This window comes from Festucalex cinctus, chromosome 12 (assembly GCF_051991245.1).
Source record: "Festucalex cinctus isolate MCC-2025b chromosome 12, RoL_Fcin_1.0, whole genome shotgun sequence".
Classification (NCBI taxonomy): domain Eukaryota; kingdom Metazoa; phylum Chordata; class Actinopteri; order Syngnathiformes; family Syngnathidae; genus Festucalex; species Festucalex cinctus.
Window position 1 is genome coordinate 8387106 of NC_135422.1, and position 286524 is coordinate 8673629.

General features: G+C 39.9%; 14 protein-coding genes and 1 long non-coding RNA gene across 36 annotated transcripts in view; 7 read left to right on the forward strand and 8 right to left on the reverse strand.

Moving 5' to 3' along the window:
- Positions 1–11455: 11455 nt before the first annotated feature.
- eml1 (EMAP like 1) lies at positions 11456–59659 on the forward strand. Of its 7 annotated transcripts, none has more exons than XM_077538102.1 (24): positions 11456–11603; positions 33327–33509; positions 35453–35591; positions 36471–36518; positions 39851–39979; positions 40106–40134; positions 42078–42104; positions 44488–44617; positions 44783–44932; positions 52112–52181; positions 52291–52398; positions 52508–52603; positions 52684–52818; positions 53814–53913; positions 54211–54362; positions 55024–55149; positions 55250–55381; positions 55539–55606; positions 55754–55842; positions 56143–56240; positions 56928–57015; positions 57283–57378; positions 57454–57584; positions 57715–59659. In XM_077538102.1, the coding sequence occupies exons 1-24, from the start codon at positions 11576–11578 to the stop codon at positions 57838–57840; spliced, it is 2478 nt and encodes an 825-aa protein (XP_077394228.1). In that variant the 5' UTR covers positions 11456–11575; the 3' UTR covers positions 57841–59659. The 7 variants fall into 7 exon arrangements, with proteins under 7 accessions (XP_077394228.1, XP_077394224.1, XP_077394225.1 ...); XM_077538098.1 differs by lacking the exon at positions 11456–11603 and adding an exon at positions 12549–12666; XM_077538100.1 differs by lacking the exon at positions 11456–11603 and adding an exon at positions 18632–19131.
- LOC144031257 (uncharacterized) lies at positions 46066–50228 on the forward strand. Its single transcript, XM_077538198.1, has 3 exons — positions 46066–47180; positions 47224–49490; positions 50083–50228. Exons 1-2 carry the CDS (start codon positions 46066–46068, stop codon positions 49439–49441), a joined length of 3333 nt encoding a protein of 1110 aa, XP_077394324.1. The 3' UTR covers positions 49442–49490; positions 50083–50228.
- A 582-nt stretch (positions 59660–60241) lies between the features above and the next one.
- On the forward strand, positions 60242–95956 carry evla (Enah/Vasp-like a). Of its 3 annotated transcripts, none has more exons than XM_077538992.1 (14): positions 60242–60687; positions 81029–81197; positions 82260–82440; positions 84900–84957; positions 85885–85946; positions 86644–87462; positions 92177–92409; positions 92621–92736; positions 92869–92896; positions 93027–93066; positions 93629–93689; positions 93769–93826; positions 94148–94205; positions 94539–95956. In XM_077538992.1, the coding sequence occupies exons 1-14, from the start codon at positions 60683–60685 to the stop codon at positions 94574–94576; spliced, it is 1926 nt and encodes a 641-aa protein (XP_077395118.1). In that variant the 5' UTR covers positions 60242–60682; the 3' UTR covers positions 94577–95956. The 3 variants fall into 3 exon arrangements, with proteins under 3 accessions (XP_077395118.1, XP_077395117.1, XP_077395119.1); XM_077538991.1 differs by lacking the exon at positions 60242–60687 and adding an exon at positions 65315–65570; XM_077538993.1 differs by lacking the exons at positions 60242–60687; positions 86644–87462 and adding an exon at positions 65321–65570.
- Positions 95957–97184: 1228 nt separating this feature from the next.
- Positions 97185–103661, reverse strand: degs2 (delta(4)-desaturase, sphingolipid 2). Of its 2 annotated transcripts, XM_077538218.1 has the most exons (3): positions 103122–103652; positions 98444–99186; positions 97185–97425 (listed from the first exon to the last, which is right to left on the reverse strand). In XM_077538218.1, the coding sequence occupies exons 1-3, from the start codon at positions 103573–103575 to the stop codon at positions 97282–97284; spliced, it is 1341 nt and encodes a 446-aa protein (XP_077394344.1). In that variant the 5' UTR covers positions 103576–103652; the 3' UTR covers positions 97185–97281. The 2 variants fall into 2 exon arrangements, with proteins under 2 accessions (XP_077394344.1, XP_077394343.1); XM_077538217.1 differs by lacking the exon at positions 97185–97425 and having other exon boundaries at positions 98067–99186; positions 103122–103661.
- A 312-nt stretch (positions 103662–103973) lies between these two features.
- Positions 103974–108339, forward strand: yy1a (YY1 transcription factor a). 3 transcript variants are annotated; one of them, XM_077538222.1, is made up of 5 exons: positions 103977–104687; positions 106220–106304; positions 106380–106440; positions 106598–106756; positions 107642–108339. In XM_077538222.1, exons 1-5 carry the CDS (start codon positions 104189–104191, stop codon positions 107822–107824), a joined length of 987 nt encoding a protein of 328 aa, XP_077394348.1. In that variant the 5' UTR covers positions 103977–104188; the 3' UTR covers positions 107825–108339. The 3 variants fall into 3 exon arrangements, with proteins under 3 accessions (XP_077394345.1, XP_077394348.1, XP_077394347.1); XM_077538221.1 differs by having other exon boundaries at positions 103992–104687; positions 106154–106304; XM_077538219.1 differs by having other exon boundaries at positions 103974–104687; positions 106154–106440.
- On the reverse strand, positions 106167–117046 carry tpp1 (tripeptidyl peptidase I). 2 transcript variants are annotated; one of them, XM_077538216.1, is made up of 14 exons: positions 116963–117046; positions 116191–116265; positions 115722–115861; positions 115309–115459; positions 113972–114093; positions 113712–113890; positions 113359–113557; positions 112234–112422; positions 111956–112028; positions 111769–111889; positions 111538–111699; positions 110038–110163; positions 109686–109856; positions 106167–106782 (listed from the first exon to the last, which is right to left on the reverse strand). In XM_077538216.1, the coding sequence occupies exons 1-13, from the start codon at positions 116971–116973 to the stop codon at positions 109716–109718; spliced, it is 1689 nt and encodes a 562-aa protein (XP_077394342.1). In that variant the 5' UTR covers positions 116974–117046; the 3' UTR covers positions 106167–106782; positions 109686–109715. The 2 variants fall into 2 exon arrangements, with proteins under 2 accessions (XP_077394342.1, XP_077394341.1); XM_077538215.1 differs by lacking the exon at positions 106167–106782 and having other exon boundaries at positions 108396–109856.
- Positions 117047–118307: 1261 nt separating this feature from the next.
- LOC144031515 (mis18-binding protein 1-like) lies at positions 118308–126499 on the reverse strand. Of its 2 annotated transcripts, none has more exons than XM_077538761.1 (16): positions 125733–126499; positions 125400–125531; positions 125041–125309; positions 124821–124894; positions 124563–124684; positions 124381–124471; positions 123329–123435; positions 123061–123212; positions 122550–122619; positions 121600–122353; positions 121058–121236; positions 119949–120076; positions 119581–119723; positions 119205–119289; positions 119067–119121; positions 118308–118681 (listed from the first exon to the last, which is right to left on the reverse strand). In XM_077538761.1, exons 1-16 carry the CDS (start codon positions 126367–126369, stop codon positions 118581–118583), a joined length of 3099 nt encoding a protein of 1032 aa, XP_077394887.1. In that variant the 5' UTR covers positions 126370–126499; the 3' UTR covers positions 118308–118580. The 2 variants fall into 2 exon arrangements, with proteins under 2 accessions (XP_077394887.1, XP_077394886.1); XM_077538760.1 differs by having other exon boundaries at positions 123329–123438.
- Positions 126500–127602: 1103 nt separating this feature from the next.
- olfm4.1 (olfactomedin 4, tandem duplicate 1) lies at positions 127603–131131 on the reverse strand. The gene is made up of 5 exons (XM_077539140.1): positions 130380–131131; positions 130107–130280; positions 129176–129388; positions 128641–128788; positions 127603–128569 (listed from the first exon to the last, which is right to left on the reverse strand). The coding sequence occupies exons 1-5, from the start codon at positions 130431–130433 to the stop codon at positions 127710–127712; spliced, it is 1449 nt and encodes a 482-aa protein (XP_077395266.1). The 5' UTR covers positions 130434–131131; the 3' UTR covers positions 127603–127709.
- A 105-nt stretch (positions 131132–131236) lies between these two features.
- lrrc74a (leucine rich repeat containing 74A) lies at positions 131237–138042 on the reverse strand (the record flags this gene model as incomplete). Its single annotated transcript, XM_077539735.1, has 14 exons — positions 131237–131936; positions 133141–133226; positions 133866–133970; positions 134276–134419; positions 134519–134614; positions 134686–134880; positions 135253–135338; positions 135417–135498; positions 135583–135632; positions 136027–136120; positions 136225–136332; positions 136609–136784; positions 137105–137183; positions 137929–138042. Coding segments are annotated over 14 exons (2019 nt in total), but the record flags the coding sequence as incomplete, so codon positions are not given.
- Positions 137726–143028, forward strand: angel1 (angel homolog 1 (Drosophila)). Of its 2 annotated transcripts, none has more exons than XM_077539734.1 (10): positions 137726–138115; positions 139143–139805; positions 139912–140099; positions 140241–140310; positions 140804–141246; positions 141421–141562; positions 141631–141762; positions 141842–141872; positions 141997–142154; positions 142234–143028. In XM_077539734.1, the coding sequence occupies exons 1-10, from the start codon at positions 138049–138051 to the stop codon at positions 142395–142397; spliced, it is 2058 nt and encodes a 685-aa protein (XP_077395860.1). In that variant the 5' UTR covers positions 137726–138048; the 3' UTR covers positions 142398–143028. The 2 variants fall into 2 exon arrangements, with proteins under 2 accessions (XP_077395860.1, XP_077395859.1); XM_077539733.1 differs by having other exon boundaries at positions 137727–138115; positions 139879–140099.
- Positions 143029–145109: 2081 nt separating this feature from the next.
- vash1 (vasohibin 1) lies at positions 145110–150632 on the reverse strand. The gene is made up of 7 exons (XM_077538743.1): positions 149752–150632; positions 149235–149323; positions 148923–148979; positions 148009–148083; positions 147377–147758; positions 145700–145812; positions 145110–145616 (listed from the first exon to the last, which is right to left on the reverse strand). The coding sequence occupies exons 1-7, from the start codon at positions 149971–149973 to the stop codon at positions 145544–145546; spliced, it is 1011 nt and encodes a 336-aa protein (XP_077394869.1). The 5' UTR covers positions 149974–150632; the 3' UTR covers positions 145110–145543.
- Positions 150633–151616: 984 nt separating this feature from the next.
- fcf1 (FCF1 rRNA-processing protein) lies at positions 151617–154769 on the reverse strand. 3 transcript variants are annotated; one of them, XM_077538514.1, is made up of 8 exons: positions 154502–154769; positions 153364–153428; positions 153204–153275; positions 152975–153123; positions 152824–152896; positions 152103–152190; positions 151914–152008; positions 151617–151822 (listed from the first exon to the last, which is right to left on the reverse strand). In XM_077538514.1, the coding sequence occupies exons 1-8, from the start codon at positions 154502–154504 to the stop codon at positions 151774–151776; spliced, it is 594 nt and encodes a 197-aa protein (XP_077394640.1). In that variant the 5' UTR covers positions 154505–154769; the 3' UTR covers positions 151617–151773. The 3 variants fall into 3 exon arrangements, with proteins under 3 accessions (XP_077394640.1, XP_077394641.1, XP_077394642.1); XM_077538515.1 differs by lacking the exon at positions 154502–154769 and adding an exon at positions 153951–154133; XM_077538516.1 differs by lacking the exon at positions 154502–154769 and adding an exon at positions 153619–153940.
- arel1 (apoptosis resistant E3 ubiquitin protein ligase 1) lies at positions 154349–174367 on the forward strand. Of its 4 annotated transcripts, none has more exons than XM_077538510.1 (22): positions 154349–154693; positions 155378–155556; positions 157138–157306; positions 157748–157965; positions 159746–159817; positions 161347–161573; positions 162362–162599; positions 162683–162852; positions 162926–163106; positions 164379–164623; positions 164713–164790; positions 167587–167728; positions 167800–167921; positions 168012–168087; positions 168160–168269; positions 169433–169612; positions 169849–169974; positions 170209–170338; positions 170440–170498; positions 171489–171578; positions 171648–171823; positions 171893–174367. In XM_077538510.1, exons 1-22 carry the CDS (start codon positions 154470–154472, stop codon positions 171993–171995), a joined length of 3315 nt encoding a protein of 1104 aa, XP_077394636.1. In that variant the 5' UTR covers positions 154349–154469; the 3' UTR covers positions 171996–174367. The 4 variants fall into 4 exon arrangements, with proteins under 4 accessions (XP_077394636.1, XP_077394637.1, XP_077394638.1 ...); XM_077538511.1 differs by having other exon boundaries at positions 154349–154664; XM_077538512.1 differs by lacking the exon at positions 154349–154693 and adding an exon at positions 154710–155062.
- A 12349-nt stretch (positions 174368–186716) lies between these two features.
- LOC144031248 (uncharacterized) lies at positions 186717–197010 on the reverse strand. Its single transcript, XR_013287473.1, has 3 exons — positions 196636–197010; positions 196196–196369; positions 186717–187702 (listed from the first exon to the last, which is right to left on the reverse strand). It is a non-coding gene; the product is annotated as an uncharacterized LOC144031248 (long non-coding RNA).
- The window catches only part of LOC144031247 (latent-transforming growth factor beta-binding protein 2-like), a 101367-nt gene continuing 9000 nt past the window's right edge, over positions 194158–286524 (forward strand). The window contains exons 1-34 of one of the 3 annotated variants that reach the window (XM_077538168.1): positions 194158–196929; positions 202087–202160; positions 215283–215553; positions 234976–235220; positions 237658–237849; positions 241581–241781; positions 243258–243313; positions 243392–243535; positions 244481–244583; positions 252648–252722; positions 255312–255434; positions 256555–256719; positions 258409–258714; positions 259634–259653; positions 259824–259860; positions 260258–260317; positions 260883–261011; positions 262112–262240; positions 262368–262487; positions 262567–262686; positions 266132–266251; positions 266447–266569; positions 266648–266773; positions 267582–267707; positions 267889–268014; positions 268820–268945; positions 269340–269465; positions 270351–270476; positions 271814–271933; positions 272018–272143; positions 274862–274984; positions 275602–275730; positions 283544–283672; positions 285148–285282. In XM_077538168.1, the coding sequence (XP_077394294.1) occupies positions 196625–196929; positions 202087–202160; positions 215283–215553; positions 234976–235220; positions 237658–237849; positions 241581–241781; positions 243258–243313; positions 243392–243535; positions 244481–244583; positions 252648–252722; positions 255312–255434; positions 256555–256719; positions 258409–258714; positions 259634–259653; positions 259824–259860; positions 260258–260317; positions 260883–261011; positions 262112–262240; positions 262368–262487; positions 262567–262686; positions 266132–266251; positions 266447–266569; positions 266648–266773; positions 267582–267707; positions 267889–268014; positions 268820–268945; positions 269340–269465; positions 270351–270476; positions 271814–271933; positions 272018–272143; positions 274862–274984; positions 275602–275730; positions 283544–283672; positions 285148–285282 (4636 nt within the window). In that variant the 5' untranslated portion in view covers positions 194158–196624. Of the gene's footprint in view, positions 196930–202086; positions 202161–215282; positions 215554–234975; positions 235221–237657; positions 237850–241580; positions 241782–243257; positions 243536–244480; positions 244584–252647; positions 252723–255311; positions 255435–256554; positions 256720–258408; positions 258715–259633; positions 259654–259823; positions 259861–260257; positions 260318–260882; positions 261012–262111; positions 262241–262367; positions 262488–262566; positions 262687–266131; positions 266252–266446; positions 266570–266647; positions 266774–267581; positions 267708–267888; positions 268015–268819; positions 268946–269339; positions 269466–270350; positions 270477–271813; positions 271934–272017; positions 272144–274861; positions 274985–275601; positions 275731–283543; positions 283673–285147; positions 285283–286524 lie in introns of all 3 variants that reach the window. The other 2 variants (XM_077538166.1, XM_077538167.1) reach the window with 2 other exon arrangements.

Below are 286524 nucleotides of genomic sequence, written 5' to 3' on the forward strand. Positions count from 1 at the left end.
GATGTTTTTCGCCTCATGTTCTCATAGAATGTGAAATATTTCTTAAAATTTTTTTTTTAAAAAAGCATGCTGATTTTTCTTCCAGTAATAAGAGGTGATTTATGGACATGTACAGTTGCGGTTCATCCTCCTCCACATCAGCAAAGAGAAAAAAAATGTTTGGCGTCTGGTTTGTTTTGGCTCTCCTTTTGGGGCCGACTTAATGGATGATCTATCTTAGCGTGCAGGCTGCACTATGCACGCTTTCATATTGTTCGCATATGGAGCAACGTCACCACAGTTGCAGTTTTGCACGTTGCACTTTTGTTACTGAACTAGCGAAATAATATAAAGGGTGTGCTAAAAAGGCAATTTCCCTTTTCCCATTTTATTACATTTACACAAACTTATTTCAACAATTTGATAGTTTATAGCAAAAGTTAATCTTCAGCATCAACTTCACTCCTTTTCATGTACTTTGTTGCTTCCTTTTCCTCCTTTCCAACCTACATCCCTCCTTGCTTCCTTTCTTCCTCAAATAAGTTAATTAAAAAGTGTAATGTAACTATACTTTCGGCCCACATCTATAAATTCATCTCCGAGTTCAGGCTCAAAAGGAGTCTCGTTTTTAAATTCCCAGTCGATTCGGAAAGTATTCCTTCTTCTCCTGGCAGTGTTTATTTAGTTGGAATTGCGCACAGAGCTTTTACGCTTCAGCTCCTTCAAGCCTTTCTCTGTTTTGATATGAAAGTCGCTTTTGTACTGGGGAAGTTTTCATTTTTGCAAGGCGGTCAAACTTTTCGTCAGAACATGGCCCATGCTGATGTTAGTGTGTGGCACAGTTTTTTTTTCCTCTGTGTTTTTCTAACCGTGTAATTGACAACAAGCTCTTTTTTTTTAAGGTTCAGGGAAAGAGAAGGGGGCAGGAGGAGGAGAAAGCCTCTATTTTTTTTCTCAACGCCGAAGACCCCCGTTTGTGTTTTTTTTAGGTTTCCAGTTTCACCCAACTTGTTCCCGTCGAGTTTATTCATGACCTCCATCTGGAAATAATATATGTTCATGAAAACAAGCCATCAGCAATTTTAGGGACGAGTTGCATGTGTGTGAGAGTGTGCATCGTTTGTGTACATGTGTGAGTTAGAGAGGGGACATTAGGGCCTCTTATGCAGGTCTAGCATTGCAACATTAGCTCCTTTTCACACTGCACGTAAAACAACCCACCCCTCCAATAGCACTGTTCTGTATAAACACCAACATGGAATGCAGCTCATATGATGGATGGGAATGGAAAATGAATTGTAGAGCAGGGGTCAGCAACCTTTCCTTTCAAAAGAGCCATTTCAGGCCAAATAAATAGCCACAAATGTGTGCAATTGCTAAACATTTGAAGATACTGATGAAGGAAACTGTTATTGTTAGTGTAATGTACTGAGGGCCCACGAGCTAATCAGAGCTGCACCACAACATAAAAATATGCAACATCCAATACTTTGACATTTTTCTTCTTTCTTTCGTCTTTAGTTTTGGGATTTTTTTTTAAATTTATTTATTTATTTTTTTTGAGAATGTAATTTTTCATACATTTCTTTAAAATGACATTTTTGGCAATTTTATGGACATATGGTCATTTTCTAGCACTCTAATTGCTTTAAAAAAAAACTGGCTATTTTTTCTGCCTCTTTTGTCAGTAAATTTCTGACATTTTTGGCAATTTTGTGGACATTTTATGGTTTTCCCTTTTTTGTTTTGCGACATTTTATAGTTACTTTGAACGTTTTCTGTTCTGCCTTTTTTTTTTTTAAATACATTTTCTGACTTTTGGCAATTTTTCTGCCTTTTTTGGACTTTTTAGGTTACTTTTTGACATTTTTTTTCTTCCCTTTTTTTAAATTTAAATTCTCTGACATTTTTGGCAATTTCATGAACATTTTATGGTACATTTCTGCTTTCCCGCTTCCTTTTTGAATATTTGTAGGTAATTGAAAAAAAACAACCTTTTTCATACTTTTCTGACAATGTAAAAATTTGGACTTTTTAAAAAAAATATTTAATTCTTTTTTTTATCTTTTTTTTTTAAATCTAAATCATTAATTCATTTGAGGAATATTTTATCAAAAAAATTCAAATAAATACATAAAAATGTATTCATTTCTACAAAGGCACTAACCTAGCAATAGCCAGATGGATATGCGCTTCACTCAAGTGAGTTCTCCGCAATATACATCTGGTACCTCTCCACGGTATTTTGCTTGGGAAAGGCGGAACATTCTGTACAATAATTCGAGCTGAAGGGACGATGCGACATTGTGATCGGTAGAAATCAACGGTAGCGATACAATATGTATTCTCCGTAGTTTTTGAACTCACAATTACCGCGAGAATTCTTGCGAGAGCAAGGTTACAAAGAGTCTAAAGAGCCACAGGTTGCTGATCTCTGGTGTAGCATAACAAGGACTGAAAAAAGACAATTTTCCAGTTGTGCAAAAGAGGCTATTGTTCGATCAGGGAGAATCAGGTTTGACCTAAGAAGCAAATCCCCCAGCATCCTCTGTAAACCTCGTTGCAATGCATTTGTGCCCAGTCTACATTCTTTGATTCCAGTGCAAAGTTAGTCATGTAAGTTTTTCTAGCGCAGCTGCAGGCAGAAATGATGCGTCAGGCAGGTCTTTGGCAAACGCTTTGACCCTGGCTCAGGTTAAAAATATGCGCTGAAAGCCGGCACAGTGCTCCGAGGAAAGAAGATCTGGCTTGTGTCGGTAGGGGATCGCGACCGTGTGAGCGGAGAGATATTCACTCGAGTCGGGTCTTACCGAACAATTCCGTGCCTGTCTGGAGGCAGGCCGGTCACACCTGAGAGCCTCTAAAGAGCAGCTAGATATTTAGCTGCTGTGTGTGGGGGGTGGTGTGCGTGCGTTCGTGTGCGTGAGTGTCCCCCCCACCCTTCCAGCACAGACGCCTTTTAGTGCACATGCAGGTCATTGTCTGTATATCTAACTAACTATTTGTCAGTCTGCCTGGAGCCGATACAATCTCTTTAAAAGCTATAATGGCTTTAACAGGCCCTGAAGGAGGCAGTGAGCAGCGTGTGACGAGAGGTTTGTCTGCATTAAGGTGGGAGCGAGTGGTGGTTGGATCATTTTTAAAAGCCCCCAAGTTAACCCCAGTCCAAAGGTTTATGCCTGCCACGAAAGGCACAGAGCCCTCTGGAAGGTCTAACAGCGCAGTGTAGTATCCAGTGACAATACCAAGGAACCACTAGGCAGTGGATGTTAATGTTTGGACACTATTTCCCTTGGGAAAATAGAAATGATCCCTCGTTATGATCCTTTTAATAACTATAGTCCATTTACTTTAAGTAGCATTTTTAAGTAGCGTCTGAAGAAATCACACAAGCCGGACAGGAAGTCAGGCGTTGGCATCAAGGTAGATCCGATATATTACAAAATAAAACCGTTTGCGAACTCGTTTTTTGAGGAGGGAAGCTAGCTAACTCAACTCAACTTTATTTATAAAGCACTTTAAAACAAGCATTGCTGTATACAAAGTGCTGTACATGGGACAGAAATCGATCATACAGTAAAGATAAGTAAAACAAGAACAAAACAAACATTGTAAGCAAGTATACAAGTAAATAAAACTTACTAGCTTGTTAGCACGCGGACCACATCTGGCGTGGCGTCCTATTTACTAGTGACCACCTCACTCTGTAAGGTTTTTTTTGTTTTTTTTTGTCGTGTGTGTCTATATAATGTTGTTGTCTAGTATACTAGTGTCAGGGTTACCTGTTTGACATCTTATCAAACACGACGCAAAAAGGAGAGAAGACGGTTCAAGGCTCGTGAGGAGAGAGGAGAGGAACTGACTGATACAATTCACTCCTGCACTCTCTGAAGATTCCTCTCCTCACCCTCTATTTATTTGGTTTTCTACGCCCTTTCCACGCCCAGGCTATGTGAATGTGAGTGGGAACAGAGCAACGCATTCTTCATTGCAGCAAATTTTTGATAACTTATTATTTACAATTATTCCTACAGTGAGCTAGTGGACTATCAGCTAGCAGCCCAACTGGTGGCCGGGGCATGTGAAATGATGGCGCTTAGTGCTTATAATGCTACGTTCAGACCAAGCTTTTATGATGAAATGTTCAATATTTAAATTGCTGCTTATTGTCAATTGAGTTGAGTTCGCTGCCACCATACTCGAAAGTCAAAATAATACAATATTGTCAACCAAAACTCCTAGGTCTAATAGTCACTCGGAGTCGTGTCTGAAGGCACCACTGTATTCTGAACACAGACGGATTCTTCCTGAAAAATTTGTGTCGGATTCCAAACGATATGACTCAGAAGCCATTCAGCTTTCGCTGTGGTTCCACTGTAATTACTCAAATTTATCCAGCTGCTGTAGCTTTACAGCACATTTGACTTTTAAAAAAAGAAGAAGAAAAAGCCTAAAAATAGTCCAGTTCTGTTTAGTCTTCACCGAGTGTCTGTGTTTGTATAAATTGGTCTTGCAGCCACATTGTGGTCGATGTTCTGGTTGTGAGATTCCCATATGTGCTCTTGCCTCACATTCCCGATCGACCCCTCACCCCCATCCCTTTTGAAGCTCCTCAGCAGTCCATCCATCATACCCAACCTAGCTGGGGATTGTCTTTTTTTCACCCCGCCCATGCTCCTCTCTTTCCTGGCCACTGTCCTCCGCTCCATGCAGGCCAAAACCCTCAATAGCCCGGCTATTAATTTAAGCCTTCACCACTGCTGCTAAACGTTTCCATTTCATACATAATTCCAACCTTCCACTAGTGTCCTCTTCCTCCTCCTCCTCCCAGATTCTCTTCTCCAACTTTTTTTTTTCTCCCCTTTCTCGCGACAGCCCACAACTTCTGTGGAGCATCTGGAGTTCCCCCCCTCTTTCAACTGGTTGCGACCTGAGGGAAGGGCCTGTTGAGGATCAAGAGTGTATATGTGTGTGTGTAGGTCTACCACTGCTGTTCAAATCAAAGTGCCTTTTGTTGCGTGCTCTGGAATCCCCTCCGTCACACCTCGGCCCTTTCTCGGTTGGGGGTGGGGGGAGGGGGAAGTCTTGCTCCCCAGCCAGAGGGGAACTTCCTTCTCCTCCACGGTTAATCTACTAGAAATACATCCTGTCAACCCCCTCCGAGTTACAGAATTACACGCAAAATGCATAAAGTGGATTCTGGATTTTGCGGTGTCTTCAAAAGTTGAGTCATTTTCTGTCCAAGCAACCATATTTAGTTACTGGTATGGGTGTTTAAAATGGGCACAGAAGTTTAATTATTGTCCCTTTTTCATTATAATGGACCTACTAAGCTTGCCAAACAAGTTATTATTTCTAACATTAAGATTTTTGTAAAATTGTGTATGGCTAGAAACGCTGAAACTCAAAATTTCAATTTTAAATTTAAACACTTAATTCCTGTCATTTATATATATATATATATATATATATATATATATATATATATATATATATATAAATACTAGGGGTGTGAATTGCATAGTACCTGACGATTCGATTCATTGGTCACGATTCGATTCCATACCGATTAATCCCGATATGAATTTACAAGTCGATTGTTGCGATTATTTTTATTTAAATTTAGTAAATACTAATCAGTAAACTTGTACAGTGTAAGATTTGTATGAAAATGTATTATTTATTTATCTGAAACTCAGCCTTATACAGGTTGTAATCTGTTTCATGTTTGAACAGCATTAAAATAAAATATTAAGGCTTCATGTTCCATTAATATAACATTCCTCCATGCTTAAGGTGTGAACCCTAAGACGTTTTGGTGAATAGTTTTCCATCAAAAATGGATATTTAAAAATCGATTCGGCCCCCTTTTGAATCGATTCGAGAATTGCGCGATGTAATATCGTGATATATTGCAGAATCGATTTTTTTTTAACACCCCTAATAAATACTTATTATTTTCTCAGGATCTGTCCATGACATTCTGATTAATACTGCGTTTTTGGAATGTAATTTATGAAGCAATATCCAGCTATTGTTCTCCATCTCAAGGGGCGGCCATTTTGCCACTTGCTGTCGACTGAACAGGACATCCATGTTGCTCAGCTCTCAGGTAACAACCAATCACAGCTCAGCTTCAGAAAACAGGTGAGGTGTGATTTATTTATTTATTTTTGTATATATCACTCACTCACTCATTCACTCACTCACACAAGCTTAGAACATGTAAGCCACACATGGTCTCGCAGGCGGAGAAGTGAACCTATGCCAAACGGCACGAAGGCAAGTGACGGTTCCACTCCTCCACCTGGAGCCGAGCTGTGATTGGTTGTTGCCTAAGCCCTGAGCAACTATGATGTCATCTTCAGTCGACAACAAGCGGCAAAATGATTGCCACCCTGAGATGGATAAAAACGGCTGGATTTTGTTGCTTCACTCATCTTACACTTTCACAAAATAAACCAGAATACCATTTATAGACCAGTTGGGCTGCATAGAACATGGTAACATTATTGTAAAAAAAAAAAATAATAATAAAATAAAATAGATGGGGTTGACTTCCTCTTTAATAAGAAGGGGTTGAGAGTGACCAGTCTGTCAATCCAGTTCAAATATAGATAGCAAACTCAAACATCATCAATAAACAACAGTGGCAGAACTACATATGTTACCGCCGGAGTGGGCTGGGCCGAGGTTAAAATGTATGGAAAACGTGAAATTTAAAAAGAATGGATAGTTGGATGTTAATTGTGGTTTATGTTTTCTACCTATTTTATCTTCAAACATGTACAATTTGTTTATTAAACATTCAAAATCACTTTACAGTAGAGGACTAGAAAAAATGCCATTAATTTTGTTTTAATTTGATATTTTAAGGAAAAATATTACCGTATATTGTAATATACAGGTCTTTCTTGAAAATTATCTTTCATTTTTTGGGGGGATTTTATGTAGTGGTGGTATTAGTATTTTGTATCGGTATCGGTGACTACTCAAGAGTTGAGTATCTGTATCGGTCTTGAAAAAAAAGTGGTATCGAACGTCCCTAATATTTATCATTTAATGCTTAACTTATTTTTATACTTGTGCAATAGTAAAAAATGGCAACATGTTACATTAAAACATTGTATTGACAGTACATAGTCTTTATACAGTTTAAACCTGGAAGAGAGTAATTTTATTACCACTTGTCAGGGTTACCTGTTTGACATCTATTAAACGACACAAAAAAGAGAGAAGACACTCAGATCAGGGTTCGTGAGGAGAGAGGAGAGGAACCGACTGACACAATTTCTCCTCACCCTCTCTATTTATTTGGTTTGCCACGCCCTTTCCACGCCCCCTAGTTACAACCCTAAAAATGAAAATGCAGGGCATAGTTGGAACACAGTGTACTTAAGTTTTCTCTGGAGAAAAGTTGTTTTGGAAAATCCAAACAAATCTAAACTGATTATTTTCGGCCACAGACATTCCTCTGTTGGTGCTGTTACATCATCCAACTTACAGATCTTCACAAGTTTGCAAGAAAGTAGGTCGCCTGGAGGCAACAAGCACGAAATTGTGTGAAATTAAGCGTAAAAATGAGAACGTGACGAAGTGGCTGAGAACTCTTCTGGTTGCTCCATTACGCCCAAAGAGTTGGACAAAGGTGGAACGGTCATGAAAAAGAGAGGCGGTCACATGAAATTCCACATCCAAACACTTGCTTTTATTTTAATTTCTGCTCTACAAGAATGTAACATCAAAGGATCAAATGTTTATCATGTTATGAGGAAGAATAGAAGTCCTGTGGAAACGTAGAAACAGCCCTAAAAACTGATTTCAGCAGGCATGAAATTAAATTTGCGTTACAAGGGCCCATCCCTGGGAACACTTTTTAGAGGAAAAAAAAAAAGCACAATTATGTCTCCTTTAAGAACGTTTGTTGTTTTAGTGTCAAGGTTACAAATGAAGCCGAGAGATTGTTACTCTGTTTCTACTTCTTAAAGTTAAAACCTACAGTCTGTGTTAATTGGACAACAAATGCCACATGTAAGAGCTGAAATGAGTGCGCGTAAAATAAAAACAAATTCCCATTGCGCTTTTACAGGTGATAGCCAAAGGGTACGTAATTCATCTGAGTGCAACGGAGCCCGTTTAATGGCTCTTTGTTAATGACCTTCTCACGGCAGCAGCACTTGCGAATGCAGCAACTAATGAACTCTTAATAGTGTTAAATCTAACAGCCTCTGAATGAATCCTCTAACTGTTTTATGACACTGTGGGCAGAACCCTAATTGGGGACTTGTGGCAGAGAGCTCAGTCGCAGCGTTCCACGTGTTTAACAACCTGAACAGGGGGACGGGATTGTTGCTGCTGCACTTCATTGTTCCCAAACACAGACAGAGTATACAAACAATTGCTGCTTTTACAATTGTAGCGAGCCATTAAGTTAATTTCTAGCACTTGGCCATTCCAGACATTCAGGCCACAGCACATAACAAGACGATGTGAAGTTACAACTGTGCAAGTGGACAGCAAACAAGTACTGTTTTATAGCTTGAAATAAACTGGAGTGCTCTCTTGTTCAGCATGTAGGATGCAATGAACCTTTACGGGGCACTCGTTAAAGTTCTTTTTAATTTTACACAGACAATTACTGAAGTGTATTAAAAGGCAATTTGTTTTTTGGGGACTTTTACTGTCACTATTTAGCCATCCAAAAAAAACAAATCCTTACTAGGGCCATGGGTTAACTGGAGTCTATCCCAGCTGACTCTGGGCAAGGAACTGCATACACCCACTTAGTATCAACTCAGCCTGACTCTACTCTCCTGGTTTTCCTCTTCAAAAAAAGTTATTAATTTAAAAAAAAAAAAAAAAAAAAAAACGGCTTATCGAACGCATTGCTTGCAACCAGAAACACAATCAAACAGGTATCCTGTACCTACTGTGCTATTGGTCCAAAGCGGATAATGTGGAGAATTCTAAATAAAGTATTATTATTATTATTTTTATTATTATTATTTATTTTTTACATTTTAGAACTAACTTTTTTTTAAAGACTTGTAAGATGGTTAAGTAAACAGAGCTAAAATGCTATTTAAAAAAATTCTATATGGTTTATGTATGATAATTAACTTTTGTTTTACATTTTAATTGACTGATGTAAAATGTATTGTTCTTGTTTTGTTACCTTGTTCTTTACTGCACAACCGATATGTATGTTTATGTACAGCACTTTGTATACAGCAATGCCTGTTCTTAAAGCGCTTTATAAATAAAGTTGAGTTGAGTTGAGAATTGTGGGCTAGTCTCTTAGAGGGGGGCTGGATGTAGAAAAATAATTAAAAAGTACTGCATCGGCCCCAAAAGAAGACGGCCCGCCGGGCATCTGCCCTATATGCCAAATGGCCGGTCCAGCCCTGGTCCTGATTAAGCTTGCAATAAGCCACTGTTGCCTGTCATCCCATCTGAATTTTGGCCTAAGTTCACACTGCAGGGCGTGATGCCTAATTCACATTTTTTGTAAAATCCGATGTTTTTATGTAGTCATTCCCATTATATAAACAAATGTTACTCCTAATGTAAATAGAATGCATCTGTGAAGTGACACACATTTTCGCCTCTAGCGGGTCTGGAACATATCTTCTACAAAGAATGGGTGTTAACTGAAATATGGGCTCTCTGAGCGATTGAATATTACCTGAGTCAAACTAATGCATTTAATAGACACACAGGCAGTCTGTCTGTTTGCCTTGGCAAGAGGGGTCAAAAGGTCCTAACAGGGTGAAGGTTGGGGTTATGTTGGGAAAAGACCCTCCAGCTCTTCTGCAAACAAGAGCAGCAGATCAAACAGTGCTGGGGGTTCTGTGTTACATCCAGGCCCGGAGCTGGGGGCAGGTCTGGTGCACAGATAATAGCACCCTCCCCCTCCTTCTACGCGCTATTTCTTCTCTGGTATTGTAGCACTAGATTAGCATTGTGTGCTAACATTGAGGCTTAACCTCGGCGACACTGCGTTATTCCTCCGACGTGTTTACCATCTGACCCCTCTCCAGTCACATGCTGCACTTTTCTCTCTTTTCATAATCTTCTCAGTCAAGTGGCAATGGGTCAGCTGAGTCCATCAAGAACTACTGAATGGGGTTTATCATAATACTTTTGTGAAACTCTTTTTATTAAAGGGGAAGTCACAGCCACAGTCCTGCATGCTCTAGAGCAGTGGTGTGCAAACTCGGTCCCTGAGGGTCGGTGTCCTGCAGGATTTGGATGTTTCTCTTCTCCAACACACCTTAAGCTCATCAGCAAGCTCTGCATAACCCTGATAACAGTTCTGTTCATGGGAACAGGTGCGTTGGATCAGGGAAACATCTCAAATCTGCCTTGAAGGACGGAGCTTGGACACCACTTTTCTAGAGGTTTCCCTCCTCCAACGCATCTGATTCAAATGATCAAGATTGTTTTCAGGTTCCTGCAGAGCTTGGTGATGAGCTCATCATGTGAATAAGCTGTGTTGGAGGAGGGAGCCATCGGAAAAGGTCCCCATCCCATATCATCTCCCCTGATTATTTGTGTGCCCCCTTATAATAGATAAATCTAATACAGTAATAATGATAATGATAATAATTTGCTCCATTAATAATTTTATTTATTTTTTATAGGGTTTGATGCCCGCTGTTGTCACATTTATGAATGAAATACACCTAACATACTTGCACATGTCTGTGGAGCTAATTAAACAAAATCACATTTGACTACTTGTGCCACTCTTTAGACATGGTCCATCTTGCATTTGCTAACGTTATCAGTCTTGTCATTTCCTTAACGTGCATGAAAAAACTCAGTGAAGATATTTTCTTACAATGCCATTCCACATTCTTATTTTGGCTTTTTAGTATTTTTCTTTCTCCTTGGTATAAGGTAGAATTATTTTTATAGTCTTATTTTCTATGCGAGCAGCCTTTGTATACACATAGCTATTATGTCAAACTCTGGTTTGTTTATTAGATACAAAATAATCCATTAAGATGATTTGTTTAAATGTTACTTGGCTTGGGTATTTTGCTGGTATGTAGGCCATTGGAGAACACTGGAGACAACCAAGTAATCACGAGCTGCTTGTTTATTAGGTTCTAGCGCCTCCGACAGGAAAATGCAGTTACTACAACTTGGGCTTTGAAGACGACAGTAATGCCAAGTTTTGGCTAAACTATGTACCAAATTGAAAATAAACCAAGTCATATGAACTGTCCAAATATTTAATTAAGGATTCAGTGAGGAAATTTGTATTGTGAGTTTTTTTTTGTATAGTGCAAGTGAAATCACTGAAGGCTTGTCATATCTAAGGGAAACAGTATCCCAAGGGAGGGGCTGTTGGTTACACATTTACTGCCCAATAGCGTAGAATGGGATATTTGATTGGCATGTGCTTAAGCCACTGCTGATACTGTGCAGGGAGCCAAGAGAGAAAGGAAGAAGAGTGCGAGGGAGAGAGAGGGGGGACTGAAGTATAGTTAGAAAGTTAAAACAGAGAGTGAGGGACATTGTGTAATAGTTGACAGGAGATATTACAAGTTAAAGGCCACAACACTCACTGGCGGTGCTGTCTGCGGCCATGTCTGACTGTGAGGGGCTTCCACTGGGTAAGTCAGCTTGGATCTATATGGAAGTGTGTGACTGAAAGATGAAGTGCCTTATTTGTTTAGACTTCTGCAAGTGTGCGTTTTCAGCTATTGTGAGCTTGTTTTTTAAGAGGAGAAAGGAGGGGCTACTCTTGGGCCCATTCTGTTTTCGGCACAGCTCCCCACTGAGACATTGCACCCAGCAAGTATTCAGCTGGTTTGGTTTGGGCCCTTATATGGACACTTGGAGGCATTTCCCTAATGGAGATAGACTTTCCACATATCCACACATGTTCATTACACGCTGTAAGTCTCACGAAATGATGAGGAAGACTTATGCATGTGACTTGGCACTTATGCTATCTGATTAGGAGAGATGTGAGAAAAGATGACTTGCACTTGCAACTGATTGCTTGTGTGTGTCTCAGCTGACCATGAGTGAAGGAAGGTTAAAGCTGCGCAAAGAGCAGCCAAGTTGAAAAGGAGAACTAAATCTCTTTGTGCCCTGGCTGACAGATTAACAGCAACAATCATTTGGGAATAGAAGCTTTCCCTTTTGGCTTACAGTTTCTCTCAGCTTCTCACTCTGGCTTTGGTTCATGTTTCTTTTCTCTATTAACCCATCCATCTCTTTCCCCTACTTCATCCTTGCGGCAAACACCTTCACAGCACAAAAGGAAATAAGTCTAAATTAAAATGTTGTTTTTAAACATTTGTTCCAACTGTAACATGATGGTAAAGCTTGAAATTGTAATTGAAAGTGCTTGAAAATCTATTTAAAAATATGTAACTAGAGAAATTGAAAACAATCCAAGTTCTGTTCAATCGTAATTGTTACATCAATATACCGGTATGTCATTAAAAGTGCATGTCACGTTACCCATTTTTGGCGTTTCAGCCGCAGTTCACTAGTTTTCCCGCAGGTGGCAGTATGATCTCACCTTGCGTGGGACTGTACTGTGAGAATGTGCGAGGAAGGGTTCATTAATGGGACATTCAGAAGGAAACTTGACGCAAAGTGTGAGACAACTAACAAATAAAGTCGATAACGGGAGAGCACGTGGACCTGACTGGAAAAGAAAAGGTAAGGAAACATTCTAGGTTGGGATGAAGAACTAACAACTTTTGTTAGTTAGATTATTATTATTTTTTTTTTTAAATAAACCATAGCATTTTGCTTGAGTTTGTCACACATGGAGGCATTTGCATGTGCGTGGACGTTTATGTCAAGTGCAGTCGACGTTTAAAGTCCCTGTCACGTGAAATACATTTCTCTTCAAGTTGACGACCAACAGAGAAGCGTGTTGAGAGCAACGCTTCTAAATTTGAGCACTGTAATTAAAAAAAAAAAAAAAAAGCCAAGTAGATCGAGGCCTATAAAAAAATATTTATAACTGGAGTCATCTGTTGATGGATGGATGGATGGATTGATAGATGGATGGATGGAGTTTTTGGCCTTTTTACAGCTTCACTCTTTGGTACATTTCTCAGATCAGAATTTAATTTCTCACAACAACTTTTTCAATCTTCATATCATTGTGTCACTTGTGGACATCAAAAAGTAGTTTCTTGTTTATTTGAACAAGTTACAAATGCTACAAATTACACCCATGCAAATGATTATGAACAATTAATTTACTGCTGTTCCCTACATTATAATATGTCATGTTACTGAAAATGTATTATTATAATGGGTCTCTGATATGGGGCCTCTCATTTCAGTTATATGCAATTGAGTTGTAGGTCTCCGTTCGTCAATTACAGATCATCTTACCTTTCATAAAGCTGAAACTGTTCCTTCTGCCAACCAACAGGATCAAATGTGTGCGTAGGCTCCAGAGGAGGAGATGAATTGTTTCCACAGCAGTTTATTTTAGGCTTTATTGATTCAAGGTTTGTCTTGCTCTGACTTTGAAAGGATCAAGAGGAGGAGAAACAGGGCAGTGTGCATAAAACCAAACAAAGGCTTCCTATTTATAACACAAAAAGAAGTGAATGGAAAGCAATACTGTATACTATACAGCTAGTGCTGTGTGAGGACATGTCTGTTTCAGCTTTTGCAGAGAGGAGAAAAAGGGTTGTTCAGGAAATAGGGGGAGGGTGAACATGGATGTTTCAGGAGCCAAGTCAGATGTGATTAATGTTGTCACTGCTTGAGAGAGCACAGTCTTGTACTCTCCGACATGTACTCTATGTGTGGGTCCATACAGGAAAATACCATAGATCAAAATCTCTTCGTATTCTTGCTATGAAACACTTGTGCATTTTTTATTTATTTTTATTTTTTGTGTGTAGATGTGGTCCAGAATTGTAGCAATTCCCAGAGTCCAGGTTGTGGCTCATCATTACAGTCAGAGAAGTTGGTGTACTTTATCGGTTTCCTGTTTACTTGCTTCTTTTGGAAATAATATTCCTTTTGTCAAAACATGTAAGCACAATCCTTTTAAAAAAGTAACATTTCAAGTGTTTCATGATTTTTAACATCACAAAATAAGCCATCTAACATTTTAGATGCTCACTTGGTCCATTTGGCTAGTAATGTAACTATGTAGGTGACTTATGATGCTAGGCTAACAGTAGACCTTTATCCGGGAGACTGCAACTTTACAAGGTACAATTTCGTGAACATTTCTTTTGATACAGTATTAGGGCGTTCAGAGAATGATTGGTGTAATTTCTACAAAGCTCATATCAGGGGATCTTTATCACCTGATCACACAATTGTCTCACAGGCTTTGTCGATTTTGAGTATTTATATTAATAACTAAGGCCCTAGGTTGGATTAAATTCATGGTGTCAAACAACCCAATAACCAGGACAGCACACAGATGGTGGCTGGATCATCCAGAGGATTGACCTTGTTCCCTCCTTCGTTCTGGATTTGGTTGTTTAATCCTAGCCCACTGGCAGACTGACTGATCATCTTTGGAATTTAAAGAACGTCAGCAGTTTTTTTTTTCTTTAGAAAGAAAAGAAATGAACAATCTGCCCAATTTGATTGTGGCCTTCAATAGCCTCCTTGCTTTTTTTCTACACCACTTGACCGGAGGCATAGAGTAGCTCGAGCTCACTCGTAACCGGGGTTTAACAATCAACCAATCTAATTCAAATGGACATTGCAACACAGTAGAATGCAACACAGTACTGTACTGTGATATTTGCTTTCAAATTGATCTTGGATGTGAAACTTGGGCATTTTAGAGTCTCCTTGAAAGTGGAAATACATCAGATGCTGGCAAATTTGCAGGATGATTCATCCAATTCCGGATCATCATAGCCACAATTCACGCAATAACTCAACGTGCTGAGCCAGTTAACAGCCTGCCAACTCTACATAATCGTTTGCCGACACCCATGTCACTCACCAGGTCGGGCCCCATCTTTTAAATATACACACTCCCAAGTCACAGATATTGCAGTAGAATATGAGGATGGCAACCCAAAGTGGACAAAAATAATACCTGCACCAAACGTGTCGCGGACATGATATGGTGTTTAATAATCAAAAATCAATTATTGTCCAATTACAGTACTCGATTAAATCCCAATCAAATTTGTTTGGATTATACTGCACTGATGAGATTTCTCAGTTTTTACTCACTATTGTTGTTTGTAGACATAACACCGTTGATCCTGGTTGTGGTTGTTGTGCTGAGTCATGCAGAAACAGAGATACAATTTTTGATACCAAGAAAGTGTGCTGGTACTGCAAATGTCTCAAATGGATTTTGTGTTCTATATAATTAAAAATTAATGACTTTTGATGATCTTGTTCTCATGTGTTTATTACACATGTGGGTGAGGCACTTCCATTATTTGTTACTCCAAGTGGGATATCATCACACACAGTTTATTTTCTAATTGTGTATGCACCTCTGTGTGTGTATGTGTGAGAGATAGCCAGAGGGGAGACAGTAGGGAGGGGAGGCCTTTCGAGTGGAGGGCCCGGAGCAGCCACCACCTGCCACACACTGTGTTGTTAGTGTGGGTTGGGGGACAAGCAAGGGTGGCGGCGGCGGCGGTGGGGAAGGAGATCAGATGCTTATCCTGATCCCAAATGTGCACCAGAAAGAGATTTACAATAATCTGAACCCCCTTAGACAAAACATGGCTCGCACAACAAAACCCAATGGCATGTTTGTTTTTCATGCATTAAATTCATGAATCTGAATCTAAACACTAAAAGCATTGACAAAAAAAAATCAAATTTTATCTGAAATAATGTATTACACTATTTTTGTAGAGGCTACTTTTGTCTGTTAAGGCACACATGTTGTAACGGTCAAGGTTTAATCCTGCTTTGCTTCATGTGGCTTCTCAAATGTAACACCCTACCTGAATTCCCACAATTAAATGCAACAACCTCACAAAGGATACCTTGTTTCCCCCCCAATAATCCTTTCTGCTGCACAGCTGACTAGATCTGCTGCTGTATGTCTGGATGACATTGTGTAATAATAACATACCGACCAGCTAGTATTAAGGACCACTTGTTAAAAACAAAACAATAAAACAAACAAACAAGTTTCAGTAGAAATGTTATACTGTATCACAAATTCTACAGACTAGGTATTCATTTAACACTATATTTTATTTTGGATATTGTTTAATTACAGTTTATACTGATAGTGTTGGCTAATATTTAAAATCACAACTTCTCTAAAGCACGTTTCATTGCATCACCTAATTCTGACAAATTGTGTTTTAGATTGACAATTAATTCCCTATAATTGATTGTTTGAAGATCATGTGGGATTTCTCCTCATTTTTCCCCAATTTATTAGTAATTGCAATCCCACAACGGGATTCAATTAGGCTGCAATCAGCAAAAGCATTGTAAATTGTGTTTACTCTCTGAAGAACAACAGCATCTATTGGAAGTTGAGTCCGAAGCAGAAGTTCAGAACATTCAGAGAAACAAAGATTTGAGAAAGATGTGTACAGTATTTATGATTGTTTTTTTTTCAATTATTTGATTGACTGTCTGTTATCCATTTTCCCCAGTTGACCTGGACCAAATATGAAGATTGGTGTAGAATGCTTTCAACCCTGAAAGCATAGGAATAATTGATCATTTATTTTTTTTAAATAAACATATTCATATAAAAAAATAAAATAAACATATACCTACCCACATGGGAACTGAATATGGAACTAATTTGTGGAAAAAAAAAAAAAAAAAAAGAGATGAAATTGACCAAATTTGGACATGGAAGGTTTCGGCTCGATGCCAACAATGAGTCTTGCTCAATACTGATTTGTGACTGATTAGACTGTTGTCTGTTTGTGTTTGCTAAAATCAGATGATGATGATAGCATTGGGCAAGAACATCTTCCTTGAGTAAGAGAAAAGGATGGTAGTCAAAAAGCACAGTAGACAAGCTCAAAGAAGTACGGTAGCCTTTGAACGACCACTGTGAAAGCCGCTTAACTCTTACACTTCTTTTGTGTGATTCATCAACAGCGTCTTGGAATATAGCATAAAGGGGAATATAGGCCACAAACAGTGTCTACTTGATTATTTTCCAAGCAAGCTTGAATTATAAATAATGCAGTGCCCCCCTCTTGTGTGCACATGCAAACCCCCAGTCTGAATTAGGAAGCACTCAGTTCAAACCCTTTTCCCCTCAATAAACTCCCTCCCTGCTCACTTTTTAATTTGCTCCTGCTCTCCCCGAAGCCTTCTTTCTCTATTCCTGTTCCATGCTCCCCTCCCCCTCCATCCCATTTCTTTCTTCTATTCCGCACTCTCCCTTTCACTCTCCCTCCCACCTCTTGTCCTTGTTTTAAGGATTCCTCAGTCTTTGCGACGTCTGCAACAGCCGATAAGACGCACAGACAGACAACAGAATGGTAATCTCGTTGAGGCCGGGCGGCGACCCCGGAAATGTACCACTTGAACGTTTGGCTGCCGAGTGCGAAGTGACGTATAGGCTTTCTGCCGTGTCCTCATATGACTCCCAATCCTTTCAGTCTGGAAGGTGCTATGTATGCGAAGTTATGGCTCTTCAGCCATGTCTACACGGGTAGCGGTATCTTAAAAAAAAAAAAAGAAGTATGCTCTACAGTTTCTCAGTTTGTCAAAGCAGACTTAATTCCTCGATGTAACATGGTCAAAGTCAACACTTACTGTACAGAGCCTGTGAAACATGCATGAATATATTTTGCAATATTAATAAGTTGTATATGTTTTTCATTGCGTGACATGAAATTGGTGCGTCGTCATATTGATTAACTAAATGAGATATCGGCATCTCAGTGGCTAGTTAGCATGTCAGCTGTTCACACAATTCACTTTTTCTTGTCTTTGAAGATGCATAACTCAAAAGAACGTACACATGAAATCCAATAATTGAAATCGGCTTTATAACCGGTCAATACAAGCTTGAGATGATCGAAATATGAGGTGTGTCAGAAAAGTTCCAGCACTGGTGTCACAAAATATCCAAACTGAAATTTCCCCATCAAAGTAATCAACGTGGAGTCTAACACACTTTCCCGGCTGTCTTTGCCACGCCTTCACACACTCGTGGAAGGATTTTTTTTTTTTTTTCGGTGCTTCAGCCATCTTAAGGTCATCCAAGTCTTTAAATTAGATCCCCTTGAAGACCCCTTTGATCTTGGAAAGAGACCCTCCATCTTTAAAATGCTATGTAACGTTAAACATTTTGTATTATTTGGGAATTAACTAATTTTTTCCAAATAAAATTGAGTTGAGTCTAAAATGATGTGACATTGTTTTTTGGAGAAGTTTATGTACTTGTGGTGTCGGTATGTTACGGATTTGTCATCACCTTTTGAAGGCTGAAGTTAGCATTTTCAGTGCCTTTTTATACACAGGAGCAACACGGGAGCAAGGTTTAAATCAGACCTTTAAAAAAAATCCGTTCCTTTAGTTTCAATTTCCCTTTTCTAATCTAATTTCATTTTCCCCTTCCTCTCATCTGCTCTACCTTAATCTGAACCACCAAGCAGAGGAGGACGTGCCATCCTACAAGCCCCGCCCCCTCGAGCTCTGACTCGTCGTGACACTGGGAAAGGCTGGGCTCTCCCGAGCATTATCTAAACACACACATAAGCGCACAGCCACGAAGCAAACGCCTCTGCACACTCAAAACGCTCCTTTTTTTTTTTTTTCTGCTGGAGATCAGTGAGCGAGAACAGCTGCTGAGGAACAGAGGGGAAGAGGAGGAGGAAGAAAAACAACCTCTTGAACTTCTGTCAGTTCAGTCCAGTCAGTCTTCAGGGAAAGAGCCTTCTCTTGGAGTCAAGGTGGAGGAAGACGAAGAGGGAACTGGAGTTCACGCAAGTGAATGGGTTGCCATGGTTACTCACCCAAGGAGCCTGACCCGCGCAGAATGAATGGAAGGAGAGCCAAGTGAAAAGATAAACTAGGCAAAGGGAGTCACCGGAGAAAGAGAGAGTGACAGAAGACGAGAGTAGTGACGGTGGGTAGCAGAGGAAGTGGAGCAGAGTCTGAGAATGGAGGACGGCTTTTCCAGCTACAGCAGCTTGTATGACACCTCGTCGCTGCTGCAGTTCTGCAATGGTAAACAATCTCCCCATTTCTGCATGATGTTCCTCTGGGCTTGACACGTCATCGTAGGGGTTAGCTTGATTGACCTCTGCTGAGAAAAACATTGAAAAGGGAGTTTCTCGCGGGCCGCATTCCTGTCAAGTCCGAGCTAAGCAGTAATCAACAAAAGTGCGTGTGGGACAGCAGTGATGTGTCCACTGGGTGGAGGTTGCGGGGTGGTAGCTGGTGACTCAGGGGAGAGAGGGGAGGCAGCATGACGCATCAATATGACATCATTTTTGAAAAAGATTTATTCCCGAGCAAGATGCAAGTTCTGAAAAGTTGACTGCCTGACTGCTTGAGAATATTAAAGACGACAGAAGCAGCCAAGGATGTATTGGAGTGCTGGTGCAGCACATGCACAAAGGGGATTATCCCCAACAAACTGAGGGACTTTTGTGGCAGATGGACTTAAATCTGCTGTTGTGTTGATGACTCATTCTCCCTCACTTACATCTTCATCCTTTTCATGTGGAACCCTTGCTCGACTCCTTTAATGTGAGTCATTTTATGGTTGCTAATTAGTTCCACTTACTACAAAATGTCAGTGTCCCCTCCTACGACATTAAATCAATGTTATGGATGGGGTGTTGCTATGGTGATATACCAACATGACGTTGCCTTGAGTATGATCAGTTTCATTTAATGGGCCGCTAACCCAATGATAATGAAAACGTCAATATTGTTTACTACACAGTATTAAGCACCACCCGTGAGGGAGTGATCCTATTTAAGGACGCAAGTCATGAAGGAGTCTTCAACTTAATTCTAGTTATTACTAGTCAAGGGCCAGCAGGGCCTTCTCTGCTGGCATAAACAATATCAGATGCGCTAACCTACATTTACGTATTTGTTACATGAATTTGCATTAATTCGTCATATAGTATATGATATATACTGGAATGGTATATATTCATTTGTCATATAGTACGTCGGAAACTTTAAATTTTTTTCACTGATGTCACAAGTGTTGAGAGGGTACAGGCCAAGTTTGAAGTCAGTCGGCTTAACAGTCTAGGACAAGGGGATGAAATTATGACACCTGTAAATGTGCAAAAATGGACCCAAATTGGAAATTCAAATATTCATACCTCACTTCCTGTTCTTTTTAGGGTACAGCTACGAAAGTATTTATTTATTTTTTTTGTCTTGGGGTGCTACACCTGTCACCCAATTTTCATAGTCATAGATTGAACATGTCTGGACAGGGTTCTGTTAAACCTCTGTAGGGGACACTACAGACCCCTTTTTTTGTACTCTCGTTCAGCAACTTTAACATATCACATTTTTCACTAGGCTCGATGTTTGCAAAGTTTTGTACGTTTTTGTTCATGTTCAGGGTCTCAAAAGCTCGATCGTTTGGGGAAAGAAGGAGGAGAAGAATTCATACAGAAACAATAGAGACCTCACAGCAGTCGCTGCTCGGGCCCTAACTAGAGCTGCGAGCAGCTATAAACGGCCCTCGTAGCCCGGGCTACTTTGGGGTACTTGAACATTGGGATACTGGCAAATTTTTAGTATTATGAAAATAACACAGTAACTGTAATACAAGCTATTTTCTTTCTTTTTTTCTTTATTATTTTCCAAGCTATTTTCTTCATGTCATAGCATTTCTCTTGACTGAGCTGCTTCCATTACGTGTATGTGGATGTTGGATTTAAAAAAAAAAATTGCCAGGTCATACTAGCTTGCCCAGAGCCTTCACAATTCAAACTTTTTTGGCAGATTTAACTTAAACTATTAGCAGTTTGACTGTTTCGCAAATCAATCCCTTTTCAAATCTTCCTCATAGGGCCATCTTTCTGACACACAATAACAATAATTTTTCCGTCCCCTGATTGGTTGGTCAGAGCAAGCGAAATTCGGCAGTTTAATTATGTCTGTTTAAAAGACATTTTTAATACAGTTGTTGTAGCTGGTAGGTGTGTCCTTGGACACGGAAGTAACTGACAGGTTGTACGCTATTATCCAAGCACGTCAGACATTTGATATGTTTGTCTTTTGCTCACAAGATAGTTTTGTATGTAATGAGCAATGTAAGAACAGTTTCAAGTACTGCAACTTAATTGGGCCGATTGACCAGAAAAACAAGTGTAACTGTAATGTTAGAATAGTTTTACGTCGAGCTTGAAGTAAATGACCGACTGAACTTTCTTGCAAATTACACTGTAGGGGCAGGAAGCACTTTGTTTGTAGCATCATAATTGGCTTAGAGGCTCAGTGGTTTGGTGACAGGTGAAAAGGTTTGTCTGACGTATTTTAGACAGTTTTTGCTGTTGTTTTGTGAATAATGTTTAGTCATTATTATATAGTAAGGCAGGAAGAAGCCCATCAACCATCATTCGGATGAGTTACACTATATCAATATATTTGTTTGTAATTTGTGCATGAAAATAGGATGTATAGATTCTATCCACAGTCTGCTTTACTTGTCCAACTTCCATTTTCACACATACCGAACAGAACACAGGCACAAATTCCCCTTTTTTAATTTCAGTACAAAGAGGAGTAGCCCCTTATTGGTTATTCTGACTTCTTAATGTATTGCAGTTCTGTTTGAGTAAGCCTGTGTGTCAGTGTTGGGCCTCCAGGCCAGAGTGACATCATCGCGCCAGTTGGACTCGACCGAAATGCAACGATGTCATCAGCTTCCCTCTCTGCAGCTCCATGTGTTGTGGAGCATCCAACCACACTAATGTTGAGAGACTAGGTCAGCTAAACGGCAGGAACGCACGCAGGCTGCACGTTTTGTCCTCAGGAGGTCAGCGCTAGCTCGCTAGCTTACGCCAAGGGAAAATTAGCCTCATTATACACTCAGGCAGACAGACACCGATTTCCATCTTATGGACTAAGTTAGTCATTTAGCGATTTGCCTTTCTACTTTTTACATGATCTGCTCCAAAGAGGACAGTTTTTGTACCGGTAATTGTGCGGAAATAAGAGTTTGTTTTTCACTGCTGTTTAATGCAGTTTACTCATTTTGTCTTATTGGATAGCAGGATTTTTTATTTGGTTTCCGACCTTCCTCTCACCATTTTACGATTACTAAAATCCTTTAAAGATTTATTAAATGATGAATTTCTTCCTAGTCCAGGTGTTTTTGAACGAGAGGCAGAGTACATCCTGAACTGGTTGCCAGCCAATTACGAGGCATAGCCAAATAACCGTTCACAGTTTCAAATAACAGTTTCATACCCATTTACAATTTAGAGCAGGAATTGGCAACTTAGTTTGACAGCTAAGTGCGTTTAAAGTGTCTATAATCGACGTATGCTTTAACTGGCGTTTTCAAATGGAAAGATTAATGTAGCTCTTAGAGTAAACTGTTGCCTTTTGCTCTTTTGTGTTGTTTTTTGCATAGCTTGCAGAAGTAAAGTCACAATTGCCAGTCAACCAATCATTATTGTACTTCCTATGATGTATGACATCATCAAATGGGTTATGCAGCCAATCGGGTGCCTGCATTTTATAATACAGGCACCCGATTGGCCGCCTAACGTGAGCCCGAAAGTCAACCACTTCAACTCGACATTGTTGAACAAAATTACATATTAAGCAGAACATCTCATTATTTTGCAGCGAAACAATACTGTGACGATACAAAGGAGCTTTTAATAACTTTGACTATTGTGATGTCCTTAATTATTCCTTTTTTTTTTTTCTTTTTTTTTCTTTTTTTTTTTTTTAATAATCATCATCTGATAGGCCAGGCATAATTGGCGGCGGGCCAATTTTGCCCCACGTGCCGGATGTTGCCAACCCCTGATTTCGAGACTCCAATTAGCCTAAGAAAAATGTCTTTGGGAATATTGGAGGAAGGATTTAAACGCAAACTTCAAAACTGTAATGGCAGATGTGCTAACCACTCTTCACTGTGTCGACAAGCTCAAATATATTTACTGGTACTGTATCTATTTTTCTGCATTTATTGTTTGTGGCATAAGTTGCAGTACAGCCAAGTTGCCATTATAGATCTAGGAATGTTGTTTTAAAGCACCATATTTTCTTGCTTTTTCCTCAATTTAAACGACATAATTGAATTAGAATGGCACAAATGTCAACCAAGGCCATTGTGGAAAAAACATCACATCTGACTCAGTACAAAATGTAAATGGATCCTTGCTGACCCTCTTTCATTTTGTTCTAATCCCCTCATCTGATTTGGAGACAAAGTGCTGTTACTAAGACAATGCACCATTTAAAGCACTAAATAAATCACAAGTGGTTTTCACGTTTATCTAGATGACACTCTGCACCACCATTTTATCAAATCCACTCCCCCACATTCCTCCCGTTTTCACCTTTTCGACTCATAATGTGTGCCTAAATGTGAATCTGACATCCCTTTATCTCTGTGCTCCATGCAGTTCACCCACAGGCACATTGGCAGAGACTCCCACCTCCCGCTCTTGCAAAATGAGGATAGTTTGACACACTCCATCTTGCAACCCTTTTTTCGGCCTTGGTCCAAAAAGCATGGTTGATGATGGCACGTGTACACGGATTAGGATTAAATCCCCCCACTCACGCTAGCAAAGGCAGTAGCCAATTGAGCCCGGCAGGGAGGAGGAGGACTGGATATTCCGCCAGCAAAACACCCCGAGGAGTTGAAGAGACAAGTTTAGCATCCATTGTCTTCACATTTCTGAAGTTTGGATCATATTGTCACTCTAGTTTGCTTAGATGTTACTTTCATTTGTTTGATTTATTTAGCGTCGTTGAGGTTGCTCTATTATGGACAGATTTACACTATTAAAGTGGAAACTAGGGCCCGCCTGGCGCAGATTTATTTTAGGTCGATTCCAATGTTTAGCAGAATAAAATCCAATAACTGATTAATTAAAAAAAAAAAGTGCTTGTTTCTCTGACGTTATTCATCTGTAATATGCACCAGTGCAGTAGTCTAATGAATATCGACTTGATCTGGCGTATATCTCCTCCGCTACTGCAGATTCATTCGATGTCTGACATCGATTTCCTGTAGTCCAGCGTCTGAGTGCTCACACCACTCTGTTTATTTTTAACTATCTATAACAATGCATGCGCTCACAAATTTCCCAGGATCCCTTCAAATGTTCATACTTTGTCTTATCAGCTATTCATTTGCTTTAGCTCGCAGGCATTTTTTTCTCCTCATTTTCCCTTCACGCTCATTCTCGCTCTCTTATGCACTGTGTTTTGATCTTAGGAAAATGTTCTACCTTAAAGTACTGACTGAATGATGGTCAGCTATAGATCTGACACATTTTTTTCCCTTTTTTTTAAGATTAGCAACAACCCCCAATATTACAGCATCTAAACTGGTGAGCTATTTTTAGAAAACACCTGCAGTTACTCATGTGGTCCTTGGGGGGGCTACCTGGTGCTCACAGGTTAGTGACCCCTGCCTTAAGGCGCTCAACTTTGGAGGATAAAGTGTAGCTCCACAACAGTTCCACCCACTCTCCTCTTATCTCGCTCTGCTGGTTTTGCTCCTGATAAGAGTTCACGCTGCACTTTTCGCTTTTATGGCAGCAAGCCAAGGTGTTAACACTTACACAGAGTGACAGTGTGTGCTCATTAAAGGTGTACACGATGCAGCTTGTGGTTTAAAAAAAAAAAAAAATGCCGTTTTTACTGCAGTGCATGTCTGAAGTGAGGTGGAGCAAGTTGGCCTGTGCTGTGATGACGTTGGGACTGTACATCCAGGTACACACATTAAGACAAAGTCTATTTTTGTCCAAATTTTTTCCCTTCCTGACCTCTTAACGCCCGAGCAAGGCACATGCGGATTACTGTTTGCCAGTTGACCATAGTTTGAATAAGTTTATTTTTCAATAACTGCTAATACTGTCTGTCACAAGGAATGATCTCTTTTTATTTTATTTTGTTTTTTTTATTTATTTATTTATTTTTTATTTTTTTTTTAGGGGACTTCTAAGCAGGGCACAATATGATTGGCTGCTTGAAGAGTTGAGTCGTCTCTGATGTTAATTGCCTCCAATTAACTTCCCCCCCCCTCTCCGGTGAACAGAGAGGGAAGGAGTGGAGGGAGGTTAGACAGAAGAGACGCAGTTGCACCGTTGGCTTTTGATTAATGTGCATTGACCTTAAAAAATAAATCAAAACATTGTGCCAGTGGGTACTAGTTAGCCCCAAGGACATGAGTAGCCCATTGCTCAGTTCTAAAAATAGCTCACCAGTGATGAGACACACTGACATGCCAAGAAGTATTAAAACAGGAGAATGTTATTTATTTATTTATTTATTTATTCATTTGTTTCATGTGTTTCTTAATTTACCCAATATTCTATATTTGTTTAGAAATAATTACAATAAATACATTCTGTTCAATGGGTGGAAAATGTTTTTATTTAGCCAAATATTTCCAAAAAAGACATTGTAGAGCTGTAATTTTAATACTGTGATATTTTTGTTCATGGTTATCATACCGTCAGATTCTAATACCTCTAATACCGTACCTCCGCCCGACAGCCTTACTGTATGTTGTAAGATTGCCCTATAACATGTCTTAAGAGTGAATTTGTCTCAGTAATAGTGTCCACAACAGGCTGACTATTGAACATGTTTAGTATTATTGATTGGTCATTGAAAGGTGCTTCTTGGTGAGTAGATGCTTTGCAGAGGAACCCCTTTTTTTTTTTTTTGGTTTCTCCTCCAGTTTCAACGCTCTTCCTCTCTCACTCTCGCCTTTTCCTGCACTGACACACATTCGTGCAGCCTCATCGTCTGACCCACTAAAACAATCATGCATGCAAAGTAGGAATGTGGAAGCTCCTGCGTTCAAATATAGCGACTGGCCGCTTGTATGTATGTGGGACTAAAGCGTTAAGTTCAATGTGTGTCTGTGTGTGGGTGCTGGGCAACAAGCTCTTGAGTCCTTGAGCATGAAGTCATGCATGCATACAAATATCATGAAAGAGAGCCAGAAAAAGAAAGCACTCTGCATGGTAACATTAGATATTCTCAGCAGTGTCAACTTGTACCTGCGGTGGGGGAAGACTATGAGTAATAAATCACACCAGTCGACAGAATCCCAAAGAAATTATTTTTAGTCACTGATGGCAGCCCCTTGGCTGTAAAAGTCGCTGTTTTCTCTGCCTTTTTTTTATGGAACAACCGAATGTGGCAATTTTACAGCTTATATTTCAAAAAGCGCATATGTCTGATTTGCTCTCTGCACCTCTTCAGGTTTGAGCCAGCTGATGGGATGGGTTGCAAACAGGTGCAATTAACCTCTGTGTTCCTGCAGTGGAGATCCCAAAGGCTGCTCTTGCACCCTAATTGGCCTCTAACATCATGAAAGAGGGAACCTTTGGATCCAAGTGCGTGTCTGTTTCCCTGTTCAGCCTGTTTCTAACATATGGAGAGGGGGAAAGGGAACGGTCCCATTTAGAAAGTCCATTAAAAATAGATTAATCAAGAACACAGGTGCAGAGATACGAGGGAGGACGACACGCCTAATTGGGTCATGAGGTATAATGAAATTATGAATGAACAGTTGCAGTGTTGCTCACTTGGCTGGTTTTATTTACATGCTATTATTTTAGACAGAATGGACATTCATGCAGCTATCAAGACATAAATTATGTAAAAGAGACTTCCATTTTATTATGGCGTGTAAATCATACTGGTTGAAAACAACCCAAACATCATCACTGAAGGATGATTGCCACTCGGCAACATCTGTGGCTTTTTATGTTTATGATTCACCTAAATGGACTTTTTTTTTTGGCAATGGAAGACCCTTATTTTTTCTTATGGTTGCTTTTTTTTTTTTTTTCTTGTTCCTCTTTCAAATGAGCTCAGTCAGCCTGCTCCGATAATCACATCCAGCTGAAAACAAGTGAATCATGAGTATTTTGGATAAACAGTAACACACACCAACAGGGCCACTCAATGCAAATAGCTCTTACAAAGAATAATACATAATACATTTTGTACTCTTGGACACTCGGGTCACATGAATTCCTACACTATTAAATCAGCTGATAGGCTGCCAGTTGTCGGTCAACTAACACAATATGTTCAAAGGAAATCTCTTGACTTTGGGACTACTCTAGCAATATTGTATGCTGTTGTGTAACAAGGGCGTCTGCAGCCAGCAGCACCACCGTACGTTCTCAACGCTCCAGATGGTGGAAGTACTGCTGGCTGATGTTCAGTGTGCTGACAGTGTCTGGCACTGGAAGCGTTTCCCATAACAACAGTGTGAGTGGACGGAACAAACACCAGTTCACACAAACGCTGGATGGAACGGAACAAATGTCCCCCGTTTTGGGTGTTTGTTACTTGGACACAAAGGCTCGTTTCATGTCGGCAAAAGGTTGAGTTTGACAGATAGACATTTGTGTTGGTGCCTGGAGCCGCTGTCAAGCTTGACTTATGCCTCTGTGGTCTGTATCTCCTCTTAAATGGGCACACAGCAGTAAGACCAGTGTCTCTTGTTTATTTCCATTTTGTCATGTTTTGTAATTCAAGTTGAGGTGTTGTATATTGCATTTAAACTGAAGGTTGTTACATGCCTTTTAATTCTTTGCTCCATTGGCCTCTTCTAAAAACCTCCATATAATTGATAGAACCATTCACTCATTCTGTAAAGCAAGATATTGTATCTATTGTTACCATCTTACACCTGCTACCTAACAAACAATTGACATCACAAAGAGTCACAAATGTACGACTCCACTAAAGTATTTATTTTCCCCAGTTCAACCTTGGTGGTTGTCTATGCTCTACTAAGTGGTATTCTAGTTATGTAAATGAAATGATAACAATCTGTTTCCCACCACTTGGAAGGTAGCCTAGCTCATGGTCTAACTAAACTAGATTATGCACGGCATCCCAATAAGACAGGAAGCATTAATATTAAGCTGTCTTGATTTCACCCTCCAGAGACAAAATTTTAGTTTTAAAATACACTCAAAAGGGAAGACAACCCAATAAAAAATTCTCGACAATGTGTTCTATACAGCCCCACTAGTCCAAATATGTTATTCTGGTTAATATTGCGTTAGTGGAATATGAGATAAAAACAGCAGGATTTTGTTGCATAACTCATATTCCACAAATGTAATATTAATCAGAATTTCATGTTTAGACGAGTGAGATCACATATAACATATTGTCAAGAAATGTTTCAGATTGACTTCCCCTTTAAACATCAATTTCAAAGAACAAAGGAAGAACAAATAACCTCAATCTTAAAAATATGAAACATTGTACTCTCTTCACTGCTGTTCTGCTCTCTCCATTGCCAGCAAGAGAGCGGTGAAACAGAACAAATTCAAATCCAAGATGCTGTTCACCCCCAGACCCCTGGAAAATTGGTATCACTCGCAAATGGCATATCCTGCATAATCCCTTGTTGCTTTGTTTTCTGTGGTACAGCTGTTATTTAGCCTGCCAGCCATGTAGTTCTGCTTTCACTTGTTGACCTCCCAGTCTTTTGGTTCTTGACTTTTAACAGACTCTACTGAACTTGTATTGGTATCAAAGCCTTAAGTGTCGTACTATTGCTATTTACTATGGACAAAAGGTAAAGGCGGAAACATGCCCTATCGTGTTCTCTTGATTCCGATGTGCCAACTTTGAAGGATCTGTGTGTGTGGGGAAGTTGCTGTCAGTTTACCTTTTGTCTGACCCCAAGAAGGATGCAGTCAGTGGAAGGAAGGGAGGCTTTAACAAGCTCATGGAAGGTCAGTGTAGGATGCCACATGGGTTTCATTCGGCCTCCCTTCACGCTTTACTCACTTTATGACCTCTCCATTCACCCACTTTGTTCCCCAATTTCTGGTTCTGACATGAAAACGCGCTTCACGCCACGATCTCCGTTGCTTGACTCTTAAATGCCCATCGAGGTCGCCTGATGTGGCTTCCTTCCTGTTGGCCATCTCTTGTCTATAAATAGCTTTCTTAAGCCTCTGTTCAGTAGACTCGTCTGGAAGCAGAGAAAACTAACTAGTGCGGATTGAACTGATTTTGCTAGTACACCTCTTTTGGGTCGTCGCAATAAAACATTTCTTGATGAATGAGAAGGAGAAATGCCACGTCTGATGCAGTTCTTGCATGTCATTCTTCAAGACTAACTATGTGAGAGTCATTATTCAGAGCTCCTTGAAAATCATTTCAAACATACTGGAAGGGGAACAAAAACAGCAAATATACCAAAACAAAGCAGTAAAAGTGGCAAACATGGTTTGGGATCAGATTAGTTTCGTGTTAATTTTATCAGACGTTTTAAAAGTTTGTCTTAGTTTTAGTCCAGTTTTAATCACGCTTGTTAGTCAACCTCATCCCGTTTTTATTTAATTAACTTTTAGTCTACTATAAAACTAGCATTTTCGTCTTTAGTTTAGTCCAAAATGACAAATTTTATTTGTCTAGTTTTAGTCAATAAAAACTGTTAACGCTTTAGTCAGGACAACCATTTTACCCCTGTATATTTTTATGTGAGCTGATAATGTTGAGCATTTTGGATGTAAAAACTGTTTCACATAAAATTTTCTTTCATCTTTTTGAATAAAAACAACTCACACAGTAGGCTATATCAACTATGGCTACATGCTACCAGCTAGTAACTTAGCCAACATTAGTTAGATGTCGGATTAATGTTTTTGTTGCAACGTTATAGCCACTGGATTAATATTTACGTTATAACTACAATTTACTTTTTTTTTTTTTTTAACCCTTTCACCGTGAATCCACCTTGTCTGTCACGTTTGCGCATGTTGCACTCGTTATCTATGCAGATTTGAAAGGGGGTGTGTCACTGTGTGTCACATGACTAGATTTTAGTCCAGTTTTTATTAAGTGAAGTACATTTTTTGTCTTGTCTTAATTCGTCAAATATGCATACAGATTTAGTCCGTTATTGTTTATGAATGAGGGTTTTAGTTTAGTCTAGTTGAAAAATGTGTTGTCAAATATTTTTTGTTTAGTTTTCATGAACAAAATTATCAATAGAACAGTGTCACAAAAGGCCAAATAAAAACCTGTTCTGACAAGTTAATTTAATGTTGGCTAAAGTGAGATTGAGTGTTGAGCCTCTTGACTGACAGTGATTTTGATGTCTCTTCTGAAATTTATTAGCACCTTGTTGTTTTCTTGTGAAAATATGATCAGTTCTAAGCTAGCATCAATGAACCAGCAAATGTTACCCACTGACATTTTGTCTAAACTGGTGGAAGAACTCTACCTAGTCAGAATCGAAACGTCCTGCAATGAGATAGAAGATTTCAGTGCCTTCCTCTAAGTCCAAAACAGAATTTACCGTCTTCATGTTGTCACAGGCTGTTTCTAAAAGCATCGCTCTCCATTTGTCTTGCTAATGTTGGAGAAAGTATTCCCAGATGAGAGGAAGCTACAATAGCTGAAAAGGGTGTACCAATTACTTGCATTTTCAGTTGCTGCAATAACCTGATGTCCCATGATAGCACGAGCACAGACCAAAATGTGAAAATGCTTCCTGTGCGTTACCGCAGCATTTAGCTATTAAGACATTGTCGTCCTTTGTTGTTGATGCTGAGAGTGCTGAAAGGGGAAATGGATCAGAACACATGTGCACGCTCCACAATTCAATTATTGATGCGAGTGAGGTCAGTGCATGACTCAGGAAAGTACTTCTTTGTTTGTTCAGTGATGGGAAGATGGATGTGGCAACTTTCAAGTGCTTGTTCACATTTTATCCAAGGGGATGATGGATGTGTGTGTGCCATATCAAATAACGATGCAAATAATGGTCTGGGATGTGTGACCTTTCCTCTCTTCGGCCTGTATATGAGGCAAGAAAAGATCGGGTAGAGAGAAATGATGTCATTGAAGCAGCACTGTCTGCAGTCAGCTTGCTTGGGTGTGGTGTAATTATGTGGGTTCATTGGATTGAAAGAGAGACGCTGGTGTCTCAGGGTGTGCATGCTGATGGATTTTTTTTTTGGGGGGTTAAATTGAGAGTGACACATCACTGATGGCGACTGCATATATCTGCCCTGAACCAACATGTCCAATTCCTTCTATTGGGTTCTGTCACGTGACTGTGTAAATGTTTTAAGCATTCCTTTTCAAGACAGGCAGGTGTCAAGCGTCGATGCTCGGGGAATGGCTTGTGTTGTGTGACAATCCATCTTTGTGCCGCTCCACCAGTGATTACTATTGTGAGTCTTTTGCTGGGAGCAGACGGGGGCAGATGCTCATTAGATAGTTGGAGCTTTATCTTGGGATAGTCATATTCACAAATGAACATGAAGAGGCACCGCTTCAAAGAACGCACCTCAGGTGAGCGCGTTTTATTTTTAGCAAAGAAAAGATGACTGCGAGAGAGAATTTCTGCATGTCGTTTGAGGGAAAATTCACCTATGAATCTGAGTTTACAGTTTGTGTATAGTCATGTAGAACCAGTTCTGGGTTTTGTATCGCTGGGAGCGTTTTGTACTTTTGACTGTCATTCAGAAATCTAGCCGAAACATTTTGAACTCTTTTGTTTGTGTGGTTTTTGATGTTAGATATGATTTAAGTTTCCTGTGTGGAATTTGCATGTTCGCCCCACTCTTGCATGGGACTGAATTGTGCCTGCTATCCACTCTATTGACTTGTAATTGAGGACTCCTTGTCTAAGCTAAGCTCTAAATTGTAAATAGGTTCATTCATATGAACTTTGATTGAATTTATTCAGATATTAATATATCCCAATTAAATGTGTGCGCTTCTAATTATTCTAATGAGTTGTGCTGATTGCGATTGGCAACCAGTCCAGGTTGCCTCTTGCGCAAGAAAGACTTAGGAGAGATTCCAGCTTACCCACTACCCAAATGAGAAGTGCTATAGAAACTGCATCTGCGTGGGATAACATCAGGTCAACATAATGTCTGTGTTTTTGTTTTGTTAGCAAAGCAATGTTTTATTTAAGTGTTTGACAACATTATTTACCAAGTCAAGAGCTCCCTCGCATTTCCATCATCTGAGCAGGCGGTCTGGTTTAAAGGCAAATCCTCAGAGGACGCACATGCCGCAGATGTCCAACGCATCTCATGCATTATGCATCCGACTGTTATTGCAAGTCTGCTGGGAAAGCACAGCGGTGATTTACATGTATATTTGATCAAAGTCATTGTGTGTGTGCGTGTGCACTGATTAAATTGACTGTCTCTTATCAGGGAGTCAGAGGTGGCAATTTGTGTATGTTTAAATGTAATCAAAATAAATATAATGAAAAGAAATTATTTCAATTTTCAGTTAACTTTATAAGAGATACTACTGACCCTAGGAACTCGTTGTATTTTTGTTTTTGTTTGAAAGCAAAACAAAGATGCATAGAAGTTTCACATTTCAGTTATTTTGAGATTTTGGGAAAAAAATATTTACTGTAGAAAACTAGAGGGAGATATGATATTTATTTGTTTAAGTTTGTATTTAGTTTTTAAGACATACTTATGACCCTGGGAGGTTCCTGAAGTTTTTGCTTTTCTCTAAGATAAAAAAAAAGAAGGCATTTTGCAAATCTGGACAGTTAATGTATAAATACAAAAATATAAATAAACACAAAGTTAAAAGTTGGCATTTGTTTTATTTTTTGAAACAGCAATATTTTTCCCTTTTACTGAAATTTAATATTGGCTTCAAATATCGGTTATCGGTCTCCTTGACTACTAATAATCGGTATCGGCACTGAAAAAAAACAAACATATCTGTCTATCGCTAATGTATTTGTCTATCATGCAGTATCATTGGAAACCTATGATTCATAGTGATAATTTTATGGGTTTTTACAGTGCACCGTCTTACTGTAATGCCCTCACATGTGGGAAAGGAGAGCCACAAACTCAGCTATTGGCTGGATGGGAGAAAAGTAACGCATATAAACACAAAGCGGTTGATCACAGTTTGCACCCACTTCTATTCTATTCTATTCTATTCTATTCTGTTCTGTTCCAGTTGGTGCATTTTCCCCGTGTTTAAATACATTTATTTGCAATGTATTTAAGTTTGTCTGAATGGTTTTCAATGTGTTTAGATTATGGGGAATACGTAAAATTATAAGATTTTTATTTTTATTTTTTTTTTGTCTCTAGTGTAGCGAGGATTTTCACCTATAGTTTAAAGTGTCTGAAACAGTCTGAGAATGTGTCATCCATCCACTCTGAGTCTGACAGTAGCTCACCGTGTTTTCTCAGATGACAGCGCGTCAGCATCCAGCAGCATGGAGGTCACGGACCGCATCGCCTCTCTGGAGCAGAGGGTCCAGATGCAGGAGGACGAGATCCAGCTGCTCAAGTCCGCTCTGGCCGACGTGGTCCGTCGGCTCAACGTGTCTGAGGAGCAGCAGGCCATGAGCTCACGTCGAGGGCCCACCAAAGGTGAACGTTAACAACCACACAGAGCAAGACTGAATGATTTTCACTGTCTGTAAAGGCTGAGCGATTTTTTTTTTTTCTTTTTTAATCTTGTGGTAAGGTGGAAAAATCGAAGTTCGTGTCTCCCAGCCCTACTCGCGATTTGTTCTCTCCTTCCACTGGACTGAGTTGTGTTGTCGTATGTATTGTGCGTCATGTGCGTAGACCCTGCTTTGAGAAAATCTCCCTCGGCAGATAGCCATGTTGGGAAGTCAGGTAGGCCGACTGTCTGCGCCAACTAGGCCTGGTGGCTTTTGTATGAGGGAGCACATTTCTATCACTGCCTGCTAGAACAGTGTCAAATTGTGTTCATGTTTATAAACACACTTACTGTTGTATCACACTGTCTGATGCACTGTGCTTGAATTGTTTTGCTTTTATGCAATGGATCACATTTAATATTTTATCATTTCTGAGTGTCAGCAATGGTTGAATAAGCATCTGATGAGAGAAGGCATTAAACAAAAATCTCTGTCATCAGAACAATAACATTCAAAGTACATTTTCCATAATTTAATGTGACATAAGTCAATGTGTTTTCCGTAGTTTTATTTCAAGAAAAAATGACATTCTAACAATTCTTTAAGTTGAGGGGATGCTGTTATGCTCATTTGAGCCTACAAAATGACTGAGTTCAGAGTATCTGCTTGGATTTAGACCTGGTGGATGACTCGGGGCTTTTTTTTTTTTTTTTCAGCTACTGAAAGACTGCCTAAAACTCGCTTTCTATAACGTACTACAAAATTACAACTCCCTGTTAACCCCTGCCGCGTAATTACTGCATGAAAGATGATAGCGGTACAAGTGTGAGTGTCTGCCCCATGAAACTGTCTATTAAATATTTATCACTGCAGAAAAAGCTGCATCTTGGCTTTTAAATTCTGGCCTTGACTTTTGGCACACGAATGTGTTTGTGCGTGCATGCACCTTTTGTGTTGTTGTTATCACTTAAAAATTGTCCGTGCATATGCTGTATGCTGAAGGTGCATGGAGCATTTTTGCAATTGCTTGACACAGAACAATGTTCTGAGAAGTAAAACGGAATTTCAATTTTTATTATCATAGTCCAACAAATGAAAAATCTAATTTGATCAATTCACTAAATGGAGTAGTGTACTTATATAGCACTATGTAAAGAAAGCTATATTAATTCATCTCATTCAAACAGAAACATCAGGGTGTATCTAGCTGCACATGCGTGTCAACATACTTGTTAACTTTAAAAATGCCATATTCTGGCCAACGGCAGACCAAAAGATGATTTTTCTCTTTGGTCACTTATTAAATTCGTCTTTGTTGCTAACTAGCGCTAAGCTAGTTCGTCTTTCTAAGTCAAACTCAAAGTCATCTTTATTTATATCGCGCTTTCAAACAGTCTTAGCGGTCACAAAGCACTTTACAGAAACACAAATAACAAACTTAACATAAAACATTAACAGCAATACAATACAGGTCTGTTGTCCGATTTTCCAAATTCCCTTTCATTTGTTGCTAGCATGACGTTAGCCAGCCAACAGTGAGGTGTTAGCCGGGGTAATATTCTCATTGCTAGGATGACGTTAGCGTCTATAATGTGTATTGTACATAGTTTTCACTTCACTTTTTGTCCACTAAACTATTCTGTTGAGTTTTATGTTGTTTGTTTCTACAAAACTATGCTAAACGCCGACTGAATGTTGCCAGTCGTAACTAATTGCCACTTGTTGATTTATTTATACCTTGGCTCGCTAACATAGCGCCTTATGCCGAGGTCAAATCAAAGCTCTCGTACTTTCTCCTTGTTTGCCACAAGAAGTGTTTATCCCAGTTCTGTCATAAAGGAACACAATCTCAGTAAATCATTACTGTAGTTGTGAACAATAATAATAATAATGTTATATTAATAATTATTCCGACTCTTTTGCCAGCCCGGCCAATGATTGCCACTTTGCCGTTAAGACCCTCAGTGAACAACGGGACCATCCTACCAAAGAAAGGCGGCGGCACTCTGCCCTCCCCTTCTGGATCTGGATCCAGGAAGGACACCAGCACAGCATCCACCAGAAGGTGAGCAAATGAAAAAGGATATTAATCAAATTCCCTGTGGAATAGTGACGGTGAAATTGACTGACTGTAGAGGGGCCGCTCTACCATGTTGTAGGATCGTGTTTTACTTGTCTACGGACGTTTAAAGGTCTCGTCATGTCTGATAATTCCTACCTTCAATTTTCCCATCTACTGCTTTTGTCAGCCGAAGCTACTGACATTTAACAAGGCTCGTAAATCTAGAGATAGTGAGTACAGTATGTGTGTGTGTTCATGCATAATCGTGGCGCAAATGTTATCAGGGGAACAATAAGTGTCTACCATCCCTTGATGTCATTACCATAATAAGATGAACACAGCACTTTCATTTCAGTTACCAAGTCAAATAGAGAATTTAAAAAAAAAAGTAATAAATCTCACCTTGAAATTGACAGATAATATTTGATAGAAATGTGGCTATATAAAATGGATTTAATCTAGTTCTCTATTTTTTTTCCCACTATGTTGCTTATTACATTACTATATTGCTGTTTGTTTTCACCAATTCCCAAGTGTCAAAATGATAATTTGTTTTAATCTGAGGGTGGAAGGCTTTACTTCACTCACCAATGGGTGCTCTGGGGATTCCTAGATGCCTCAATTTCTTGCTGGAGGTTTGATGGTTAATTCAAATTTTCTAACTACAGCTCCACTTCAGTGGCTCTTCTTTGCCTCTTGAGGGACTAAGACCTAACCAGACAAGATCATTAATTATAACAAATGTGTTGAATGTTAACTTCAATTCTCAGTGGGTTTCTTGGTCCATTCCCGTCATTTGTATTTCCAATTATTTCCCTTCTGTGATCCACCAAATGCCATGCAGACAATGTACGGCTTGTCGTCTTATAATAAGATGTGCAGTTTGTCTCCTTTGTCTCTGCCATCCAGAATTCTGTCACCGCTGCTCAGGTGAGCGTGTCAACATGTTAACTGTGATGAGTCCAACATGACTTAACCACTATTAAGACATCAATCTCCAATCATGACAATAACATAATTTTATTGCTTTTCTTTTTTATTCACACACTCCATACGCTAGTAATATTCACATTTAATCATAATTGTACAGTACTTAAAATGCATCTTCACGACACCACCAGAACACTACCATGTGGTCCAATTACTATGATTTTTTTTTTTTTTTTTTTTTTTTTTTTTTTTTTACTGGCTAACCGACAAAAGCTTCTCCATCTTTTTCATTCTGTTCCGTAGCAAACAAATCACTTCTAAAAGGACTGACCGTTTTTGAATGTCAATGGATTAGTTGACGGACCGGGCCGCCTGGCCAGCGGACTGCTGATGGAGTCTTTTTATTGTGTTGAACAACCCGCCTGCCAAGCGGCCCAATTGATCACGTTTAGCTGGTGCAAGGCCATCCACAGGGGAGTCAAAAAGCCAACTAAGGAATCCCTTTTATATTCTGGTTTTCACACCATTTATGCTGTTGTGCTATGATTGAGAATATGTTGCATCTCTATCCAAAATTAAAATAGGTTTAGGGTTGAATATATATATTTTCGAGACAAGAAAAGCAACCTATAATAAACATAGCCCTTTAACTTCAAATTTAATTTAAATATAAGTCAGGACAACCAAAATTATAATAATAATAAAAAAAAAGCGTAATTCACTATGGCCCTCCTATAATGTAACAGACAATATAAAACCTAAATTAACTCATAATACATTGAAAGTAGGGCTGGATATCGATTCTAATTTCCTCAATCGATTTGATTTTGATTCATAAGAGTTCAGCTTGATTCGATTTCGATTTTTCACGATTTCATATACTTCAGTTCAATACGATATTGATTAACATTTGCTCTAGGGGTGTCACGATTCGCCAACTCCACGATTCGATTTAAATTTCGATTTTGGGGTCACGATTCGATTTTTTTTTCGATTTTTTTTTTTTTTTTTTTTCTCCGCTCCCCCACTTTATAACACAGAGGCATATGCTTCTGTAGGCTAAGGCTAGTCTATGATCATTGGTTCTATTCATTGTACAGTAAATCTTATTTCAAAAGATCGGCTACATATAGGTGATGCAATTTCCATATTATTTTTGTGTAAATTTATGTAATATATGATAATTGACATTAGGCAGGAATGATCAAATTCAAAGAATTTATTTACAATATAAAGTTAACCGTCTTGTTCTTACTGAAGTGTAAAATAAAAAATAAAAAAACAAAAACAAAAAGTCACAGTGGGTGCCTGCCATCTATTGACTGTTTTTGGTTACAACAGTGTGCTGTGCGTTCCTCTTAAAATAATGTGCAATGTGCAACAACAACAAAAAATATATTGTATCCAAAGTCATGGAACAAATACAGCCTGAACAAACTATATCCCAACATTTACAGTTGCTGGGCATACTGTAGCGTGGTTCAAGTACACTAATTAAATGTTTGAATCCAGCGTTTTCCAAGGCTGCAGGTCTGCTGCTATAAATAGACCTATGGATCTGGCGTTTCGCGCGAGCTGAAGTGTGTGGAAGTTTCACTGTAAATGAGGATGAAATAGTTGGTTGGACCGTTGTTTTCCCACTTCTAGTTGAATTTGATAAATCTAAATCTTTGTGATGCCTGCGTAAATGTCCCGTCATGTTTGTCGTGTTTCCCGTTGTTACGGCTGGCGGCTCGGGCCATTCAGTTTGAATGCGCCAGCGCGACACTCTGATTGGAGGACTGTGCCAGCGCGACACTCCGATTGGACGACTGTGCCAGCGCGACACTCCGATTGGACGACTGTGCCAGCGCGACACTCCGATTGGACGACTGTGCCAGCGCGACGCTATTGTGTATCCGTGTATTATACCCCTATTAGTTATTGTTTCTCCTCCGTTCTGTCAGTTCTGTCAAATGCGGTTATTATTTGTTCACCTTCCACTTTCACTCCCTTGTCAAACCCCTGCCTGAAATTTCAATTAAAACTACTCAGATGTTAAAGTCGACCCGTGTTTATCTACTCTATATTTTCTGTTATTGTGTTACTTCCCTTCCCCTTGACGAGCCGGGCGTAACACCGTGGCCGAGTACAGTACGCGCACATAGCATATCTTGCAACTGTGGTCTTTTTATCGACAACGTGAACGTTGTCGACATAACTCACCGGGAACGCAAAATGTTTCCAAACTGGTGACGAGAGAAGCGGGAGCGGCTTGAAGCACCATTGCTGTGTCTGTCCGCGCTTGCCATCATGACTGCAGGAGAAGTCAGCTAACAAGTGCCGTTAGCTAGTAGCTGAATGGCTGCGTCTCATTTGCTTTCCTGGGAGGTGGCGGTGGCGGCGGTGGCGGCGGGCGCGGGGGGGGGCATCGAATCGTGTGTCCTCTCTTCTATTTCGATGCTCGAAATCGTGACGTAATTTCGATCGATTTCGATAAAAAATCGAAATCGTGACACCCTTAATTTGCTCCCAAAAACATATAAATATGTTGTTGTTTTTTTTCTATGCTAGAGCATACAGAAGGCTTTGATGCAGTCTCTCAACTGTAGAGAACGGGTGGAGCAACGGTAGTAATTACGGCCAGCAGGTGGCAGCAGAGTATAAGAGATCAACCAGGGCCATGATGAAAACAAGCTGATTTCCCCACATTTCTAAGCAGATATATGAATAATGATGAAACATAGCTGGTAACACTTTTTTTTCGCTGATGAAAGGAGAGAATCTAATCTTTCTTTTGGTAGGTTCCATATTTTTATAGCAATAGCACACAATATTCTGTGGGCCTTGCAAAATCAGTCAAAATCTAATAAAACAGCCAGGAGCGAAGGGGATTGCTTCAGTAAAAATGGCTGTGAGGGAATGAGTTAAAATATGGAACATCAATTTTTCTTAAATAGCATTGACATGATAAAAATGACACAAATATTAAATTCCAAATGAAATTTTGCGGAGGCAGTAACTGGTTAAATAATTTAGTTTATTAATGAAAGTAACGTGTTAAACAAACATTGATATCAGCAAGGATGAGATGAAAATATTTTCATAATTTTATTAAATTGTAAATATAAATTAAAAAGGTTATTTCATAAATGTACGAAAATACTTTTAAATTCATGTAAAAATAATAAAGTAATCGATTTATGGTTTTGTGAATCTTATTCAATATCGATTTTTCAATATTTTTTTTAAACCCAGCCCTAATTGAAAGCGCTTGGTTTTGACTTGATGTATGATCATTGAATAAAATCTAACCCTTCTCCTCACTGCCCATCTGTCGTCCCCCCCCCCAGCACGGTGAGGAGAGCCAATTCCAATGAGCATGTTGGGTCTCTCACGCGGAAAGATTCGGGCGACTCTAAGGGCAACCGAACCCGCGCCGGGTCCACGGGCAGCAATTCCAGTGGCAAAAGAAGTGACAGGTAACAAATGCCTCTGACGCATAAGCAAGCGCTCTTTATTGTGACCTTCATCCAAATCAACAAGATGTCCATGCCGAACATGTGCAGGAACGGCGCCGATTGACAGTTTGCTCGTTTACTTTGCAGCAAGCAGAGGGATCCGGTGTTCAATGCAGGTAAGAGCTGTTTTCTTGTTACTGTGTGGCAATGACACAGTCCGATGACACACATTCACTCATTTGCATTTGTATTTATCCTTTGGCAATGCACACATTGTGCCATTGTGTTGTAACTTCTTCTTGCCATCATCACATTTCACATGCATGGTTCCATTTTCATCAGTCATGTTGTCTTTTTTTTTGACACACCTTTCCTGTTAAACATTGTCATATTTGATATGGTTTTTCATTGAAAAGACTTTCTTTTGAGAGAAAAAAACATAGGGTGAGCATCTCATTTGGTGCTTTAAAGTTTGCACAATAGGAAAAAACAAACAAGAGAAACTACACTAATGGAACTTAATATCAAATAAAAGAAGTGTATTGATCACACCTTCCAACTCCAACATTGTGGAAATTGAACTGCGGCACCTAACAAAGCACGAAGACCAGGATTGTGCATCCTTTGTGCTTTAAAGAGGGAAGATGGGCCAGTCATTTAAACATCATGAGGGAGTTGAAAAAATATGTAGCGTAAAATAACTTATATTAAAAATAAAATAATAATTCAAGCTCAATTTTAAAAAGTATTATTTACATGTATTATTTGTAATAATTTACATTTTATTATTTAAATAAATGAATAAATGAATAAATAAATACAAATGTAATTGGCCAGCGTTTGGGGGAAGCTAAATTATTTGCAACAAGCATGATAGGATCCTTGATGGTGTAATTGCTTCGTGGGCCCAAACCTGATGTGGAGAGTCTCTCAGATTAAATAAAGAGTAGTGTGTTTTTGTGTCTTGCAAATGAGTTCCCAGCGCAATGTTAAAGGCAGTTTTACTTAATCTGCAGTCTTTAATGGCAATTAGTGTACCAGTAATCTCGGTTTTTTTTTTTTTTAAAGCTTCGCATGTTTACGATCTGTAAAGCGACATGACGTTTTTATTACACCAAGTCTCCTTCTTGCTGCCATTTTCCACACTTACTTAACCCCTGATTCACCTGACATAAATTGGAATACAGTATTACATTATTTTTTTATGATTGCATAAAATACGTTTTCGAAAAATGCGTTATCTGCACTTCATTAAATAAAAGTCCCAGGCACACTATTTGTGGGAAGAAAAAAAAAAACATTTTTTTTTTTCAGTGTTTTACTGTTTTGTTTGAAGTCTATAACTTAAAATGGTGTACAGGGGCAAAGGTAGAAAGAGTTCATTATTCAACTTTTGTATAAATTTCTTACTGTACACACAAACCTGCCTTTGGCAAGGCCCAGTTGAATGGCCACCATGATCATCAGACTATGCAATATTGATAACATGTACTGTAAATAGCCTCCATTAATAGTACGCATATAATTGACCACCCTTTGAAATGCATTATGGTGGAAAAGAATTAATATACATATATTTTTAAATCCAAATTATTCTTCAAAAATAACATGCTGGTAAACCTTGAGTATGTTTTCCACAAATATCTGTCTGGCCCCCCTACTCCAAATGAATAGGTGAATCTGTGGGTGCCAATTGGAGAATATGCGTAAAGCTATTTTTTTTCCCCACAATAAAAACTGTATACCTACTTGTGTACCCTGAAAAAAAATAGCAATATTGGGCTTTGGGGTGATTGGTTAATATTTAAATGAATAACGATGTGGCACAATTTCTTTATAAAGTATGTACAGTGTCGTATTTGCCCTTGACAAAGCTAAGGTGTTAACGTAGTAAAATAAATAAAGCACAAACATACTTGGACGTCATTTTTTTATTCCATATTATGATAAGCGGTCCCAGTGTGTTGCTACTGACTGACTCTGTGGGATGCCATCACGCAGTTGTGTTGATAAACGCGGGAGTCAGAACATGCGCTCGCCTGTTATAACAGACCAGGAAGTGAGGAAGCCATGACATCCCTCACCTGGTGCTTGTGTCTCTCTCTGTGACCTTTACAAGGGATGCGACGTGTGACACACTGCAAAGGTATGCTCCTCCCCCTAAAAAGAGATACCCCTCACCTTCCCTCACTCATCACCTGGGCCTTCACAGCTCTCTGGACTCTGCTGATTACTTAATTCGACTTTAGAGTCTTAAAAAAAAATGCCTGTGAACAGAGAGCTGTCAAGACAGGAGAAGGGGTGATTTGCTAAACTGTGCGTGTGTTAGCTTGATTGTTTTGAGAGCATTAACAAACGCACATGCGGACACCTTATCTAACCTGCACTCACTGTGTCCCACCGTGATTGCACTTACTCAAACGCTTCACTTCAGCTCCACTTCAGGCAATGCTGAAGTGTTTGTCTGCCTTATGTTCCGCTCTGTCACCATAGTAACCACACAAAGAGTTCACGCACACACAATCAGGCACCCTCGCTGAGGTTTGAGTTCTGTGATCACGCCGCAGCTCGGAGATTGTAGATACGCCACTGCTCGAGTTACTGCGCAAAAAAAAAAACATTTGCATTGCAAACAAGCACTTTTTTTTGTTTGCTTGTGCTTTTAGAAATGTTTTGTTTTTTGTCTTAGGTCCTCTTCAGTTAAAGATTCAGTTGTTGAATATGTTTGAAAGACGTACTCAGCATGTGATGTTCCTGCATTATTTCAGAAATATGTATCAACTCTCAGAATGATGAAAGGTTGTCTAAGATTATAAAATGTTTTTTTCCATTCAAACCACGTGTTCCCAACCTGGGCTTAATTTGGGTCTCCAAATTGGGCCGCCATTGACAATTTTTAAGTAAAGAAGGTCTCTAAAAGATTACTTGAACTTTTAAATTACTCAATTATAAAAATGATTAGCGATTAATTGATTAGTTGTCGATTAATGATTGTTCCTCTAAATGAGTGTGCTGTAAATAGTTCTGTCTGGGGAACCGTACTTTTATAGATTCACTACACACAGATTTGTCAGATTTTTGATTACTGCAACTGTCAACCCATAAGTCAAGAAATTCTAATATAGGAATTAAGTAGAAATTACCTTTTTTTTTTTTTTTTTTTTTTTTTTAAAGATACTTTTTGTATCTCCCTTAAAAAAAAATGATTGCACTGTATAGATCTTGTAAAAGATGTGTTGGTGTGAATACAAAGAGCATTGGACACTATAAAAAAACAACAACCAAGAAGTTAACCCTCTGAGACCCTGAGCAAGGTCTCGAACCTCAGTTTGGATACCATAAAGATTAGTCAATAGAATTTTGGATGATTTATTTGAAATGTTACTTTGTTACGAGGTCCCATTGTTGAATGACAATAATAAAAAATGTGTTTTAAAATAGACGTCCACCCCTTGACTTTCCTTTTTGTGTATTCATGATGCTTTAATTAGCCCCACGATGACATGAGCTGTCTAACATATTTTACTGACTTCCTCCAAACCCCTCCCTGGTTGCCCCCTTGGCCCCTTTTTCCCCATGGCCCCCCTCGGCCCACCCACACTAGTTACAGTTCAGATTTACCTCAGCCACTCCGCCACAACGACGGGGACCAGCGGCAGTGCTACAGCTTGGGCCATAATGGCGCGTTCAGCTGCAAGCCCCCGCCGATCCCCAGACAGCATCAAGGCCAGCTTGGCCAGAAAACGAGCTGCTGCCAGGGTGCCACCAGTCAGAAAGACTCCGAGTGTTAGTTTCCAGTTGAGGAAAACTGGGAATCAGTCGTCGCATTATGGCCTCAACACACCAAGTTACCGCAACTCCTTAAAATCTCCCAGCCAGTACTTCCAGATTTGTTATTAAACGCAGGTCCCTGGAGTCACCAGAGTAGAGCCCCAATTTCTATTGTTACTCTACTCAATTATAGCAGAAAACATTGATTTACACCAACATTCCACATGTTCTCTAAATCAAAGAAAAATGACATCTATGCAAATGGTGTTATCGTCCAGCAAACTTATAAAAAAATGCTGTCGTCATTGGTGTTTTAATTGGTTTGTTTTGGTATTTATTGCATGAATGACTTTTGAGTTTTAGCACATTTTTTTTTCATAACATTTTAATCCGCTTTTGTCTGCATTCTTGTTGGTTAACCGCTGCTGTGCGCCAAATGTTTCCGCATTATAAGTATTTAAAAAAAGAAAAAAAAAGAAAATGTGTTGTTCCAGGAATGTGTTTGAAGTGGCTAATAAAGTTGTTTTAAAAACGTATTTGTCTGTTTTGTAGCTTATGTTATTCATCCTCTTATTAAGAAATGTAATAGTAGACAAATCACATCATCTTTCCCACACCATCAACCCTTTTCATACATCACCGCAACAAAACCATGCTGTGTTTCAGTCATACATAAAACATCAGTCATTAACAAAATGATATAATCCCACCAGTCATTACTGCATTCATCAAACTGATCCTTTGTTTCTTTTTTCCAGAGGAAGGTTATGTGAAAATGTATTTGAAGGGCCGTCCCATCACAATGTTCATGCCCAAAGACCAAGTGGATGGCTACTGTCTGGAAGCGAGAGCCGACCTTCCGGCCAGCAAGCTCAAACTGGACTGGGTGTATCCTTTTTCTTGAAGTAAATAAATAAATAAATAAATCGTGTTAGATGTTATACAGTCAAAAACAATTTGCAGTGTGTAAACGGATGGAAACGCAAGAGTTTTTACCTGTGGAATATTATCACTGCAGCTTTAATTAATTTTCTTTACCTTAATCATGACCAGATATGGTTACCGCGGTCGAGACTGCCGCTCAAATCTTTACTTGTTGCCCACTGGAGAAACTGTGTACTTCATTGCCTCGGTGGTTGTCCTGTTCAACGTGGATGAGCAGCTGCAGAGACACTACACTGGACACACGGATGACATCAAATGGTACACAAAAAAATTGTAGCTCCGACTACTCCCTTAACTCATTCACTCGCAGCCATTTTCACTGAAGCAACCCCCTTCGCTCCCGGCTGTTCTATTTCGTCCCTCCCGACCGCCAGAAGGCGGTGCTTTAAGCACTGAATGTTCCTTTCGCGCATGCGCAGTTCGAGTAATGCATACCAAATTAGTCACCTGTGACCCCTGGGTGACCCTAGAAGGGTATAAGTTCCGGTGTCACCCAAGGTTCGTTTCCTCTTTTCTTCTCGCGTGGCGTATGCATACGACACATTTTCGAAGAGTGTAAGAATTGGGATTTGTATTTATCCTCTTGACCGCGCCGCTTGGAGCCTTGTGACCGGATCGGTCGGAGCTGCGTAGTTCGCCCTCCAAAGGCTGCGGCGACGGTGTTTTTTCTTTCCTTCGTTTGTGACCCGACGTGGTCGCGTATTCTAACCTCCCGTGGGGTAAGGTTATTGACTAATTTCCGCGTTTACTGCGGTGTTTTGAGTTTTTTTTGTGTGGCTAGCCTCGCGTTAGCGCCCTGGCTACCACGGCTCGTGGTTTACCTAATTTTTCCTCCGCTGGCTTTGGCAGCGTTAGCGCTTCTCTCCGACGGTGTTGCCGCTTGGTTGTTGCTTTTCTTTTTGTGCCTTTGCTGGTGAGAGCAGCGTCAGCGTTCCCGCTCCCAGCTTACGGCGTCGCGCTTCGCTCGATTGTTTGTCTTACTTTTTGTGCGTGTCCCGCCTGCGGTGCGCACCTGGCTTGAGCTGTGCAGGTGGCGTTCGCGCCCCTTCTCTCAGCTTGTCGCCGCTTTCGCGACTGCTGTCTGCCCCTCCCGCCCGTCGGCCGCTCCGTGTGCGTCTGCTGCGCAGGTGGCGTTCGCGCGCCTTCCCTCAGCTTACTGCTACTGTTGACAACTGGCTGTCTGCCCCCGCCCTCCGTCGGCTGCTCGGTGTGCGTCTGCTGTGCAGGTGGCGTTCGCGCCCCCTTCCCTCGGCTTATCGCTGTTTTACCGGCTTACTGTTTGCCCCGACTCACGCGTCGGCTGCTCGGTGTAGGTCTGCTGTGCAGGTGGCGCTCACGCCCCCTTCCCTCAGCTTCCCGCTCATCGCTGTTTGGGCCTCTTTGTGCTCACAATGGGGGACTCCCATTGCTGCGTGGACTGTGGTATCCTCTTTGAGGCCTCCGATGTCCTGGACGATCGCTGCCCGAGGTGTCTTGTCTCTGACCGTGCCGGGGATGGCCGGGCCTGCAGTCCTGGTGTCAGTGACCCCAGTCCACTGGGTCATCTGTCGTCCTCCCAACAGAGGCGCCGGAAACGTCTCGGTGTGTCCTCTGCTGTACATGCCCCCCCCAGGAAGAGGGCGGCGCAGCGACGACTTGCTTCGGAGGTTGGGCACCTTCAGGCTGAGCTGGCAGAGGTGAGATCTCTTCTGCAGGACCGTCACCCTCCCGCACTTACGGGGGGGCCGGGACCACCTGCCCTGCCCATGCCGCGACCATCCACCCCGCCCATGCCAGTGCTTCCTCCTGAGGAGGACGCCATTTCCTTGGCAGCTTCGGCTTCCTTTTTTCATGACGACGACCGTGACCCGGGGTCTGTGGTTTTGGGACCAAACTCTCCAGCGTCCGCTCAGAGTTCGTCCAGTGAGGCGGGGGATGGTTCTATACGGGCTGTCCTGCGCAATGCCTTGGACCTCCTGCGTTTGGAGGTGCCTCCACAGGCTCAATCGGCGTCTGAGAGCGCCTTCTTCCGGCGCAGGCGCCCTTCCTCGGCCTTTTCTGTCCCCGCATCTGAGGACTATCTGCGGGAACTCCATGCTTGCTGGAGGGATCCTGGGGCTCTCTCCCGTCCTTCGGCTGATGGCCGTGATTTAGCATCTATGCACGGTGCTGCTAGTGTTGGCTTGGACCGGATGCCTGCTGTGGAGCCAGCTGTCGCATCCCTCATTGTGTCCCCGGAGGAGACCCTTCGGCCATCTGTGCGATGTCCTCGACCCCAATGTCGTGTGACTGACGACCTTCTCACACGGGCCTATGGCGCTGGTGCACGTGCTGCTCGCATTGGGAACTCTTTGGCTCACCTCATGCTTGCTCTCTCTACATCCCTGCAAGCGGACAGGGTGGAGGCTGCTGTGTCCTTCAGTGATGCAGCCCTCCAGGCTTTTGCCCTCATGACTAGGGAACACGGCCGACTCATGTCCTTCCTAGTGCAGGCGCGCCGCCAGGTGTGGCTAGCGCAGTCCCCCTTGTCGGAGGCCTCTAGGAGGGCCCTCCGTAGTGTTCCTGTGGAGCCGGGGGAGCTTTTTGGTTCTGCCGCTGTGGGTGTACTGGAAAGGACGGTTAAGGCTCATGAGACCAGGAAGCAGCTTTCCAGCCTCAACAGGGCCCTGCCTCCCCAACGAGGTAGGCCTGGGGCACCCTCTGCTTTTCATCGCTTTCCTCAGCCCCGACCTGCCGAGGCTTATGGCACCCGGCGACCCCCGCAGAGGCCCGCCGAGGACTTTCGCTCCTCCACCCGCTTGCCTTCAGGGCAACCACGGGCTGCAGGCCCCACCCGCCGTCCCTCTCGGGCCCCTAGGGGCCGGAGGGCCAGGGACTGAGGCCTTGGGGCCGGCCGTCGGACATTTTTCCCACCAGCAGCTCAGTTACTGGGCTGCTCGTGCCTCAGCCCCATGGGTGGTCTCCATCTTGACCCACGGGTACGAGCTGCAGTTCCGACGCCGGCCTCCTGCTTCCTGTCGGGTCAGGATGACTCTCATCGCCGACCCGGCAAAAGCCTCGGCTCTGGACCAGGAGCTGTCCGCCCTCCTCGCAAAGGACGCGATCGAGGCCGTGGACCCCCTGGCACAGCCCGGGGGCTTCTACTCGACGTACTTCCTTGTCCCAAAGAAGACCGGTGGATACCGACCGATACTGGACCTGAGGGGGCTCAACAGACATCTCAAGGTATTGCCATTCCACATGCTAACCACGAACGACGTCTTGCAGTCGCTCGCCCAGGGGGAGTGGTTCACGTCTATAGACCTGAGGGACGCCTACTTCCACGTCCCCATCGCACCTCGACACCGTCGATTTCTCCGTTTTGCCTACAAAGGCCGTCACTGGCAGTTCCGTGTGCTCCCTTTCGGGCTCTCCCTCGCTCCGCGGGTCTTCACTCGGTTTGTGAAGGCTGCTCTGGCGCCCCTGCAGTCTGTGGGCATGAAGGTGCTGCCGTACCTCGACGACTGGCTCCTCTGCGCGCCGTCGCGGACTCAGGTGATCCGGGACACCTCCGATCTCCTGTCTCATGTGGCCCGGTTGGGTATCAGGGTCAACTTGCCCAAGTCCTATCTGGTCCCCTCTCAGCGGACGGACTTCATTGGTGTGACGTTGGACACCACGGTTATGAGAGCCCACCCGTCTCCTCACCGAGTCGACGATGTTCTTCGCCTCCTCGCGCACTTTCGAGGGGGCAGGCTGTTGCCTTACGTCGCCTACTTGCGGCTTTTGGGCAAGCTGACGTCCATGACGGCTGTGGTCCCGTTGGGCCTGCTGACACTGCGCCCACTACAGAGGTGGCTGAACGGCTTCCACTTGGACGCCAAGTGGCACCGCCACCGGAGGCTCAGGGTGTCCCGTCGGTGCCTCCTCGCCCTGGCACCTTGGAGGGAGAGGGCTTTTCTATTGGGCGGCGTCCCGCTGGGTGTGGCCCCGGCCCGCCGCGAAACAGTCACCACGGATGCCAGCCTCACGGGCTGGGGTGCTGTCTGGCAGCACAGGACGGCTCAGGGAAGTTGGTCTGTGCGCGACAGGGTCGATCACATCAATGTGCTGGAGCTTCGGGCGGTGCACTTGGCACTCATGCACTTCTTGCCATACCTGAGCGGACGGCATGTTCTCATACGGTCGGACAACACCACGACCGTGTTTCACATAAACCATCAGGGCGGCGTCAGGTCCGCCCGTCTATTGGAGGTCTCCCAGCACCTTCTCAGGTGGGCTGCTCCCCGTCTGGCCAGTCTACGGGCCACCTATCTGCCGGGGGTTCGGAACCAGCTCGCGGACTCTCTCTCCCGTCGGGGTCCTCCTCCGGGAGAGTGGCGCCTCCACCCAGAGGTGGTGCGCACGATTTGGAGCAGCGTCGGCACGGCGGAGGTCGATCTCTTCGCCTCCGAGGCCTCGACCCACTGCCCACTTTGGTTTTCCCTGAGCGAGGCCACCAGCCCTCTGGGTCTGGATGCACTGGCGCAGCCGTGGCCGGAGTGCCTTCTCTACGCCTTTCCGCCGCTCCCTCTGATATGGCTGACGCTTCAGAGAGTTCTTCAGGAGGGTCACACGCTCTTGCTGGTGGCCCCCTTCTGGCCGGCCCGGACGTGGTTCCCCCTGCTCCGTCAACTGTGCTCTGGCGAGCCGTGGCGTCTCCCCGACAGGGAGGACCTGTTGTCTCAACAGGGAGGTCGGGTTTGGCATCCCGACCCTCGGCGCCTTCGCTTGTGTGTTTGGCCACTGAGGGGCCCCAACCGCTGCTGACCGGCTGTACAGAGTCTGTCACGCGGACCATTCTTAATGCGAGGGCACCGTCCACTCGGCTACAGTATGCCAACAGGTGGAAGTTGTTTGTGGCGTGGTGCGGAGAACGCGGGGTGGACCCTGCTTCGTGTTCCATCCCCACCATCCTGGATTTCTTGCAGTCCCTCCTGGATAAGGGCAGGTCTCAGTCGACGCTGAAGGTGTATGTGGCAGCTATTTCTGCCCGGCATGTTGGTGCTGATGGCGGCTCCGTGGGGCGCCATGAGTTGGTGTCCTTGTTCCTCAGAGGGGCTCTGCGTCTTCGTCCCCGCCCGGCTCCTCGGGTTCCGGCGTGGGATCTGCAGTTGGTGCTGGACGGCCTGTGCAGGCCTCCCTTTGAGCCCCTGGCGGGGGCAGACCTTCTGTGGGTGTCGCGCAAGACTGCACTCTTGCTCGCCGTTGCCTCCGCCAAGCGCGTCAGCGACCTACACGCTTTATCGGTTAGCCCTGATTGCCTGCGATGGCACCCGGATGGCGCCGGCGTCACTCTGTGGCCGAACACTGCCTTCATTCCCAAGGTGTTGTCTGGCTCTCGTTCTAACCAGCCTCTACGGCTTAAACGTTATGTACCCACTCCTGCTGATGGTGGGGACAGGCCGGAGCTCTTGTGTCCGGTGAGAGCCTTGCAGTGTTACATTGACGCTACGGCGGGCATTCGTACGTCTGCCCAGCTTTTTGTTTGTTATGGTGGTCCTACCAAGGGCTCCGCTCTCTCCAAGCAGCGCTTGTCTCACTGGGTCGTGGATGCCATTCGTCATTCCTACCTGCTGTCGGGCCGCCCCCTGCCCTCAGGGGTGCGCTGTCACTCCACCAGGAGCGTTGCCACGTCTTGGGCCGCCCTGAGGGGTGTTTCCCTGGAGGATATCTGTGCTGCTGCCTCATGGGCGACGCCTTGCACCTTCTCCAGGTTTTATAGCGTGGATGTCACCTCTCCCCATCCGCTTGGCGTGATCTTGGGTCCTGCTGGGGCTTCTCAGTGAGGTTTGTGTCTGAGATCCCTCGCGACTACGCCGGTATTGGTCATTCAGTGCTTAAAGCACCGCCTTCTGGCGGTCGGGAGGGACGAAATAGAACGAAAGTTACAACTGTAACTACGGTTCTATGAGTCCCGGACGACCGCCAGGGCGTCCTGTCGCTCGGAATCCTCGTGTTCACGCGAGAAGATTCCGTAGGAAACGAACCTTGGGTGACACCGGAACTTATACCCTTCTAGGGTCACCCAGGGGTCACAGGTGACTAATTTGGTATGCATTACTCGAACTGCGCATGCGCGAAAGGAACATTCAGTGCTTAAAGCACCGCCTTCTGGCGGTCGTCCGGGACTCATAGAACCGTAGTTACAGTTGTAACTTTCGTTTTACTGGATTTTGACTGATTTTGATTCTGATTTTGTATCTGTTTCTGTTTTGTGGTAATTAGCATTAGAACATAGCCAAGTTTCATCATTCACAAATCTGTTAAAAACACTCGGGAAAAGAGCTTGTTGCATGGTACTGGTTGATCTCTTATACTCTGCTGCCACCTGTTAGCCATTTTTTGTAATAACTACCATTGCTTTAAGCGGCCTCTTCAGGTCAGAGGCTGCATCAAAGCCTTCTGTATGCCTTAGCATAATTTAAAAAAGAAAAAAGAAAGAAAGTATTAATACGTTTTTGGGCCCATGGCAATATTTATAATAGAACGTGTTTATACGTCTATGGAAGCAAATGAGTTAAAGGGAAAGTCAACCCCCGCAAAAAAAATCTTGACAACACATTGACAACATGTTCTATGCAGTCCTACTAGCCTTAATATGGCATTTTGGTTAATATTGTATTAAATTAGTGGAATATGAGTTGAGCAGCAAAATCAAGCCCTTTTTATCCATTTCAGGGGGCGTCGCAGGTAACAACCAATCACAGTTCATCTTAAAAAAAAAAGTGCCATGAGCAACATTGATGTCATCTTCAGTCAACAGCTAGTGTCAAAATAGCTGCCCCCCGAGATGGCTAAAAACGGCTGGATTTTGCTGCATAACTCATATTCCACAAATGCAATGTTAATCAGAATGTCATGTTTAGACTATTGAGGTCACATAGAACATGTTATTGTCAAGAAATGTTTAACATTGACTTTCTCTTTAAATATACAGACAGAATGCCCCATGTTTATGGGATATTTATTGCTAAGAATTGTGACTCTGGTCCCTGGTTAACCTTCTGTCCCCAATTTACGGTTTCTGCAGTGATAAAAGTGTCTCTGCAAGTACCCTAAATCAATATTACACGGACAGAAAACAGCTCGATATCCTTCGATTAAGCCTGTTCACTGCTGCAGAATAACTGAATCAAGCTGTGTTTGGCCTCATTCACGTCTCGCGTGTTGTGTAATGAACGGCGCCATGATTTTCTTATTACACTGCAGGGTTAATCAGAGTTCAGATAAATCCACCACAGTTTGGATGCGCTTGAAGTTGCTCCAATCCTCCAGCAGTACCCAAAAAGCGATGAATTGATCTTCAGCTTTTGCCCCCATAAACCGCATGTGAAAGTAAAATACTGCATTCCCATCCATGCCTCTTTCATCTATATTCCAAAAGTGCTGTTGATGAATTGACGCTGAAAGGCTTTTTCACTGTTTTCGCATCATCAGCTTGGCAGTCCACCCTGATAAAATCACCATAGCGACTGGGCAGGTGGCCGGCACCTCTTTAGAGGGTAAAGTAAGTGAATTTCAATGTTAATATTTCATTATGTTTTGAGTCACATTTATTTTACTTCTCTTCTTTCATCACAAGATGAAATTGTTTGTGTGCGATTTTTGCCTTGCAGTTGGCTCCGCATATTCGCGTTTGGGACTCTGTCAGCCTCAACACCCTCCACGTTCTGGGAGCCGCTTACTTTGAGAGAGCCCTTGTCTGCTTGGCTTTCTCTAAATCGGTGAGGAATGCTTGCAAAGACCTTAATCGTCTAAAGGCAACATTTGACATTTTTGTCTAAATGTCATGACTTGTATTGTTTTTTTTGTTTTTTTTTATATATATGTTAGAATGGAGGAAACACTCTGTGCGTTGTTGACGACTCTAATGACCATGTGCTGTCTGTTTGGGACTGGCAGCGAGAAGACCGACTGGCTGAGGTTAAGGTGGGTTCCATGTGTATCATCGGCGGGTCTTGGGTGAGGTGCGCCACTTAACCACGCAAATTCACGTCTTTGGTTTCCAGACGTCCAACGACACAGTGTTTGCTGCCGACTTTCACCCGACTGACAGCAGCATCCTGGTGACATGCGGGAAATCACATCTCTATTTTTGGAGCTTGGAAAAAGGCATGCTGGTCAAGAAGCAAGGACTGTTTGAGGTGAAATGTCACATTAACCTCTTCCATTTTTCATTATTTCTATTGGACAATTTAGAGTCTTTAGTGAGCCAAACATGCATGTTTCTGGAAAGTGGGAGGGAGCAGGACTACCCTGAGAAAAAGTACAGGGAGAACGTGCAAACTCCACACAGGAAGGCCAAAGCCCAGATTGGAACCCCAAACCTTAAAACTGTGTTGAAAATATGCTAATCGTTAAATTGACCGGGCTGCTCATACTTAAATTTAATACTGTATTCAATAATTCCCCACAATTCATGGGGCATTGGAACAGATTCCAGGTCCAAAATAATAGAAAAAAATAATGATTTATTAATACTCCCCTTAACTCATTCACTCCCAGCCATTTTCACTGAAGCAACACACTTCGCCCCCGGGCTGTTTTACTGATTTTGCAAGGCCCACAGAATATTGTCTTCTATTGCAATAAAAACATGGACCTAGAAAAAGAAAGATTAGTCTCTTCATTCACCAGGGAAAAAAAAGTCTTCCTATATATTTTTCAGTTTTACAGCAGTTAGCATTAGAATATAGCTAAGTTTCACCAATATTCACATTCCTGGTGAAAATAACTGTCAAAAGGAGCTTGTTGCAACATGACCCTGGCTGATCTCTACTGCCACCTGCTGGCCAGTTTTGTTTTGTTTTTTTAAATAACTGCCATTGCTTTAAGCCACTTCTTCATGTCAGAAGCTGCATCAAAGCCTTCTGTATGCTCTTGCAATAAAAAACAAAACAAACGTATATAAACATGTTTTTGGGAGAGAAGGACAAAGCATTACACATTTTTGGGATTGAATGAGCTAGTATTATAATTTAGAATTTAAATAAATATGCAACAAACCTAGTTCCCAAAACCATTCATTATTTCAAACTATTATTACAACATTACCCTTTAAAATGGCTGAAAAATTATTTAATTTTTCCAACTTTTTTGTAATTTAAATGGCCGCATGTTGTCTGTTTGTGATTTACAGAAACAGGAGAAGCCCAAGTTCGTTTTATGTGTGACCTTTGCAGAAAATGGAGATACCATCACTGGAGACTCAAGTGGAAACATTTTGGTGTGGGGAAAAGGTATATCATACTTATGGATTGACATTGTTGTGTGCACACTTCTAGTAAACCCAGCTAATCAATATGTTTATCCTTCTAAACTCATTATTAGCTCAAAAGCTGTCTCGTTATAACTGAACAGAGTCATCCTTGGGACATTATGAGGAAGCCAGCCTTCCAACATAATCTCTCACTGATCCACTCTATCGATCCACTTGTCTGACTGTCGGCCATTTACGAGCCCGCCTCCAGCAGGCCGACTTTCTCTGGGGCTGAAAGCTTCTCGTCCGTCTTATCCCGTCCGTCTCTGTCACGCAGGCACTAATCGCATCAGCCACGTCATCCACGGAGCTCACGAAGGCAGCATCTTTGCCCTGTGCATGTTAAGGAATGGCACTCTGGTGTCTGGAGGCAAAGACTGCCGCCTCATCTCTTGGGACAGTGGCTACCAGCAGATCCAAACAGTGGAGGTGAGAAATGGGCTTCAACTATATAAGTACAGTAATCCTTGTCTTCCATGAAAGTAATTATAGCTATATCTGGTGTGTGTCACTGGAAAAGTACATGTAAAGTACATTGATTTTGCACTATTTGCTAATAATTGACAACCACACCAGAAATATTTCAAATAGATCAATAATTTAAGGCATAAGAGTTCAATATCGTTTTATTTCTGCCATTTTGCGGCATTTTAGGGTATTTTAGGAAGAGCAAAAAAAATAAAAAAATTGAAAGTAGGGAAGTTTTTCAACAAATCGCTTGGGATAGGTTCCACATAAAAATGAATAAGTTAACTCATGAATAGTAAACATGAATATATGGGGGATTACTGTACTTGATTATTCCGCTTCCACACATATGTATGAGCTACCCTGAGTATATCTCATCTTTGGATTTTGAGCTATCTGAATGCTGTGATAAAATATTAAAGAGTATGTACTGTTACTTTCTTGTGAAGAACTGTGCTGCTTGCGTTGGCAAGAAGCAGCACTGCCGCAGGCTGCAGATTTTGCGTGTCATAAATAAATCAGATGATGTCTTCTTTTGCTAGTGAACAGGATAGTGCTTTGTAGTAAAAGACTAATAAAATAAATAGAGAGTGTTAATTTATTTTGATGGCTTGGTCCCCAGGTGCCAGATGGGTTTGGTCCCATCCGGACTGTAGCAGAGGGCAGAGGGGAGACTGTTCTCATCGGAACCACAAAGAACTTTGTTTTGCAAGGCAGCTTGGATGGAGAGTTTGTGCCCATTACTCAGGTTAGTCACTTTTCCATTCTAACATTTCTGCCCAAGAGATCGCAGCGCAAAATAAATAAATAAATAAATAAAATAAATATTTCATTTGTTCTGGTTTTAGGGTCACACTGATGAGTTGTGGGGTCTGGCTGTGCACCCCTGTAGACCCCACTTTCTCACATGTGGCTATGATAGGCAAGTCTGTATGTGGGATTCCAGTTCACATCAGCTCATCTGGAGTAAACACTTGGAAGTAAGTCGAGTCAACACTGCCCCCTGGAGGCCACCAATAGAATTCTGAGTCATGCAACTGATGTACTCTAATCTTGTTTCTGTTTTCATTTTTTGCAAGATATTTCTCTCCACTTCTTTTTTAAACACTGATGTTAAGATTTCAACAATCCTTACAGGACACTGCCCAATCAGCAGACTTCCACCCGTCTGGAGCTGTTGTTGCCATAGGAACCCAGATTGGCAGGTAGGTGGGGAAAACCCTCCTTGAAAGAGACACCGTAATAAAAATTTGATGGTGCATTTACAAATCTGTCACACTCCAGTAGGAAGTGATATGTGAAATCAGTTCTACATTGATCAACAAGTTTCTTTTGTGCGGTTGGCCCTGCAGGTGGCTGGTTCTGGACACTGATTCAAAGGATTTAGTCACAGTGCACACAGATGGAAATGAACAGCTTTCTGTTATGAGCTTTGGCCCAGGTTTGCACTTTTTCCACACAGTAGATGTTTATAGTCCTGCATGTCACACTTTTTGCATGTTCGAAGATAATTGCTGGAAGTACAAAGACTGAGAACTATGTAGCACTAAATTGTGGAGCTATGCCGGTAGACTGTTTTTCACCATTTCAGTTTTCCTGATATTTTGGTGACATTAAGTGACACTACAAATTTGATTTAAAACTTAAGCTATTGCTTAACTTTTTGTGCAATTCACTACTACATTTTTGATAGCTAAGATTTTGCATTTTCTGGTTGTTTAACTTTTAAAACCTGTTTTAGATGGCAACTTCCTGGCCATTGGCTCTCATGACAGCTACATCTACATCTATGCCGTGACAGAAAATGGAAGAAAGTACAGCAGAGTGGGGAAGTGCTCAGTGAGTGTCTATTTTGTCATCCCATTCGTCCATGATAACTTGTTTACATTTGTTCCATTTGAAGTCAGTTATATGATAGGATGATGTGATCACAAACTTTTTTTCCCCCCATATATGCATATATTCAGGGTATCAAAATTAGTGCGTTAATTTTGTGTTAAATTAAAGTTCCTTTAACGCCACTAATTCTTTTAAATAACCCTTACTTGGAAAGCCTGTACTGGGGGAATTTCAGCCACAACGCAACAGACATGTCCACGTCAAAATTTAGCAACAATAAATTTAATAACCATACTTGTGGAGAATGGGGTCAAGTTGTCAAGTTGTATTTTACAATTATAAAAATGTGTAGAACTTCACAAATTACTTCATGATAAAGATTAGATAGCTCTTAAAATGCAAAGAAAAATGCACTGAGCGGTCACCAATGTCTTACAAATGCAATTATGCCGTCTAGTGGTGGAAAAATTACCTCAACACAAATCAATATCACACTAATTTTTTTACAGTACATATTTTTAAATTTTAACGCAGTTTTATAAATACAATGACAGTTCTGTATCAATAACTAAAAGATGCAGTCGTATTTCTATTAGTTTAACATTTTTTCTACTTGTGTTAAGAGTATGAAAAGAGAAAAAAATAATAATTACCTGACACCCCTAATACATATACATCTTTTTCCAGGGTCACTCTAGTTTCATCACCCATCTGGACTGGTCCGTGGACTCCCAGTACCTGGTGTCTAACTCAGGAGACTATGAGATACTGTACTGTAAGTTCCCCCCCCAAAATCTTAATTCCCATCTTAGCATGACAATTTAGACAGTTCGAGACTTGCTAATTTATGGGAATGCACAGACAACATTACCCTTTAAAATGGCTTAGATGGTATAATCCAGTATGCTTTGATGAGTTGAATGTGGAAGAAGGATGAAGCAGCTCCATGTTTATTCTTATACTTCAAAAAGATTCCATTGCCAAAAAAAGTGTTTTCAATACATGCATAATACTGTGTTTGCATGTGTGTCTGTTTTCACAGGGATTCCCTCCGTGTGTAAACAAGTGGTCAGCATGGAGACCATCAGAGATATTGAATGGGCCACACACACTTGCACTCTAGGTTTTCATGTTTTTGGTATGCTTCGTTTCTTTAAATCTTCCTCATTTTGGAAGCAAGCGAGGCTTACGAACATATTACATTACCCATCAGGCATGTGGTCTGATGGCTCAGACGGCACCGACATCAATGCTGGAAGCAGATCCAATGATAAGAGCCTCCTCGCTACCGGGGACGACTTCGGGAAGGTCCACCTCTTCTCCTTCCCCTGTTCTCAGTTCAGGGTAAATGTTCTGCACAATGCATATATTTACTTCTTCTTAGTATAGTGTGAGTATTTTGGCCACATCGGAAAGATTAATGAACCATTTTGAAAGTTGGCTTACAACATCTTGGCTATGCTGATGATTTCAGGCGCCCAGCCATGTTTACGGTGGCCACAGCAGCCACGTGACCAACGTGACCTTCCTGTACAACGACAGCTGCCTGGTGTCGACGGGAGGGAAGGACATGAGTGTGATGCAATGGAGGATAGTGTGAGCGACGAGGCTTGGAATGTGGACTTCCCTCTGCCGCTGCTCACTCCAAGCGGAAGCACAGACCCGACTGCACTACGAAGGAACCGAGTGAAATGGCTAATAATGTGGATCTGAACTGAGGTGAATTAACAGAGGGTTTTCTTTGCGGGTCTGCTTTCAGGTCCCTGGTGAGATGAACTGGTGAAGTGTGGCGTGTTGCTTCGTGTTTCTCCCTGTTTTTCTTCATTCAACCGCACTACATGTAAAATCCCTCCAACATACTGTCGTCCAGTGTTCCCAATCTTAAGTGAGTCATGGCACATATTTAAAATGAGAAAAAAAATCTCACGGAACACCACCAAACAAATGTCACAAATAGTGTACACACGGATAATGCTTCATCTTCTGCCATCTAGTGGAAGAGCATCCCATTGTTCTGGCACTATACATTGCTGATATCGATAGAGGATGAGAAGAATTGTCAGACCAATTAAGTCAAATTGGAAAATTTCCCACAGCACATCTGATGAGCTCGTTACAACACACTGGTTTGAAATCACTAATGTAGTCAACTCACATATGGCGAAATATTTTAAAAAAAGAACCAAAGGCTCAGATTTCTGACACAATTTGTGCAATTGTGTACTCTCCAAGCACCTCTTATGGACTGAAGTTTTTTGTTTTTTTGTTTTTTTTAACTGACATTACACTAATCAAGCCAAAAGAGGAGGACTAGATGGAAAACTGCATGGAAAGTTTTTATTTTCTATTGTATTAAACCACTCAGGAAACCCCCTGACAAAGTGCAACCCTTCTCATGACAGCAACACATACATTAATCACATCCCAGTAACAACTAAATTCCTTCCTACTATCAGGGGGCATTTTCAATCGTCTGAGGGCCATCGATCAAACAAATATCATACTATGAGCTTTTTGGGGTTAAATGTCTTTGGGATTTTTATAACAGTTCATCTGCGGTTATATTTATGTACTTTGAGAATTGCATGGCGGCCTGGGTCAAACACTCTTAAGTTTCCCCTACCCTAAATTCATCTTGCTCAATTGCACTTGATTTATATGCATTTACAAACTGTATACCAGATATTTAACTTAAAGAACATTAACACCATGAATAAAAAAAACACTACATGGTGAGTTGTTTGTGTGTCCAAAAGACTCCTCATTAAAAAAACAAAACAAAACAAAACTACATTTTAATTTTAATTTTTAATGTACCAGATTATAAAGGCAAAACTAATTTGTGGAGAAAATGGATGATTGAAGCTTTTTGTTTTATTTTTATTTTTTTTGAGGGGGTGGGGTTTGGGGTGGAAATGCGATCCGTAACGTTTTTTTTGTTTTGTTTTTTTTGTTTGTTTTTTTTTGGGGTTGTGTAGCCATGGAGTGGAAGGATGAGACCGTATCACTGTAACTGCCTGATGTGCTCCTCCATGGTGCACACTCAGTCAAGGCAACATTTTCATCCAATTTAGGGTTAGTTTGTTTTTGTTTTCTTTTTAATCTATAATAGATGATAAGATGCATTCTGTCTGTTAGGCAAGAGATGACATATTTAGCTTCATTAAGCTTTCCTAGAACCAGTAATGTTTTGTTTTTTTTCAACCCTCTAATCTGTGAATCATCTACTGTACAGGTACATTTCACACTAAAAATGTTGCTTTGATTTGGAGTCATTCTATCGGTTTGATGAAGAGGCTAATGCTGTGAACTGGATATTTTGTCTTCCCAAGATGCACCTAGACCCACAATTACCACTGAACATTTAACATTTGTCTGAGAGATAAAACCAAATAAAACTCCTAGGATTCTGTGTCCAAACTAAACGTCTGGGACTCACGTTTGTTTAAAACATCACTTAATGTCTGTCATTGTTTGTGTGTCCAGTAAATTGCTATTTGTGCAGGATTGACATCACGCACTGACATAGTTCTATACTTAACCGTAACTACCTATAGATGCCACAAGATGGTAGCAACGGACTACTCAGTCTAAATTAAGCGCGTCAACTCATTCAGCACCAAGAAACTATGATCCCAAAACACTTATCTGCGAACCATTTATTGGGGTAATGTAAGTTGAGTTTGAAAGGCCCGATATATGATGACTCTGTAGTGCGTCACAACCTAGTATTACACATTCCCTTCAGCTATTCTATAATGATTAATTTTCAACTATTTTTTTTAAGACATCACAAATGACTTTTTTTCCCCCCTCATTACAGCAGTTGAAACAATTATTTTTAAAATCTATTTGTCTTTTTTTTTCTATAATTGTGAATGGCGAATAGATGTAGACGAGGATCACTGCTTAATGTGCTTATATTAAAAAAATAAAAATAAAAATGCATGGCTCGAGGGGAGGTCTCACAGTCTGCATGCAGTTGCGCGTCTTCGCCACCAGCGGGCAGCATTGAGCAGACTCCTCCGCACGCCGCATTGTAACCTTGCCAAATCTCTCCGCCTCGCTCCCCTGACCAACCAACACCACTCCGAATGGGAAGAAAATATGGCGTGAAGGAGGCGGCGGCCGCCGATGACTACCGTTTACCCGCCCGGTAGCCCGCTTCCGAGCGAATAGTAAAGAATTGAAGACAAAGAACATGGATGTAAGGACACGCCGCGGCGCGTGTGTGCAGCCGAGACGCCGGAGCACAAAGCGGATGGGAGAAACAGCCTGAGCCGTAGCACGCCTCACCACATAGCCCCTTAAAACACGCCTTTTCCACGTACGCGAGGCCTCTTCGACTCGTTACATTTTTTATTTTTTTTTTTTTACTATATCTACAAACGGCGAAAACATCCGTTGGCTTCCTCGTCGTCGTGTGAAGAATAGACGGCGACATGAGGTAAGCTAATCCCACGCGCCCTATTTGTCGCGTCATGACAGATGTACCATCCTCTCCATTCTACAACTCTACATTCATTCATTTACATTCTTAACATCAAATATATTGCGAGAAGAAGCCTGAGGGATGTATTAACTGTGTCAATAGTACGAACTACCACATATCGTTAAGTGGGGGGCGGGGACTCGCCTTCCTCTCATCCCAAATCTATTTTGGCTATTTCCTCTAATTTAGGAGCCTTCCATTGTCACGGTGTGACCCCGCCCCAATTGTTACAGATGAATCTTTAAAAGCTTCGAGTAGTCATGGCAACGACAGCATCACTGACTATGCACCAGGTGGTACGGTGGTGGCTGCAGGGGAGTGAGAATTACACGTGCAATGAAGAAGACCAAGAAGAAGGAGGACTGGAGGAGGAGGAGGTGTTTATTCTGGTGGTTGCCAGGCAGGTTAGGCAGCCCCCTTCAGCCCCCAACCTCCCTTTTTTCCTTCCCTGATGAAATAGTCACACGCTTAAGCTCATCTCCTCGTCTGCCTCCAGTCCACATTCTAAATTTGAGCATGAGTAGTACTCGGCAGCCACTTGCTCGCTTATGTCGGTATGCAGACTGGAACAGGGTCTCCAAAACCTCCTGCCAAAATCCCTGGAACTTCTATTTACAGTATGAGACTCTCGCCTGTAGTTTGACTGTGGGTCTCCATACATCAGCGGTAGTCAGTACCCATTTTGATAACACGCCATCGTACAATACTTCCCCGCAGAGGTGGGTAGAGCAGCCAGTTGTACTCAAGAGCATCGTTACTTTATTGTACTGTTACTTTAGAATAATGTGACCCAACTAAAAGGAAAACGTAGACCTCCAAGTCCAAAAATTACTTGAATAAGTACTCGTTAAAAAAAACAAACTCAATAACTGTGTAAGAAGTGAGTTTATTGGTTGTTTTTTTTCAAATAAAGTGAGAATGTCAATGATAAAAAAAAATATATATAAAACAGGGATATGAAACATCAAAGACGACCCATTAATATTGCTTAAAAAATGCTAAACTAGCTAATGAATTTAGTGATGAATAAATGTTAAAATAAATAAATACCTTCACTTGTGTGTGCTTATTCGAATTAGACAGAAACTCTTCAAATGACATAAGCTGTTGGTTTTCACACACATTTGCCACAAATCATTCTTGTAGCAGACAACATCAAACAGCTCTTTGTTCCCTTTTTTTTTTAAGACTGGTATGTTTTGTTTTGTTTTTCTTTCTTTCTTTTTTTTTTAGGGCTGATACTGATAAGGAGTCAATGATGCCGATATTTGGAGCCGTTATTCATTTTCTAAAAGGGAAAATATTGACATCAAAATTTGAAAAATACAAACTCCAGCTATTAATTATTATTATTATTATTATTATTATTAGTAGTAGTAGTAGTAGTAGTAGTAGTTAAATTTTTAGGATTATGTTTATTTAACAATTTTTAGGGTTCGTTAAATGTTGGAGTAAAAAGAAATTCTTAATCAATAGAAATCTTTGTTTTAAAAATCTAACACAAAGTTCAGGGATGTCCCAGAGGCAGTAGCATCGTTTCAAAAGTTAAATTAAAACTTAAGTAAATATTTCCCTACTGTTTACTACAGTAAATAATATTTTTCAAAATGTAAAAATGTCTGAAGTACTGTATTGAAATTTTACTTATCTTAGATTTAATTTAAAAGGTGGCGGGCCAGCAGCATCTCTGAAAATGTAAATAATTAGTTAATTAATTAGCACTTTTTTAAATGGATTTATTGGCGTATAATTCTTCAAAATGGCCGATGACGAAAATGCTGAATATTGGCGCAGATAATCGACACAGCCGATTTTAACCACAGATGATGTTACTACTGTCTGTTTACATCTTTTTTTTTTTAATGTCGTGTCGTCATTTGTGGAGGTTCAAAAAAGTTTGTTTTGACAAGGTCGAAAGTGTAGATATCCGGGTCAAGAGTCATCATGCGCATGGTGCACTTGACTGCTTTACAGCCTCATGTTTAACTTGGCAGCTCAGCCTTTTTTAGCTGGTTTTACCACTGCCCGCTTCGAGTGGGGGGAGCACATTTGCCGAGTGTTTGGCCTATCAGTGTCACAGTTCTGAGCAAGGTTCGAATCTTTGCTGTGGTCTGCCTGTGTTGCGGGAACATGTTCTTCATGCGGTTGCTTTGGCTTTGCTCCTCGGAAGCAAGTACTTTTTTGAGGACTTCTTCCACTATGAGCTCGGGCTATGCACGAATCGGTGGTGATTTGAATTTGTGTACGTTTGGAAATGTGATCAGCGAATCAGAATTTTCGTACATGCATCAATAGGACACTTCATGCAGAGCTGTTTGGTGATGATGGTGACAAAGCCACAGACGAGAACGGTTCAAGTCGGCGAAATAATTTTTTCGACATGGCTGCTTCCTTTGTAGCATCAATGCAAGTGTCCGTGCACAAGAGTTATTTTTAGGCAGGGTGCTTTTATTGTGCTGTGGTGCTTCTCTGTTCTTGTCAGACTGGCTGCTTTCATTGTGTGTCTATACTAGATGTGAGCGCGGTTTTGAAACGGGTGCAAGAGGGGCTCAAATGCGAGGCGTCCGTCCTGTTCTATTAATGCAGGCTGACCGCTGTGGTGACTCACAGTCGGGAAAGGTAGAAGCGCCAGAGGGGTGTAAAACGCTGACTCGTGAGTCCCGCCTCCGGATGCTGCAACATCACAACAAAGCCAACCTGGCCCAATCCCCCCCTTGCCATTTCATCGGCAGGTTCAGCATTAGTTCAAGCTGGCGTTCCAGTAAAAATAATAAGGGATTTGAAGCCTTTTTGACTGTGTGCTTTGCTCTGTATTTTAAATTAGATCAATAAAATTTAAATAGCTGCGAACAAAGAGGAGCTTCTGTTGTTATCAGGGTAGCCAATTTAGCGATTTGATTGCTGTATTTAGCAACTTTTCTGACCACTCAGAGAGGCCATTTTTCTGAAAAGTGACTCGTGACTTTAATTTCTAAGAAACAGAACAGATAACATAAAAAGATAACAGATAACATAAGCCAAATCATTTTCACATCGTTTTCCATTTGAAAAGAAAGGAGCCCGGTGTCAGGCAATCGCAGAGTCAATTGCACAGAACACTGCAAAAAGACATGATGCCTTTTCCTTTATACAGGGAGTCCTTGACATTTTTTATGGAAATAAATACTTTTTTTTTTTTTGTCTTTTTTTTTTTATTAAACTTTGCATTTAACATTCACAACATTGCAACAAACATCAGATCAAAGTTTCCATCTTGTTTACATCCACAGTATTGAAAACAAAAATCACTCAACAATTCTACATTAAAAAAAAACAATTAAACTAAACAATGAAAATAAAGAAAATAAGGCACAAAAAAATTTATTAAGGTCAACAAAAGACATTTCACCAAGAGTTTTCAATGTATACGTACTTTTCTTGTTTGTTGTCAACTTTAAGGAATTAATATACAAATTAAATTCTAAATAAAGACTTTAATGGTGAAACACGACTTAAGTTACATCGCCAGCGTACGTTCGGAACTCGTCCGTAACACCGTATTGCAGGTTGGATTTTGCTGAGGTCGTCTTTACCTGTATAACTTTACATGGTAAACATGAGTTAGAAAATGTTGTGCACAAAGCTGTATTGTCATTTTCATATCCAACATTTTAAATGTAAATAAATGTTTAGAGCCATTTTAAGACAAGACAGAAACTCTGATAAAGCCACTACCAAAGAAATCCTGCATTCACAGTTGACATTTTTGTCATGTACCACTTTTTTACTGCACGCGCTCTGTACCTGACTACTCGCAATTCAAATTTTATGCGTTATTATACTCCTTGTGGGTTGTTAGGGTGTTGTTCCATCTGATGCCCTCAGTGTGGCATACTTTCCCCTATGTGCTATTTGGGAGTGGAAAACCAACCAGCCCCGATTGATTGATTGACTATTTCTGGAATTATTGATCAGAATACAGTAAGATTTTAATTTAAAGGTTAAATCTGTTGAACTATAGTCAGTTTTCAAAGCAATAAAAAAAAGAGGCATAATCAGTTGGTCTGATTGGTCTGTTCGTACTCAAACTCAATGATTACACTCGCATACACTTAAGCATAACAACCAATCACAGCTCAGCTTCAAAGCAGGTGAGCCGTGTCATTACCTGACCCCTCAGCAACTGTGATGTCATTTTCAGTCGACAGCAAGTGGCAAAATGGCGCCCTCTGAGATGGATACAAATTTTGCTGGTTAATTATTCCACAAATGCAATAATAATCAGAATACCCTGGTGGGGATTCATAGAACATAATACTTCTGGTGTCTTATGGGAAGTCACCACCATAATAATTGTTTGTACATCAGAGCCCTCGTGAAGAAGGTGGACAGAAAACAGGTTGTGTGTGAAATAATGCATATAGGCTCAGTAGCTGTTGCATACATCCAGCATAAATGCATAAATGATCCCCTGGAGGCAGAAAGTCAGCATTCTCGCAAACGAATGGAACAAGGTGACTGGTCTTTGCCGATCACATGCTCCCTTCCTCTCTCTCTTTCTTCCTCCCTCCCACTCGCTCGTTCTCTCTCTCCCTCCCTCCCTCTCTTTCTCAATCTTTCTCTCTGGCTTGCATTCCCGTACTCTTGTTGCAATCGTCCTCTTCGCAGCGTCTCAGGCTCACTTTGCTCTTTGGAAGATGTGAAGAAGGGAAGCTTTGACGCCGGCAGCATGCGTGTCGCTCTTTCCTCTCAGATTAACACCTCAGTCTCTCCTCCATAATCCCCTCCTTTACACCTCCCTCCATTATTCTCCAAAAGGATTGGACGGCAGGCAACATGTATTCCTTGGATGATTTCGGGTAGGACAACCTTATCTTTGCTTCAGTGTTTTGTTGGAGCGGGTCTGATAGAAGATGGCTTTGGAATGTTTCTGTTGGCTCCTCTGTCTTTAAGCAGCGTGACCACAAAATGTTCCCTGGATGCAATTCCCCTGTGCTCCAGTCTTGGATTGTTTCAAAAAAAAAAAAAAAAAATCCTGCTTGTTTTTCTGCGTTTTTCATTCCAATCTTGCTCGACTGTTTCTTTTCCCCAGCCAAGCTCCATTTTGTTTTATTGGCTACGTCTTTTCCCCGAGTTAGAGGGAATGACTTTCCTCCGTCAGCTGTTTGGAGAGCCTCGCGGGATCTCTCCCATCTGAGTTGCATGCGAGTGTGAGAAAGTCAGTACAGGAAGCGCCGGATCGAGAGCGCTTAATCGCTAAACACTGGAATGAGTGCGACTATGGAGCCAGATGACGGCGTGATATCAGGGCCTTGGCAGATTACGATGTGATTGGTTGATGGACAGATGCGTGGGACGCCATGACATTATTCCCACTATGTGCATGACTGAGTGCACTCTAGTAATCTACTGTCAAGTCTTTTTGCACTGTGGCCACAACATTTTTTGTTTCCTTTTAAATTCAACAATAGAACCTTGGCGCTCTGTTTCTACGTCAGCCCAACCAGAGGAGCAAAACATTTTCTCTCTAAAATGACTTTGGCCTAGTGGTCAGTACATCTGCCGCACACTAGAGGTTTCCTGTATGGAGTTTGCGTGCTCCTCCCCATTGTTTTGTTTCTGTGGCATAATTGCACATTCCTAAACCATGCATGTTTGGTTCATTGAAATGAAAACTCTAATGTTGTCAGTAGTTGCGACTTTAAGGTTATTTCGAGCGATTGTTTGTTCATGTCAGCTGAGTTCGACTTCAGTTCACCCGCAACCCCTAATGAGCACTAGAATACGGATGCATGCACTTTGCAAAACACGTTCTTTCGGAAGTCTTTTCTTCCCTGACTGAAGTAGTCTATCTCTTTAAGGATCAGGATTAGTATGCTGAGGAAGGTGGAATGAATGGAGAGTGTTGGAGATGAGGTGGGGGAGGGTTGCTTGTGTCTATACATGATGTGTCCATAACGGGGATGGTGCTCGAGGGGCTAGGGGGTGGTATAGGACCCTCAGAAATCTGTGGAACCCCAGTGAAGACTTTCCAGCATTTTGTTTGATATTCTAAAATATATATAATTCACTGTGAAATTAATGATTGTCAATATCATGGTTAACATGCTAGGTCTAGGATCAGTCATCTGTCTGTTATGTTTTAAACCAACCATTGGTGATAATTTAATGACAATAGTTTTGCTGTTGTTGCCATGGTGACATTGTCGCCCACTTCATCCCGCACACCTTAGTGACCAGGGCAGGGTGTTTATTATTTCCTCAACTGTAAAAAGTAACAGGCGTTTATTGGGGTAAGGCAACGCTGGGCAATTAATTTTCCAAAGGCGTCAAGAAGAACTGGAATTTTATTTGAAGGCCAAACAACATGCTAGCCTTAACTGTATTGTCTATTAATGGAATTCATTTATATAAATACGTGGAAAAAAATATTAGCAGTAATTTAAAACAGTATTTAATCATTTAATTTAAAAAAAAAAAAAAAAAAAAAAAGCCGTGTGCATATATTTTGAGTGTGCTGTCGTTTTGTCCACTAATCACTAACTCATACTGTTACAGTATTAGCTGTTCCTTCCAAGTTAGGACTCCCAAATCATTATCAGTCCGAATCCTCCTGTTCCCTCCAATGTTCACGAAATGAAAATGTTGCTAACAAGAGCACCCTTTTTAATCTCACTAGAGAGGGGTATGTTTACCGCATTGTAGACAAAATACAAATATGTAAATGAAAATAATATACAAGTGGTACCACATATGTGTACATCAAAATAAAAGCCCCGCTATCTTTTATTTATTTATTTATTTATTTTAGGTTTTCCATCTTTCTCATGGTTAGGTTAGTCATATTCTTCACAGTTATGATGTTTGTATCACGACTCGGGCCTGCTGGTGTGGAGCTGGATTGTGTATGTCTCTGAAAAAACTCCAATTTATTTCCACAATTTAGTGAAGAGTGAAGTCTCACAATTGTCCATACTGCAGGACTGAATGTGAGTGTGAGTAGTTTGTGCCTTGTGATTGACTGGCAATCAGTCGAGAGTCGACGATGTGTCTCGCCCAGAAGTCAGCAGGGATAGGCTCCAGCTCACCCGCAAGACTAGTGAGGACAAGCACTTACTATCATCATTATTATTATTTGCTACAGTCTGGTGTAATTGCTTGATTTTCAATAGCTAGATAAACATTAGTTTGGTATGACCTCAATTATTTTTGATTTCATTATATATTGTAGACAGCATCATGTGAAAGACATATAGTATAATTTGAGTGTATTAAATTTTTCCATTTGGACTTGTATTGAATCAGTGGGGTATTTTTTTTGTCATGCGCTGGTGGTGTCTTGAGGGCAGGCATAATAAAAAGCATATTCCGTATTTTCTGAATATTTTAAATTTACATGACCTAGTTTTAGTTTGTACATTTAATGCAGAATTTCTCGGAGTGTACATTACGTATCTACCTAACTATTTCTCAGAAAACACTGTCATTTCTTGTGGATGTATCCATTCCACCCTGAGGCAGTTTTACTGTGATCATTTTCTAAATGTTAGCGGGAGGTCAATGTCCCTTCCTTCATTGTCCCCTTGTAAAAAGATGGAGCGTGTTACCATTTACCCGGTCTGTCACATAAATGATCCCCGGACCCTCTTTGAGAGATGTTTACACGAGCCATTGGCATCTCACCACATTTTCAATTGTTTTGTTCCATGTGGCGCATCAAAGCAGGAAAGTTCCAGCTGCTAAAAAGCAAAAGAAAACAACATAACACACTATGTCTAAACCAGTAATCCTTACCAGACTATTGAGAAAGTCCCGCCTCTAGGTTTCAATCAGCCAATCATTGCACTGCAAGTGCACGACCTTAATTGAGTCTGAGAGGTAATCAATTACCACTGCATGTTAATTGACAGTTATCATGCTGGTTCTCTCTGCTATGACTGACCTCTGAGGTCCAGGCCATGCCAGTCAATAGGAGCCTATTTGGAATGAGTTTAATTGTGGGTCGCTATGGCAACATTGGTTGTTGATTGCTTGTAATGGATTGTTGATTAATCATGTCTTCAATTGAGGCATAATACTACATGTTTGCAACCAGCCATGGTGTTATTGAGTCACTCTCATTTGATTTGCTGTCTAAAGAAGAAATGATGGCGAGTTGCCATCTAGATGAAGTCGCGCTATAAAGCGTCCCTGTTTGTTTCTCAAGTGACCTCTTTGCAAAATTAATTGTCCAGTGCTCACCCCTGCCCTAAAGGGTCCTACAATAATGAGCCATGTTTTGATGGCCCTGCCAGTATTGCACTGGCCTGTTTATTATTTAGGTTTATTGTAGGACAGAATCTAACTGAGTATTTAACCTTTTAATAAGGCTGGGTATCGATTCTAATTTCCTCAATCGATTTGATTTTGATTCACAAGAGTTCCGTTCGATTAGATTTCAATTTTTCCTGATTTGATTTACCTCAGTTCACTCCGATATCAATTAATTATGGAACATCAATTATTCTTAAAAGTCAAGGACATGATAAAAACTCCACACATATTAAGTTCCAAAGTAAATTTTGTGGAGGCAGTAACTGGTCAAATGATTTATTTATTTAAGAAAGTAACACGTGTTATAATCACTTAAGTGTTACACAAACATTGACATCAGCAAGAATGAGATGAAAATATTTTCAGAATTCTAATTGAATAATTGTAAATATAAACTTAAAATATTCAGAATTGTCTTAGAGTGTAATAAGTCGTGTCTTTCATAAATTTAAGAAAATACTTATAATTGAGAACCTCACGTGCAATAAATAAAAAGGAGTAAGAGAGTGTTGATTTATTCATTTTTATTGATTACATTTTGAGTGTCCCCTTCGGGCCAGTATCAGTGAACTTTAGTTGGGCAGGCACAGCAATGATCTTGGAGCTATGTTCCAGACCTGCCAAAAATAGGTGAAAACCCACAATTTAGAGAAATTGTTTCAAAAACATATTTTTTCTTTAGCGTATAAACCTTAAAATATACATTCACATTTAATTGTATTAAAAAAAACACTTTTTACGCATGATATTTTTATATGTATTATATGTATATATTTTTTTTGCATAATTGCTGTGTCGGACATGTTATCATTGGCAAAATATTGTGCTAGTATGCTATCTATCATGATTTGCTCTGCGATTCCCACCATCCATCTGCCACCCCCATAAAAAAATAATAGTGTCGTGAAATGCCCATCCCTCGTGTGGATTTGAGGGGGGGGGTGGGCATTAGTCTGTTTGAGATGGATATGAGGTAATCTCCCCTGGGTTAACACAATGACAGTAACACGGCGTTTCAATGACAACACACTCACACGTACACACACGGTCATCTGTTTTTAGAGCGACATCAGGCCAGTCAATGACTTCATCTGTGCCGCCTGTCCATCCGTCGTTTCTTTGTTGCCGGATGGACATTCATCACTCTCGTTGCGCATGCTTCACTTGGACAAGTCCAGTCTTTTTGTCTTTTTGAAAATTTACAATGCAGGATTTCTAGCAGAGGATTAGCATGCTTTTAACAAGATTTTTAATAGGGTAGAACAACCAGCCAGTTTCTATCGCATACAGCTGTTGACCAAAATGGACATCCAGCGGGTGCGGGTGTTGCGTTGCGGCCTCCCTCAGAGCGTCAGCGACTCTGGACTCTTTTACAACCACATCTCCGGCAGGTGGGTGCCAGCACTTTGTTTTTTTGCGTGTACGCTCGCTATGATGTCCAAGCCAGAGACATGGAAATGGGCTTTGTTAGATTATGTGCGGTTTTCAGGCAAAAAAAAAAAAAATGCCGTGTGCAAAGAGAAGTATTGTGATCGGCCAACAGCACAGAAGGCAAATCTTTCCTTGTTGAATTTAATCAGAGCTGAAATACTAATCTATAATCTTAATCTGTCAAACTGTTGTTTAGCCAAAGAAATGAGGTTATTTTGGATTAGCTATCGTGTCCGGATCATTTTCTTACAAAACTGTATTTTAGTTTATGCATTGACGGTACGTTCATACTCTGTGTTGTTTTCTCGCCGCCATCCAAGTTCTGCAAAATGCAGCCTGAGTAATGGAGCCATTCTAGCAAGCATCTTCTTCATCCCAAACACTAGAGCATATCTTAATGGCAAAGTCTCTTCATACATGTTTAATTCACACATGTATTGAACTCAGCAAGGCTTCTGGCTATCGCGGTAGCATTGAGAGCCAGTGGCCGTTTGCTTCATCTGGTGCTTTTTCTTCAAGCATCCGTCACAATACATCGAATGGGGGATGTAATTGTAATATATGCAAATCACCTAGACGGGAAAAATGTTATGTAGGTCACACGCTGTTGACTGTCACTGTGTGGTGTGTTATCTTTTTTTTTTTTTTTTTCGTTTTGAATTGAGCAAATGTATTGCAAACGGATGCCGCTGAGCTTTTTCACATATAACGACACAACAGGACGTTTAGCTAAGAACATAAGCACATTAATGTTGGTATTAATACCATTAAGGCCTACACACGAGAGGGCTTAGTTTCAGCCCATACACTGCACTTTATATGTATCAGCACTTAATAACACTATGGTGGAGCTCAGAGGTCACTACCTGGTCATCAGCAGGGGTTTGAAAGGCTTTGGTGATGGAATGTAGATTACGTCATGCTAAAGCTGTATGTATCAGTATATAATGTACTTTTAAGATGATGCATTAGTACACTATATGTTGCACTAGTGAATGGAAATCATTTAAGTGATCTACTTACTTTACTTTAGCGCAGGGATGAGCAACTGGCGACTCACGAGCCACACATTTGGGGTGGTCCTTGCCTCGACGAATTATTGAACATAAGAATGTTTACAGTAGCGGAGCAGTTACTTTTAAATAGTAATGACCGTGTCCATCACATTTCTCAAGAGCGCCTCCAAACCCAAAACTGTATTTCTGCATCAGAGAAGGAAAGAGAGCGATTCCTGGCCGGCTGCCAGGGGCAAATTAAGTCAAGAAATGGTGTCTTTAAGGTAAAATAGGAAGCAGATTATTTTAACACAAACCTTTCTGCCTAGTTTGCTTAGAGAGACACAACCTAACTCGCAACTACAACACCTATCTCAAAGGACACAATCCACAGCAGCATGAAATAAGCTTCCTACAGCTGGATAATTTGGTTTAGAAATAAACTCTCTCTCCCTAAGTGCCTCATCAGGGAGAGCTTCACTACAGTGTTGTGTAAATGTAACAGGGCCTTTTATGCCTCACGTTATCAACAGGCTTATTTTTCTTGCTCAAAAATGTTTATTAAAACCTGACAATCTACCTTGGCATGGAACTGGACTGCTACATACTGCATGCAGAATTTTGTTTACATTTTTAGGGGCAAAGGTTAATTTGCTGGCAGAAACGTGTGCAGCACTTCGCTCCATTTCCTGTTCTATGGTCATTCTTTTCCTCTTTTCCATAAACGATGCCCATCTGTGGTGGCACCACAAAAAAACACAGAAACAAAACACAGTGCAGTTATTTTTGCAGATGTGCACTGATCATGCGGTCTTGCTAACATTTTTCAGGAATTTGGGAGCAACTTTGGAGCTATTAACTAAAAAAAAATCCTGGATGAACTCCAATTTATTTGAGCTTTGTGGTAATCCATTTTGATTGTGCCACTATATGTCTACTTATTGTTGTCGCCTGTCGCTTTAGCCATATTGCACTGAGCCGCCATGACAGACTTGTTGTGTACTATACCGCTACATTGCTGCAATTTCCATTTGTTTCATTTTTGTTGTCGTCTGTCTTTGTTATTATAGGTTTTCTCTTTGCCATCATTAGTAACGGTTCCATTTCCTGTACTATTGATGTCATTTTAGGTATTGTAATTATCGGCACCCTTAGCTGGTGGAATTACAAAGAAACAGAAAAAAATGGGGTGAAAAATAAGTTTTCACTGCGTATATGACCTTGAGTTAGTTTTAATCGGCGTTCAGTGTGCCTGAAATCGACCATCTGTGCTGCATCTTGAATTTTGTTTGAAACAAACACGGAGTTTGTTCTCTTACAAAGGTGCAGACTTCACACTGATTTCTGGGAAATAATGTTGGCTTGTGCTGTTTTTAGCTCTTGTGGGCGTCCTGAAGCACTACTTTCCCCCTTGAGCAGATTAGAGGTCTTGTATGAGAGTTAAGTCCTGGTTAATTTAGATTTAAAGGCTGCAGTGAGGTAATGATCGGCCTGCCGTGCGCCGTCTCTAATCCTGCCTGTCAGATAGTCCGAGATGTGCCCTCCTCCTCCCCTTCCGCACACAAAAAGACATGCACTAACATGGGCAATTGGGCATCCATACTGTAACTATCCACTCCCCCACCCATGCCACACACAGGCGGTGCGCCCCCAAAAGGCCCAGCCAACCTTAGATGCTATCATCCCTGTGGTGACGCTTAACTCAATCCATGCACAGTAACCACTAAATGCGTGTGACTTTTTCAAATCATGCACTTATTGTACAGCCGCGCCATAATATTGTCTGATGTATAATTTTGTTAAACCTCTCAAATAAAATAATAGCTGAGCAGAGCAATGCCTCTTTCTATAGAGTAGACCATGATGACTGTGGAAGGAGCGTATTTTTTTCCTTTCATTGAAGCCCACTAAGGTATGAATAATCAACAAAGCTGAGAAATTTCCCCCCTCTCACTATCCACTGATTGTACATCTCTGTTAACTTCAACAACAGGCAAGATGCATTACAGTGCCTAATTACCTCCCGCACCGCCCAGGAAGTTCCCCCCGGATGCAGTCGTTGCTCCCAGCTGGCTGACTATTGTACTAGAGTTTATGATTTATTGAAGATTATTAATTATAGTTAATAATGTAACGGTCTGCTTAAATAATTAAATGTTAGGTCCCTGTTCTCCAAACACTTCAGCTCAGAAGGATAAATTTTTTCTCGACTTGTTACATGTTACTGCACGAGTGACTCGATTTAGAAGTTTTTCTCGATACAAGACTTCACTCAGCCATTTTGGGGGGTTTTGGGTTGTTAGCAACACATTCTTTTTAATTAGTCTATTACTGTTTGTTGCACTTTTTCCTATTGAAAACACATGAGAAAAAAAACATTACTTACATTTTTGTGGGACTGGGATTAATTAAAATAGTCCTCCTAATTTATATAGATGTGAGAAATTTTTTTTTGGAGTGGTCACTAGGGATGTAATGATATCCAAACATTGCGATACATTATCACGATATGAACGTCATGGTATGATAATTATCACGATATTGCGGAGAGGTTGGTGATACAAAAAAGATCACAATATCCATCCATCCATTTTCTGAACCGCTTGCTCCTCACGCTGGAGCCTATCCCAGCCGGCTTCGGGCAGTAGGAGGGGTACACTCTGAACTGGTTGCCAGCCAATCGCAGGATCACAATATTGTAGAAAAAAAATGCACACATTGAGTTCCTCCACATATTGACTCTGTTCACATTAAGCATATTATGTTCCCCTTCATCTGACCATGAGTGTGAACACAGAAGGGCCAAAACATGCCGTGTGAAAATTAAACTGCACTAAAAAAGCTAGCCACCAGGGTATGCTAAAACTGCACAAACCAACATGACTTTTTTTTAACGTGCTGCTTTTAATATTGTGACATGACGATGACAATTACATTGTGGCAGTTTTAATATCGCGATATCACAATATTGCTGTTATCGTTACATCACTAGTGGTCATATTACTGAAACAGTTGCAAGTGTGGGTTGACAAACTAGTGTGTTGAGTTCAAGAGACAGAATATGTGCAGTGTACATCCAAGAGAGTAGGGCTGGGCAATTAATCAACATTTCATCATGATTTTGATGTTAGCTTCTCACAATTATAAAAACGTACCGGTACCCTGAATGCACCATGTTGCTTGCGCTAAAGCGTGCTTCTCAATTATTTTCTGTCATGCAAGTAAGAATAAACATCTCGCCCCCCCGACTATCAATCATTTGTCTATAAAATTGTTATAAGCACAACTCTGCATAACACTGTATCCGTATTAACGTATAAGAGAATTAAAAAAAGAAAGAAATGTGCACCAACTTACAACAAAGAATAGCTTTATTAACTGTAACAGAAAAGATTTAAAGTGCATCTGAAATTCAAAAATTAAATCCTTAATTAAACTATAAACATTTTTTGACTGACCATGTCAAACCATATGTCGGCAAAATTAAATTACATAAAATCGATAAATATTAAACCATTCAAACTGATCACCAACATTAACTCAGGAGCACAATATTTAAAAAAAACCAAAAAACCTTTAACCTGCAAAACAAAAATATATAAAATGTGCTGATTTTTTATTTTTTATTTTTTGCTGTGTGCAAAGCGCGCATGCTCAGTGCAAACAAAACCCCTACAACACCTAGCGAATGCTCCGTGCGCACACTCTGCCAATAATGAGAGTGCCACTGCCCCCTAATGTAGTGGAGGTGAATTGCACTTTATTCTAGGAATGTAAAAAATAAAAAATAAAAATAAAAAAGCATGTTCTCCGAGGTCAAACACGCCCCCGATGATGGAGTCTCGCGCCCCCCTGGGGGGGGGCCGCCCCACTATTTGAGAAGCACTGCGCTAAACCAAGGACTCCCGTGTATAAGTGCGCTTTTAGTCCCTCTTCCACTCATGACGAGCTGACAGCACACTTCTGAAACTTAGCGCCTTGTTCATGAACGGCCCTCCTGTCATGAGGCGGCCAAGTGGGTCCCGGTGACTCATCCAAAATGTCGACACTTTCGTGTGCAAACCAGCAGACTAGAACAATTAGCCGCAACAGCTAATTAATTGCAACAGATGTACTGTACTCGGATGAGAGCCAGGCAAGGCCTCCTGCACCCCACCGCTCTGCTCCTTGGAAAACCCTTAGCCCTGCCAGCTTTTTGCTTCTACTAAACTCTTGACTGTTCTGCCTAATTTGGTCTAGTCTTAATGTTGATGCAGAAAGGGACACATATGTCAAACCATTTGTGCAAGCTTTGCTTTATTCAAAAGCCTGCCTGGCATCATGGCCTCCTTTTCCCTACCCGAGGCTTATTTGACACAAGGAAGCACTCAGTGTGGCAGAAGGCTTTGTGTCGTTGCTTTGTTGGTTTTGCTTCCCCTCCTCCCTGACATTTTCTTTCATTTTCATCTTCGTCTTCTCATGGGCTTCTCATCTTCACACCTCTCTCGCTCTTCATGTTGGTTGTCTGTTTACTTACATGTATTTCAAAGAAGGATACATTTTTGTGCTCATCATGTATTTGTCATGCGCTACAGAAAACAAACTGTATTCCTGTTTTGTTTTTTGTTTTCTTGCTCCGCAGGCGGTTAGGAAGAAGCTGTTACGCATATCTAAAGCTGCAATACACTGTATAGACAACAAGAGAGTGATATTCAGCTTGTCTCATTTTTGTCTATAAAAAAAAACAAGATGGAATGAATTTGTGGATTGCCTCCCTCCCACCCTTTTGTACCTCAGCCATATTTGCAGTGTTGCTTTTAACTCTTACACCACTAAAATCAAGTCATGGCTGATATACTGCACATATTTCGCCAGTCTCTCTAATAAATGCTGTGTGCCAATAAATCAGCCAGCACATCGTCAACTTTTAAGACTCAAGGGCACACCGTTGTGTGCGTTAACACAGCACTCTTCATTTTGGACTTGTTTACTGGTCAGTTGTGCTTTTAAAATGCTGTACGGGATCGTCAACGATTATCATCATTTGGATGGCACGTCTAACCATATCAGGTTTCATATTCAATCTTTATAAATAAATATGTATATATATATATATATATATATATATATATATATATATATATATATATATATATATATATATATATATATATATATATATATATATTGCACGGTGGCATAGCTACGAAAATCGGGATGGATTCTCACCAAAATTGATGCGGACATGTCTAGGCATGTGCTAATCATAGTCTAAAAATATAAGAATGAAATGCACAATATTAAACTTTTTTTATTCAAGTCATAAGGTTACCTCTCTAGTTGCCTCGTAGTGAAAAAACAGGACTGTCACCAACATTTATATTCATGTCCACATAAATATACTAATCATAGTCTATATGGATTATATTCATGTCGTAAGCGTTACCACATTCATACACTTTATAAGTTCAGTAATGAAACAAACAAATATTTTTCACATGGACGTTATAGAACTGACTGTTGAACTACGTTGCTAGCACCATTATGATGAAAAGCAGTTTAGAGATATATACATAGTCAAGTTGTTAGGATGTACACTTCCTGTCGCTCTAATGTCAGCAGGCTCTAGCTCATCCGCAACCCTAATGAGGACAAGCGCTATAAAAAATGTATGGACAGGTGGATAGCATAGGTGTACATAATGCTGTGTAGTTGTCAGTCACAAACTCTTGATTCATCCAATTAATTGAATGTCACTGACTGCGTTTGAGCAACGCATGACCTTTTTGCGATGATGCATCTCCGTCATCCATCATGCACGTGTACACCAAGCACCTCGCGGCCCAAATGTGACCGGCGTCAAACTTGTTAGCAAAAACGTCCCGCTGCCTTCTGTCTTCATTAGCGCCTTGAAAGTATCAGCATGTCTGTCACCCGCTGGAGATGTTCGCCAGTGAAATTAGACGCTGTGACTAGACGGGAACGCGTCGCTTTATTTGAGACTTGCTTAAAGCGGCGCGCTTAAAGTCCAAAAGGAGAAATGAAAGCATCGGTCCATTCCGCTGCTAACTGCTCCAGGAATAGTTTCTGCTTTTGTAAGGAGATCCATCACACTAGTAGGAGCGTCACCTTCCCCCAACTGCTGGACTGTGTGCTCTCTAAACAGGAGAGCCTGTGAAGGGATTTGAGTGTCGAACAGTCATGGGCTAGTAAACATGATGTCTGGATGTTTTTGGCTTAAACTTACCCACAGTCTCATCAATTACACAACCATTATGCTGACAATAAGGATGGCTCTATGTGTATTTTAGGAACATCTCATTTATTGGCTGACTAGTGTTTTCTCTTTGTATTTGAGGACACAAATGTGCAGCATCTGTGTTCACTTCTGCCAGCTCTCTCCCAATTGTAGAAGTCTTGTAAACAGATGAATCATCACTTTGAAAAGTCTGCTTTGTTAGCATTAATTGACAACTGTGTTGTTGTCTTCCTCCAGCAGATCATTTTCATCTTTGTGACTGTTAAATACTGTGACCGTTTGAAACGTTCCTCTGTGTTGCCTGCTCGCCTAGCGGTTTATTCCGAGAGGGCGTTGGCTCGGAGGGCAAGGAGCCCAGTGCATTCTGGTCAGTGGTCACTATTGGTGTTGAGCAAAATCGACCACAACCACAGTCTGTGGTAGCTGTTTTCTCAGAAATATTTCTGCTGGGAATACAAAAAAAACAAAACAACATTCTTCTTGTGACCAATAACTGTGAATGAATGTAAGATCACCATTTGTTGACAGTTGTTGTTATATGATGTTATTTTTTGATTCATTTAATGGTGACCAGTCCAGGGTACCGTTGGCCTTTTGCCCAAATTGCTTGAGCTTCCCATAACCCTGAACAGGGTCAGCAGTGCAGAAAATGGAATAAGATTGTGTGTTACATACAACTGTCCCGTATTATCCGGAACGCCTCGTATCTTGGGCTAAATTGTTATGTCTCGTACAGGACCTCAAAAGTCCCGTAAAATAATTCTCAATTCTTGCACGAAATGCAGCAAACGGCATCTTTGCCATTTTTGGACCACAGCTGGGAGGAAGTTGCTCGTAGCCAATAAAATGAGTCGCTGGGTGTGACGTTATGTGGAGATCTTGCAAGGTAAGAGAGGCGACTAGAAAGAGAGAGAGAGAGAGAGAGAGAGACACTTCCTGGTTTTGTCACAGCTTCATGTCGCCTACACTCTAAATGCCAATCTTAACACGTCGGCTGTGAACGTATCAGCGGGAGCAATACAAGATGTATTCTCGTACTATTTATGAACAAATACTGCGAGAATTTAGCTTGCTGGCGAGTTTCGCAATCAGCGCTTAACACAGCAAACTGCACTCTACAGGTCCTAGATCAGCTAAAACGGCAATGTCACTATGGCACCTGTCAGCCAATCACAGGCATCAGGCATCATCGCATGCATTTGTTGTAGCGGTTTATACTTCACAAGTGGCTAGAAAATAATAATAATAATAATAATAATAATAATAATAATAATGTGTAGTGTTGGCCGGTTGGTTAGGAAGAGAGAATGGATAAATGGAAAAAGTAAATTTGGTGAGTCACGCTCCTCTTTTGCATTTTATTTTTTTTGCCCCTATTTTTTAAGGAAAGAGACAAATTGTGGTTTCTTTGAGGTTTTGAATGAGGTTACACAGTGATGGCCTGCAGTAAGGCTTAAAGGGAATGTACAAACTTTGTGCATTTTGAATCTAATCATAATATACACATCATGCTCACACCACCATGACACCATGCCGTGCACCTGTCCCTTATTTCGGGATGAGAAAGTTGGCACCCCTAGTGCTCCATGTGATAATTGTTAATATAATGCTGCACAAACATGATAATGTACTGTGGTACACATGATATAGTGTACAATGATACAATGATGCACTTCACAAGTTTTGATACTACTAAAACTACGATATAGCGTATCTGTGGTAGATGAATTGTAGCGTTTTGGGGAAATATCTACTAAGACTGACCCTTTTTTATTTAGCTGTATCAAGTGTATCTAATGAAGTGTGTTGAGTATGTTGCAAGTAAAGTAACTACTGTCGTGATCTGCACGAGTGATTTCCGCCTCCTTGTGTGAACACAGCCACTTAACAGGTTACGCTCTCCTCACTCGAGTCACTCAACTCTATTCTTATTTTCGCTGTTACGCGCCCCGAGCGCTGCTCGGTGATAGCTCCGTTTGTAAAACTGCTCACATTAGCGGGCTGAAGGTGTGAAGGCCAAGAAAAGCAGAGAGGCGAAAGGCTCAAGTGTGTCTATTCACTGTATCTACCTTGTTTCCTCATAAAGTCAGAGCTGTTTGTTTATTCATTATTGGTACGTTTTCTTTTTACATTGTATTGTGAGATGAAACTGGAGATACAAGCACCTCCACTCAAGTGAATAAAATTTGTTTCGAAGTAGTTGTAAATACAGTTCAGTGCTCGAGTGTTAAGAGTGTTGCAGCTAATGGTTTATCAATCAATCCGGTGCGAGGCTCCCTTCCATCCACTAACTGCTCAAGAACGAGTGGCGATTCCACAAAAACGTACGGTAGCAGCCTGGCGTGAAGTTGTGAACGGATATTTTTTAAGTTAACGGTCGTCAACTGGAAACCGGAAGGGGAACTACACGGCAGTTGCTCTTCCTGATATAGAAGCAGATAAGATTATCTTTAATCCTGTGCGTTGGGCATGTTTATAACACTTATTTACTTTTACGTCAAGTGACAATGAGGCCGGCACTTAATGGAGACAGGACGTCTATTAGCATGGAAGCCACTATTTAAGGAAATGCAGGATCTTTTTTGTGAGGCTGCTACAGTCATTCGTTCTCAGGGGCTTGTTTGCCTCAAGACAACAATAGCAGTTAAAGAGCAAAAAGTGACACCCAGCTTTGCCTTTGAGCTACGGCATCCATTTTTGGAGGCATGTGACTTGCATCTCAGTTCTCGTCACTGTTGCAGCAATGTTTTGATACAAAACACAATAGTTATTTTTACATTGTTGGTCTTTCCATCCCAGTTTCATGTGACCCTCATTTTAGCTCTTTTAGTACAAGTCTGAAACTGGCGATGCGCTCGCAGTGATTTTAACAAACCATATCATTACCACAGACACACACACGCCCTCCTCCGCTGACTGATGTGAACATGTGTAATATTGTGTATGTGCTGTAGCACACCGCACCAAAGACCAGAAGTGTAATTTTCGTTTTTAGATTGTGGTTTCGAGCTTTTTAAAGCAAGAACCCACCCTCTTCTTGCTTTATTTAAGGCCTGACGTCACATTTGCGTGTTTATTGCTGATGAAGAGGAAAGTAACCACATACAGTAACTGCACTAAACTCGTGTTTCGAGAATGTGGAATAACAGAACAGTGCTATTAGTGCTTTAGAGCAAAAGTAAATATTGTATGTTGGATTTGTCACGTTTTATTTGAAGGCTTCACTTCACGTTACACTTTATAATGAACAAATCCAAAATCCGTTGACAATTTTAAACGTAAGTTCTCCATCTCACCCCTTCACTGACGTGCCTCTGCCCACCGTGTCCTCTCGTTGCAGCGAGCAGAGCATCTGCCAGGCTCGGGCCTCTGTGATGGTCTACGACGACGCCAGTAAGAAGTGGGTGCCCATCAAGCCGGGCCAGCAGGGCTTCAGTCGCATCAACATCTACCACAACACTGCCAACAACACCTTCAGGGTGGTGGGCGTCAAGCTGCAGGACCAGCAGGCGAGTGCGCGCTGTCGTCGCGTTCACGCTCACACACCACATTTGAGAATCGCCTTCCGAAATTCCCAGTCAGGTGTTGCCTGCAGGAGCTTTCCAACAGATGTGCGGATGAGAGATGGAAAAGCTACAGTGGAACCTCCTAATGGTCAACGCAATTCATTATGGAGGCTGGACATAACTTTGTTTGGATTTCAGTGTAATATTCTCCATTTGATAATACTTGAAATTAAATTAATCCATTGCTAAGTAAAACTGTCACCTTCTTAAAACCTTTATTAATTGTACAACAAATCCCTGCATTTTAGCAGTTCGGCATTAGTGGCTTTGCCCTATTCTTGCCTTTTCTCTTGTTTCCTCATTTGGTGAAAACCTATTGCTAATAACATTGCTTTGCTGCCATCTGGTGGTATCTTTGTGCCAAGAACCTGTTTAAGTGAGTTGTGGAGCTTCATTTAGACAAAATGGATGTAACAGAACATAAGAACAACAGCTTTTAATCATCCAGAAGACAAAACTCAATTTCATGCTTCAATTTTTAAAATGATGTATCTAATTCATTTGATTTATTGCCTAGCCCTACTTTATCACCATCTTGTAGCATCTATTGGCAATTACAGTGCAGTATAATGGCGGTTGACATCATTTGCTCGTGGATTTTGGTTACTGATTCTTGAAATCTTTTAGCAAATTAGAATGATATGGTAGCACATAGAGGCTCAAATTTGATTGGACAATAAACTCTTACGTCCATCTGTACCTACACGAAACAGTGCAGCCAAGAGAAATGTTATGGAAAAAAATAACTATTGGGAATAAGTTAAGTTCTTTAAATGAAGTTATTGATTGGCAAAACTGCTCCCGAAATTAAAATTAACAGAGTGGTTCAGAGGATGGATGGATGGATGGATGGATGGATGGATTGATTGATTGATTTTAAGCCTTGCAATTAATTAGGCCCGTGGAGAAGATCTGGCTGACCGTCCACCACTGTTGGACCCCCATAGTGAGCAATCGTTGAACATATTTCCAGTTTGTAATGTGAATTCATTTCTGTGTTCAAAGGTGGTGATCAACTACTCCATTGTGAAGGGCCTGAAGTACAATCAGGCCACGCCCACTTTCCATCAATGGCGTGACGCTCGCCAGGTCTACGGACTCAACTTTGCCAGCAAGGAGGAGGCCACCACCTTCTCCAATGCCATGTTGTTTGCCCTCAATGTGCTCAGCTCGCCTGACAGCGGAGGTAAAATGAAATCTCATCATGTCATCTTTTTGTGGACAATGCAAGTGCTATGTAACATTCCATATTTGTATGATTTATGTATTATTGCTTACTCCTGTGTTGCCACTGGCTAAGTTATTAACGTCAAGGTAAACACCATCACTTCAAATGTGCAAAATCAAAAGTATTATCTATTGGGAATTGATTGTGGACTTCCTTTGACCTCCTGGCTGTGTGACAAACTATTTAAGATATTTGCTGAATGTTATGCCGACATTTGGCAGCTCCTCTTCAAACAGAAACGGAAAATTTATCTTTTTGTGTCCTTTGTTAGCGTTGGAAAGGAATTCTTGTGGAACTCCAACTGGAATTTGGGCTCACGTTGCAACCACCATGCTTTTATCATCTCACATGAAAAATGTCAGTTAACCACCATGAAGTTGCTCTGAATGCTTCTCAGTTTGATTTGACACAACCAAGCGCTTTCAACTGCAACGCAGACTTTAAATTATTACAGACAATTCAGATTATGTTACATGGGCCTGTTTAACCCTTGTGGGGTGTTCATTTTTATTTTTCAGCCAGTTTTTGGGGGGGTCTGATGGAAATGAGTCAGTCTGAAATGTGATAAATGGACTGAAGTTCATAAAGTGACTTTTAATGTTTACAAAGTTAATGCATCTCATCACATATTTGAGAAACAGATAAACACCCCAAAACACAGATGATTAAAAATGTTTACTCCTGTACATTCCAATATTTATGATCAAGATAACAGCATTACATTATTTAATTTAGTGAGGACTTGACAAAGTAGCTTGGAACTTGTTTAACGCTTGAAGGTTATGACTTGCAAAAATATGTGACTTAATCCCGCCTCTGGTGAAAATATTTGGGAATCAGAGAACAGAAGGAGTTGGTGCTTTAATTTTGCAACAATAAATGTTGCAAAGGCAAGGTCAGAATAACAAAATGTCAACACTTGCATTCAAACACCCCATATCTAATGTAAATGTGTTGACATGTTCTGATGTGTTTCACAATACATGAGCCAAGGCCAAGGAATTTGAAAACAAAAAAAATACCGTTTTTATTTCCGGAACAAATAAAAACAGACCCGGATAACATAAATGTCAAACATCACATTTAGATCGATTATTTTTTGCTTCAAATGCCCACTTAGATGCACAGATGTTGAACTCTGTCTTACATGAGCTGTACTACCCTCTAGTGGTGAATCATTTTAAGGACAAGTGCTTCATAGATGGGCCTTTTGACTAGTAGATTTATTCCTATAGCTTACTGTGAAACACTTTATACTGTATGTGTTTTTTTTATATATTAAATATATTTAGTTGGGTGTGCTTGGGGAGTCACCCGCTGTGCATTGAACAGCCTCCGAGCTGCTCTGGTTACGAGTTATTTACAAGAGGTGTGGTGTATAAAAGAATGTGTTTAACTGCGACATCAAGCTAGACTGCCCTTGTGACTCTGATGGTGGTTAAAATATCACTTATGGAGACATCATGTCCTGGCCCTTCTTTATTGAGAGCGTTGGGGTGTGAAGTGTTCTGTTATTTGTTGCTTGCTGCTCGTCATCGGGAGCTTGAGCTAATAAGTTGACTAAATATTCTTGATTAACTATGGGTAAAATGATTTATTGATAAGTCAGTAATCATTTGTAAACATTCCTTTTTACTGTATATTGATTTCAGATTGGAGAAAATAATGAAAAGATGTGTTTTCTATAATGTTATTCCAATTTGTGTTTTCCATAAAAAAGGGGGGTGGGCTCCGCCCCTCCAAAAATCTAGAACACATGGGTGTAAAAATGAAAAATGTGCAAAATAAATCATCTCCCCTGATAAATCTGCAAGAGTGTTTTCATTCCTGGTGAAAGGTCACTTTTATTTTTCATCTGTGCGAGTTTCCCCCGCGAGTTCATCCAAAACAAGCATGATCAAGCCCTCCTCAGCTCCCTTCGGGCCCTCCTGCTCGTCCTTGACCTTCACCATGGCAACAGCCTGGCACCTTTTCCTGCCAGCAATACAACACGCACATGCATGGGTGCACAGGGCGATAATTGTCTTCATTAACACGTGCAGGTGGAGCACGCCGTGTGCAGGGACACTCGCTGCCTGGCAATTTTGCTGCTTTTGCATTTCACCTCCATGCGTTTCAATGACTTCACTTCTTTGCAGTGGAGTGTGGCTGCTGGCATAAACAAAGTGTCACTGTGGTGCCTAAACAGGAGGCAGGTGTTAACGCGTGACTTTCGTGCAGTCTTGCTCATTATGATGCATCATCTCTGTCGGCCCACCTGATATTGTCTGAGCACACTTTTTGTGGTTGTGGTGGGCTTCACTCGGGGATGTAGTGACACTTTTGTGGTCATTTACTTCATGAAACTTCAAATTTAACAAGTAAATGTCTTTTTATTCATATGTGTTGTGATCACTCGACCTCACTTTTTTTTTCAGGTCCTGTTGTTCAGCGCCAAAATGGACCCTCGTCAGAGGAGAGCGAGGCCCAGCGGAGGTACAGTCATTAGTTTTATGCTCCACACTTCATTAGGAATACGCTCTCATGAGATCCAGTGCAAAAGACGGATGAGCTGAAAACCACACCAGCTGACTTATCATTCTTATTTTATTGTATTCAAAGTCCTATATTTTATTATGTTGACTTTATATTTAGATATTTTCAAAACGAAGAACAGAAGAGCTCAAACCTACCTCCAAAAAAGATTTTCTTTTGAATTTAAAATGGCTTCCGTTATGTCATGTCACATTGTGGTCAAAGGAAGGTCGATTATTATGCCTGCTGCTATAAATAGTAAATTGTTGTTGTGGACGCATGCTAGCAGTGACTGCTAACTTATGTCACACATTAGCTGCCATGGCGACTTCTTCATGTTCAATTTGTTTTTCTTCTTCTACTTCCTTTTGGCAAATATTTTTGGTGCACCAAGTTCTTTAGCATACCTCAAAGAAGATGGCCACCAGCAGAAATGCAAGATACCTTTTTTTTTTCTTCTACTGCCTTGGCAGTTGCCAAATACTTTTGATGCATTACTGCTGGTGGCAAAAAGGTGGCAGTAATGCACAGAAAGTCACCACGGTTTGGGAATGGGGATTATAAATATATACAAGTGAATATAAGTCACAGGACCAGCCAAACTATGGGGGGGGGGGAGTGTAATTTATATTCCCAAAAATACTTTAAATATTAAAGACAGCAATCAGTATGATTCAGGGAAGTTGAAAACTACTGCAAAATACAGTTAATACATGCAAATAGAGAATTGTGATCAGTCAATATAATTTCTGCAGCTTTTGTGTTGGATCTCATTGGATTTTGCACGTTGTACCTAAAAGCTGCAAAATCCGATGCGGGTGTTACTGCCAGCCGGAGTTAAGCATGAGTGTTGCCGTGACATTGAAGCGACGTGGTTGCTCTTGAAAGGATGATGGAGCAGCATCAGATGCAGGCGCACAAGGAGCGGGAGCGGCGGACGTCAGGATCAGGTGAGTGAGGCCTCAGCAAACACGCACACGCACAGCCGGTTGCCACGTCAGCCAAGCTGGGCCGACGTCCTGTTGGCATTTCAGAGTCACGCGAGAACTTGAAAGGAGCAAGCGTGTATTTGCTCTTGGTTTTGCTATCAGTGTGTTGTCAGGCAGAGTAAATATTGGAGGTGATGACATCATGAATAGAGAGCGCTCCACTTCCTGTTCCCGACTAACTAACCCACATTCCCACGATGCCCTTTTCTCCATGTGCACACACATACACACATGTTCAAGTCTTTCTCCAGACTTAAACATTTCCTTCGTCCCACTGGATGATATCGGTGACCCCCCACCCCTCCCCGAACCCCCCTAACCCTTAACCCCTGACCCCCCACCAAGCCCCTGCAACATGCTCTGCTGCCATCTCTTTCTTCCAGCTGCTGTTGGGGGGGAAATGTCATATGCTTTTTCTGGTCATGTTGCATTCTGCTGCTTGATATTTTGAGTCTTTCTTATTTGCGGTTTTTTGAATTATGCTCCTGATTTGTATTTTTATTTATTTATTTTTTTATCTTTTCATCTCGGCTTGGTTGCTTTTCATTCTTCTCACGTTTTTTCTCTTTTCTGTTTTCCTTTGTTTGTCACCCTCCTTGGTCCGCATCTCCTCCTGTCTCTCCTCTCCCCCCGCCCCCTTCCCCGCTGCCCCCCACAGTCGTTTCCACTCTCCAATACAAAGTGTGCGCACCCCCCGCCCACCCCGACACTCCGCCCGAGTACAGACAGTACAGAGCTAGCACACTGCCCCCGTCCTACGTCCGTGTGGCCTCCTCCTCCTCCCCGCCCTCCGCCTCCTCCTTTCCCTCCCAAGAGAAAGAGGCGGGGCCGGCGAGGGACAAGGCCCAGCTTTCCTCCCAGCTCTCCACCTCGCTGGCCTCCGCCTTCTCGCCCGTCCAGGCAGGAGTGACCACCGTGGGCCGCCAGGTCCGCCAGATCCCCCTGTCTCCGCCCACCACGGCGCGCCACGCCCACCAGCGCCACCAAGACATCGCGCTCCCACCCAAACACGGCACCTGGTCCGCCTCTCATTTGCAGCAAATGTACGCCCAGTGCCCGCCCCCCGCCTCCCCTCCGGTCATGATGGGCGCCAGGCAGGCGTTAGCGCCGGCGCAGCCCGTCCTCCCCGTGGCACACCCCCTCCCGGGCACGAGGATGAAGCCCCCGCCGTTCGATCCGGGCGCCCAGTACCTCCACCAGCATCAGCCCCACGCGCACGCCAACGGCCAGTCGGACGACTCCTACTCCCCCCACTCCCACCAGCTCCCACTCACCCCGCAGTACTGCGAGGCCGTGCCCCTGCCGCCCCTCACAGGCCCCGCCCCCAATCAGCAGTACCCGTCCACCTTCCACCCTCAGCAGCAGGTGCACCAGCAGCCCCCCGGCAACACCAACTCGCCCCCCTCGTACAATGACGGGGGCTCGCCCAAGGAGGCCCCCTCCCCCGTCCCCCAGCAGGCCCCCATGACCAACAGCAGTAAGTATGGAGAGGAGAGAGGGTGACCTTCTGCTTTTTTTTTTTTTTTTTTTTTTTTTTTTCTAAATAGGGATATCTTTCAAAAACATTATGCTGCCAAGAGAAATGCTATGAAATGACGAGAACAGACTGTTGGGAATACATTAATCAAAATTCATGGAACAAATAGTAGAAGTTAGGTTGTAAATGTCGGTCAATGCTTCTGTGTTTAGACTAACAGAGAAGTCTTGTTGGCCCTTATGAACCACCACTGTGTGAGACAAATAATAAACAGCACAAAAAGTAAAGTAATGTTTGTTGTGTAGATTGTGCCTTTGTTGTAAAATGTTTCTTGGCAATAACACTTCAACGTAAATTATCATGAATAGTAAAGCTTTTATTTAAAAAACAAAAACAAAAAAGACCATGTATATAGTAAGGTGTTTTTTGTTTTTAATGACATTTAAAAAAATAAAATAATAAATGAATAAAATAAAATAACTATTTGAACAACCATGTATAGTCAGATGTTTGTTTGTTTTTTTAACAACCATATATAGTAAGGCTTTTTTTTAAAAAAACAAAAAAACAAAAAACGACTGTATAGTAACTATGTATAGTAAGTTTTTTGTTGTTTTTTGTTTTTTTTAATGACCATGTATAGTAAGGCTTTTTTTTTTAACGACTATGTATAGTAAGTTTTTCTTTTTTTTTCTTTTTTTAAATGACCATGTATAGTAAGGCTTTTTTTTAATGACTATGTATGGTAAGGTTTTTTTTTTTTTTAAATGACCAGGCATTTTTTTTAATGACAATCTATGTATAGTAAGTCTTTTGTTTTTTTTAATGCATTTTTTTTAATGACTATGTATAGTAAGTTTTTTTTTTTTTTTTTTTAATGACCATGTATAGTAAGGCTTTTTTTTTTAACGACTATGTATGTATAGTAAGTGTTTTTTTTTGGTTTTTTTGTTTTTTTTTAAATGACCAGGCATTTTTTTTTTATGACAATCTATGTATAGTAAGTCTTTTGTTTTTGTTTTTTTAATGCATTTTTTTTTAATGACTATGTATAGTAAGTTTTTTTTTCTTTTTTTTAATTGAGCATGTATAGTAAGGCTTTTTTTTTTAACGACTATGTCAGTCACTATAGTCAGTTGTTTTTTTTGTTTTTTTTAAATGACCATGTATAGTAAGGGTGGCATGGTAGTCGAGTGGTTAGCACGTCCGTTTCTGAGGTCTCCGGTTCGAGTCCAGGCTCGGACCTTCCTGGGTGGAGTTTGCATGTTCTCCCCGTGCCCGCGTGGGTCTTCTCCGGGTACTCTGGTCTCCTCCCACATTCCAAAGACATGCATGGCAGGTTAATTGGGCGCTCCGAATTGTCCCTAGGTGTGCGTGTGAGTGTGGATGGTTGTTCGTCTCTGTGTGCCCTGCGATTGGTTGGCAACCAGTCCAGGGTGTCCAGGGTGTCCAGGGGGCCCAGAGCCAGCTGAGATAGGCGCCAGCAGCCCCCGCGACCCTTGTGAGGAATAAGTGGTCAAGAAAATGGATGGATGGATGTATAGTAAGGCATTTTTTTAACGACTTTGTATAGTAAGTTGTTTTTTTTTTTGTTTTTTTTTGTTTTTTTTTAATGACCATGTATATTAAGGCATTTTTTAACGTAAGTTTTTTTTTTTTTTTTTTTTTAAATGACCATGTATAGTAAGGCTTTTTTTTTTTTTTTTTAACGACTATGCAAAGTAAGTTGGGTTTTTTTTGGTTGTTTTTTTAAATGACCATATATAGTAAGGCTTTTTTTTTTATGACAATCTATGTATAGTAATTTTTTTTTATTTATTTATTTTTTTTGAAGACCATGTATAGTAAGGTTTTTTTTAACGACTATGTATCATAAAGGTTTTTGTTTTTTTTGTTTTTTTTAAATGACCACTTATAGTAAGGCATTTTTTTTAACGACTATGTATAGTAAGTTTTTTTTTTTTTTTTTTTTTTTTTTTAATGACCATGTATAGTAAGGCATTTTTTTTAATGACAATCTATGTATAGTAATTTTTTTTTATTTATTTTTTAATGACCATGTATAGTAAGGCATTTTTTTAACGACTATGTATAGTGTTTTTTTTTTTTTTTAAATGACCATGTATAATAAGGCTTTTTTTTAACGGCTATGTATAGTAAGTTTTTTTTTGTTTTTTTTTAATGACCACTTATAGTAAGGCATCTTTTTAATGACTATGTATAGTAAAAAAAAATTCTTTTTTTTTAATTGACCATGTATAGTAAGGCTTTTTTTTTTTTTAATGACTATGTATAGTAAGTTTTTGTTTTTTTGTTTTTTTAAATGACCATGTATAGTAAGGCATTTTTTGAATGACTTTGTATAGTAAGTTGTTGTTTTTTTTGGGGTTTTTTTAATGGCCATGTACAGTAAGGAATTTTTTTTAATGACTATGTATATTACATTTTTTTTTTTTTTTTTATGACCATGTATAGTAAGGCTTTTTTTAACGACTATGTATAGTAAGTTTTTTTTTTTTTTTTTTTTTTTTTTTTTAAATGACCATGTATAGTAAGGCTTTTTTTTTTTTAACGACTATGTAAAGTAAGTTTTTTTTTTTTTTTTTTTTTTTTTAATGACCATGTATAGTAAGGCTTTTTTTTAACGACTATGAAAAGTATTTTTTTTTTTTTTTTTTTTTTTTTAATGACCATGTATAGTAAGGCATTTTTTTTAATGACCATGTATAGTAAGGCTTTTTTTAACGACTATGTATAGTAAGTTTTTTTTTTTTTTTTTTTTTTTTTTTTTAATGACAATGTATAGTAAGGCTTTTTTTTAATGACTATGTAAAGTAAGTTGTTTTTTTTTTGTTTTTTTTTTAATGACCATGTATAGTAAGGCTTTTTTTTTTAATGACAATCTATGTATAGTAAGTTTTTTTTTTTTTTTTTTTTTTTTTTTTTTTTTTTTAATGACCATGTATAGTAAGGCATTTTTTTTAATGACTATGTATATTAAGTTGTTTTTTTTTGTGTTTTTTTTTTTAAATGACCATGTATAGTTAGGCTTTTTTTTTACGACTATGTAAAGTAAGTATTTTTTTATTTTATTTTTTTTTATGTCCATGTATAGTAAGGCATTTTTTTAAATGACCATGTATAGTAAGGCTTTTTTTTAATGACTATGTAAAGTAAGTTTTTTTTTGTTTTTTTTTAATGACCATGTATAGTAAGGCTTTTTTTTTAACGACTATGAAAAGTAAGTTGTTTTTTTTTGTTTTTGTTTTTTAATGACCATGTATAATAAGGCTTTTTTTTTTTTTACGGCTATGTATAGTAAGTTTTTTTTTTGCTTTGTTTTTTAATGACCACTTATAGTAAGGCATCTTTTTAATGACTATGTATAGTAATTTTTTTTTCTTTTTTTTTTAATTGACCATGTATAGTAAGGCTTTTTTTTTTTTATGACTATGTATAGTAAGTTTTTGTTTTTTTGTTTTTTTAAATGACCATGTATAGTAAGGCATTTTTTGAATGACTTTGTATAGTAAGTTGTTTTTTTTTTTGTTTTTTTTTTAATGGCCATGTACAGTAAGGATTTTTTTTGTGTGTTTTTTTTTTTAAATGACCATGTATAGTTAGGCTTTTTTTTTACGACTATGTAAAGTAAGTATTTTTTTTTTTTTTTTTTTTATGACCATGTATAGTAAGGCTTTTTTTTTTAACGACTATGAAAAGTAAGTTTGGTTTTTTTTTTGTTTTTTTTTATGTCCATGTATAGTAAGGCATTTTTTTTAATGACCATGTATAGTAAGGCTTTTTTTAACGACTATGTAAAGTAAGTTTTTTGTTTTTTATTTTTATTTTTTTTAAATGACAATGTATAGTAAGGCTTTTTTTTTAATGACTATGTAAAGTAAGTTTTTTTTTTTGTTTTTTTTAAATGACCATGTATAGTAAGGCATTTTTTTAATGACTATGTATATTAAGTTGTTGTTTTTTTGTTTTTTGTTTTTTTTTAATGACCATGTATAGCCGTCCGGCTTTTTTTTAACGACTGTGTATAGTAATTTTTAGTTGTTTTTTTTTTTTTTTTTTTTTAATGACCATGTATAGTACGGCATTTTTTATAATGACTATGTATAATACGTTTTTTTTTTAGTTTTTTTTATGACCATGTATAGTAAGGCATTTTTTTAATGACTATGTATAGCAAGTTTTTTTGTTTTTTTTTGTAGACGAGTTATTGCCAAAAAGCATTGTTACAAAGAAATGATCAAGACTTTGTTTATTCTTTATTTTGTGCAGCTTCGTCAACATGAACAATACCAGCAGTTAAATGCACATTTAGTCAACTTTATTTAGACAACACAGTTAATATGGCTAAACAAAAAAAAAAAAAGTGATTAAAAGCTGGATGATATGACTTACAGTAAGTCAAAATAAATCCATCTGTGAATAAATTTAAAAAAAAAAAAAAAAAAAGAGGCAAAAACACCAAACAAAAATGGCTGCAAAATATTCTTCAAAATACATTATACAATACAAATACATTAAGGCCTAAACCGTGCTTTTAAACTTGACAGTCAAGTCGTTCTAAGCCTAAAAGTCAAAACAACTGCTCTCCTCCTATTTTAGCACCCAGGACCCCATGAGCCAACCTCCCAGGGTGGGGGGGGGAGGGGGGGTCCCCCAGCCAAAGTTAACCGAGCTCTAACTCTGCCCCTCGCAGGCGCCCCTGTCTCCGCAGGTCACCCCGCCATGCTGTCCGTGGCCCCGCCCCCGGCCGGTCCACCAGCCCCTCCGCCGCCGCCGGGACCGCCGCCCCCGATGGCGGCACCCCCGCCCATGCCCCCTCCGCTGCCCACCGGCGGGGGGCCGCCCGGGGGTCCCCCTGGGATGCAGCAGCAGCCCTCGGGACTGGCGGCCGCGCTGGCTGGGGCCAAACTTCGGAAGGTTCAAAGGGTGAGCATCCTTTGAATGTATACTGTGCAATTATCCCATTTGTGTTCAAAAAATAAATAAATACATAAAGGGTTTCATTGTCAACTCAACACTTGGCAAAAATGGCCCCGAACAAGCTGAAAGGGTCGTAAACTCCAACAAGGCTGATGTGTGCGCTTTACGGGGGGCAATAAAAAGGACCGTCAACAAAACAGCCGCTTGTGTGCTTTAGGACGAGAGCAGTCCGCCAGGATCAAGCGGCAAAAGTGACTCCAACCGATCTAGTGGCGGTAGTGGAGGTGGTGGAGAAGGTCTGATGCAGGAGATGAATGCCTTATTAGCTCGCAGGTAAAACGAAACATCTACCTGACAGATACTCAAATGTACAGCATGTCCCAAACAAATGAACTCACACTTTACTACTTAGTTGGATTTTGTTGGCTCATAATGTTAGTCAACTCGTGTTTCTTCTTCTCTTAGACGAAAAGCGTCTGAGAAACCTGATGAAGTAAGTCTTTCTATTTATCATCTTTGATGCCACGAGATTATGTTTGCACTTCAAGCCTGAAGATAAAACTGAAGTTTACAGTCATGCAAATGATGAAGTCAACATTTTTTTTTTTCCCTCTCACCTGCAGGACGACTCTGGTAGTCGCGGGCCTGGTCAGAACTCAACAGGTATTTATTTTAATGTTGCAGTTCTTCTTTTTTAAAGGGGCAGCACGTGACTAGTGGTTAGTACATCTGCTCCACAGTCAAGATGTTCTGGGTTCGAATATCGCCTCAAGCCTTCACACACAACACAATCCAAAAGCGATATCTGATTTTCAATAGTTAATTTTCATTTATGATTACTTTTGTCAGATTCAAGTTATTTCTGTGACCAATTTTGTGTACTTGTCATGCCACAGTACCACTCGCTATTTTCACTTTTTCATAGTGAAAAGTGAAACTATTTCTTGCATCCTTCACAGTGAAAGCCCAAAGTTGTGTTTACAACAGATGCATTCCATACTGCATGTTTTGTACTGAACACAGAAAATTGAATTTTGACTCTCTACTGCCACCTGTGGCTGAAGAATGAAACTGCATTTCCCTTCCTCATGTACACAATGAGCACATGACGTCACATCCGCAGGGCAGATTTTTACAAAGCGCAGCTTTACATGGAAAAGTCACACCAAAGGAAAGCAGCAAGAGTGCTGCAATTAATTGCAACTGCCGCTTTGCTCCTCGTTAGATGCTGTGAAGAAGCCATGGGAGAGATCCAACTCGGCAGAGAAGTCCTCACTGGTGTCAAGGTAGGAAAGGGAAATGGTTATCCTGTAGTTAACATGCAAGGGCTGATTTTTTTTTTTTTCCCCTCCTCTTGTGTCATAGAGTGAGACCCATTGGCAGCACTAGTGAATCAGACACCGAATTTGACAGGATGAAACAGGTGCGGTTTATGCATCTACGTGGCACTTTTATTATTTGAAGTGCTCGAGTGTGGCACTTCATGGGATGCTGGCTCCCTCTAGTGGTACAGAAAAGAATTACTGAATTTAATGTTTTGCTGTTTTTTTTTTAATCCAGTATATATATATATATATATATATATTTAAGTTTGAAGTACAATACTTGTTTTGTTTTGTTTTTTACCTTTTAAAACTTTTTGAAATATTTATCACAATTATATAAAAATAAAGTGGGGGTCCACTGAACAGCCTTTTCTTTTTTTTTTTTGCTTGAATTATCTCTGAATTTGTTTTTCTCGTAGGAGATTTTGGACGAAGTTGTGCGCGAGCTGCATAAAGTGAAAGATGAAATCATCCATGGTAAGCTGCTTTGAGCCTGCGGGTTTGCATCCTTATCTTGCCGTGGCGCAAACCAAGCGTGAGATGGAAGTGAGCTTTGCGCGTTTGTCTCCGGCTGACATCTGTAAATGATTGTCACGCTCTCACACTCAAAGATCGGTTTTAAGCTCATCTGCTGATTTTTGTTGGTTATAAAAGAGCAGAATGTTGTAACTGTTAATGCTTTGGTTATACTCATGGGTAAAAGAATTTTTTTTAGCGCCACACTAAGGAAACTACTTGACATTTCCATGACTTTACTGTAAGTGGTGACATAAGCTGCGGAAAATAACTTTCCCATTCTTTTGATGTCAGCCATCAGACAAGAAATAGGTCGGATCAGCACATCCTAATCTCAGCTGAGCGACGTTATTATGGGAGGAGAGCAGGAGGAAGACGACGAGGAGGACATCGGATGGACGCAGGCGGGACCCGCTAGGAGAAACCCCCCCCCCAGAGAATGTTCTCTCAATGTTTCTGTGAAGTTGCGTCGCAGAGACGTTGCGGCAACATTTGAGTCTGCCGGACAGCAAAAGCGGACAGAAGAGAGCGAGACGAACTCAAGGAGAGCAAATTGAAAAATGAACAAGTCGTGCCGAGTTCCGTGTTGTGGTTGTTGCGTGCGCCTCAGACTGCCCAGTGTTGCCACGTTTTCTTCTGTTCCGTCTCAAAAAAGGAAAATATTTTTGGTTTTCTAAGTTTGTACTGTTGTATTATTTAAAAACCTGTGCTGACGTTGACGAGTATTACAGAAGGACAAATGGAAAATTGCACATTTTCTGTGTCAGAATTTTAGAATCCTTCTCTGTTCATTTGATCCCAGACGATTTGTTTAAAAACAAGCACAAAGTTGGCCAAATTAGGGCCAAGCTGAAGTTTTTGATTGCCATATTCATACTGGTGTTGTGCGTCCGACCTTTTCTTCCTGCAGACAAGTAGCCACTGAACATACACCTGCACCACCAAGGCAACACCACTGAGCGCTGCCATACTCAAGCCCAGAATGATAAATAAATTGGCAAACATGTTGTATGCTTGGCTCATATTTGTGAGCAGCGGGACGAAATCCGTCAAAGTTTGTCTTTGAAGGTACCTTGGAAAGTGCCCAACCCTACTTCCTTTCTTTCCAGCCATGTCTTGAGAATTTTTAGTTTACTCCAGATGCACATGCCTAACAAATATGAAACCTGGCTTTGAGTACTTTTTTTTTTTTTACACACACACACACACACACACACACTAAAAGGTTCCACACCTGGTAAGCGTTCAGTGGTGTTTGAAAAAAAATGTCAATGACCTAACAATGTGGTAGTTTTCAAAACCCTCCTATGTTTGTGGCCCTCCCACTTATGCATGAACCCCTACTCCTCAATTCATTTGTTTTGGTAAATGGAGAAGAAGAAAAAGAAAAAAAAAAAAACAGGCAGTGCATTTATTACCGTGGTTTGTTTCCATGATGAATCCCATTCTGTGTACGAGAGGATGCTGATAATAGTAGCAAAGTGGGAGGGGGGAGTTGTATAATGAAAAAAAAAAAAAAAAAAAAGAAAGACAGGAGGATGTTATGTTTCTCTGCCAATATGCAAAGTAAAGTTAGCTCAGAAGAATGTGCACAAATGGTCGGTCAATGTGATGGTAACTCAAAGTGTCTTTGCAGGAGTTTGGATTGTTGCACTTGCATTGTCAGCTCTCAGCGACGTTCTCATTAAATAAATAAATACATTAAAAAGCTGGACCTGAAAATTCATTCAACCAAACAGTAAAAGCAGCGAGAAGATTCACCTGTTCGCAAAATCTCAACTTTTTTTTTTTTTAAGAAACAAAGACCAAAGACTTTTTTTCCCCATCAATATCTTTGTATAAAGATGTATTTATTTTATTTTTTTTACAGTTAAATAGAAACATCTAAACATTAAAAAAAAAAGAAGAAGAAGAAAACAATAAGGTTACAGTATACGCAGGCCCGCAGCTGCCTAAGCCAAAGCGTTTTGCTCACTAGCACAACCCATTTGCACTTAGTACGCTAGCCATCATATGAAACGTTTACGGACTCCGAACTCGGCCTCTCACTCTTCTCATGCTTTCAATTAAAACCACTCCAGTCTGAACATCAAAATGAGGTAAGTACAGTTCAGAGTCGTCATGGGAAAAATAATATTGATGAGCGTGTATTACAGCAACAACAACATGACACTAATGCGCCGTTTTATCCAAGTGCTTGAGTTTCAGTGCACTTTTTCTACTATGCCCTTGAACGCAACACCGCCATTTCGCCATAGACGCTGTACGCCAGTAAACAAACGTAATAAGGCCCGCCCGCATTTTAAAAAGATGTTATGAAAAAAGGTAGACAGAACACCTGGCTAAATTAGTAAATTGATTCAAAAAATATGCGTGGCGAAACTTCAGGCGCAGTTAACGCGTCCGGCTAATTGATGTTTTTATTGCTTAGATTAATAGGGCAGACGCTTTATTTTTACGCTGAAATGGATAGCAAAGCTAGAGAGTTGACGTTAACTAGTAGGCCAACCATTGTTGAGTATTACTTCAAGACAGCCAAAAGAAACATTTTATACATATTTCTGAGAAAATGTCGGAAGTACGTGTCTACTACATTTTGGTTCTGTTGGATTAGTTTAGGGTTTGTTAGTTTGTCTGTTTTTATTAACATTTTGTTTCTTCCTCCCGGAAGTGCCTTGGCGCCTAATTTTTCCAAACATGAAATAGTCTCTGAAAGCAAAAGTCCTAACATCACTGAGAGGCAGCAAAAAGAACCACACAACAGCAATAATAATAATAATAATAATAATAATAATAATAATAATAGAAATAAATAATATTCACTACTGGATACTATTAATTGTAGTCCCAAATTGAATTCGAATTGCACTGTGAACGAAGGAAATGTTTTACCTTTTTTTTTTTTTTTTTTAAACATGTTTGACTGCTACGGACTGAGCCAGCATTGAGAGTCAACATCACCTGAACTGCGGTGCGTTAACCAGTGAAATTCACATTGGCGTGGTGGTTCCGTGGCCCTTCCTGGGACGAGTCTGCTCTACTCCTGCTTGCTCAACTTGAACTCACGCTTGATTCGGGCGTACGGGCCGATGCTATCGTCGAACACAAAGTCCCAGAGCACCTGCAACCACGACGTGTGCTGAGGCAGGGAGTCGTAATACTCGGCCGCAATTTGCTTCACCTGGAGACGCAAACCAGAGGATTAATGTTAGCTTGTTGGAAAGGCCACATTTCATTTCTATTTCAGTTTTGGGGACAGACCAAAAATGGGAACTAGCGGATGGAAAACACACGCAAAGTCTTTGTTCTAGTGGAGGATGTGGCGTGTGTGCATTTTGAATACATTTAAACTGAGAACTGAGGTTGTTTATTAAGTTCACTTCCGCTTACATTTTGTTCCATGTATGACTTTGGTCGTTTTTCAGAAAAAAAAGTCAGAAAGTGTCTGTGGTTAACAGGTTTCGTGACAGACAATTAGTTTCATTGCGGAAGCGAGCTCTTGACATGCAGCCCACAGCCTTTCTGTGTTGCCGACTCACTCAAGTGGCATTGGTTAATCAGTTACAGGGTGTGATGTTTCCGCTGATAAACACCTTTTTGTTTACTTTAATCCAAGACAGGCCACGTACCTAAACCCCAGTACCAATCACATAATCAAACCCACTGTCCAAATAAGCCGACAGCGTGGTATACGGTTTTTGACGACACACGGGGACTAAACACAAAAACGGAATTTGAATTATACAATTTGAATTGATTGGTTTGGAACATAAATTGAATTAAAATTATGAAATTTCTAATCTAATCAAGGAACGACAGAAACAGATTTATTTATTTATTTATTTTTGTGAAGTTCGGTGTAAAATTGAAACTTGAGATGAGCCACTATTGATATGTGCTGTGCACCGTTTCTACCACTAGGTGTCAGTAATCCCTAGGGCATGGAGTCCAATGCGGGCATGGCAGTATGGTTTCTGGGGAAAGTTTTCGCGTGGTATCACCTGGCCAAAAAACACCTTCAAATTATACAGTTGTACTCTAACCTCATTCATGCTCAATGTTCTTTTCGACACTTTCCTTTCATGTACCCATTCTCCGATTGGCTGACAATTTTCAGGTTTGCTCATACAGGCCAAAATCCCGCAAAGATGGCAGCCACTTGTCACATTGCTGATGTGATGAAGAAAATAAAATTTTACCTGAGGTAGCTTACTGCCAGGTATGCTGGGGAAGTCATGGTGCTCCATGTGATAGCCAACATTGAAGGTGATCAAGTTGAGCGATCCATAGTACGAGTACGTCTCGTGTCCCTTCATAAACATGTAGTGTTCGGCTATGAAATGTCCTGAAATGGGGTGCAGTCCCATACACAAGATGGACCCGGAGATGAGGTAAACCACCGGCTTGAGCCCCCACAGATAGAAAATGGCGACATCCGCTGCCAGCTGGACCACAAAGTTCTGAACCTCCAGCTTGCAAATGGGTTTCGGGTTGACCAGCAGGGGGCGCAGGGCGTAGAAGAACGGCTGCAGGAAGAGCCACACCAACTTCCTGGTCGGTGTGCAGAAGAACCAGCCCTCAAAGTCGGTGGGAATGTCCACGTCCAGCCTGTCCACGCCCAGGTAGCGGTGGTGGTCGATGTGGTACTTCTTGAAGGAGGCCGAGTAGGGCAGGCCGATGGGCAGGTTGGCCCACATGGCGAACCAGCGGTTCCACCTGGCCAGCTTGTTGCCAAAGGCCACGTTGTGCGAAATGTCGTGGATGGCCAACGTCAGCGAGTGGTTGACGCAGCCGCCGAACGCGTAGGCCCAGAACAAGATCCACTTCCAGGGGAGATCTCGCACCAGGTAGCAGGCCAGGAGCTGGGTCAGCACCATGCCCGACACCACCCACTTCAGATGGGGGTCTGGACCCATCAGGGACTTGATCTCTGGGTATTTGGCTGCGGGGAACATAGAAGAGATCGTTCAGTGGAGAAGTCAAACTAAAGTCAGAATGTGTACATTTATTTCAATAACAGCTTTCAGAAACACATGTTTTGAATGGAAATTGAAAGATGAATATTGAACTGCTGAATGAATCAATAACATTTATTTCACTCATAAAAGACAAAAATTCCACACACATGTCCACCATTAAAAAAAAAATATTTTCACCTACCCTTTTTTTACAAATTCAGACCAGTCAAAGTGATTAACTCAAATATCACCAATAAATGATCATAAAATTAAAGGGATACTTTACTTATTTAGCCATTTTTGGCAGTCAAACATTAATATTTTGCCTATAATAAATTTGACATTTCAATTATTTTTCATGTACAATTAGTACCTTTAAAAACATTTTGCAACTTGCTGTCGACTGAAAATGACATCAAGAGGGCTCAGGTAACCAATCACAGCTCAGCTTGTGAAAGTCACATGACCAAACCTAGAAAACAGGTAACCAATCACAACTCAGCTTGTGAAAGTTACATGACCAAACCTAGAAAACAGGTGAGCTGTGATTGGTTACCTGAGCGCTTGTGATGTCATTTTCAGTCGACAGCAAGTTGCAAAATGTTTTTTTAAAAGGTATAATTGAATGTGAAAAAATAATGAAAGTATCTAATTAATTACAGACAAAATATTAACTTTTTATTGCTATAATTGGCTAAATAAGTGAAGAATCCCTTTAACAAACCAAGATCCAAACAACTCACATTATCATATTTTTTCAGTTACTTTACTTTAAAGCAAATATTTAAAATGAGAAATTGTCTGACACCTTGATATGTTCACGATTCAGGAAGTGGTTTAAGAGCATTTCTGCAACAGATCTGCCTTTGACTTGACCAATCCTTCTTTTACAGTGTTAATATTTAACCCAATTGCACTCTCTCCATCTATTCATTTGATGAAATGGTGAATTATATTAACTAATATTATATACACATAAACCCGACCTAAGAATGTACTGTATTTACTTGAAGCAAGGCCATGATGTGATTGATATCACCACAAAATGGGCTTGCTTGTGTTTGTTTTGTTATACAGCCGTGTTGCTAAATGTCACATTGTTATTACTTTGTATCCCACTTATATAGGGAATGAAGTTAAATGAATAACCAGACATCATAAAAACTTCAACTTCTATGATCTTAGCTTGTTTAAGGTGTAGTCAGCCTCCAGATTCATCCGATAATCAGTAACAGCACGAATCACTCCACAAGCATTATTGAACTAAAAAAAATAATCATACTGTGTTGTAATCAAAGAAAAGTCACTGTTCATCACGGTAGCCACATGATGACAAAAAAATGGAAGCGATGTCACTTCCAAAGCAACCCTTCCGTGTTTTCCGTTCCACACCGCAGAGGATAATTCAAAATAAGGCCCTTTAATATTTAATGGCTTAGAGGTGTCAAGCATCCTATTGTGTCGTTTCACACCTGTGGAAACGCTGCAAAAACAAGAACACAAAAGGACGCTGTAGAGAGGAAAGCAATGCCAATTTCAATTGACATGAGGAAGGGAGAGGAGGAGGGGGTGAATGGGGTTTCAGATGGCAGGAGGAAGACAGAGTGGGAGATGAGGCGTTGCAAAAAAATAATTGTGTATCAAACGTTGTCATGAGGGTTTGTATTGTTAAACAATGTTTGATATCAATGAAACGGTGGATGATGATGATGATATAGGAGCGTTAATCGATTTCTATTTTATTAAATAGGTAGAAAGTAACTTATTTAAAAAAATAAAAAGTATACCCCCTAAAATAATTTACGACCGTTTGTCTATACCGCCTCTTTTAGGATGTTTTCGAGGTAGTTCCAACCCTTAGACAGATAGACATTTACACCCCGAAAGATTCATCTCTGATCGCAGGATGGCTGAAGGTAACTTCTAATTTTTATAAAATATTATGATGGAGATCTGGGGAATTATAATAAATTGTATATATATTTTATAGAAACTTTAGTAACTGTCGATATAATTTATAGACTGTATGAGTTTTATATTATTATTTTTTTTACAAAATCTAATATATAACGCTGTCTTCTAAAACTATTTTAGTTATTGAAGAGGATGATATCTATAGCTGTGCCGATCTTGGTGAGACTCATCTTCTCTTTTATATAAATATATATATATATATATATATATATATATATATATATATATATATATATATATATGCTGTTGATGGTTTTCTGGCCCCTAAGGTCATGCAATGTGGAAAAACGGCCCTTAGAAGTCAACCCAGGAAAAAAAAAAATTTAATTTGGTCTCGAGCTAAAATAAATGACATGCTAATAACCTGTTGCATTAATAAACTCATGATAACAGCTGTGGTTCACACTCCGAGTCGGCACATTTGACACAGTGGACAACTCTTGTAACCCGTGGTCATTTGACTGCCAAATAAGCCATCCTCTCACGCACTACATTGTGTTTGTACGTGCACGTGCGTGCGCATGTGTTTGTCAAGAGCAGACGTAAAGGGAAAGAATAGAGAGTATGTGCCTTGTTACCAAGCCAGCCCCGAGGCATTATCATGGCACCATTGTGCAACTCGGGTGAACAGACGGGTCAATCTCCTGTGGGAGTTTTTGGACAAAGCAAAAACAAAAGAAGTGTCAGTGTACACCTGACAAGTGTTGTTTTTAAACTTACAATCACAATACAGTATCGATAAAAGTAGCAATACGCTTCCTAAAAAATTCCAGGGGGTTGTTATGTCCTTCTGTAGATTCTAAGGCATCCACATTATTGTAGGTAAGTCACAAAGGTTGAATCAAGGCAACTGGAGCCTTCTTGTTTATTTTATTTTTTTTTTGTGTCTTTTGCGATAAAGTTAAAAAATGACTTGTACAAATATTAGGCTAACAATATCTGTTAGAATTTGTTTAGACAGAATGCTTAAATGTCGTAGCCAAGTTGCCACTGACAATTCCAAGCTTTTGTCACAAAATGGCGGATCATCTGGGTCAAGTTAAAATAGCTTTTATTGTCACAAAAAAAAAACATCAGCTGCATTCGAGGACAACAGAAAGGTGGGAAGTTGGACTGACTTCAAACCAGAAATTGTGCATGGGACACCCCTTTTGTTGCCAAGTTAGGAAAAAGAAGGATGACATCACCGACTGGCTTCAATCTGATATCATTTGACAATTAACAGTGAATTGGCAAAACATAATCTACAAAATCATAAACATATTTATCACTTAATTTATTGTGAAATTAAATTTAGTTATTCAAAGTAACTGACTGCGTTAACCAGAAAAAAACAATTTATTGTATCTTCGTTGTTAACATTTGCCTTAAACTGATCTGACTAATCTGACTTCTCATCTTCGACGAATACAGCATTAAACTAATTAAACTCAGCGCTCATTGAAAAGCATATTGGACTTTGAATCCTTAAAATTTTATTTGTGAGGATTAATTTGATTTCAAAATGTGAAGAAATATCATTTGACTACTAAAACAATATGCCTGGTTTGTATGCTAGTCACAGGCAAAAGTAAATATGCAGCGTTTTCAGCGAAATATCAGAAATGCCCGGATGTTCGGAGTTGTCAATTTGCTTTTCTTTTTTTTTTTTCTATCCTGGTGTCCTGGGGGTCTAGAAAGTTACAAACGTCCCTGGCCGTGACCTTAATGTCAAATATGTGCCTCGGCCCAAGAAAGGTTGGGAAAGAGTGAGTTCCGATATCCCTGCAGGTGGCGGTCATTATCTCTTCGTCTAAGCAGATGACTGTTTGAGTAAGAGCTAGTAAACTGGTTTAACCGGATCACAGAATTTGTTAGAAACTTAAAAAACAAACAAAAACAAAAAAACGACTACCAAACCAAAGCAGCTCGCACGTCCTCCTTGACCGTGTTACGTCTCACTCACCCAGTATCTCTTTCCTCCTCGCCGTGTGCGGCTGGTCGTTATACACCCATTCGAAGTCGCCTCTTCCACCTGTCTTGTCCATGACGTCCTCTCCCAGACCGAGTGAATGGAACGAAACGCAGTCGAGTCCAGTAGTGGAGTGGCTGGCCGGCACCGCTCCAACTAATAGTAGAAGTGAAGAACTCCCCACAGCCCGCACCCACCGCCACCACGAGGCCACGCCCACTCGAGCAGGTAGCACGCCATGCGGTAATGCAGCAGGTGTGTCAGCTCCCTCCACCTCCTTCATTATGATTGCGCTGTCGCTGCACCGGCTCAAATGTGCCAGTAACCTTATACTCGTTAAGTGTCTCGAAATAAAACTATTTTTGTTTTTATGAAGTAAAACCAAAAACACTCCATAACCATAATGTGGTGCGATTCCAATCATCAGGATCGTTGATGAGCTGATCATATATCAGCTGTGTTGGAAGTGAAACATCAAAACCTGCAGGACTCTGGCAACAACAAAATTTCTAGCATTGTGTTTTGGGAAGTGATATTTCCACTTTTTTTTTTTTTTCAATCGGGGAAGGGAGGAGTAGTGATAATTATCTGCTTTTCATTTTTGTGTGGTAATTGCCCCATTATTTCGTTTTACGTTAATTGAAAGTCTATCGTGCAAGACTGGGAAAAAAAGAATAAATATAAGAAAATAGTTTTCATTTTACATCCGACATACAGCACATCTTAGATAAGTGTCAAACTTTTAAATTAAGAACAATTAGTTCTAAAATGCTGAAGAAAAATTGCACAACATAGTTGTCTTGCAACAGCCCCCCCCCCCCTTTTTTTTTTTTATGGTGTATGTCCACTTTCAATATTTTTGTTCCAGCCTTTTGATGTGATGTATATGATCCAAATCACGCGAGATTTTCTAAGTGGAGCAGAGTGACGACGAGAGTACACGTTGTTGCTGAGTTGTCGAAGAGGGAGGAGAAAGGAGAGTACGAACAGAAGAGAAGCCACGGTGGACTAAACAAAGCATTCAAAAGTGGAGGGGGGGTAAAAGAACGGAATAAGAAGTCATGGCTTCGGGGGAGACCCTGTACATTCAGGCGGATGGCTCGGAAATGCCTGCCGAAATCGTGGAGCTCCACGAAATCGAAGTGGAGACCATCGAAACAACTGTTGTCGGGGAGGACGGCGAGGAGCAGCCCATGATCGCATTACAAACGCTTGACACGGACGACCCGCACTCGATCCTCCCGCACCAAGAGGTGATTCTGGTGCAGACCAGGGAGGAGGTCGTGGGCGAGGATGACTCGGAACTGCATACGGATGACGGCTACCAAGACCAAATCCTCATCCCGGTGCCCGCCGTGGAGGAGGACTACATCGAACACACTCTGGTCGCAGTCGCGGGGAGAAGCTCGGCAGCGGGCCGGATGAAGAGGGCTGGAAGTGGAAAGAAATTGGGCAAAAAGAGCTATCTAAGCGGCGCGGACATGGGTAGGAAATGGGAGCAGAAGCAAGTGCAGATAAAGACGTTGGAAGGGGAGTTCTCAGTTACTATGTGGGCTTCGGGTAAGTTTGGAGTGTAATTCTGTCGTGGCTTTGTTCTCCCTGCGTGTGTGTCGACGTTACGAGGCCTCCACCGAGGCCTTGCTCTCCGACAAACGTTAACGCCAATTTTACGATTCGAAATCACCGCTTGGACTTCAATTGGAGTGTTTTTGTTTTTATGGGAAGCCATGTTTTCTGTGCCGATGGGCGCCGCCATATTTCCCCGGTCGAGAAAGTATGGCGGCCCGAAAAAATGGCGTTTATTTGGCCCACGAATATGGCGGCGAGTGCTACGCTTCTGGATCCGCTAGCTAGGCCTCTATGGCGCACTTCACAACGGCGGAGGCGATGCCTTCAAGGACCCTCGGGTTTTACAATGGGTTTTTTTCTTACGTCAACCGCCGGTAGATTATCGGGGCATGCCAACGTTGAACGAACGTTTTCTTCCGTTTATCGCGTTTTTGTTTTCCGAGTCTTATCGTGACAAACGTTCAGCAGCCATGTTAAGTACGAACTCACGTGGTGTTCCCCAAGTTAGGAATTTTCAGCCGTAGGATTTTTAAATTTCAGGATGAACCTAAAATGCACTACAGTGTTACTTTTGCAGGTGAACTTACTGGTAATTTACCGTATCTGAACTTTGAATGCGCGTGTTCAATTGTTAAAGGTTTAAGTACTTTTTTGCACAACTATAGCTGAACTGCAATATTCGTACCTGCTTGATCCATTTTTTTTAAAATTTTTTTTTTATCATGTGACAGACAGGTTTGATTTAGAAGTGGAGCAGCACCTCACAAAATGGCAACATTGTTTAAGAGTCAAGTAAGAAGTCAAAATTAAATGTATTCCATTCCAGTTATTTTCATGCGGACACTGCAACTTACTAAGCAATCACAGTTCGAATGGCAATCATCCTTTTGGCCACCAGGGGGGTTTGTGAGCACTTGAAGCCTGACCAGCTGAGCCTTTTTTTGTGAACCAGTTGGAAGGAAAGTTGCGAGTGTTCAGAAGGCTTCATCTGACCATCACTACTGGCCTGTATCCTGGTTGACACAGCAAACCTTGCTCAAGTGTGCATTGACGTGCTTTCCTGAATTGAGCCGCTTCAGGTTGTTACCATCCCATAATGCTTCTTTGGTTAGAAAACTGGTAAAAGTGTAAATACTTGCAGTGAATGTCATTTTTTAACCTTGTTTGAAAAAAAAAAAGCAAGTTCCGCAAAAAGTTTTGAGGACAAACTGAGTTCACTTGTAAAAAGTTTGTGCATTTAGCATTTCATCCTGAAATTCCACACTGAAGTGCAATATTCACAAGGCACCGTACGTAAAAACCAAAATGCATACAAATATATCTACATGGCCACATAACTAAAATGATTTCCATCAGGTATTTTTTTCCCCCATCTGATGAGAACATATCCAACTTTTCACTTTAAAGGGTCCGTTTGTCTCTGTCGGCGTTTATTGAATTCCGACTATGTGATTTAGATGACAAGAAGGACATTGACCATGAAGAGCAAATCACGGGTGAAAACTCTCCTCCTGACTATTCAGAGTACATGACGGGGAAGAAGCTGCCTCCAGGTGGCATCCCGGGCATCGACCTCTCCGACCCCAAACAGCTGGCAGAGTTTGCGAGGTATGGATGCGTTTATTCAGAATACACTGTAGAAGAATCAGAATCATGCAAACTTAAATCATTTAATATTTCCAGAATGAAGCCAAAGAAAGTGAAAGAAGACGACTCACCCCGGACAATAGCCTGTCCGCACAAAGTGAGTAACCTGCTCAATATTTGTCGTGTCACTTTTTTCCAAAAACGTGATAATATACACGTAAACTTTCTTTTCCCCGTAAAAACGAAAACATGGATATGTGTGTAATTTCAAATGGTGGAATCTGGTAGGTTTACATACTTCATTTTGTCTTCAGGGCTGCACCAAGATGTTCAGGGACAATTCTGCAATGAGGAAACACTTGCACACCCACGGGCCTCGTGTGCACGTCTGCGCAGAGTGCGGCAAAGCCTTCGTGGAGAGCTCCAAACTGAAAAGGCATCAACTTGTACACACGGGAGAGAAACCTTTCCAGGTGGGCCTCTTCACTTTTAATAGTCTCTAAAACAAAACAAAAAAACATTCTTCCCTCATTAACTTTTTGACCGCCAAAAACGTTTTATAACATTTAGTAAAATCACGACGTATGCTGCCATAAATGTTAAATGAAGTCAATGTTTTTTTTTTTTTTTTTTTTTTTTTTTTTTTAAATCAATGGGCAGTGCAATGTCTAAGTGCAGCGCTGCGTGGTCAATGGGTTGTGGAATCAAAAACACCTACCAACTATGGCCTGAAGATGGCAGCATTGTATCGCTTTTCAATGGGCTGCATGGAATTACAATGAAACATGACGGAATCTGATGAAATCGAACACACGCCACATTAAATCTAATTCACAGAGCATCACTAAACAAAAAACATTTGTGTGCTGTGGAGAAAATGTATCTTTTCACAAAAAGCTTGCTTTCTCCTTTTCAATTTTTCGTCGAATATCACTCAAATGACCTCATTTCAAATAGTAATTACAAAAGAACGGACTACTTTTTTGTTTTCTAATGTAAGAATAGAATGCGAGCTTTCATGTATATGTAGTAAAAGAACACAATATTCTGTTTGCCTTGAAAGATGAGTTTAAATGTTCAAAATCGGCTGGCACTATGGGGCTTGTCTTTTTTTGGATAGCGTGTGGCAGTATGAGTTAAGCTGACTTCAAATAACATATATTTTATCTTGGAAATATTACCTTGAAAATATAATGCTTTATTGTAACATTTAATACCCCCCGTTAAAAATATTGCAATAATCCTCCGCTACTCAAAAGAGCCCTACCACAAATAATCCCTGAAAAGGTCTGACTATACATTCGACTATATATCTGACCTGGCTGCCTGTAAATATTTGTGGTCTTTCCCATTTCCAGTGCACATTTGAGGGCTGCGGCAAGAGGTTCTCCCTGGACTTTAACTTGCGCACGCACGTGCGTATCCACACAGGGGACCGCCCGTACGTGTGCCCCTTTGACGGCTGCAACAAGAAATTTGCCCAGTCCACCAACCTCAAGTCTCACATCCTCACGCACGCCAAAGCAAAGAACAATCAGTGAAATGGCACCATGCTGACACGAGCGCACGCCGGAGGACACGACAAGACGATGTCCCGTGCGACCAGCTTGCTTGCCAGATAAGAGATTGCCCTTTGTAACATTCTTCAACAGACCTTTAACAGACTTTGTCCGTATGCACGCGGAGATGGGAACACTGACGCTCGAGACTTTTCGACTCTGGCGCTGCTCAAATTGAACTCTTTCTACTTGATTCTCTTTATTTATACCTGGACAGTCAGATGAAACGTTTTACATTGAAAGTCAAACATTTGCAGCGCTCCTCAGCAAGCAGCGAACCTTTTACAATTTTGTACTCCTCTTAAGTGTGCATATTGTACACTGAATGACATTAGTGCTGTGCTGATTGAGAGGCGCGCTGTTGATCTTATTCAGTTTTCCGTTTCCTTATGCGAGTGTATTTGAAAGCGGGATTTACAATGCAATATCAGTCATGTTGTAGATAATCCTGATTATCCATAGAGCGCATTGATTAAAATGTTTGTTTCCATTAACAATGTCCCACTGTCATTTCACTTTTACACAAGTACATGTAGTTGGAAAATGACTCCAGTCAGCAACAAATACTGTTTATTATACATCAATGCACAAAAATGACTGCACAGCAGCTGTTTCATTTGAATTTCCTTGGGCACTGCAAACTTTTGGCACAAACTCAACTAATCTATGACATCACATGACAAGACATTTGATTTGAAGGGGGAAAAAAAAGGAAAAAAATGTTATTCCAGTGCATTTTCTTGGTGTTTGGCTGTAAGCCCATTTAAAATCCAGTCATAACAGGACTGATTTTTACGACAATCCGCATGCAAACATGTTAATAAAACCGAGATTCTATCGTAATAGTATGAAAAAATGTGCAAAGTTTTTTGCATCCCTTATGCAACACAAATGACTGTCAACTAGTTTGTTTATGCATTTAAGCATAGCAACACATTTTAGGTACATTTTACATTACAGCTGCATCAATTAAATAATTATGATTTTGGCTGTGACGATTAAATCATTGCGAGTTTGAATAAGATCAGCTTCCTTTGCCTGCACTTGTTTCAAATTCGGTTCATGTGATGTTAAAAAAGATAATAGCACATTCAGTTAGCCTTTGGTGCATTTGAAAGTTTTTGGGTTATTTCTTGCATTAGCATATATTCATAAATTAGAACCCATTGCTTTTAAACTTGCATTTTGCACTGAAAACTGTTAAAGTTTGCAAAGCAATGTTTTGTTTTGTTTTTTTTATTTATTCTTAAATTATTTTCTATCCATTTTAAAGTTACATTTTGTGCTGAAAACTGTTAGTCGTGCAGTAAAAATGCAGATCTTTTCCCTAACATGATGAATGATCCCTAACGTGATTAATAATAATTATGGTTACAATATTGATCCAAATAATTGTGCTGATCATTTTGGCCCTAATTGTGCAGCCCTAGCTCACATTTCTGTGATGATTATTCTAGGAATTTACCCCCCCCCCCTCCTTTTTTTTTTTTTTTTTAAACAGAAAAATGTAGGTCAGTTACAAGTGTGAGTAAAGCAGGATCAGACTCTGTCTGATAAATTGCATTTTGATCAGAGGCTAACGTTGAAAACTGAAAAAAAAATCAGTTGTGTTAATCAGTGGCTTTCGTTTTTTTTTTTTTTTTTTTACACTTTTGATTGACAATTAAATGGAACAACAATGAATGGAATAAGCCAAGTGCGGTGGAGCTGTGAACCCCATAAAAACAAAAAAAATACTAATTTCCTCCCTGAAGACCTGAGTGAATCATTACAACCTTAAAAAAATAACTGAATAAAATCACACAGCGTGGACAACCAACCACAATGCATAAAGGTTTGGTACCTGTCCTCAAGTGTAGAGTCTTGACTGACATTACTGAGTTATAAGGGCATCCAGAAGTGCAGGATAGTTTGGTGTTCCCCAGCCTGTTACCGGGTCCCACGACGGTGCAGCGCAGAATCCTTGACCTTGTACCTGCTCATCAAGGCAGGCCAGGTGACAACCTTCAGTTACCTGGAGACAAAACGGGGCACAAAATGCTAATGATGTTTCAGACTTGGATTTTATACTCACTAATTACATTTTACATGAGCTGAACTGCCAGCGTAAAATGTAAACGGTGAGCAAAAATTAACCTCCGATGCATTAACAATTTTAGAATTATAGAGCTTGGAGGAGTGGAATATTGACTGACATCAAACAGAGCCTGTCCTTTGAGCTTGTAGAGGCGAGGGTTGAGGAAGCCCAGGACGGGAAGGCCCTTCATCAGACGTTTGTCATTGATCAGGGAAAGCATCCCGCCCACCACTGGGGTTGATGCCTGGAATGAAAAAAATATATTTATAGTGAGTACATTGTTGACAAATAATTTTTACTTACTCTGTTCTATTTCATCCTAAAGTTGTTTGATACGGTCTGATCTATATATATATATGACTGGATAGCCGATAGGCCAAGACTTTTGAGGTTGCGAGGCAGCCATATTGCTCCTCCCAAGACACATTTCTCGGCATATGATCTTATACATTTACAGTATCGAACTTGGAGGACATTTGAGACAGTACTTAGTAGAAACAGCATGATTTATGGTGTTTTAAAATTATTAAACATAAACAAGAGGACTTTGGACACTTTATAACTTTCCATAAATACATGTATAAATTATATGCTTAATGAAGTTTAGTACAGGAGGAAACGTATATTTTTTATTAAAGAATTATAACTGTAATTCAACAAAAGATGCCCGCGTCAAACCTAACATTGGGAGTGATAAAAGAAAAAGGTGGTCTTCAAAGCAGCACATACTACAGCACTTATTTTTTACTTGTTAAAAAAATAGTGACCACTCTGACACACAACCACCCACCCCCACCCCGCATCCGGCCTTATACTAACTGCCTACGAGCTGTATATGTCTCATCTGTACGTATAGTTTATACAGTCTACTTGCGAGGTGGGAGTAACAAGATGGCCGCCCTGTGACTTCAACGGCTTGCACTGCCGTGTATCGGCTATCCAGTCATAGGTAAATTCCAGTCCAGGTAAATTCAGATTTAAAACAGCTGTGACGACATCCTGGTACTTTAGGAATAGCAATCGATTTCAGATAAACAGAGCACATCTTTGTCCAGTCAGCACCTTCATATTTGAGCACGTGACACAGGCTCGCCGCTGAGAAAAAACAAAAGTTATCTCATCAGCAGCTCTTAACATTTATAACAAACTTTTTTTGTGGTATAATTGAAAAGGTTCTAATCTATTTATTGTTTGCAAAGAACTACGTCTCATCTGTACGTATACCGTATAGTTATAGAGTAGTCTACTTGTGAGGTGGGAGTAACAAGATGGCCGTCCTGTGACTTTAACGGCTTGCACTGCCGTGCATGGGCTATCGGCTATCCATTCTTATATATACAGGTCTGTGGATACAGTTAAGGTCAAGGCTGTCAAATTGAACCGGTACTGTGTTAATGACTAACTTATTTTGCAGAAGTGGTCCTTGAGGCCCCAACATAAACATTTTTCTTAAAAATAGGCAACTCCGTATGGCATTTAGGAGTAACACATGGACATTACATTTAATTGGATTGAGGATAGAAAGGGGTCCTTGAAATAAATTCCTTGAACCCAAAAAGTTTGAGAACCCCTGCTATGATTAAAAAAACAAATAAATAATCAATCTGAACAATTTTACCGATGTTCCAGACACAAAAGGCATGGGTACTCTGTTGATGACCACCCAGTAATTATCCGACAAAGCTGCCATGTCAGGATACGCCCTCCCGCTGACGTTGAAGTACGACTGTGGAGGGAGGCTCGCCGCTACGCTCTTCAGGTATCCGGCCACGGCGCTGGCCTGTGGGAATGAAAGCACATTTGTTTGAATGCTTCAACTTGATGTTTGTTGTTGACGTCGCATTCCTACCTGGTAGTCGGGCATCTTGAAGACGTTACTGAAGCCTCCACCGCTGATGTAATCTGTTACTTCGTAAGTCACCTTGTAAGGATTCTTGAACGAGGTTCCGCCGACTGTGGTCACATAAGGGCTGGAAACGAGATTTTATTTCCTTTTTTAAAATACATTTTGTGTGTGTCATGAGTTTGGTTGTTACCTTGAGGCAGGAAAACTTGGCCTGAAGGAGTTTTGTTGTTTAGCCATGTGCCAGCAGCCGGCCCCGCTATCACCTGAACACAAGATTTGTCAGATTTTAAAACTCAACTTTTGCGGGATAAACCAGAGGAACAGTACAGTATTTGGAAAAAAGAATGTCTATAAAAAGTCCACAAGGGATTTTAACATATGTATAAACATTTTTTTAATCTAAAGCTCTCAAAACGTCCTTTGCATAAGTCATAAACAAATGTACCTAAATCTTCCTTCATTACTGACCAGAAGCAAAGAGCAAGGAGAGGCCCCTGACGCCGGCCTTCATGAACTCGGTGTTGATGCGCCGCATGTAGGCAGTGGACAGACTGTCCTCGTCGTCCCCGTAGCTGATGGTGTGCACCCAAGGCAGGTCAGACATGTTGCTGAGCAGGACCACCCACTGGAGGAACGGCTCCTGGGACTCGTGACGACCTGGAACAGGACGAGGACGAGTGTGAATTGGAGGGCTGAACTCGAAAATAATAACCCTGTATATATTAGGGATAGACCAATTATGGGCCGGGCCTATTATTGGTGCTGATATTTGCCAAATTGACAAATATCAGTATCGGCCTTTGGACGAATCTGAAGGCCAATATGCTTGTCTCTCACTCGAACGTAGCAAATTTTGAGTTGTCATCAGGATTTGTAAGATGTTCACAGTTTTTGTCGAAAAGAAATTTTGAACATATTCAGACAATTTTTCACTATCTGCGAAGATCTTCTGAAACGATTTATGAACCTTGATAAAACGCAAAATTAGCTAGTACATTTGCATGCATTTGTCGCTCAGTGAGATACAGGCAACTTCAATTATGTATCCATTTAAATTTCCACTTTATAACAGATGATGGGAACTCCCTAAACTTGAAAAAAAAAATCTATTTTTTAAATTAAGAAAATATGTTGGAAATTTTGGAAAACTTTAATTTACAGTACAAAACTTTACGGCGCTATTTACTTGTTTAGTTTTTAATTTAGCTTAACATATGGTTTTAAAATTTGAAAAGTTGTTTTAACAAACATGCTTAGTGGCATTGCAACAAAGTTATTATTATTTAAATTACGACAGTCATATTTTCTTTTACTGCAAACGATTATCTGCTTGAAATACAGTATCAGTTATTGGCCCCCTGACTACGAATAATCGGTATCGACCGTGAGAAAACCATTTTGGTCTATTCTATACTAGAAATATATTTATATATAAAAACTATATATAGTGCGCTATATACAAAAATGAAAGCTATTGGTTATCACTATTGGTTTAGAGAAACAGAAAAAGTGTTTAAAAAAAAAAAAAAAAAAAGTTATCATGCATCCCTACATATACCAAAAAATGTGACTGCACATATTTTGGTTCCAGACCTGGATTAGTGAAGACCCAGGTGGGGATGTTGGCCCCCGTGCTCATGATGTACTCCACGTCCAGACTGGCCTCGATCCCGGCCTTTCCAGTGCCCTGCGTCCCCACGACACGGTCCACCTTAGACAGATGCTGGAAGCTGCTGCCATAAAGGCTCATGAACTCTGCCAGATCCGCAGGGCGATAGTACTGCTCCAAAAACTGCAACAGGAACAAACAGCTTATGCCAAAATGTATATGGACATGTCATTAGGTACTCCTGAACAAATTAATAATATTCGATACAAAAGGTCTATCAAACATTCTTCCTTTATGTTGTTGGGGAGTATACAGTATACTGTAGCATGGGTTGCACCTGAGCTACAGCCTGGCTGTTGTTCTGCACTGATCCCACGTCAGTTGCAGTCATATTGTAACGGGCCCTTAAAACAGCAGGAGTCACACCCAAGTGAAATGTATTGCCTCGCTGCATGGAGTTAGACGAGGCCATGCTAGGCTTGCGTCCCCTAGGAGGGAAGCGGTGAAGCCCTCCAACTGTCATGAGAGAAGATCAAAATCCAGCTTCAACGACACGATAGTCGGCGGCCATTTTAGATGTAAACAAATGAGGCTGACCAAAATCGAGGTGTCGTGCGACATCGTCGGGAACAGAGTAGGGAGCTGAGGACCTCACGATGGAGTGACCGTCTCTGACGTAGCGCTGGAATCTGCTGCCTGGGAGCAGAACCTCTGCAACCCTTGAAGCACAAGCCGAGAACACAAGCAATCTAGAGTACTCATTCACTGCCATTGACGGCTATAGACATCATTGATCCATTCCGCATTCTCTCATGTGGTTTAAATCTGTAATCTTATTTGAGTGGTTTCAGTGCGTCCCTCATAGTTACTGTAATTTTGACTTTACTACTGTGCTAGGTTAGGTTAGCAATCGACTGTGTGTTCCAAATCACATGTAAACTTATATATCAGCATTAGGGCTGTTCGATTATGCACAAAATAATAATCACGATTATTTTTGCAATAACTGAAATCAGGATTTTTTTTTATTTTTTTTTTTGGTACAAAACAAGAAAATGTTTAAGCATTTAAAAATATTAAGACCATAAAAAATAGAAACACTATAATTATGTAAGTTCCTTTTGGATCAAACTAAATTCATAATAATATATATTTATAATAATAATAATAATAATAATAATATGTATTTCTTTATTTAAGCAAAAACATGAAGCTGGAGTGCAGCTTGTGCACTGAGTAGTAGGACGATCATTTATTTTTTGGTACAAAACAAGAAAATGTTTACACATTTAAAAATCTTAAAAAAAAAAAAAATAGAAACACTAATTATACAGGTTCCTTTTGGACAGAATTTATAATAATATTTATTTATTTATGTTGGCAAAAAATTGAAGTTGGAATGCAGCATGTGCACTGTGTAGTAGGATGATCTTTTTTTGGTACAAAACAATAAAATATTTAAACGTAAAAAAACAAATAAAACATATTAAGACATAAAATTATTTGAAACACTATAATTATGCAAGTTCCTTTTGGATGAAACAAAATGTATTAAATTAGTTATTTTAAAATTTAAAAAAAGGTGCAAATGTATACATTTAATCAACTCAATTAGTATTAATAATCTTTTTTTTTTTAATGATGATCCTAATTTTGTAATTATGGAGTGTAATAATTGAAATTGTAATTGAACTTCAATTAATTCCACAGCCTGAAGCATTGCCTTAAAATACAGGAACAATATTATTCTTTTTTTATTTTTTTTTATTTCTGAGAATGCAGAACATGTGCCTGATTTCAACAACAGAAAGAAGAAGTGAGCCAAAACCTAATCATCATTTTTTTGTATGTCTTGGGTCATCAGTGCCTTTGCGTCAGCTGTTTAGCAAGAGGATATAAGAAAGACTTTCTTTAAAAAGGTATACAGTACTTACTCTGCAGTCAAGGTGCATTGTAAGAAGTCCTGAGTGTGAACTGTCAAGCAGTTTGTGACACCATGACTGTGCAGCCAGCCGTGCACCGCCTTTCGAGACGCGTCGGATGGTCGCACGAGGGAGGACACCTCCTCGAGTTGGAGATATTTACCTGAGGAGGAAGAATTGCGTCAACTAGGCCAGGATGTACCCCATCTTTCACCCAAAGTCAGCTAGAATAGGCCCCAGCTCACCATACTGTACTTACTGAAAGAGGAATTGGAATAGCAAAGTGAGATTCACAAGCGAAAACTGTTTTGGAACTTTGCAATGAAAGTGATTGGCACAGTAAATACTACTGGTCGCTGGACAAATATTGTTGTCATTTTTTATCAGGGCAAGTATGCCAACATTTTTTAGCTTTGTTGTCCTACCGTACTGAGGCGAGTCAGGGTCAGACACCAGTTTGAGCGTTTCCTGCAACACATCAACGTTTTGCTGAGTGAGTGCAAAGGTCAGCTCTAGTTCTTCGGTTGGCATGAGCCGACCAGCACAAGTCCAGTCCGCGGGCACCCTGAAGGTATAATAAAAGATGGAAACAATTAGTCAACTCCTCCCGATTTGTGGAAAAATAGTTCGCACTGGCCATGAGCTGAATAATGGTTCATGAATAATGTCGTAAAATGAGTTTCAAATGCTATTAAAGTGTTTTCGAAACATAGTTTGTGACATATTTAGTACTGTATTTAAATGATGAATGCAGGTTGTTATAAAAATTTGGGAGTGCATTATATACACAAACATTTTCTATAAAAATGGTATGAGAGCTTAAACGTCAAAATATGTCTTTCTGGGCAAGGGGCAACAAAAATGATGTTATGATTGGGAAATGAAATCACTCACATGACATTTTGGTCATATTCCAGGTATCCACTCCACACCAATGGACAGAACAACAATGGGATGACCACAGTCAACCTAATGGGAGAGATAGGAAATATAAATCAAATATATGCGGTTATTAACTACTACTACTGTACTCCCTGTTTTCCATTAGATTGTTTCATATTTCAGTTTTACAAGTATATTGTCACTTCGACCAGAAGTTATCTCAAGCCACTTTACATATGGCGATAATAGAGTTCTTAATACAACGCGTTTCGACTTACGTACACGACTGACATTGGTGTGCGAAAGGAACTTGGTCGTAAACACAGGAAGAGTGCTTAGAGTGCGGCTGCAATCACAGTTCTTATTATTTGACATTTGGGACCTAGTCGTGCTTTTCACACAAATATTTACTGTAATTGTGCCTTTACTACAGCGTTCGCATTAGTGACAGAGACTACGCTGTGGAAATGAAACCTTCACCTTGTCGTGGACCAAGGACTCCCCCTGTAAAATTGTATATTTAATATAATAAAATATATTTAAAAATATGGCGGGCTATCTCGGATCAAAATCAAAGCATATGCACTTTATATTTACAGTAGTTAACTTGCTGGATTAGCTAGCGGCGAAAAACAGGACTCGGATGTAGGTCATGTCTCCGTACAAAAGAAAAAAACACTTCAAAACGTTTACTGTACAATACTTTGAGTGACCCAACAACCTCCAATTTGTCTATTTCAATATTAAAGAGGGTGAATAAACTCGAAATAAAATGTAAACTTACGGTGCGTCCATGGTGCCCTCTGCGTTGTGAGTGAGTGTGTGTCGAGGAGCGGACTGGAGGACAGGCTGCTGTGATCACGTGAGCGTCACGTGATCAGCACCCCACACGAGGTCTCAGAGAGTAACCAAATACACGCCAAAACATTGATTGCGAGTGACTTTTGAGGACTAGTTTAATTAGTAATAGTTTCAAAACCTAACTAGTTTACAAGTCTACTTTGAAGGCCTAACCCCTTTACCGACGCATCACCGTGCTATTAGTTTTGATGCAATACCACCCTCTGACCAGTAGGGATCGCCAAAACCCTACCAAAACTTCTCAATGTCCCAGCTTAATCTCACTTCAGACCGAACGTCAGTGTAAACCAAACATCAACCTTCACTTTCACTTCCCACTTAAAATATTACTTCTTGATTAAGTTTAGTCACATTATAGAAACATCTCTTATTAAAGTAATAATATAAGATTGAACACTGATGCAGGGAGGGTATCAGTGCTCTTTTTATTGAACTTGGATCATACCATACTGTTTATTTAAGAGGCTGGAAACGTGGGTGGGGTTAAATGAAACGGTCCTAAATGGTAATATTTTGTGAGATGTGTGACATCACAACGATATGCATCAGCAGCAGTGTCCCTGCATTTTGGTCTTCCTAACTTCTACGCAAATACCGTATATGTGTGTAAGTGTGTTCTATGTAAATGAGTTGAATTGAATGTACTGTATTTAGGTCTCAAATTTATTCATAATTTAAGTAAATTATTTTATTACATTAATTTTGTTATTTACAATAAATCAAGACCAATTACAATTAATAACATGATAGATACTAGGGGTGTGAATTGCCTAGTACCTGACGATTCAATTCGTATCACGATTCACAGGTCACGATTCGATTCGATACCGATTAATCCCGATACGAATTTATAAGTCGATTGTCGCGATTTTTTTCCATTTGAATTTAGAAAATACTAATCAGTAAGCTTGTAGAGTGTAAGATTTATATGAAAATGTATTATTTATTTATCTGAAATTTCAGTCTTATAGAGGTTGTAATTTGTTTCATGTTTGAACAGCATTGAAATAAAATATTAAGGCTTAATGTTCCGTTCATATAACATTCTTCCATGCTCAAGGTGTGAATCCTAAAAAAAAAAAAAAAAAAAAAAAAAAAAAAAAAAAAAAAAAAAATCGATTTTGACGATTATTGAATCGATTCGAGAATCGCGCGATGTAGTATCGCGATATATCGCCGAATCGACTTTTTTTTTAACACCCCTAATAGATACTGATGATTATAGTTACACAAAGGGCAAAAAATGTTTACACACGTTTCACAATAACAATGATGAACAATTATTTAATAAGTTGAGAAACAGATAAACATCAATATGTAATATTTCTACATACAAATCGTTGAAAGTGTTTACATTTTCAAAGGACCACTTCTACAGCAGTCCTCAGAAATGGTCCACTGGCAACTGGCCTTTGATTTAGTCTTCAGTTAAAAACCTGACCAAAAACTAAATGAATCAAGTGAAAAATGCAACTATTATTCTTTTAGTTCAATGAAGACAATAAAAATATTTCCCCATGGTTCTGCCTGATTTACATGATCTATTCATCGCTGGAGAAGTAAAAATCCTCCTCTTCCCCACTGTCAGACAACGTGGCATCTTTGTCTGGAAACATCTCCCAAACGACAAAGGAATCATTAGCTGGGGAAGAAAAAAAAAAGTGGATGCATACTTGTCTTATTTTTTTTAGGACTGACAGTTCACATTAAAGCACTTCACAACACATTACAGTTGACGAAAATGGCATATTTGATACAAGATAAACCAAATCAAAATCATGTTTCTTCATGTCATTAAATTAGTTGGTATTACGCAATAAACTAACATTTTAATTCATGTTGGAAAAAAAAACAACTAAACACAGCTCATAGAAGTTTAAATTTCATGTCCCAGGCAACAAGGATATTGTGAAAACATTGAAAATAATATTATTGTATTGTATTTTTTTTTTAATAAAAAAGTTCAATTGGATTGGAAGTATTTTCCAGCAATCCACCCCTTATGGGAACCCCGAAACGAAACCTACCCGTGTCTTCAAGTCGTCTCATTTTCTGTTTGGGTGGCGGTGTGGGCAAAACCTTCTGGGAGAGATAATACCAGAAAGTAGTAAGTAACCTGCCTCTGAAAACTGGCTGACAAGGAAGTACCAGGATGTAAATAGTACCTTTGCTGGAACTTTTTTGCGGTTCTTGGCCTGATTTTGTGTTATTGCTTTTTGGAGTTGAAAGGCATACTTGTCCTCAAGATTCCTTGAAGAATGGAAAATTGATATTATTGGTCAGCAGAACAGACAAAGATCATTTCTTGAAGGACACTAATCTACTATCCTAATTAGGGTTGGGCATCATTTGATTCCGTCTCCTTGTTTTGATTTTGGTTTCAAACGCTTGTGACAATTTAATGTGACAACTTAACCCATGTGACAAGCCCCAGTCCCATTATGTCCCCTTTCAGACATCTATTAGTGGATGGATTGTAAAACTTTTATACTTGTAACACTCTACTGAATTGTATGACCATAATTGAGAACAGGCAGTCACCTGTTTGGAGAATGCACCATTCCAGGAGTGGTATGTAGACACCGAGGAGTCTTCACTTTTGGGAAATGCAGGGAAACGGGTGTCACAGGCTCCAGGGTGTTAATTTGGAAGTCTTGGTCTTCATCCAAATACAAACCCGGAATCTACTCGCCATAATGGGAATGAAAGGTGGGGGACAATGTGAGCTCATCTCCAACTTCAATAGTATTTTGATCATTTCAGTATAGCATATACTTTGTGACATTTTTGTTTGGTTTGCTTGGATATATAACGTAAAATGTACAGCATAACGCGTGCCTTGGCTCAATTAATGTTTGAAAACACGTGGAAAACAGACTCATTGCAAAAACAAAACAAGCACCGCCGACCTCAAAGCACTTATTCTGACTTGCAGTGAAGGCGTCGTTGGTGTTCTCTTTGGGCATCGTCTGGAGGAACTGACGTACCGTCTGTCTTCTCTTCAAGGTATTTATGCCTCCAGATATGATGGGATTATCTGGAACAGGAAGTGTCAAGAAAAACTGGTAATTGTTTAGGAAAGTCTTGCTCAGATTGTACTAATTTACATAAGATCTACAGGTACATACAGTGTACAGTGTACTGTGATGTCATTTTTACTTGACAGCAAGTGGCAAAATGGACGCCTTCTGATACTAACACAATTTTAACCAGAATACCGTATTTAGACGAGTGGGGCTGCATAGAACATATTATTGTCAAGACGTTTGAGAGGGAGAGAGAGAATATTTATTTAAAGAGGAAGTCAACCTTAAACATTTCTTGACAATATGTAACCTCACTAGTCTAAACATGACATTCTGATTAATATTACATTTGTGAAATATTAGTTATGCAGCAAAATCCAGCCGTTTTTAATGCATCTCAGGTGGCGGCCATTTTGCCACTTGCTGTCGACTGAAGATGACATCACAGTTGCTCAGGGCTCAGGCAACAACCAATCACAGCTCACCTGCTTTCTGAAGCTGAGCTGTGATTGGTTGTTACCTGAGACCTGAGCAACTGTGATGTCATTTTCACTCGACAGAAAGTTCCAACATGGCCGCCTTCTGTTATTAACAAACGCAATATTAACCAGAATACCGTATGTACACTAGTGGGGCTGCATAGAACATATTATTGTCAAGAATTTTTTATTTTTTTGGGTGACTTCCTCTTTGAGATACAATGCAGTTTTACCCCTCTCGGATGTTTAAATAGGTTTTAGTTTCTTAAAATATACATTTTAAATGTATTAACACCAAGCATGAAATGTATATAAAATACTGTCCCTATTAAGTCAGCGTCTGGGTGTGAGCTATGTTTACTGACTTAATTTTTGAAATATTGGTATAATGTAGGCAGAATGCCTAAAAACAAAATCGAAGTGTTTGTTCACTGTGATGTCCCACAGGGTGAATAAAAAGCAAACTAATTCCACATGCACTCCATGTTGCCTCACGCAAGACCTTTTCCTCACCTGTGGCTTTTGGTGGTTCCACCTTTTTCTTTCGTTTCCCCTGGGTTCTCTTCACGGGAGTATGGCAGTCCCCCAAGTCCAGCTCCTTGCTGCGGCACTCCTCTGCAGAGCGCGTGCCTACCATCCTGGCCACCTTTTCCCAATAGAATGCCATGTGCAAGGGATACTCGGACACAGCCCTGCCAAAGAGCAGTACATGGGTACAGAGGTGAGCTTCTCTTCTTATGTGGAGCAGTGACAGTGATTCCTAGCCAATGTGGCGAGAGAAATCACCAAATTCGTTTCATTGGTCTGAAAATTAATTTAAAACAACTAATGCTAACATTTTTAAGATGATCCTAAACGTTTAGCCCTAAGACGTATCCTCCTTGTAAATATGCTACTTGTTCATCAGATCCACATCGAAGGCAAAAACTCATAGGGTTTGAAATATAAATAATATTGTGTAATGCCTGTCCTGGAACTTTTCTGACACAGCATATCTTGGCTAAAAAAAAAAAAAGAAATGTCTGGGAAGTGATGTGGTTGACTGTTAGTCTTACTGCTGTAGTTTGGCCAGCTCATTCTGCGTCCACTCGTCCTCATCTTGGCCTAGAGGAGTCACGACGGTGCGTCCTCTGCCTGTTTTCTTTTTAGATTGCGTCAACTTTGTTGACGCCTTTGCAGGAGACAATGGTTCAAGGCTCTTGGTTTGTGGCTTCTGACTTTGCTGCCTGGGCATCCTTGTGCACCGTTTCTTCCTCTTTGTCGAAAGAACCAACTCCTTCTCTTCCAGAGAGGAAGTCTCTAATAATTTTGCACCAACAGTTCTCGCTGACCTTTTTAATGGAGGAGCATTGAGCACCTCCTTTTTGGACTCTTGTACAGGGAGCGTTTTGGCTTTCCTTTGAGATGACTTTGCTTTCGTGGACTCGTGTGCATCAGTGTGATTGGCTCGTCTTTGGTTCTTTTCCTGTTGCTGCAGATCTTCAGACTCAGATAATTTGTCATTGACAGGGACAGACTGCGCAGTAGTGATCTTTCCCCGTGACCTCACCTGACGAGTGTTGCGCACCTTTGGTTTAGAACCCTCTAAAGGAAGCTTTTTGGGTTTACTTGGTGGTGGTGCGTTCTCAATGTTCAAGTTTTCATCAGAGCCGATGGTGGTGTGATGGCGTCGCGTCTTCACTTCTGTTTTGATTGAAACAGAGGTTGGCTCTTCATGTTGAATTTCAACTCGAGGTTTGCGACGCGTCTTGGCTTTTGTCGGCGGCGCTGGCTGAACAGTATCTCTGGTGGACTTGCGTTGTTTGTGATCTAGAACCATAAGAGAATTTTGTATTACTTTCAAAGGGATTGAAGAAACTCTCACTGAATAATACAAGTATATAGTTAAGCTGTATATGGCTATAAGTGAATAATAGAACTGCAATTAGCGAGGGACAACTTGGTCTGACATGGCAGTGGCTGACAGGACAGGAAAATTATGAAATTATTAAATTACAATTATTACCTTTACCGTTGAGAAGAAAAGCCTGGTCAGTTTTTTTAGACTTCTCCATAGACTCTGATGTAGAATCCTCCTGTAGAAAGCAAAATATGAATGATGATAATTAATCGTACATTTTGTATCTGTTCTAAAAGGTACAATAAATTCATGGAGCCAATCTCAGCTGGCTTTGGGCATTAGGCGGAGTACACCCTGAACTGGTTGCCAGCCAATCGCAGCGCACACAGAGACGAACAACCATCCACACTCACAAGCACACCTAGGGACAATTCGGAGCGCCCAATTAACCTGCCATGCATGTCTTTGGAATGTGGGAGGAGACCGGAGTACCCGGAAACCCACGCAGGCACGGGGAGAACATGCAAACTCCATCCAGAATTATGGTAAATATTGACAGTGGCTATTTGCTAAATGTTCTACTGAGAACACAAAGTTTGTCTGCAACAAGCAATAGCGTCAATTATTTGATATAATTTCAATAGAAGAAACAAACAAAAAGGTTAGTAGCACTTACAGTGTTGATCCTGGAGGTGTTGTAACCATCAAAGACGGTAACATTCATGTCTGCATCCAGGACGACCCTGCCACCTTTCCAGTAATCCAGGGGCGGCTTGATCAGCCGACCACTTCGTGTCGTTTGAGCGGCAGAAGTACAAATGCTGTGCGCTACAGAAGAAGAGCAAATGCATGAATGAAGAGAGTAGAAAGATTCTTGAATGCAGCTGACTGATCAAAGGATAATTCATCTTTCTGCTTTAATTTTTTTTTTGTCTTGTACTTACTTGTGTTGACAGCATTTTCCTTGTTTTTTTTCACTCTAGGGAGAGCAGACGTCTCCGTTGTTGTCCTGGTAATTTTGCTTCTCTTTTCAGTGCGCACTTTTTCCTTGCTTCTAAAAGGAATTAAATCCAGAGCTTTATTATAATGCCATTTGTTGATACAGGCGTCCCAACTTGTCGTTTGCATTGATTATTTAGGGGGGGAAAAAATCTAAGAAAAATGTCATTTGCATGATCATTTGGAATGCAATAAATAGTGAAGTAATTAAATATCAAAATAATTAAATAGAATGCTTTGAAATAGCACCTGTGAAGACCTTTCTGAGCTCCAGCATGTATAAAGTCTTAAAATAGCTTAAAAGATGGAAAACCTTTTGTTTAACTAATTGTTCCCATAAACGTATAAATACGTTCTATTTTAAATATTACCATGCTCCCAAAGATGTATTTATATGTTTCTTACGATTTTGTTAAGCTAGAGCATACAGAAGGCTTTGATGCAGCCTCTGAACTGAAGAGAATGCTTGAATGCTTATAAAAACAGCCAGCGGGTGGAACCAGAGTAAAAGAGATCAACCAGGGCCATGCTGCAACAACCTCTTTTCTCCATTGTTTTAAACAGATTTGTTAATAATGATGAAACTTTGCTATATTCTAATGCTAATTGCTGCAAAACAGAAAAAGATATAAATATACTTTTTTCCTGATGAAAAAAAGGGACTCTAATCTTTCTTTTTGTAGGTTGCATATTTGTATAGCAATAGAACACAATATTCAGTGGGCTTGCAAAATCAATCAAAAAAACAGTAAAACAGCTGAGAGAGAAGGGGGTTGAAAATGGCTGGGAGCGAATGAGTTAATGTCACTTTTTACTTGAATGTGTTTTTTTTTTTTTTTTTTTTTTTAAATGGAAAATGTGGCAATAGCTAGACTGATATTGTGATTCACTCAAGGGAGTTCTCCACAATATCAATCTGGGCCTTCTCCACTGTGATTTGCTCAGGAAAGAAGAAAACATACAGTAAGATGTCCGAAATATTTCATAAAAATCTTACCCTTCCAATTCTGACAAACACTTCTCAAAAAGCTCTTTCCAATGTGCAGGGAATCCACGTGTGAACTTCCTCAAAAACCAGCGGGGAAAGTCTAACACGGAAATATGCGGCATGCGAGTCAGCGAAAAGTGCAATCACAACATTAGCTACACTTTCACAAGTCATCACTCCATCACGCTTACCAGACTGCTCATTCGGCTTCATCTTGCCCACCAAGATGTAAATATTGCCTGATAACGTCTTCAGCATCGTGTGGGAAACCCTCTCCACAATAATGTTACTGTTCCACTGTGTCCTGTTATCCCTGTTCCAGACGAAACACAACAACAAAGACGCAATCAAACCCTATGTGGAATCTGACAAACAAAACAGTAAGTGTCGGTATAAATAAATAAATAAATAAATAAAAAAAAAAAAAAAAAAAAAAAAAAAAGACTTGCATGAGAGTTCCTTCCACAAACAGGCCATTGCGATTCCTTCTCAGAAACCACTCTTGAAGCTTAATGGCACTCTCCTGCCAAGTGAGAAAAACAACAACAACAAATAACTACAAATGTGACGTGCTTGTAAATTGATTTAAATAAATTAATAGAATAAAATATGGTCATGCACCCAAACCACCACCTTTAAATGAAATATTTATAATGAGCTTCTACTCACAGAGGGTGCTTTTGTAAAGTTCGGCAATTGCTTGTTCTTGAACTTTGAGTTGTCATACTTGGGAATGGAGATGGTGGGCTGGTAGAAGAAGATGGGATCAAACAAAATGTGCTTTGACGCTATTGCGGCGGAAGAGTCCTCTTTGGGGCTAAGTGTGTCTGACTGGCTGTCGGCAAGCTCCTGGGTGACTGGAATCTCAACTTCCGGGCCTCTTCTTAAAACATTGCATTCCTCCATTTTGTCCACTTTGGAATGACATCCATAGCCAGCTAAAATACAGTAATTAACACTGATTTTTGGACGCAGTTGTTGTAGATTTTGTTCATGAGCAGAAAATATACTTTTGTGTGTATGCTTACCTCCATCCATCCGTTCACTTAGCTGCGGGCAGTCTTCACTGTCTTGCTCAAGTTCTCTTCTGCTTACCCTCTCTTTCATTTGAACAAATATCTTAGCAGGAGACATAAGTTTTTCCGAAGACACAGCGCACCCTGTATAAAGCAATACATACATTAGTTTGACAGTACACTTCACCTGGGAGCGGCAATAAACAGCTTAATTAAATCCTCACTGCGGTGAGTTGAATTTGCTGTCATCATCAGCGCTCATAGCTGATTTTTTTTGCTTGCAAGTCAAAAGCAAAAACCATCTATCTGATCATATTAATAATAATCAATAAATCATTGCCTTACTTTTCATCCTGTTTGTATTTTTCTCTGGCGTGTAGGAAGACCCTACTGCAGTCTCCATGTTAACATCCTCTCTGTCTAATGTGATCTTTGCACTGCTGCAAACGTTGTTTATGTCCTGGGTATCCGCTTTTCTTTTCCTCAGTTTCTTCCTCACTGGGGAAAAACTAGACACGGGAGGTAAGGGGGCGTCAACGGTAGAGATTTGTTCCTCCAGCCTGGCGACGCTTTTGTCAACCATCTGTTGAGGGTCTCCGGTTGAACGTGGTCGGATGCGAGGTGGAAAGAACAGCGTAGAATCCATCAAATGTCTCATTGGTGATTTGCATCCATTTGTAAGTGGGAGCTCCGCTTCCTCGCCATTATAATCAGAGTAGGAATCGCCGAGGCTTTTCTTGGGACTCTTGAAGGGCGAAAAGGTGCAAGCCTCAAACTCACCAAACGTGTGATGAAGTTCATCATCCCAGATGTTGTCGGTTCTGCAAAACACGGCTCCTTTCACTTGCGCTGCATGTTCTTCTCGAACTCCACAAGTCATTTGATCACCGCTCTGTACTCTCGATTTAAGCAGGGCAAACACCTTAGCCGGAGATTGGAGCCAAGTGTCCGAACATTGCAAGTCACGTTGATACGACGTCATTGGTTTTAAAAAGTTGCTCGCAAGATTAGCAACTGGGTGTAGCTGTTGCTAACAACTAGCCTACTGTTTGAAAATATTCGTAACTGCCGCGTTTGGGCGGAGACTTTTGGCGTTGGTCGAAAATTGCGTCACTTCCGTCTCCTGTCCGGAAAAACTATCCACGTCACATTTCTATTTACGCTTCTTTTTAATTATATAAAATTCTCTATTATATTTTTATTTTATATGTACATTTTTTTACATTATTATTTGGTAGGTTTTGTATTGTTAGCAATTTAGCTCCGTAGGAATAAAACAAATCAAGAAACAAAATAAATACAATTTGATTAATGCCTATTTTGAATGTGTATACAGATTTAGTTCTACAAGAAATATTTGAAAATTCTGTAGTGATTTGGAATTCTCATTTTATGTTATGTTGTTATGTTATGTTATGTTATGTTATGTTATGTTATGTTATGTTATGTTATGTTATGTTATGTATATGTAATGTTGTTTATATTTTGCCGGTTAGGACAAAGATCTTCAGTCCATTTACTATTTAAAAACAATTATTGTTGTAACTATGTCTTTTTACGGATCTTTTAGACCAAATGTGATGGTATGTTTAGTTTTTACATGTTGAGCATTGCATAGTGTTTGACTATTTCTTTGCTCCCTAACGTCATGTCTGCCTCATGGTTCAGAATTCATGCGCTAGAACTTTGACTCGCACCTTCTGTGTGAAGTTTGCAATTTCTCCTCCGTCTGGTGTACATTTTCTCAGCGTGTTGTATCTTCCACCTTACCAATTAGTAAATTAGATTTTTTTTTTTTAAATAATGTTTCATTATAATGTATTCCTTGACTTGTAGTCATCCTTTTCAATAACCTTTTGACTTTGAACGTTTTAAAAAAAAGTTATGAAATCGCTTTTTTTAGCATTATATAGTATATAGCATTTATTTTTTATATTTTTTTTATTTTTACTGTATAATTGCTTTATTAGTGCCCTGTGATTGGCTGGCGACCAGTTCAGGGAGCACTCTGCGCCTCTTGCCCAAAGACAGCTGGGATAGGTTCCTGCTCACCATGACCCAAATGAGGACAAGCACTATGGAAAATAGATGGATTTATATTCTTATATGTGTAGGCCTATATTAGAAGTTAGAAAATAATAATCCACTATTTTCAGTAGGCAGCCTAGTGCCTTTCAATTGTGGAAACCTCATGCAAAACAAGAAACCCACACGATTGATGATGCATGAAAGTATTTATTAGCATTGAATCACAAAAGGGATACTTGATTTCATGAGACCAAAAAAAAGTGAGGAAAAATTCAGTGTGACCATTCCCATAGGTCACATTTGGTTTGGTTTGGTTGGTTGGATTTTGGTTAGAGCAAAAGGGGGTTCGACCGTGGCCTTAGCTGTGTGGTTAAACCACAGGTGGTAGGTAACAAAGTAGCCATTGTTGTACATATACAGCTTCTGATCAGTTGGATTGTAGTCCAGGTTGGAATACTTATCCTGGAAACGCTCAAAGATTATACTAATGTGTGTCTCTTCTTTGGTCTTAGTGTCATACATGAAAAAAATCTCTTCATTCTGGATGTCAATTGTCCTGACAGCATAAAGAACACCACACACCATAAAGATGTTATTAATGCCTGGTTTATAGACACTTGTCTGCCATACTTCCTCAATCCCAAAAGACTGTTCGTTTATTTTAGCAAGGACCATCTTGCCATTTGATTGATCTGTGGCATAAGCCACCCAAAGGCCATTTTCATCTGAAGCAAAATCGAAAATCTGATTACCATAGTTGGCGTAGGAAATGGTTGAGCTTGCCCCAGGAATTACCCTGGATTCATACTTCGAGCTGGTAAAATTATATTTAGCTAAACCAAATGGACTACCGTTCTGGTAATATAGTGTGTTGTCACGGACTATGTAATTGCTTCCAAGACCACGCCACCCACTTGTTATGGAGTGATGCAGGAACGGGTTTCGTAAAACCAGATTTTTGTAATTAGTGTAGAACCGAATGTCATCAACGTATACAGAAGAGGCTCCAGAGAACCAGTACATAGACTCTCTGTCATGAATTGGCTTGGAATCTTTGCCCCAGCCTCCGTATATAAAGGTGGGGCCGAGATGAGCATTAAGTTGACTCACAAGAGGCTTGCTGACCTTGATGAGACCTGTATGATCGCAGGAACCTTCACCAAGAGAGAGAGGGAAATGTCGTTAAATTCATTCACACATCGATGAAATGTGTGGTAGAGCTTACCAATGTGGGGGTTGAAGATCTCTTGGTGGCGTCTCTCGCACTCTTCAAGCTCCATTTGGAGCTTGATGAACTCTCGGCGTGTCACAAGAACTAAATTCTTGTCGTGGGTCTTCTCAAGCTGATCAAGGGTCTTTACCATTGTTGTGATCTGAGTATTAAAAAAAACAAAACAAAACACACTAAATTGCTGGGTAAACCAGATTGGGCGATTAGCTAACTGAGAGCTGGATCCAAAAGGGGCAAAGCCAATGCTGGGTTATTTATACCCAGTGCGCTGGCTTGAGGATTTGACCCAGCATCTTGGGTCAAGATTTTGATCTAACAATGAGTTAAAAAAATAATAATAATACCCATACTGATGTACCAAGAAATGGATTACCAGGTTATCAATGTAAATGTGGCTATAAATAACACTAATTTTATTAACAATTTCTCTAGAAGTAGCAACTTTTTCTCCTCTCAGGGGTCGCCATAGCAAGTCACAAGTTTACGTAAGTTTAAGAGCTCTGTCCAGGTGCATCCACGTTTGACTTACCTCTAGGCGAAGAGACTCGAAGACGGTGGAAGAGCTTTGGAATGAAAGCTTCAGCTCCTCAATCAGAGCCTCCACTTGTTTAATCTTCACCTCCATGCTTTCCAAAGTGGCGTCACTGTTGGCATCAGGTTTCTTTTCCAGTAGCTCAACTTCCTTTGTCAGCTCGATGATTTTTTCCGCGTATTGTGTCATCTTTGTCTCATAGTCTTCGAGCTGAAATCATGGAGAAGTCTCGTTGTCATTTCTTTATTATCGTTTTGTAAATACAGCCGCTTATAGCTGCCTATTATGTTTATGTTTTACTATTCTTCTGACATTCAATAAATGCCTGGAATGTGTATCACAATAGTGGCTCTCCTTTCCCACAAGTGAGGGTATTATGCAAAGTAAGCATACTGCAAAAACCCATACAGTAAATTCTGTACAGAAAATTTGATTCTATTTAGAGTGGGACCAAATAGACTCAGTTTTGGAGGAAGAGAGTAAAATAAAGAATAGAAAAAAAAATAAAAGTCACTCAAGGGTTCAAGAACGAAGTCACAACCTTCAGCTTGGGAGACAGCCGATCGACTTATGAGCCACGCAGTTCCTGCTGTGTGTTAGTATATCGTTCGGCAGCTAGAATCTTCCCAACTATCGTTTTTGGTCTCTTCTTGGATATAAGCAAACAGTAGGAGGGGCATAGCTCAGGTGGTAGTGTGGCAGTCTCCCAAGCCGAAGGGTGTTCCTCAATCCTTGAGTAACTTTTTTTTTCAATTCTTTATTTTACTCTTTTATTTTCCAAGTGTAAATATTACTCTAAAACTGGTCCTACTATAAATAGAGTGAAATTTACTCTACAGAATTTACTGTGAATAAAAAAATAAATAAAAATCTGCTTAAAAAACTGTAATATGAGGGGAGCACTTTATTTTCCATCATAATGTATTACCTTGCCCATCTCCAGCTCTAGCTTGTGGGTGATCTGCTCAGCTGCCTGCTCCACCATCACGAGATCCTTTACAGGAAACGTAGAACTCGGCAAGAAGGCATCACAAGTGCAGGTGTCTGCACCACCACTTCCAGCCTCAGCATTTGCACTTAGTTCATGCCACTGGCTCAAACCCTGAAACAGAAAGATATTGTGTGTATAGAGGCACATGTAAAATACAAAAATAAATAAATAAATACATCATTTAAGTCATAAGACTTATACTGTACTTACCCCCCAGGCCAGAGTGGAGCCCAGTAGAGCAAAGACATACAGAAGGACAATCATTCTGCAACAGCCAGATGGGTAATAATACAGTGACCCGAGACTTCTTCTATGCTTATATAGCCCATTTGAACGTCTTGGAGGATATTAACACCTGACCAAATTCACAGCATTGTTTGGTCATACAGGTCAAAATTAAACAATGTTATCTTCAGTAAACGGGAACTAACTTAATGAGTTTGAAGTGTTCCACAGGCATCTGAATTCCCAGTGGCCCTACCTATAGTTGAGTACGTCCAACACCTGACAGAGTTCCCAAGCAAATGATTTGCGTCTACTAATGATGCTTGTGATTGAGTACAACTTTGAAAGGTTGAATGAACTATTTGATTTATAATTATGTTGTAAGGTGTAGTCGTAAAAGGAAATCATTCATCGCTGAAGGGATATTTGGAGTCACGTCAGAGAGCTGGATTACATCCTGGACTGAGTGCAAAATTTTGACAAAGTAAGAGTACAGTAAAGTACAGCTATCTATTTTCAAATTCAGGGATTGAAAGTTGTGGACAGAAAAAATAATATATATGTAAAGTACAAATGCTTGTAAAATCAAGTACAGTAACAAAGTACTATAGGCTACTTTCTAATACTTGGTTCAAACAACTTTTCACATTTTACGTTTGAATTATTTGATACAATGTGAAAACAGAATGATTAGTCAATCCAAAGAATTTAGTTAATCCAAAAATTAATATGTGAAAATTAATTAATTATTATTATTAATTAAACTTTATATATTTCACTAATTTTGAGTTCATTAAACTTAATATATTTACTTTGGATAAACTTAATTCAATCGTGTGTTACCAATTGAAGCAATTTATTAAGTTGGTAGGCAATTAATTTAAAAAGAGAATTGTTGAACCAATTAAAGGTTACAGAGTGTTGAGACACACATTTGTTCAATTAATTTTTTGCAGTATATTTGGATTCTTTGAGTACTTCTCCACAAGTTTCTTTGCTTTCAATTTCTTGATTTTCTTGGTTTTAACTCCTAGCTGTGTGGTGTCAAGAGCAGGTCTGGACCTGGTCAGGTGGTTTGCAGCTGGTTGCTTAAACTTGCTGTGGCCCATTTCTGGACTGGAGCGCACAGCCCGAACGGGGATGAATCTGCCTTGGGTAGACTGATGGGAGGCAATCAACAAGTTTGGTTGAGAACGCGAGTGAAAATCTGGAGAACTGTCGAAACGTTGTGGCGTCGCGCCTGCCAACATGGGCAGGTGGACATGATCACTCGGGTTGGAGACTGCGGCACTGGTTGACATCACAATGTGGTGCCAAGAACTGAGGGGAGTAGCAGAGAAGTGATTTGGCCCAGCGGAGTCTGCTTTTGTGTCTCCTGGAGATATGACCACAGAGCCGTGTGGCGTCACCGCCTCCACGGCGCTCTGGAATGTTTTGAGGATGCGGTCGCTCTTGTGCTTCTCTTTCTTCTGACGGGATGCGACCTTGCGCAGTTGACGGCGGTGATTCTGCATCATTTGCTTCCTGGTATCTACCAGTCCCCTGTAGAGAAGCATCAGCGCTGTTTCAGTATGCACGTTAGGAATTTCAACACTCTCTCAATTTGTACGAATGTCTTCCATACTTTATGTTTCTGTTGTGAAGTCATTGAGACTCACGTTTGACCACAGACAAAGTTTGGTGCATCATCTTAACCCTTTACAGCTGCGATTCTCGACCATTTTGTGCCACAAGAAATCATCAGGTGTGCAGCAGAAAACAATCCAATTGTACTTGTTTGGTCCTAAAATTATTTATTCACTAAAAATTACATATGATGTTAATTTCACTCCCAACCATTTTCACTGAAGCAACCCCCTTCGTCCCCGACTGTTTTACTGGATATTGACTGATTTTGCAAGCCCCACAGAATATTGTGTTCTATTGCTATAAAAACATGGAACCTACCAAAAGAAAGATTAGAGTCTCTTCTTTCATAAGGAAAAAAGTAAATTTCTATTGGTTTCCGTTTTGCAGCAATTAGTATTACCATACAGCTAAGTTTCATCATTATTCACAAATCTGTGTAAAACAGTGGGGAAAAGAGGTTGTTGCAACATGATCTTGGTTGATCTCTTATACTCTTCTGCCACCAGCTGGCCGTTTACTACCACTGCTTCAACCCTTCTCTCCAGTTCAGAGGCTGCACCACAGCCTTCTGTATGTTCTAGCATTAAAAAAACAAAAAACAAACAAACAAACAAAAAAAACACGTATAAATACGTCTTTGGGAGCATGGTAATATTTAAAATAGAATGTATTTATAGATTTGGGGAGCAAATGAGTTAAAAATCCCCAAAGTAGCATCCACTGCCACTATAGTAAGGCATTTTGAACAGCCACTAATGTAATCTGGGTTCCATATTTACAAGACAGAGTAACATAATTTAAGAAATGTGCCTGGATTTAGTCTCAATGTTATTGAAGAAAACAATTGTTTTATAAATAAATATTGTAAATATTCTTTGAGCGTCAACATCTCTGTGCCATGCAAAAACATCACTGACTATGACTATAACGTGACAGGGTCATAAATTAAACAGTTTTGACCGCATCATACCATTAGTCAAACATTAATAAAGCCAGTGTTTGACAAGAGGATTGCCACCATTCAGTGTTTTATAACAATAAAGTGAGAGGATCAATGCAAAGGACAAACAGGGAAATACGCGTATATGCAAACATTATGGGACATCACATGAGTCACCTGTAGTCCACCATTCCTGTCCTGTCACGATCGAGCCTCTGGACAAGCTCCTCAATCTGGAATCGATCCAAGGGAACGCTTGATTGCTGTTAAGATTTCAAAGGAAAGACGCAATACTATAAATGAAGTCTTTCATGATATTTCATTGCTTATATTTGTTTGCTAGAGCTTCGGAAGAACCCAAATCAAGTTTCTGGCATGCAAATTAGGGCACTCCTCAATGATTTATTTGTTTAACATGCTTTTTAGTCGGAAAAGATCAGGGATGAGATCCTGCCTCGAGCGGAGGAGTTCAAGTATCTTGGGGAGGGTCTTGTTCACGACTCAGGGGAGCATAGAGTGGGAGATCAACAGTTGGATCGGTGCAGTGATACAGACTCTACTGTACATCAGTTTGCTGTGGTGAAGAATGACCAATTGATCTACTTTCCTACCCCCATCTATGACCACAAACTTTGGCAGAACAAGATCGGGACACAAAATGAAATGAGTTTTCTCCACAGGGTGTCTGGGCTCCTCCTTCGAGATAGCGTGAGAAACTTGGTCATCCCGGATATTCGGAAGAAAATAGATGCATGATTTATTAATCAATTCGTGAATTTGGGAGTATGCAAGAAGTGAGCATGATTGATAGTGATGTAGTCAAGAGGAGACAAAGCCAAGTTGTTACCTCTGAAGATGAACCCATAGTACATACAGCAAAAATGGTCAATCTCTGTTCAAACCTGTATTGCGTTCCTGAAATCAACCACAGAGACTCGCATGGTCGCATCTTTGTCGATATTTCGGAAGAAATCCCACAGACGTAGTTTGTGTTGATCCAGATAGTCCTTCAATAAATGCAACATAAATATCTGTGAGCCTGATTGATGGAATACAGGGTCATATATATCATTTCCTTTCATGTTTGCTTTCTATATTGTAAATTGATTAATGGGCTGCTCCCTCTAAACACTGGGCCAATTTCTGGGGTAAAATAGAAGAAAATAATAATTGAATAGCACCACATCGGCCTCAAAAGACACTGGCCCACCGGGCAACTGTCCTGTAAGCTAGATGGCCAGTCCAGCCTTGAATGTGAGTAATTTTCTGTGGCAACCACCGATGGGAGTTTTCATTTGGAAATATAACCAACCTGGACGACTTTCATTGGGTCGATGCGTTTTACTGGCTTCTTAGCAATAAACCCTCCAACCCCTCCATATTGTACTTCCAGACCAGGATGCTCTTCACACGTCACCTCCAACAGATGTAAAAAGCTTTCATTGACGAGCACATTCTGCTCAGATAAAAAAAAATCAAAAATCAAAATCAAATGACCAATGGGTTGAATGATAAAAAAATAATAGAGGTCATTGATTGAACATCATGCACTTACACATATATTAATCACCTCCAAGGCAGTTTTAGGTGTTTTCTTCACCATATTGACCAGGGAGAGCGCTCCCTCTACTGTTATTGCATTGTAAGCCAGCTGCAGGAGCAATTTAATAAATGATTCATTTCATATAAGACAGCACAGAGTGTAGACTCCAGATTACTCACCATCAGCACCCTGAGGGTGTCGTTGTACTCAAGACCCCTGCAGAACAAGCTGACACCCTCATTGGTGATGCGGTTGTTGTTGAGATTGAGGTGCACCAGAGTGTTATTAAATTTCAGAGCTTCACCCAATGCTAGGGCCCCCTCGTTCCCAAAACCGTTCCATGATAGGTCAAGGTGTTTTAACATCGTATTCACCTAGGAGAAAGATAATAGTTCACACTGATGTCCCTTTAAGTGCGCTCTACCCTATCTGAGGATAAATGTTTCTGCTCAAAGGTCACAATTGTTTAAAATGGGCAGATGGGTTTAATAATACACAATTATTTGTCATTTTCCACTCGGCATAATTGAAAGCCTTGAAAATAAATGTTTTAATCAAAGTCAAAAGTGAAATACTACATAGGCTAGTCTTGTATTTTGGGTTTATTTTTATATCCAATTCCAGAGGACTTGGTGCCTCACTAATCATGAACCTTACTGCACGTCATTATTTGCCACGTGCTAAAGTCAAAGAACAACATGCGATGCAATGCAAATTAGATGTAATGCAGTGATTGCCCAATGTACCTTGAGTCCGGCGCTAAGAGCAACAGCTCCTTTCATTCTGAGTTGATTCCAGCTAAGGTTCAGCACCTCCAGATGCTCGTTGTTTGCTGTAAATATGTGCAAATAGCTCAGGTTATTCTATAGTCAAGCCATCACATTATGGAGGTGAGTGATCGATCGCATACCTAACAACAGTCCTAGATACTCCCCTCCTCGGCCACAAAATTTATTATGGCTGAGGTCGAATTCCTTAAGACTTAAATTCATCTAAATGTAAAAATATTTGTAATATAAAAAAAAAAAAAAAGTGTACAGGGAAATTTGTCAGATGTAGATGGATCAAGGACTTACAGACAAGGCTTCTGCGAAATACTTTGCATCATCGTCTATAAATCCATTTCCTTGAATGAAAAAAAAAAGAGACTAAATTATGATGACGGCCGGATAGACAGGCGGACAGACAGACAGACACATAGATAGATAGATAGATAGATAGATAGATAGATAGATAGATAGATAGATAGATAGATAGATAGATAGATAGATAGATAGATAGATAGATAGATAGATAGATAGATAGATAGATAGATAGATAGATAGATAGATAGAATTGAATAGAATAGAATGTAAAAATGCAAAGTGGGAAGACTGACACAGTGGGAACACAGTATAATGACATTGATTGATAACATATTCAATCAATATGACACATTAAACAATGAGTAAACACTGACAGGTAATATGGATCACATTATACCTAGTTGAGTTTAACATCAACATCCTTATATACATTACCTGAAAGTTTGATCGATTTTAGTGACAGGCTGTCCAGCAACATTTTACCAACATATTCAGCTCCAGAGGAATGAAGATGGTTATTGGACAAGTCCTATAATATGTAAACACATGTACTTACTATATATATATATATATATATATATATATATAATACATTTATTATTGATTAATTAATTAATTTGATTTTCTTCATACCAAATGCTGGATGGTGAAATTAGCCTTCAGCATTTCCTCCAGGTCCTTGGCTCCCTCTGCTTGAATGTCGTTGTCAGCCAGCTCCAAAGAGCTGATGTGCAATTCACTCTGAACACAAAAGACTCATCATTAATGTCCATCTGTCCATTTTCTATAATATCTATCCAAGCAAGCATTTGCTCACATTCAAACCTATGGACTAATTCAAGTGTTCCTTTAACCCAACATGCATGTTTTTGGAATGGTGTGGAAGAAGTAAAGTCCACACAGGAAGGCCAGAGCCGAGATTTAAATCCCTGAATCTCACAACTGTGAGGCAGACGTGCTATTCAATAGACCCACTAACAAGTTTAAACACGCTGCTCTTAGTGGCATGCGACTCACCACCAAAGCAATAGCAAGTGCCTTGCATCCCAACGGTCCAAGGCCATAGTGGCTGAGGGTCATGGTGGGAGAGTTGAGGTTCCGGATGAAGTAGGAGACTGGAACAACACCCACCAGCTTGCAGGCTTGTAGGTAAACATCAGCTACAGGTGTCTTGTTGCTTTTGTCTTCTTTTTCTGTTTTATTGTAAGCAAGCATCATGCGTCAAACAACATTTGGTGGTGAAAGAATGTTTGCATGAAAATAATGTACAATATTGTATTTGCTGATCCAACAATAGTGTAGTCAGCAGTGGTTATCAAACTGGCGTCCAAGGGATCTAAAGATCCTCGACCTGTAACTTTTGGGTCCACAAAATAATTAGTTTAGTTGAACTATTAATAATAATAAAAAAAAAAATCGCATTTAGGGATTTACATGATAGTTATGTTTGGTGTTTATAATTAAAAATTTTGTTGCAATTCAGAACCCCACTACCATGGTATAATGCACTCACCATGTAAGTCTGTGTCAAAATCCTCATCCAAGCCTTGTCTCAATGTTGTCGCTTGATCGTCATCCTCTAAACAGAGGAACTCAAAAGACAATGTTGACATTTGTGTTAGCTGTGAAACTAAAAACATATAATCAACAAACAAGGACTTTCCTGTCTAATCTGTGCCATATTCTTCATGAATGCAATTGTAAGAGTCTGTGAGCTGAAGTAAAACACCTTGGTGTAACTCTAGCTTCCGTACAGCACTTAAATAATTTACATGCATGCTGGACTTGCTCAGAGACTCAAATTGTTTAAATTTGATCAATTGTAAATGATGGCATGTCAAGGTACAATTGTTTGTCATTTAATGTATATAAAGTGAGTACACCCATCACTTTATTGCTATTTTTATTATATTATGGTTAACACTAATTACACTTTGCTTCAATGTAAAGTTGTCAGTGTCAAGCTTGTATAGCTGTAAATTTCTCGTCCTCTCAAAATAATTTGTTTTTGCAAACAATTACATTGTGATACAAAAAGGAAAAGAATAGATATAAAATTACTTGAAATTCAAGTCATCCGCCATCTCCTGGTGTGAAGTAGTAACTACATGAGCCACTATTTGCAGCTGGCTTGTGAAATTCAGCAACGTTGCCTGTAGCAATTTTGGCTTAATAAAGAAGTACGGTGGCTAAAGATGCATATTATCAAACGATTTTATATAATTGGCCAATTAAACCCTACTAGGCCAATTACGCAATTCGTAACAAACAAACAAAACAAGTCAAGCAACCACTGCAGCTAAGCTTGCTATATTTTTATGATTAGTTGGTGAGTACCTTTGGTGCAAATAATTTAATGTGGAAACTCGTCGTTTCTCTCTTTACTTTTATTGCTCTGGACCCGAAAGGCCTCCGAGTGAGCACCGAACGCGCAAGCGCAGACTGGAGGAAAGAAGCATGATCGGCAGCCTGTTATTTTACGCCTTGTACCCGTTATCACTGTACTTGCGGAGACGACAGTCGGGTAAGCACAACTGGAAAAAGAATGTGTCTTCGTTGTTTTCAATGCCCCCATTTTGTCCACCTTTGTTAAACGCGCAGCAATGCTAACACGGCTACGTGGCCAGTGCCAAGTTAAAATGCATTTTGCTTGCTGACTCGATTAGCTTTTATTGTCACGTGACTGAGCGAGTTAAAGTTGTTGTTCCCTCGTACAAAACAACCATACCAATGCGTTAATGTGAAAAACGAAGGTGTGGAGAAAGTAATATTTTAGGGACAAAAACAGAATTTAACTGTCGCGCGTGGGGAGGGGACATGCTAACTCATTAGCTTGCACCTGTTCTCAGAGCTCTTTGCTTATGACGTCACGACGACAGCGCGTGGCAATGTTTTGATTTGAGGGAAGTGAATCGAGAACCAATTAAACTACAGCATAGGTTTCTCGTTCAATGACACAAAATATGTCCTAACATTTGACTGAATAAATGTTAACTATACCACACGTAATACAGTATATGGTATTTTGTTGCCTGTGGAAAATTGTGTAGAATGACCAAAAATGGTAAATTCCCTATGAAGCCAACAACAATAATTGAGGCAACGTGACATCTGCAAAATATTTACTGCTTGCCACTGGTCAAAATGCCCAAACATGTTGATAAATCCCTGCTTTTGTAATTTGGGAATGTCCAGCCTTGGCAATGTTAAGTGCAACTGACTGATGGATTGCCTCCCACAAGCTCCTTAAGAAAAATATAAAAGAAGAATTGTAAAATCCAGATATTGTTCACCAATATCCTTTTACAAGAAGTTGTTTTAAATTAACTTTGTTTACATTTACGAAACATTGTATACTTGAAGTGGACAAAGTTAGACGTACAAATGACGGAGCATGACATAGCTGTGTTCTCCTTGCAATGTGCAAGGTAAACCTAGATTGAACGCTAGACCCTGCTCTTACAAGCACAATTCATAAAATATTACCTCGGTAAATGTAATGCATCACTCACATTGTCAAGGATTGACTGCACTGTGTTGCCCGTCTGCAGTTGTTCATGGCACAATGGCATGTGAGAGTTTTGCTGCCACAAGTCGGTTGTCCATCGAGTCTCCAAAAATCCCGCCGGACCAGCGGCTCGGCCAAAACTGTTTATCAACAGAAAAAAAGGAGGAAAAGATGAGCGAACAATCCTCCGATGAGACACCAGATGTAGAACAGCTGGTATGTGTCAGTCACAAAGACACAATGGTGGAGGCACCTTCAAACATGAGTGAGGCCCAAACTGCAGCGACGGGAAGAAGAGAAGAAGAGAAACAGGAGACTCCCAAAGAAGAAGATGGGAACATGCACTCTCCACTTGCTCAACCAAGCCCTGAAGAAACTTCTAATGAGGATGATGACCTGCCTATCATCAGCCTTATGAGGGAACTAGACAAGATGGAAAGTGAAGAAGACCCGGGAAATGCAGCTGCGTGCATCAAACACGAAACAGAGTGTTGGGATGAATACCCTCATTTAATGCTGCCTGGTGTAACAAATTCAAACCCGAAGCAGACATCGCTTGTCCCCAATGCTGAAATTCACCGTGACACACAAATTGGATGGCACTTCCCTGCGGGACCCGGCGGAACAGAGGAAATCTTTTGCCCACTTTGGCAGTTTCCTACTATGAGCTATTACCCTCCACGGGAGAACAACGCGACATTTGACGGTATGGATGTTGTCACAGATATATAATTTAGTATTTTTTAATAGTTTATGTAAGCAATGATGTATTCCAACAGTAATCTGGCGGTTATGGCAAAAAACCTCAACAGAGCACCCCGACCCCCTGGTTCCTTTCACAAAGCCCTCCGTGGACTTTACTGTCATGTCCTACAACATCTTGGCCCAGGACCTGCTGGAGGCCAACATGGAGCTGTACCCACACTGCCCCCAAGAGGCACTGGACTGGAACCACCGCTGCAAGATGCTTTTGGAGGAACTGCAGAAATGGAAGCCAGATGTGAGTCAAATGACACACAAAGTTACACCACAAGATAAATCTGCACAAACTACTCATATAAATAATAATTAAAAAAAAAGCCTTTACATACTTAATAATGCACAACAAACCACTTAAGATGCTATTCATGTTGCTCTGCAGATTCTTTGTCTCCAAGAGGTCCAGGAGAATCATTATCAAGCACAACTGTTTCCTTTCCTGACTGAGATGGGTGAGTCTTCTTTTAAAATACACATATGGATTCTGAACAAGAAAAATCGCCATGTACTTGCTTAGTGCTCTTTTTTTTTTTTTTCATAGTTTACTTTTTTTTTTTTTTTTATTATCGATAGTTTATTTAATTTTTTTAAATAATTTTATTTATCATGTGATGGACTCAAGTAGTACCAAGACTGACCTGTGAGATGTGCCACAGATCATCCACATCGCTAAAAAATATAAAGAGGAGTAGTAAAATGAGCAGCTTGCATAGTCATAGTTCAGCATTCGCATATTTGCTGTTTCTAGATTGATGCATAGTGTTGTTGCTTTAGAACACAATATTCTGTAGGCCTTGCAAAATCAGTCAAAATCCAGTAAAACAGCCGGGAGTGAAGGTGGTTGCTTCAGTGAAAATGGCTGCGAGTGAATGAGTTAAAAGCAGACGTGTTTGTTAATGTTGATTTCAAGTTACAGATTTGACTATTCTTCTGCTGCTTGTCCAGGTTACAACTGTGTCTACAAGCGGCGCACAGGGAACAAGACAGACGGCTGTGCTACTTGCTATCGCAGCAGTTGCTTTTCTGAGGTCTCAGTCACACCAGTAGAGTTCTTCCGACCCCAAACGGAGCTTCTGGACCGTCACAACGTGGGCATAGTGGCAGTGCTTCGGCCCGCTGTCTATCAGGGGTCCAAGGTGGCGGCGAAGGGCTCCCTGCTGTGTGTGGCCAACACGCACCTGCTTTTCAATCCAAGGAGGGGGGACGTCAAACTGGCTCAGCTGGCTATCATGCTGGCAGAAATCCACAGCGTGGTCAAGTTGTGGAAAGATAAAGGTGAACACTGTAATGTGATCTTGTGCGGGGACTTCAACTCTTTGCCGCATACGCCTCTTTACCAGTTCATCACCACCGGGGAGCTCGACTTCCAAGGTCTGCCGGCATGGATGGTGAGACTTTACTTCTCTGTCACATTATGTGCACTCAATGGACACTTTATGAAGTAAAATACTACTGCTTGTAGTATGTTAGCTTATATTTTAAGAATAATTTTGATATTGTGTCTTGTGTGTGTGTTTAATATTGAAGGTTCGGTTTATGTTCACATTTGCTATATCCAACAGGTGTCAGGTCAGCAGGATCTTTCACACAAAGCCACTTGCGATGTACTGCGTGCGCCTCTATGGCCTGACTGTTTGGGAATTTCCGACAGCTGCCAGTATGTCACTTCCAGTGAGGTGGATGCAAGTCACAGTCCAGTGACAAGTAAGCGTTTGAACCTGCATTATGTTCTGTACGAGCAGTCACAATAAATGACAAATTGGACTCTGTAGTGCCTCAGGCCTCTCCTGGAGGGAAATTTCACTACAGCAGAGACGTCCTCATGGACCTGCGCTCCTGTCCACTTTCTTGTGTCGGTCCATCTGATTTACTTTTAATTCCAGGTGTCACTGACAGCAAACCAGGTAGATCTATACACTTGTTTGCCCCCAGATGTGCAACACATTTGATTAATTCTTCTTTTTTTTTTTTTTTTTTTGAAAGATGTGTCAAGCAGAAATCAACCAGCTATTAGGTTAGTTTAATCTCAATACTCTGCAAGTTGAACATACAAATATTCTGACAATGTCCACACATGCAAGTTTATTTTTATGAAATCCCCCAACAAAACAATTAGCATGTCGTAATGTTTGTGACAGGTTTCAACACGTCATCAGACACCAGTTAGACCTGGAGTCCACCTACAAACACACACTCGCTGAATCCGGCGCCCCGGAAGTCACAACGCTGCACTCTGAAGGGGCAGCCACTGTGGACTACATCTTTTATTCCCCTGAACGTGTCTCAGATCTAGCAGGTATTCCATATTGTTGCACATCATATTCAATATTCCACAATTATGGATGCTACTACTAATTCTTTTTTCTGCTTACCAGGCAGCCAATTTGGCTGTAAAGGTCTGAAGTTGCTTGGATGTCTCTCACTGCTATCTGAGGAAACTTTATGGTTCATGGAAGGCCTTCCCAGCTACGTGTTCCCATCTGATCATCTCAGTCTTTTGGCTAAATTCCAGTTGGAGCTGAACACAGCAGCGTGCTGAAAAAAAAAATACTAAAAAAAAAAAAAAAAAGGCCTTTGGATAGAATTTCAGTCAACTGTCATGAGAGACTTTGCTATGTCAACCCTGTGAATGTTGCACTCTAAAAACAGTCAGATCAAAAACAACCCAATTTGGGTTTAAAAAAAATAAGAGATCCTCTACTTGGGTCAATTGACACAATTTTTTTGGGTTGTTTTGTGCAAAACAGACTTTTTTTTAATTTTTTTTTATTTTTTTATTTTATTTTTTTTTTCCAGAACATTGGCTTAAATTGACCCAAATAGTGGATTGTCTTGCTAGCGTTGCTTTAATGTTATATGATGCATATCCTGACTTGGGTAAGAGTCAAAGGAATGAAGGAAGCTGTCTACTGTAGTTATAGTCATGACTGCAGAGTTTATAGTTACTGCAACAATTTGCACATTTTGTTTTTTACGTATTTCAAAAAAAATGTATTGAATAAATGTTTCAATTGTTTTTATTTTTTCCTGTTTGATTTCATTAACCAGCATGATTCAGCATATTGTAATTACACGTCAGTCTGGAAATATATGACACTTCTATGACAGAATTTTTATGCTTTTGCATTAATACCCCACCACTGTGGATTTGAATAAACCGATCAACGTGATTGTTGGAAGATGAATCCTTTTACAGGGTTTTCTTTCGAAAGCTAACCCGTTTATCATAAGAGCTGATATCCTTTGGATCATGAGCTGTTCCTGTCCTCCATACTTGACTCTTCTATTTATTTTCATGCACGCTGATCTTGGTTCCATCCATCTGCATGCACAAAAGGTGTATCGTGCCTATAAATTTTGACAGACAAATGTAAATGTATGAAGGCAAAATTATCAAATCTGTCATTGTCCCAATACTTCCGGACCTAACTGTTCTATTCTTGCATTAACAGTAGGATCAGCCAGTAGTGATCAACCAAGCAAAAATAATCCTTGCTGACAAACTAGTGACTGCAAAAAATGTAATCTGTGCTGAATGTACCAAAGACTCTCAGGAATGTGCAGTTCACTGTGTGCTACTTTGACTCAATGCTGCTTGCCCCTCCATCCTATCCTCAGCGTCTACATCTTTGTGTGCATCCTATTTTACATGAATCATTCAGTTGATTCAGTATTCATGCATTTATCTGCCTCTTAAAACTTGTCTCGCATCAGGAGAATCATTCTAGCATCAGAATGATATAATCAGTTGCGGGCTAAATCCCGTTATATATTTTATGCATTTCTTTTGTGGCATCTAATATGTAAGGAAGAAGAAAGTGGGTCAGTAGATTTTTCTTCCTAATAGGGTACGAAGTCTGTCAGTGTCATAAACACTGCTCAAGTGTTTGGTATCTGGAGACCAGAAGAATGGAGGGTAAAGATTTGTTTATTGTAGCGTGATTTGTACTGCTTGAAACACCTGAGCATTTTTGTCAACACAATCCTTGCATTTAAAAATTGGCTGCTTTCCACTGAGTGCAGCAACCAATCGGTGGATTCCACCAATTTAACAAAAGACGACAAGACACAAAAACATGTAATCCATGGCAATTTATTGATAACCACGTGTTTGACATATGACAGTGACGTACAAAACATCAGAACTCAGTAGTTCTTAATAGTACAAAGATAAAAAGTGCTGTCAACTAATACCTTGACTCCTTTTTGGAGGTGGTCTCTCTTAAAGGCAAGTGAAAAAATTGAATTAAATTGCTACAAAGCATGTTTCTGTACGTAATCAAAGTCGAGTAACAAGTGAAAACACTTTGGATCCACAGCACATTTGAATGCCGCCTTGTCCTTGATTTACCTTAACAAATGACATCTTGTATTTATAGAAATTACATATTCCCGATGATGTTGCTAAGTTGTATAGCTTTCTGGTGCTGCTGACATTAGAAACACTTTGATACTTAAGTAAAAAAAAAAAAAAAAAAAAGGTCTGCTTTCTATACAGTAAGGTGATGAGTAGGATTTTTTTTTTTTTTTTTGTGATTTTTTCAGTTTTAATTGAATACAGTCAGTCACAAGGCACAGGGGTAGTTTGTTACCATACAGAGTAGTCTGTGATTGGATGTAAATTGACACATACCAGTACTTACAGTACAATGAAACACATTGATATGATATGTCAAGTAGCACATTTATTTTGATTGATAATTTATTCCTCGACTGTAACATATGGTGTATACATAAACTTAGTAAAAAATGCTTACACACAACAGCACCAGTTATTATGCACATACAAAGTAATTTTTAAAAAAAACATGACAACTTGACGGTGAAGATTTTTTTTTTTTTTTTTTTTTTTTTAAATGTGTATGAGGAGAAGGGTGGTGGTTCCTTGTTCAATGTTGCATCACCAAGACCAGGTCAATGTAGACCAGGGGTGTCAAACTCATGTTAGCTCAGGGGCCGCATGGAGGAAAATATATTACCAAGTGGGCCACATCGGTAAAAAAACGGTATATAACTTAAAAAACAATTGCCGTCATTTATACACAGATTTTCGTGGACCAGCCCTAAATGACGGAGCTCAACTGTAATCATATTGTTCCAAAAAAATTACACAAATGCAAATGGAACGAAGAACACTGCATGAGTTCTGGACGTGTTAAATCTACCTGCTTTGCATATATATATATATATATATATATATATATATATATATATATATATATATATATATATATATATATATATATATATATACATATATATATATATATATAGTTACCAGAATGCATTGTGTTGCGCAGTTAATAACGTTATAAGGTCACAAATCCTTGTCATATCTTATTTGTGTTGCCAGTAATTGAATTTGTGTCGTATTTGACACGTTTATGTCTGTGTATGATTAAGAAATAATAATAATTAAACAAACCGTAACTTTAAGTTGTGTGTAAAATAATCATTGCTTGTGAACGTACAAATTTATTATGTTTTGATTGTGGACGGCTGATTAATTAGTCCGACTTTTTTACATTACAAAATCATCTCGCGGGCCGGATTAAACCCCTTTGCGGGCCTGATCCGGTCCGCGGGCCGTATGTTTGACACCCCTGATGTAGTCTATAAATAAAAGCTCATCAGTGGCTTTGTTGTAGAAACTAACAAAAACTTTAAAAAAAAAAAAGATAATCTTCATACTCGAATCTGATAAACGTTCATGTCTCCAGATGCTTTCTGTTCCAACACCTTCTTCTCTCCAGATGGACTGAAACAAAAAAACACAAATTTAGCGTTGGTCGTCGGTCAGTAAAAGGTCAAATCACAAAAATACACAGTGGCTAATCGTACCGTCTCTCCACACGGCTGACCCTGCGGATGGGGCTTCCTTGTCCTTTGAACGGTGAGCCCATGCTATTTCTCCTGCTGTCTTTGGTGGGAGAAGGCGGCGCAGGCTTTCCTATCTGCAGATAAAAAGGCACAGCCCGCTTCAAAATGTAACCGTGATAGGTAATGAGAGGTAATGTGATTGCACTGAGTGCTGGCGGTAAAAAGCAGGGGCCCATTGATGGATTGAGCAGCCGTGCGCGAAAGCGCCTCGAGCCGGCTCATTAGTCTTATTACAGGGAGAGCTCAGCATCAAGGCTGCCATTTTGTTTAGCATAAATGAGGATGAGAGTGCATCGTTGGAGAGGGATAGCAGGTCATGGCTGTCAAATATTTCTAGATTTTCACTATTCGCGCACCAGCTCGGTTCATAACTCCCACGAAGAGCAGGGGTCTCCTCTACTCAAGACTACTAAAGAAATATCACCTGATTGGAGCAGTCTAACGTTAAAGTGGACAAAATTGTTGGTATCCATCTATTAATTAAAGAAAAACCCACAGTGGTCACAGAAACAACTTGAATCTCATAAAAATAATAAATAAACAAAAAATTGTGAAAATTAACCAATGAAAATGAGACATTGCTTTTAACTCATTCAGTGCCATTGACGGCTATAGACGTCAAAAATACATTTTAATTGGGCTAGCAGTAAATGAGTTAAATTGTGATTCAACAATTATTAAAAAAAAAAAAAAAAAAAAAAAAAAAAACAGGCCTGGACAAAAAGTATAGTATCCCAAGAAAAAAATTGAAAACACTGCAACTGTGTGTGTGTGTGTGTCTTATAATCTGGGGTCCCCACTAGTACATAAAAAAAAGACAGATAATTTTAAAGAAAGACCTATAAATCCCAATATAGTATTTTTCCTTGAAATTGCATGCAATTAATGGCAATTTTCTATTCCTCTCATTTCTAGTTCCTGAATGTAAAACGGCCATTAGAGGGTGGCTGATACTGGTATTGGCCACCAACATGAGTACCAATACCTTACAATAAGGCACCGATACAATACTTGGCATCAGTACTCGCACATCCCTAATTATTATTATTATTATTAGTAGTATTATTAGTATTGTTCCAATACCGCTTTTTGGCTCCCGATGCCGATTCCGATACCCAGTTTGGCAGTATCGGTCTATACCGATATCATACTGATATCCTTTTTTTTTTTTTCTCTCTCAACATGAAAAATCTGTCCTGCCATTGGTTCTGAGCATTCAAGGGCCAATAGGATTTCTAGGCTTGACCTCAGTGAACATAACGCACATCAGTGAATGTTGTATACGAGCAAGGGACAGGATGCTGCATCCAAAGTCCTATATTAGTGTCGGAAATAATAGTATCAGCATGTTACTTGTTAGTACTTGCCAGTGCCGATACCACTGTTTTTATGTAGTATCGGGCCTCTCCCAATACTGGTATCGGTATCGGAACAATACTAATTATTATGTATTTATTTTTATGACAGGCCTGTCATAGGTAGAGACAAGAAAACCGCCAAATAAATTAAAAGTGAATTCCAAGGTCACCCAAGTGCATCAGTGTCAGATCGATTGCACCATTTGTTGTTCAGCCAAAGTGGACTCCTTGGGATAAGGCAAAACCAATCTCGACAAAGGGTACTATATGAAATTTTTACCTTGAGCCTCATGTCTCGAGTGTGCCTCTCAAGCTCTTTCCGGAGCTCCTCCTTGCTCAGCCCGTCGACATCCAGGACGGAGTGCTTCCACTCGATCTGCTCCACGCTGTGAGGGTCGTGCGACACGTATTGGCCGATCTTGACCTTTCGCAAGGTGTGCCAGTATCCCCTGTAGGCCCCTTCGAAGTCCTGCACCAAGTCCATCAGCGTGCGGTGCTCCAGGGGCTTGAACATGAGGTCCTCGCGCCGACTCATGCCGAGCGCACCGAAGCGTCCGCCGCTGTGGACTCCCAGCACGATGTGGTAGAAGTAGTTCCCTGAGAACTGAGACTTAAAGCTGAGGGGGAAGCGCTCCACAGCCGGCATGCTATTAGTGAGGTAACTTTGCCAAGCTTGGTCAAGGAATATACTGAACTAAAACATTTTTGTTTTTACTCCCATTTTTCATTAGCTGAGCTAACAGGTCTAAGCATTTTTCTATACACATTTGCGTCATCACATTTTCAAAGTAAAACATTTCACACACTGATCAATAAATACTTTTTTTGTTTGGTCTCTGTGGACCAGTTATGGTTAGGGACTGCTGCTTTAGAAAACTGATAATCATGCAAAGTGTACTGCAGTAAAGATACATTCCCAGGATCACCGCTTCCAGGCATTTGATTGGCAGGGCTTCACGCGTCATCTCCTTGGCGATGTCCATCAACCTGTGCGGGACAATGTGACCATACCATTAAAATTGTCTCAATAATTTCTCTTACACAGCTTCTTTTGCCTTTTGTTATTTCCAGATTGATTATAAAAAAAAATCTCTTTAGCTCAGAATTTGGCCACATTATGAATAATTAAGAGTTTAACATTACAGATAACATGTTTGGTATCTCAGAAATTCTCTAGTGAGGCATAATTTCTACAATTTTAAGATTAAGATTTACATGATTAGAATTAAAGGGGAAGTCAACCCCTAAATGTTCTTTTTAATATGTTCTATGCAGGCCCACTGGTCTAAATATGCTATTCTGGTTAATATTACATTAATGTAATATGACTTAAGCCGCCATTTTTATCCATCTCAGGGGGCAGCCATTTTGCCACTTTCTGTCGACTGAAGATGACAACAATGTAGCTCAGGTCTCAGGTAACAACCAATCATAGCGCAGCTTCAGGAAACAGGTGAGCTGTGATTGGTTGTTGCCTGAGCCCTGAGCAACTGTGATGTCATCCTCAGTCGACAGCAAGTGGCAAAATGGCTGCCCCCTGAGATGGATAAAAATGGCTGGATTTTGTTGTATAACTCATATTCCAGAAATGTAATATTAATCAGAATGTCATGTTTAGACTCAGGTCACATAAAACACATTATTGTCAAGAAATGTTTCAAGGTTGACTTCCAATTTAAAATGCTGTTTTTGTCTGATTCAACAAAAACATTCATCTGCTACAACCTTTGAACTAAAGTATACAAGGCTGCCGTAAGATTTTGTAGGTCACACATATGGATTAAAAATAATAATAATAATAATAATAATAATAATAGTTTGCTTACGCAGTAAGAGGCCGGCTTTTCTTTATTTCAAAAAATTGTGTCCCGGTGTGATTGTATCTGTAGGTCATAGTTAAAGGAACATAGAGCAGAGTGTCATGTGATTTTCATGGGCTGTTGCTTAATTATGGATGAATTTCAGAACTGGCTGGCAATTTCTGTCTGATTATAGTAATTTTCTTTTTGACCAATTAAAAAAACAAAAACAAAAAAAACTATAAGAATGACATGCTGATTTGTTTGTGTTGTGTAATTTTGAAGTACTAACAATAGTGAAATACACTCAGTAGCCATTGCTGTGCTGTCAAAGGATACTGTAATTCCCTGATATATTTCTGTATGGCTTCCAGGCGCATTGGGATTGCGGTGGTAGGCTGGTATGTAGGCACACTTGGTATTGGAATCTGCAAGAGAAACAGCAAGTTGGGTACCTGCAGACCTCCATGCAGCATACGGTGCCTTCACATGGAGAGTGTGTACAGTACTTAGGACAAGTCTGCTATTGTGTACAAGCACATCAGATTACTCCGAATTCAGTACATCAAATGTCCAAAAGGTGACCGGCTTCAGCTCTTCAGCCTTACCCAAATCCAATTTTCAACCCAATCAGATGGGTCAAAACAATTAACCTTGGGTAGAAGTAATCCAATCTGCTCAAAATCTATAGCTACCCAGCAAGTGGGCTAGGAAAACAAATCAGCCGCTTTTAATGTGTAAATGGCTGTGAAAACTTTTAAAGCTGAAAATCTTTCACACTTCAATCGATTAATTCAAATCTATTATTCTAGTGTAAAAACGCATAACTGTACCTAACTTCAGTCAAAAAGTTTACCTTGGGAAGGTCAGTTGCACCACGGATGCCCTTCCCCAAAGCATCCCCGTCTGGGTGGATCCGAGCCACATGGCGCCACATCCTATCCCAGGTCTCTTCATCCATGGGGAGGCCACTTCGGTTGACGTAGAAAGGCACCCCTCCATCCCTCAGCTCTTCATCTCCTTCATCCTCCTGCTCCTCATCCCTCTCCTCCACTGAGCCCACCGTGGCACTCAGCATCCCACTGATGGAACCCTGGCACTGGGAATGTGGACGATGCTTTGGACTGGCACTGCTGGCTCTCCTTGCAGATTTGAGGAGGTTTGCCTTACAGAGGGCCAGCCTGTAACATCCTCCAGCTTATTGAAGTAATATCTCCAATGGGTTTCGGGGTATTATGACTCATGATGAGGTGATCAGCAGAATAAAGTGCACCAGTTATTTTTCCACACTAAATGTGTTTGGCTTTACAGTGACTCCACAACAATGTGAAAAATATATTTCCCATTCATTGGTCACCTATCATAGATGGAGGTGAAAAGGAGCTGTGGAAAGCTAAATGGATGGTTAACCCATTTAATGACTAAAAGTCCACAACGCAGCCCTCTCTTTAACACTTAATGTAAGAGGATTTGGCAATCGGAGAGAAATCTTGTTAAGGAACGACTAATTCCCTGTCTATTGGGATGCCATTTAAACAAAAGATAGCCAACAAATGACCTGCTCGTTCGGAAATCCAATCCCACACGTCAGTCGCTCACTTCATTTGCGTTTCATACTAAAAATAAGTACTTCCATCCATGGGTTATTGTTTCAAAATTGCTGCCGGGTCTATCCATAGCCAAAGTGTGACGCTTCACATCCGATAAGGAGCTCCGGTCGACTCGACACTCCCTGACTGCCCCCTATTGCGCATGCTCGCAACCAAGAGGATGAGCTCAGTTATGATGAAGGGTGCGTTCAGGCACACACGTAAAACGTAAAAACCTCTAGGATTGTATACGACTTGTAACGTTGATACTGTCGCAAATTTAACCCCACTTTACTTTGCAATGAGGACAAATCAGTAGAAAAGTGTTTAACGTTTTGAACGGGAACAATTATTGAAACAATGACAAGTTTGCCACAAAGTGGCTTAGATTTTATTTTAAAAATCAATGTCTACAGTGAAGGCGGCACGGTAGACGAGTGGTTAGCACGTCCGCTTCCCAGTTCTGAGGTCTCCGGGTTTGCATGTTCTCCCCGTGCCCGCGTGGGTCTTCTCCGGGTACTCCAGGTCTCCTCCCACATTCCAAAGACATGCATGGCAGGTTAATTGGGCGCTCCGAATTGTCCCTAGGTGTGCGTGTGAGTGTGGATGGTTGTTCGTCTTTGTGTGACCTGCGATTGGTTGGCAACCAGTCCAGGGTGTCCCCCGCCTACTGCCCAGAGCCAGCTGAGATAGGCGCCAGCAGCCCCCGCGACCCTTGTGAGGAATAAGCGGTCAAGAAAATGGATGGATGGATGTCTACAGTGTATGTATAACTAAACATTCATTCACCCTAACCCGAATTCATACTGTATATTTCAGTAGGCCTACAGCAGTTCAAAACAATTTTTTTTTACCTTATAGCGTTATGTATTTTTAAAATTTCTTAAAACGGTGTTTTTTTTCCAATTCTAAATATAAACTCATTTGAATTGAACTACTAAAATAAATGATGCAATATTTTCAACGAGCTAAACCTGAGTGTATTCTATATTTTAATATGATGCAATGCTCCAACAAATGCTAATCATACTGGAGGCTTTCTTTGGGCTAACATGTCGTATAAGGTTTGACCACCTGGCCTCAAGTTCTCTACCATGATAAAAAAAAAAAAAAAAAAAAAAAAAATCAAGACTTAAAGACAACTGCAGAAAATTATTTATTTAAAAATCCATGATTGACAATTTTATGATAGAAACAATACACCATTTGGCTAAAGTCCAAACCACCAAAGAATTTTAATGTTCACAAAAGAAAAACTATTTACAAGGACAGTACATTTGAATAAATAACTAAAACCTTGGCGCACCGTAGTCATCTGGCATCCTTTCAATGTTGTACCTGAGAGTTAAAAAAATAAATAAATAAAATAAAAAAGTTAGTGTAATTGTTTTTGTGAGCTGTACATTGTGCAGGCGTAGAGTTATGTTACCTGTGGTTTGAGATGTACATAATAGGCACTCCAGGGATCTTCCTTACCCGTCGCTTTAAATCTCTATCAACAGTAGCGAGGATGTAACACTTGTGCTGACGAAATATTAGGAAAAAGTTTTCAAAGTCATATCTAAGCCATGTTGTTCTGCTTTTTATGCTTATAAATTGCAGATACAATGATGTATACCTGTGTTACCCTCTGGACCAGACAGTCATCAGCGTATGTTCCTGTGTGTGAGCAAGGCAAGCGCTCAAACCTTGGATCCTTTGCTATCCTACAACCACAAACAGAAAAGTATAACTTAATTACGTCAAATCTAAGCACCCTTCAGATATGTGGCATGGGGTGCATTAATAGTACATAAAGATGTACTATTAATGCACATGCTCCCTGATCTGCTTGCAAAATGGTTGAGATGCCAATCGTAAAAATTAAACCTGTTCAACATTAATGCAAATCCTCAAGCGTGTTGAACACTGAATTATGCCAAGCCACAGACTGTAATTGTGGCGTGAAATTGGAAAAACAGGTAAGAAGGAAGCTCACTCTTTTACTGTACAACAAAGGAGCAACTGGTTGTGTTGAATGTTTGTGTTTGCCTCTGAAGTCACTGACAGCAGTAAAAACAACAAGAAGAAATTGCAACCAGATGAGCTAACAGCATATCTTCTTCTATTTCTGCTTTGTATTTTTTGGAAGATTTGATGCCCTGTGGCACCATGCTGCCTCTCACAGGCCAGTCTTGGTACTACGACAGACTTCTGGTTTAGGGAAGGGGACACTTTTTTTCCCCTTTGGTGTTCATCTCATTGAAATTAAAAAAAGAAAAAAAAAAGAAAAAAAGAGTTAAGATGTTAATAATAAGTATGAGTTTAGAAGTTACTAGTGGGAGAGGAAGCCGTTGTACCTTAGCGCAACTCTGTATTTCATTCCAAGTTTTTCAATTTCAGCCATCACACAGTCTGTTATATAAGGGATACCTGGATTGGAACAAAAATAGCAGTTGTCGTGAATACATCTTCATAACAGAGCTATTGAAATTTGACAATAGTGCTTACATTTGGCATACAGGCAGTCCATCATAGACTGAACAATGTCCAGTTTGGCCTTGATCGAGAAGTTGATGAAATTGGTGTCGACTAGAACGTGGTACGGTGGACCAAGCTGAGTGTTGTACTGGAAGAACAGACACGATGCATACTTGGGCCTGTACAAACAGATAAGAGTAATCAAATCAGACACAATCTACTGCTCAACACAATACTCTAAATTCAATTGGCCACCTACACTTCTCTCTCCTTCAGCTCTGAAGGGTCCTTTTTCTTTTTTTCTTTGGCTTTGGAGCGATCTTTTTCTTTTCTGCAAGATACACAAGTGTAAGTGTCTTTTAAATTCAAAAGTTCAAACTGTTAACGATAAGGATCACTGAAAAGAAATTACAACTTACATTCTTTGATCTTTCATACTGATCATCCGTTTCATTGCAGCAAACTTCTTTGTTTTCTGTTTCGGCTACATGGGAAAACAAATGTAAAGAACAATCACAATTTACATCTGTAGTGTTTAGTTTACTAGCAGAAGGCAGTCTTAAGGTGTAATGTGATATATCACAATCATTTTTGAAAATCGTTCAGTCCTACTGAAAAAACAATTCCAAAATTGCTGAACTTGTGATTTAAATGTAATAAAAAGGGGACTTTACCTCAAACTTAACAAAAGAGTGATGTCTGATATACTAAAAAGGAATAGTCTTATATTATTCAGGCTAACTGTACTTCAAAAGTATAAAGGAATACTGGGGAGAAAGTATAAATATATAAATTAACTAACAAAGCCTGAATTTAAACGAGATAAGGTCAACACAATAGTCTGAGACCAGCTGTGAGTTCCAGGGATTTGCCTTTTATACAGGTAGTGGTTACTTTGCCGTGACCGGCAACATTCCTGCTAACTTTATTTTGCCGTGATTAGGATGGCTGTGATGGCCGTGAATAAGTTATTATAAATGAATAATTATTATTAAAACCACGCTACCTGGAGAGTTGCCGGTCACGGCAAAGATAACCATTGCCTTGTTATTAAAAATAACAGGACCGTACTTTAGATGAGTTTAAAAAAAAACTAAAGGAATGACTGAGTCCTGCGTGAGCAAATCCAATCACGCAACATTAAACTGCTGCAACTGATGATGGTGTTGACTTGACAAAATGTTCTTTTTCATGCACATCACAAAAATGCCAACCTAAACGTGTAACTTGCAGGTAAAACGTATAGTCGTTGTAATAACAATTCAATCGTATGAATTTTTCATCGTAGTACAAAATCTTTTTCCCGTAAGGACACGACTGTAATTACGTAATATTTCGACATTATTCTCGTGAATGTATGACAACAATATGCTTGTTATGTGTTCCTTTTTTATTAAAGAGATCACACATTACACCATTACATTAGGCTAACAGTTAGCTCGAAGGCTTATCAACCAAAGCTTGGGCGTATAATTAATAAAAATATAACGCGTAAAACATAAAATAAACTCTCGCAACATTATGCATGTGCTCCATACATACACATTGTGTACATACCATGCTTGAAAACGACGATTTAAATCTTTTTCACAAACCGGTTCCAGAATGCTATTCTGTCCTCGTGCGTGGCGACACTGTGGTGACGTCATCAGCCGGCGACACGCTTCTTACGTATGTTCCGGTTGTTAAGCGCACCGACTGCGATATGATGATGCGAGAGGTAAAAAGATGTTATTTGTTACATTTACGGTACGTTAAATTAGGTGCGCCTGTTAGAAGGCTGTGAATGTTTTAGTTTATGCATACGATGCGCTTCTTCATAAATATCTGGGCCTTTTATTGACTTATTTGACGCTGTTTGCTATCTTTGTCCTTCTATTTGTTGTTAGCATCATAGCTGCCCGGTTTCCAGGCTTCAGTTCATTGTAATTACCTATTTATGTGCTATTTGCGTCTATTCGTGCAAGGAATTAAAGTCGAATGTTTTAACTAACGATTCCCTTGACCGTGCGGTGTTTTTGTCAATTATTGTCTAAGAATCGGCACCTAGGTATCACGTCATGAAAGCGTCTTGTGACATCACAAGCACCTGTGCGCATCCTGTTGCAGTTTGTAGAGGTTAATCATCCAATTTCCTCCATATGGTCACAGAACTTGTGGCAAACAAAAGTGTTGGTCGTTCTAAGCACCAGTGCTTCATGCATTATTCAGTATGGCGCTAATGTTAGTCTACCGTTAGCTCGTCCCTAAGGGGCGTCATTAATATTCATATTCATGTATTTTAACCAATCACAACGCGAGCTTCTAGAAATCGTTTTTAATAATATGTTTAAAGAAGACGTTCTTACTCAATATCACTTCTGGACTGTTTTAAAACGTGACGTGCTTTGTGGGTCAATCACGATGTTTTTTTTTTTTTTTTTTTTTTGTCAGGAAATTAGTTAGTCAGGGGCAATATGGTCTGATGGACCGTCGCTTCTTCCTGACCTTTCTCATCTGCTCCGCACTGTGGATCTTCTTCTGGGAAGTACGCTGGAAGAAAGGCAAAGACGGTCAGATTGAGGAATGGTTACGAGGACACAGACTCTCCCAGTACAGGCATTTATTTGAAGGTTAGTGAGTGACAATTGTCTAATAATTGATGATAGATCAATTAGAGTGCTCGACATATTTATTGGATCTCCCTTCATAAAAATAAGAACAGCAGTTATCTGACATAATGAAGTGCTTTCGGACCGACTTTGTTTTGAGCAATTAACAATTCAACTTTTATGTTCAGGATTGCTAGTAATTAACTGTAATTTTCCATTATTATTATTATTATTATTATTATTATTATTATTATTATTATTATTAGTTTAGATCTACAGACTACATTGACACAAAACATACTAGCAAGATCATTGCTACCTGTATCTGTTAAAGAAAACCCCACAGTGGTCACAGAAACAACTTCAATCTGATAAAAGTTGTAATAAACAACAATATAATGAAAATTAATAAGTGAAACCAGACTTTGAATTTAGTCCAACACCATTAACAAAACTCGTGAAACAGGCCTGGACAAAAATAGTGGTAAAATAATTTGACCAAGTTGTGTCCTCTAACATCAGAGATGTAGTCTAACTTGTAATCAAACAGATGGTCTATTTAAAGGGTGACACTGACAAGTAAGTACTAGTCACTGTACTGTTTGGTGACATGGTGTGATCCACACTAAACTTGGACTAGAGGAAGCGAAGAATGGGATGAAAATTGATGAGAATAAAACCTTGGAGTAACAAATCATAAACTACCCCACATTTACATACACGCTCTATCAGGGCTCCAGACTAAATGGTATCATTTTGTCCCTGAAATGTGAGACAGTGCAGCTAAGACTTTCATCTACTCGCACCAGTGCAATTAGTATTTTTTTTTAAATTACTATTCTTGGATATTTTTTTGTTGCTGACAAACTTCTGCTCCACACTTCAGCCCATTTATTACTAATATAGTGAAAATAAGTCGGGTGAATAATTACTTTGCAAGTCATTTTACAGTATGTGACCCTAAATATTCTACTTGCGTCCCTAAAATTTCAGGTAAGAGGTCACTGTGCTCCGAGGAAAAAACAATTTAGTCAGAAACCCTGTCAAATATGGTACTAATAAACATTTCTGCGATTGTCTTTTGATATCTGTTCATAAATATAGTGTGGATGCAATTTGGGTTCATTTGCCAATTATTTGCAACTGTGTGACGGTGTGAACTCTTTGAATGATCATCATATATCTCTATGCCTTTCGCCCAAAGTCAGCTGGGATAGAACCCCGTGACCCTAATGAAGACAAGCGGTGTAGAAAATGGATATTAAATTTAGTATGCCCCTCAAGGGACTTTATAAAACAGGAATTGACCGTGTGTCGGACAAATGTCCCCACCAGCCAAACCGCCAATCCAAGCTGAGCACACAACATTTCTGCTTAGTGTGTGTTTATTTATTCTGTACAGTTGCTGTTGACTTTGAACAATGATTAGACAGCTATGTTTTCAGTCAGTGGAAGCTTAAAAACACACCACAATACTTGACAACGAACTCATTAGAAGAACAAAAGTGCCTTTTCTTTATGCTTCTCAAGGGAAAGCTTCATTTAATGTGTGAACTTTGCTTTTCCCAGCGTCTTCCTAGTTTTAATATGGTGCTCTCTTAGATGTGCAGACACTGGAGGAGCTGAGTCTAAGTGTACTGAGTCGCTTGGAAGAGGTGGTGAAGGAACAACAGAGCTGGAGGGAAATCGCTGAGGCTCATATTCGGCTGCTCCGAGATTTTGCCTTCCAGGAGTGGCTTTGTTCTCAGAACCTGGGACACTTTTACAAAACGTAAGTTCATCAGAATATTTCTGGATTTGTCATTTCCTGGATTGCAGTGACGCAGAGTTCTACTGAGAAAAGGAAATGAACACAAATTTATTACAGTGATGAGAATCTGGTTCATTTTTTTTTTGTCTATACTTTTATTTATTTCAGTTGTATTTATGATTTTATAAATTGCAATTTAATGAATGCATGGCCAATAAGTAATCCACATTTTAATTTACATAGCAATTATTATTGTTTAAATAAACATATAATTACTGTAATATAATTATTATTGATTACTATTTATATTGAGGCATATGGTGGTTGAGTCAAGTGGCAACAAATATTTGTCTGCAGTTAAGATTGGTGTTCCTGCTAAATTGGTGGGACACGGCAGTGATGTCATTTATGTAACAAAATGCATGACTGACATGCATAAATCTCTTCTCTTATCCACTGCAGGCTGAAGACTTTGGGTTATGTGAATCTGGATGATCTGTCAAACTTCGACAGTCAGCTGCTACTATTAGCCGCCTGGGGGTACTACGACGAAGACTACATCAAGTTGTCGACTGGTATTAAGATCCTCCAGACCTCACGGAGGAGTCGGGACCAGGACTACGAGATCCAGCTGGTGCACAGTCTTGCTGAAAGGCGTCTGAATGAGAAGTGGTCAATCGGTGAGATAGTGAACTAATCGACTCTCAAGCTTTGGGTATTTGCCATGCTTGTATGCTACACCTGAACCTCCAAAGTTGAACAGAATTCAAGTTGCTCTTATTTAAAAAAATGTCCTGCCACCCCTTTTCTGCCCCAGGTAAAAATTTCTAGATCCACAACTAATAATGACATAATTATTGCAAATTCAGTCCAGTTTGACAGCCACCTAGAACAGAAATGTGTGGTGAGAGTAATACTGTCCACATGTGGTGTTAGTTTATATTGCTGGATTTAATAGAAGTATGTTGGCGGGGAATTTGCAAAGAGAAAGTACTGGATGCTCAGTATTGGCCATTGTACAGTGGTGTGGAAAAGTATTTGCCTTCTTCTCAAATGCTTTATTATTATTATTATTATTACTATTATTATTATTATTGTTATTATTATTATTATTAGTTTTCTGATTTTAAAACTTAACATCATCAAACATTTGTTTTTAAATTGGTGATTTGGTTTCTTAATGATAAAATCTATTCCAGGCTACCTGGAAAACCCCTTGTTATAAAATCATGAATTTTCTGTGGCCAATCATAATTGTCCTTTCATTTTCACTGATCGCACCCAAGCCTAATTAACAACCTGTTCAACCAGGAAATCACCTAAATAGAGCCTGTCTGACAAAACAAAGTCAGCTAAAAGATCTCAAAAAGCTGCAGCAAAAGGCCATGAGCCAATGAAATTTAACAACACTTGAGAAATACAGCCAAGTGATTGCCATCTATCAGTCTGTAAAGGGTTGCAACTTGCAATGCCATTCCTAAATCTTTAGGACTGTAGCAAACTATGGTGAGAGCTATTATCCACAACTGAGAAAGCAGGAGTGGCCAGACAACAGAAATTACCCTAAGAGAATGGCGATGACTCATCCGGGACAATGTCTAAAGAAATGCTGGCCTCAATGAGCACGCGAATAGGCAAAAATGGCAATCATGGCACTGATGGCAAAGTTCCAAGCAAAAAACTGAGCAAAAAACAAAGGCCCCTTTTTACTTTTGCAAATTAATGACAATGAATAATTCTCAGGACTTCTGGGGGAACATTCTATGGACTGATGAGTTTCAAGTTTTTGGAACGTGCGTGTCTTGTGACATCTGACGTAAATGAACACAGCATTTCTGAAAAAGAATATCATATCAATAGTCTGTTTGCGAGAGGCTACCTTGCTACGCCAGGATCTGGACAACTTGCTGTGATTGATGGAACTACAAATTCTGCAGTTTTCCAAAAAAAATCCTGAGGGAGAATGTTCAGCTACCAGTTCATGAACTAAGTAAGCTGGAGCACACGTGATTTCCGGAGCAGATGAACGATCTTTAAAGACACCAGCAGCAAGTCAACTTGTGAATGGCTTAAACAAAACAAAACAAAGCAAAAATGAAGTTTTTGGAGTGGTCATAGTTGAAGTCTGGAATTGCATCTGAATGAAATGCTGTGGCATTGCCATTAAAAGGTCATTCATGCTTGAAAACCCTTCAATGTTGCTGAATTTAATACATCCTGGTAGGAACAGCGGGCCAAAATATTTCCACAGACTCCTTCTCAGTTATAGAGAATGCTTGAGTTCAGATGTTGCTGCTGAAGGTGGCCCAAATTGTATATTTTAATACCAAATTATTTGATGTAAAAGTCATCAGATCAATGTGTTTTTATTAGTAACACATTTGTTGGGTTTTCATTTATGTTGAGCACTGCATATTGACCACCAAAACTCTTGTAATGATGACTTCATGTCTTTTGCAGCGGGAGCACTCTTATTTGGCTGTACTGTGGCGCTGTGCTTCTTGATAAGGGACCTCATGTTTTACGTGATTGGTGAGTCCATATTGAAGTCTTTAGTTCCTGGTACTTTGTATTTTTTTTCTGGTGGAAAATTCAGGCCAGTAGAATGCAGCATTTCCATTTCAAGATTCTTGATAGTTTATGGTATTTTAAACTTTATCATACACTTTTATCTTCTTGGATAACAATCTCATGGTCCATTTTGTCTCCCTGAGCTAATTGCTTGATTTTTTTTTTTCTGGCTTTCTTCCTCGGTTTTAGATTACAAGGAACACTGAGCAGTTACAATGAATTATTGATAGGAAACCGAGAACACAGTTTTGCTTCTCTGTATTCTCCTATAAAGTTGAACGTTGCAACCTCTGTGCCAGTCTAATAAAATGACTTTTGTTGATAAAATGACCTTTTTTTTAAGGCAACATGTTTTGTAATGAGAGGAAACAGCTTTTTGATTTTATGCTTTCGCAAACAAGAACTGCCTCAGTTCGAGTGTCCTCTTTTGATCTAACTTTAACTTACTGAAGCGTGTCCAGCATGTTTTGCTCCGGAGGAAAGGCTTTCTTTCTTTTTAGTGGCTTTGTAACCAAAACTGTGCACTCGACACCTTTCACAGTGGAAAAATAATCCCAAGAAATTGAATTTCATGAAAACACAATCTTGATGACTTTGGTTTTGTTTTTTCTTCGGTTTGTTGTCAAGTTAATCTTTGCAAAGTCTCTCAACATGCACCGATGATGAGTATACGAAACATCTATACTATATAGAAAACACACATTTCCCCTCATATATCACCCAAGGAAAGGGACATCCATCCATTTTCTTGACCGCCTATTCCTCACAAGGGTCGCAGGGGTTGCTGGCGCCTATCTCAGCTGGCTCTGGGCAGTAGGCGGGGGACACCCTGGACTGGTTGCCAGCCAATCGCAGGGCACACAAAGACGAACAACCATCCACACTCACAAGCACACCTAGGGACAATTCAGAGCGCCCAATTAACCTGCCATGCATGTCTTTGGAATGTGGGAGGAGACCGGAGTACCCGGAGAAGACCCACGCGGGCACGGGGAGAACATGCAAACTCCACCCAGGAAGGCCGGAGCCTGGACTCGAACCCGAGTCCTCAATACTGGGAGGCAGACGTGCTAACCACTCGTCCACCGTGCCGAGGAAAGGGACACTGACATGCTATTCCACAATGAGGATTAAATGCATTCATTGCCATGATCCAGAGGCGCTTGTCAATACCCACTACTAATTGGAGACAGGACCTCTGTGATTGGTTTGTATTCTGGGGGCATGGCTTGGCACAAGGTCAATTATTTTTTTATGTCCAATCTTGTCTATTATGACCTGTTGTAACTAACAATATAATACAGCCACATCTGATTGTGACAAATTAGCTGAGATGGAAATTCAAACCTCCAGACATCATTCTCTATTTGCTTTACTTACTAGTTAATTTTATTTATTTATTAAAAACACACATTCTTTAATACTATACCTTCTTAAAAGCATATCCTATTAGTAATTCTTCCTTTATGTCTCCTAATGTCATCTGGCAGGTGGAATTACTGTTTCCATCATTGCATTTGTCTTCACCATCAAGTTCCTGTGTGAGCTTGCTGCCAGGGTTGTCAGCTTCCTGCAGAATGAGGATCCTGGCCGGCGTGGTGACCGCAGCATCTACGACTATGTGCGGGGCAACTACCTGGATCCACGCTCCTGCAAGGTGTCCTGGGATTGGAAGGAGCCACAAGAAGTGGGGCAGACGATGAGCTTCAGAGTCCAGGTAAGGGTTTTGTCTTTGGGCTGTAAATGTGGGATTTCATCAGTAGGGCTGGCCGATTAAAATTTTGATTATTGACTTTTCTGACACCTTGAGGGGTGTGAACTCATTTAAATTTAAGGGGCCACTTTCACCCAAATTTGATCTCAAGTGTGCTTGGCTGGTATGTCCGTGACCAACAATGACAGGTCAAATTATTCAGTTTTTTTTTTCCATTTTTTTTTTTTTTTTTTTTTTTTTTTTTTTAAATATATAAATGTATTATTGCAGAGTAATCTGAAATTGCTTTTAAAAAAAAATCTTTGTATCAAATACAGACTTATCAGCCAAATTTCAGAATGTCATTTAAGTGCTTGTCAGTGTGCTCTCCAGTGGACAAAATTAACAATACGGTACTGTAATTGTAGTGGAAAATGTTGCAGTTTTGTGTTCTGTTATCACGGGCCAGATTGGACCCCCTGGCGGGCCGGTCCTGGCCTGCACACCTTATGTTAGACATCCTTGCCTTAAGTGCTTATTCTTTAAAAAAGCAATGACTTTAATTCTTCCTAAGAAACAAACAACATCAGGCGAAATAAAGCAAATCCCCAAAAAACAGAAAAGCCCTTGTTTTGAATAACGCATGAATATCAACAAAGGGAAACAATCGCGTTTGTGTCTTTTGTGTCAATTGTGTCTTTTATTTTTTTTGGGGGGGGGATTATATTTTTTAACGTCATGTCTCCCATCCCTAGTCCTTAGTGTGGTATTGTAGTGCTGTGCTCATGTACTATTTCCTTTCCTCTTCTCAGCTGTTTTACAAGAACGGCCAGCCTTTCCCGGCCCATCGGCCCGTGGGGTTGCGGATCAACATCACCCACATTGAACTGGCTCTGGATATCCCTGTTACACAGGAGGTCTTACAAGAACCCGAGTCAAACGTGGTAAAAGTCGCTTTTACCGTGCGCAAGGCCGGCCGCTACGAGGTCGCTGTCAAGCTTGGCGGCCTCAACGTCGCCTACAGTCCTTACTATAAAATTTTCCAGCCAGGTTGGTTTTCATTTATTCTTTCCTGTTGAATCTGTACTTTGCATTTTGGCTGATGACTGTTTGTTTATGCTCCTCCACTTCAGGTACATTGGTCCCATCCAAGACCAAAATAGCCTACCATTTCTCAACGCTGGTGCTAACACACAGCCAGCAGCACACTCTGCAGATTGAGCCCAGAGATGAATATGGAAACCCCACCAGTAACTCCACATCGCTCACAGATGAGGCCAACTACAGAATCCACGTGCACTCTGTATGCATCCACCACTGCGCTGTCATTGTCTGCTTCCAAATGGCTATTTTATACTTGCATTATTGTTGTGCAGCTGGGCACAGTGGATGATGACAACGTGGAGGGCTACTACAGTACTACGGTGGCACTCAATAAGCAGCAGTGTCAGGTTCTGATGAAACTGACCCTGTGGAGGACCGGCTGCTTCAGGGCCCGCATCGCCTATGTGGATCAGCCACTCAGCAATGGGGAATTTGACATTATTGTTCTCAATGGTGAGTAAAGATTGAATTCAAATTTGTGTTCCCATGTAGCGATTTTCCCATCCCAGCCCTGTTACACGATCACATATTTTATTTTTCCTTTTGGAATGCATCTCCTAGTCTATTGCATAATCTATAGTGCATAATAGGGGTGTGAATTGCCTAGTACCTGACGATTCGATTCATATCACGATTCACAGGTCACGATTCAATTCGATACCGATTAATCCCGATACGAATTTCTAAGTCGATTGTTGCGATTTTTTTTCATTCAAATTTAGAAAATACTAATCAGTAAGCTTGTAGAGTGTAAGATTTATATGAAAATGTATTATTTATTTATCTGAAATTTCAGTCTTATAGAGGTTGTAATCTGTTTCATGTTTGAACAGCATTAAAATAAAATATTAAGGCTTAATGTTCCGTTCATATAACATTCTTCCATGCTCAAGGTGTGAATCCTAACCCGAAGTCAGACGTTTTGTTGAATATTTTTCCATTAAAAATGGAAGTTTAAAAATCGATTCACATACACACACACAAAAAAAAAAAGGCAATGATGATAAGACGTTGAATCGGTAAGACTACCGAATGAACAATTCTGAGCTCTTAAAAAAAACTAAAATAATAAAAATAAAAAAAATCAATCGATTTTTTTTTTATTGAATCGATTCGAGAATCGCGCGATGTAGTATCGCGATATATCGCCGAATCGATTTTTTTTAACACCCCTAGTGCATAATGACTGATTTATCGTTTATTATCCTCACCAAAGAGGTAGCAATAAAATTTAAAAAATAGGTCATTGACGGATAAGTTTGTCTGATGATGCCCATTTTTAAGTTATCATGTGGTACGACTAAAAAGAAATAACCAATTTTAAAAACAGAAATCTTTTTGGAATTAGTATTAAGCGAAAATTAATGCAATTTTAGATGGAAAACAGCAAACAAATGCGACGGTTTATCAAAAATTACAAAAGCAAACTCATACGACGTCATCATGCGGCGGTTGCCTCCTTTTCTTCTTCTTCTTTTAAATTACTGCTGGATCACACCTCTGGTGTTTACTGCCACCTACAGCGATGGCGTCCCCTGTCAGTATTCGCAAAAGAAGAACAGATGGAAACGGGCATAAGTCGCATGTCCGTTTTGCGCATTTTCGGGAAATTCGCTTAAAAAATTTGAGACAGTTGGATGGAAACCTGACTAATGTATGACACAGATAAAATTGATTATTTGTTTCCCGCACAGTCGATCAATGCAAGTTTTCCTTGTCTCGTAGAGAATGAGAAGTCCTACGTGGAGAAGAATGTGTCCACGCCAGGCATCAGCATCTACTTTGAGGCGTACCTCTACACTAACGGGAACTACAGCAGCTCCCCATGGCAACTACCCGCCTCCTCCTTGCTGGCTCCCCAGAGGAGACCGTCCATGGGCGAGGAGGACGACGAGCACGACTCTCCTGTGGAGGGTCAATCGGAGAAAGTCAAGAAACCAAAAAAGGTCTATTGCTACATATCGCCAAAGGCAAGTGCATTGATGGAGCCAACAACTTGATCGGTCCGTTTATAGCAATAGATGATGTTTATGCGCGTATATTTATTTTTTTTTAACAGCAACTATCTGTGAAGGAATTTTACCTGAAAATTATTCCGTGGCGCCTTTTCACCTTTCGAGTTTGTCCTGGAACAAAGGTAAATAGATCATGTAGGTTTTTTTGTGTGTTTTTTTTTAGCCTGCCGGACTTCACCCACCTTTAATTTAATTAGTTTTTACTAAAGGAGCGTAATTTTTTTCTGCCAAAATGAAAAGAACAAAGCTATGTAGTTTGAAGTTTGAAGTTTATTGAACATATGCACATATACACGTATAATTATATAAACACAAAGTTAAAAGTAAAAAAAAATAAAATAAAATAAAATAAAAGAAACATCCAATAAATATCTATGTATATGTTCAAGGGAGTAGGAAGAAGTTGAAAACTTATCCAGTCCTACCCCTTATTCTTCATATCCTATCACTTATTTATAATAAATTACATTTTTAATAAAAGAAAATATAATGCTACTCGTATAAAAAAATAAATTAAAAATAGAAATAAAAATACACTAGTAACACACATATATACAAATTTCATTACACTCATATTAATACATCAAAGAAAAATAAGTAAATGAATAAATCATTTCTACAATCTTCTTAACTTATATCTGATTTAAATAATAATATTGAATTTTACTTTTAAACATTCTTTTAAATTCAACAAGTGAATTACATCTTTTCAGTTCGGTTCCCAAGTTATTCCACAAATTAACTCCTTTAACGGAGACACACCTTTGCTTAATATTTGTTCTTGTTTTGGGTTTTTTGTATACACTTGTACCCCTTATCTCATAAGGACAGTTTCTAATTTCAAACAACTTTTGAGTACTGTGGCAGAGTAGATTATTGTATACTTTATACATTATTTGTGCTATTTTAAACTCAACCAAGTCATAAAATTTCATTGTATTTAATTTAATAAATAGTGGATGTGTTGATTCTGTATATTTTGATCTATTAATAATCCTTATGGCTCTTTTTTGCAATTTAAAAACAGTGTCAGTATTTGTTTTATATGTGTTTCCCCAAATTTCCACACAATAGGTCAAATATGGTAATAATAATGTATTATATAATGTATATAGTGAATTCATGTTCAGGACCTCCTTGGTTTTATAGAGTATCCCTATGATTTTTGACATTTTCCTTTTAACATTTTCTATGTGTGGTTTCCAACATAATTTATCATCAATAACTACTCCAAGGAATTTATTTTCATACACCCTTTCTATTTCAATTAAATTCACCCTAATTTTAACTTGATGAGTGATTGGTCTAGTACCGAAAACTATGAACTTGGTTTTATTTAAATTTAATGATAATTTATTCATATCAAACCAATTTTTTATTGTACTTAATTCATACTCCACAGTAGTCAGAAGCTGCTTCAAGTTGTCTCCAGAACAGTAGAAAGTTGTATCATCCGCAAACAAGACACTCTTGAGTATTTTCGAGACACAACAGATATCATTCATATACAATATAAATAATTTAGGGCCCAGCACAGACCCCTGAGGAACTCCATGAGTAATCTTCAATTGTTTTGAATTTGTATTTTTAAACTGCACATACTGATATCTATCATCCAAATAACTTTTTATCCATTTATATGCTAAGCCTCTTATACCATATTTCACTAATTTATTCATTAATATAGAATGGTCTATGGTGTCAAATGCTTTCTTTAGATCCATAAATATCCCAACAGTAAATTTTTTATTGTCTATGTTGGTAGCTATTTCCTCTACAAGTTCCATGACTGCCATTGAGGTGGTCCGTTTTTCTCTAAAACCGTACTGATATTCACTCAAAATCTTATGTTTCTCAATAAAATTATCCAGTCTATATAAAAATAATTTTTCTAGAATTTTTGAGAACTGTGGCAACAATGATATTGGTCTATAATTACTAAATATATGTCTATCACCACTTTTGTAAATAGGAATTACTTTTGCTATTTTCATTTTTGATGGAAATATACCAGTTTGGAAAGACAAATTACAAATATATGTAAAAGGTTTTACAACATATTCTATAATACTTTTTACCAGTGTCATATCAATATTAAAATAGTCGGTAGACTTTTTATTTTTTAATGTTTTTACAACATTTAATACTTCAATATCATTAACACCATTTAAAAACATAGTGGATGAATTATTTACAACGTACTTATCTATTTCATGTTTATTTCTTGTCTCTGGAATTTCATTTGCCAAATTTCTACCCACATTAACTAAATATTCATTGAAGTTATTGACTATGTCTGAAATTTTATCGATTACACTGTTTTTATCTTTTATAAAATATTCTGGATAATTTATTTTTTTAGATCTATTTTTAATTACATCATTTAGTATTTTCCATATTTCTTGCATATTGTTTTTATTCTGCTCTAGTAATGCATGGTAATGATCTTTCTTCCTTATACGTATAATATTTAATAATTTATTTTTATAGGTCTTATACTTTGTTTCAGATTCCATAGTTCTTGTTTTAAGAAATCTTTTATATAAAATATTTTTCTTTTTACATGCATTTTCTATCCCCTTTGTCATCCATACCTTATTTGGACCTTTATACTTCCTTTTAATTTGAACTATTGGACAGTGTTTATTGTATAAAAAGTTAAATGTTGACTGGAATTCACTATATGCAGTGTTAGGATCGTTTTTTGAATAGACTTCAGACCAGTTATGCTTTTCTAGGTCCAGCTTAAAGGCAGCCATGGACCTAGGTGTTGTTAACATGTATGGTAACAAGAAACAAATACAGGCTTTATTTGCTTTAGAAGGCCACATAAAGTGATGCCGCGAGCCAGATTTGGCCCCAGGGCCTTGGGTTTGACACATGGTAACTGTTTCTTCCTCCAATTTCTCCACTTTCAGTTTAGCTATCACGGTCTTGACCCCATTCACAAGTACCAAACTCTGGTGGTGGATGATGGAATACAGCCGCCTGTGGAGCTCAGCTGCAAGGACAGGAACATCATGGCCGCCACCTTCATTCGTTTTCTTCACAAAAACATGGGTTTGTTTTTACACTCTAGTGCATTAACTTCGTTTTTTAGCTCAATACTCCAACAGTTAATGCGCCCACAGGCGGCTCAGAAACGTTCCAGGACAAGGTGAACTTCTTTCAACGTGAACTCAGGCACATTCACTCCAAGAGACCTCACACCAAGACCTGCCTAAAAATCACCCGGCACGCCATTCTCGATTCAGTGAGTGGTTCTTTTTGTATCGCGGAATAGACGGACAAGGTTATATTATGAGCTCTTTGTGAAAATTCTATCTCCCTATCATTGTGTCAGTCCCTGAAGGCAACACGGAACTTCTCGCTGTCAGATTGGACTAAAAACTTTGAGGTGGTCTTTCAAGATGAGGAAGGTAAATCAAAAACAGTTGAAGACTATATAATAAGCCACATTTTGTTGGAATCATCCAAATGTTGCTCTGCAGCTCTCGACTGGGGTGGGCCCCGCAGGGAATGGTTTGAGCTCATATGCAAGACCCTCTTTGACACCACCAACCAGTTATTCACCCGCTTCAGCGACAACAACCAGGGCTTGGTGAGCTCCTAATTAAATGTATTCGCCATTTTCCTGTGTGCACTGTTAAGTGTGTTGCTAAACATTAATGAAAGCATGTCATAATTGAGCATCTCAATTTTCTGCAAAAAATGGCCTTCAAAACACTTATTGTTCTTCACATCCCTCATTCTCTTTGTATTGAAGGAAAATAAACTAAGAGACTATAACCCTTTCTTTACTTTTAAAAATCAAGCGCTCACAATATAGAATATTGAATGCAATGTTTTGAGAAAATTATTGAAAAAGTATGCTTTCATTAAAATTCAATTTTAAATTGGGTGGCTAAAAAAAAAAAAAGTTAAATTACTTCAGTTAACACGTGCTATTAGCGAAAAGCTGCGAGTACTGACACCTCCACTAAATGTTTTATAATTGTCTCTATTAGTTGTTTAAACTGAAATTATACCACAAATTGGTATTCTACAATACTTGACCCACCATTTCAAATTCTTCTTACATTACCATTAAAAATAATTTAATAAAAATGTCAAGTTATTTTTACACAGTATGACCATTAAAAATATTTTAATAACCATTTCAAGTTCTTCCGACATTACCTTTAACCATAAATGTTTTTTAGGTGATTTTCTTTTGAATAGCCACTTAACTCAGCAGAGCTAATAAAAGTGGCGAAGACTCTCTCGTAACTTATTTCACAAACTAAACTCAGCTCCTCCCCGATAAAAGATTTAAAAACATTCAAGATGTGTCACTTTAATCTGCTTCCTTGACATAGTTACTACTTTCCTCTTAGCGAGCGCTTTGGCACCATCTTGTGGTATATTTGTGAATTACAGAAAGAGCAAAATAAAAAAAAAGTAAATTGAATAGCTCACAACCCATTGACCAGGCAGCGCTGCACTTAGACGTTACACTGCCCATTGATTAAAAAAAAAGAAAAAAAACAACCAAAAAAACCCCAAAAAAAAAACATAGTTGACGTCATTTAACTTTTATGGCGGCATACATTGTGATATTATTAAACGTTTTTGGCGGTCAAAGAGTTAACTAAAGCATGGTGCGTGTATTTATTGAAAGATGTTTAGTTGGATACATTGGGGATGGGGTTGTGTGTTTTTATCTTAAAAAAACAAAAAAACAAAAAAAAAAACAATCATGTCTTACTAACACTTGTCATTCAGGTGCACCCGAATGCCGAGCGACCGCCACACTTGCGACTGAAAATCTACGAGTTCGCCGGCCGCGTCGTCGGGAAGTGCCTGTACGAGTCTGCGCTCGGCGGGGCTTACAAACAGCTGGTCCGAGCTCGCTTTACGCGCTCTTTCCTGGCCCAAATCATCGGTCTAAGGATGAATTACAAGGTATGAAACACAAGCAACCTTTTGCACCTGTTCGACTTGTTTACATCCCGGTTAGCAGCTGCTCTGCATCCGCAAATATCTGAGCAAAGCGCAGGCACTTGATGTGCCCTGTGTTGTTTATAGAGAACAAGCCTGCTCTTTATTCCGAGCCAATACATTTCAAAAGCGAACCCGATCACCATTGAGAAGACAAAATGTTTATTTAAACATTTCATGTCCTCCTCCTTCACGCGCAGTACTTTGAGACGGATGACCAGGAGTTCTACAAAACCAAAGTGTGTTTCATCTTGAACAATGACGTGAGCGAAATGGACCTGGTGTTTGCCGAGGAGAAGTACAACAAAGCCGGGCAGCTGGAAAAGGTGAGGGCAAAAAAAAAAAAAAATCCATGACGTCTTTTCACACCAGTAAAGCAAACAAAAGAGAAACCATGTTGTTTGTTTGGCAAGAGACTTGTTATTCCAAATGAGGGTGCAAGGACATTTCCCGCGATGTAGCTTAGCCTACCTCATAGATACCACCCAAAAGCCTTGCATCCATAAATCTGCCTTCAATGGAATGTCGGCTGCCGGTTTCAATGCTCGTTTGTGCTGCAGGTGGTGGAGCTGCTGTCAGGAGGAGCCCACATTGCAGTTACCAATGAAAACAAGATGCATTATCTCAACCTGCTGGGCCAATACAGGCTGGCCAGTCAGGTGAGAGATGAGGTGGAACACTTCCTGAAAGGTACGGGAAAAGCATCCTGCCATTACTCCAATGCATGTTTTTCTGAGATCAGAGGGAACGCGCACATCAGGAGTGTAGTAATGTTTGCACATCTATTGCAGGTTTGAATGAATTGGTTCCAGAAAACTTGCTAGCCATATTTGATGAGAATGAGTTGGAGGTATGTCTGTACACTATGTTGGAGTACTTTTGAGATTGAAAAGCAAGTTTTTATTAAATTGCATATTTATTAATTATCTTTTGTAATTAATTGCACGATTTCAATTGTTAACTCAAGATTAATCACAAAAATTTTGTTTTAAATGTACAATAAAATATTTTTTTTCCCCAAGTTTTCATACTCTTGTTAACATAAAAGTGGAAAAATGTTAAACTAGTAAAAATATGGCTGCATCATTTAGTCATTGATACAGCAATTTCATAATGATTCATAAAAATTTGTTAAAATTAAAAAGATGTACTGTACTGTAAAAAAACGAGTGCTATAGATTTGTGTTGAGGTCATATTTCTGCCTCTAGATGGCATAATTGCATTTATTTGCAAGACATTGGTGAGAGCTCAGTGCATTTTTCTTTTCATATTAAGAGCTTTCTAATCTTTAACCAGTCTCCACAAATATATGCATTATCATTAAACTTATTACTGCTAAATTTTAACATGGACGTGTCTGCTGCGTTACGACTGGAATTTCCTCAGTACAAGTTTTCCAAGTAAGGAGCGGTTATAAATTGCATGTTAAAAAAATTAGTGGCCTGAAAGGAACTCAAAATTAACACTAATTTTGACATCCCTATTTATTGCACAATACTTTGTGACATTTTGGAAATCTTGCACTCAACAAATAATCTCTATTTAAAAAAAGAAAAAGAAAAAAAAAGACTAAAACTAATACTAAAACCAGTTAAAGCTACATTTAAACAAAGCATCCCCCCCCCAAAAAAAAGGAATTAAAACTAAAAAATTTGCTCTAAAAACTAATTCAAATTTACTGAATTGAAAAAGAAAAACAAAAGTCCAAATGAAATAAAAGTTAACTAAAAAATCCCAAACCGTCCAGGTTGGACCCCCACCTATTTGCTATTCACAATTTCATTCTTTGTATAAAAATCCCACAACTCCTTTCAAGCCTCCTTTTGTGTTTGTTTTTAGCTGCTGATGTGCGGCACCGGCGACATAAACGTGCAGGACTTCAAGGCCCACGCTGTGATCGTGGGTGGATCCTGGCATTTCCGGGAAAAGGTCAGCCACAGTCTCCCGCCTCGCCTCGAGCCGGCCGCTGACGATCGACGTCTGCTTTTGCGCCCGCAGGTGATGAAGTGGTTCTGGGCGGTGGTGTCCAGCTTCACCCAGGAGGAGCTGGCTCGCCTCCTGCAATTCACCACCGGCTCCTCCCAGCTGCCCCCCGGAGGCTTCAACACCCTGTGCCCCTCTTTCCAGATCATCGCTGCCCCCACGCAGAGCACCCTGCCCACCGCACACACCTGGTCAGTTCAAATGTTCATTTTCAATTGAGTTCAAGTTTTCCAACCACCTTTTGTTTCTCCCGTGTCCAGTTTCAACCAGCTGTGCCTCCCCACCTACGACTCGTACGAGGAGCTGCACAAGATGCTGAAGCTGGCCATCAGCGAGGGCAGCGAGGGCTTTGGAATGCTCTGACGACACTCATCCGCATCTTACGAGACGCCCCCAAACTCCCTGTGAAGTCTCGTTCGGATGAGAAGGCAAAACCAATGACTGTGCTGGAATCCTATGAACTGTCGTATGTATATAAAAACGTTCTTGTTTTTCAAGAGGAGCCCACAAACTGTCGAAAACGAGTTGAGATTTGAGCTTGTTTAGGTTTGAAATCGGGACATTTGCTGATTTTTCTATTTGTGACCGAGAGCAAAAGGCCTTGAGTATTATTGTACAAACTGAAGAACACTAAAGTGAGGCAGCAGCTTACGTGTGATGGGGCTGCCGTCTGCATCACGAGCACTTTGGCCTTAAACCATCAGGGACTGACGTGTGTTTGTAAATATATGCTGTCCATTTCATTTACCTGTACAAACTTACACTAGTGTGCACACAGGAGGATTAGGACCACGCCGACAAAATAAAACGACGATTGGGAAGTGAGTCTAAAACTAGGAGAAAATGAAGCCATAATTCAAGAAAAAGGTGGAAAAGATTCAAGTTGAACTCATTTGAAAATAGTTGTACCGTAACTTTGAAAGTATAACCAAATTCCCAGGTTATCAAGTTTAACTATTGTTCAAGTTTGCCAACCAATTTATGGAAGCGTGGAGGTGGAACTGCAAATCTGCAGTAAACATTTTCGACCGGCAAATATTTAGTACGTTCAAACATACTTAAATACATTCCAATGTATTTTAAACGTAATTGGAGGCTAAATTCTAAAAACTTAGCATTTCTTCCTACAATTCCACGGGGTGTTGACTTGTACAGGCACATATTACCCCATGGCGTAGTGGGGGGGGGGGGAAAATGCAGAAACGGAAATCATGCAGGGCAGACATAATAAAGAATAGAAAATTATGAATAAACGATGATTACTCGCGTAATTTTCATACATATTACCCTGGTATTTAGCATTTTTTCCTATGTTTGAATGTATTTTCCAGTCCAAAATGTTTACTCCACATTAAATAAATAATTATTGCTTGTTAAAGTTTAGGATTATTATTTTTTTAATTAAAAAAAACATCTCTCAAAATTCACTAATACATTAATATCATTTTTTAAAATTTTGATTTTCTATTTATTTATTTATTTTTTTGTCAAACTGTCTATCATATTACAATTATTTTCATTGTTTGGAACTTATTTTCTGGTGGTTCTTGTAATATTGTCATTTTTCTTCAACTTTGAACATTATCCTTGAAAATACAATTTATAATTCTCTACTTTTAGTACTCATCTTACAATTTAATTACTGTAATATCAGGTATTATTCATAAAAAATAAATTTTATTCCTTCAGTGTACAAAAAAAAAAATCAACTGTAATTTTGCGACTTTTTTTTGGACCCGTAACATTGCATTCTTGAATTTTTTTCCCCTCAAATTTTTCCCGCACAACTTTATTCCTCCAATAAAATGACTTTATTCTTGGAGATTATTATTATTATTATTTTTTAAAAGAATGACTTGTTTTATTTTCCCGTGGCCTTAATACTCCTTTTGTAAACATTCAAGTTGACCTTTTTTCATTTCATCCTTTAAGAAGGGATTTAATTCATTTCAATATTTAATTTCTTGAGAGCATTTTTTTATGGGTCACATTTCAGAGAATCCACTCTATTTGTGTGTTTGTAGCTTATTGTATCTCGAGGAACTATTTTTGTTGATCCACCCTTCTGTATTGGGAGCGGTAATGAGTTTTGTGTTGAATTTTTATTTTTAAAGGCTGCCTTATTCATGCTTGGCCTCTGATTGTATCCAGAGAAGTGTACAGATGAGCGGCGTGGTCACCTCAACTACGATATCTCATGGTAAGATAGTACGCAGGGCTCACAAGCGTGTTTTTACCAGTCACAGCCTGTTATGGGTTTACCTCAGCATCTCCTGTAGGCCGCCTTTGCATCGCAGGTGGTGTATAGTGGCTTTGAGCAAACACGCACAGTTTGTAGTTGCCTCCTTTCCCCTCCTGCACAGCTCTAACAAACCTGTGTTGTTGTTTGACCCTTTATAATGTGGCCATGCCATTTCATTTTAGAAGTAATAATAGATGTTAGGACAGAGTCAAACTAGGATTAGGATGCTCCCGGCTCCCCCCAAGGCTTTACTGAATGTAGTATTTCAAGTTGAGCGCCTAAGCGATTGGAACACGAGAACTTGCAGAAAGTTTGAGTCCGACATATGAAGCGAAATGTGATATGCTTTTGTTTTTCTTTTAAAGGAAAGTGTTTTTTATTTGTGCAATGGAGGTTTATTTAAAAAAAAGTTTTCATGTGCTTAATATGTAACTTCAGCACTACTGTTGTGCTGATTGCTGACCTATTTATTAAAATGACTCTGTTATCTGAACTTCTAAAGCCCCATTGAACTGAATTAAGAACAAACATGATTTATTTGCATTAGTGATTTCATGAGCACTGACTGCTCGACGAGCAGCGCTAGGTTTTACATTTCTTTTGATCATTTTTTTTATTCCCCCCCATGAAGGAAGCATTTCTTACGTTTTCATCGGTCACTCCAGCATTTGCAGAGCTCTTCACTGGAGAAAAAAAGTCAACAGAAGAAATGTAAAACCTGCTGTAGTTTGTTACAATGATTTCTAGATTAGACATCTTGAGGACTATTAGCCATGTATACTTCACATATATGACGTCTAAGATGAGGAGCTTTCTTATTTATTTTGAATGGTAAGCCTCTGATGATGAATGTTTGAGATTTCCTGCAGTTACTTTGTTAATAATGGGAAAAAAAGCAACAAAACAATGAACCTTTTTTTTTTTTTTTTTTTTTTAAACTTCCTTCTTCATTTTTAAACTTCTTCATTCATTCAAACGCCTGCCCTGTTGGTACGTATATGGTAGTTATTTGATTGTGAATTAATAACAGACCCCCCAAAAAATAAAAATGCACAATTTAGACAGCAGGTGGCAATAGCTCCACATGGTTGCTAATTCCTATTAGTATAGTACTCTTGTGGAAACCAGAACAAGGTGAGACAGACACTCGCACAACACACGCATCATGAATATACTACATGAGGTTAATTTTCCTGTGGCCTGAAATGTCACTGCTGCTGACCAGCATAATCTCCATCCCCTTTCACTTGATCACACACAGCCAATAATTTTTTAATTGCTTCATTTCCAGGAAGTGGACATGCAGTATGCATCTGCACAGTATACTAGTCTAAACAGACAGACAAGCAGATAGGCATCTTGAAGTACTTGGGAAGACAGGAGTCTTCCGTTATATGGTCTCGGCATGCACCTGGTGATTTGCATAATGGTCCCTCTCAAATTTCCCCCTGGAATGCTTGCTAAAGAGGGTCCACAAATCAGAGTCGTCCTCTGGCACTTGAACCTGGAGCAACGTACCGTCCTGTTTCCCAGAGACCCTGTGGGGTACTTTATTTATTTTTTAATATTATAAATGTACTGTTTATTTTTTAATATTCTAAATTAATGTACAGTCATTATGATGGTGAACATTTTATACTGTATTATTCCTGAGGTAGTGGTGGGAGGAGGGGAAGTACAAATTCTTTTTTACTGTACTTAAAATCTCGTTAGCCGCTTCAAGCTAGTTCTTGCTAGCCACCCTAACTCGCTGCTCCCACTCGCAAGGCTGCTCGTCTGGTCTGTCTGACGCAGGAGAATGGGGGAAGCTATATGCCACGGGGGAGGCGGGACTTCCGATTTCCGGGTTTCACACACCAGCGCTGTTTCCGGTTCCTCTTTGCAAGGTGTGGGCCATGTCCCAGTGCTTGCGCTTCCGCCCTTGTGCCCCTCGGTTGTGAGTTCCTGTCGACGAGTGCGAGTGTGTAGTATGTCTGAGTCGTCAGAAGCATTTCAGAGAGCTGTGACGGTGGGGCGGTGCGAGTGTTGGAATGGCCGGAAACCAACAACGTAATACATTTACTCCTTACATTTGGAAACCGATGTTTGTATTTTCTACACAACCAAAGAGGAGGTTTATGGATGTAGTTAAAGAGGACATGTAGTTGGTGTGAGAACAGAGGACAGGGTTAGATGGAGGCAACTGATTCGCTGTGGCGACCCCTGAAGGGAAAAGCCGAAAGAAGAAGAAGAAGTCTGTATTTTCTACACGTTTGTCAAAATGGACTCGTTATGGTATTTGGACTCAAGTATAGTATAGAGCAGAGATGTGAAACTAAAATGCTGACTGACAGCTGAGCTCTGAAATACATTTTGTCCATTCGGCGGTAAATTGATGTGCTGGCAGACGTGTCGAGCGCTTCGGAAGGATAGCTGTGAGATCTGGAAAACGAACACAGTCGAGGAATGCGTGGATCCTCGCCCCTCCGACATCGATGATGACATCATCAGTCATCATGCAGGAGAGATTCCTAAAGCATTATGAAGGCAGGGGTGGTATCCTATCACTTTACTTGGGACTCCCACTGTTTGCCCGCCAAATTTGAAGCAACTCCCCAATCGTCAAGCAAGGATGGGGGGCGCTGTTACCTAAAGACAGCTTTTCATTTCCCTCTTCCATCCGCTGTCATTTAAGTACCGTGACCTGTCTCTCAATGCCCGCGAGTCCCCACCAAAATGGCCTTATTAGATTATATCCCGCCATGTGAAAAGGAGCACTTACACGTGCTTTGTTGTGAACATGATTTAAAGTGCGGTTGGAGACGAGCAGAAGCTTACAACCACGAGTGGTTTGGAGAAACGGCCTTTTTTTTTTGCGAGAGATTAAGTGTCCCGCAGCTGGTGGCTGCCTGTATTATAAATGACCTTAGAGCGAGTCTGACTCACAAGTTCAAGGTCCTACTGGGAGGTGAAGCCCGATAATACGCGATGTGTCATGAAACATTTCAGGTCGTGTGCTGTACTTCCTGTGTGGAGTTTCTAATGTACACTGTGGCGCTCTCATGGGTAAACTTCATCATTTAAGGTGTGCGATTCAGGCATCCTAGCAGCACAACTATAAGGATCATGCTTTACGGCCGTCTTCGTGTCTACTCATTGACTTCAAGCATTTCTCTTGGCTGTTGAGATGGCAGCTGCAGTTTTAAACATAAACTGTATAAAATGGGTGTTTGGAGCCACTGGACGTCACCAATCACCCAAGCTACCTAACTATCAGAAGCATTGACCTATATTTACAGCTTTCTACTTGTAGCATTTGTCTCGGCTGTGTTGTTTCAATGATATGCACGTTGATGGTCGATTATTCTTATCCAATCAGATTTCAGCCTCTGATGCGAGATCCATAAACAATCAGGAAGTCTTTCATTGTTTGTTAGCATGTTTAATTCCAGCTGGCGCTTCCAATTAGCAATTGTTGTCATAGCTTCTTGCTGTGCTATTTTAAAGAAGGAAAAACGAAGCAAATAAAGTTGAGTCAAGCCCATTTTTGTTCGTGACCTGAATGGGCTTTGGTTCATAACACCATTCGTCAACTCTCTGCCCCATATTTAAACAAATGTTGGTGGGAGTCTGTCCAGGACTTGCACTCTAGATGGAATTGGCCAGTAATGAGCCCGTGTTGGCCCGTTGTCAGAATATAGGCAATTACGCAAGACCTCCTCACCTGGACTGGCTCTATCTCTCCTTTAACTGGTCCTGCTGGGCCATAAAAAGACACAAATTGCACCCAAGTGACCTGTTGGTGCATAGAACCCCTAAACTCCCACCATACTAAGACCCTGACTGCGCGATAGTTGTATAGCTTTAGTCATTTTCATCCACATGTTGGGACCTTTGTCAATTCCGTCTTCCCAGTTAAAGTGATTTCCACAAATGTATTCACATCTGGCCAGCACATGTGCAAATCCTTCTTGTGTACCACTTGGCTATAGACTGTGTTTACGGTCCAAAGTCATTGATCGCCCTAACATTTGTCCTTGTTGAAGTCTGAAACTAGAAGCTACGGAGAGGAGCATCCACAAGGCAGGAGGATCTGAATCTGTGTCTCTGTTCTTTCTAATTAAATTTGGAAATCAATAATCTAAAACTTAACAAGAGAATAATTGTTATTATTTTACCTGGAGGTTTGGTAACACACATTAGTAAAGAAACGTGTTCAGTCAGGACCGCACCCACGATCCACCAAATGATCCATCAGCCAAATTAAATCGGGACAAGACAAACGTGTTAAACATTATTGTAATCAGCTTCATGTATTACATCTGACATGGGAAATGTGGTTCCACCGCTGTTTGTCTCTATGATTGATTTGTTTTCAACCCATTCTTGTCTGTACTCCGCACGGAACACCACATGTGGACTAGACTTGGGCAAATTCCTTCAATAACACATCTTTTAAAATTCTTTCAACCATTGTATGAAAAGCTGTCCAGTCCAGTCCATTGCACAATCATATGTGAGGAGCCGTGTGTCTGGGCACTCCTGTTGTCTGAGTTTGGTCATGTGACATTTGCCAGCTGAACCCCGATTGCCTTGAGCAACTGTGATGTAATTTTTAGTCGACAACAGGTGGTAAAATGGCCGCCCCTGAGATGGATAAAAACAAGTAGAGCATTTTATTGTAAAGACAATTCTGGGATTGACTTCCCCTGTAAGTATGAATGTGCCCGCAAGAAAGTCCAGTGCACCATCTGATTGAGAGGAAGCTATTTCCTGTCTGCCAAGATTTCGTGAACGGGGATGGCTGGTGGGGTAGGGACCACCACGGTGAGTGGGAAGGAACAGAGTGCGCCTCTGTTCAGACCGACAGAAAGATTGACTTGGTCCTATCAGCTGCTACTTCCAAACCTTGACTGTTACAGTTTTAGATAATAGCAAGTCAGCGTCTAGTAAACAGAGACGGTGTGTTTTCAGCTTGATTTCCTTGCAGCTATGTACTCATGATTCTCATTGGTAGTCACTGCTGCACAAAGTGGTGTACAGTATTTGCTATTACATTAGCAGCTGGTCTTTGCACGTGTTCAGCAATTATCCTCAAACAGGTATAATGTATTTTAAAAAAAATAAAAATAAATAATCACGCTATGGGTCTTTAAGTCATGGTCTGGGCCAGGTGCAAATGAGCTCCTGTGATGTAAGTAATCGTCTCTGCTTTGTCTGTTAGCCTCTGATGGGTCATGGCAGGAGTCTTTTCCTGTTTGAGGTGTCAGCTACCTAATGGGATGATGAGAATACCACATTGGATGTTAGATGGAGGCAAGTGACAGAAGAAGAAATTTTTTTTTTTAATTGTGTGTGAGCTGCCTGTATATTTGTCTTTTTTGGCGACCAGTAGTAACAAAGAGCCCGATCGAGGGTCACCACAGAGAGTTCTGGGCGAGATACAGGCAAACAAAACAGCCGTTTTGCTTCTCCTCATTTGTCTTCGGGCATGACTTCACAGTTGTGTTTATGCGATGGCAAAAGTGACTCATTCGCCTTGGAAGGGAGGCGTTCAGTGTTCACCGTGAGGAAAAGACGAGCTCCTTGTGTTTTTTTTAGTCTTAGTTGTGTTTATTAGCCTGACTATTTCAAGCTGTCCATTCCTAAGTAAAAGCAAAATCTACCTTTATTGTGTCACACCATCTAGCTAGCGCTAAGCTAACATGTCGTCTCCCCTAGGCTCTCCCATCCAACATTTTGCTCCCGTTTGCATTTCACATGGCTATTAACTACATTTAACACTAATTCTAACATAATACCTATCATTTTATACTTTATTAAAGTGTGCTTGTTTGCTTTGGATGCGCTATTGAGGCACAAGTGGCCCTCTCAAATCAAGTAAACCTCGCGTAATCTCAGCATACTGTATATGTAAACAAATGTCCCCTTGGCGCTATTTGTGAAAGTACAGTAATGATCTTTTATGCTGATAGAAAACAAAGCTGAGAAGAAGGCCCAAGGGTGACAGGCAGTGAAAGCCTTGAGGAAATAATAATAATGACATCTTCTGTCATCACCATCAGTCTGGCCGCTTGGTAGGATGTTGAACTTCCTGTAGCTCAAGCAGGCCAACATATTCCGCAGACCTCGATGGATTCCCTCAACGTTTGAGGTCGTCCATTCCAGACTTTCACTTTGCGAGTCGGGCCAAGGGCTCCGTAAGGACGGATGCATTTTGTCAGATGTGCAACTTTATCTGTGGATTGCGGTGGAGAGACTTTTCCATCCATAGAGTCAAACGTGTTGTAGTCAAAAATCAGGCAGCAAATTAAGATGACATCAGCATCAAATTTGCCAAGAGAGACCATTTCATTTCTTCAGTGGCGGGAAGTGATGAAGTTCCAATACTTCTATTTAAGTATAGATTGTGAGTATTTTTGCCACTTAGACATGTCATGAAGACAGCCTACAACCAGTCATCAAGTCCTCCAAGTGTTCATGGGAAACTGGAAGCCCTCACGTCTTTTTGTAAAGGGGCCAAATGACATGTTAAAGAGCCTTACGCAAGTCCAGGAGTTCCTGCGTGTTTGGGACGAGGAGATCCAACTCCATTCTGTTTAGGTTACTGATTAACGGCATCCAGGCCGCATCCAGATGTGGTTTGACCTCAACTGTACACGTCGACTTCTCTGATCAATGCCACGGAGTTAGAAAGCACCATCCTGCTCGCCACTATCCTTCATCATGAGGGATGACACGATCATGATCATGAGGAATGGCCTGGGCCCATGCAAGCAAGCAACATTGACCATCAGTAATTGCCCAAGTTCATGTCATGCACATACACAAAGGTGGCAGAAGGACTCACACTCAGGAAGTTAAGTCAAAACTTTTCTTTCCAATATGTTCAATGCGACCTCACTAGTTTAAACACTGCATTGCGATTAATATTGCGTTTGTGTAAAATGAATTACGCGGCAAGTTTTAATCGACCTCAGGGGGCGGCCATTTTGCCATTTGCTGTCGACTGAAAATGACATCACAGTCGCTCAGGCAACGACCAATCACAGTTCACCTGTTTTCTGAAGATGAGCTGTGATTGGCTGTTACCTAAGACCTGAGCAACTGTGATGTCATTTTCACCGGACAGCAAATGTGCATACGTTTTTTTGTTTGTTTGTTGTTGTTTTTTTCATTGAACAAATGTACAGATGTGTAACTTAATAATATTTTAATTCTCAAAAGCATTGTATATAAAAAGATCCACTCCTCGACTGAAAAGGCTTTGTAGCAAACAAAAAAATAACCACCGCATACTGTGATAGTTTTGAAAGTCAACCCATTAAAAGTTTATCTATGCTTCCTACAGGTCTTAACTAGTGTACCCAACATTGTACTCCACAGTAACTGTACAGGTAAGGGTACACCCCAGCGACAAGCTAAAAATACACTGATGTGTTTTGCCGAGCGTGCAGAGAGAGCGACATATATATATTTTTATATATATATATATATATATATATATATATATATATATATATATATATATACACAAACAATACAGTATAAAGTGGGAAAATAATGCCTCAAAAATTAACCTGACCTGACTTGATGGGGACAACATATCAGGAACCATGTGTCATTTTTCTTTCACTTGAGCAACACAGTATGTTTATTTTCAAAGGCACGCTTGACATCATGGATCAAGGATCAATGTGCAAATATCCAACAGACACTGGTTTGTTTGTGAGTATCAACCATGTCATTCTAGTCTCCGTTTGTCCCGTTATGAAATCCCCTGAAGGCCTTCCAAGCACAAAACCTGCTGCAGAACAAAGTGTGCGAGCCAAACTTCGCTAAACATCTAAACATCCCGCACAGGGAGGACTTATATTAGGTTGACTTGTACACGTTTCGACGCAGAATTGCCGACATTCCTCGCTTTTATCTTATCTGAGAGCCCACGGGGTTAAGTCAGTACAGCTGAGGAATGACTTTCTGACCTTTATGTTACCTCATTGTCGAGCCTGTCGTCGTCTTGATTCTTCGACTTGTTTTCACTCATTGGGTAATTGACGTGTTCCTTTGATGAAAGCCGTTAGGGAGAGTGGTGGCGTTCGCCCCCAAGATTAACACCGTGTCTGTTATCATGCACGCCATCCGCAATGAAAGAGGGATTAAGAGCAACTTCTTTGGCGTTTCATTACGTAATATATTATGGTTGTCTTGGAGCTCAGCAGTTGTCATAGGAAACGCTCTCTTCTGTTGTCTCTTCTGATCTTAGGTATGGTTGAGGGTAATTTCTTAATAGAAACCTGTTCTAGTAGCTTGTTGATTGACATAATACAGGTGTGATGCATTTGACTCTTACAAGGTGTTTTTGTAGCACACTGGAATCTCTAAAGAGCAACACAGTGGTGGAGGTTAGTGTTTGCCTCAATGGTGAGGGTCGAAGTTTGAATGTCAGCTCGGGCCTTTGCGTATTCTGGCTTCTAGTTGTAGTAAAAGTAAAAGAGATTTCTAAAAATTTAAGATAACAACTACCTTTTTAAGCATTCCATAAACTGCCATTTTTCTCTTGATGGTAAACTTAAATATAGTACATAAAACAAATTTTAAATCGGGTTTTTTGTAGATATTGTTCTTGTCTCAACATATCCCTGTTACTAAAATCTTTAGTACCGAAGGAAGGAAAAAAGTGAGCCTCAGACTCAGCAGAAATGACACCATCAAGCTAATTGCTCTGACCACGGGTAGACATAAGGTAAGTACTCCTTTCTATTCATATTTGTTCCATCCTGTTTTCAGCCGTAATTGACTATGTCACTAAAAGCAACACAACCCGGTTACTCATATTATAAATGATCATCTACGAGCGAACACAGCTAGCATGTACGCTTGTGAAACATTCAAACATTAGCATTGATTTCCAACCCGGTTGTGTAATAAGTAATACGGAAATTAGTATTCCAATAAAATCTAACTTTTTAAAATCATGAATATTGCAATTATTATGATTTTTTTTTAAGTATTTCTATGATCTGTAACAGGGTTGTGCTAAGCAGTTCATAAAGTGTAACATTGATGGCTTAACTGCACCCATCAAATTAAATGATGCTTTATTACCTGATTTTCTTGAAAACATAAAAAAAAAGTTTTAAAAAAAAATGAATGACCCATTTCTCAAAAATGTTAGTGCCTCCATTCCAATTCTGTCCTATGAGGTGTTCTGTACAGTGGGTATTTTTATTTTTTATTTTTTATTTTTAATAGCTTAACGTTACCATGTGAAGTCATGAGGATCGGCAAGATAAGCAAACTCACCTCTCCTGGCATCTGAGGTTGTTTAGCAGCGTGTCTGTCTGCGGGCTTATTAAAACTTGGCTCCCTAATGAACATTCGCTCTTGAAGCCTGCTGAGCGCTTAGTGCAGCCCAGGAGACGAGGCCCTGGACATACGGGGCCTCTTCCTGCTCCCTACGGAGAGCTGGGGTATAAAAGTCAGCTGTAGCGGCGGGCTGCGGGTCGAGTCATATGAACACTTTTACATTACATTAAACTGGAATGTTAATAAAAGACAAAAAAAAAAATAGATTTTTTTTTTCCCCAGAGCATATGGCAGAATTTTGGTTCATTGTTGACATATTGAGTGATTAAAATCTCAATGCTGCCGCAGGGCTCGTCCACGTGGGATAAATGGGAGCCAGAAATTGTGCTACAACTTCACACTCCTGTATTAGCGTTTGCATGCGAAGGCTGGACACGCCGAGGTGGGTTGTGTGGGCTTGTAGACAACAATGTTGCACAACAAGCAAAGAACACCTCCCTCAGAGGTGCAATTTACGAGCTAGGTAGCGTTGGGAGACATCCAAGGGCGGCGTGACCTACTTAGTGCACGTGGACGCCCTGTTTTGCATGATCTATTTCTCGTGTAAATGATAAGAGACAAGCATTTATACTCATGCTACTGTGTGTTAAAAACATTTTTCTCCTATTATTCTTCCTCATATCGCGCTTAATAGCAAACCCATTTCTCAGTGTATTTGAACTTAATCAGAATAAAATGTTAGATTCAAAGCTCATAGCTACTGCACACAGAGATCAATTATATTATTACCCTGCTATATTGTGATTTATTGTTTGCTTGATTAGTAATGCTTGGATGCCATTTTGGGCGGCGGGTTCTCCTGGTGGGGGTGCACACTGTGTGACAAACCCCCAAGGCCCCCCCCACAGGGAACATGTTTTTTTTTTTGTTTTTTTTTGCCGTACTAGAATAAAGTGTAATTGCACATCCAATACAGTAGGTAGCAGTGGCGTGCTTATTGCTGGAGAGTATGCAAGGAGTATTAGCGCCTCTACGCAGTGGAGAGTTGGCGGGGGGCGCGCAAAATGTGTTCTTCTTCCTGGGTGTAAAAAAAAATAATAAGCACTGAACTCAACATAAAACACAGAGAACTAAACTTTGTGCATTTAAAACAAACAAGAAATGCCAGCCATCTTAATGCTAATGCTAATTAGCATCTATGTTGCAGAGCTTTAACACTTTCAGCACAAAAGTTTCCGCAACAACATGTAAACAAAGACTATAATAGTACTCACAGTGGACCTCATTCACAAACCACGTGTAGTTAGCCATATATTAAACTAACATATAGTCAACACCGTAACATATATTTTTATTCTGTTACTCGACCAAGACTGACAACAAGTTGACTGTGCCTCAAAATAAACAAATAGTGCCCATCAAAACAGCATGAGCATGATAATGACAAATTCCGAACGAGTTTTTTCCCTTTCACTTAATTAATAAAAGTCTCTATATTTAAAGCTGGAGCTGTGAACCTCAGAACTGTGACGCAGATGTGCTAACCACTACATCACCGTGCTGTTCCACTTTGAAGCCAAGTCGGCTAATTTGTGTCATCTTTTTGTCCGGGTGCTAAGGTTAACAGGCTGGTGGTTTGTTCTGACTAAATGGACTATGCGGAAAAGGTTTAATGGATTGAAAAATAACAAATTTATCATGCTTAGTAGGGAGCCGTTCAGGTCAAATTGGCCACATGCGGGGGGTTAAATCGCATCATAACTTTCTGGTTGCTCGACCTTCACTGTTAATTGGGGGCAGCGAAGAAGACATTTCATTCATCTAACCGTAACCGTCGTGCGGACCACATGATTCTCTCCCTCCGCAGCTAACCAAGCATGAGGCCTGTCCAGAGGGACCGGCGCTCGTCAAACGTGAGCATGACATGAAACTGAACGCTACATATGCGAAGAACGCTGCTTGAAAACACAGCCAGCAATTAGTCCGACCCGTCGCGCTGCGCCATACCAAACCGGTGTGCTGTCGGTGGTGCTGCTGCTGGAAGGCGCGTGTCATCCGTGAGTCAAGCGCTAAATGGGCTTTATGCATCATCTGTTCCATGCAGTAAACAGTCCTTAAACGCGCATTACTCAGCGGGCTGAGATCTGCTATCAAAACAAGCGACGGATTCGTAAACCTTTTGCGGTCCTGCGTGCAGTCGGCCAGTTTTGCGTGAGCGAGAGTGTGCTTTTAATTGTGAAGAGATCACAAAAGATTGAAGAGATTTATGGCGGGCAGTGTGGCATACGCATTCAAAATTTCAAAGCAAATATGTGAGGCTTCACCATGGTCCAAATACCCAGCTGTTCTGTTATTGTTTGTGTCTGGGTGCAATTAGTGCTAAGGAGCTATTTAAAGAGGATGTAACACATTTTACAGGTACTGCTTCAAAAGCTTTTAAGAGCTGCATGACAAAGATAAAGCTATAGTCTTGGCAAAGTGACATGGTCACATTGCTACACTAGAACATTCTTGGTTGTTTTCCTAACCTACTTGCTGGGTAGTTGTGTACAGGGAGTCTTTGAGTTAAGGCGCACTCAACCTAAGGCGTTTCGACTTTACAACGGTTACACTCGGTCCGCCATTTTGGCTCCTCGTCCGCCATATAGCCCGCAGTGTTTCCTCCACTTCCCCTATTTAGCCCTTAGCTAGTGCTAGCGCTTGTGCACTTGTGGGTGTATCTTTGGCTTTTTCGCCCTCTTTTTTTTTTTTTTTTTTTTTCCCACATCATGGCCCCAAAGAAGAAAGCTATGTCTTCTATCAATGTTGGTCCAGCCAAAAGAAAAGCAATTACCATGGAAATGAAGCTAGACATCATAAAAACATCACAGAAAGGAGACACCCGCGAACATCGGCAAAGTCTTGGGCTTCAGTCGGACAGCATCTTTTTTTAATGTATTTTAGATTTTTCCGACATAACTCGATGACACCCTGTATTGAACAGATTGGATTACTTTTACCCAGAAGATCGGGTAAAAAATTGGACTTGGGCGTCGCCGTTTTCTGTTTGGTTGTATCAGGATTTCTTATAAAATAGTGACAAAATAAATTATTATTAATCTTAGCATTATAATAACCTGTTAACCCATTTCTTGGCAGCTTTAACTGTTCATTCATTTTACCCATTGTTGGACCAAAATCTTGACCCAACGTGCTGGGTATAAATTAACCAGAACTATTGGTCCCTTTTGGACCCAGCAGTGAGTTAGCTATTTCACCCAGTTTGTGTTACTTTTGAACCAGCTGGTAATCTCACACAAAGGTTGCACGTAACTCAGACATATAGTTTGAGAATAGTCCGTGATTGGTCGTTACCTGAACCCTGAGCAACTGCAATGTCATTTTCAGTCGACAGCAAGTGGCAAAATGGCTGCCCTCCGAGAAGGATAAAATCGGCTGGATTTTGCTGCTTAATTCATATTTCACAAGCATGGGGTTGCTACAAAATGTTTGTTTGGGTTCACTTCCCCTTTAATCTTGCAGTGGTTTCTTATTTTTTCCAGTTGTATGTATGGTTTGTAAATTGTACAGAGTTTGAAGAAAATTGGAGTGTCAGGAGGGAAGTCATTGCATCTACACATTTCAGCCAGTTGAGTCTATGAATGCCTTCAAGATGGATGTTTGGTTAAACACTGCCTTTGTGGAGAAATTAGATAGTTCTGTTTTATGGCAAGTCATCAAACTTCGCTTCGCACACATGCAAAGATGAAAGCTTCCAATGAAAGTCACCAATCGTTCTTGTACGAATTGTTTTTCATTTGACTGTATATATTTATGGCCTAGAAGTGGTTTTCCATACAAATATTTACTGCAATTATGATTTTACTACCTAATTCGTGTAGGTTAGTGATAAACTATATCAAATTGTGACTACTTTGATTACATCACCACCGTAAGAGAACATCAGATTCTAAAATTTGGACAACTCACAGGAAAGTCAGTGGACATTCAGTACTAGACTTGGTGTCTTCTTTACCTTTTCAGTCTGCTTATTCATCATTTGGGAGCTCCTGTGGTAGGATAGGAGGGATGTGGGGTAGTCGCCACATATCAATTTCTGTTCTCCCGGTAATGTGGAAAATACTTACCATTCAATTTTCCATGGCTGTTTCGCCATGAAGGACATATCAACAAGGGCTCTGGCAGGCCTTATTACAGTTAGGTCAAAACCAACAGGGATGCTACATTGAGGGCCCTGGAAAAGTGAGAAGCCAGGTGGATCTATCTAAACATATTTTTGTACAGTATTTCTATTATCCCCGACATTGCTTCCTTGGAAAGTTGTCGTCTTCAGTCCGAGATTGCCAGCGTACTCCTCCGCCCTTTGAATGCGCTCCAATGGCATTTATCTTTCGATGGCGTGAGATCATTGTCTGCATTGTTCACATGAGGAGGCGCTTTTAAATCACAACAAGTAGAGAGACAGAAGGGCGACGCCACAAGATCTCTTTCCAGAACCATTCATCACGCTGGGTTGCTTTTACGTTTCCAGGATAGCATCCTTTAGGGGAAAAAAAACGCTAATTATAGCTCTTGTGTTCTGTCTGTGTAGAAAAAAAATATATATTTATCAAGGTGAGTATAAACTTGATGATAAATCACATTGTGGCTGTTTCGTTTCCTAGTAACGTTTACGCCTGCACACTATAAAAAAATCGGGGTGGATCAGGTCACTTTTACCATAGACGTCTATCAAACGTCTCGTCTAAGTTTAGAACGAAATTAGCCCGTATATACCGGTAATTGGTCTATGTTTTAGCCAGAATCTAGACGACACCATTAATCAAGTAAATATTAAATTGAAAAAATAACTGTAGGTTGTATAAATAATGGCAAAGAGTTGGATTACTACGTTTTAAACAGTCACTGATCAATGTGTAGTTTATATTTAGACTTGATTGAAACATCTAAATCAAGTTCTCATTTCAACTCTCTTTAGACCAAATCCGGACGATTGAATTAAATAACATTGAATAATATGTGTTGACAAAATAATTAAATAAATAACTGCACCTTGTGAATTGTGATATACAACACGACAATAATACTGTCCAACCATACATGAAAATCAGCCCTCTTAAAAATGTGGCTAAAATGCCAGTTTGAGTCAGTATCTGCCAATGTGAGCGAAGCGTAAACGCGCAGATCAGACGTACCCAATCAGTGCAAGTTTGACGACCTCAAAATGCACCAATTAGTGAAGTAAATCATTGGAACCACTTCTGCGCCAAATTGTTGTGCCGTGAGGGATCATTAGGTGTGCTGTGGGAAGTTATCTATGCCAAGAGGCATTTACTGACAGGCATATTTAGAAGAGCAATTAAATGCTCTTCCACTAGATGTCAGAAGGTACAATTCACTTGTGTAGCCACCTGTTGCCATTCATGCAAAAGGATAACATACGTTTTGTATAATATTTGTTCGGTGGTGTGGCCTGAGATCTTTTCAATCTAAAATAAGCGCCTTGCGTCAATTAAGTTTTGGAAACACCCACATCTGCCCAAACAACACAAACAAGCACATAAAAAAAAAAAAACACCTGCTGTTAATCTAAACTGCAATGAAAACAGACAATTAAATAGGCTTAATATGCTACACTGCAGTGAAAGAGAGAAAATAATTGGCAACAGTGGCCACTTATTTAAATCAATGAGAGATAATTAGTGAAAAACAACTATAGGTTATGAGTCATATGACACATTTCGTATTTCTATTTATGTAATATTGTTTACTTCCATCTTCAAGACGTTGAAGATTGTGGTGTAATTTTTATGCTTAAAAATCTCTTATATAAACTATAATTAAGACAAAAGTCTTGATTACACTTCACAACCACACCCACGTATGCACATTGTAGTATAGTTGTGTGTTGTGCCATAAAATTGTCATCTTTCCTTGTAGCTCACACTGCACTCTCACTCTCCACATTGCACAGCAGCTGCTGTCTGTCTTTCTTTAGCGGAGGTTACATTCCAAAAAACAGCTTCTAGGTCACAATCACTTGCACTTTTTACTTTCTTGGGAGCCATACTGGGGGGTCATTTACAGCAAAAAACAAAGTCACCTGAAGTATGTGACATGTGGAGTGCATGACGCGGAGCCTGGGTGAGAGAAAGCACACCTGAGTGGATGTTATCGATATTGATTGCAGTTTTTGTGATGAATAAGTGAAATTCTTATTCTGTTTTTGTGGATACACAAAACAGTTGGGGTGTAAGAGACCATATTTATCCCAACTTTTCGTTGTTTTGGAGGAGTGTGTCATTTAGTATTATTGAATACGAAAAGGCCGCCTGCTCACAATTTTATTCAATTAACATGATCAAACTTCTACTTCGATCCAGAAAGATCCAAAATTTGTACAAGAAACCAAACTCCATTGATGTTTTCTATAATATAAAAAAACCAACAACAAACAAACAAAAAAAACAACATTTTCCCTCCATATCTAATTCTATGAACCATAAAGCTGCAAAAGCACATATTTATTGCAAACTTTACAACCTATTTATTTCGGGTTACATCTTATCCCCTTTTTTATTTGATCTTTCTATGTTTCATTTGTATTTTTGTATCCTTTCTGACTTCTCCTGGCGTCTGAATTTGTTCAAGTTGTATACTAATATTGGATTCAAGTGACCTATATAATTGTATTTAAATAAAGTTTTTTTTTTTTTTTTTTTTTAAGTAGTGCACATCATTTAATATACCGGTAGTTTGTGATTCTAAGCATTTTTTGTCCAAAAATGTTTTTGTAAACTGATTTGTTCATGAACCGAGGTTCCACTAAGAAGTTACAAATTATTTGGTCCATTTTTTTCTCACTTTGCTAGAGCAGGGAAGAGTCTGAAGCACATTTGTAACTCACGCCATTACTGGCAAGTCAATGTAAAAATAAGCCGAGTGACAGCTCATATCTTGAAAAAATAAAAACCTCATAAATTGAGTCATTCAGAACTAGTCGAGGTACTGCTGTACTTTATACAGTACGTTAACATGACTCATCTTATTCCTCTCGCTGCATCAGCGCTAAGAATGATGAAGGCCTTCTTAAATATTTCACCAGAGGAAGCACGGTCATGCTCAATGAAATAAAACACGAATGAAGTACATCATTTCAGCTTTCGTGACCTCTGCCAGAACGAATCCTCCTTCTCCCACCTTTTCCCTCAGGTCCCGACTGCTGCCTGTTCGGAAACAATGTCGGTATTATGTTCGCTGCTGGCCGAGAGGAAAGAGAACCCAGAGAGAAGCTTTGATACGAACGGCAAAAAAAAAAAAAAAGGTAGCTCCCGAAAAGATTGACATTCCTTGGTGGTGCTCTCCATTGAAAGCCATCACAGAAGCCGATTCAGGCGAATTACTTAAAATTCAGGAGCACTTGGTTGACGCTCTTTGCTTAAAATGAGAGCCCCACATTCGGGTTGTAGTGATACTGTTTGCCTTTTTAATAGGGACACTTGAACTCTAACCCTTCTCCCACTTGGCGCAGACAAGGCAGTCACTCAAGATGTAAACGGACGCCCGCGTGCCGCTCTCTCTGCACGCTCGGCAAAACACATCAGTATACTTTTAGCTTGTCGCTAGGGTGTACCCTTACCTGTACAGTTACTGTGGAGTCCAATGTTGGGTACACTAGTTAAGACCTGTAGGAAGCATAGATAAACTTTTAATGGGTTGACTTTCAAAACTATCACAGTATGCGGTGGTTATTTTTGTTTGCTACAAAGCCTTTTCAGTCGAGGAGTGGATCTTTTTATATACAATGCTTTTGAGAATTAAAATATATTAAGATACACATCTGTACATTTGTTCAATGAAAAAAACAACAACAAACAAACAAAACAACGTATGCACATTTGCTGTCCAGTGAAAATGACATCACAGTTGCTCAGGTCTCGGGTAACAACCAATCACAACTCAGCTTCAGAAAACAGGTGAGCTGTGATTGGTTGTTCCCTGAGCCCTGAGCAACTGTGATGTCATCTTCAGTCGACAGCAAGTGTTTAAATGGCCGCCCCTTGAGATGGATAAAAACAGCTGGATTTTCCTGCATAACACATATTCCACAAATTTAATATTAATCAGAATGTCATGTTTAGACTAGTGAGGCCACATATATTGTCAAGACATGTGTAAGGTTGACTTTCCCACCTGCTTCAGTACTGTGGCAATTGGTGCTGCCCTCTCCCAAGTTTCTCAGGTGTGCTGTCCCAAATTTTAAACGTAATGTAACAGACACGTCCAAATCCCACGCACTTGGGACTAGTTAAATCAAACAAAACATGGCTTTTATGCGGTTGCTGGCTTCCTCAAAATGATTATTGAACTCATCTGCAACTTGTTCCCACCTCAGACAGGGCGTTTATACACCGCAATTGTAAGCACACCCATTCTCTGAATGAGCAAGCTGTATGTGAGTCAAAAGGGGTTATAACAAACATTAGTTTGGTTCTTCCACCAACACTTCCAATTCAGTCACTTCAAACGTCATTTTGTGCTTGGGGTGCTCTCCCATATTTTCCATGGTGAAAATCACCACAACTATCTAAAGCGCAAAAACTAGGGCAGTTTCTACCACGCCACACCTGTTCCGCCAACTGTTCCGCAACACAAAACAAGCCCACCAACAGAGAGTGAAACCTATTAAAGTGAGTAGAATTTTACAATGACATATTAAGGCCATGTAAGTGTATATATATATATATATATATATATATATATATATATATATATATATATATATATATATATATATATATATATATATATATATATATATATATATATATATATATATATATATATATATATATATGAACTTGTATATTTGGGACTTTACAAAGTGGCAAAACTATTGAGAAAAAAAAATCACAAATTTCTGAGAAAAAAAAACTTGCAGGTTGTGATATTTATAAAGTGGCAAATTTGCGAGAAAAAACCCTCCAGATTTGTGACATTATAAAGTGGCAAATTTATGAGAAAACCCCCCCACAAAATTATGAAAAATAAACTTGCAAATTCGTGACATTATAAAGTGGCAAATTTGTGAGGAAAACCCCACCCCTAATTTATGAGAAAGAACTCAGAGGTTGTGACATTTATAAAGTGGCAAATTTGCGAGAAGAAAATCACAAATTTATGAGAAAAAACTTGCAGATTTGTGACATTTTAAAGTGGCAAATTTGCTAGAAAAAAACCTCCTAAAAAGACGATAAATAAACTTTCAAATTTGTGACATTTTAAAGACATTTTGCGAGAAAAAAAAACTTGTAAATTTACGAGATTTGTGAGAAAAAAATTCAGAAACTTGCGAGAAATACACGTAGCGTACTCGGATGTCTGCGCCAATACTTGTCTGTCAGGTTTTCAAATAAGGAGATAGTAATTCCTTTAGCAGAGTTTTAACCATATCATATTAAGCATTCACACTTTGAAGCGTTGGGTACAAGTAGCTACTGATTGGTTTGTGTTATTCTGCTGACAGGGAGTCAGGAAGTGATGTCGCTGCCGTGTGTGACGAGTAAAGTTTAAGAAATCCATCTCCATCCTGCCTTTTTATTTTATTGTGTTCCATTAACCACAAATGAATCCTCATGTTAGCTCCTGGTGGACAAGCCAGCACCTCATCCATACTATAGCTACTCTACGTGTATTTCTCGCAAAACTGCAAGTTTATTTCTCGTTTTTTTTTCTCACAAATGTTATAATGTCACAAATTTGAGTTTATTTGCAGTACATTTGTTAGTTTTTTTCTTGAAAATTTGTCACATTGTAATGTAGAAAATATACGAGTTTTTTTTTCCTCATAGTTATATTTTGTTTCTGGGAACATTTAAAAAATATATTTATACATGGTCCTAATATCTGAGTAAATCAGGCCTTGATTATTCCCCTTGTAGAACTGAGCAGAAGGCATCACATGAGTGACCTCTGTGCAGTCACAGAAAAGCAACGCATTCACAAAGTGGAAGCAATTAAAACCACTAAGTACTCTGTGGAGGAAAAGCCAATCCACCGTTGAGCTTGTTTACGTCAGTGTGACTTCCAGACTTGAATATTGTTATTGTGTGCTTGGCTTTGGAAACGCTCTAATGCAGTTATGTCTGCTCTACATTTAAAGGTTGACAGGCGTGGCTGCGAGCCTTTGTAAGACATTCTCCTCCCGATGCTGCAGATTGGGCCACATTAGAGCAATTTCACAACAAGAACAGAAAAAGACTAATAGCGTAGGGAAACAGACACGAAGTCAGGTTCTACGATCTGTTAAGGAGTGGCCACGGTCTTGGGCAGCAGGGTAGACTACTGTACTGCACAATTATAAGATAAATTCATCCTCCTTCTCTAATTCGATTCTGCTGGGCCGCAAGATTAGCTGTAATCAGCTGTGGCACGCAGCCTCACTCTCTTTCAAGAGCTTTGAAAATATCCGCTCTGCTTGTCTCCCTCTCCAGCGCTGTGTGTTTTGGACCGCCATGCTCCGAGTGCGGTCGTGTTGCTCCGGGAGCGCTCCTGAGCGAGGCGGCCGTGCATCGATTTGCGGCTTGAAAGTAAAGGAGCGGGAGCCAGCTCTCTTTTGGCTCGTTTGAGATTTAATGGCGGTGGAGAAATGTGTTGTTTCCAGACAGTTCAGGGGGGGAGTGATGATGCAGCATAGATGACAAGAGGCCGTGAATGGGACCCCTTACATAACCTGAGCAGTTTTCCAAGGTTTCCGACGCTGTTTGAAATGTGAGCTTCATCTGCTACATCTGTATGCCCACGCATGCCAAGACGCATGTTTACAATTCTGAATAAACAGCAGCATTCGGTTGAAAAAAAGCTGCAAGCACTTGGCCTTGAAAGAGGTCCCTTCAATGCAGTGTTTCCAACCTTCATTGAGCCAAGTCACATTATTTTACATTAGGAAAATGCCACTGAGCACCACCCCCAAAAAAAGGTTAAAAAAAAAAAAAAAAAAAAAAAAAAAAAAAAAAAAAAAAAAGGCGTATTCAGTGTACTCAAAAAATTGATATAAAGGGTTAATGGTAACATCTGCCATCTAGTGGAAGAGTGATTAATTGCTTTGCCTGTAAATATCACTCACAAATATTTATGGTGAAAGCATCCCACATGTTATTCGGATTTTTATTCTCCTCACTTTTTGCCGAGAAACAACTCCCACATAATACTTCCAATTTACACCCTTCAAATTTTAACTTGCTTCAAAAATTCACGCTTTCCGGCGTGTATATATATCATCTCATTCCACATTACTTACAGTACGAGCACAATTTAACGTTAAATATCAACTTTTCCCCATTCATTTTCAGTAGGACTGACATTGAACTTTTTCTAAGTCCCTTTCCATGCCCACTTCCATCCGTACAACTGTCATCATTACCAGCTCTCTGATACTACTCAGTGAGCACTTGGTTAAGTGCATTGTCCAGTAACCAGGAGGTCCTGGGTTCGAATCCCACCTCTGACTGTACATTGCAAATATATCCATGGCATTTATGCTTATAGTGATATATATAGTGTATACCATCCATCCATTTTCTTAACCGCTTTTCCTCACTTGGGACATGGGGATGCTGGAGCTTATCCCAGCTGGCTTCGGGCAGTAGGCGGGGTACACCCCAAACTGGTTGCCAGCCAATCGCAGGGAACACAGAGACAAACAACCACTCACAGTCACAAGCACACCTAGGGACAATTCGGAGCGCCCAATTAACCTGCCATGCATGTCTTTGGAATGTGGGAGGAGACCGGAGTACCCAGAGAAGACCCACGTAGGCACGGGGAGAACATGCAAACTCCACCCAGGAAGGCCGGAGCCTGGTCTCAAGCTTGCGTCCTCAGTACTGGGAGGAGGACATGCTAACCACTCACCACCGTGCCGCCCAACTGTATACCAACTAACTATCATATCAAGAAATGCATTACAATTTCATAAATGCATATTGGCTTTCATCAGATGGCTATTTTGAAAATAAATACGTCATTAGCCATGAATTTGAACAAGGCAAGTTAGCTCAGTCATTAGAGCAATTTCTTCCCCCATGGAGAACCTGGGTTGAAACCCCACTTGGACCACATTTTAGTACATTCGATGATTTGATACAAAGTGACTATCGTTTCAGGAAATGGATTATAATTTCTCTGAAATTATTAAATCCCATTTTAGACAGATTGCAGCTCAAGTTTTCCTCCTTATTCATTTATCTTTCAACTCAAATTAAAACTTTGGAATGTTCACATAATTTATCTTTCAATTTACTTCATAAGCATTCAGCTATTAGCGTTCAGCTTTCAGCATTCCCACGTAATTTCTCCAGAAATTGCACATAGTCTAGTTATGTATATAATTGTTTTTTTAACTAATTGTGTGACATTGGTGTGGGGGGGGCTTCATAATCCTAAAGTCAATTTTACATAACTACAATATGTATCTAATAATGCATTATTTGCAACCTTAAATGGCTCAGAAATGAAAAAAAGTTGCCAGTTTTCAAGGAAAAAAAACATACTGGAATGAAAAATAAATATTTCGAGAAATAGTTAAAGTGCCACTGATTGTCACAATCACCCAAGTGGGGCGAAATTCAGAAGTCATAGGGTACACTTTTGATTTTAGACTCGGTAAAAGCAGGTCTAAATGGTACCGCAGGTGGTGTTTGAGCCAAGTGCAGGCAGACAGATCAGCACGTCGTGGACGTGTGGTGAATGTCATTGTATTTCATTCATAAATATGACAAAAGCATGGTACAATCCCTCTGAATCATTGTAGAATTCAATTCAATAAACGAATTGTAATCACTATCTCCTTGAAATTATATTAATAGCACCCACCTGACCGCACATCACAATTCACAATTCGGTGTCACACATGGATGCATGGGGGTTCACGACAGTCTCCAATTACCCACAAATATGTCCCAGTTATCAGTATGTGTAGGCAACATGATGTAAGCTGGTTGTCAAGAGTAGTGTGGAGTGGAAGCAACAATACCGTGGACAAGGGGCTGTTTCTTCCCGGTGACTCCTGAGGCGAGGAGGTGGTGATATTCATGGGAGCACCACACACACACGTACACACGCGCACAAGCACATGGTCTCTCCTCTGCTTCTCTCACTCACATTTGAAGCTCAGCCTCAGCAGCTCGCTGCTCTTTTTGGCGCCTCACTGGAGGAGAAAGGAAGGACTATGTTTGTCTGATGTGAGAGGAAAGTTCTGTTATTATTTTTTTTTAATCATACTTTTGAACACATTGCCAGCAGTTTTACCTGGTCATTATGAGGAAGTACCCACTCAAGAGAATGACGTCTAAGTGAACTTATAAGAAGGAGAGTTTCGGACTTTTTTTTTTTTTTTTTTTGTCATATTAACTCCCAAGTTGAACTGTCAGACATTTTTTTTTGGCTACTATTTGTAAACAAAATGGAGCGTACCGCCTTGGCTGTTGTGGTGCTTTTGGCCGTAGCGCTGGTTCACGTAGGTGACAGCTCGACAGGTGAGACGAAAAGAGTTGCCGGTGCCCAGCAGACGCTTTGGGGTCACTCGGAAGGCGGTGAAAGAAGCCCTCCGGAGACCACCCACGCCCGCGGGGATGACAGGCTCCCGTCAAAGGGAGCCCCGAGGACTGACAGACACCCCCGCAGCGTGACCCCCTCGCAGATCAGAACCAGAGTGAACCGCCGGCAGAACAGCAAGTCCGGCACGGCGAATTCCAGGCGACTTGTCCGGTAAGAATGGCACCCGTAATTGTCCATTAATACGTTCGCATTTCAAATGAGATACAGTCTGCTCATTTTGGCAGACGCTTCATGCCAGGAAGTGGTGATGTAACAAATCACAGACTCCACTCTGGACGCTCAAGACAGCTAGCTAGTACAACCGGGATTACACCGGGTTAACTGAACTAATTAATTTGACTTACGACTTTAATTCATTCAGTGACAAAGCTCGTAACTCAATTTACATGTTTGTTTTAAGTACAATACTTAAATAAATAAATAAATAAAGTTGGTATGGTATAAAAAAAAAAATCAAACCACCTGTGTATATCAAATTAGAAGCTAGTGATTTGAAAAATGGATAAAGGATCCCTAATTTGAAAGAATCCATTTAAGATTAAGAATTTTATGTCACTTTGTTGTGAATCGGCCCAGAAATCAGTGTAAAACAGTAACATATTTGTCACTGAAAACTGGCTGCATTTGGTAGAAAAATGCCCATATACCTTTGAGGCAATACCCCCTAACCCCTCCCCCCAACACTGAGCCACATCAGTAACTTCACAATCAAAGAACTGCTCAGCTGCTTATCAATAGCTGTCACTGTTAAGTAATAACAATCTCATAGTGCAGCACTGCTTACCTTGCGCAAAGCCAACACTAGCAAACTCAACCATATTCCCCAATAACATAAATATTCGATTGTATTTTCACTTGTGGAGGCAGCATTGCATCACTAAGCCATCAAATTGCACTTGTCAATTATAGTCCCTGTAATGTGAAAATAAATATGTCAGTTGCTTAATAGGAATAATTATAATAACTGACACCCATTGAAATTCATTGGGGGAACAAAATCATGAAGAAGCACTGAAAGACATTCAATATGTTTCCCATGAAAAATGGTGCTACAGTGTCCCACTAGGTCGTTGTGGGACTTTCCACACAGCGACAACGAGGCACTCTAAAGCGGCAATACCAGTCTGAAGACCAGGTCTACATGTTGGCTGTCAAGTCGAACTTTGAAAATTCCCTCCACCTCACTATCCCACCTTTCTTTGCGTGACATGTGCTCAAAAATGACAATGAGGCATTCTGTCCGAAGGGTAATGCTTTTTTTTTTTTTTCCAGTGTATAGGCACAGCTAGCTAGCTAACTGAACATCATAATTGCGCTGGATAAAGGATACAAACGAAGATGCTCAAGAAAATACTGTTCTATACTATTTAGAAACAAATCTAAAAATTCACTTTACAAGTTCTTGAATGTAGTGTTGTGGTGCATCACCTTGCCCAACAAAAATACCCCCCCCCCCACCCCCATGTTAACAACTTTGCCAAACATTGCCTTTAAGGAAAACGTGTCACCATATTGCTGAAAATGGATGATCCTCAATATTTCCCATAATTCAAAAGAAGCTTTCATTTTAAAAGCCTTTTGTAAGAGTCATGGCAGGACATGATTCAATAGCTGTGATTAATAACTTGAAGAAATGCAAAAATGCACAGCGAGTCTACATAAATGTGCTTAAAACTCCCACTGCAGTCTCTTCCAATGTTTTCAGTGTTTGAGACAAGGCTGCAGACTGCTTCAGTGTGTGTGTCCCTCTTTTGTGCACGGTTCCTGTGACCATGTGTTGTTGTGGCTCGGCTCGCCTGGTGAACATTAAAAAAAAAATGTGCTGGGCGATCAGAACCACCTGTTTTGTCCAATGAGCCTGTTTCTTTTCTTGTTGTGCGTCTCCGACAAACTCCCCAGCAGGAAGATGGCTTGTTTCCATATTAAAACTCTTTTCTTTTTGTCTAATGAACCTTTGATGCATCCAGTTTTGTTTGTTCTATAGGGACAAAGCATGATACTCACAGATGGGGGTGTGGGGGGAAATGGGGGTGTGTGTTTACATAATGATCAGAGGCGGATTTGAATGGTTGACCTTGAATTGCAGACACTGAAAAGATCCTCCTAGTATTAAAAAAAAAAAAAAAAAAAAAAAAAATCCAGCTAATTTAAAGGAGTTATGTAAGAGGTGACAACTTGATTCAATAAAATTCTTGACTGTCGTATGCTACAAGACTCCGTTATTGCCTTAATTCCGCTTATGTTAAAAATAAACATTCTGTGACCCATAGTGTACAAAAAACCCTTTCTGAAACCATGCTACATTGAATACATCAGTTGGAATGAAACAAACTAATGAACAACAACAACAATGGAGGCGAGTGAGGGGCCGCTGTCTTTACTTCTCAGACTTTGGGTACACATTTCATTTGAGAGGACAGCAAGAAAACTGAGCTCTGCAGCAAAATTGAGAATGTGAAGTGTCCACAACCAAGGCACACCAACAGGGTAAGCTAAGGTTAGAATGTGTGTTTTAGACTTGTCAGTTCCATGTTAGAATCTGCTTGTGTGTCAATAGCAATAACAAATAGAGCCACAGTGACCCGAATTTGGGGCCATGCAGTTGAAGTGGCACAGAATGGATTTTGTTGCGGCTAAAGAATCACAACCAAATCGTACAACTTTTGAAGAATCCTTCACAATATTGCACTTCACTTTGATTCGCGACATCACAGCGTATTTGCTATACTGTGGGATTTTGTGGTGATTGTTTTTCCACATGGGCTGTTACTGCAGAGCGAGCCAGGAGGAAAGAGTGTGTAAAAGACAGAGAATGTCCAAATTTTTGAATGATGTCACACTTAATACAAGAAGCTAACGTACAATACGGCTGTTGCAATGCACAACACTTAACACAGTTACATAACAACATGACTACTGTAAGGTTAACATTGTTAACTAATTTAATGTAGCCCACCGCCACGAGTTAGTGAATTGTAATCCCGCCACTTGAAGGAGCATTGACACAGCCGCTGGTGCACTTAAAATCGCTTTATTGACCAAAGGCAATAAAATAAACATAAACACATATTCAATCTAACGATTGTCACAACTCAGACCAAGTCAATCAACATGCAGAGTGGCTAACAATTAGCCAGCCAATTCACTCACTTATGCTGCATTCGGGGAAAGTCAGAAATTGGAATGATCCCAGTTGGATTTTCCTAGTTAAGTCCTGACAGTTTTTGAGGTGAAACTAAACAACCAAAATGGCGGATAGTGATAAATATTTTTTGTTTTGTTTTTTTTTGTCCTCAAAAGACATTTTGACCTCCAGCAAACTTGCCTTCTGGCAATAAATCAAATAGAAGAGTAGCAATGACGAATTAGGTATTTATTATGTATTTATTTATCTTATTTCATAAGCATTCTATACAGTTCAGTAGTTCACCGTATAATTTCACGCTGGGTGATAGCGGCATGCTGTCACGTATATTGTGTTACGTGGTTATGTTGAATTTTTCTGAATGAAGAAACAAGCTATCTAGTTTTATACACTAGTAAATTGTGTTTTACCATTCATGGCCGATGAGGGGTCGCCATTGTAGAGTGCGGTCAAATTGAAGTCAGTCGGCGAAGTCGGGGTCCTTTTTTTCCCCACGACTTCATAAGTGGGATTTCCCAGTTCTAGGGGGTGCTGCCGTACACACTTCCTGGTATGAAGTCGTAGAAGGCTGACTTAACATTTTCCTCAAATGCAGCATTAGTCCCTCCCACAACACCCAATTGGCCAGGCTCCGCCTTTTAAAGTCACACACATTCAGTTTCAATCACAGATGCAGTCCTGTAGAATTTGAGGTTGGAGACCCCAAGTGGACAAAAATAATACCTTCAAAACACATGTATATAGTCTTGGTATTGTGCATATACCGTAGCTTTAAAATGTATATAAATAAACTAAATATATGGTTGCTCCTTTGCCGAATTCGTCTCTACGTAACCTCCGCGATAAATGAGGGATTAGTGTATATTTCTTCAAAGGTCCTATAGATTCACACCTGGGTTTGTTTTTGCCCCATTTGGCACACACCACCACTAAATTTTGTTCAATTGCTAAAAAAATAACATTCGTGAACCCCTACATTAGTTAGACAGTCAGTTATGCATATCTGAATTGATCAAGCGTGTATGCGTCCGTTCGCATTCATGCATACATGCTTATAAGCAGCACATGTGCAAGGCCTTTGCTCAACTTTGCCAACAATATAATAAATGAATAGTGATTTCATTTGACCATGTTGATTCATTCAGCCTTACATGACTCACGTGCTTTTTCATGACACATTTCCGCTCAGAATGATCGCTCAGCTTCTTCTTCCCTGCAGCCCTTTTTTCACTTTCACACTGACTCACTACTCCTGTTATGTGCAGCTGAAACACGACTCTTTCATTCTGCACGCTTATAGTAAACAAACGACAAGGTGTTAACACAAGCTGATTTATCGTCTTAATCGCGACCTGCGGTATCAAAGTGTTCGTTCCGTGAGTAAATCAGGTGATGGAATTTGTATGTGCCGACTGATGACTTTGGCGTGTGTGATTTACGTCAATGCGTTGCCTGCCAAAGGGGCCTAAACAACGACTATGTTATCTCCGTGGCGCCTCAGCGCAACACGCAGTTTAATGAGTAAAATCCAAGTGAGGTCAAAAAGTCAATCCGCATCCTATCTTCTTAAATCTCCATGAGTCAGACATGCATTTAACTGTAATATCTTGAGAATGGATGACGGGGCCCAGATCCATGCCAGCCCAGCGCCCCCAAGTTGCTCCTCATCAAAAAAAAAAAAAAAAAAAAAAGAAGCCTTGGCCACATGCAAGGATTAACGAGTGCAAGAATCCTGTTATAGTTTTTTTGTTTTTTTTTTGTTTAAACGTCATCTCTCATTTGCTGAATGATTTATTGAGGATGCAGGGTGCTTTTCAAGTCCCGTGTGTCTCATATAATCCCTGCAAGGTTCAAATAACACCACACTTGTTTTCACTGTGGACTCTCGCATGATGGTAAAAGGGATCCATGCTCAGATAGAGTTTCATGACCCTCCCCTGATTTTCGTCTTATTGCTTTAAATTCTATTAAAGAGTATTCTCCAAGGTGTCATGTCATTATCGATCGGCCACCTCCAACAGAATGACCTGAACCCAAAACATTAAATCAGATTCATCAAATCAGTTTGTCATGCAAAGAGGACGAGAACACACGCACGCACATTGATAGGGTCATCAGTATCTTGTCTTACCCTGTTCTTGTGTACGTCTCCCTCTGTGCAGGCCAAATGTGTGCGGCGGTCAACAGTGCTGCTCTGGCTGGGCTGTGGCACCAGGAACCAATCGCTGCATCAAACGTAAGCATCCTTTTGAAGTCAAACTTTAACATTTCTTTACAATAATATCTTATATGTGACCTCACTAGTCTAGTCTAGTCTAAACATGATATTAGATTTGTGGAATATGTGTTAAGCAACAAAATCCAGCCATTTTTATCATCTCAGGCGACGGCCATTTTGCCCCTTGCTGTCGACTGAAGATGACATCACAATTGCTCAGGCAACGACCAATCACAGCTCACCTGTTTTCTTAGGCTGAGTTGTGATTGGCTGTTACCTGAGTCCTGAGTAATTGTAATGTCATTTGCACTCGACAGCAAGTGACAAAATGGCTGCCTTCTGATATTGATAAAAACGGCTGGATTAGAACATATTGTCAAGAATTTTTTGGGGGTGTACTGTGTTGACTTCCCCTTTAACACGATAAGTCTGAATGTAAATAAGACGGCACAGTTCTTGGGTTCTGGGTTCAATCTCGTCTCCGGCCATCTTGTGCGCATGTTTTTCCATATGTGTCATTCTGTGGGTTTTCTCTGGGTACTCCAGATCCAATAAAAGAAGCTGTAAAGTACTTCAACCTAAGCCAAGCTGACCAAACAACTGCAAACTACCACAATAATAAACTTACAGTATTCTTCTTGACACTGTCAGTTAAAATTGAGCCATTTATTTTCTTTTTTTCAATTATCTTTGCAAAGACAGCATTTTTGGTACAACTCTTGTATTACCTAATTTTGTGCCCGGTGAGTCTCTATCCCAACTGTTCCCACCAGTAAAGTTTGTAGACAGAGAAATTTTGCAATCCTTTGCCAACAGACAGAAAAATAACATAGGTAATCGTGACTAATGGCAGTCCTGTCAAGTGAAATTGCCCCATGAAAATGTTCTTTGGTCACGTTCATCATGCCGTATTTGTCTTTTTATTATATTTATTATTATTATTAAGACCCTGACATTGAAAAGACTTGAATTCATTTTGACACGAGGCCTTCATTTGGTCTTGAGCGTCTTTTTTATTTTTTATTTTTTTTAATTTCTCCACATCATTGTTGAATAGTTTCACCGGCACATAATCACAAGCAGATGAGAGTGGAAAACATTAATTGTGAATGAATTATCAACAACAGATTGCAAGTGTTTTTTTTTTCGTTTTTTTTTGTGTCACATTAGCATGTGTGTGCTGAATTTAAATGTGGACTACCTCATGATGTTATACGTTACCTGGTCAGTTTAAAATGATAGAAACCACATTTAAAATCTCATTTAAGGTTTATGTGCGCCACAAGAGTAAAATAACAGGTTAAAGTTGTTTTTTGGGAGCTATTTTTACATTTAACAAGCGAACTTTGTTTACAAGGCTCGATCTACAGTATCTGTCTGTTCACTTGTTTACTGCTTTCTCTCTCTCACACACACACACACATAACCCAGCAAGTGGATTACACAACAAACTGATTGGCCCCAGCAACCTCCTAATTATCTCCACTTCCTTCCTTCCGCCACTTTCCCCCCTCAAGTCCTTGCTAAAGGCACATTTAGTGAGGTGTTAATTACATTTAACGTCAGGCTGCAGTTGTCCAAATTAAAGTGTACTTTTAATCTGCCAGAAAGTAACAGCTCTGAAGCATTTTATGTCTAGCCGTGGCTGGAGGCAAGACTGTCATCAGTGAAGTGAAGTAGCCACTAGATGCCAACACTGTGGTCCCCAGGCTGGAAAGGGGCTCTAAGAAGACCTCCGTGGAGGAAAAAGGGGTCATCTTCCAACTGTCCTCGTTTAAGCTTTATTAGGCATTGGCAGAAGGAGAAACCTTCTCACTCTGGGGAGGAACTTGTTGGCTTGGAGTGAAATATGAAAACATATCAGGGCTGAGCTGTGTCTAGGAAATTCCCGCTGAAGGGATTGAAGTAATGTCTAATATTAAAAGTGTCAGCTTCAGGCTTCTACTTAGGAGACCGGATTGGGTGTCGTGGGTTACGGTTTCTTAACAGTACCTCATTGTTCAATTTGGTTGAGCTCAGAGCAAATATATGACAGGAATTGGACCACTAGTTGTCCGAGGAGTCCACCTTCACGTCATTGTTTATTAAATAGTCTTTGTCAGCTTGGAGCTTGTTGTCCAGCGACTAAATCCTGTTCATTTGGGGAATTAAACACCACTATCGCAATTTTTACTGGTACACGGGGTCCTCGGTTTATGAAGAGATCAGTTGCACCACTATAAGCCAAATTTTAATGTAAGACAGAACACACACAGGGCCTGATTTACTAAAGGTTTGCAGGTGCTAAATGGGTGCAAACTTAATTGCACATGTGCAGTCTGTCACAGCGATCACTCAATTAAGAGCTCGTTATTTGGGATCTTAGTAGTTTTGGGCGGATCGATCCAAATATCGATATCGGTTCGATACTGGCAATATAATATCGACCTGATAGTTTAGTTTCAGTTTGACTCTTTTATACATAACAGACATGTCACAGTAGCCACAGGCAGACTTGTGCCGTCACGTGACTTAGCATCTCATCTTGAACACATCCAGTAGTGTACTTGTTTTATATTTGCTGCATGATTATCTTTAACATCTTGTTTATTTAGGTTGGTAAAAAATCCACAAAAAAGTGCAACAAAGGCAGAATTTAAAAAACAAAAACAAAAGTGTAGTTTCTGAACAGTATATGATAACGAATTTGTTTAAAATTGTTTTCCTATAATCACTTTGTGCACGTTAAGTAAAAAAAAACAAACAAACATTATGCTTGTAATGTTTCTAAAAAAAAAAGCCATTGATAAAGTATTTAAAGTATATAGCTAAGTCAAGTCAAGTCATCTTTATTTATATAGTGCTTTCAAACAGCCTTAGCTGTCACAAAGCGTTTTACAGAAACACACATAAAAAAATCAAACATAACATAAAACATTAACAGCAATACAAGACAATCACAACAAATCATAAAGTCTACAAAAGTTTTTAAAGTCTATTTATCAACAAACCTTGTCCTAATTTTGACCTTTGTTTAATAAGAAAAACACTTAAAGGTTGATAAAAACCTAAAAAAAACTGTCTATCAGTATCGTCGATACCGGCCCTGTATTTACTTGGTATCGGATTGATACCAAAATTTGCAGTATCGCACACGGCTAGATCTTAGTAAATCAGGCCCATTGTCTCTTTAAGTGATCAAAGTAGTAGAAGGAACAGAACATTCCTGCTATTATTTGGTTTTCTCTCCAGTCTGGTATAACTGAGAGTATTCAGTGTGAGAAGTAAATTGCTTTTATTGGTGGCTGCTAATAACCAGATGCATCATTGGTTGGTAAAGTGAGCACATGTGCAGGCCTGGCTGGCTGTACAGTATCGTTAAACTGTTGTCGACGAGATGAATGTAACGTCTTGTCTTGGTGTCAGGAGGACTTACTGTATAGAATTCCCTACTGCCACTTTATGCACATCTGCAGCTTTGTTAGCGAGCTTCAGGGAGCCATATTAAGCCTCACCCAGTCATAGCTCAGCAGTTGTTCTGCCTCAGTTAGCTGCAGCTGGATAACTCCATAGATGCAATACATCTCAGCTAAAATTAGCCCCAAAGTACTGTAAGTGTTTCAAGAATATCAACAGCGCTCTTCTGTGGGAATATGGTCAATGTCCGCCATATTAAATGCTAAGGCGAGAAAGTGTGCAGGTTCAGCGAAGGTTTGAATCGAGAAGAATGGCCACAGAAATGTGTTTACAAAACCGTAAGCTACTTAGCTGTGGAATTAAGATGAGAGTTGAATTGCTGACATGTTTTGGGTCTGTATGTGCTAATCCTCAATTAGATCTTGTAGGTCAATTTGGAATTAGTTTTATTTCACAAGAGAAAAAAAAAGAAACCACAAGTGGCAACTGAAGCTACTGTGTTTATTTTCTAATGTATTATTAAATGGTGATTTAAATTGAAACAACAAAACTAAGGTTGTTTAAAGATGTACTATAATGCAATAATTTTTTAAATATTACAAATAGGAATGGGTAAAATTCCTCAGAGATTCTCCCATCTAAAAAAATAATAATAATAATACAAATCATAAACTACATTATTTAACTGTTAATTCTCCTCATATAGGATTAAGGACTTTTACTCAAATGCCCTGCTTTAGAACCACAAATATTCTAGCATACATATTTATCATCGGTATTTGAATTGGCGCACAATTCATCCATTACAATTGAACAATTCTGTCTTATTTTTCAACAGGTATCTTTTTTCAACCTGCAAATCACAATATAGTTTAGTTTTATATGGTATCAACCTGGCACCCTCAATATCGTGACACTTTTCCCTGAGTTGTTTGGCACATATTGATAAAAACAATTTAACAAGCGTCATGACACACAATATAAACTTCTCAAATTCACTTTGGAATTTTGAAAGCAACAGAACATGCTCATTGTTGTCTTGAACATGTGTGATACAGCTGGTGAAGTATCAAGGACATCAATACATCTGTGAATGTTTTCTAACGTTTTAAAGCGCATTGAAAAATGTTGGCGCACTAATAGAAACAAACAATCATCTTGGCCTCCATGGCTCCAATATCCAAAAATATTAACCCTGCTTACATGAAGTGTAAAAGGAAGGAAGTAGATAAACTCATCATTTACAATCATGCATCTATTGCATCATTTTTTTTCTACTTGCTTGCTTGGCGATAATTCATCCAGTAACACTTTTGCACTGTTGAATGGTGTCCATTTACATTTACGCAACTGCAGTAATTGCCGCTGGAGGCCGTGAGAAACACAAGAAAATCAAACAAAATGATGCAATTCCACTGTTAAGAATGTGAAATGTACATGTCATGTCGTTTTCTTGTTGGTTTGTCAGTTAGCAGGACTGTGCAAAAATTACCAACTGATTTCCACAAAAGGTTTGTAGAAGACTGTTGCATCAACCAAGGATGATTATTTTAAGTTATGTAAACCCTTTATACTGTACCTCGATTGTGGTCTTGAGTGTCCGTGAGACTTCTTCACTTCGCTAGCTTGGGCCATCGGCTCCGTCTTGGTGGTCTGTGTTGACCTCCACCAAATTGTCTTTGGTCTTCATTGTCCTCTATTTGCTTGTGGATTCCATTTTAGTGCCAGATGTAGTCCTTTCAATCCCTTTCAATCTATGTCCTATCAATCCCCATATTTGCTTCTTGATTTGAATTTGATACTGTAGTGATATGCAATGTCTCACATTGACTATTTTTAAGGATGCAGTCTGAACTTCAAAGTGGTCTCAAGTTCCTAAATGCACTCTTCTCAATGCTGTTCTGGTTTCGTCCTCTTGTTTTGCATACACAATATGCCAATGATTCAATTTTGGTGCAAATCCAACATTCTATGGTCTTTTTTTTTTTTTTTTTTTGACATTTTGCTTTCTTACCAATCGACACCTTCTTAAAATCATCGCCCAAGTAATTTTTTTTCAGATTTTTCATGAAACACAATAAAATGAACCAATTGCATCATGTGGAGATGACTTACGCAAAAAAAAAAAAAAAAAAAAAAAGACTTAGGCAATTATTTTAAAAGGGTGACAAAATGCGTGTCTAACAAAATTCAGTCTTATGCAGGAGTTAATTACTGTATCATTGAAGCTGTGTAAAATGACTCGTATTCAAATAACAGTTGCTCATGGTGGATGTTTGCCTCTGGTAAGGATCCCAAAATAGCCACCCAAACCGTTCCACGTTTAGGTATACCTTCATTACAGATAAAATGCTTTGTTGATAGCCGAATTGCACACAATCTCGCTGTTATGATGTGATGTCATACTATTTACAAAGCTGAATCATGAAAACATTGACCCAAAACATGTTCTGTAGTGAACTATTCTCCTTCTGCATCCACAATAACTAGAGAAACATGAAAGGTTGTTTTCGAAGCGGTCTTTACAGATGAGTGGCAGCCTTATGTTTTACAAGAACAGGAGGAGGTTTTTAAAAATGCCTCTTAGCTTGTGATTTCTCCGAGCAGAGGGGTAAAATTAGGGCTTTGCAGACAGCCACAAACCCCTCCTTGACTTTACAAGTGTTGGGGTGGGGGGTTGCGTAGTTCATAGTTCACACTCCCCTGTGGCAGCCTTACAGAGTTATGAGCCATTAGGAAGAGCCTGTAATCCATACACACACGCCATCGTTCCCAAAAGCTATCATTAACATTGAAGCTGGACAACCTGTTCTCACTTTGTCTTCCCCAAAACCAGGAGTGCCGCTTTCGCCACTCCAGCTGGTGCGTCTGTTTGTAGCCTCCACTTGGGCCACATGCTTCTCTAATTGCTACCATTGTTGAAAGTTGAGTGAAAATGAGGTAATATTCAACGCCTGGACCTACAATGAATGGAATCCTGTTTTGGGTTGTATTGATTTACTCATTATTGGTCTTCAGCTGATCATCACTTTGGATTTTTTTTTAGATAGCAGGTGCAGACTGGAGTAGGCGGCATCGCTTACCATTGTGGCCTGTAATGGACACCCATTACAATTAAACACCCACTTGGGACAGATTAATGCCCAAGGGCGCGTTTGATCTCGGGGAACATGCTTTGTTATTTTTATTTATTTATTTATTTTTTACTGTCTTAGAATAAAGTGCAATTGCACCTCCACTACATTAGGGGGCAGTGGCACTCTCATTGGCAGAGTGTGCGCAGGGAGCATTCGCTCTGTGGTGTCGGGGTTTTGTTTGCACTGAGCATGCGTGCATAACCTTCAGCATGGTAGACAGCCACTCGATCACTTGAGCTATGCCATAACTACTGTTGAATAACATTGCTGGTGTGTCTAAAAGGAGACCAAAAATGAGGACTCCACCTGACACCAGTAGGACTGACATGGCTCAGCAGGTTGATTGGCCAACTCCCAACCTTAAGGAGGTTCTATGATTGTTCCTCAGACCTTGAGTGATTTGTTGTTGTTGTTGTTGTTGAGTATTTTACTCTCTTCCAAGTATGAAGTTTAATTTAGTTTAGATTGGGACCAAATATAGTCTTTTTAGAGTAAAATTTACTCTACGAAATTTACTGTTTCCAAACATTGTTTAAAATTCTTCCAAAAATATCCACTAGACACCTCCTCCCATCTGCAGTTGTATGAGTAAATGGCCTTGGCCACTGTTTGACTGATTGTTGAATACTTGAGGTCCTAAAGCAATTGAGGCAATATGAAAATCACTACTTGACTGCAACCATCAGAGGCTCTGTTGATTCAGTATCAAATTGTTTGGTGTCAAGACTACATGATGTCAGCTATGGGAAGATGAGCTCCGTCTTCCAGATGAAATTGTCCTGCTAAACGGATCACTGGGATGGATTTGACTTCCATAGATCTGGTCAAATTACCCTTGTAGTTGAAGATCTGTCATTTTTGTAGCTGTTTTTTGGACATTCATAACACCATGCATCTCGAAGAAACACACAACTTCACCACTGATTGATGCTTTGACAGCCACATTAAATTAAAAAAAACAAAACAAGCAGCCACATGTCCGCTGAAGCTGCACCATTGTCACGGGGAAGCACCCGCCCACTTCAAGACCATATGGAAGCAGTTGGTTATACGCTCCCCCTGGAGAATGAAAGTTTGTGGATTTTGTTCAAGTCAGCTTTACAAGTCGCTGGCATTATGCCCCCAGATATTCCTCAGATTGGCCCGGCATGTGGCTCGTTAGCCGCTGAAAGGGAGAGTATAAGGTGCACAGTATAGCATAGCTGAAAGTAATGTACACAGAGTCATGGGTCGACTGCAGGTTAGCAAAATCCCCCAATGAGCTGAGGGTGGTGTGGAGAATTAAAAGCTCCAGCTCCCGTATTAGACAAAAACACTTGATTCAGAAATGCGCATAGTATGTGACAGAGGCTCTATAATCTGCTGAAATATAAACCGTGTAAGATTTACCACAAGGAGAAAATACATGATCATTTGTCATGCCCCCGTCTGTTTCACATTAGAACAATAGAGAAGCTTTATAGTTGATGCAGTTTTGCTCGCGGACAGCGACGTCAGGTTTTGGCAGGCCTGCGGTGATAGCACTGGACTGGCAACCATGTGGAAGTCACATGCAAAGAGATTAACGCTCACTTGAAATGATTAGTAAAATCATATTAAATGCTCAATAGAGCAAACTTTTAAAACTTTTGCCTCCCGTTACCTTTAAATGGGACGTCAACTCCCCCCAAAATGATTGACAATAATTTGTTCTATGCAGCCCCACTAGTCTAAATATAGTATTCTGGTTAATAATGTGTGAGTGGAAAATGAGTTAAGCAGCAAAAAAAGAGCTTTTTTTTTTAATCACTATCAGATGACGACCATTTTGCCACTTGCTGTTGAGTGAAAATGACATCACAGTTGCTCAGGTCTCAGGTAACAATCAATCACAGCTTAGCTTCAGAAAAGGTGTGAGCTGTGATTGGTCGTTACCCGAGCCCCGAGCAACTGTGATGTCATCTTCAGTCGACAGCAAGTGGCAAAATGGCCGACCCGAGTTGTATAAAAACGGCTGGAAATTTGTGGAAATTTTTGTTGGTGGTGTTGAATTTTGTCATTTAAAATTTATACATGTATTATGAACACAAGTTGGGAAACACTGTGAATCAGGGCATTTAAAATTTGAATTTGCTCTGCAGTTACAAGGCTGCAAATATTGTTTTATTTTCTTTGCCAAGTTTTGCTAAACAATTACATATTTGAGGAGCAACTTTCTAAAGCTGTTTTTTTTTTTTTTTGTAGGATAATCCCAAAGGTTTTATTAAACAATAAAAATAATGTTATATGTGTCTTGTGACTGGCGACCTCTTGCCCAAAGCCAGAGGGGATAGACCTCTGTTATCAGCGATAATGTTCTCTTTTCGTGCCACTTTTCTTTCAAGATAATTAAGCCACCCCTACATTATTATTAGTGAACTCTACTTACCTTGAAAAACAGCCCCAAGTTCTTTTACTGAAACATTCATATTAAAGTGATCACATCAAATCCAACCACCTTAACATTGCAAATACTTTACTTATTTTATTGGGATGGGTGCATTCACTAACGCTTTAGGCATGGTACTGTAGCACTAAAAACTTCCTTAAACCCATTTTAGGTTTGTGGATTGCGGAATAGGATTGGGAGAGAATTATAATCTTCACCTAAATATGAAGAGGAAATGCTGCAGCAAAGTCCAGAGAAAATGCCAGGTCCATATTAGTGTGTTTTATTGCTGATCAGCATGTTTGTTTGGGGTGTTCCAATCTGCCAACAACGATCTTAATCGTCTTTTCAGATGACTGGATTTGGACACAACCTCCAAAAACTTGGCCCGTCTGTCTCCGTAATAATTAAGGCCAAAGTGGCAATGTCAGGAATGTTTGCCATTTGTCCTTTTATTTCCGACGGATTCTGGTTTTATTACTCCCTCAAAGTAATGATCGCTGCACATATTTGTGAAATGGATGGAATGTGAGGCAATTAGTTTTAATGATGTGCAAAGACAAATCTGCACGACAGCAATTACTGTGACAATGTGCTCACCAGGCCAGAGGCAGGGTCCACTGAAGACGCAGACAGGCAGCAGCGCCGTAGGCCAAGTCCCGCCAAGAGGCTTCATGTGGGGTGCATGTAACTGACCTGTCCATGCCAGTGTCATTGTTGGAGGTTCTGTGACAATGTTTTTACTGGAAGAATGGCCTTTCACACATCACGGAAGACACACATAAACACATGGGTAGTCAAATCTCTCGTTCAGGCGATTTTGGTTTTAAAGTAGCATTTGAACATCTTCAAATGTACTGCACATAATAATAAGTATAATAAATATAATAATAATAATAAATATAATAATAATAATAATGATAATAATAATAATGTATCAAATTAATTAAAATTGTTAGTTAATATAATATAATTACCTAATATATAATTAATATACAAAATAATAAACATAATTAACCATCACAAAAAAATAATGTGAAAAATGTACTTTTTATTGTTTTATACTAATTGTTGGGTCTCTGGTGTGCCTGCCCGCTAATTAAGTGTGAAATCAAGTATTTTTTTTTTTCCCAGTAATGCTGAGATCCATAGTGGAGAGTAGTGGTCTGCGTGGATGTATCGCAGCATCCCAGAGCTCAGCACGTGTTATTGTTTTTTGGACAGCAAATTAGTTAGTTGTGACCGAATCAACAGTGCCTCTTTTGGTTGGGAATAAAAGTGTGATATATAAACAATGAATTGATTAAACAAAAAAACAAAACAAAAAACAGTGACTCAAAGAATGATATATGCTATTGCCAAAGATCACATTTGGATACTAAGTTCCTCATAAAGTGGCTCAGATTTCAAAATAGTGACCCAAAATGCAGTTCGTGTGATTACAAGAGAGCAAATCTAAATTATCTTTCTTTCTTTCTTTTTTTTTCTTTTTCTTTTTTAAATCTCAAAGTATGTCACAGGAATCTGTGGCCTTCTCCAAAACTTGAGCTTGAACAGAACAAGACAAGAAGGTGGCACATAGCCAGGCCATACAAGCTTGATGATGTATTGACCCCCTTGCCAGACAGAGACCAGGAGTCATGTCATTCCCATTTTATCCCATGATGGAAAATTCCCATCACCGCCACTGAGCTGTACCCACCCCATTTCTACTGTGTGTCGGTGTACAATTCATCAGCAAAACAGTCTGACTTTTCCTGATAGTCATTAAATGTTTGAATGAATCTGTTTGGCTTTACCACAAAACTCAAGAGGGTGTGATATTCAATCCGTAGTTTGTTAGCTTTTTGTCATCACATCTCACCATGACTACACATAATGAGATGGTCTTTTTTTATTTTTTATTACCAGTCATGGTGAGAAAACCTAAACATAGACTTTAGTTTGTCTCTCCCGAGGTAATGACATAAAAAAATAAAAAATAAAAAAAACATTTATGGGGAGAAAAAAATGTCAATGGTGGACTTTCCCTAGTGTGAAAAAGAAATAAAGTAGGGCCACGTAACCTGCGAACTATGGCTATGGCTATATGAGGAAGTACATAGCAAGTAGAAGGCAATGGGGGGCTTTTCTCAATTCCAGGAGCTGTGCTTGTGTTTCGGCCTGTAATCTGTCAGTGTCCAGAGCGTCTATGTCAATAGCATTCCATAGCTGTGTTGACAGAGTGCTGCTCTTTGCTTTGTGGCCTGATTTACCGTTAAAAGGACAATGTCATAAATCCCCTCAAGCATCCTCTATTAAAAACCTATGTGTCACAAGATAGAGAGGCTGTTTACTTAAATGGCATGCCGCTGGGCTTTCGGAGCTTGAAGTATCTGTAGTGTGATGGGTGGATGTGGAAGTGGGTCGGCGCACTGACACAGATTATTTTTCCATGACCGTGACATAACCTCTGCACAATGTATTTGCTGACATTTCATAAATATTATGCAGGCGTACATCTTCGGAGTACAGTAATCACTTTCAGATGGAGCTTGTTTTTTTGTTTTTTTTTTAAATGAAAGCAACATTTCTATATAATATTGCTTTATAAAATGTCAAATATTTTTAGATTCCCCCCGTCATGCTCACATTGACAGGGTATATTCCAGGTGTCTGCAACCTGCAGCTCGTGTGGCTCTTTAGTCCCTCTCCTGTGGCTCCATGTGGATATCTAAAAAAAAAAATAGTAGAAATTAATATATGTATATATATATATATATATATGTATATATATATATATATATATATATATATATATATATATATATATATATATATATATATATATATATATATATATATATATATATATATATTTTATAAAATTTTCTTTAAATAAAATGATTAATCAAATATTCAAAGAATGTCACAGTCCAAATTTTTAAGTTGTCAGAAAAAGAGAGATGAAAGGTGGATGAAAAAGTTTAAAAATACATCAAAAAGTGACCATAAAATGTCCAAAAAGGTAGAGGAAAAGCAGAAAATTACCATAAAATGTCCATGAAATTGCCAAAAAATGATGGAATGTAATATTAAAAAAAATCATGCAAGAAAACATTCAAAAAGTAATCATCAACTGTCCAAAAACAAAAGAATAAATTCTGAAAATTACCATGAACTGTCCACAAAATTGTTAAAAATGTCAGAAATTTGACAGCAAAAAAGGCAGGAAAAAATGTCAAAAAATAGCCATAAAATGTCCAAAAAAGGCAGAAGGGAGACAGAAAATTACCATATGTTCATGAAGTTGCCCAAAATGTCATGTCAAAGTTAACAGAAAGGCAGAATAGTCTTATGAAAACAAAGTATGACAAATTGCAATAAATAAATACATAAAATAACAAAAAAAATCCAAAAACGGAAGATGAAAGGTAGAAGAAAATGAATATCAAAATATTGGATGGGGCATATTTTTCTGTTATTGTGCAGTTCTAATTAGCTGTTACCGTCAGTACATTGGACTGACACTAACACACTGTTTCTTTCATCACAATGTTCAAATGTTTTGCGAGTCCAGGCAGATTTTTTGTTATTTATTTGTCCTAAAATGGCTCTTTTGACAGTAAAGTTTGCTGACCCCTGTTATATCTCATCTGTCCATTCGTATTGCGGTTGCATTGGTAGATATCAGATTTGTATCAGACTTTTCTCCATATTTTGATGGGGCCTGATTCCAATCTAAGGATATCTGATTTTTATTTACATTGCCATGACTCATATACAAAAGTATGCCATTTGGGAGCTAAAAATTGGAATCCTGTCACTGACTCATGTAGTTTAATCCATCCTAATTTGCAGTGAAGACAAACCCACCAAATTCTAGATCTGTGACAAAATCGCTCCCTATTGCCCTAAACAGAACCATGCACCTTGATTACAGTCTTTTACCTTAGCCAGAAGCTGGATAAGTAGTTGATCACATGTATGTTTAAAAAATTGAACATGACAGCCTCCCCCAGGCTTTCTGCTACATAAAAGCTCGATAAAAGGCTCAGAAGTTAAGCTAACGGACTCTTGATTGAATGCATTTAAAATGAGCCGCGGTGCCCAGAATAAGAGGAGACATTTCTATTACTGATTCTTGATACAATTGGGGGGTGGGAAATGTTCTAAAATGACCTGCTGAAAACTTGAACTCCATCTGTGTTCTCTCTTCAGCCGACTGCCAGCCGCCCTGCCAGAACCGCGGCTCCTGCAGCCGTCCGCATACCTGCGTGTGCCGCTCGGGTTTCCAGGGGCCCCGTTGTGAGGAGGTGGCCCCTGAGCAGGTGTACATCCATGACAGGGGGTCTCTGAGGCGTGTGCAGCCGGGCAGCAACCCTTTCCAGAGAGACCAACCACGGAGACGGCCCGCAGAAAGACAGGCCATTGATAGCACCAAGGTCCAGACCCCGCGACCTGCGACCACCAGGCAACCAGTCCACACTGCGTAAGTGATGCAGCTGTTCTGTTTGTAGAAATAAAATCTTATTTTAGCTATAGAGTGTTAGCGACCATTAGCTAGAGCGTCATTGTTAGCTAGCATGCCCAGTGGCCATAAAGATTGATGCCTTAAAAAACCGCGAAGTGAATCAACAGGAAAAGAAAAACAATGGTTGAATGAATGTGATTTCTATGGAGTCAAAGTTGTCTGTGACATTTTAGCTTTTTTTGTTTTTTAGCTGCTTACACCTGATGTTCAAAGGTCAGTCTAGAGATAAAATCTTCATGCCGTAACTTCACCTCTCTGAAAACTTTCAGGTCATTTTTACATTATTACAAATTCACAGCCATTTTGAGAATGTTACTGGTGTGTTTATCTGAAGAAGAAAAATCTCCAGAGCAGTTTGTTTAAAGTACCTTTACGGTCATACAGGGAGTCCGGCAAAAAAAAAAAAAAAAAAAAGTAGCTATAAACTACGCGATTACAACATTTTTTAACTTTCTTGGACAAACAACTAGTTTAATTACACTCCTCTTCAAGTGCCCGTGTTTACATGTGCAATAAATCCTTCCAGATGAGCTGATTCAACCCCTAATCTTTGATATACACTATGTAAAACAAATGTCAAGACTGATAAGAATTTGCTTCCATACTTAAAGTATTAAGGTAAATCTCTAAGATATGGAAACATAACTTGGTTTACCAGACAGAATGATCAAACATGCTATTTTCTATGAAAATAGACTGTGGCAATTATATTTTCTTAGTGTTTGACATTTGCAGATTTTCTTCCAGATTTTAGAATAACTACAACCCGTCCAACTTGTAATTGCCCTGATGAACATGTCTTTTCAGCTAATTCTCCAAAGACTGCTAATCAGACAGGCCTAATAGTTTCTTGGCTGAAAAGTGTGTGACTGTTTCAGGTCCATTCTGCTTATTTAGAAATAACCTTTTGGTTTGATTAATTGCCCGATCATGGACACAATTGTGTTATTTATTGGGGATTTAGAGCTATTTCCCAAATAAATGCTTTCTGGGAAAATGTTAATAGTTTATTATTGCTTGGCCCAATCCCTACTCTTATTTGCTCAAGTTGTTTTACCAAAATCTGGGGGAGTGGTGGTTAGTGACAATACCAGTCTGTACCTGAGTATTGCAACCTCAAGGATTTCCTCACTACCGGTACTCTAATAGTGGCCAAGTGTGTTTATTTAGTCAACGTGAATGGTCGAGGGAGAATTGCTGCTTCTGTTACGCTTGAAATGGGACTGTGCCAATTAATCCATTTTACCATCAATAATGGAATCTAGTTTGTGATTGAATTAATTGCCACTTTACATGGATGCTCCTGTCTCAAGAGTGCGGTCAGAGGAGAGAAGCTAGAACACTGGTGAAGTAACATATAGTCACATAATATTTGTACTTACTGCATGGCTGCAAGACCACACTGAAACTGGTGACATAATTGCAATTATTGTGGGAATGCTGAACAGCATTCAAAATCTAACCTTCGACAGATTGCAGTTGATTTATCATTCAACTACAATGAATAATTCATAATTTTCACATATTTCACATATTTCAATTTATTTATTTACTTCATAAGCATTCCACATGCATTCAAATCTTAGCATTTAGCATTCCCACACAATTTCTCCAGAAATTGCACTTTGTCGAGTTTGCTTGGTCATTTAATCATTATTCATTTAGAAATGTTAAATTTAAATGTATTATATACTGTAACCTTGTGATTTACCGCAGAACTACTCCAGGGTGTACTCATTCCTAACTAGGATAGGCTTCAGCTCACAAGCTATTAATAAGTACAATAGAGAATGTGTGGATCTATAGTATTCATTATTTTTTATATTTTAGTCTTTAGATTTCTAATCTTTTATTCACCAAACCACATGATCATCATCTATTAGAGTCTTCCATGGGGCTTCTCATGCTAATTGTTCAATTGACATCTTAAGTGCTTGCCAGTGTTGTAATATCCTGGCTTCACCACACTCATGTTTGTGGTATCTGTGATCAATTGTAAGTCTTGGCAGATGGTTCATAGAATAGTATTGTGCATCCCACTTTCCAAAATGGTTATCTTTGAGTCATAGTAAATCTAATTGCTACTCCGCGAAGTTGCCGTGTGTATTCCTCTTTGTTCTTGACTCACACAATATTTCTGCTTCCTGACTCACAGTTTTGGGTCAAAGCGAGTGATAGTAAAGGGAAGAGAGTATTGCTGAGTCACGCGTGCCCTCGTCGTGACTGTTCACCCTCATAATTTTGTGAAAGCTGACTAACGACTTGTAAGAAGGGTGGTTAGGTTCCAAGATGAGACATTTCCCTCTTCCGGAATTCAAGATTTCCCAGCATGCAGCTTTGGCTAATTATTAGATGTGGTTGTTGCGTAAAACCCTTAACATAACAGGTGGATAATCGGCCAACATTGTAAATCATCTCAGATTTATTTCTTTTCGCGGTCCTTCCAGCAAGCTTTAAGACAAATTGGAGTGCAAATCTTAGATCTCCTGGACTGACAGAAAACGTTCTGCATTCTTTTGGCCCAGACTTGACTTGAAAGGATGGAAAGTGTTCCCCCTGGAGAAGAAGTGGAGGATGCAAGTCTTGGTTTCATATATCTGATTGATGTTTCACTGCTCCAGAGCCAAGAAAGCACGAGCAACATGAAGTCATAGAGTGAGATAGTGAGACAACAACACCATTGCCCAGTTTTGGTATTTGGATTAAGGAGTTGGGAGGACTGACGTCTGCTTCAGAAATCTTTTTTTTTTCTTACCTAAATGCCCAGGGAGTAAATTCCTTCCCATATGTGCAGCTACTTTCCTTCTACATTCGTCCTACTGGCGAGGGTAATAGGTACTAAATAAGTCTGTCTTGGATCACATTTGACTTTTTATGTCAGCGGCACCCTTTTATTGACCTCACCTGTCAAGTGGCGCCGAGAACAAGCAATAGTTTGGAAAAGGAATTAGACAGACACAAGGAGAGAAAACATTTAAATAAAAAATTTAAAACAATAACTACAGCGATAATAATCTCTACACAGCCGAGGATCACATCTCAGTCTCAGTCTTCTATTTGTTTCATTTATCAAGGCAAAGTTGTTGGCCAATAATGCTCATCAGCAATTGTAATAGAAAAACACAAACTCAGTGAGTTTTTTGACCAGTCTGCGTAATGGCCACCATGAAATTAAATGACCTTAAATATAATAGTTTTCTCTTTCCAATGGGCTGCCATATAAACTATAACTGAGGTTATTGTGGTGAATGATATGACCCATTACCACATCATTACATGAGTACTCAATAGTCATCACAGGGCTCTAGACCAACAACTACTCCTGTTAACCTCAGTGTTTCCAAATTTGTCACTTGGTCGCACCCCTTTTCCAGACATTTTCATTTGGTAATTTCAAAGTTTCGTATGTGTTTACTTTATAAAATGTGAGAATAACTTCATTGTCTTTACTTAAGTTAAATTAACCATTCATTCCAATCATTCCATCGTTTTCTGATTTTTGTGGAGACTGGACTGGAAGTCAGTGTCTTCAGTGCAGGAGCCAGACATTGCTATCTTAGAGACTAAGCAAAATGTCATCTAGCTACCACATTTCTTTTCTTATTAAGTGTATAAATGGCACAAAACAATACCACTTTTGGCCCTATGCCTCTTTGGCTTGATGTGCAGTAGTGACAATTATTACAGTGAAATTAAACCTTAAAAGTCTAACAGTCTGTTCAGTTAGGTTGGCCCCTGAAACATTGCTATCTTAAAGCAATAAAGCACTCTTCAAACACTCTCTTAACTGTAATGACAAAGTAGAACTGTGTAATAAAAGGTGCTTCACGACTTGTATTGGTATGTTAGTTGCTACTCCTGCTGCTTACTCATTCCTGTGTCTATAGATGATCATCTCCTGTTGGCATGGCTAGAAACTCCATTGGGACAAATTAGAGTTTTGTGTTTGTTTTGAATGTGTCTGCTTATTTCACAGAGCTTCAGATGTACATTCTTCTGTTTTTCACATTGTTACCGCTTCTATTGAGAATAACAAAACTCTATATCAAATGTAAGAGAAGTTGTGTTGAAAATCTTGATCAACACGTGATACTGTTGCTGTTGGTGTGCATCTTTGGCAGCAGCCATCATTTTGTAGGAAGTCTAGAGTCTACCTGTAAAAGGTTTGTCAGTGGGGCAAAAGCCCATCCTTTAGTTCCTGTCTGCCTGGAGTTAAAAGTCTTAACATATGTTGGACTTTGGGACACAGGAACAACCCTTCACCTTTTTTGACATAGTTTTACTCAGCCTTTCAACTGTGAATACCAAAAGCCTCAATAACATGCGCTTGAGAACTCTAAAACTGAGATTTTAATAGAGGGGGGAAAAAAAGAGCATAGTCATTTCCTCACCTGAATTGTTACGTGTTAATACACTTCATTGTGACATTGGCCTTTCCTGTAAGTGTGACACAGCAGTCATGAAAATCCTGTCACTGTCAGCATGACATCCTATAGATCACAGATGGTCGTGGTAGGAAGGTCAAGGCCAATGATGAACTCCCTTGGCTGAGCTGGAATAGTGATAACACATAAATCACCTTCTCCATTGAGGCCCTCGTATCACCTCCACACCCCCATTAGTCTATGACATCAGTCGCCTGCAGGAAACAGATCGGGGCAGAGCAGGATGTGAGGATGTGTGTGCAGCATGTACATCATCCCTGCAAAGGTCATCTTGCTCTCATTTTCTCTTACATAATTGGGCTGTAGAAGGCACCTGGACAGTCCATGTAGCTGTAGCGATAAAGGTATCTGACTAATAAATGATGACTGGATAGTTAAAAATGAAATTATTTTTGTTGAGACACTGTCTCATTGATAACATCTCGTAACTATGCTCAACAAAAATATAAACGCAACACTTTTGTTTTTGCTCCTATGAGATGAACTCAAACATGTAAAATGTCTTCCACTTGCACAATATCACCATTTCTCTCAAATATTGTTCACAAACCAGTCTAAATTTGTGATAGTAAGCATTTCTCCTTTGTCGAGATAATCCATCCCACCTCACATCAAGATGCTGATTAGACACCATGATTAGTGCACAAGAGTGGCCTTTTATTGTGGTGTCCAAGGCACACCTGTGCACTAATCATGGTGTCTAATCAGCATCTTGATATGGCACAGCTGTGAGGTGGGATGGATTATCTCGGCAAAGGAGAAGTCATATTGAGACTGGTTTGTGAGCAATATTTGAGAGAAATGGTGATATTGTCTTTGTGGAAGAAGTTTTAGATCTTTGCGTTCATCTCATAAAAAATAAGAGCAAAAACAAGTGTTCCGTTTATATTTTTGTTGAGTATGGATTGTCTGTAATATAATTTTTACCCCTCTCGCAGTAAATCGAGCCAATTGCTGGCTCCCCCTAGAATTGTGATACCTCAGTCATTTATGATTTTTTTTTACTTCCGACCACTCAAAATGTTCAGCGGCATCAGACCTATCGATACATATATGTTTTTATTTATTTATTTATTTTTGGATGCCCTCTATGGACAATAAACGCAATAGTGTGCTATGAACAAAAATAACTATAATGCACGTAATATATAAAACAAATCCAAGTTGGAATATATGATGTCATGTCATTAGAGCCTTGAATATGTTAATGAATCCTAACATCAATTTTTTTTTTTTTGAACGCTCATTTTTTTTGACAGTAGCAATTTTGATTTTTTATCCCTCTCGCAGTAAATCGAGCCAATCGCTGGCGCCCCCAACAATAGTGATAACTCAGTCATTTATGAATATTTTTTTTTACTTCCGACCACTCAAACTGTTCAGTGGCATCAGACCTCTCGATACATTTTTAATTTTTATTTATTTATTTATTTATTTTGAATGCCCTCTATGGGCAATAAAAGCAATAGTGTGCTATGAATGAAAATAACTATGATGTATGTAACATATAAAAACAAATCCAAGTTGGAATATTTGATATCATGTCATTAGAGCCTTGAGGGGTTATGAATATGTCTGTAATGATCAGTTCATCCAACAGTAAGTACTAGTATCCTAATTTGTATAGTTTATACATGAAAAATGATGATTAGGAATTAACAGCAGGGAACAAATAACAGAGACAAATGACCCTTAACAGTATGATCTCTGCATTAACCGTTATGACCCACGTACAGTATGCATGGTGACTATGGCCGAGTGCTTGTGTGTGGGTTGTTGATTCAAGGCTTTGCACATAACCACACGGTCGTTTCTCAGAGGAAACTGTGGTCATAGTGGGAGTTCTCCTTGTTAATCATGGATCACTGGTTGCTTTCACTCCCATTACAGACAAACCACACCAGCAGCAGCAGCGCAGACTGGATCTGCTTTCAAAATCCAGTAGGTGACCTTGGCACCTGTATGGAAACATAATTCATAAACAGTGCTCTTGTCACTACTCATTATCAAATATGTCAAAGCACAACAAAAAAGTGGGAGTGGTTTTGAAGATTTAAAAGAAAAAAACAATAGCACAAATGCTGCAGTAGCTCCACATGTGTAGTTAAAGTGAATTAGTATTTGGATTGTTGTACTGCTGTAACACCTGACAGGCTGCATTGGTACCTTTTGGCCAGTAAATGTCAGTTACGACATTTCGACCTGTCCAGAGTTGATTGTTTTGCTGTGTCGGTATAATGAGAATGAACTTGGAAGTGGACCGTTTGCTGGATGCAAGCTTTTGCAAACTTGACATTTGACCTGATCTCTTCTCTCTTATAGCAAATATTGCGTGCTTGCAAAGTTAGTTGTAATCTTTTTAGTGCATGGCAAACCATACTGTAACTCTTAAATCTATATGGCAGAAATAAATATCTGAGGAGAATATGACTGAATTGCTTTTACAGGAAGTTTTAGTTTTTATTGCCCTTGGTTTGATCAATATATTGTCTCGGTGTTCGTTTATTGTTTATTGTCATTCGAGAATCATGCTGCATTCGTGGAAAGTGGGAGGTCGGACTTTTCCGAATACGTACCAGGAAGTGTGTACGGGAATACCTCCTTGAACTCGGAAATCCCACTTGCGAAGTTGGGAAAAAAAATGTACGTGACAGCATGCCGCTGTCTCCCTGCATGGAATTATACGGTGAACTACTGAACTATATGGAATGCTTATGAAATAAGATAAATAAATACATAATATATATTTACCTCATTCGTCATTATTTCTCTTGCGAGAAGGCAAGTTTGCCCGATGTCAAAATGTGTTTTGAGAGCCCAAACAAAAAACAATTTATCACTAGCCGCCATTTTGGTTGTTTACTTTCGTCTCGAACGCTTTCAAGTTGGAAGTGAGAATATCCAACTGGGATAATTCCGATTTTCGACGTTCCTCGAATGCAGTATTAAAAGTGGTAGAAATACTGAGGAGAGCAAACATGGGCAGGATAAACTCAGAAGACGATGTTGTCTGGCTTCACAGGTAAACAATGTCTATTTGAAACAATTCAACAGCATCAGGAATTTCCATCCAAGTTTTATCCAAATCTGATCCAGATCACATTTGGCAACAGCTTATCAGACATTTTCACTGTCAAAGCTTATTACTGAATTTGGAAACTACAAATGAATATTTTTTTTGTCCCTCTGGACACTGAAAGAATTTTGCATGTGGATGAAACCTCCCTATAGCAACAGGAGTAGGAAACGATATTGTCACCATGCAGTCGTTGGATATGTAGGTGACACTTTTTTGAAAGACTTCCTAGAGGTCCGTCCTCTGAGTGTTCTTGTTTTTGTCTAGCACCAGAACAAGGGATATGGTTCAGCTTCGCTCACTGTATATTACTTGACAAGTGTAATATATGTGTGTTGAAGACAGTCTAAATGTACTGTATACTGAATTTCAGTAAGCTTAACGCAGCAATATTGACTCAGTTGGGCCAGGAAAAGTAGCTTGTGTTTCTGTCTAAAAATACAGAGCCAAATGAGTCCCATGAGTGTTTGGCTTCCTGCTAGGCCAGGGGGAACAAAGGACCATAGAGAATTTAGCACTCAGCGTGGGACAGATACGTCTTTCACTCCCACATCTCATTTCTCTAAAGCCTTGTCTGCAACACACTATCTGGGCAGCAGTGTCAGTTGGCCCAGTTTCGTTGGGAAAATCAAGTAAATTGGTGCAGGGGACTAATCGTTTCTAGTGCCTTATTTAAGCAGATGGAGGCGTGGAATCTCAATATATACCCAGAATACAGTTAGAAATAAGTCAAGTATTATGTGTTTACATGTGCCTGCACCACTGTTATAGGAACCTTTCTTGATTGCTGTAAAACTTCCATCAGTCGTCTTCTGTACCGGAAAGACATTCTGGATTTCTGTCAGAGCAGTCTGTGACATGTGACACTCACAGAAATAGCTGAGTCAGCAATGGCTCTTCCTGCTGACCTGTCCTGTGGCATTTTGCTAAGTGAGTGATCAGAGTAACGACAACAGACCAGCGAGGATTGAATTACCTCTCAGCTCACAATGTCTGCAGACGTTATGATTGTAACCCCTGAACCACATCAACCGCACCACAGTGCTTCCATCCAGGATCAGACCTCTTGATTTATTATGTCTTTGGCGCCCTCAGAGACAAAACGGGAACTGTTTACCCCACTACAGTTGTGTGTTATGTTCATGTCTAACTCTATTATATACTGTGGAGTCAGTCATCCAGGTTATGATAATCTTCAAAAGTTGAATTGAAGGCAACTTGAACTTTTGGTAGCATTTTTGTGTTTGATCGAAAACTGAAGTCGCTTTCAACAAAACCAAGAAGTCCAGTTTTCTCCCATTCAACACTTGCAAATCTATCATGTGCTATTTTCATACTTGCACTCAAATGATACCATTATAATAAAATTGCATTTCATCTCATAATTTCTCAGTGTATCAGGTCCAACTAATACACTTTTCTATAGTTCTTTGCTGTTTTTCATGCTTGACTAGACCCATTTGTATGAGCCCTATCCCCATTGGGAGACAGAAAAAAAAGCCTTATCCAATCCAAACCCGCAGTAATTCATTTCACCCAGGATCTGGCTGCTACTAGAGAGATTCTTGGAAGGCTGTCCAGACAGAGAACATGATTTAATCCAGTCTCAGTGGCGGGTGCGATAAGCCTTTAGACACACCCATATTTTCACAAGGGGAAATATTCTTCCAGGACCCACAATTATCTAAGTCATAATGACTGGAGATGTTATCAAAAAAAAAAAAAAAAAAGACTGGCCCTTAATTGCTCACCGATGTTTGGCCTTATCCCTCCACGTACTTTAAAAGAAAGTGTCTGTGTGCATTGAACTTACTCATTTTAAACTCCTGGCACTACCTTCAATAAATGTAATTTCCAAGGAGCGTGCATTTCAAACAAACCACTTCTTTGGATGCATGAAACAGTCATTGGTTTGGCTGGGAAAGGGAAAATAAGTTTGGTTCAGCCAAAAATGAATACGACACAATTACAAACATCCATTACTAAGGCTAGTGTAAGGGTTGCTTGTACTATATACTAACACTATTGGTGCATTCTAATTGATCTCTACAGTAGTTTACTTTTCGCACTTGGTGCACTTTGGTCAAGTTTGCACAAAGTAACTAAACTCTGGTGTGGTTTAGTTGTGACACAAAAGGGTTCTTACCTCGATCAACTGGTAAATGAAGAAATGAACCTGTCTGTTTTCATACGCTTACAAAATGCTTCACATCTTTTTTTTTTTATTTTTTTTTTTAACCACTGTTTTAAAAGCACCCATTCCATCAATATAATTTTTTCCCACTGTTTTATGTTGACTGCCGCTGATAGTCCACTGAATTTCAATGGCGCCAACGTAATGAAAAGATGATGTCCACGTATCGGTAGCTACCATTTGAGAGGAAAGTTGTTTCCATATTGTTAAGTAGAACAACAGCTTAATCAGAGCAAAGCTATATTTAGATATTGACGGAGAAAATGGCTTGTTTCAAATCGCAGGCATTTGTTGAACCAAGAAAATTAGTTTGAAAAAGGGCAGCCTGCTCATTTCCAGCCGAAATGATCTAGCACATGTGATAAAGGAAAATAAAAAACTAAATAAATAAAAATGTGGAATTAATATAGCATTTTCTTCATTTTTTTCATTACTGTATCGTTAATGCAAAAGATAACTGTCATGACTGGGTCATGCCAGGATTAAGTTTGGGTTATGCAAGGGTTATGTTTGGGTCATGACCCTGAGGTCAAGTGTCTGTTTTGAACTGATGTAACCGGCATCTAGTTTCAACTGGTCTTAAACTATGTGATGTCAAGAGTCTTTAATCTCTTTATCTGGTCAACAGCCAATCAGATCATTCAATGTCAGTCCTGTTACCCACATGTCTAGCCACAACCAATCAGATCATTCAATGTCAGTCCTGTTACCCACATGTCGAGCCACAACCAATCAGATCGATTCACAGTCTATATAAACTGTGTGAGAAATGTGTTTGTTTGTTAGATTATTACCTCAGTTCCTCTGTGGATCTCCACAGCCCAAAGTGGCTTGGTGTCTCGTGATTCTCGATGCATCACGATCCAACCTCAGAATGTAACAATAACCATGTGAGTGACATTTGCTTTTTGACACCTAATGGGACAAACCAAATGTAGCAACTGCTCTTTTGCTGATTTCCTCCCCTTCCCACCCTTTTCTTTCTTCCTTGTGCTCTGGACTGTTTTGGTCATTTTGACAAGTTTTCTAGGACCATATCAACAAATTGACCTCAATCAGCCGGATGAGGGAGTCGTTGTTATCATTTGTAATTTGGCATTCTGTTATCTGTTCCATGTTTAAAATCAGTTGTCTGTGCAGCTCACTTAAAAGAGATTGATTACCCTTGGAAGATTTCATCTTGATTTTTGAAGTTTCACTACTTCCATTAGCCACTGAAAATGTGGTGCATTACTGTAAGTCAATTGATTTGTGCTTTAATAACATTAAAGATTTTGAGACAAACCTACAAAAATAACACAATAAAATGTGCTATTGTTAGTGTAAGTAGTAACACAATACACAAGTGTGTAATTTCAATAACACCAAGCTGCCGCCTTAGATTTGCCACTATTGCTTTAGGGTTTTCATGTAAAATTATATAAAGTGGAATTACCATCATAAATGAAGAAAATACAGCAACTAACCCAGATATTCAACAGTTAGTTCAATTTAGATGAAACACAGTTTGCTGCTGTACTGCCCAACTCACCAGCAGCTCCCAAACGAGTCTCAAATCATTGTCTTAATTTCTGCCTCTACGGGCTTGTGTAGATGATTCAGTCCTGCACAATTTGTTGTGTTGCAACTTGCAGCGGTACATTTACAAAGGATCTTTGTCCAGTTTGCTGTCAGCTGTGGCTGGGTACTTTGCTTTTTATGCTCCGGGTAGGAGCACAGATTTCAGTGATTACAATAGTTCTCATTGCTCCTCTTCGCTTCTTTAATGAATTATGTCAACTTCAATTTATTATTTCCTTTACAGTGAAAACATTTTTACTTTAAATCAAGAGTTAATAGTGTGTTTTAAAATAATTGTATTTTAGAATTTTTACCTTTTGGCGCCCCCTAGATTCCACTGCACCCTTAGCATCCAACTACTGTATTCCTAACTAATAAGACTTTTTTTTTTTTTTTTTTTTAAATAAATGTTTTTAACATGTAGATATATAGTTGAAACGGCTGGAGTGTTTAGCTTGGCAAAGTTGGCAATATAAAGTGAAGGTTTACTACCAGAGATTAAACTTCTGGAAAAAAACTGTAATTTTAGGTCAGACTTTACTGTGACAGGAGAAGTCGCGGAGTTATTTTTGCATTCCCAATTAGCATAAAGCCTGCCACTGTCACTTTACACGACCTCGTTGCTAAGAGAACCACACAACAACAACGTAATGAAAAATTCCCCAGGGTCGGATATTATATTTAATGGCACATGCTGGGAATCAAACCTCAGGATTTTATAGAACGAATGACACGGGCCTTGGTGGCAAACGATGAGTGGATGAATGCTGCGTAAAAAGCCTGAGAAATGAAAAGTGTGACCACAATTGGTTTTGACTGCCGGTGGTGCACATGGTGTGGTGCACTGACTTGTGTGTGTATAAAAAAAAAGGATTAATTTATTTTTTCTCAGCCCACAGAGACTTCTTTCACCTCCTAAAATATACCGAGACTGCTAAGACAAACCAAATTCCAGACTGAACTTTTTCACTGTGGTCTCTGTGTGGTATATCAACTATTTGAAAGAAAACATACTCGGATCTTTTCAAAGTAAAAGCAAATATATTTGAAATACCCAGATAGCAATTAATCTCTTATCACTTATCAGATATAAACACTGTAAACACGTGTTACAAAATGAAATTCTGCACACGCAATGTGATACTTGGCAAGCGGGATCGAAATGTATGATAGCATCTTCACGGTTAATCTGGAATGTTTGAAGTTTCCACAATACATTGTAGTTTACGTTTTAGATGGGGATTTACAACACTTCTGGGCTTAAGATAGCAAAACATGAACAAGTGTGTATGTGTGTCTTTGAGTTCTTAACTTACATCTCCTGGGACTGTGAAGGCTTTCAGTCATCCAGGTCATAGATACTGAGTCTGAGAAAGGTAGAATGGAGTGCAACTGAATTTTTTTGGAGAGTATCGACGACATCTCACCCGTCATCAAAAGGCTTCATCATTTTATACAAATTGAGAGGAGACACATCAGACATGCTGGTGTTGCTTTACTACACCAACACCAGTTCATCTTCAAGCCACTTGAGTCAAGTGTGAATGTTACAATATTAAGTGTTGAAAGATTTTGTCAAATTATTCTTGAAGATCTGCAATACTTGGAAATTCTCGACAGTCCATTAGGGATAGGTATAATGATTGATGAATCATTCGATCTGTTGATCTTGTATAATTGATTATTGCTAAATTGGGTCTTCAAGCTATTGAGGCAAAAATGAATATACGCCATTTAGAGGTACTGTTGATTCACTCTAAACTAGCTTCTGATCTAAACATGTCAGCTATGGGAAGTTGTGCTACATCCAACAATAACTTCACCATGGCAACACCTGAACGGAGTACTAATCTGCTTGAAACAGGAGTTCAGAACATTCAGAGATTATTCCATCCCATTTAAAATATTTAAAAATCACAACAAATCCATTTACTTAATCTGTAAGATTTTCGTATTTCCTCGATGAAAGAAATTCAGTATAATGCCCATCCTAACAGTAGTAATTCACAGAGCTGTCTGTCAACGGTAATAAATATACCGTACTGTGAGATTACTTTGCCCGTTGCATACAGTACTTTGGCTTGGACTATGTTTTTGAATCCCTCACAAAGCACTCTCATTCAGCACCGCGATCCATTCATAAATCAATCCCATTTGCTGAAAGATGTTTTTGTAGCGGTTGATTGAAGTAGTACTAAGTTTTCATTGTTTCAGCTGCTGTTTGCACAATTTTCTTAATTTATGGTGCTCCCTCCACTCAGACTTCACCGTATTTGATGGCGAGGTATGAAATGAACTTTAATGTGTTCCCTAAATGAATGAAAATGCCCAAACTTTGATTTACACTTGTAATGACGGTCATTCACTTTCCCATTTTCCAAGTAGCCTTTAAATTGCTACAATTTCATACAACTCTTACGTAAAACATGTTTTGGCCGACACTTGTAGTTGGAAAAAGTGTAAACCTAGCTTTAAGGTTTAAACAAATATCTCAAATTTCCCAAGGTGGCCAAAGCAACTTGTGTGGTTGTAATGGTTATGGCTGCAGAGGTCCGTCATTCATTTCACTGCAGGTCATGTCTGCAAGTCACAAAGGCAAATGTGAAGACCAAATATGTCCATTTTTTGAGTTGTGTGTTGTGATCCAGACTGTCATGCCCATTCCAGACACTTTCCCCCCTCTTTCAGACTCTCTTGTTTAGATTGTATTTTCGAAGCCAAATAACTCTCTCCAACATCCAGGCGAGCTCCCTATATCATTCTATTTTCTGCATTGGCTTCTATAAACTGGCAATCCAAGCTATTAGACATGGTTTTGGACGAGGCAACTTTCAAACAAATGGAAATGAAAAATGGGCATTGCCAAGTAAGGTTTGTGCTGAGCTTGAAGGGCTGAGAGGTGAAAAGTAATCTCAAAATAACATACCTCTTTTTCATGGCGTTGTGCTGTCGGAAAAAGTAGGTAGTACTTCAAATAATGAATTAGTTGTAACTGACAAAAACCGTTATTTCAAATGGAAATTTATTGGAAGAGACAATAACAGAAGCCACCAGACTGGGTTGTGAGGAAATGAATCAACTTCGGACCAAATCTTATGTTGCAAGACCTTACATAAATGCTCGTCAAGCAGGATAGCCTACGGAGATTATTTCAATGTAAACAATTCCTCGGGATCTTGATCACTGTATGTAGATGACTCCAGAATTTTCCTGTTCATCCATTTCCCAAGACTCCTGTTTCCCGATAGAAGGATCTCTGCTTATATCATGACAACTTATGCTCTCCAAGTCGACTGAAATCAGCTTTTCTGGCAACCAATCAACCAAACCACCTAACCAAATAGTTTGACAAGGCCCTTGGAGTAGATTCAGCAAAAACTTCAAAGTACACCTACGTTTTGGCCTGGCATTGTACTGTATTGGACACAATTTCACGCATAGTTTGTGTTTAGCATCAGTAGAAGCTCAAAGATCAGAGTGTTTTTTTTTTTGTGTGTGGCTTTTTTGAACTCGTCTTCCAGTTCTCAAACCTGGCCTCCTTTCACAGCACTTCACTTTGCTCTACTGCAGCTCCAAGACCATCTCCTTTCAAGCCCCATCTGGGTTTAGTACGTGAGTCTGGAACTACCATTCATGCTGCCTGTCAAGTCTTCATGAGTGGCGAGCATCCGCATGCTGTAATACCAAAACAAGTTCAAAGATATTTACTGTGACTGAACGCCAAGTCATGGTTGTGCAACGCGTTGGAAGATTTACAGGGTTGGTCCTTGCTCAGTGTAAATTCTTGGCTCTCATTGTGATTTGTAATTTCCGCGTATGTGATGAGGTTTAATAGCTTTCCATATGACGAGTGAAAGAGGACCCGACCAATAGCGTTATGTCTTGGAGGCCTTCTTTGCAATCAGATATCAAAAGATAGAAGATTAAGATAAATTGGTTTGGCTGAGGTTTACTTTCTCACAGTACAGTTAGGTCAAGAATGATTAAAATATATAAAAATTAGTATATAACAGTTTTTATCTTTAGAATTTATTTGAAATACACCAATTAAAATGTGGTTGGTTGTGTTGACTTTATGATGTGTTTTTAGAATATTCTGAAAAAGATGGAGGTGGGGGAAAATCTGCATTCTTAAACTTGGCTCATTGAAACAGCAGTAAAAAGTTGATATTTTGTCTGGAATGAATTTGATAACTTCATTGGGTTTTTTTTGTTTTTTTTTTCTTACAAAGAATAACTTTAAAGGGAAAGCCAACCCCAAAAAGTATTCTTACAACCCCGCTAGTCTAAATGTGGTATTCTGGTTAATATTGCATTAGTGGAATATTAGGTTTTTTTCAATATCAGAAGGCGGCCATTTTGCCACTTCTTGTCGAGTGAAAATGACATCACAGTTGCTTGTCTCAGTAACAACCAAACACAGCTAAGCTTCAGAAAACAGGTGAGCTGTGATTGATCGTTGTGATTGGTCGTTGCCTGAGCCCTGAGCAACTGTGATGTCATCTTCAGTCGACAGAAAGTGACAAAATGGCCGTCCCCTTACATGGATAAAAACAGCTTGATTTTGCTGCATAACTCATATTCTACAAACATAATATTAATCAGAATGCCATGTTTAGACTAGGGAGGTCACATTTAACATAGTATCAAGAAATCTTTAAGGTTGACTTCCCCTTTAATAGATAAGCTGGTCTCGTGGTCAAGCATGTAACATCTTCTGTTTGGTGTAATTGACCGTAGCTGCTCGGAAACATGAGCTTGTTTTACTTCCAGAAGACACAGAACCAAATAATCCTGTTGTGCGTCTGTGAACTGCGCTCACATTTAGCAGCTTATTCATTGGGATCATCAGGGATTTAATTGAACATGCATGGCCATCATTTGATATCCCAAACATTTTTCCATGTGTCTTTTAAAATCATGTTCAGTGTAATCTTGGCCCGAGGTCTTAAAATTGCTTTCAAGTCACCCAGAACAAGGAGGGGGAAGAGTTAGTTCCTCCTTGGCTGCTTCGCTGGGACCTAATGATGACATCAAGTATGCAGAGTTGTGCTTGCTCTCAGTGGCCCCTGATCTGCAAGGCAGAGGGGGCAGCGGTGAGCTCATGTTGGAAGGAAGTCGCTTCGCCATTGGAAGTCAATGACAGGGAGCGCAACATCTGGCTAAGCCCAGGAAAAGAGGCAGGATGCGTGCGAGCCAGGTATCATTGTAAACGATGGAAAAAGCTCATCATGATTTGGAGCGGACGGCGGAGCGGCGTTCTCTGGCGTCCCCACCTTGACTCGAGCACCTTGTGTTTCCCACTGTCATATCCTAATCCATGGGAGCCGCCCATGGAGGTTGAGGATCTAGGTCAGCAGCTGTCATCTTCGGTCTGCTGCTTTTTCAAAAGGTGACGCGAGACAACACTATCAAATATTTGTCTCTCCTTTCCTTTCATTTCTTCTTCCCGCCGGCAGCAGGGAGGTGCTTCTCTAGCCTGTTCTGGGTATAAAAAGTCATGCGTTGACTTGCGATGCATTTATTACAGCTTGGAATGTCGTGTGCGTGTGTGTATTCATCCGTTTTATGTAACATGTTTATTTATCTGGTTATTGTTGTGACTGTTGGGAGCTGATTCACTGTCTAAATACATGGTGTGTGGCTCCGAATCACATGGACATAACTACAAAGTAGAACACAGACCTCTGCCAAGTTTGAAAGATTGTGGTCTGCATATCAACACAAAGGATTCCTGGTAAAGAACATTTTCAGCAAGTTTATTCAGATTGTCACATGTAAGTGAAAGTACCGCACATAACCAAACCACCACTCAATGTAATGTTCATACCACAGCTGCCATAAATTAACAGCACTGATAATTATCTAAATATCGCTAGTGTCAGGAGGAGGAGGCCCCAAAACGGCTTGTTAGTTCAACCCCCCCAAAATTCTTGACAATAATATGTTCTATGTAGCCCCATTAGTTTAAATACGGTATTCTGGTTAGTATTGCATAAAAAAAGGTGGGGGTGGGGGGTTGGGTTAATAAGTACTTGAAAAAAAACTAGTAAAGCTTTTTTCACTGAGAAATTTAAAAAAAGTCAATTTTACAAGGACAGTTTTGAGTACATTTTACCAGTTGTTTTTTTTTTTTTTTTTTTTTTAAGAAAAGGAAGAAAAAAAAAAAAGCTACCCAAGGGTTGATGAAGAACCCAACCATCAGGTTGGGAGACAGCAACTCTACCACCTGAGCCATGCCACTCCTGTTAAGTGTTAGTATATTGATGGTGTCAGCCGGAATCCATTTACCTCCGAGAGACCAGTTTTTGGTCTCATTTTGGACACACCAGCAATGCAGTAGAATGGCAAACAGCAAGAGTGGCATGGCTCAGGTGGTAGAGTAGCTTTCTCCCATCCTGAAGGTCATGAGTTTGTTCCTCAATGCTTGAATAGCTTTTTTTTCCCTTTAATAAACTGGTAAAGTACATTTTAACTCTCCATGTAAAATGTACTTAAGAATTTCTGAGTGAAAAAACGTTACTTGCTTTTTTTTTTTCCAAGTAAAATATTGCTTTTTTTTAATTATTTTTTTATTTATTTATTTTTTACAGTGTATAGTGGAAAATGAGTTAAGCAACAAAATCCAACATTTTAATTTTAATCAATATCAGAAGGTAGCCATTTTGTCACTTGCTGCAGAGTGAAAATGACATCACAGTTGCTCGGGTCTCAGGTAACAGCCAATCACAGCTAAGCTTCCGAGAACAGATGAGCTGTGATTGGTCGTTGCCTGAGCACTGAGCAACTGTGATGTCATCTTCAGTTGACAGCAAGTGGCAAAATGGACGTCCCCCTGAGATGGATCAAAACGGCTGTTTTTTGCTACATAAGGCATATTACATTTGTGGAATATGAGTTACACAGCAAAATCCAGCCATTAATCAGAATGTCAGGTTTTGGCAAGTGAGGTCACATATCACATATTAGGGTCAAGAAATATTTAAGGTTGACTCCCCCTTTAACATTGCATCATCAAAGAGAGCAAGCCATTTTAAAGCATTTTAAGCCCGCCACCAGTGATATATTTTATATTGTATGATTTGGTAAAGGTTAATACACTAGTATGTAAAAGTTATTTTAAATGCAAAAATAAAATGATCAATTTTGTGATTTATGACAATTTTTCTATCTTACAAAAAAAGTTTATCAAGCTGGATGGTCTCTGAGACAAATAGATGATGGTCATCTAATAAATGTGCTAAGCACTGTACGTTAAGACAATTTATACAAAGTCTCTCTGCAATGTCTCATTGGGAGTTATGAAATAAGCAAACACTTGCAAGCTCACTACTAGTGTGCTTTGCAGAATCCTTCTTCTACTGATCTGATTTGGTCTGGTTCAACATTGCTCTGCTGACTGTCTGACAGGCCAGATAAGTAGGATCCAGATGTGTTTTTGCAAGGATGAATGTCAGAATGGGCCAAGAAAACTTCCTAAGCCCCCGCATCCCAGGTAGGACTGTCTGGCTGTCTGTCTGAGGCACGCGACTCCCCCAAGTCTCTCACATGAGCTCAGCTTCCAGGTCGCACAACACGGGCTCAAGTAATTGACCCAAATCAAATGCTGAAAAAAAGTGTGCCCGGGTCAAGCTTTGTTCTTCGACCTTAGTTTTAATACTTCCTGCTTCCCAGTTTATCATTCAGGATGTTTTTTCGGTCCAGACAAGTTCATCATCTAGTCAAGCGGACTAAATCGGTGCCGGGCAAACTCACTGCAACGTTTTCGGCATTATTTTTCTTACCAAATGTCTTTTGTGTCATCAAAAAGAATCTTTGTGGGTGAGTAAGGGTCACGGCTTCTTCTCCTGTAGCAGATGTTAGTTGAGGCAACTATGCGTTTATTATAGATTTGATTTGTACAAATTTATGAATTAAGCAAAGTTATGACCTAAGACACAATGCTTATCTCTCAGGAATATTATTTTCTTTTGCACAGGCTCACAACACTTTTCACACCAATTTCACGGTGATGCACACGCAACGCCGATTGAGTGTATATGTGCGGGACCTTCACTTTCCTCTGAGGTCATATGTTTGTGGTCTTGTGATGATGTGACTGACAGGACCCAAGTGAGACGGGGACCCCCTGAATCCTCCCCTCAGCTGACCGGGACCTCCCGTACCGTAAAGCGTTATCCGTCATCCTCTGGGCCCATCACCTCCAACGCGCTGCCCAACGGCAACACCCATGGAAATGAGCACAGGAACTCCCACGGACAAAGAAACGGGCATGACTACTTCAACCCTCACAGGCCCACCAGTAACAACCAGCTCCATGGGCCATTCAACAATGCATTATCGCCAGCAGGTAAAAAAAAAAAAAATGTCCTAAATCTCTCTACACGCACAGTTGACATTTGTGCACAGCCTTGCCACGTCAAAACAAACAAAACACCGCTGAGGTCAGAATACATCCTGACACATCCTGCTGTGTCACTGCTAACTGGAACATGGGCCACAAGGAAGAAAAAAAAAACAAATATTGGCAGCTTCCCAGACTGTACTTCACGCCTGTGCTCAGCTGTGCCGCTCATCTGCATGCTTGGCTTTGCTGAAGTGTGAGCAGAAGTAAACATTTGGACATTATTGGCACCCAGCCCAGTCCCACATAAAGAATATAGTTGAAGTCCATTTTATTGGATAACTTTAGTGCAGTTGAAGTCAAAAGTAGTCAGAACAAAGGGGGTATGCTTGTTGATCTCTTTTGATGCTTCTTGGGAGTATATCAGCCCTTTTCAGTGCTTGTCACCTTCCTCAAATAGTTGTAATGGATGCTGTACACTGATCTGTCACACCTCAAATAGACCCCAAAGAAATTAGCTAGCAGCAATTACCTTTACTATAACATGTGATGCCATGCACCAGTGTCGTACACATAATTACCACAACACGCACCTCCTTCAAAGCACACATGACATCTGTAAAGCTGACATTCAGGGCTTCATTCAGGGTAATTCTTGTAGTCACGTGGGGTATTAAACAACAAGAGGGTTGATTCTCTTTTGTTATTGACTACAGCATTTCCTCATAAAGTACTCCCTGCCTTGGTTAATCACCAAATGCATTGTCCACTTGCATAAATAAGCACCACACCTCAAATATACCCTTAAGAAATGAAGCGGCATCCTTAACCTCTGTATTGTCATAGACGTCATTGCTGAAGCACGTTGGATGAAAATTACTTGAAATTATGAAACAATCATGTCCACTGAACTCTTCCCCCCTCCTCAGAGCTCTGAAAAAGTCAGCCACTGCTCTTTTGGTGTTAGATGACAAATTAGCTTTTCATTTTTATTTGAAATAGCAACTTCATGTGCAGTTAAAACAACCCATTTATCTTTTTTCACAAGTGTTGTCCAATGTTTTACAATAAAACAAGATTGGAGCATTGAAGGTCTATGCTGTTGTTATATAAAAAAAAAAAGATTGGGAACAGTCCTTCAGGCTTTTTAAAAATCTGTTTTTTCCCCCAATAAAACATACTCAAGGTTTCAATTTTAATAGATGTCTGGTACTCACTGCAGTTCCATCCATCTACCCTTTTTGTATGGTGCTTGTCTTCATTAGGTATAGGTATATATATATTGCGGCTAGGGATGTAACGATATCCAAACATCATGATATGATATTAACACGATATGAAGGTCACGATACGATATTGTGGGGAGGATACAAAAAAAGGTCACAATAATCTAAAAAAAATGAGCTCATACTAAAAAAAAATACAATATTGTGTTTTGTACATTACAGCAATGCATATAAACAACCTACAATCTCTAATAACACTTAATACTGAGGTACTTGATAATGCAAACACATTGAGTTACTCCACATATTGACTCGGTTCAAAAGCATATTACGTGCCCCTTCATCTGACCATTAGCGTGGATTTTAAACATAGAAGGGCCAAAACATGCTTTGTGAAAATTAACTGCACTTAAAAAAATAGCCACCAGAGGGTGATAGATCAGCCTGAAATCAGCCTGACTTTTTTTTTTTTTTTTAACAGATGTACTGCTTTTCATATCGTGACATAACGACGACAATATCTTGTGGCAGTTTTAATATCGCAATATTACGATATTCGTGATATTGTTACATCCCTAGTCGCGGCTGACTTTGGGCGAGAGGTGGGCTTCATCCTGAATTGGTGACTAACCAACTGCAAGGCACATACACTCATTCACCTTCATGGTGGAATCTCCAATAAACCTCACATGGATGTTCTTAGAATGTGGGTGTAACTGGAGGGAAAAAACACACAAATACAGAGAACATGCAAACTCCATAAAGGAAGACCGAACCTGAGATTCAAACCCCGAAACTCAGACCTGTGAGACAGACCTGCTGACCACTTACCCATCATGCTGCCTTCAAATTATTTCTTTGTATACTTCTGTTGTCCGTGTTTCCTAAGAGCAGGCATTCACTTCACTTACCCTCACCTCTCTTTGCCCCCTTCACTCATACACCCATCTGAAACACCCTCTCGCAAAGATAAAGGCCCTGGAGACTAGCCACCTATCTGCTCCATGTTTTCTGGCCTGCAGTGCGGTTGCTCATTCAGTTACAGCGTGCCAATGTCGATTATCGGCACACGCCCTTGTGCACTTATAAACTGCCCGTTACTCCGCCAACAGATGAGTAGAGTGTCACAGTGAGGCTGGAAGAAGGAGGAATGGAGCTTGCCTCCAGTCTAACTCTGATGTTGCTCCTTCTCAACCCGCTGTACGTGTGCTTTCCAGGCGCCAACCTCACCTCCAACCTGGACCGCATCAAGATCGTCTTCACGCCCACCACGTGCCGCCGGGTATGCAGCAACGGGCGCTGCTACAACAGCTGCGAGAAAGGAGACGTGACCACTGTCTACAGTGAGACTTCGCACCAGCAGCAGCTGCAACAGCAGCAGCAGCCAAAGACGCCGGGCTTCCGACTCTGTGAGTGTTGAGTTCAGGCCCTCAAATTATCACCGATTTCTTATCTGCTGTTTTTGTCACTCCTTCTCATCTATTCACTTTCCCTTGCCTGTTTTCTGATTCTCACACACAGTCCCTACATCTCCATTCTTGGTCTTTTTTTACAGACAAAATGGGTTTTCAGTGTCATGCTGTCTCTCCTGAATACCATAGTTCAGAGAGCAGGAGATGAAAAAAAAAAAATAATCTTAACTGTCAAACAGAAACAGAGGTCGGGAGAACGGGAAAGAAAAGGAGTAAGATTAAAAGCAGGGTCTCTAAAGGAGGGCTAATCTCCCCAAACACCCACACACATGCACACTTAAGAGATGGTGGTCCCACGCTCCCACCACTTATCCCCATCTCTTTGCGGTTTACACCTCGCTGTTAACCATTTAACATGCTCTCTGGTAGAGCGCGTTAGAATGAAAGAGGAGAACGGGCGCGCCGGTAAGACAGAACGAGCAGCATAAACAGGTTTTTACAGGGATTACATTAAATTTGCCATTTATCCGAGGCGCTTTGCCTCCAATTCACACAGTAGTGTCCATGGGAAGGGAAGGGGTGGTCAATGCCAAGTGCAAAGGGTCGTGACCCTGCATGTATTTATTTCTTCAGCCGCAAAGGTCCGACTAAGGCTCAGACTAATTACTGCTCGTGGATTAGTGATGACGGGTGCACATACCACACACATACATGACCTCACTACTTAACATACATACATTACATAAAAACAACCTTTACCTTACGGTGCTATTATATGTACTGTAATATACCCTTACAATAATATGACAATCTGATTAATATTACATTTGTGGAATATGAGTTATGAAGCAAAATCAAGCCATTTTTATCTATCACAGGGTGTGGTCATTTTGCCACTTGCTGTCATTTTAGGATGACATCACAGTTGCTCAGGTCAGGCAACGGCCAATCACAGCTCACCCATTTTCTGAAGCTAAGCTGTGATTGGTTGTTACCTGAAACTAGAACGACTGTGATGTCATTTTCACTCGACAGCAAGTGGCAAAATGGCCGCCTACTGACATTGATAAAAACTGCTGGATTTTGCTGTTCAACTCATATTCCACTCACACAATATTTACCATGATACAATATTTAAACTAATGGGGCTGCACAGAACATATTAATGTCAAGATATTTGTTTTATTTTATTCTTTTGGGGGGGGTGAGTTCCCCTTCAACGTTTACTATAACTACAACTAGAAAGGTAGTCGTGGGCACGGTGGATCCCAGCCAAAGATTGCACCTATTTATTCACACAAAAGTGAAATTTTATTATTTAAGACAAACCATGTTTCCATTTTATGCATTTTTGACTGATATTCTATTTTACCAGAATTTCTAGAGAACATATATGTATTTATTTGTGGCCCTAATACGCCGTCGTACATTTCTCCTCATTATCATTAAAGAAATCTTGTGACTGTGAATATAGTAGTGATCCATCTTGGAAAAAAAAAAAAAAAAAAAAAGGTAAAAGGATGCATTTCTGGGCCTTTGCGTTGTCAAATTCAACCCTTGGACTGGAAAAGTTTAAGCTTATGATTGCGCTTGTACTGTATCTTGAATTGGTGCAAAACTGCCTCTGACCTTGTTTTTCAAAAAGGGGCATTATAATCTTTGCAAAGGTGTAATTTTTGGATCATATTGGCGTGTGCAGGCCCACTGAATGAGGTGTCTGGTGACTGTTGGATTTTGTGAAATAATATGCGGTGATTAATTAAATATCTTCAGCATCTGGCAGCAACATTGTATTCCTGCCACCTCCCCCCTTGAGAAAATCATTTTGATGTCCCTGAAAGCCCACCTTTAATATGCACAAGTAAAACGTCTAATAAAAGGAGGCGGTTTGCGTCCTGTTATCACTTGGGCGTGCGTATTCATCAAGGAATGTCAAGAGGACCGCAAACAGTTATCTCATGCTTTTGTTATGCTCCCGACGCTGGCGCAGTTTAAAAAAAAAAAAAAAAAAAAACCTGGCTGTGTAATTATAACAGGCTTCCTTGCTGTACTTTAAAGCATGACATCACATGGGGTCGACGTCTGTTTATGGGGTGAGAAACGTGAGCATGTGCTTTTCTGTTTGCTTGTTTGAGTGTTTTTTGAGTGGACGCACAGATTGACACTGTGTGAAGTCTACATTAGATTTATGAACAGTTTCTGCGACTGACCTGACACAGACAAGTGCAGACCTGCACTTTAATAGCCCCCTTGAGCTGATACTATAGCCAACATGTCTAATCAGAGGAGGCCTTTCCCTACTCCTGAACAGTAACATCGGTAAGACATTTCCACACCAATACTGATATGTAAAAAAAAATAAAAAATCTCTTTTTAAGCATAAATTTTGCCCAAAATATACACAATTGCCCTATACTTTCGATTCCCTTAATGTTTTGTCTTCTCCACATATTCCATCTGTCACTCTACTCCGCCTCCTGGCTCGCAGTGTTAATGAATGCCTTGTGACAGAGGAGCTTATTCCCATCATGCCAGTGAGATCCAGCAGCATCTTCCTGCCTGCTGTTTGCAGCTGGTTTAAAGTGTTAGCACCTCCATGAAGACACTGCACAGCATGCCTTCCTCTTTCCGCTCATAATAACTAATCAAAGTCATTCAAATTTGTAGATGAGTGTGGGCTTAGTTATGGTGTAAGCTGTGCTGACACATGCCCTTCATGCCAATACAATTACAATTTAACTACTTAAAGCAATTCAGTCAAATCATCCAGCTAAAGCTGCCTTTTCCTCTATTTTTTTTTTCCATAGTTGCAGATAACATTTCATATTATGTAGCAAAGTTTAACGTGAGATTATTTTGAGTTTCAAGGCCATACATTTGACTTCTTTTCAGGTTTATAAAGCATCCATTCACCGAATGGCATTTTTTTTCCCTGCCAAAATTAAATATAAAATCTTAAAATAAGTCAATAAAAAGTCATTTCATTTATTATATTTTTCCATTAATTAATTAAATTGTGAAACAGTATCAGAAAAACGATTGCATTGATCTTATTTATTTATTGTAGTGCTAATATTAAATAAATAAATAAATAAATAAATAAATGTCACGTAATTAAAATGTGAGATTTAGAAATAATTGCAATGAAACTATTGAATAAATATGAAATCAATTACTGGTAAATAAATAATTACAAATATAAACACATTTATTATATTCCATTAATTATTTAAAATGTTCGATGTAATCAGAAATAATTGTATTATGTCCATTTATTTATTTATTTATTTATTTATTTTAGAGCCAAAATTAAATAGTTCTAAAGTCAACTAAATTAATATACAGAACAAGGGCTAATACTAGATGCATTTTGTACTTCCTCCTACTCTTTTCTTTCTTTCTTTCTTTCTTTCTTTCTTTCTTTCTTTCTTTCTTTCTTTCTTTCTTTCTTTCTTTCTTTCTTTCTTTCTTCTTTCTTTCTTTCTTTCTTCTTTCTTTCTTTCGTTCTTTCTTTCTTTCGTTCTTTCTTTTTATTATCTGTATGCTGTTTATGTTTATATATTCAAATAAAGCAATTAGTCAGTTTGTAAAAAAAAACACAAAAAAAACACATGAAATGCTAGGAATATGCCAACTATTGATTACAGATACTGTGTTGTATCTTGCAGAATGTACACCTATAATTACAACCCAACCTCTTCCTTCTCCACTTGTCTTCTTCTCTGCAGTCTTTTGTCAGATCCCCTGTCTAAATGGAGGCCGTTGCATTGGCAGAGACCAATGTTGGTGTCCAACCAACTCAACTGGGAAGTTTTGCCATTTGCCAGCTCAGCCTCACGCAAAGCCCACCACTCACAAGGACTCCAGAAACTCTGGACATAAATCTCCTTCTCACTCCACATACACTCTACCGCTTTCCAATCAGCAAGGTAAGTGCACACTTCTGCAACCAATGGAAGGGTAGCTCTTGCAGCACAGCCATATGAATCTTTGCATCCGCTGTCCTTGAATAACTCACTTAACATCTTAGGGAAATAGTTGGCTTTGATTCCATTGTTTCCCGTCACAGGATCCGTTTCCATCTGTCTTGGTGTTGCTGTTTTATTTCTTCGAAGCAGAAGCTCTGAATCAGGGAATGTAAAAAGCTTGTCAACTGTGCCAGCATCCGTTTTGAATTTCAGTGACAGTCAATAAAAATGGAAACGTGTGAGTCCAGCGGCCATAAAATTGTGTGAAAACACACAAAAATAGATCATTCTTGTGAGAGTGTTATAAATGCATGGAGGCAAATGTCATGTTCAAGTGCTCTTCATGAAATGTATTTCTTATGTCAGAGTTTGATTCATGATAGCGGATTCTGGGAAAAAGCCCTGGAACTCCATAAAGATAGATAATTCTCCTTAAGTACGAAGGATATGAGCAATTTTTCTACACATTGCAACATCTTCTCTCATCCTTCAAATCCGTTTGGCCTTTAACATTTGATTTAAACCTACAATTTTCTATTTTCTGGGACTTGTTCTCTATCAAGGAGCTTAACTTCAAAATTTAGCTGTTTGATCCATGAAGTCCACGTCTAAGCCTTTCTGTGACTCTACTGGTCTCTCGCTATCTCTGTTGTTGTCACACTGGGATAAATTCAGAATTAATAATTCAAAGTTAGATTACAGGCATAATATGGATCCAGAGAAGTATAATTTTCCAACAGATAATTGAAATAATATTCAACTGTTAGGTCATAAAAACAGTTTTAACATATGACGTGGCTTTTTTTTTAATCACTGCAAAATCTACCTTTAAATGCCTATTGTGAATGTTGTCAGGTCCTTGTTAGAAAACAGAAGTTGTGCAAAATACGAAAACATGGAACAGTTGGATGTGCATTCAAAAGTTTAAAGAAGACCAAATTACGTTTACTGGTAATGCATTTTATTTCAGCCAAAAATTGAATATCCTAAACTCATTTGCTTCCAAAAACGTATACATACGTATTTTAAATATTACCATGGTCCCAACATGGTATTTATGTAAATGTTTAGAGAGCATACTTTGATGCAGCCTCTGAACTGAAGAGAACACTTGAAGCATTAGGAGTTATTACAAAAACGGCCAGCAGCTGTCAGCAGAGTATAAGAGTTCAACCAGGGCCAAGTTGCTTTCCCCACTGTTTAAAACAGATTTGTGAATAATGATCAAACTTAGCTTTCATTTAATGCTAATTGCTACAAAACGGAAACAGATAGAAATAGACTTTTTTTTTTCTCTCTCTGATGAAAGAATCTAATCTAGGTTCCATGTTTTTATAGCAATAGAACACAATATTCTGTGGGCCTGGCAAAATGGCTGGGAGTGAATGAGTTAAGTTTCTGTGAGAAGTGTGTCAGTTATATATGTTTCTCTTCCAGTTTCACTCCACCCATCCTTGGTCAAAGTCCACATCCAGCACCCGCCGGAGGCCGAGGTTCGCATCCACCAAGTGGCTCGGGTCCAACCTGGTCAGCGGTTGCCTGCCACTGAAGGGGCTCACTCTGTCCAGCAGCGCTCTCAGCCTGGCAATGGCCACGAGCCCGCCGTTGAGCACGGCGGCAGACTCGTATACACCAGCGTGGATGGCCACGCCAGAACACACCACCGTCAGAACGGACAGGTGGGAAGATGCTTCCAGGAGACAGTTGACGGACAGGTATGGTGCTCATCGGTCTCTTGTAGGTGTTTGTTGTATTATGTTCTTATTGCTTTCTCTTTTGGGATTGGTCTGTGGTTATGGTACATGTCATCTCCAGGTTTGATCAGGCCTGACCACACTGGTCAGTGTAGTGTTGCACCACTTCCTCAGGCGTGGGCATGTTTTCACTTAGGATGCAATGAGAAGACTAACTTTCGGCTTAGAATGTGCTCTTTTTCAATTGAGGTTCAGATGGTATCACTCGCAAGCAAGACATTGAAGCATTGGATTATTCAGGAAGGACTTTAAATTTGATCCTATATGCTAACTAGCCGGTAGCCAGGTGACTGGTTTACATTTAACAGTGGCTATATTTTGCTTTAACATGTCCACTTGTATGATGTTTAATGTTGGAAAAAAAACAAAAAACGAACAGATGCAAGGTTTTTGTTAACTGTAACTTTGATGACGCCCTCTTTAAACAGACTTTTGCCATTTAAACTTCTTTTGGAGACCATTCTATCGGACGCAAACATTTTGTCCTGAATCCAAACTTTTTGTAAGATTTCCTACTAAATGGTCATTTTCCATAGTCAGCCACACTGGAATTGTGGCTCCAGCCTTACACGAATGTTTGTGTGTCTTAGATTACAGCTCCCATTTTCCACAGTTGTCCTGACTTCTTTTGCCAGTTTAGCCGTTTGGTGTTCTCCAAAAGAATGTTTTCTGTTTTCGCTTGAATTTCATAAATCTCTACTGGCCAAAATCCACACGGTTCTGCAAGGAATTTCTCCTAATTAGCCAAATGTCCATGTTCCAAATGCCAGGAGGTTGATAGTGAAACCAGTCCTCCAAAGAGCTAATGTCTTCCTGCTCTCTCTGTCCTTACAGAATTATAGACAAGCACCTACAATTTTGCCAAACTTTTTTTCTGAGATTTAGCACAGATGTGTGTTTTTGCAGTGTGGTAAACCTCTGCCAGGCCTAACCAAACAGGATGATTGCTGTGGAAGCGTGGGAGCATCCTGGGGTCTCAACAAGTGTCACAAGTGTCCAACCAAACCAGGTTAGCCACCACTGACCAACAGAAATTGAGCTTCACCATAGATCCATGTTCCAGTATTAAATATTATACTCCTTCACTGGCTTCAGGCCATTTGTATACCCGATGCATAGGATGCTCGCAATTGCATTGAAAGGTCGCGTTACATAAACAGATAAATACCATAGTTGTGATGTCCGCTTAGTGTTCATCTCCTGGCTTACACAAATTTGCTACATTTGTATTTATATGGAACTATTTTTACCAGCTGTAATGTCTCAAAAGAAAACAAGACCACACAGATAGTAGGGTGATTCGGTTGTACTGATGTCTGTAGTGTTCGTTTCACATTTGGATCCACCGTCATAGTTTTTGCATATTTTGCCATGACCAAACCTAAACCACTTCAATTGACTGGCGACCGGTCCAGGGTGTGTCCTGGCTGTCGCCTAAAGTCAGCTGTGGTAACCTTCACGTTATTCACGACCCTAATAAGGATAAGCAACAATGGATGGATAATCCATAACCAATTACGTGATTTCGTCACATTCCAATCCATCAAATCAGAAAATTGAAAACGGATGCAGGCATTACTGGATCTTGATGTTAAACAACTGTTAGAGGATACTGTATGAATGATAAACAGCTGAAGATGCCAGGTGGGACATGTTGTGGTCATTTATGACCATGCGTTTGTATTTTTTCCTGTGGTTATATTAGTTTCTTCATATTCTGGTTTTGTCTGGCACAATTACCCGAAACCGCAAGATGCAATTGGGAGCTTTTTCTCTTTTTAAGTGGAGTTTCCCTTCCAGATTTTAGTTTATTGTTGCCTTTTTTTGTCAGTGGCAACCATTTTCATTTTCAACTGCAGTTGTTTGTAATTGGTAGATATTTAAAGCATTTATCACCGGCCTAAACACTACTGGGGACTGGGGAGTAAGGATAATTACCGCAGTCAGTCGTCATTAGATCTGCGAAATGACTGCGTAACATGACTATCCCCAGTGTAGTAAAAATTAAGTGTTTTTCTTTTTTGCTTCCATAAAAAATGAAACTTGGGAACCATATGAAAGCTTGAAGATGAGCGTCTGAAGCAATTGCCACCCACCCAGTGGGCATAAGGAACCAGTCATTGAGGAAATGAACAGGCATAATTCAGCTACTTTCCAACCCAAGCTGCGGTAGGTTTGAGAAACAGCAGCAGGCTGGTTGCATGCTGACAAGCCGGGTGGGTGGTGACACCTCTCACTGTACACAGAAACTCTTACTCGACCTGACAGTCCTGTGTGGTATATGGGGAGGGGTGCTAGATTGTGTACCCGCACTGGCCCAGGGGGACTTTAGCAATTGAGGCTTGGTAGAAAGCAGCAATAGTGGCACATTTGTTATATGTATTTTTTTCTTACTTGCATTGCAGCCAAAGCCACAAATGTCAGTTGGCTGTCAAAGTCCTCAGGCTGTGTTTAATATCTAACCAGGCCTTAATCAAAAGCAGACATCATCCCTCTGCATCCCCTCCATCCATCATGGATCTATTCTTTTCTCGTATCCCGCTTCTCTCCGGGCAACACTCTCCCTGAGCTTACAGATGTTCTCCTCTGGTCCTTTGAAGTTCCGACTAGAAGCACAAACGCATGCTCCTTTTTGTCATGTTTGTGGTATACTGTAGGCCTGGGTCCCAGGTCACACGCATGCCGCGGAGAAATGGGAAGGAAAATGAAAGAGGGGGAAAATGAAGTCATATTCGCTGTCCCTCCAGTCTTGGAGGGAGCTTTAATAAGAGAAGTGCTTTGAATTCCTGAGTGTTATTGTTCTCACTTTAGACACTTGGCTAGATCTTTAAGCTGCATTCCTCCCACTATGGCCTGTGTTTGACAGGAGTGATATGGAACCAGGGGAAAACGGCCCCTGAAAAACGTTGTTGCTCTTTTGTTCTGTTTGACTGTGAGAGGGTCAGTTGTCAGTTTGCAATTTGGAGAAAGTCGTATAGCATTTGTGTGTCCTGTTTAGTATGTGATAATGCATAGTTTCTATTTGAAAATGTGGCATACCCATTTATAAGTTTATAGTGGGTGACACAATCTCTGTCAATTTAGTTATACGACTTTACTTTTATTACAATCACCCACAGAGCGGGTCTTGAGCAGGAGGAACAGTTGACCAGCTCTACACCCTCTGCAGGTTTCAGGAGGGATCCATGTGCCTTTCTGTGGAGGGTGCCCCAGGAGCATATGGCACTGGTTCTCAGACCCGGTCCTCGAGTACGCCTATCCAGCCTGTTTTCCATCTCTCCCGAGCCAATACAGCTAAGGATCGTTATGAGGCTTCATGCAGAGCTTGCTGATTAGCTAATCGTTTGAAACACTTGTGTTGCTTGTGGGAGACATGGAAAACAGGCTGGATAGAGGTACTCGAGGACCACGGTTGAGAACCACTGGTATAGGGTATAATTCCCTGGACCGACAAACTTGGTGGTTATCAATTTTGATGTTAAGAGACACAAAAAGAAAACCTGAGAATGGTCAAGCAAAGGTTGAATATGGAGCAAGGATATTTGTGTACATAGGTTGCATAAAAAACACACACTCAGACTAACTAAATGAAAATAAATCCCTTAAAATCTCAGAGCCAGGATTGTGTTGCAATGATAGGGGTTATATAGGAATGTTTTTTAATAAATTCATATCAGGTTCCCTCAGCAAACTTTTGCTCTGCCTTTGTGAGTCGAGAGTGAGATTGACTCTTGGCAGCCCTGCCTTTCATTCTGTATTCAACAGCTATTGGAATTCCACAATCCATTTTTCTCTTCATCTGTCAATGCTGGGCAGCTTCCCTTTCTGAGACTCTCCCATGTATGAGATGATGGGACATCCTGTGGAACCAGATCAGACATCCCCCAGGGCTTTACAGAACCACCACACCCATATAATCCATGGATCGCTCTACCCCCCTGGGTGGACCAGGTTCTCGCAGTGTCAATACCATGCCCTTCCCTCCAACTCACCCCTTTACAACCTTGGGAGTTGCCCGGCTTGCTTTTCTCTCCTCAGTTGGCCTCACACAATGTCAGAAATTGCCCACTGATGTACCACTCACATGACGTAAGATTGAGTATAAATTTGCGTACGGAGGGAGCCAAGATCTACATCCTTCCATGTGAACTCATCCCACCCTGCTCTCCCATCAGCTCCTCAGACATGTTTTCTAATATTCATGGAAAGGGCCAAAGTCTGTGTTTGGGACTGCTTTTTATTTGCTTTGATCAAACACGGACACTTGTAATGGCCAACGAGAACCAGAGGTGCTACAACTTTGTCTGGGAAATAGGCAGCAAGGAAACAGATGCCCTGGAGCTGCTCTGCAGCAGCTTCCAATTAAGATTTGATAAAGACCTCAAATCACGTTTACAGTGTTTGATTCATTATCATTGACTTGCTAATGCATCGCACTTGTGGTTAATTAGGGCTCTGTGAGTCTTACCACAACGAGAAATAAAGCCTAGTTAAAGGCTGACACATTTTCAAACTGGTGTTGTATTTCATAATTGGATACATGCGACGTTGAGCGGATTTTTATTAGGAATTTACCCTGGCATGTCTTCCTTTGGACCAATCCCAGGTGGTTAATGCGCCACAGTGAATTGGAGATTAGGGAGGAATGTAGGTCTGTTTTGAATGTGTGTTTGATGCGGACTGCACACCCGTCAACATTAGGCCTCTTAAGCTAAATTGTCAAACTAAATGCTTGGAGCATACTTTTCACTATATGAAAACAACTACAGCAATAGTTATTTTTGGGAAATACAGTAAATCTCTGGTGATAAAGTTTGGTGCAGTGTATGCAACTAAACTCATCATTGCGTGTGGCGTCATGTGCCGGTTGTGTCTGTATCTACTGGAGAGTGTTGGTATTCATCTCATAAATCCAAACTGATCAGTCTTGTAGTTTTAAGATTAGCCTGCAAGGGATGCAGGGACATATATTCAAGAGCCTGTTATACAGAACTGAATGGCAAACTGACGCGTGCCAAGGAGACATTTGCCTTTAAAAGCAAACAGCTTCCCTTGGAGCTGTTCTCTCCAATGAAATGTTGACTCCAAGGCCAAGAGGAGATGGATTTGGCATCTCACAGAGTCAAAAGACTTAATCCATTCATTGATTACTGTGGTGGGTGCCCCTAGTTTCCTTTGTGTGCCACCAGTTTGTTCCATGGCAGCATGTCGGAAAGCGAATTACGTACTGGAAAAGGGTCCTGGGGAGGTCTTGGCCGAGATAATGCTCGTTTTCCTATAAGAGGCCTTTGGTGGAATAGATGGTTTGACCTTCTCCATTTCCAATCCTGTAGATGGCGTCTGTACTTTCTTCTTGTTCCATCCTACATGTTTAATGATGAGTATGATTTCAAGACAGATCCCAGTGATGTTATTGAAGGACTCTGAGCCCTGCATGGCTGACAATATCAGTGAATTATCTGCGAGAACAGACTCTAGGGTGTTTGTGTTCAGGGTGTGTTTTAGTACAAGAGCTACCCATCTGAGCATAAAATCCATCTCCTTTCTCAGCCCCTTTTGCCATCAGTGTTTACTTGAATTTTGCATAAGCCGTCCTTTCATTTGAATACTCCCACCAGGGTCTTCCTTGATCCGGGAGAAAGAAAAAACAAAAAAAAACAGACTTTAAACAGATTTAGGACTGAACCACCAATCAGGAACCTCCAAGGGAGTTGAATTACACCACACAAGTCAGGGAATTCAACCAAATATTATTCAACAGTTGCCAGTGGCATTCACAACACAATTGAATGGAGACAGACAAAATTAGTGAGGGGTGACAAAGTCTTTTGTTAATCAGGGCTAAATGGATGGACAACAATTGGACGTGTTTCTCTGTACATTCAGTGGATACAGACCAGTCTGCGTCTAAACTCATTGTAACCAAGGGCGACACTAATGATGCACAGCTTGAGCTCACTCTTGCAAGTCGCTGCCTGTGAAACTCTACACAGACATTTTCTACTCAAATGATCGTAGGAGCCAGCATGAGACAGCACGCATCATTAAATGATCGGAAAACAAGGTAGCCCTTAGATTTGTGTACGACACCAGAAACAACTTGGCCTTATTTTTGTAACACGAGACCCAACTTTACAAAACAATCCTGCATGATGTATACAACATTAGGAGAGGTATGTATGCAGATGTTCATTAACCAGACTTTCAAGAGAAGTTACCCTTTAGGAGCAATAATAATGCCTAAACGAACTTACTGAACTGTGTCAAACATTTCTTGATGCAACGCCCATAGGTTCATGTTCATGACCATTTCGGATACGTGTCAAAGTTGTTCCTGGAAGAGAGATCCTCCTTTGTGTTAATAAGCTTTATTGAGACAGACCTCTCCCACTGGGTTTCCCTTGGCATGTGCGCCCTGCTGTCACTCAAGCCAGACTTTCCCTGATCCTGTCTCTGCAGGAGGGCATGCCCAGCACCCTGCCACAACAGCTCATTACTCAGAAACTTTGCAGGCGGATTAGGCCGGTGTGGAGGAACAGGATGAGGTGGGCAGACAGGAGTTCGGGCGTCACTCTGACACAGTCCCCCTCTTTTCTCCATGCCCCCTTCGCTCTGACCCACTTCTGCTCTGTCGAACCTTCAGGTACGCTGAACCTGCTTGGTCCACTGGATCACAGCAGGACCAAAACACTTCTCATTCCTAGGAAACTTCCATGTGGCACATTCCAGACACTCCTGGGAAAGTGGCAGAGATTCATGATTGATTTGGGTGTTGTAATGGCGAGACATACGCTATATGTAAAAAACAACGGGTGAACCTCAACAATTACAGGAACTTAAAAAAAGGGACTCCACCCTCAACAACTTCCACTCTTCTGGAAAGACTTGCTCCAAGTTCTTTCATAATGTTTGACAGAGCCAGCGTCAAACAGGCGCTAACGCCACGGTACATACGCTAATTCTACTGAAAGCTGAAAAGGGTTTGTGTTGGTGGGATTTTTGTCCAGTCTAATCAGAGTTCAGAGGTCACTGACCCCAAGGTGTGTTTCACAATCTCTGTTTAAATCTCTTTTCAAGATGGTTGATGGGGTTTATGTCAGGATTTTGGGTGATTCCGAGAAGAGCCTTCCCCAAACTGTTTCCTCAAAAGTGCAATCACCAAAATTTCTTCTTATAATGAAGAATTAAGATTAAAGAGGCCCTAGGATTCATGCCCAATCCACAATTGAGTCATTATGGATTTAGCCTGAATGACATTGGCACTGTGGAACTTTAATTCATCCGGGCCTGATCGACTTTAATGACTAATTTGTCACCCCTGCCAAAACAAATTAAAAAATACATAACAATGGCGTGCTGGATGTTTCTTCTAATGTGTGATGGCAGAAGGAGGCAGATCGTAGATTCCTGAGCATGCACCATGGAAGATCAGAGGTTCGCGTCTGGTCTTATTTGTCTACAGTCACAATCCAGATAAAAGTCACATCATAGCAGAGCTGCTTAACACTACACACATGAAACATCTGGTCTGCGGATGCTAGAGCCTGCATTCTGAACATCGAGGCAAATTTTTGTGGATAGAGCAGTCGCTATTTGCTGAACATATGTATTTCTCATTATACGTGATTTAAAATGGGGCTAATGCAAACTACATTTTTAAAGTAAGAAAAAAAATAGAGTGATTGGATAAACATTTGTATCTGTTTGTTTTTGATGACCAAATACTTAGAATATTCAGGATTTTTCTTTCTATCAATGTAACTTTATTCTTGTAATATTAAGACTTCCACCCATTCATTCTCTAAACCGCTTATCCTCACTACGGTTGCAGTCATGCTTGAGCTATCCCAGCTGTCTTTGGACGAGAGGCTGTGTACAAACTGGTTAGCAACCAACCACCAATTTTTGCAATATTACCGTACATATTGTCCTCTTCTAATGCAACTTTTTTCTTTTATAATAACAACTTTTTCTCATATATTTCTTTTTTTTTTTTTTTTTTTAATAAACTTCAATTTATATCTTGTACTAAGTTAATATCATTTTTTTATTTTATTTTTGTAGTGGTATATATTTCTTTTTTATCTCCTTGTCCTTTGTATTCAAGTAAAATAAATACAAAATTGCTATCTTACTTTCAATGATACTTACAATGATGCATCTCTTCCATTTTCTTGATTCACCAATGTGGCTGCCCGAGCTTGGATCCTCCAGCAATGACAAGAAGGACAGAATTACATAATGATTACTTTGGAAGAACCATGCAATATCGTGACTCATTTTTGCATGACTCAAAAGCAAGATAAAAGAAGTTCTTCCATAATTGCTTTAATGTGTTGGAGATGTAGCACACACACACACAGACGCACACACGCACGCACGCACGCACGCACACGCACGATGTGACTTTTTTGCTTTTGCCACATGAATGACCACATTGACCTGCCTGTACATTTAATGGAGCATCCTGAGGCTTAACTTGGTGTCGAGTGACTAATGACCTGGTGTTTTTCAGGCGTCTGTCACCGACAATATGACCGCACTGGGGCATGAACCGTAGTGCTGACTTATTTATTGTAGCGCTAAATTGACTTTTGAAGCCATTGAATTTTTCTGTTTCCCAACACCATCCAAAACGCCATCACCATTTGTAAGTGTCTTTATTTGAAGCACATTTACATGGTTCAGTGTTAGGGCTTCTTCAAAAGAATTATGAATGAGCACGTCCTTCAAGTATCCCTCAGGATTGTGGAGTATTATAGGTAATATGATACATGACGTCAAGTGTTATTCTTACATTCAGTACTGTCTTATATATATATATATATATATATATATATTTAATTTTTATTTTTTATTTTTTTTACGGAAAAAAAAAAAAAAGTTTAATGGAGTCCATTACCATCCATTCACTCGGGGTCCAGCTGTGGGTCCCCTCATGTTTCTCTTGCCAAGATGCTCACATCTGTATGTTATATGTTCTCAGCCCCCAAGCTACTGCTGTGATGAATGCAATGCTTTGTGTTAGTGTTTTTGCATCCCTAAAACATTGTCGTCTCTATTCCCTCCGCAGCATATGCAGTGATTGCAAATGGACAAGTGGAATGTCCTGTTGGATATAAAAGAATGAATGTGACGCATTGTCAAGGTAAGAATCAAGTTTCTGCCACAGTATGTTCTGAATGGGAAAAAAAATCCATATGTTTTCTACATACACGGACCCCTGAGGACTTCAATAAAGTTTTTCTTGCTGTGTGTACGGCCCCTGTAGCGTACAGGTCAAGACCACAATTAGCCTTTCTCCAGCAAGCTTTGATTGGGTTCAATGGATATCTTTAAGTATGTAGACTTGTGTGCTGGTCTGGCCCACACCAGTAGTAGTGGAGATGTGATGTGACTTGCTAGCTTGTCCATCCATCTGTAAAAAAATAACAAAATCAAGTCATTCCTAGAAAAGAAAACATCATATTTCGCTTCATCACAACATCCCAGGCTGTCAACTGTCTGGCAGGTCATGTCGAAGGAGCCACACACGGTGTTGAATATGTGGACATCATACCATTTCCAGAAAGAAATATTTAGGACAAATTTTGGACTTATTGAGCCATTTGAGTTAACAATGAAAATAAAAGAAGCATGTTGTTCTAATTTGATTGGAACTGCTTGGAAGAAACTGACTTGTTGGCTTCTCTTCAAGCAGGTGCGACTTGTCCATTTGGATTTCTGATCTGCTTTACTGGCCATGGCTCAAAGGTTTTGATTGAGGGGCATTTAAAAAAAATAATAAAACAAAAATTATTGTAGACAAGGGCACGCTTGTCTTTCAATAGAATCTCAACCAGCTACAATAATGTAACTTTAATACATTCATGCTTTTATTTTGCGATCGTTTCAAGATGTTTCTCCGTTGCAGCTGCTTATTTCTTTAATTACAAAAACAACCATGCTGCCAGTTCCCCATGGTATTTTTTGGAAAGTCTAATGTCCCTTTCAGCTGTTGCTTCATTCCTCGAGGCTTTGCTGCAAGTACCAAAGAGTAAAAACACAGATTTATACCAAAATTTATCATTGTTTTTGGACTGATGCCTAGCTTGCCAACCTAGACCTTACACTCCATCCTATTACTGTACTGTTAACTGCACTTTCTTGGAATCATATAGTGTATCATATCATATATTGACACTTGAAATTTTTTTTTTTAATTCATTGAGATTTACTAATTTTGCTAATGAGTTGCATTGTTGGTGGTTAATTAGTAACAGTAAGTACTGGTATTTGTAAATCCTCGTAATTCAAATAGCAAATAATGCAAACAATTGATTTATTTCAAAGACAGTAAAAGAAAAATGCTTTCAGGGCACAATCAAAATGCACGTTCACTGTTTGCTTTGTCTTGAATAATGCACTTTTGCCCCCATAAAGTATGTCTAGGTTTAGACCACCAAAGTCATTTTATAATCCCCACTTAAACAGTTAAGAGCCAATTTCCTTGACCGTGGTCCTATATAATTCTACAGATGAATATTTTTTATTACAACAGTTAGGAGTGCTACAGTAAGGTTAGAAGAAATAATTAGATGGTCAATGCCTTTCACATTGACATTTCTTACTGTGAAATGTTGGGGGTGAGCAACCACGCATTATAAGTCAGAAATGATGTTGAGATTAGTGCTAGTCATGGCAGGATGTCATTGAAAGTCAACGTCAATCCCAGTCAACCCAGCAGCAGACTGTAAGAATCGCGCTAATCTTGGTCTCAACCAAACCGCGGATTAGAGACCCCATGTGACGAAGGCTGAGCCCAATGCTGACCTGAACTCTGACCAGAAAATTTATTGCTTAAACTAAATCAAAGGCCCCCACAGATGTCCCCGTGTAAAAAAAATATTTGATAAAATTGTCTATAAATAATAATGTTGTATTTCCCAATAATATCATTACGGATATGAAAGGAATCAGCAAGGCTAATTTCACACTTAGAAACACAAAGGATTTCCCATGATGTTTTTTTTTTTTCTAATCTCAATTTTTCCAAGCACGATACAAACAAAAAACAAGAATTAAATTGGAATTTTGAAAATGTGAGGTGTGGCATTCCAGTTGAGAAGACCTAATGATGTTCCCTTTTGCCCAATCCAGTAGGACCCGCAATGGCTAAAAAGGAAAAAATAAATTAATTGACTCGTGGCTCCTGGCTGGCATTTTAACTGGCCAGCTTGTTTTATTGCATCTTGAGGTGCACTGGAACTGCACTCGTTGCTGAGTTCCGCCGTTACAGAAAAGAAGAAAAAAAAACCCTCCTTGACCTCAGCTGAAGATGCTGGGATGTGTAAAGGATAGAAGGTGATGATGTCAAGTAATGAATCCACATCTGCCTGACTGTCCTGCTTTCAAAATGAATGAATGGTCAATTCCTCGGCGCATGTGTTTTCTTCATGTCATCACTCCTCCTGTATTTCATACCGTTGGGTAACTAAAAGCATTCCGTTCATCATCACCTCCAGGCGGCTGCCATTATTTGAACTTCATGATCCATTGCAATATTTTGTCACCTTTCAATGTGTAAACGATTCCCAAAACTTACATCATTGTTAGTCTTACAGCATGACAGCTTTGCATACTCAATGTAAAAGAAATGTGATATTGAAATTTCTTTTCAAGGAGATCATTTGCACTTCAAACACTCCCTGTCAGGGTGAAACTAAGCTTCAAGGCTAACGCATTGCATATTTCACAGATATCAACGAGTGCCTGCTGCCAGGAATCTGCAAGAACGCAGAGTGTCTCAACACTAAAGGAAGCTACAGGTGCACGTGCAAACCCGGTTTCATGTTGGACCCTGCCAGAAGCCATTGCGTCTGTAGGTATTCACTTGTACTCTTTAGATTTGGGGCGGAGGTAGCTCAGCCCAAAAGGTGTGCGCAGTTGGGGACTGACTGACAGCAAGGTCAAAGCCCAATCCAGAAAATATGCAGCTTTGGACTGCTTGTTGGAGAGAGACCAGTTTTTCTTTGTGCAAGTGTATTAGGTTTAGCCCCCAGCTGTGAAGTAATTTCCATAGGACACTCGCAAGGAAAAAATAAATGAAAATAATAATAATAATAATAATAATAATGATGATGATGCAGGCAGCACGGGTGGCTGAGTGGTTAGCACGTCTGCCTCCCAGTGCTGAGGACGCAAGATCGAGTCCAGTCTTCGGCCTTCCTGGGTGTAGTTTGCAGGTTCTCCCCGTGCCTGCGTGGGTCTTCTCCGGGTACTCCGGTCTCCTCCCACATTCCAAAGTCATGCATGGCAGGTTCATTGGGCGCTCCGAATTGTCCTTAGGTTTGCTTGCGAGTGTGGATGGTTGTTCGTCTCTCTACTGCCCAAAGCCAGCTGGGATAGGCTCCAGCACCTCCGCGACCCTTGTGAGGATAAGCGACTAAGAAAATGGATGGATGAATGGAATAATAATGCATATATTTGTGGAGGCTGGGGTCAAATTGTATTTTACAATTTAAAAAATGTGCAGAATTTCAAGTTATGTTGAAGTTGTATGTTAAAGATTAGATAGCTCTTAATATGAAAAGAATAATGAACTGAGCTGTCACCAATGTCTTACAAATGCAATTATGCCATCTAGTGGCAGAAATATGACCTCAACACAAATCAATATCACACTAACTTTTTACAGTGCAGTACATCTTTTTAATTTTAACTCAATTTTATGAATTATGAAATTACTGTTTCAATGACTAAAAGTTGCAGCCATATTTCTATTAGTTTAACTTTTTTCCATTTTTATATTAATAAGAGTATGAAAACATAGAAAAAATATTTTATTGCACATTTTATTGTACATTAAGAACAGATATAAAATTTGTGATTAATCGTGAGTTAACTATTGAAGTCATGCAATTAATTTCGATTTGTAAACATGCTTTTTTTTCTGAGTGATATGCAATCTAATGGTGTGTTACATTGTGCTATCTTTACAGCTGATAAGGCAGTTTCAGACCAGAGGGCGTTTTGCTACAGATCAGTGTCAGCAGCCACATGCTCGCTGCCTCTTTCTCAGCACATCACCAAGCAGATCTGCTGCTGCAGCCGCGTGGGTAAAGCCTGGGGAGATGGGTGTGATCGCTGCCCTTTGCCCGGTTCTGGTATGTATGTCTATACAAATACACAAATATTGCACAAGGTCATGTCCTCAATCTGCAAACACATCATTCCATCTCGAGTTTTACTTGCAGAATACATATTTGCTCAGTTGCTGTTGTTTGTAGATATAAAATGCAACATGTAATCACATGTAAAGGTTGTCAGTGTTTTTGAAAGACGTCTCAAAGGAAGATGAATTGATTCAGTCAGTCAGTCAACACCCTCTTGTCTGCCAGCTGTGCAAATGAGTTCGGAATAACCAAAATTTGTTTGAAGTGGAAAAAGACCAAAAGCATAACAGTTGTCATATTTTGGAGCCTGCGCAAGAGTGGGAGTCAGTTTTGGGGTTATCGCTCATGTCCACTGAGAAAAATCTCACTAAAGACAGGCAAAACTCAAGATACAGAAATAAATAGCTTGGCCAAAAGAAACACGGGAAACTGTCAACATTTTTCAATACAAATCTATTTTATTCAAAGTTCTAGGGGGAGAATGGGATGATTTTATGGACTAGCCAGTGATTTATAAGAATCGTCATAGATCAAATATCATAGACCTCCATGATGCTGCTTGACCAGGACTGACGCATAGCGTCTGATCCTTAATCCGGGCTTTTGTATGGCCTGACAAAGTGTTAGAGTCATGTTCTGAACAAAGCACTCAAGCTTATTCCTTGTGACCAGGTAACAGGATCCTGATGACTTTTATTCCAACTTTCAACTCAGCTCCTGTGATGTGCTGCGAATCATATCAAGCCCAATTTTCATCTACTCCTTAATCAGTCTGTAACATCCATGTTTCCCTCCTTTACCTCCACCATATTTCACTGTCATTACGTACATTGTTTTTCCAGATCCTTTCGGCATAGGGTTGCTGGTCTTAGGTCAAATAAGGGACACTCTACTTCTCGCTTGTAATGGATTCACCATCTCTGAGGTTTGCTGGGCTCCTGCTGTCTGCCTAGTTAGCAATTAGCAGTAAGGGCTTATTGAGTACTACATGATCCTTTAGGCTATTTGGGTATGCAAATATGCCAAAGTCTTTCCAAAACTCTTTGTTGGTAGCCCCCAGTGACTCCTTTGGCTACTAACACAGCCCATGGAAAAGCTCATATTAGCACAATTATATTAGTCACTCCCTGGAAGTCTATTGTGTTATTTGGGGCCTTAGAAGCGTACTGTACAGTATTGAACTAGCATGACAGTCTGAACCACATCTGTGCTGAGACTGAAGAGTTGAGACCAAGTCAAGAAACATGCAGTGGGAGACTAAATCAAGGAAAAAGACCAAGGCAGGGTAAATTGTACTTGGAGAAGTTGTGACCAAGTAAAGATCAAGCCATACAATAATACCAAGACTTGGGAAATATTACATTGAGTCAAAATCAAGGCCTGTCAGGACAGTGCACGCTACTTTGAAGAGTTGAGACGAATTTGAGACCAAAGAGTGAGGCAATGTGAGATGGAGCCAAGAACAAGAACAAGCAATGTTATAATGTAACTGCATAAAAAATATTGGTTAGTTGTCCAACAGCAACAAAAAATAAGTCAAATCAATGGTCCCGTTAGTCACTCTTTGCTAAAATATCACCAGTTAGCACTCCAAGTCTCAAGACAGGTCTCAAGTCCAGCCTCAATTTCTTACATATTTATTGTTGACTATGATTTTTGCTGCTGTTTTCCACCATACAGATCATTTCAAGGAGATCTGCCCAGCCGGTCACGGATACACCTACTCCCGCTCTGACGTTCAGATTTCCCTGCGGCACCTGGGGGAGGACGATCTTCAGAGTACTGGATTGTCTTGGGAGGAGCAGAACCCCACATATCCTCAGCTGCCATCCTCCCAGCCGCAATATCCCACCTACCCACAAACGCCTCAAATACCCCAGTGGCCCGAGTACCCGGAGTCACCACAGTCACCCCGACACCCTGACACTCCACAGCAGCCACCTCATCACTTTACCCCAGACAGAGAAACGCCACAACAGCCTGAAGGTGAGAAGGACAGTTACGAGGGCTTTACTGTTAGTTAAGAGTTACTTGACCTTATAGTATAAACATGACAAGGCAGCAGAAGGATTCAATAAAAGTTTTATTTTCCAAGATTCCAAACATCAACAGTGTGTTTTGATCTCACTAAATAAATGCAACATGGAACACAATTGGATGCTTGGCTCTCCGCCGTCAAATCTGAAGCATTTGTCAGTGATGATGCATGCTCACAATCATCAGGATTTATGTATTTAATGCATGTGAATTACTTTTTGGTTTAACTACAAGACTTTGATCAACACATTCTGCATGTAAACATTTATGGATAGTCACATCATCATCTGACATGTATTCTCCGTGCTTTTCTTTTGGCATCATTTTAAATACGACTTCATCTAAGATTACTCAGTTTGCATGTTATCATTGTGCTTTTATGGGTTTTCTCCCAACACGTTACCATTTACTGAACAAAAATGTAAATGCAACACTTTTACATTTGCTCCCATTTTTCATGAACTGCACTTAAAAGATCGAAGACTTTTATTACATACACAAAAGGCCCCGTAGCCTCACATATTTTCCACAATTCTGTCTAAACTTGTGTTCTCCCTTGTCGTGATAGCATGATCACTGCGCACTTAAGCGTGGCCTTTTATTGCGTACAGCATGAGGCACACCTGTGAAATAAATGTGTAACGTAAGATTACCTCAGTAGTAAAAGTAAAAGTGCTCACTAACACAGAACAGCAGTGACAAGTATTGCGTTTATATTCTCGTTTGAAGTGTTTGTTCACAAAAGTCTTGGGATGTAACTCTTAAACACACTGTATGTCAGTTTATTGCATCTTTAGTAAATGTAAGGTTAATGTAAAATGGCATCAGTGCTACAAATGAACTTTCTCTTCTTGTCATCTTCTGCTAGATGTGGAAATTCAAAGACCGGTAAGTTTTTGCTCGTTGTTCCAACCCTTTTACATAACATATTCAGGCCATATTTCTCAAACACATCTAGTTATAGTATCAATAAATGAGAATGTGAAAATGGGGATAAAAAGCTATATGATGGTTTTAATATAACCAAAATGTGTCTGGAATGTGTGCTTGTTTTCTAGCCAGCTGCTGTGACGGACTCGCCATTGAAATATCCAGGTAATTTTTGCCATACATACCAGTTGAAATACTTAATTTGTTATCTTTAAGACTGTAATTTTGTTGCTTTTTCACTATCAAAAACAAACTATGACTTATCGTCATTTCAACCTGGAAATATGTTCTGTTATGTTTTCATTTAACGCAGTATTTCCAATTACAGTCTTTGCATGCCAGCAAAAACACTGACAGTCCAATTGTGACTGGTCTAATTCTGCTATTGTCCTATTTTTAACATGGAGAAAAGCATACATCCTTTTTCTTTTCATGTTGACTGGCAGCTAAGGCAGACACATTTTGTAAAATAAGCAATGCATAATTTAAGGAGAACGTTAGTGGCTGTATCCTTTTATACGAGGCCCAAATACAGCATAGCTAACATTATTCTTCCTTCCAGAAGTTGTTCCAGACTCACCAGCCAAACCGGATCCAAAGGAAACAGCCCACACAGACTCAGGTAAGACACGCATTATAAAAGAATATGCATATCGTGTTGATAAATGTGTATTCTTTTATCTCACTTTTGTTTGAAAAGGAGAAAAATTACAGAGGAATAATGTCGAAGGATCTAATTGTTTAATTCATTATAATGCTGTATTCTAGACTATGTTAAATGTTACCAGGATCCTTTAAGATTGGCAATATTGGAAATGAGCAACATTCATTATAAACCTATAAAAAAAAGAAAAGAAAAAAAAAAGTTTTTTCTTTCCTTGGACTGATCAAATATACGTAATGGCCCAGTTGACTGTATCCACTTTATCACAGTCCAAACATCAATGCATCCCACATTAAAGCACATGCAATGCTGTTAAATGTGTCTTCCCATCCAAGATCATCACCCAATAAAACAGCAGGATGGCTCTCATAGAGAGGAATGTGTTAGGGTTTGTATTTTATTTTATTTTTTTAGACTTTACAGCAGCTACCATATTGTGTAACTAGATATATGCTATTTTTTTTTTTAAATATTTGTTGAGATCCAGGGCACATTTAAAATCATTTATGACTTTGTTTTTTAGTAAGCGTTGATAAGTGCGCAACCGTCCCCTCCATTTGTGGACATGGGAAATGTGTTCCTGTGCAGACTGGCTACACTTGTCATTGCGAGCCGGGATTTAAACTCAATCCTCTGCAGACCAACTGCATCGGTAAGAAAATGGAAGACAGAGGGATCAGTTAATTGTGGATCCAAACAAGATTTTACTGGTTCTCAATTTGTTATATATATGCTATATGCCTATTGTTTTGGAACTTTCATTTTAGTTAGTTTTGATTTCGAGTTTTGTTTTTAAATGTAGTTAGCTTTAAATAGTTTATAGGGTGGTTCTGTTCATTTGTATTAGTTTTAGTTTTCAAAAAAACGCTTAGTTTTAGTTTAGTTTTAGTTTCGGTATTAGTTTTTTTTTTTAAGTGTATTACTTGTGTGCAATATTTAATAAACATCATAGTAAAATGAAAAAAAAAAACACATTTCTTCTCTAGCGTTGCATTTCGGCTGCGTTAAATGAAAAAGCAGGCGAGCCGAGCTATTGGAGCCGCAAGTCAAGCACGCAAAATTGTCACATGATAGGAGTGATGTCATCTAAGGTGCTTTTCTATTGGCTGCTGCAAGATGATGTCACTTCTGTGTGACAAACTTTCAAATGTCCTTATTCCCATTAATATACAAATAAATCTACTTAAAATCACATTTCAAAAAAGGTTCATGAATTAAATTAATTACCAAAGACTAAAACGAAGGAAATTTTCACTATCATTATAGTTAGTTTTAGTTTTGAAAATGTAAATTTTTTGGGGGTAATTTAGTTTTTTAAAAGCATTTTTGTTTTTATTTTATTTTGTTAACAAAACTGTTTTTTGAATTTTAGTTTGAGTTATCCATCCATCCATCCATCCATCCATCCATCCATCCATCCATCCATCCATCCATCCATCCATCCATCCATCCATCCATCCATTTTCTTAACCGCTTACTTCTCACAAGGATTGCGGGGGTTCTAGAGCCTATCCCAGCTGGCTTCGGGCAGTAGGTGGGGTACACCCTGAACTGGCTGCCAGCCAATCGCAGTAGTTTGAGTTATTTAGTTAGTTTTTGTTAACTAAAGTAACCTACCTTAGTAGTGGTAAGAGGTGGATTAAGCCGAGTAAGTCCCCACCTTCATGCCCAGATACAAAGTGCCTGACCCGCCACTGAGATACCGATACCAGTGAGATATCTCTTGTTTTTCCCCTCTCTCTACCTCCATAGATGTGAATGAGTGTGAGGATGACCCATGTGATGGAAAAGGCAGTTGTACAAACAGCTATGGCTCCTACAGCTGTCAATGCTTCAGCGGCTACAGCCAAGTGATCACGCAAAACAGGAAGTTCTGTCAAGGTAAGCAAGCGCACATAACGTTAGTGTCACGTTTCCAATCCATGAATGACTTCATTAGCTGCAACTTTAGATCTTTTTGGATGTGCCTATGTGTTACATTCATCCTGGTTTCGCCTTCTCCTTGCAGACATTAATGAGTGCAACATGCCCAACAAGTGCCAGAATGGTCACTGCGTCAACACGGAGGGATCTTACACCTGTGAATGTGACAGCGGCTTTGTCCAATCTTGGAGAGGCCAATGCGAAGGTGATACACCAAAAAGAGTCACCTTGCATCCTGTTCACAACTAAGCATTTAGACTGCACGTCATCTTCTACTTTTACAGATGTAGATGAGTGTCAAGATCCCAGCACTTGTCCCGGTGGTAGCTGTGTCAATACCGTGGGCTCTTTTCAGTGCCAGGTCTGCAGCCCAGGCTTCAGGCCTATCAGCAATCAATGTGTAGGTAAGGTAACGCAGCCTACATCTATTTATTGCTATTTATATAGCATTTTTTTTTTAGCTATAGTACCCAAAGTGCTTTACAAAGCTTCACATTCACCTATTCAATTAATCTATTTGATTGATTGTTGAATCATCATCTCATCCAATGTCAGCTCATTGCGACGTTAATTAAGATAAGCAGTAAATAAAAAAAATTTCCCCATGAACATGTGAAATGTGAAAATATGTGAAGACAGATGAGATGTGCAAATAATCATGTTAAGGTTTCAGTCTCAAAACAGTAATGGTGACCTTGGCCCTGTAGTATATGGAGACCAAAACTACAAATAAAATGCCAAAATTAAAAATAAATAAATGACAAAATAATAAATAAATAAATAAATAAATAAATATGAAAATAAAAACAGATATAATATAAGTAAAAATAAGTACAAACATAATTAGAAAAAAAGAGATTCAAAAAATAAAATATAAAAACGCTCTGCTCTCACATTTATTTATGTAATAATTGATTTATTTTTTAATTTTTTCGGTTTTGGTCTTCCATAGAGTCTATGCTTGAAACGCAGCAAAGTGTACTAATGCTGTTGTGTCTAGCGGAGTTGCATTACTCACAAAAAACATCTGTTTCAGTTTATCCATTTATTTCAAGGACTTAACAGAAGATAAATAAGTAAGCTTGTGCATAGCATAGTAGAGACCAAAAAAATAAAAAATAAAAAAATAAAAATAAAAAAAAATAAAAGATTACAAGGAATCCTAAAGAATGACAACTGTAGTAGTACTGGCATAGCATGCAAATTACAACATTTGTAGTCGTTTTTTTGCAGATGACACAAGAATTGATTTGACAGCTTTTTCATCTGTATGTGAAAGCAATCAAAAACACAAAGAAAAGTTTTTATGTATTGCTGTCGTGTAAGCGTTCTCTGAAACCGCTGCCATGGAAATCAATCAGGTTTTGTTCAAAAGCGTCTTGCCTTAGATTACATTTAAAAGCTGCATTTTCCAAATGGAATCGCCAGACCCAACTCAGTTGACATGGCAACAAGCCTCGGCGGTAATTAACTTGCCGACAGTCTGTGATCCACCACCAAATTTATGCTCCCTAAGTTTGACTGTTTTTTTTTGTTTGTTTTTCCAAAGGCTGTTCATGTATATAGAACACATTTGTTTTTAGACTTCAAACCACCTTGGCTTGGATGTTTTGTGTCAGCTGTGCGGCATTATGAGACCAACATGACAGGTTCAAAACCACAGTGGTGACGACGAGTCCATTCAGTGCCTTCATGTATGAAATATCAGCTCAGCAGCCACAATATTGTTTAAAGATCTTCGCTGTTATTGTTGATCTTCTGATATCAGTGGCCTCCCGAAAAAGAAAAGATTGTTTATAATACTTCAATTTGGGAGAGTGCAAATATTTTCTCTTGGCCACAGCCTTGAACAAACAGCGTGTTATTGTTGGAGAGCCGCGACCACTGTACTGTTGGGCCCGCTGGAGGCCAGCAGGATTTGATTAGCTGGGTGAGGGGGACCGGGCAGTCACTGGAGATGTATGAGGTGGGGTCAAACGGTCAACTACCGACTGTGAAGAGGTCCCGACTTGCAAACAATTCTTCTCACTCAACCGGCGCGTCCTCTCACTGTGGTCTATTAAATTTGGATGCATGTAGCACATGGTGTGTGTTGCGTTGACGGCTTGACACAGAATCTCAATGTGGCCCGGTTACATAACAACCTGACTGGTGTGACTTACCACATCCCCTACCCTCTATGACCTTACACCCCTCTAATTTGTTTGGAAACCTGAGCTCCTTTCTTGAGTATTCCAGACATGTGAAAGATTGGCGTCTAAATGAAATTGACTTCAGAAGTGTTTCTTTGCAGCACCTCTCCATTGATTTATTCTAATTAGCGTGATGTCTTCTTGAAGAAAATTGGCCTACGTGCATCATCTAGACGCCAGATTTCCACACAGGAACTCCTCGTGAACTACTTGGTTAATCTGTAGCAATCTGTGAAGAATAAATAGCAGCTGAGAGGTTAAAGGTAAACATTTTGTCAACATAATCCACATCCAGGCCTACTGGCGCTCGTCCGGCATAAACAGGCAGCTTCCAGTTTTTGCTTCAGCCATCTGACGGGAGTACGGCAATTTGCGCCCAATTGGCCGGGTCGCGGATAAGCTTAATTGCCGTTGTGATAGTGAACAGCTCCATTTGCCTTTGTCAAAGATTATCACACAGGCTGAGGGGAGGTTGCATGACTGCATTGCGCCAAACAAAACGTTGTCTGTGACTTTCTCCTTTCGTTTGCCTCTTTTAATTCCATGCATCGCCTCTTGATATTGATCCTTCTCTACCTCTTTGGCAGACGAATATTTTTAGAATTAGATTCCTTTTAATTTTGCATCAAAGTATATAAGTTTTACCGGTTCGGTCATTGTATTCCCAAGTAAAATCAGATGTTTGCAAATGTCTTATTTACAGAAACCAATGAACAATTACTGGTGACATGATGAAATCAGAGGATTTTATATTAAACTAGACTAAGTGCAATTTCTAGAGAAATTGCGTGGGAATGCTGAAATCACATTGAGAGATTAATTATGAAATTATAACCTCCTGGTTACTGGACTGTGCTTTACCAACTGTGCTCCCGAGCAGTATCAGACACCTGGTAATGATGATAAGTTATATGTATGGAAGTGCGCGTGGAAAGTGATACTTAGAAAAAGTTAAATGACTGTCCCATTGAAAATGAATGGGGAAAAGTTGATATTAAATGTTAAATTGTGCACTGTAAGTAATGTGGAATCAGACGATATATACCCCGGGAGGCGTAAATTTTTGAAGCCAGTTGAAATTTGAACAATGTAAATTGGAAATATTATGCTTCAGCATTCCCACAAAAATGTCTCCAAACGAATACTCAAGTATGAAAATAGTTGTCGATTAATTTCATAATCGATTACTTGGCGTTTAATCAATTAATTTTGACAGATATCCTTCCTTTATTTTTTATGCAATGTCCATTCCTCTGACTTTGCATTTCTTACATAATCCCATCACACATTGTGTTGTTGTGAACCTTTAACAAAACATTACACTACAAAACAATATCCTTACACAAGTTTTTTCCACAAGTAGTAAATGCTGGATCAACAGCTCTGACTCACAAAGTGGAAAAGACATCTCCTGCACCAAATCGTAAAAGACCTTAATGAGTTGAATCTAAAGAATGCTGTTTTTTACACGCTCATGATGCTTTCCCTAATTATTTCCCTTTTAGCACAATATAACAACCACAGTTGCTATTTATATCGACATTTTGGCAAACAACTTTTATTGTCTCAAAAACCCTGAGGCACATATTTGAAACCTGAAAAAAAAAGAACAATAAAGTGTGTGTGTTGTCCTTTCATGACCCCTCGATGTCCGCAGATGTGAACGAGTGCTTGAACCAAAACATATGCGGCCGTGGAAGGTGTGTCAACAGCGAGGGCTCCTATAGGTGCAACTGCTTCCAGGGATACAAACTCACGCTGGACAACGTATGCCAAGGTAAGTCGTCAGCGGACAGACAGATCCGTGACAAAGCAACAGCTGTGTAAATAGTTTGCACGCGTGCTACTGCAGAAGCTCCATGGTAAATTTGAAGCTTTTCGGAAAAAAAAAAAAAGCTTACAAAGAGTCCGAGTGTGTCTTTTGATTTCCTGAGGCCCCCCCTTTCCATTTTCCACTCTGTCTTCTTTCCAGATGTGAATGAGTGTCTGCTTCCGGGGATCTGTCTTCACGGACGCTGTGTCAATCTAGAGGGGACCCACAGATGCACCTGTAACCATGGTTACCAAGTCACCTCCGATGGCAAAGCATGTGAAGGTCTGCTGTGTATTTCATCGTGCTGTTCTATGTTTATCGAAACCGAATTAAACTTGCATGTTTTCACCCCCCCTTTAGACATCAACGAATGCGCATCTGGTAAAAAGTGTCCTGAAGGAATTTGCATCAACACACCAGGTTCTTTCACGTGCCAGAGCTGTAATACGGGTTTTGAACCATCTGCTGATGGGCTGAGATGTGAAGGTAGAGTTTTACCTTCATATGCATAGTTCCCATTGAGTTTTAGTAATAATCCTCATAGAGATGATGGCGTCAAAGGGGTCATTGTAAGGGGCAAAATCTGTGTGAAATCTAATCATGTTAGTTTATCTATCCATCTATTTTCAATAGAGTAGTGCAGATGTCACCATATTTTACTAACTACATTTTGTTGCTACAGAGCCCGTAAAAATCTTTTGTAAAAATCTTAAATGAAAATTAGTGCTGTCAAGTGAATAAATTTTTTTAGCTAATTAATCACTAATTTTTTCCGTAATTAATCACAATTAATCACATTTTTCTACTTCTGCTTCTACTTTTTTTTTCTACAAATATTTACATAAGTAAAATCTTGGAATTAATGTGACATCATCATATAAAATTCTTCTGTAACTGTTGAACAAAACGACCAAAATTGACAGGCCATATTAGATCTCATAGTTTCAGGAAGGTTGATTTGCGAGCAGGTTATTTTGCTCTGAATTGATATGCCAAAGATGTACTAAAATGCTATTTGAATTTGGCTTTTTAAAGTTGCAAGTGTGCAAATTACTTGAGATTTCTTCAACAAGCAAGTAAAAATGAAAGTAAACCTACCTATAGACCGTGATTGTCTATTTTAGCGCCAGTGGGTAAGCTTGACTGCAGGTTGTAGGCCGTAACAGGAAGTAAATAAAACTGAGTTAATAAAAAAAAAAAAAGTAAATTAATCTCCAGTGTTAACGCTTTGATTTTGACAGCCCTAGTAATAATACCAACCAGGGCCGATTTTTCTGGATGTGTATGTCTGCAGATGTGGATGAGTGTTCCCAGGGCGACTGGTGTCTCGGTGGCGTTTGTGCCAACACAGCCGGGTCGTACACCTGCACCAGGTGTAAGGCAGGCTACAGAGTGACTCCAGATCGACGGCGATGTGAAGGTTCGTTCAATCCCCAGCTGAGAGAAAACCATTTGTTCGTTCCAAGACTCTTTTGACACATACTTGGCATCTTGACAAAACAAGATTTCAAATCCGTCGCATTCAACTTGAGAATTCCTTTCACATTTTATCCGAGTGAGGTCCGAACACGTCTACGATGTTGTTGTTGTGATCCACCCAGATATTGACGAGTGCCAGTCGCTGTCGACCTGTGCCAATGGCATCTGTCTAAACTCAGAGGGCTCTTACACCTGCGAGAACTGCCCCACAGGCTACAAAGTGTCGTATGACGGAGAGCTCTGTGAAGGTTGGTAACTCAGCACTCATCTTTAAAGAGGAAGTAAATCTTAAACATTTATGTGACCTCACTAGTCTCAACACGACATTCTGATGAATTAATGTTACATTTGTGGAATATGAGTTATGCATCAAAATACAGCCGTTTTTATCCATTTCAGGGTCGGCCAATTTGTCACTTGCTGTCGACTGAAGATGACATCACAGTTGCTCAGGACTCAGGCAACAACCAATCAGAGTTCACCTGTTTCTGAAGCTGAGCTGTGATTGGTTGTTACCTGACATCTTAGCAACTATGATGTCTGTTAAGAATATTGTGTCAGTGGAATATGGGTTAAGCATCAAAATCCAGCTGTTTTTATTAATATCAGAAGGCGGCCATTTTGTCACTTGCTGTTGAGTGAAAATGACATCACAGTTGCTCATATGTCAGGTAACAACCAATCACAGCTCAGCTTCAGAAAACAGGTGAGCTGTGATTGGTTGGTGCCTGAGCCCTGAGCAACTGTGATGTCACCTTCAGTCGACAGCAAGTGACAAAATGGCCACCCCCTGAGAGGATAAAAACAGCTGGGTTTTGTGAACGCAATATTAACCAGAATGCTATATTTAAACCAGTAGGGCTGCATAGAGCAAACTATTGTCAAAAATATTTTTGGTGGGGGGTTGACTTCCTCTTTAAGTGATCCACGCATAGCTTCATGTGTCTTATCAACACTGTAGAAGATCTGTCATGGTGAATTAGTTTTTCCTGGCGGCGGAGATTCCGCTTTTTCTCCCGGGAATGTCTAATATCCTGTGTTGTTTCGTGCCAGACATTGACGAGTGTGCGCTGCCCACTACATGCCCCCGGGGAACATGTACAAACACAGAGGGTTCCTTCACATGTGTCAGCTGTCAGCCTGGTTACAAAGTCTCTGAGGATCGACAGCAGTGTGACGGTGAGACTTTTGGCTTCCTGGATGCTGTGTGTTTACTTGCGCACAGATGTGGACTTTATATGTCAACGCGCCGTTTCCTGGGGTTCTATCTGGTTCAGGTTTGCCGATGCAACATGCCACATCTCTCAGACATCACATCATAGCTTGGCTGATCAAGCCCATTGCCTCCAGCACTGATTATTTAACTCTTGCTCAAAACAAATACACATCTGTCTCAAAATAACGCATTATGTCAAATACTCTTTAGATAACTCAAGCGGAAAGATACACGTGTTGACATTTCTTAGCTTCACTGACTTTTAATTTCGCTGATTTCAACCGGCAGGATGTGTTTGTTTCAAGCCAGAGATGGCAATCTGGGTTATGATGTGTCCATCCATGTATTTGTGTCCAGATGTGGACGAATGCTTGGTAGCTAACGTGTGCCCGGGCCAGCTGTGCTCAAACACCCTGGGATCTTATACCTGCAGGAGTTGTGGATCCGGCTTGCAGCTGTCTGCGGACGGTTATGGCTGTGAGGGTAAACCGACCTTTATACTTTTTATCTTGGCTCGTTTATGTTGTCAGCATAGTAATTATTTATCTGGACCTAGGCCGTGATAAAATAAGATTTGCTTAAGACTCTCAACATGATTACAGAGGAACTTTACAGTATGGCACGGTTTATGAGCTCAATGGAAGACAACGTCTGCTTTGACCAGTGAGGTTAGCTTTGCCGTGACTTCATGAGAATGAGAAAACCGGATGATTGTTTAATTCAAACATGGCCTCGGTTATTCACATATACTGTTCTGTGTTTTTTCATGGAAGTGGGGGGTTTTGCCCGAGAGGATGATTCCCCCCACTGTTGTGTGTCTCTGCGCTGGGAAAAAGTTTCACAAAACAACCCCAGGTCCAAGTCAGCCTCTGATCGGATTTAAATGATATGATGGAAAATATTAAGGCCTTAATTTGAAATTAAGTCAACCGCTGTGCATCCTTCCTCAGTAAGATCGCTATGTGGAACTCCCTCTGTTCACCCAAAGGCAAAACTGAGCCATCACTTAATGGCGGCCCACACTCTTTTCCCCCTAAAGAATATAATCCGTGCTTGTCTGTGGAATTTTTCGTGATCGCATAACAGCCATCTCAGTCACTGTTTGTTTATCCAGAAATTACACACCACCTGTAATAGCTTGCTGTTTTGCAGTCGATGATCGTCTTGCATACTCCCATCCTTTTTAATAAAACAGTCAGTGCGATCGAATTAAGAGAGATTCACTTACTGCACCGAATGCTTTGTGCACTCAGGCTGAAGCTCACCGTGTTGTTAATAATATTAGCAGACAGCGAAGATATAGCATTTCCGCAACGAGGATTCTTTAGCTAAGACGATATCGTTAACTTTTCTTCCGTTGTCTCTCAGATATCGATGAGTGCCAGAACCCAAGTTTGTGTCCCATGGGCATTTGCACCAACACAGAGGGTTCCTACTCATGCATGGCCTTTGACCCCGGCTTTACCGTTGCACCCGATGGCCTCTCGTGCGAAGGTATGTGATCATCTGCAGTGGCTGCGTTGTCATGTTCCATCCATGTTCTGGTTGCATTATCTATGCGCCTCGCCCTGGGGGTCGTCAGTGGAGGCGCATCAAGAAAAGCATATTTTGAAACCCAAGTTAACTGTTGTTCGAAGCAAAATGGATCTATTTCACTTCCTAAATCCCATGGATCAGTTATTCTCAAACATTTTTTTTTTACATCAGGTTAAACCACCATCATGACCAAAATAAACACAGTAGTGTAGCCTTTCATAAACATTAGCACTATTTAAATAGAGAAAAAATGTGCTTGATTTCATGAAAATATATTTCATATTTCATTTGAAAATTAAACAGAACTGAACTGTACTGGGCTCTAAATTGTCCACAGGTGTGAATGTGTCTTCACCTCTTGTACACAGCAAAATCTCCAGTGTTAGATTAATGCTGATGGTGTTAAATCTAACACTAGAAAAGTGTTTGTGTCCACACCAATGAGTGTAAATCTGACTCTTTTCAAAGTGATACTCTTTTAACACGTAACCAGTGTTACTCCAACACTTTATAGTGTTAAAAATCTACAATGGTAAAGACTAAGGGGTATATTCACTACGAATGCGCTGCGTCCGGTAATAGCGCACAATATTGCACCACAACTGTGCCCGCAGTCTACGCCCAGTTACCCACCCTATTCACTAAGGATATTGCTCTAATTGGGGTGGGCATATTTTACGTCAAATGTATGCATTTACCTAATTTATATATGCGCAAATAACACCGGCGCACAATCTGGTTGGCAGCACACTTAGTCACGGATTTCCCCATCTGCGCGTGTTTAGTGAATTGGGCGCTCCCGGATTGCTCCATTTTTACCGGTTAGCGCCGTGCAAAGGCGACGCAAACCTTTAGGGAATATGCCCCTGTTGAAAGTACTCTACGCTAGTGTCAGTGTTAAACGTTTAATTCTAACCAACTACGCTTAACTGGTGTTTAAGGGACACTTATGAGTGTATTGTCCTAGTGTCAGTGTTAAAAAATTAACTCAGACTTTTACTCTGGTAAATGGTACTTCATTTATATAGCGTTTTACATATTGACTACTGATGACACGGGATCAGGAGAAACTGGAGGTTCAGTATGTTGTTCAACGATACTTTGACATAGTCACACTGGCTTGAGCTTCAGTAATTTCCAAGAGTAGCAATTATTTCAATGGGCACCCTGTAAAGGGTTGATTAGTACCAGAAACTCTTCCTTAAGATGACGGAACCTTTGGAAAAGAACACAGTGATCTCCAGCTGGTGAGACTATGTCATCATCATATCGTGTGTGTGTTTGTTTGAACACAGATGGGACTGAATGTGAGGACACGGGCATGTGTGTGGGAGGTCAGTGCACAAAAGCCGTCGAATCCCACAGTTTGGCGTGCCCCGCTGGCCTCGAGCTGATCGATGGGACGTCCTGCGGAGGTATATGCATTGTAAAGCAAAACGGTCAGCTTTGACTTACTTTGATGCTACGTCTTAAGTTTGTCCTTGCATCTCACGCCGCAGATGTCGACGAGTGTTTGACCGTCGCGGGGATCTGTGGAGAAGGACGGTGTCTGAATACGGACGGCTCCTACATGTGTGTCTGTCCTGAGGGATATAACACACTTGAAGGACGGAGCGGCTGCCAAGGCATAGTAACACACTGTAGCAAAAACACAATACCAATTGTTGTATGATCTCCTTATTGAAATTCCTCATTGATCACTCGTTATATAGATTCAGTGCCATTCAGAAGACAGTGAACATGATTTGCGCGAACCTAATTGGAACCTGATGGTACATACAAATACGGTTCTAGGGCAGCTGTCCCCAATCGACTGGTTTCACGTAAAACAGTGTTTAATATAAAAGGGGAAGTCAACCATAAACATTTTTTGACAATAATATGTAACCTGATGTAACCTCACTAGTCTAAACGACATTCTGATTAATATTACATTTGTGGAATATGAGTTATGCAGCAAAATGCAGCCGTTCTGATCCAGCTCAGGGGCTGGCCATTTTGCCATTTGCTGTCGACTGAAGATGACATCACAGTTGCTCAGGACTCAGGCAATGACCAATCACAGCTCACCTGTTTTCTGAAGCTGAACTGTGATTGGTTTTTACCCAAGAGCTGAGCAACTATGATGTCATTTTCACTCGACAGCAAGCAGCAAAATGGCCGCCTTCTGATATTGATAAAAACTGTTGGATTTTGCTGCTTATCTCATATTCCACTAACACATTATATGAACCAGAATACCGGATTTAGACTAGTGGGGCTTCACAGAACATAATATTGTCAAGAAAAGTTTTTGGGTCGACTTCCCCTTCAAAGCAATATTTTGACTGGCCAGAACAGAAGCAAAATTTAAAAAGTAAAGCTCACTAAATGTTCTGTAGTTGTAATTCTCTGGATGTTTATCTTCAATGAGCTGGACCAATCTTGAGATAACAGGCGACAATGAGGCTTAAAGTTAGTTACTTATATCCAGTCTATTCTGTAAATCTGTTTTATTCCGTGTCAGCTCTTCTTATGTCACATCATTTGGCCTGTTCCCCTTTGCAAAAAAAAAAAAAAAAGCAACGGTTCCAGCTCACCAGCGACCCTAATAAGGACAATCACTATAGAACATAGATTCATATACGGTATTGTTCACAGTTGGGACTCCCTGTGGAATACATTGTGGTGGTCTACGACTGCGCATTTCGAGTCAGGTCTGAGACTTGAGGAAATAGTACTTTAATTGCCCATAACCTCCCCATCAATCTCACCACCGGCTTCAGTTTTATATTATTGCAACCGCACCCAGTGACCCAGTCTTCATAGCGCTGGGGGAAATAATGTTGCTTTGTCATCCGTTATGGTGGACAAGCTTCTCTTTTCAGCAAATTTGCTGTCAAAATAATTTAAAAGGATTCCACTGGAATGCTCAAATTGAAGCCGTGTTATTTCTAGTGTTTCTTGCCAATACAGTAAAGGGTGAAGTTAGATAAATGACGCGTGTGGGGATGGGCTGGTCCCATGGTCCAGGCTCTTGTATTTGCTAGTACAACCCTGCAGTGAGTTGATCGATGAAGGCTCACTTTTTGCCTAGGGACATTACTCCAACTGAGGCTTTGGAAGACTTGTATGCAAGCCTACCAGCCTCCGTCAGCTTCTTTGGCTGCTTGCCACAACAAACGATGGACACTGATTATCATATTAATCAGGTTGTCCCATATTTTCATTCATTCATCCATTTTTCAACAGTGCTGGCACAGACAAACCAGAATCCTCTCACATGGGTTTGTTTGCAGTTTTACAGGATTTGGTATTTTGCCATCAGTTCAAAGAAGTTAGGGGTCAGCGTTTCCCAATCTTTACTGAGCCAAGACACATATTTTATATTTGAAAAATCTCACGGCACCCCACCAAACAAAGATGTCACAAAAAGTACTGTATATATACTGAAATAATAATATAATAGTTTTACTCAGTGTGAAGTCAGGGCAAGTTGGGTTGAACACAAACCTGATATGCTCGCAGGAAGCCATTGATGACTTATTCTATTTGAATGGCAACAGGTGGATACACAAGTTAAAATGGAAGTCAACTATAAACATTTCTTGACAATAATACGTTTTATGTGACCTCACTTGTCAAAACATGTCATTCTGATTAATATTACTTTTGTGGAATATGAGTTATGTAGCAAAATCCAGCCGTTTTTATCCATCTTAGGGGGCGGCCATTTTGCCACTTGCTGTTGACTAAAGATGACATCACAGTTACTCAGGGCTCAGGCAACGAGCAATGAGAGCTCACCTGTTTTATGAAGTTGCGCTGTGATTGGTTGTTACCTGAGACCTGAGCGACATTGATGTCGTGTTCAGTTGACAGCAAGTGGCAAAATGGAGATGGACAAAAACGGCTGGATTTTTCTTCATAACTCATATTCCACTACCGCAATTTTAACCAGAATACTCCTACCAGACTAGTGGCTGCATAAAACATTTTATTGTCAAAAAAATTGAGGGGGTTGGCTTCCTCTTTAATTTACCTTGAGCCATCTATTGTCATTTTATACAAATTGTAGCACATTACTTACATTCTACTAAATTGTCAAACTCACCACGTTGGTTCATCAAAATGTTAGAAAAGGAAAACAGGATTCTTCCTCGCCTCCCATCTTGGATCCAACTCCCCTTTACTGCACGAATTATGCTGTAATGCTGCAATTATCCCCCATTGTGCAGCTAATCAAGCATGTAGCATTCATTAGCAACATTTATGACTCAGAGGGAGCGCTGAGGTAGCGTAGACTCAATGAGTTATGTTTTGTGATCGCTATGTCATAAATCTTGATTCTCTCTTTCCCATAGATGTGGACGAGTGTAGCAAAGACAACGTGTGCATTCGGGGCCGATGCCTCAATACCGAAGGCAGTTTCATGTGCTTATGTGAGGCTGGTTTTAAGTACAGCGAGGACACTGCTGACTGTGAAGGTAAGGAATTTGATTATAGGACTTATTAGGACTAACAAAAACTTTCACAAAGTCACTCTCGTAGAAAATCATCACAAAAGAGTCAATGGAGAAGAAGTCAACGTTCTTCCATTTTCAGTTTCCCATACTTATGCCAGCGTCGGATATCTGATCGTTGTGCTACATTTAGAATCAAACTCCGGCGGCATAGCACAGTTTGACCGTGACTAATTTGTGATCGCCAGTGTGAAGCGTCCAAGCCATTCTGTGGCATAAAGAAGCGAAGGGTTCCTGAATGACAATGTCTGGAGGCCTGCGAGTGTCTTTCCCCGAAAGAGTAGCGTGAATGACCCCATTGTGAGCAGGAGCCGCTTCTCCCTCCGGGTCTCCTTCACAAGTTCTTTGGTTGCTGTGATAATATTGTTGTTGGCCATCCCTCTTGCCTGCTGCGTTCACTGAGGACAGCTACGCCACAGGCTTCCTGGTTGACTCCAGCTGCACAGCCACCACAGTAGAAGCAGAGGGAGGGATAGCTGTGTGTGTGTGTGTGTGTTGGGGGGGGGTCACATGTGGTTGCATTTGTGCCCCTGGTCTTGCCCTTTTCTAACCAACTGCTCTTTCTCGTTCTTTTTCTCCAGACCAGAATGAGTGTAAGGAGTTTGGAAGCTCGGTGTGTGGTACCTGGCGCTGCGAGAACACCATTGGGTCGTACCGCTGCTTCATGGGCTGCCAGCCCGGCCTCGAGGGAGAACACGCCACAGACTGCGGTTAGTGGTCAAACCACATGTAGTTAAAGGAATAGAGGGCACAATTTACCGCATTTGAGAAAAGACAGGCCGATTCGGAGCACTAATGACTGAAGCGTACTGTAAATCTTGAGTGTTCCGCCCTTCTTTAAAGTATTATTCCGTTTGGGATAACCAAAAACAGTTTTCACACTTGTGACGGGTATAAAAAAAAATAAATAAAAATAAAACGTGATCCATTACTATGTTAGTGGGGTACAAACCATAGTAGTATGATACTTAAAGCTTGCACTACAGCCTGTTGATAAGATGATGGAAGGCCATCAATCCACTTTCTAGTGCTTTTCCTCCATGTGATCGAAAAATCGAAAGCTGCATGCGTCAACTTTAATTTATTAAACAGTGAATCCCTGAAAACAGTGAATTAATAAAAGTGAATCCCTCACACCATATTATCATGTTATTTTAATAATTCAGCAATCATTTGGAGCCATTTTTTATTTAAAATTGTCCAAATCCTCTGATTTCAGCACATCAACAGTAATTTTCCAGATTTATGTAGTCCTTCATGAAATAAATTTTCCGTGTTTAACTAAAATAAGACATTTGCAAACGTCTTTTGTTTTGTTTTTTTACTTTGGGAAAAAAAAATGAAGAAACTGCTAACATATTACAGCATCAACCCCCTTCCCTTTTTTTTTAAATCACTATACAAATATGAAGTACAAAATAAAGACCAATCACCGATTAATAAACAGTAATCGGGGGAAATATGTTTGTAATAAACTTTAAGAAGGAATCTGATTAGTTGATTACTATTTTTGAAAATCACAGCTCTCTAATAAAGGTGATAAGGCAAATACTTTGGGATTTTTCTCACTCTAAGAATGGTTGGATCAAAAATAACCGAAATTGGGTCAAAATGGACCAACGCAACTTTTTGAGTTATTAAATTAAATTAATACTCCACAAAGCAACCTATTTTTCGGCTGGTTTTGCAGTTTGACACAACATTATTTTGTTAAATAACCCAATTGAATTTGGTAAAATATGAACCGAACAAACTTTTTTAATTATTTAATTCAAAACGTTGGGTCGAATTAAATAACCCACAAAGCAACCAAGTTTGTTGGGTTGTTTTGTGGGTTTTCAATTTACCTAATAAGTTGAGTCACATGAATAACCCACAAAACAACAATTGAATTGGGTGAATAATGAACTGACCTACCTTTTTGTATTATTTAACCCAAAAAGTAGGTAAAACTTAAATTAATAACCCACAAAGCAGCCCGATCTTTGGGTTGTTTTGTGGTTTATTCATTTGACCCCAATTTTGGGGTTGATTGAATAACCCAAAAATGCTGAGCTGGTCCCTTTTTTGACCCAATTTGGGATATTCTTGACTCAAATGTTTTTAGAGTGCAGGATTTTCGGGTGTCCCTCAGCCCTGTATCCAACTGCAATAGATCCACCCATGCACACCACTTGAAACTTGGACATTTTAAAACAAGCAATCCAGTGAGTGAGGCCAGTAGCTCACACAAGCCTGGAGTGTGTCTGAAAAAGGTGTGTTGAAACCTAATCATTGCTTTTCTTATGATTGGGGAACAGGACTGTTAGCTTAGATGTCCACATACTTTCTGTGTCCTCCCTGTGGAACCAGGTTCCAGTTCACCTCGTTTAGCTGGCCGTGTTCGTGCATTTGCTACATCTGGACCTCTCAGCTGTCCAACTACAATAGACGCATCTCCATGACATCCAGAGTACACCGAGTCTTGTGTGTTTACTGGCACAGGCACCTTGAGTTTGTGATATTTGGGTTTCTTGCACAACTTTTGGATTTCCTCGCTCGCTTCTCGTTCTCGAGTGCAGGATTCATCTTTGTTACTCTCAATGCAAAAGAAAAAAGGAAAAAAAAAACGGCTTATGAGGTTTTTTGAGAGATAAAAGGGCCAAACATTTATCTCATTCTTAGTTGGGATCCAAACAGTCATTGGAGAAGGACAGGCGAAGAGGGGAAAGCAGGCTGAGAGCATCCGATTGGAATGATGCTATCTGGACACAGATGGAAGCTGTCGGCGTTAATGGCGGCTAGTGTATGCGTTCGGTGCAGTTAAATGCGTCATCGCTAACCTGGTGGAACGTCAAGTCGAACGTCCTAAAGATCATACCATTTGGAAAACAACCGCTATTTTCTGGGAAAAAATACGCCGCAATCATGCGAACCCTTGAAAAACCGCACAAGACTTAAACTCTTCAGTTGTGCTTAACTGTAAATATTGTTTTTTTTTGTAGTTGTAATTGGTGTAAAAAGCAGCTACTAAAGGATTATCTCCACGTGTGTTTTGCGTGTACAATTGTACGATTGTTAGGCAGCAACCCAAAATTATTAATTAATTGCCTGTACAGTTAATAAAGGTTTTTAATATAGTGACAGTTTGACTATGGAATGATTGTTTTAATGTCAATTTGACAGCATCCTCGATCTTAGTGTTTTCGACTTAAGGTTCCATTATAGAGAGTAACAGAAGCAGAAATAATTGCAGGCTTGGAACTGGGTTTTTAAATATGATGATTTTTTTTTATTTTGCTTTTGCTGAAAGGTGGATGCAATGCAATTTGTGTCTGCCTCTTCCAATGCTCTTTGGGTTGTTGTCTCTTGGGAACCATTAGGACCCTTTTTCGGGATAAGCATAGACCTATCGTCATCTTGCTAAAATGCTTACTTCCTCCACGGCATGTTTGCTTGAAAAAAAATCATCATCAATCATTCGAGAGGAGGCCGTAACGTGCAGTTTCTGCATTGGGCGTTGCTTTATTTGTGAAAGGATAGTACTTTTCTTTGGCTCTGTACACTCTCTGCTTTTAGATTTATAAAGGGGGGAAATATCTATTTTTTTCTGCAGAGGCATGTTAGCCGCAACTGTGCTTTTTAGGGGTCATTCAGGAAGCCCTGTCATGATGATGCTGCGCATAGGGCCCTTTTGGGAATGTAACTGTGGAACCATATACAGTACATCCATGGATGTGTCATTGTTTAAATTTAGCACTGGGCTCATGAATTCCCTCATGCTATGTGCATTGTTTTTAATGACCTGCCTAAGGGCCGAAATAGCATGTGGCCGAACCCATGTCAACCTTGAGAATAGAGAAAATTTGCCATGTGTATGTTTGGTTACCATGTCTTTATGCCCGCATAATAACCGACAGATTATTGCGATCTGATGTGGTCATTCCAAGATTGGAGATTGACGAAATGATCGTAAAGGCGCAGAAATGGGATTCCCGTTAAAAGTCATCGTTCCTCATTCTTGCCCACATGTGAAATGACGTCTGCATATGGGTTCAATCAGGTTCAGGGTTACCCACAGAATATAAGTGAAATGCAGGTTTGCAGAATGTCACTTACTCCCATGCTAGTTTTACTGACTACCATGTGCGTCAGATTAGCACAGAGCTTTCAGTAACTGGAGGTGAGCGTCTTTTGCTCTTGCTTTGCCCCTTAACCTTTTAACAGCAAATGCTGAGCTCCTCACCTTCTCCTTGGCCTCATATCTTCCCTCAAGGCAATTTACACTTTGGTGTGACTTCTGACTAAACTGATTACTACATGGAAAGAGCAAGAAACGAAATCTCGCACCCCGCTGGTGTGTGCCATTGTACCGCCAAAAAACATTATTGCGATGGTAATAACGGCAGGTCAAGGAATGCTACTGCTAAGACGTCACAACTTTTTGAGGAAAAACACATTTATCATAAAAATGATTGGGGTCTTGATGCGTTCATTCAGGGATGATACTTTGATTGCATGTGGTTAGCAACACATTTTGTTCCACATGAATGAGAAGCTTGAGGGAAACATTCCTGGATCCACTTTACCTTGCTTCCTGAGGGAATATTAAAATAGTCTGAGTCGTGTACATTTACCAGCCAAAGCACTTGATACACACGCACAATCCAGTAAGATCCAACACATGCGGAATCATTCTGTCTTTACAAAGAGTTGTGATTCATATTGTTATGGAAGTTGTAAACGTTTTGCATTTTTTAATGTGGTTGTAGTTTGCAGTGGTCTCTTGAAGGGTGGGAAAATGGGTCTTTTTATTGTCGGAATTGTGTCAGTCACACTGCCACTGACAAGTTTTCAGGCTACAACCTCACACACATTGGCCTTAATTGATTCATGTTCTCAAACTCTGCTTCCTTTTGGGAAAGTACGTCTTGGTTGTGGGTTTGAGGAGATAATTACAATAAACATGCATCTGCATGCAAACTCCAACTCAATAATCACCATATTGTAAGCGCGACGTTAAAACTTTCGCTGGATCTCAATAGCTTGCATTTTTGAATATAAAATTTATTTATTGTGGATAGAAAAAGTCTACACACCCTTGTTCAAAATGAGCCCAAGATGAATAATATTTTCCACCCTTAAAGTGACGTATAATCTGGACAATTAAAAAAAAAAAAAATGAAATCAATCCTTATAAGAAGTGAAGTAAAATAAACAAATGACATAATATGCTTGCAATGAACCAGTCCCATTCAAACCATAACAGTAAACACACACCGGCCACCATTTAAAATGCTTCTGATTAACCCCACAGAAAGTTCAGCTTTCCTAGTATTTCCGGGCTGCGGGGTAAGATAGAATGAGAGAAGCCTTACTTTACAAAGAAAAACACCCAAGGCTGACAACATTTTTCAAAAACACACATGAAATACCCCGAATGTGTGTGGGGAAAAAAAAATATGTTTGGCACAAACACAACACTGCTCATCACCGAAAGAAAAACATAACTAAAGTGATGCATGTTGGTGGCAGCATCATGCTTTGGGGCTATTTTGCTTCAACTGGAACTGGGGCTTTTCAAGGTGGAGGCAATTTTGAACAGTCTATTCGCTTCTATTCTAAAACATTCAATCTTATGCTGGCAAAGCAGGGGAAAAACTGTGGAAAAGCCTACTAGAACAGCAAAACTTTAGGTAAAAAAAGGAACCTAAAATTGTCTTGTGTCCTGGCTCCCTTTTGACCCCATAGATGATTGCAGTGCACATGACATATTTGCATGTCTAAACCAATAAAAACGCATAATTTGGATGATGTCATTACTTCTGGTTCACAATTCCTGTCATGACTAGGGTCATGTCATGACTAGGGTCATGCAAGGGTTATGTTTGGGTCATGACCGTGAGGTCAAGTGTCTGTTTTGAACTGATGTAACCAGCATCTAGTTTCAACTGGTAAGACGCTATGTGATGTCAGAAGCTGTGAGGTCAGGAATCTTTAATCTCTTTATCTGGTCAACAGCCAATCAGATAATTCCATGTCAGTCCTGTTACCCACATGTCTACAGCCAATCAGATTGATTCGCTGTCTATATAAGCCTGTCTAAGAAGTGTGTGTTTTTGTCGGATTATTACCTCTGTTCCTCTGTGCACCTTCACAGCCCAAGTTAGCTTAGTGTCTCGTGATTCTCGATACATTCTCGTTGTTTCTCGTCTAGTCAAGTTTGTTCTACGCCTCTCGATGTTATGCGAATAGAGAGTTAAAGTCTTATTGTATTTGCGTTTTTGGGATCCAACTCCAGAACATCACACATTCTAGCTAACCAATCATAATCGCAAGTTGACTTGCATGATGTTCATGTTAAAAATGTCAGCTTGATAAGTTTACAACACGTAACTATCCTGCCATCCACTATAACAAATAAGAACATGAGATAACCCCCCAAATTTTTTCTTATGTTGTTCTTATGTGGGAAAAGAGTCAAAAATAAGTTTAAAAAATGTCCAGCAGAAAAAATGTGGGTCTGAGGGTGTTAAACAACAGTTTATTTGTGGAACAAAGCAACATCCCATTTATAAAAGGGCGTGCACTACTCTCTCAAAAGTTCCATAGGTTGTCATTGATGGCGGAAAATGTTTTGAAATTATTCATCTTTGTGTCATTTTTCCCCCTACAAATCCTAGCATTTGACCAGCGGTGTGAAGACTTTTTATAGCCACTCTACTGTTGCTGCTTAAACTCCTTTGGATGTGATGTGAATGCGAAGATGGCATTATCTCAAATCTCAATCTCCACTTTCTGCCATTCCAGTTCACAATCCAGCAATTTAGGTCCTTCTCAAGGTTTGCCTGGAAAGGACAAGACAGCCTTGTCTCTGTTTTATTAGCGTGTGGGAGCTCTCCTCCCTGTCTCATGTTATGGAAGTATCCAAGTGAGGATGAGCCTACCAGTAAGCCTGTGAAAGTGGTTGTCTGTGCTGAACGGGGAAACGGGACGCCAGCCAAATACTTTGCTCAAATCAGATGTGTTTTTGGCCCATTTTCCTTCCTTTCTTCAGTAGAGACTACCTTATGAGTCCTCAGGGTCAAAATAAAACTGGTGATATCAGGATGACATATCTTGAGAGTGAGCTATCTAAGAACACTAATGTGTTTATCACGATTGATAAAAAAAAATAAATAAATGTTACACAAATATGGGCATTGTTGTGGTTTTATAGACTCCGTTTTTCTATGTTTGTAAAAAGCCTTCCTGTTTTCTAAGCCTAGTTACCATTAGTCATGGAAACTTTTAGACTGCAGTGTTCATAGGGGGTGCTTACGAAACTAAAAGGTCAACAAACTGATCGCAAAACAGTGTGGGGCTTTCTCTAATTTTAACCGTACGCTTCATCACAAAGGCTAAAAATATTCATGCCTGTCCAAACAAAGAAACTAAACTAAAGAAAAACTTTGTAATCAAGTCCCAAGTGGACAGCCTATCCTAAAGAGCACTAAAAAACAATAACGTTTAACTTTCCAAAATGTTCACTCTCACCAACTAATGACTCAACTTTTATTGTGAAATGTAAAAGAAAACAACCAAACAAAACGATACATCTGAGTTATTTATAGGATACCCCCGTAACTAGGAAGGTATTTTCATGGCTAGTTAGTGACATCAGCGTTGCATTACTCCTTTCCTCTTGAAAGAGGATGTGGCCGACAGGCACAAGCGGCTTGGCTGCATCCTGTTCACACAACCAATTGTGGAACGACCGCCAGCCAACTTCGAGTCACAACATATTTCGCTGAATTTAACGAAATGCATTTAATTACAAACAAGAATGCTCTGTAACATTCTCCAAAATTAAAAGATTATAAAATGGATCAGACTTACTTTCACTTTCCCCACATGATTTCAAAACACTTAAACCCAAATTTGTTCATCATGTCGATGTAAGTGTGTTTAGTTGCTACAACAACTCCCTTCATTGGCGATTGTTTTCGGGAAAGAGAGCACTGCACTATTTTTTTTCTGCCTGATTCACGTCAGATTCAAACTCTGCCGATCCCATGCTACTTATTATGTCTCTTGATGAATAATGAGCTATAAATCCACAATGTGATTCATGTTATCGGATATTTAATTTAGACAAAAGTTCTGAGTTCCTGAGGTGATAGCTCCCACTTGTCTGTTGGTTATTTTTGCTTGCAAATCTCAGCTGTAGTTGAAGGTGTATGATGGGATTGAAGTCAGTACTGTTCCACTGTATCCTGACAGCCGCTCTGGATTTACTTAAAAAACAATTTCACAAAATTCCCTTGAATTAATTGACAAACTGGTATTTGAAAAGTCTATCACTGAACTGTATAATACATATGTCCAACTTCTTTGACATGTTAGGAAGACTGTGGTTTTGCTTGTTATTGGAAGTCAAATTGGGATTGGATTGGAAGTGATTTAAATTTCATAAAAGAGACTTGTGTTTATTGTGTGTTCTGCTGCCGTTACGTCGCAAAGATTTAGCGCTGTATTCTTCTCTTTTCTCCCTAACTTTCACAGATGTTGACGAGTGCCTCAATCAGACCATTTGTGGGAGCCACGGCTTTTGCGAGAACACCGACGGATCCTACCGCTGCGAGTGCGATTTGGGCTACTCGAACCCAACCGGAGACACCAGCAAATGTGTTGGTGGGTACCTGTGCTGATTTATAAGATAAACAGCCAATTGGGCCTTTTTCATTGAAGTCACATTCTACTTTGGAGATTTCACTCTATTGGACTGGACTGAACCATGTCACAAAAGAAAAACAACAAAAAATGTCACACATAGTGTAGACAAATATTTGCCATGAAAAAATAAATACATTTGTAGCCTCTTTACAGAAAGGTTTTTCTTCGATTAAAGCATTCACTCATTCACTTTCACTGAAGCAACCCCCTTCGCTCTGCTTTACTGGATTTTGACTGATTTTGCAAGGCCCACAGAATATTGTCTTCTATTGCTATAAAAACATGGACGTTATCAAAAGAAAGATTAGTCTCTTCTTTCATCAGGAAAAAAAAGTATATTTGATTCTGTTTCCGTTTCACAGCAATTAGCTAAGTTTAATCATTATTCAAAAACCTGTTTAAAGCACTGGGGAAAAGAGCTTGTTGCAACATGGCCTTAGTTGCTCTCTTATACACTTCTGCCACCTGCTGGACCCTTTTTTTTTTTTTTTTTTTTTTGCAATAACTACCGTTATTTTAAGCGACCTCTTCAAGTCAGGGGCCGTATCAAAACCTTATCTATGCTCTAGCATAAAAAAACAAAACAAAAACATAAATACGTGTTTGGGACCATGGCAGTATTTAAAATAGAACGTTTTCATACGATTTTGGTAGCAAAAGCGGCATGGGGCGATAATGCAAAAATATTGCAGTAACATGGTATTAAAATACAGCTTAAAATGTCCTTTTTTGAAAGATTTGAGTAAATGAAAACAGCATTTTTTTCCCATTGGATACATTTTATTCTATTTATTATTATATTATTATTTTATTAACAACACATAAAATAATTGGTATATTAAGAACCATATTAAGTTAAAATAAATAAATAATGTAATAAATTAATAAATATTAAATTGTTCTTCTGTTTTTAATTCTTCAGTGCCCCATCACTGGTGAGCTATTTTTAGAACTGACCCTTAGGCTACTTATGTTGTCCTTGGGCTAACTAGTACCCCTTGGCACCATGTTTTGTTTTTTTTAAACCACAATGTACATTAATTGACAAAGGAAAAAAAACGTGTAAGTATGCTGAAATTAGTACAGTTGCTCTCTGTCATCTCCCTCCACTCCCGTCCCCCTTCTTTGCACTCTGCTCACCCCTCCCCTCTCTGCCTAGCCGAGGAGGGAGAAAAAAAGCCACTGCCCTCTCATCACTAACTTCAAAATGGTGGCTCATTTAGCAATCTTCAAGCAGCCAAACATATTGTGCCTTGTTTAAAAAAAATAAAAAGTGAATTTCGAATATCATTGTAAAGCACCAATATATTCAAATCAGTTCCTGAGATGATTTGTGTATTTCCCCCGATACTGATATACTGTATGCGCTACTGGAGAACATGCCATTGTGTACATGCCTGATCCGTTTATTGACCTCGCGACCTCTCCCTCAGACGTGAACGAGTGCGAGATGAGCTTGGCGCTGTGCGGGGAGGCCCTGTGTGAGAATTTTGACGGCAGCTTCCTGTGCATCTGCCCCAACGACAATGAGGAATTTGATCCCATCACCAGCCGCTGCCGCTCCCTGGGTAAGAGAACGCCGCGAGCGCCCACAGTGCCTCAGCGGACTTAATTCTGCGTCGCATCGACGGGAGACGGAGTTTTCCTTTATGTAATGAGCCGTGTCTTTATTATCTAAACAACATGGGTGATGAGGTGGACGCGACCTACTCCCTGTCTTTTAGTGTATCTTTTTGACCTGGCTGCGTTGATTTGTTTTGCGGGCTAAGTGCTGCGGTTGGTTGGACGGCCTGCAAAATTTGTATGAGTCTAATCCCCCAGACAATTGATGCTGTAACTCCTTCGGTAAAGGCGAGCAAACTCCCCGAGGGCCCTGTTACTGTAGACGTACTTTCCCACCAAGACAAACAATGATCGACTGTACCTCCTGGTAATCGACTCTGAGCTGTGTGCAGCTCTTCTAAGATAACATCTCGGCAGCGCTTACCGTTATTCGGCGCATTGTGATTACACAGAAAAGCACTTTGACTCATGGAAACATCATCACGTTTGGTCCGCGTACAGGAATTGGGCGTATTTACATTATCAAGCGGCGCGCCTTCGGCAGGGTTGTTTTTCCTCCTGCCCGGGCACTAAACCCCAGCTATGCCGCTGTGTACATTTTTGCCACAATCCACTGTTTGCTTTCGACGTGTGTTAATCAATCATGTGAACGTGAATGGTGTGTTGACTCACATGCCAGTGTTTCCATTTGGCTAAGCCGGCGGCTTGTGGGCAAAATGCCTGAGCCCCATGCCTGTTAGACAAATGACTGGGCTGAGCAGTGGCGGGCGAGGGTGATGCACCACCTACCAGGAGGCATGCAGACACATTGACTCATAAAGCCACTTGACAATGTCGCTGCGTGATCTCGGGCAATTATACAGTGTGGAGCGTCAAAAGTTGAAAACAACAGTTGGCATCATAGCATAATTGCCAAAGTCATTTTTAATGTTTAAAAAAAAACAAGAAGAGTGTCGTTGCCCTGATTTAACTTTTGCGGATTACTATGACAGAGAGATGACTAAAAGTCTACACATGTTTATCCTCGAGGAAAAATGGCGAATATTACAGAAGCTTACTGAGTGATGTAGATTAACTCTTTCACTGCCAAACGTTAGAGTGACAGGCGATTTTGAGCATTTTCACTCATCTTTCAAGGCAAACAGAATGTTGTGTGCTATGACTACGTAAACATGGTGGATACCATATGAAAGATTGGATTCCATTCTCTCATTAGAAAAAATGATTCTACCTTATTCCGTTTTTTA

What these genes read in the sequence shown, in the direction of transcription:
- eml1 (XM_077538098.1), top strand. Translation starts at nt 12,570, where the DNA reads ATGGGACATTCAGAAGGAAACTTGACGCAAAGTGTGAGACAACTAACA. An exon ending in AGAAGCAAGGACTGTTTGAG is followed by an intron (nt 52,819 to 53,813) that starts GTGAAATGTCAC and finishes TGTGATTTACAG; the next exon opens with AAACAGGAGAAGCCCAAGTT. An exon ending in AGCAGATCCAAACAGTGGAG is followed by an intron (nt 54,363 to 55,023) that starts GTGAGAAATGGG and finishes CTTGGTCCCCAG; the next exon opens with GTGCCAGATGGGTTTGGTCC.
- LOC144031257 (XM_077538198.1), top strand. Translation starts at nt 46,066, where the DNA reads ATGGGGGACTCCCATTGCTGCGTGGACTGTGGTATCCTCTTTGAGGCC. An exon ending in TGGCTAGCGCAGTCCCCCTT is followed by an intron (nt 47,181 to 47,223) that starts GTCGGAGGCCTC and finishes GTTCCTGTGGAG; the next exon opens with CCGGGGGAGCTTTTTGGTTC.
- evla (XM_077538991.1), top strand. Translation starts at nt 65,548, where the DNA reads ATGTATTCCTTGGATGATTTCGG. An exon ending in GAGAGCGAGGCCCAGCGGAG is followed by an intron (nt 84,958 to 85,884) that starts GTACAGTCATTA and finishes TGCTCTTGAAAG; the next exon opens with GATGATGGAGCAGCATCAGA. An exon ending in GCGGCGGACGTCAGGATCAG is followed by an intron (nt 85,947 to 86,643) that starts GTGAGTGAGGCC and finishes TGCCCCCCACAG; the next exon opens with TCGTTTCCACTCTCCAATAC.
- degs2 (XM_077538217.1), bottom strand. Translation starts at nt 103,575, where the DNA reads ATGATCAGCTCATCAACGATCCTGATGATTGGAATCGCACCACATTAT. An exon ending in GAGGAGGAAAGAGATACTGG is followed by an intron (nt 99,187 to 103,121) that starts GTGAGTGAGACG and finishes TGTTCCCCGCAG; the next exon opens with CCAAATACCCAGAGATCAAG.
- yy1a (XM_077538219.1), top strand. Translation starts at nt 104,189, where the DNA reads ATGGCTTCGGGGGAGACCCTGTACATTCAGGCGGATGGCTCGGAAATG. An exon ending in CAATAGCCTGTCCGCACAAA is followed by an intron (nt 106,441 to 106,597) that starts GTGAGTAACCTG and finishes TTTTGTCTTCAG; the next exon opens with GGCTGCACCAAGATGTTCAG. An exon ending in CGGGAGAGAAACCTTTCCAG is followed by an intron (nt 106,757 to 107,641) that starts GTGGGCCTCTTC and finishes TCCCATTTCCAG; the next exon opens with TGCACATTTGAGGGCTGCGG.
- tpp1 (XM_077538216.1), bottom strand. An exon ending in CAATGCACCTTGACTGCAGA is followed by an intron (nt 114,094 to 115,308) that starts GTAAGTACTGTA and finishes TTGTGCTTCAAG; the next exon opens with GGTTGCAGAGGTTCTGCTCC. An exon ending in CTCCTTGCTCTTTGCTTCTG is followed by an intron (nt 112,029 to 112,233) that starts GTCAGTAATGAA and finishes TCTTGTGTTCAG; the next exon opens with GTGATAGCGGGGCCGGCTGC.
- LOC144031515 (XM_077538760.1), bottom strand. Translation starts at nt 126,369, where the DNA reads ATGACGTCGTATCAACGTGACTTGCAATGTTCGGACACTTGGCTCCAA. An exon ending in GAAGCCGAATGAGCAGTCTG is followed by an intron (nt 124,472 to 124,562) that starts GTAAGCGTGATG and finishes TTTCCGTGTTAG; the next exon opens with ACTTTCCCCGCTGGTTTTTG. An exon ending in GGAAAATGCTGTCAACACAA is followed by an intron (nt 123,213 to 123,328) that starts GTAAGTACAAGA and finishes CTTCTTCTGTAG; the next exon opens with CGCACAGCATTTGTACTTCT.
- olfm4.1 (XM_077539140.1), bottom strand. Translation starts at nt 130,433, where the DNA reads ATGATTGTCCTTCTGTATGTCTTTGCTCTACTGGGCTCCACTCTGGCC. An exon ending in GCTCCACTCTGGCCTGGGGG is followed by an intron (nt 130,281 to 130,379) that starts GTAAGTACAGTA and finishes TTTCTGTTTCAG; the next exon opens with GGTTTGAGCCAGTGGCATGA. An exon ending in TCGAGTCTCTTCGCCTAGAG is followed by an intron (nt 128,789 to 129,175) that starts GTAAGTCAAACG and finishes TTTAATACTCAG; the next exon opens with ATCACAACAATGGTAAAGAC.
- angel1 (XM_077539733.1), top strand. Translation starts at nt 138,049, where the DNA reads ATGATCGGCAGCCTGTTATTTTACGCCTTGTACCCGTTATCACTGTAC. An exon ending in GAACAACGCGACATTTGACG is followed by an intron (nt 139,806 to 139,878) that starts GTATGGATGTTG and finishes GTATTCCAACAG; the next exon opens with TAATCTGGCGGTTATGGCAA. An exon ending in TGCAGAAATGGAAGCCAGAT is followed by an intron (nt 140,100 to 140,240) that starts GTGAGTCAAATG and finishes GTTGCTCTGCAG; the next exon opens with ATTCTTTGTCTCCAAGAGGT.
- vash1 (XM_077538743.1), bottom strand. Translation starts at nt 149,973, where the DNA reads ATGCTGAGTGCCACGGTGGGCTCAGTGGAGGAGAGGGATGAGGAGCAG. An exon ending in GTGCAACTGACCTTCCCAAG is followed by an intron (nt 149,324 to 149,751) that starts GTAAACTTTTTG and finishes TTTCTCTTGCAG; the next exon opens with ATTCCAATACCAAGTGTGCC. An exon ending in AAAAGCCGGCCTCTTACTGC is followed by an intron (nt 148,084 to 148,922) that starts GTAAGCAAACTA and finishes TGTCCCGCACAG; the next exon opens with GTTGATGGACATCGCCAAGG.
- arel1 (XM_077538510.1), top strand. Translation starts at nt 154,470, where the DNA reads ATGTGCTCCATACATACACATTGTGTACATACCATGCTTGAAAACGAC. An exon ending in GCGACAACAACCAGGGCTTG is followed by an intron (nt 168,270 to 169,432) that starts GTGAGCTCCTAA and finishes CTTGTCATTCAG; the next exon opens with GTGCACCCGAATGCCGAGCG. An exon ending in GTCTAAGGATGAATTACAAG is followed by an intron (nt 169,613 to 169,848) that starts GTATGAAACACA and finishes CTTCACGCGCAG; the next exon opens with TACTTTGAGACGGATGACCA.
- fcf1 (XM_077538514.1), bottom strand. An exon ending in AAATACAGAGTTGCGCTAAG is followed by an intron (nt 152,191 to 152,823) that starts GTACAACGGCTT and finishes TTGTGGTTGTAG; the next exon opens with GATAGCAAAGGATCCAAGGT. An exon ending in TGGTCCAGAGGGTAACACAG is followed by an intron (nt 152,009 to 152,102) that starts GTATACATCATT and finishes ATATTTCGTCAG; the next exon opens with CACAAGTGTTACATCCTCGC.